This window comes from Bos indicus, chromosome 14 (genome assembly GCF_029378745.1).
Source record: "Bos indicus isolate NIAB-ARS_2022 breed Sahiwal x Tharparkar chromosome 14, NIAB-ARS_B.indTharparkar_mat_pri_1.0, whole genome shotgun sequence".
NCBI classification, from domain to species: Eukaryota; Metazoa; Chordata; class Mammalia; order Artiodactyla; family Bovidae; genus Bos; species Bos indicus.
Window position 1 is genome coordinate 9,866,984 of NC_091773.1, and position 288,358 is coordinate 10,155,341.

Here is a 288,358-nt window from a genome sequence, read left to right on the forward strand (position 1 = left end):
AGGAAGATTTTCATAGGAAAGTTCCATCTGCATTCAACCCCTCATTTATTCAGGCTGAGTTCTCAGGCTCCCAAGGAGAAAGAATTGAGAAAATAAAGAGGTGTCCTCCACTGCCAAGTTTACTAATATGGTCATTAGCACAGATGACTTGGGGCTGTGCCTGCAGCCTGAGGACACAGCTCCCCACACATCCTGGCATGGGGTCCACAGAAACCCCCTCCCTCCCCCACACAGCCCTCTGCCCTATTTGGGCTCCCCCGCCTCAAGTCAAGATATTTACTGCCCAACCCAGAGTTTCAGGAGAGCTGGCCAGGCAGAGTCCAAGGAATTTAAGAAGGGAGAAAGCAAGTAGCATTTCTCTCTCAGGAATGTAATGCCCAGGACGATTTCATTAAGGTCTAGATAACTGCAAAAGTGGGTTGGGAGCAGGGGGAAGGGCTTTGCCCTTAAGTTCCAGCCTCACCGAAGAGACCAGCTATTCTGGGACCTCTTTACAGCTAAGGAATTAATACATCTACAACTGGGTTAAAAATAGAACCGACCTTCTTTCCATTTAAAATTGAGCCTTTAATTTAGTTTTCTTTCTTGAGGGGTAGAGTGGTAGAAGACAACTCGAAAAGACTCGAATTAAAGGAGTCTTTTCCAGGATGTGCGTAACATCTCAGAAATCTACTCTTAGGGGAAAATGTTGAGTCTTCCTGCTTTGGGGCGGGGGTGGGGGCGATTCTATGTGCAAGACAGTTGACCAGTTCTGGGCTTCAACTGAAACCCATGTGTGTGGAAAAGAAAGGCTTGATATAATGAAATCTTGTGTTTCTGGGACACGGTGGACACAAATAACCCTGGAGATGGTGTAAGCGGTTGAGAAGGGAGGTAGGCAAAGCTATTCTTGCCCAGGGCAGGCGAAGGGAGGGGAGTTTCTCCCAGGGAAAACAGTGGGGGACCGTCCGCTGGGGAGGGCCTGAAGGGGGTGGCCAGGCGGTCCCTGGGGCTTTCGGGGGGCGCCACGGAGAGCCGCGAAAGCGCCCGGGGCCTGACGTCATTGGCCATCAGCTGACCGTGCTCAGGGCCCCGGTTCCACCCGCGGCAGCCGCAGTCCCGGTGGCGGAGGTGGAGGCCACGGTGGCTCCGCCACCTGCAGCCGGGCTCGGGACTGCGGCGCCCGGGGACCGTGCTTGGGCCGGCGCGGGCGCAGACACCACGCGCCCCCGGGTGGCGCCTGGCTCTGCCCGGAGCGCCGCCAAGCGCTGTGTCCTCAACTGCTTGCAACCGGAGCTCGGCGGGCGGGAAACCGGGTTTCAGCGGGCGGCTGGAGATGCCTTCCCCGCGGCCTCGTACTCCACCCCGCCTGTAAGCCGGGAGAAACTCGGCGTGCGAGGCACTCCGGGGGCCCTTGTATTCTAATGCCTCGCGCCCTCCACCCCCTGGACTGGCGTGGTTAAGAGACTCTTTGGGGAAGCTGCCTGTCTCTACAACTGCGGCTTCTTGGGGACATTTTGCTTTTAGCCCGAAAGTTGGCTTTGTCAAAAGACACCCTATTGGAGAGCGCGTAAAGGAGACCCTCTATTCCTTGGCGTTGGGCCCTCGGATTCCGTAGGCACAGCGGCCTACGAGTCCCGGCTGCGCACCTGCCCAGGACCCGAGCCAGTACCTAAAAAAGAACCGCGGAGGAACCGGCCCGCGCCGCCAGCTGGAGCGCTGCAGCCGGGCGTCCGGAGCCGGCCGGGGGCGTCAGCCGCAGCCCCACTGTCCTCTCCAGCGCGGAACTGCGCGCGCTGCCGCTTCCAAGACCCGGGGCGCCCTGGCCAGATCTGGGTGCCAGGTCCCCGCCGCCACCGCCCCCCGCTCCCCGCCCCGCTCCGGGGGGTGTGGCCTGGCGTGGGGGCGGGCTTAAGTGGCCGCGGGTGTCCGGCCGCTCTGACAGGTCTCCAAATTCTTCCCCGTCGCCAGGTGTCCGCAGCGCGCATCAGAGCGCCCGAGCAGCACGCGGCGCTTCCCTGGATCCGGCGGCGACTCCAGGCGACTTCCCCGCGGCCTCGGGCCTCCCTTCTCGCTCCAACCTTACACCCGCAGCAGCCACCCCGCTTCGGATCTTAGCCTCAGGAGTCTGCACCGGCGGCTTCTCTCAATTCTCCAAATTGTTGGCTTGGGAGCCCTCCCCACTTTTTCCTGCCCCCGCCTCCCGCTCCTCCCAGCTCCGGGCCAAATGGATTCCAACGAGCGAAGTGAAGGGGGCTGAGAAGCTTGGGCGGCTACCCCTCGGAAGCACAGCGGGAAAGGGGGGCTTCGTCTTACAGCCGCAACTGGGACCCTGAGATCCTCCCCTCTCCCCGAGGGATGCGTCGGGCCAGAGCCAGCTCAGCGCGGCCAGTCTTCGCTCAGCAAGTGGAGACAGCCAGAAACGAACCCACGGGGGAGGCTCAGCACAACCCCACTTCCAAATTAACTGGTGACTCGTAAGCGCTGAGGCTAGCGCCCCTCCACGCCTCCCGCGGGCCACCCGCCACCTCACGGTTCCCCACTCCTCCCCCTTCAAACCCCCCGCCCCCAGCTCCGCCCCGGCTCCCCATCCGGGCGCAGTAGAGTTCTCCGAAGGGCTCTGTTCCAGCCCCAGCTGCTAACTTCGTACCCATCTGCGCCGCCGGTCACCCCCCGACCAGCCCCCCTGCAGCCGCCGCGCCGTGGGCGTCCAGAGCCCAGTGCCGCAGCCAGGACCCGCCCGGCGCGCAGCTCAAGCCCGGAGCCCCAGGCGCCTGGGCGCCTCTTGGAGAGCAAAGGCTACGCCGAGACGCTGAGCCGAGAACCAGCCGGGAAGCCCGAGCCCGGGAAGGGGGCTGCGTGGCTCCGAGCGCCGCGGCTGCTGCGGACACCGAGCCCCGGCTGCCACGCACCCAGGCTGCGCGGGGCTGGCGGGAGGGCGCCGCGCAAGGACGCAGGGGTCTGCGGCCACCTACCAGACGCCCTTTGCCCCGGGGCACACTATGACCTGACGCGCGGGGGCCCTCCTGCCCGGGGCGGCTGGGGAGAGAAGGGCTCGCCGCCCAGCTCCGACCAGGCCAGCCTCTGGGTCTTTAGGGACCTCCTCTCCCGGCGGCCTCCCGCCGGTCCTGCGCCTCCCTCCCCGCGGCCCGGCGCCATGGAGCTCTCCGATGTGCGCTGCCTGAGCGGCAGCGAGGAACTCTACACCATCCACCCGACGCCCCCGGCCGGCGACAGCGGGAGCGGCTCCCGGCCGCAGCGGCTGCTGTGGCAGACGGCGGTGCGGCACATCACCGAGCAGCGCTTCATCCATGGGCACCGCGGCGGCGGCGGCGGTGGCGGGAACGGAAGCTCCAGCAAAGCCTCGGACCCCGGAGGCGGCGGACCCAACCACCACCACGCGTCGCAGCTGTCCGGCGACTCGGCGCTGCCCCTCTACGCGCTGGGCCCTGGGGAGCGAGCGCACGGCACCGGCGGCCCCAAAGTCTTCCCGGAACGCAGCGGGAGCGGCAGCGCCAGCGGCAGCGGCGGCGGGGGAGACCTGGGCTTCCTGCACCTCGACTGCGCCCCGAGCAACTCGGATTTCTTCCTCAATGGGGGCTACAGCTACCGAGGGGTCATTTTCCCCACCCTGCGCAACTCCTTCAAGTCCCGGGATCTGGAGCGCCTCTACCAGCGCTATTTCCTGGGCCAGAGGCGCAAATCGGAGGTGGTGATGAACGTGCTGGACGTGCTGACCAAACTCACCCTCCTGGTTCTCCACTTGAGCCTGGCCTCGGCCCCCATGGACCCGCTCAAGGGCATCCTGCTGGGCTTCTTCACCGGCATAGAGGTGGTGATCTGCGCCCTGGTGGTGGTAAGAAAGGACACCACCTCGCACACATACCTGCAGTACAGCGGTGTGGTCACTTGGGTGGCCATGACCACCCAGATCTTAGCAGCAGGGCTCGGCTATGGGCTCCTGGGAGACGGCATCGGCTATGTGCTCTTCACCCTTTTTGCCACGTACAGCATGCTGCCGCTGCCGCTCACCTGGGCCATCCTGGCCGGCCTAGGCACCTCTTTGATGCAGGTGGTCCTCCAAGCGGTCATCCCCAGGCTGGCGGTCATTTCCATCAATCAGGTAACTCCTGCCTGCCTTGCTCTTCCCCTGACTCCCCTGGGGGTTCTTTAGAAATCGCTTCTCCCTTCGAGTCTCCTCCCCCAGCCTGGCACAGTGCCTTGCACCTAGGAGGTCCTGGGTCCCCCTGGGATGGTATTTCTTTCTTCTTAGAGGGAACTGGAACTAAATGACCTCTAAAGTTTCTACCAACTCCGCCATTCCACTCTGATTCTGTGAGTAATTCCTCTCTTCTTAGCTTCTTAGCTGATGTACAGTCTTCTTTCTGCTCTTCGCACATCCCCCAGGGGCTGCAGTGAGGCTCTGGAGCAGGAGACGGAAGGGGAGGAGAAGCACCCCAATTTAGAAGGTGCCCCATTCCTTGGCAGCTTTACTCATAAGCATTACAGCAGGGGGTTGTAAGGGACTGTGGGATTCAGCGTTGGGTTTCTCTGAATCTCTGTGCTGCAAAGGAATCAACATTAGTTAACCCTGTACTAATTTTTGGTGCTGGGTACCCTACCTAAGTTTTCTCACGCAATCCTTCAGTCAAGCCTGTGATACATGTTTTACGTGGGAATTCTTTTTTGTCTTTTGAGTCTACAAGGTTATCTTCTCTTATCACAGGATCCAACCCCAATGCTTTGAATACATTAAATTCAGAACTTGAGGTTGGCGGGGAGGGGGGGGCATGCCATCAGTAAAGAAGGCAAGTTTTGCTTCATTGGAAAGGGGCATTTTGATGTAGATGGTTTGAAATATTTAGGTGGAACCTGACTCTATGTCCCTTTCTCCCACTTTCTTCCTATCTTTCCCCATTAAATATGGATGTGGTTTTGTGAACAGAGTTCTCTTCATCCGTGAAGGAGGAGGTAGACGATGACTATTGTTTAAATTCATTGAAATCAATAGATAATTAATGTCCTGGCACTTCCTTGGCCAAATCTCTGGTAGGTAACAAGAGTAAATGGAAGGAGGGTCATCTCCATAATAATGAAGGAAGTGTATCAGCGGAAGTGTTTTCAAATAAAAAGCTGATGAGAGGTGCTTGAAGAGGGGCATGCTTTGTATGTTCCTGCTTTAGCTTCAGCCTCTGGGGTACTTTTGCTCTATTGGAAGTTCAGAGGCTCCTCTTGAGGTCTGAGCATTGAATAATGCTTCTTAGAATAAACAGGTACAATACCTATGAAAACTGCTCATGATTTTTAGAGTGCTGGCACTGTCAGAGCGCTTTCCCCATCACTGACCTTCTGGGCTTCTAGCTGATTTGGGATTCTCTCTTTCCTCTGCTGGCTCTGTATCCATTTGCTCAGGTTACTTATCTGGTTGACTGCTTTTACGATGCTTTTTGAAGTCTCCCTGGGCAGAGCAAAGAGCATATAAAGTACTTGGCTGTGATCATCAGGCGTGAAATGAGGACCTGAGAGCCTCTGTGAGTAAGGTCTGACCAGCTAAATTTTTTCTTATTAAAGATAATAGTGAATGTTTTCTCAAAATCACCATGAACCTGTAATATCCACATATGATAAGAGTCTCAGTTTGGAGATTATAGGAAAGTATATGTTAACTGTGTTTCTGAATCTCGTTGACCTGGTGATTTGAGCCCCAGTGTCCTCTGATTCTCTCCCTTTCTCCCAAGTTCTCTCCTGCTTTGCATTTCCTTTACTACCTGCCTAGACATCAGCTGACCTCTCCTGACCCCTCCTGCTCCTTTCCCCTTCTTCCCCTTCTCAGTTTTTCTGTCTCATTCTCCTCTTTCCTTCCCCTTCTCTCTTTTTTCCACTATGAGTCGTTTTCATAATATAACTATCTGGCCATTTGCGGAAAATTCCATTTATCATAATCCACCGCTTCTCATGCAGTAGCCTTTCTTGGTATGCATTACTGAAAGACTTCATCAAGTCAGTTTGGAATAGTATTTAGAATAACACATCCTAAGTTGAAATGATGAATATTTTCAAAGCCCTAAGTATAGAGATACTTTTTTTTTGCCAAACGAATCCAGAAAGTAAAGTTTGGATCCATATTTGTTTTATACTCCACTCAAATACTACCAGATGGGAGAAGATTAAAAATAACCCCCAAATGTCTTCCTACTCCCACCCCATCATAAACAATCCTTCGGTGTGAAAACTAGGGTCCTGGTACCTGCATACCAAGCTCATCCAACTTCCTGTTTGGGTAGGAACTGTAGATGAACCATCCTCTCTTAACTTGTCACCTTTTACCAGACTGAAGGCACAAGTAGAGCGCTTTCCTCTGACTTTAGGTGCTGAAAAGAACCTTGGTGGCTACAAAACATTTTCCTTTGGCGCCCTCTAGAGGTTCAAGTGTCTTTCCTGGATCTTGCAGGTGGATGAAGTTAAGCATTAATAGCTTAAACACACACACACACAAAAAGCCTGTGGTTTTTGTATTGGTGATGTTTGGTATACCATTTGGTGATATACAGGGCACACTTAATACCTTCTAACGACCTTTTATAGAAACTGGAATAAAATCCTAACTCCTTACCATGGGCTACTGGATCCATTATTATCTGATGCTGCTTTTCTTGCTAATTAGATTTCTCTTCTCTCCTCTTTCCTTTTCCTTCTCTCTTCTTTTCTTTTCCCTTCTACTCCTCAGCCTCCAAATCACTGTTTTCCTATCTTTCAAATATCCCGAACTCTTTCCCACTTCTTAGGCTTTATGCCTGCTGCCTAGAACGATTTTTGCCAGGTCTTCACATGACTGACACATCTTCATGACTCCAGACTCAGTTCAGATGCCACTCCCTGGTGCGTGACGAGCCTTGTTTTCTCCAGAGCACGTGCATCATCTGAAATGATCTGATTTGTTTGTATTTCCTGTGTTTCTTCTTCCAACCCCGTACCCTCACAAGAATGTAAACACCATGTAAGAGGCAAGACGTTGTCTATCGTATTTATTATTTTATCCTCATCACCTAGAAAAATGCCAGGCACCTGGTAGGCCCTTCAATCACTGAATGAGCAAGACTACTCATTTCGTAAGCAATATTATGAAATAGCCAAGTTCCCTGACATTTGTGTTGGTGAAAGCTTTCTATACACACACATACAGCTATGTATGCAAGACAGTCTTTTACACATAAACACCTTTGGGGAAATCAAAGCATGGTAGCAACTCTTTACATTTGTACAATATTTTGCATATAACCAAGAGCCTTTGCATACATGATCTCATCTAGTAATGCCAAACAGATGGTAACATCCATCACTTTTATTTCAGAGAAGAAATGACAGATTCTTAGAAACTTTAGAGGGACATCCGGAAGATGATAAGAATAACAAGTGGTGAGGCCTGGATTCACATCCTGCTACTGCTGCTGCTAAGTCGCGTCAGTCATGTCCGACTCTGTGCAACCCCACAGACAGCAGCCCACCAGGCTCCCCCGTCCCTGGGATTCTCCAGGCAAGAACACTGGAGTGGGTTGCCATTTCCTTCTCCAATGCATGAAAGTGAAAAGTGAAAGTGAAGTCGCTCAGTTGTGCCCAACTCCTAGTGACCCCATGGACTGCAGCCTACCAGGCCCCTCCATCCATGGGATTTTCCAGGCAAGAGTACTGGAGTGGGTTGCCATTGCCTTCTCCGGGGTTCACATCCTAGCTCAATGCCAATCATATTTCAGAAACTTTTCAGAGAGCATCCTTATAAAAACATAAGCATTTGAAGTGGCTTCAGAGCGAGAATTTCACCCGTGTTTCACCACTCAAGGGAGTAATATCCCATATAGCCCAAGAATTAACATATAACAAAACAGCCAAAGGGCAACCAGGAGGGGAAAATGATTGAGTTGTGGGGAACAGACTCTTTGTAGCTAGCTCATCTCATCATCTAGCTCAGCGGATATAAATTTGTCAACTGAAGGGCATAAACACTGGCATATCTTCTTTCCCTACATTAGTCTCGATTCCCATTAAGCGGATGGCTCATGTTGAACTTAGCATTTTCAAGAAGTAGGAAGCTGAGGATACAGTGAACACACCTCTCAGCTATTTCCCTTCACCGAAAAGGCCATTTTCAAAAGGAACAAATGAGCTGGTGATTGCCTTCTCTAATCCAGGCTTAAGAGTCGGCTTCTCTTTTCCTCTAGAAGAATGTGGTATCTGTGGCTTAACAGGGTAACAACCAAGCTGCAAATCTCTGCAGATACCCTATATGGAGAGAGAGAGTCCTGTGTTCATTCAGCTCTCATGTGCTTTCCACTGTGGATCCAAGATGGAACCTATCAGGTTGACCACAAAGTTTATTCGGGTTTTTGTAATACTGTACAGAAAAACCCGAACAAACTTTTTGGCCAGCCCAATAAAAAGGGCCAGCCAGGAGGTTCCTTACTATCAGCAAGGAAATGGTTTCTGTTTTCTCCACTTGGTGAACCATTAGAGGAAAGTCGTGAACTTCCCACCCAAGGAGGTTCTGTTCAAATACACAGATACGATCCCTGCATACTTTTATGTCTAAAGCGGCATTGGAAATATTGAGGAACCCTTAGAAGGTACAAAGCCCAGTTCAAAGGGTTCCTTTATTTCGAAATCTCCCCCTGAGATAGTTCAGCTACTGTTAGTACTAGGACTGCAGTTATTCCTTCCTTGGGGAGTCTCATCCATTTTAAGTAAAATCAGTTTCATTGCGGGCTTCCCTGGTGGCTCAGGGACTTCCCATGTGGCTCAGTTGATAAAGAATCTGCCTGCAATGTGGGAGACCTGGGTTCGAGCCCTGGGTTGGGAAGATCCCCTGGAGAAGGGAAAGGCTACCCACTCCAGTATTCTGGCCTGGAGAATTCCATCAACTGTATAGTCCATGGGATTGCAAAGGGTCAGACACAACTGAGTGACTGGTGGCTCAGTTTAAAGTATCCACCTGTCAACACAGGAGACACGGGTTCGATCCCTGATCTGAGAAGATCCCCTGGAGAAGGAAATGGCAACCCACTTCAGTGTTCTTACCTGAGGGACCCCATGGACAGAGTAGCCTGGTGGGCTCCAGTCCACAGGGTCGCAAAGAGTCAGACACAACTCAGAGGCTGAAGAAACAAACAGCTTCATTATGTGATTCAAGCCGAAGACAGTAGGACTTTTGTCCAGATTTCCTCTACAACACAGAATTCTTCTACATGTTAAACAAATTGTTTATCCTGCCAGTTCAATTTACCCATCTAAAAATTCATTACAGAATGGCATTATATGTGTAAATAACTTATGAATGATAAGGTCATATTTGTTAAGTTCTTCCACCCAGTAGATACAGCCTAAGCTCTGTTGCTGTAATTAGCATTTTACTCTATTCTAATTGCCAGTGACAATAATATGGGCTACCTAACATTTGAAATTTTCTCATTCTCATTCTTCAGTTCATTAGTGATAAGACGATGAAAATCATTTAGTTATTGGAACACTGAGAGACAGCAGTATTTAGCCAGAAAGATTGCTGCTTTATGTCTCCCTCTGGGAGATTCTAAAATGCTGCAGCTAGGGGCTAATTAGCCCTTTGAACCTCTTGGTGAGGCAGATAAGCAGAAGTGTCAGAGAGGAGGTGATTGCTCCAAGATAACTCTAGAGCAAATGCAGCCAAGTATGCAAATCCAGGTAAGTTAGTGCCCAAGGTCATGCTGTCAGAGTTGAATTTGGAAAGCAGCCTTTTCTTCCCAATCTTACATACATCCGATGAAACAGTGCCAGAAGAATGCTAATTAAGGCACGATCATTACACTTGACTAAGAACAAGGGACTTAGAGCTTATCATTTGGCCTTTAAAAAATCCTTTTGGGGAGCATCTGTCGTTTATATTAGGTGAGATAGTGGTGTCTGGTATGAGCAGGTCGGGGTCAGGACAGAAGTAGCCTTTGCACGTTTCTGATCATTTAAATGAAGGGTTGACTTCACAGTAAGGACAAAGTGAGCATAATGGAATTACCATCTTTCTCCCCATTTATAAAATTTAAATATAAGCATATATTATATGTTCTTTGTCTAAGTCTGCTAATCCAAGTCAGATAAAGGGAATCTTATGACTACTTAATGCATGGCAAATGACATGTCATTTAAATTATCTCAATTTGGTATTTGATATCAAGACAGATACTTCAGAAAACACAAATATCCATTAAACAAGTATAACTGGAGTCCTATTTCAAGCACCTCACTAGTTATGATGTGCATTTTTTTAAAGCCCAAATACCTCCATTTCTGTGCATTTTCGGTTGGCAAATTCATGTAGGCTTTAAAAAAAAAAATAATTGCAGCGTTCCAACCTGTCTGAGAAAATGACTTTCAAAAGCAGATTTGAGTGTCAGCATTCCCAAGAGGGTCCTCTGAACACCAGGAAATGGAAATATTATCCTCTCATACTTCCAAAAAATACCCAGAGACTGTCCTTTTTGACTCTATCTATTCCTTCCTTCCTTTCCTCTTTTTTTTTTTTTTAATGCAGAGTAGGCTTTGCAAAGGATATTTTTAATGACATCTGAAATGACCAACTAAGCCCCTTCAGCCTCCTATCTGTAGACACATTTGCCCTGGAGTTGCCAATAAGCTTGACATCTGTGTATTTAGACTGAGTTGTAAAATGATGTGTGGTGTGGTCTTTGCAAGATTGAATTATGAGTTTGTTTTTCTGCCTAGCCAGTAATGTCACCTGACTGGTTTCAGTCTGTCGGAGCATAATTAGATGGGAACTGGGAAGACTGGGAGGACTTTATTTCTGGAGCAGCTGCTGCAGTATCATGCTAAGTAGGACAAGTGCATTAGTCATATTTACACCTTGATGATTGATGGCATTTTAAGAGCGCATCAAAAATAAGTGAAACCAAGCATTAAAAGGAAAGATTTTTTTTTTAAAAAGTTGATTCCAACTTCAGTTCTGCCGGCAACATGTAATCAAAGGACACTACTACAATCATGCTGATGTGACATTTCACTGGTGTCTAAATATTTCTTAGGATGATAACTTATTCATTTCCCAAGTGTGTCTATTTGAGTTGATCCTACATGTGTTTGTTTCAGAACATGGGAGACACTTACAATACTCATCCCATACCCTTCCTCTCACCAACGAATGAGCTCAATACTGATGCTGTGATCAACCAGGAAGTCTAGAATATACAGTTGATGTCGTATCAGTTCACTAGACATATGGCGTGTTCTTTACTTTCCCTATAACACAAGGTACCAAGAACAAAAAATAGGCAAATTTCTGGGATGTATAGGTCTGACCCTCAGTTAGCAAGAAAATGGATTCCATAAATAATTTCTCCTCAAGCATTTTCTTGGGGCTGAAGTAGAAGACTGCTACTCTGCCCAATCACCCATCACAGAGCAGTGAGAGCCAGTATCATCTTCCCTGTGCTTCCCCAGGGAACATAATTAGATTTACACACTCAAATTAGATCATGTGAGTTTTGTTTATGAAGGACTATTTTAAGAAGTCAGGTCACTTAAGCAGCACTTTGGAAGCCAGCTTTTCTCACTGCAAGATTTTTCACAGTTAGCTCTCTGCAGGGTACAAAAGAATGCTGGGTAGATGAATTAACCGTTGAGGCCCCAGACATTCCCAGGGAGGCCAGGCCACCTTCCAGGAGGAATAAAAGCCATTCTACCTGTGAATACAAATGCATGCCCGCCCTCTCAATCAGTGAACTGGGATTATAACTCTGTGTTGTCAGATAAACCTACAATTCCGTGTTTCCTTGATATCTCTGCTTTGGACTCTGATTAGGCATGTCTGTGATTTTGTATCTGAATTTTATTTTTAGCTACGTCATGTGGTTTAATATGTATAATGCCTTGCATATTCATTAGTCAAGTGAGGTTTTCTATCTCTTCCACCCAACTTCCTGACTTACATGCCTCCAGGTTCAGGTGTTAGGAATTGCAAAATATCTTTGAAACACAAAATTCTCCTAAATCAGAACATGGTAAAAACACGTGGTGAAGACAAGAGCTAAGTGTGAAATTAAATCATATTAATCTTTGGTTTTTTTTTTTAACAAGTAAAATTTTAAAACTGCCATCTCTATGTAAAAAGCATACCAGCATAAAATTTTCACGTGAAACAAGAATTATTTTGTTGAACTATCTTACAAACTATGTCTTTATCCTGTGTCAGCTGGTTTTCCAGTTGACTGGAGTAAACCATTTCAGAATCTTTTCTCCTTTTTTATGTGTGATTATGTGTTGAATATACATGATTGCTTATAAAAACAAGATGACTAAGGATTAGGACATGTATAGTCAAAATATAATGTATTCCTTTCACTCAGAACATGGAAAAAATTGCAGAAAATAGAACAGAACTAGAAAAACAAACAAACAAAAAGAAACACTCCTGCAAGGCCTAAAGATAGAAGATACATGGTCAGTGTTTTCAAATATCCAGGGTACTTCATGACAGAGACTGTTTATTTTAGAGGTATTCTTTAAGACAGAATAATGACCAATGGGTGGTCTTTATACCATGAGAGATTTTGGTTCACTTAAATCTCATAAGGCTTTGTAACAACTAGACCTGCCCAGGGGCATGTTTTTTTAAGTAATGAGCTCCCTGTCAGGGGATTCATCAAGAGAAAGCTGTACAGAAATCTATCCAGATGCTCTAACAGAAAATTCCACAGGGAAGATCTTTTCCTCAAGGTCATTTGAAAACAATTGGTTGCATCTCTAAGTCATCACAGCCACTTTGCAGGCAAGAGAAAAGGAGAGGACAAAGGGCAAAGGGTAAGAGGTCAAGATGGTCATGTTGTAGCCTTGCGTTCCAGGAAACACTCAGGACAATGCAGACAGTGGAGTGCAGTTTATTACACCTGCGAGCCCGAGGCAGAGTCTCCTCTCAGCCAAGGACCCCAACCAGCTTTTGTGAAAACCTTAAGTGTGTTGCTCAAGCCCACAACCCCAAATTCCTTAAATCTAGCCTGGAAAGTGTTAAAGGGAGATACAATCAGGTTACAGCCATGATTTATAATCAGAAGGGTCAGCTGGTTATACATTGTAGCCTACACCAATGGGTGCCATAAAGATTACCAAGGTGATTGACTACATAAGGGATTATTATATTCTTTTTGGTGACGGGAAATCTTGGTATGGAATCTGGTGTTTATCAGTCCAGGAGGCCAGTTCGGCCGTGTGTATGTTATCCCCATGGCTACCAGGCATATAGTCCAAAGCTCACTGAACGTGAGAGATGGAGTTTCCTTCTTTTTCAAGATGGAGTCAGCTCAGCCTGTTCCTTTCCTCCCTTAACCAAAGCACATTTGCCCATGAGTCTGTAGCCCTTTCAGGAAGGGACCCCTGCATGGTCCTCTGGGACCCATACCCAATGCCATCTGCCTTTATTTTGGGGACCAGAATTCTGAATTCTGATACATGGCCCCTCCTCCATCATCATGAAAAGATGGCAAAAATAGATTCAAGTTTACTGCTTCTCAAAAAATCAAGAGTGAATTAGGAAGAAGAGGAGAATAAGGATTGAGTAGGAAAACTGTTCAGTAAATACTTGTTGACTGACTGTTGGGTTCTGGATTCTGAGACACAGCTGTGTGCTACACTGTCAAGGTTGTCACCTTAAGGAGGGTGATACCTGAATGGATCTGGGAGGACGGGGGAAGTTTGTGAATCTGGTACAGAAGTAGGGAGGTTTGTAACTGACTCTGAGAACCTGTCTGAAACACATAGCACTGCGTAAGTGTTTTATGCAGGTCTTGGGCTCTTTTTACTACAGTCTGTAAAGCATGAAAAAAATCAAAGCTACAGTGGATTTCTTTTAGGAGTTGTGTGAAAGGAAAGGTCAGACTTTAGAAGAAATTGTAAAAGGGTGTGGATCTTCCTGACGAAGAGGGTAAAGAGACCCTGGGAAGGGCTAGGAGGTCAGTTATAAAGCATCATCTTATCACAGACTGAACACATCCCAAGCCTGGTGACCAGCAGACGCACGAGAGCATCTGCCTCGTGTTGAGAGGGTCAGGCTTGGCAGCAGCTCCAGGTTCTCCTAGCTGTTCTGTGTTCTCAGTCACGTTTGACTCTTTGTGACCCTGTGGACTGTAGCCCGCCAGGCTCCTCTGTCCATGGGATTTTTCAATCAAGAATGCTGGAGTGAGTTGACATTTCCTCCTCTAGGGGTTCTTCCCGACCCAGGGATCAAACCCGTGTCTCTTGTGTCTCCAGCATTGGCAGGCGTGTTCTTCACCACTAGGGCCAGCTGGGAAGCACATGTATACAATAACTCCAGCTAGAAATTGAGCAGATGCCTTGGAGCTCCAGGCAGCCCATTTCACACAAGGGTGGGCAGACGAGGAGCTTAAGCAAGGTTCAGTTCCCTCTCCTTGGTACATTGCCACACTCTGCATTGTCAACTATCAGAGCAACTTACAACATTTCATGTGCCTACCAGGCTGTGAGCCCCTTGAGGTCAAGGATTGTGTCTGCTCATCTTTGTGTCCCTAGCTCCTAGCATCGTATCTGGCACATTAACAGTACTAAACAATGCAGTTATAAGTAAAGTGAATGAATGAATATTATATGATCAACTCCTTCCCCTGTCCGCTCCCTGGCTACCCCTCAACACATACAATCAGTGAGAAACCAGTGAGAGGGGGAAAAAAAAACCCATTTCTCTGGTCAATACAGGCAAAAGAACACCAAATGTTATCCCAAGAAGTCCTTTGGGCAGAAAGTTTCAAGCTGAGTGCTTGCTAGACCTGTGTTAAGGAAGTTATATTAGATAACATGAAGAAAAATTTAACTCATTATCCAGATCACTTCAGTCAAAATAGGAAAAGGAGATTAAAAATGATGGACCTAAATTATCCATATCTGTTTGTCCATTCCTGAGAATTTTAAACAGATCCAGTCCATCCACACAAAATAGAGTCCAGTGTTAATGAGAGTCTCACCCATCACTTGGCTTCCTTCTTGGTTCTTTGGCACTTTGGCTCTGAATCCCAACGCTGACACCTCGCTCAGGCTCCCTTTGCTTTGTGGTCCATCATCTTTTGTCTCTGTACATGCATGCATTGTGTGTGTGCTCAGCCATGTCTGACTGGGACCCCATGGACTGCAGCCCTCCAGGCTCCTCAGTCAATGGAATTTTCCAGGCAAGAATACTGGAGCAGGATGCCATTTCCTTCTCCAGGGGGTCTTCTTGACCCAGGGATCAAATCCACATCGTCTGTGTCTCCTGCATTGGAAGCAGATCCTTTACCACTTTGCCACCTGGGAAGAAGCCCCTTGCTTTGTGGTGTCGTTGTTCAGTTGCTCAGTCGTGTCTGACTCTTTGCAACCCCATGGACTGCAGCACGCCAGGCTTCCCTGTTCTTCACTATCTCCCAGAGGTTGCTCAAACTCACGTCCATCGAGTCGGTGATGCCATCCAACCATCTCACCCTCTGTCGTCCCCTTCTCCTCCTGCCTTCAATCTTTCCCAGCATCAGGGTCTTTCCTAATGAGTTGGCTCTTCACATCAGGTGCTTTGTGGTATACTGCTTCGTGGTATTCTACCCCAAATCAATTCTTTGGCCAGACCCCTCAGTGGTCCCCACTTTTGGTCACCTATGGATGTTCAGTCTGTAGTTTCATCCGGGTGTAGCTGTGGGCAAGCAGTGTCCCTACTTTCCTACCTGCTTCCTGGCGCCCCTCACCAGCCAGGCTGGTCTGCCTCACTCCTAAGAGAGGGCCATTGAACAGAACCAGTTGACCTTGCCGAGTGTAATAACTGAATAATACTTAGTCCCCCACCTTTACAGTGTAAAACCTATCATATAAAGACCAATTTGTACCCCAACTGGACCAATTTTATCTGAAGACTACCTAAAGCCAACATATGGACTTCCCTGGTGGTCCGGCAATTAAGAATCCACCAGCCAGTGGAGGGGGACATGGGTTCGAACCTGGTCCGGGAAGTTTTCACATTCTGTGGGGCAACTAAGCCCATGAACCAGGCTGAGCTTGCATGCTGCCACTCCTGGAGCCTGCACGCTCTAGGACCGGAGAGCCTCAACTACTGAGCAAAGTAAAGCCTGTGCCCTAAAGAAAGCCGGTGCTCCACAACTCGAGAAGCCACTGCAATCAGAAGCATGCTCCCCACAATGAGAGAAGAGCCCCTGGTCACAGCAACTAGAGAAAGACATGCAGCAGTGAAGACCCAGCGCAGCCAAAAATAAATTAATTATTTAGTAAGACAATAGTGATCACTGACTCGATGGACGTGAGTCTGAGTGAACTCCGGGAGTTGGTGATGGATGGGGAGGCCTGGCGTGCTGCGATTCATGGGGTCGCAAAGAGTCGGACACGACTGAGTGACTGAACTGAACTAAACTGAAGACAATAGTAAAGCCAATATAGAGCCTGATTTTAGATATTGGAACCCAATGCAAATAACTACAAAACAGTCTTCATGAAAAGGTCCAAAAAGGCTAAGAGTCAGTCTCCTATTTTCAGTTCTGTGAGGCACCATCCCCATCAATTCCCTTTTCTGCTGTCAATTAGTTCAAGAAACAAAATCAAAATCAGTAAGAACCAACTTATTTTCTTCTAATTCAACGTCAAACTTCTCCCATTACTTACGTGAGTCTTCGTAGCCTACTGGTGATGGACAGCTCATTTGAGGGTGGGTTCATGGGACCAGACAGTCAGCGCCCGGTGAATAGAGGGCTTTCTTCTCTGTTTATGAGAGAGACACAACCTTTGTCTCTTATCAAGTGAACAATGACATCACGTGCTGTTGGGGTCCTGCCCGAGACATTTCAGCCAGAGAGGATCTGTGAACTGTGCCAATGGACAGTGAGAGATATTTCTGAAGCTATGTATATACATTTCCTTAAAAACATAGGAACCACAAATTGTTGTCCTATTTTTACCCTGAATTTTCTCAGTGACATTGGCCAGGTGACTTTGTTTTCTTGATGCCTAAAAGGGTTTTGTGAGTAGTGTAAAAATGCCAGAATTCTGAAGTTTTCTCAACAGAGTTAGGGGCTTCCCTGGTACCTCAGATGGTAAAGAATCTGCTTGCAATGCCAGAGACCCAGATTCGACCCCTGGGTCAGGAAGATCCCCTGGAGAAAGGAATGGCTACCCACTGTAGTATTCTTGCCCGGAGAATTCCATGGACGGGAGAATTCCACAGAGAAGCTTGGTGGGTTACAGTTCATGGAGTCGCAAAGAGTTGGACACAGCTACACGACTAACACACACACAGAATGAATTAGATATTCCTTCATCTCTGACCTCATTACCTTTTACCAGCCCATCTGCCTGAAATTCAGCAAAGACCCCACCTTCCCTGCAATGGGCTTTCTGACACTCGACCAGGTGGATGGATGTAGGTCCCTGTCCTCTTGGGTCTCCTCATGCCCTTCACATCCCTCCATTTTAAAGGCAATATACAACCAAATAAATAAATTTCTAAACTGTACACCCTAGGAACTCAGCTAGTCTCACCCTACTTCTGGTCCTGGTTTCTATTTAAAGGAAAACACTTGACTCGAACTGAGATGAGAAAAGTATTCTTAATTAAGACCTGAAGAAGGAATTGGGGTTGGTAGATGAGATTGAAGCTATTGTTTCCTTATTTGTTTCTACTGCTAAACCATACACTCTTTGAGGACAGATACGGACCTTTTACATATCTCTGGAATGGACGTTGGCACATCATGGGAAAAGCTCGTAGCAGAGGCTTATTGAGTCAATGCCTGAGGAATCATCTTAGCATCAGTGCCGCTGCTTCCTTTTTATAGCTGAGGATTCTAAGCTCAGCGTATTACATCATATCCCTTTGGTCAGACAGCTAGTAAAGGATTTTAACCACATCTGTCTCATTTCAAAGCTGCCCCTCTTTTTGATGGTCTTTTAAGACCATTTTCTCTCAATTAACTCTGCTAGTTTCAGAGGCAATTCGTTAAAAGTCATAAAGGGGAAGAAAAATGAAATTTGTATTCCAAATGGTAGCAATGCACATAATGATATTATTGCTTTATGGAGCCAGGGGAAGAGCACATTGCATTGAAAATAGCAGCTAACAGTCAGCAAAATATGGACCTTGGATTTTATATCCAAGACCGTGCAACTTTGTACAGACCACTCCACCTGTCTTGGCCTTGAAATGAATTCCTCACAGCTCTAAAAGTCTATCACTATGAAATGGTTTCTGAGATGCCTCATGCTCTACAATTTCAAACTGTGGTGCTGGAGGAGACTCTTGAGAGTCCCTTGGACTGCAAGGAGATCGAACCAGTCAATCCTAAAGGAAATCAATCCTGAATATTCATTGGAAGGACAGATGCTGAAACTAAAGCTCCAGTAGTTCGGACACCTGATGTGAAGAGCTGACTCACTGGAAAAGACCCTGATGCTGGGAAAGATTGAGGGCAGGAGGAGATGGCTACAACGGGGTTTGAAGAACCTTCAGGAGATAGTGAAAGACAGGGAAGCCTGACGTGCTGCAGTCCATGGGGTCGCAAAGAATTAGACACGATTGAGCAACTGAACCACAACAACAAGTTATAATGAGTGTGGAGGTGAGGATTTGTGTGTTTTCTTGGTTTATTTGGCTTCCAAGATCAGATTATGACAGTCATTACAGAAAATAGAGCTGGCTGAGGTCTGTGATCTCTGAGAAGGAAGAGAAATAAAAGTAAGATTATAGCAAATGCTAAGAGAATTACTTATTAGGTAGTATTCAATATTTAGTTTCTCCTAGTAGTTTAATTACACTGACTCCGTGACTTGTAAAACTGTATGTGATTTTAGTCATTCAATTTGTTTCAAAGGGGATAGTAACTGAGATATTTAATTGACAGACAAATGTTTACTTTGAATATTTAATTAGTGATTCGTGGCACTTGTCACAATTGCCTACCTAGCTTTTCTAAAATGTGCGTGTCAGCCGTTATCAGATAACTAAGATCCCACACACCACGGGGTGCTGCCAAAAAGTAAAAAAAAAAAAAAAAAAGCTTCAAAAAGGCCATTTTATGTCAATGTTACCTAGAAGTGATTGAGCTGGGCATTTATGCAGCCTGAATATCCTACAGCTTGGAGTTTGGCTTCTGTGGTTTCTTCATCATCTGCAGACTCCAGGACACCAACAGCAGGGCCCTGAGGAACTCACTTTATCCTGTCATACGTTAGTCCCGTGATCTGTAACAAGGTGAGGATGTAGGATACCTGCTGTCAGAACCTCGTAGTTTATAGATATGAAAGGAGCTGATGAGTAAGAACAAGTGTTGAGCTGATCAACAGGCGGCACCAAGCTTGGACTGCATGGTGATTGTAGTATTTCTGTGACACACGTGGACCTGACATGCTTGGTTACACACTGTCAGGCTGTCTTGCTTTGAGATGGGGCTGGAACTGGTCAAACACAGGCAGAAGCCCATAGGCTGAGAACCTGATCCCTTGTACAGTGTGTGGAATCTTTTTTAAAAATGCTACAGGGACTTCCCTGGTGGTTCAGTGGTTAAGATGCCAGCGTTTTCACTGGAGGGGCCAAGGGTTCGATTGCTGGTCAGAGAACTAAGATCCCACACACCACGGGGTGCTGCCAAAAAGTTAAAAAAAAAAAAAGCTTTAAAAAAGAAATAAGCATTCTCAGTTCAGTTCAGTTGCTCAGTCATGTCCGACTCTTTGCAACCCCATTGACTGCAGCATGCCAGCCCTCCCTGTCCACCACCAACTCCCAGAGCCTACTCAAACTCACGTCCATCAAATCAGTGATGCCATCAACCATCTCATCCTCTATCTTCCCCTTAACCTCCCACCTTCAATCTTTCCCAGCATCAGGGTCTTTTCCAAAGAGTCAGTTCTTCTCATCAGGTGGCCAAAGTTTTATCAGTCCTTCCGATGAATATTCAGAACTGATTTCCTTTAGGATTGACTGATTTGATCTCCTTGCTGTTGAAGGGACTCTCAAGAGTCTTCTCTAGCACCACCCTCAAAAGCATGAATTCTTCCGCGTTCAGCCTTCCTTATGGTCCAACTCTCACATCCATGTATGACTACTGGGAAAGCCATAGCTCTGATAGCTCAGTTGGTAAAGAATCCTCCTTCAATGCAGGAGAGCCCGGTTCGATTCCTGGGTCGGGAAGATCCCCTGGAGAAGAGAAAGGCTACCCACTCCAGTATTCTGGCCTAGAGAATTCCATGAACTCTATATTCTATGGGGTCACAAAGAGTCGGACACAACTGAGTGACTTTCACTTTTCACTCACTTGACTATATGGACTTTTGTCAGCAAAGTAACGTCTCTGCTTTTTAATACACTGTCTAGATTGTCATAGCTTTTCTTCCAAGGAGCCCCATGAACACACGTCCCCATTACCAACGTCTCAAATGCGATTACTAATCAATGCTGACTGCAAAATATATCCATGGTACATTGACCAATACATAACCATTAACCACTCCTTGATTGAAACTCTTTTGTTGATTATCTGTTCATTTAAGACAAACAGAGACAGTTTCATTTTGTGATTTTTTTTTTTTTGCTTCATACTTTAGGTTTCGGGAACATAAAGAAAGATTCAGATCAGATGTTGTATCATCTGATACATAATTTATAGCACTAGAATAAATACCAGGCAATAATTATGGCTGGAGAAGACTTGTAGGACTATGTCCCAAGGGAAGAAATGGATGCTTTCCTATTTATAACTCTTTGAAATCACACCGGGCTTTGTGAGATTAAAAGGCATCCCTGGAGGTGTTCAGGAGAAGCCAGATGCTCATCATCAGGAATTTGGGGCAAAAGGCAAAGGGTTGAACTAAATGATTTTCAAGATCCCTTCTAATTTGAAGCTTATGACTCTGTGACTCTTGATGTTATAAATAATTGGCTACATGTGAAATAGTTGGGTTCTAAAAGGAAATCCAAAAAATACCTTCTCATATCATAAAGGAATGGGGCTGTTTACCTCCTGCAGTTCCCCTAAGCTGGCCTTCCGCCCAGATCTTGATCTGAACGGATCCAGGGTTCTCTGGTCCATCCTTGCAGGTGCCCAAACCAGAAAGCCCATCTCCGTCACTTCTCCGTCTCTCCGTCCCCACGGCCAGGCTACTGCAAGTTCCTGCCCAGTTTGCCGTCCGAATAGGCTCATTTCCTCCCCTCATCTCCATCCTTTCACTTCAGTGCAGTAGATCCTGTTTCTCTCCTGAATCATAGCAGCCGCCCTGTTCCCACTTTCGACCCTTTCCAGTCCTCTGTCCACAGCGTCACAGGGTGGAGTTCTTCTCTTGGGGATTATTGCTTAGAGTCCTTCAGCAAAGGTGAGTAGCTTCCCATTGCTCTTGAGGCAAAGGCAGAATTTCCCCCTGGGATCCACGTTTAAGATCGGGCTTCTGTCTTCCTCCAATAATTCCATTCTTCATCTCCCTCTCACTCAGTTTGAGAAACTGACTTCTGTTCAGTTCCTCCAAAGACCCATGTCTCTTTCTGCCTCTGAGCTGCCCGAGTTTCTGTTCCTCCTTTTCCCAAGAAGCTCTTTCCTCATTCTCAACCCAAGGAACTTTCTCAGGGAGGCTTCCTCTGCCCTCTCTTAGATCCCAACTTGTGGGTTAGTAATAATAAATCCACCCGCCAATGCAGGAGATGCAAGAGATGCCAAGTTCAATCCCTGGATTGGGAAGATCACCTGGAGAAAGAAATGGCAACCCACTCCAGTCTTCTTGCCTGGAGAATCCCATAGACAGAGGAACCTGGAGGGCTACAGTCCACAGCATTGGAAAGAGTCGGAGACGACTGAGCACATGTCTTCTTCTTGTACTTTTCTTAGATAACACATAACACTTGTGTGTGTGTGTGTGTGTGTGTGTGTGTGTGTGTGGTGAGAGTATTTGTTCCATGTCTGTTTTTCCACCAGAGAGTAGGTATGATGAAATAAGGAGTGGGTCAAATTTGCTTGCACACCTGAATACTCTCAGCACTCCATGTTTGATAAATATTTATATAAGAATGAAAAAATGAATGGGAATACCCAAGGCTGATATTCAGGGTCAGGTGGTAATTCTGGCTTCTCTAGAGGATATATTGCAATAGATTTTAATGTCCAAGAAGGTGAGATAATTGTGGGTTGGACCAGAGTTCAGACTAGTGCTTCTACCAAACTTCTGGCCTCTTTCTTTCTGGCTCAAATCCTGGATAAGGCTAAAAATTGCAGACAAAATATTTTTGGTACCAGTAGATGAATAGGAATCATACCAAGGGAAGATGAATTTGCCTTTAAGTAGTAATTCCAGTGATCCTACCACAAAATCATTATGCCAGTGTGATGCTTTTCTTTTAATAGTCCACATTCTGGTAAAAATACTCATGACCTCCATAGTCTTTAAATAGATGGCATCATTAAAAAGATAACCACCAATTTTATTAAACATAATTACTCTTATCTTACTGCTTATTTCTTGTGGATCTCAGTAAGCTTGAGTTATCAAATAAATTTATAAGATCTGTTGACTTTACGATGAGAAAGTTGACATAAATACTGGATTGGGTGGCTAAATAGCTAACTAGCTAGATAAATAGGTAGATGAAAGGAAAACTTGTGTAATACTAGGGAAAACCTTTGAGTCATACTGACATTCATTTGTCCTCTCAGTTTTGGGACTGAGTCTGGGAAGAGTAATGAACATCATAAAAAAGTAGAAAATAGATTAATATGCTTCATCTATATGTGAATATGAAAGTTGCTCAGTCATGTTGGACTCTTTGTGACCCCATGGATTATACAATCCATGGAATTCTCCAGGCCAGAATACTGGAGTGGGTAGCTGTTCCCTTCTCCAGGGGATCTTCCAGACCGAGGAATTGAACCAGGGTCTACTGCATTTCAAGCGGGTTCTTTACCAACTGAGCTATCAGGGAAGCGACTTAATCTATATATTTTCTATTAAATTTTTATACCAATTCTGCTTGAATACTCCAATGACAGGAAACTCACTCCACCCCAAGAAGCTCTTCGCCTTTTATGACACACCTACTTGTAGAAATGCTGTTTGTCATTGACATGACATAAGCAGCTGCCATACTTTTGTGCTGCAAAAAGCCAGTACTGCCTACAGTATCTCAGATCATCATTTTCATTAATTCCAACATAACCCTTATTTCCATCATCACCATGATCATTCCTTTTCTCCTCCCTTTTTGTCATCTGCACGAGAGTCCTTGACATTTGTGTGGTATTTTGAGCCAGAAAGAAGGTGGTGTCATTAATTCTGACTGGGGACAGGAAAATTTCACCGTGGCAGGTGAGCTGGGAATTCAAAGGTAAGATTTAGAGGTACCAACAAAATGGCATGGCTAAATAGTGAGCCCTCCACTGCTGAAAAAGGAGATGCCTGTATCCATACCCTCCACTATATTTTTGTTTTCAGCAAATGTCACTTGTATATTTCTTCTCAAATTAAAGAAGGTGTTTTGGCAAAATGAGTGATAAGACATGTTTTGGAACTAGAGTGCTTGGCTTTGAATCCTGACACCGCCACTCCCTAACTTGTGATCTGGCAAGTTATTTAACTTCTTTAAGCCTCAGTTCCCTCATCTATAAAATGGGGAGAGTTGTAGTATGTATCTTATAAGGCCAGTGTGAGCATCAACAGAGGTAATGTGGGTAAAGTCTTGGGACTGTAAACTGCTCGGGCCATGGGTGTCACGTGTGTGTGTGTGTGTGTGTGTGCGTGAGCGCGCTCAGTCCCTGAGTCGTGACCCCATGGACTGAAGCTTGCCAGACTCCTCTGTCCATGGGATTTCTCAGGGAAGCTTACTGGAGTGGATTGCCATTTCCTTCTACAGGGACTCTTCCCAACTCAGGGATTGAACCTGCGTATCCTGCATTGGCAGGTGGGTTCTTTACCACTGAGCCCCCAGGGAAGTCTTGTGTTACCTGTTATTATACAGTTTGCAGTGGAAGCTTCATAAGGGCAAAGACCTTGGTTCTTTTTTTAATATTTATTACTTTTTAATTTATTTTATCTATTTGGCTGCACCTGATCTTAGCTGTGGCTTGCGGGATATTTAACTGTGGCATGCCAGCTCTTAGTTTCGGCATGTGGGATCTAGTTCCCCAACTAGGGATTGAACCTGAGCCCCCTGCATTGGGAGCTCAGAATCTCAGCCAGTGGACCACAAGGGAAGTCCCAAGACCTTGATTTTTTAATTCACTGTCATCTTTCCAGCCCCTACAACATTGCCTAGCACATAACTGATAATCTGTAAGTAACTGTTGAATGAATGAACAGAGCTGTGGGGGAGAGTGACATGGCCAAAATGAAACAATTGGCAAAAGGCTCAGGTCAAAGCACTAGCGAATAGCCTGATTAATAAAAAGTATGCCTTTGATATTTTTAAACTGCTACTTCCAAATCATTTGATGGAAGGCTGAAAGAACGTAATCAAACATCATTTCTCCAACATGGTGTGTTTCACTAAAAAGAAAAAAGAGTTGCGTCTCTTTCTCTGAGTATTCTCTTTGACCTTTAAAAAATAATAGCTAAAGGAGACAGTATTGGAACTCTATTGAGTCACTATTTTGGTTAAATATTGAAGGAGGACATGTATTTCAAAGCCCACTTCTTTCCATTGAACCAACGCTTTCTCTAAATGATCCACTCACTCAAAGCACTCCTACCAAAAAGTACACTTGGCAGTTGTTAATACAATTTATATTTTAAAGCTTTCTGATATTCAGTGTATCAGATGGTATAATAACTTGGTTATGGAGGGCAAGTTACTAGCCCTGTTGCTTATCAGACCTGGGAGCTTGCACCTGAAATGCTTCTTAGAATCCTGACACTGGGCAGGGTACTATCCTGGACTGTTCATTTACTGGTGGGATTTCTTTTTCTCTAACTTGGCCTACTTCTCTGTCACTATTTCTAAAATTCTGATGGGCAAAGGAAATTAACTGTTAATAGATTGTGATTATAACTTGCCAGGTGGCACAGTGGTAAAGAGTCCACCTGCCAATGCAGGAGACGCAGGAGACCTGAGTTTGATCCCTGGGTTGGGAAGATCCCCTGGAATAGGAAATGGCAACCCACTCCAGTATTCTTGCCTGGAAAATTCCACAGACAGAGGAGCCTGGTGGGCTACAGTCCATGGAGTGATGAAGAGTCAGACACGACTGAACCCACATGCATTACTTTACATTACAAGGCTGTTATTGCTAACTGGTTCCAGTGCCTGCCTCCAGTGGACGATGGGGTCAGATTTGCTAGTGGTCACAAGTGAGAGCAGCGCCCTCTGGCAGCTGCCCACAGAGACTCCAGGAGATGGGGCAGCGCTTCTAGCATCTGGTTTCCCGGAGCATCTCATCCCATACCCTAAAGAACGACTTTGCAAACATATGTCCTGTACTTGAATTCAAAGCCACAGCCATTGTCTACAGAAGGGAGGGAGCAAGGAACACCAATATGAGTGCTTCTGATCATTAGCTTGGCTTTCTACTGCACTTCAGAATCTCAGGCATTCCAAGTTTGAGGGGATGCCCATGCGACCAAAGGTCCCTTCTGATCAAAGCAGGAGTCCTTCTTCCAGCTTCTTGGATGGGTTGGGAGAACTTTGAGCTGAAGAAATTTTAGGAGACCTCAGGAAACCGTTGTGTATTCTGCAGGTTCTAGCAGATGGACCAATGGCTTTTCAGAGGATGACTCCTCAAACGAATGTGTTATTAACACAGCCCCTCCTCTGCTGCAAACCGAGCATGACTCCCCGTTTCATGCTGGTCAAGCTGTCCCTCAAGTGGTCCACTCTGGCCCTCCACCTGCTGCCCGGTTTCTGCTACTCTCTCCCTTGTTCACTCTGCTCCAGTCTCAACCCTCCTAGAAATTCCTGAGTACACCCTCCTGGCCTTACCATCTGCTGGGGATGTCCTTAACCAAGAGATCCCCATGTCAACTTCCTCTTTCACATTTTGGCAGGAAAGCCACCCTTTCGGTGACAGCATCTACCCTGATGTTCTCATTTAAATTTGTAACCTCTCTCTCACACAGCATCCCTACCTCACCCCACCCCACCCTACATTCCACTGTATTTTACATTGCAGTATTTTGTTTTTATTCATTTATTTGGCTGTGCCAAGTCTTAATTGCAGTACGTGGAACCTTTGACTGCTTCGATCCAAACATGCAAGACCTTTAGTTGTGGCATGCAGGATCTAGTTCCCCAACAAGGGATTGAACCTGGGCCCCGACAGTGGGAGCATGGAGTCTTAGCCACTGGACCGCCAGGGAAGTCCCCATTGCTCTATTTTAAAAGCATGCTTTTTACCTTCTTTTTGTTGTTGTTCTGTCACTAAGTCATGTCCAACTCTTTGTGACCCCATGGACACATTAGGCTCTTTCTCCTTCACTATCTCCTGGAGTTTGCTCAAATTCATCTCCATTGAGTTGGTTATGCTGTCTCACCATCTTGTCCTCTGTAACCCCTCCTCCTTTTGCCTTCCATCTTTCCCAGCATCAGGGTCTTTTCTAGCGAGTCAGTTCTTCGCATCATGTGGCCTAAGTATTGGAGCTTCAGTTTCAGCATCTGTCTTTCCAATGAATATTCAGGGTTGATTTCCTTTATGATTGACTGGTTTGATCTCCTTGCTGTCCAAGGGACTGTCAAGAGTCTCCTCCAGCATCACAATTCAAAAGCATCAATTCTTCAGTGCTCATCCTTCCTTATGGTCCAACTCTCACATCCGTACATGACTGCTAAGAAAACCGTAGCTTTGACTATACGGACCTTTGTCAGCAAAGCGATGTCTCTGCTTTTTAACATACTGTCTAGGTTTGTCATAGCTTTCCTTCCAAAGAGAAATTTTCTTTCAATCTCATGGCTACAGTCACTGTCTGCAGTGATTTTGGAGCCCAAGAAGATAAAATCTGTCACTTCTTCCACTTTTTTCCCTTCTGTTTGCCATGAAGTGGTGGGATTAGATGCCATGATCTTAATTTTTTGAATGTTGAGTTTTAAGCCAGCTTTTTCACCTTCTACCACTCCAAATAATTTATGTAATTGTATTATTTCCTTCTGCCAGCAGGGCAGGCCCACAGATAGAAAATGACGTCCACTTCTCACTAATGTATCCTCAAAGTCTAGAACAGTAGCTGGCATATAGTAGGCCCTTGGAAAGCCTTTGTTGAATGATGAAGGAAGAAAGGAATTTCCATCATTAACTATGTCTTGATGTTTGCTCTTGTTCTCAGATGGACACAGGCTTCTTATCTAAGTGTTAGGATTACAAGCAAAGTCATCAGACAAAAGGCCAAGACATTTAAATCTGCAAACTGGGGTCTGTATTTCAGGCCTGGTTCCTCTACCTGGCCATGGACACACACAAGGATTTTCACCTCTCTGAGCCTCATTTCTCTCATTGGAAATGCAGGTGCCATAACCCCCATGCTGACCTACTGTGGTAAAGTACCACACACATAGGAGATACATAATAAATTTAACTACTATTTTTATAATGGTGACAGCTGGGTAAAGCTGTTATGTTATAAATTATTTAAAGATCAAATTACCAAAATTATAGGGAAAACAACAGGCATATCTGAAATGAGTTTTTAAAGTCTCCGTAAAATTGATTAGATTATATTTTGTCTTCTGATTTCCATTTATTGTTATGAATGTTTGTCGATAATGGAGTATATACTCCACATTATTCCTTTGGATATCTGCGTGGTTTGCTCACATTTTGGGGAGCTCTCTGCTCAAATATAACTTGATCAGAGATAGCTGTATTTTTCTCCATAGCACTCTTCACCAATGCACAGGAAATACCATAATTTTGTATTTGTTTAGCATTTTTCTTATGGGCCAGCAGCTTTGGTGTCTTATGTTTTTATTGGAGCGTAATTGCTCTACACTGTTGTGTTAGTTTCTGCCGTATGGCAGCGTGTGTGCCTCAGCGCAACGGCTTAGCCGTATGTGCACATATATGCCCTCCCTCTTGGACCCCCTCTCCCATCGCAGCCCTCCAGGTCATCGCAGAGCACCACGCCGAGCTCCCTGTGCCGTGCGGCAGCTTCCTGCTAGCTGTCTCTTTCACACGTGGTGGTGTATATGTGTCCGTGCTGCTCTCTCAGTTTGTCCTGCTCTCTCCGTTATCCCCACTGTGTCCACAGTTTGTTCTCTTCATCTGCATCTCTGCAACCAGGTTCATCAGCACCATTCTTCTACTTCCCACATATATGTGTTAATACACTGCTGCTGCTGCTGCTGCTGCTAAGTCGCTTCAGTCGTGTCCGACTCTGTGCGACCCCGTAGACGGCAGCCCACCAGGCTCCCCCATCCCTGGGATTCTCCAGGCAAGAACACGGGAGTGGGTTGCCATTTCCTTCTCCAATGCATGAAAGTGAAAAGTGCAAGTGAAGTTGCTTAGTCGTGTCCGACTCTTAGCGACCCCGTGGACTGCAGCCCACCAGGCTCCTCCGTCCATGGGATTTTCCAGGCAAGAGTATTGGAGTGGGGTGTCATTGCCTTCTCCAGTGTTAATATGCAATATTTGTTTTTCTCTTTCTGACTTACTTCACTCTGTATGACAAACTCTGGGTTCGTCCATGTCACTAAAGATGACCCAATTTCGTTCCTTTTTATAACTGAGTAACATTTCATTGTAATCATGTACGACATCTTCTTTATCTATTCATCTGTCGATGGACATTTAGGTTGCTTTATGTAGTTTTAAGTACTTCTTACCATTTTAAGTAGTGCTGCGATGAACACTGAGGATGTGTCTGTCTTTTTGTATTCCTTTGTTTATTGTCTGCATCCTCATAAGTAGAAGAAGGGGTTTGGTCTCTTTTGTTGATTGACATATCCCCAGACCCTAGAGCGGTGCCTGCACCTACAGAATTGAAGACATTGCCCTTTATTAAGCTATTTCCCAAGAGTGTAGCTTGAAGGTTTATATAATTGGCCTGTGCCTAAGCCAGTAGCATGTGCCGCAGGTAGGATCGCTATATATTACAGAGTGCCCAGGACACCCCAGATTGGTGCCTGCCTCCTCTCACTCTCAAAAGTATCCAAGTTTTCAAGATAGATACATTGTCGTAATAGTTATAGCATCCAGAAGACTCAGGCATGACTATTGTCGCTCATTAAAGGAACATGCGGGCTTCCCAGGCGGCACTAGTGTTATAGAAGGCGCCTGCCAATGCAGGAGACATAAGAGGCGTCAGTTCAGTTCCTGGGTTGGGAAGAGTCCCCTGGAGGAGGGCAGGGCGACCCACTCCAGTGTTCTTGTCTGGAGAATCCCATGGACAGAGGTGTCTAGAGGGCTGCAGTCTATAGGGTTGCAAAGAGTCAGACACGACTGAAGCAATGCAGCACACACGCAAAGGAACATACAGTCTCGCTGAGAAAAAGAAATGACTTGATAGTAACAGCTGACGCGTACTAACTGATCATTGTATGCCAAGGGATCCATGTAATCACTTCTCTCCATCACAAAAACCTATGAAGTAGGTACAGTTATTATCCCCACTTAACATGGAGAATCCCAGGGACGGTGGAGCCTGGTGGGCTGCTGTCTATGGGGTCGCAAAGAGTCGGACACGACTGAAGCAACTTAGCAGCAGCAGCATGTGAGGAGCCTGAAGCTTAGAGAGATTTAAAGCTCTGTCTCCCCACATTTAGGTAAGGGGCAGAGTTGAGAATTCAAATCCCAGAGGCAGATCTTTGTACTCCTAGGTTAGTGTAGCCGACAGCATGGTGGGGGTTTGTCCTTACGTGAGCTCTTTTTATCTTGTGGCGATCCTGGAAAGTTAGTTGTCCCACTTCTTAAAGCTGGCAAAATAGGCTTAGCTGTGTTCAGTAGCAGAATTAAGAGACAAACATAGAATAATATGAAAAAAAAATTGCAAACAGGATGGCATTAGGTATGAGTCACCATGGGCTGGAGACACTTCATGTTCTTGGCTTCCGTTATATTTTTATTACCTAATGTGTCACAAGGTATATAACTCAGCCCTATAGACCCAAACACACGACACCTACTCATAACCACCATGGGCTTAAATGTTTGAAGAATATTTTATTTGATTCAAACATTAAATGGGTAAACTTGGAAAAGTAAGAGTGAACTAAACTCTTGGCAACAGATTCTGCTTGTGTTAAGTCAGTGTAGTTGAGTTTGACCATTTTGCGACCCTTTGGAGTGTAGCCCACCAGGCTCCTGTCCATGGGATTCTCTAGGCAAGCATACTGGAGTGGGTTGTCATGCCCTCTTCCTGGGGATCTTCCTGACCCAGGGATCAAACCGACGCCTCTTATGTCTCCTGCATTGGCAGGCATGTTCTTTACCACTAGTGCCACATTAGCCAATGTCTATTCTCTACTAGTGTTCTTGCCTGGAGAATCCCAGGGACAGGGGAGCCTGGTGGGCTGCCATCTATGGGGTTGCACAGAGTCGGACACGACTGACGTGACATAGTAGTATTCTCTACTACAGAGGTTGACCAGTGTTTGTCCTTTGGTAGATTGCCATATTTCAACCGCTCTATTCTGTATACTCATCTGATAAAAGAAATGCTGGGAGACGGGCTTTATCCCCTGCCTGTAAAATTGTGTAGTTGAGGAACTTTATAAAGTTATACCCTATAAAGTCATCTTCTCTACGAATTGGGCTCTTCAACTTGGACATAATGGACTCTTTTTTCATTTAAGTCAATACTATATTCATCCGTAACAACAAACATGCCTTTTGGTGAAGTAATGCAGATGGTAATTGGGCCTTCTTTGGAGGAGTCAAGATCAAGATTTAGGTGACTTGAGAAAATGCTCCAATTTTTGGTGCATACTGCACTTTATCAGAACATCAGACACATTTTAAGAGAAAACAGGCTCCTGGTGAGGCACTATTTTTAGCTCAGTAGCTAATGATGAATCAAAATGTTTCTTCAAACCCAATTACCCAATAAAACTTGCCATAGTAACCGTCACATTACACAACACCTCCTTCATGCTCACACCAAAACTTCTTGGGAACTGCTACCACCAGCTCCTTGACAGCGCCATCTGCTCCGGAGGGAGGGGAAGGAGGAGACGATGGGGGAGGCTGGAGAGGAAAGGGGAGTTCTGATCTCAAATCGCAGGAAGAGCGTCTCAGGGCAGAGATATATTGGGTAGAAGAACCATCTTCTGTGGTTTTCAGCGTGACCTAGAAGTGGCTCAACCTCAGTGTGCCAGGCTGAAACAAGCTGTGGAGCATCAGCAAGAAGCCCTCTGCCCTTGCCCTCCCCCTACTCACTTACTCCACGGTCACCCTCTCTGCTTGCCCTCTGCCTGGGGTAGGTGTGGCCTGCCTCTTTTATTGGCCAACTCCTCCTCATTCTTCAGGTTTCCTTTAAACTTTCCACCCCCAGAGAGGTTTTCCCTGAACTGTTTGATCTAAATTAAAGTTCCTATGGAGAGTCCCGTAAGGAAGGGCCCTGAGAGAAGGTCTTATTTGCCGTGAGAATCTAAAACAGATGTGGAGGCAACCTAGATGCTCATCAACAGAGGAATGGAGGGGAAAGGTGTGGTACGTCTATATGATGGAATGTTACTCGGCCATGGAAAAGGGTGAAATGATGCCATTTGCAGCAGCGCGGATGGACCTAAGTATTACCATCCTAGGTGAAGCGGCCAGACGGGGACAGATACCATGTGACGTCACTTGTATGTAGATTAAAAAAAAAGGGTACAAATGAACTTGCTTTCAAGACAGAAACAGACTCACAGCTTTGAAATCAAGCTTTTGCTTACCAGAAGGAAAATGGGGGGACATGGTGGATTGGGAAATGGGGACTGGCTTGGCATGTGCGCACTACTGTGTAGAAAGTGGATAACTAATAAGGACCTATTGTATAACACAGGGAACTCTACTCAGTATTCTGAGGTGGCCCATATGAGAAAAGAATCTGAGAAAGATTGCATGGATATGTATATATTTGTGGTGGAGGGGGGCTGGTTCACTTTGCTGTATACCTGAGGCTAACACAGTGTTGTGAATCAACCATACTCCAATAAGAATTTCTTTTTAATAAAATAAAACAGTGTCTAGGTCATTGTCTGATATCTCAGTTGGTAAAGAATCCGCCTGCAGTGCAGGAGACCCCAGTTCGATTCCTGAATCAGGAAGATCCCCTGGAGAAGGGATAGGCTACCCACTCCAGTATTCTTGGGATTCCCTTAAGTCTCAGCTGGTAAAGAATTAGCCTGCAAAGCGAGAGTCTTGGGTTCGATCCCTTGGCTGGGAAGATCCCCTGGAGAAAGGAAAGGCTACCCACCCCAGTGTTCTGGCCTGGAGAATTCCATGGACTGTATAGCCCAGGGGTCACAAAGAGTCAGACAGAACTGAGCAACTTTCGCTTCACTTCACAGGTCATTGTTGGGGCTCAGTAAATATAAAATGGATGAAGAAAGAAGAGAACTCTCTAAGACACAGTCAAATCGTCATCCATCTAGTAGTCTGGATGGCAAAATACACTCATTATTCAAAGCACTCATTGAACACATTTATTTGTTCAGCCAATATTGGAGGCTGACAGCATCCGTGAGGGCTCTTAATGCTTTCTGGTTATTACCATTTGGGTCCTCTGAGAAGCAGACTGAGAGGTGGGTGAGTATTGGGAGTTTATCAGGGGATGTTTTGGGAATCAGCTCCCATGGAAGGAAAGAGAAGAAAGTAAAACTAGACAAAGGGACAAATTGAGCTCTGAATCAATTTCAACAGCAACCTCAGTAATTCCATGGGGAGTTTGTTTGTTTTTGGCTGATCTGTGTGGCATTCAGGATCTTAGTTCCCCAACCAGGCACTGAACCTGTACACTCTGTGATGGAAATGCAGTCTTAACCACCAGACCACCTGAGAAGTCCATGGGGAATTCTGAAGCCGGGATGATGTTTTCGAGCTGAAGTTATGAGCATTTATACCTCCAAGTTCATTGGTCTTAGAGAGTGACCTTGGGTGTGGAGGCCCTCTCAGCTGAGTTGATGCTCAAAGAACGATGCCAGCCCTTGGCAGGAATCCTAGGAGAATATGTCCCTGGTTCCTAGAGGGAGACCTAATGGCTCATCCCAAGACCCACCACAGTTTACTCCTTGTGCCACTGGGATCTACGTCTTTACACAAGTTCTGAGAGCAGTTTCTCTATGACCCTGGTGAGCCTGTCTTTCCTGGGCAAGCTTAGAAGAGGGCAGTGCCTGAGATAAATCAGTTTCCACTGTTGCAGCTGGTCTTGGGGGCCCAACTGATACACATGGTGTCCCTCCTCTTGTCTCTGTTCTAGATTCCCCTTTCCGCCAGCTGGCATCTCTGGCGGTGGTTTACATCTCTTGGTGGTTTAGCGTCTCTTGCTGGTTTACCTGACAGCATGTTCCAGTTTCTAACCCTTCAGGCCTCTGAGCCTCTGGTCACCATGGCTTTCCTAGGCCAGGATATAATTCCTGCCTGAATGATGACTCTGCTTGTCTGCTGGTTACTTGGCATAATGAACCCAACATGCCATCTTTTATAGTTCGTAGGACTGTTACTCTCACCTGGTGGAAGTTTTCAACCTGTGGAGAGCTGGAACTCTAAAGCTAGAGCACTCAGGGTTTCAGGCTCCCCAGGTGGGTCACTGGGAGAGATGGTAAGTGGGGTCACTCCTGCTTCCCCTCTTTATTTCTACCAGGGCTTAGCATCCCACCTACCAGGGCTTAGCATCACGCCTTTGAAGTGTCCACTGCATCCTGAAGAGTGGCGTCCCAACTTTGGAGAGGTTGACTACAAAATGACGCCAAGGTGCTCCCTTATTCAATCCAGGGCTCCCTCAGCTCCTGGGAGTGATGCAACCACTGGATCCTGCAATCTTGTGCCCATTCTCACACCCCTTCTGTCACAAAGGACATCCCAGGGTCTGACACGACGCTACTGGAGACATGTTTAATATTGTCCCCAGGCCAGGCTCCCGCACATGCATCTATCTCCAAGCTAAGCAAAACCCCCCAGGCTCATACCATCACCTCCATTTTTAAAATTTTTGAAGCTAATTCTGGAAGAAGAACCCCTTTTTTTTCATCTGGCCTGCCTCAGGTCTTAGTTGCATTATGTGGGAGCACAGACTCTAGTTGTTCAGGGTGTGGTATCTTAGTTCCCTGACCAGGGATTGAACCTTCACCTCCTGAATTGCAAGGCAGATTCTTAACCATTGGACCACCAGGGAAGTCCTGAGAGAAAGCACCACTAAAGGTAGCTAAAGCGATTCCCAGCTCTTCCGTGTCCTGTGTGTCAGGAACGGAGAATGTGACAAAGAGGGACATTTCATCAGTGACCTGCCAGTGACCTGACCAGGAGGGTCCATCCAGCAAGGGAGCAATTCATTTGAGTCTCGCATTCCCCAGCTGACCCTTTGCCTCCTCCTAGCCACATCCATAAAGCACTTGAGATGCGATGCCTGACAGGCCCTAGATGGAGAGAGAAGAGAATTGAATCAGTGTCCACTTGGGTCTTCAAAACATATCTGATTTGCCTGCCTGTGAATATTTATAGACTTCATTTCCAACACAGTGCTGCAAAAATGCCCTGTGCCTTTTGCATCAACAGTCTTTTCAGAAAGGACACCTGAGTCTTTCCTGACTGTCAGCAGCAGATGAGTCATTCATTCTTTTTTTCATTCAAAGAAACATTTATTATTCACCTGCCAGCTCCAGGAGTTGTGGGCATCCAGACTGTGGCTTTTCCCATCTCTACTTGTTTTGCTAACTTCCGTATTTTCTGCTACACGTGTCACAATGCAACATATACTACTTGGATGAAACCTACTCTACTTTGGAATCACAGCTTACACTGAGGTTTGGTTTTAAAGCAAACAACGTAGTCACAAGTCAGGCTGTAAAAAAAAAAAAAAATCTGTTAAATGCCAAAAGAAGTCAGCAAATGGATGTATCCTACCTCCATAAGCCAACATAGGCAAGTTTTACTCTGGAATGGTCGAGGCCAGAGGAAGCAGTTGGCTTGTGTTTAGAGCCATGATGTGTGACGGAGATGTAACTTTAAACCTAGTGGCACATCCAGTCGGATGGGGTGGGCGCCTTGCTGGAGGCCACAGACCGATACAGACTGTAAATCCTTGTCCTCTCACGCCATGTGCTCATGAACAGACACCATGCTCAGACCAGCTGCTCGGTCGTGCCCAACTCTTTGAGACCCCATGAGCTTCAGCACGCCAGGTGTCCCTGTCCTTCACTGTCTCCCAGAGTTTGTTCAGATTCATGCCTATTGAGTCAGTGATGCCATCCAGCCATCTCATCTTCTGCCACCCCCTTCTCCTCTTGCCCTCAATCTTGCCCAGCATCAGGGTCTTTTCCAGTGAGTCAGCTCTTCACATCAGGTGGCCAAAGTATTAGAGCTTCAGCTTCAGCATCAGTCCTTCCAATGAATATCCAGGGTTGATTTTCTCTAGGATTGACTGGTTTAATCTCCTTGCAGTCCAAGGGACTCTCAAGAGTCTTCTCCAGCACCACAGCTCAAAAGCATCAATTCTTTAGCACTCAGCCCTCTTTATGGTCCAGCTCTCATATATGTAGGTGACTACTGGGAAAACCATAGCTTTGACTATCCAGGCCTTTGTTGAGAAAGTGATGTCTCTGCTTTTTAATATGGTCTCTAGGTTTTTTCTTCCCTCTCTTCTTTACCCCTCCCTTCCTTTCCCTTCCCTTCTCTTTCTCCACCTCTCTCCCTCTCTCTCTCTTTGGTCTTCTTTCTTACCCCAACTTGTAATTGCAATCAATACAGAGAAGCTAAATGTACAGATGAGAAAACTCTGCTAGGTTATAATTGTCACCATATAAAACTCAGAGTCCAGTGGAGAAGCTTCCTCCAATACTCTGGGCACATATGACAAAACTCTGTACCTGGACTTGGCTCCTGGTTTTCCTTGCAAAGTAACAGCTGAGTTGGTTGATGTGGTCAAGCCTCCAGAAAAAGCGTCTCCTCCTAAAACAAAATCCATTAATATTGATATTAATTGATATTAATATTAATAAGAATTCCTTGATGATGCTGTCTTTAACTGGAATATTCAAGGAAGTGTTCGTGAGTCCTAAAGTTAGGAGGGCTGAGTATTCTGCAGGGGAGGATTGAGCATAGTGATATGGAATGGATTTTGGCATCAGACATATTCTCGGTTCCACTGTCAATCAAGCAAATGTTTGGGATAGGATTTCATGCATGCCAGCTCAGTCAGTCAGTCATTTCTGACTCTTTGCAACTCTATGAACTGTAGCCCACCAGGCTCCTCTGTCCATGGGATTTCCCAGGCGAGAATACTGGAGTGGGGTGCCATGTCCCCCTCCAGGGATCTTCCCAAACCAGGGATCGAACTCACATCTCTTGGGTCTCCTGCATTGGCAGGCAGACTCTTTACCACTGTGCCACTTGGGAAGCCCCAGGATCGGATTGAGGGAGCCACAAAGTGCGATGAGACACGGAGAATGCTGTTCCCACCCCCAGAGATCTGATGGAGCAAGGAGAGGGGTGGTATTATCAAAACCTAGTGAGAGCTGTCATGTTAGTTACACAGGAACACAGTCTTTGCACAGGTGGCTGCAGAATGAGGGCTTGCCCCAGTCTCTCTCTCTTCCTATCTTCCTGGCTCCTTCCTGAACTAGCCATGGAAGAACCTAAATGGAAACTGAAGACAAAGAGACCTGATACCACCCAGAGATATCAGCATAGAGAGGGGCACAAAAGGGCAGCTCTTTAGGGGCAAAAAGCTGATCTAGAGAACCCCAAGGTATCCTCTATGACTACGAGCCAGGGAGCACATACGGGAGAAAGAAGAGAGAAGAGTACCAAATCCCAATGGCTCCTCCTTAGTCTCTGCCCACTGCCTTTTTCTGGAGGCAGTCTATGTGAAAACTTCTATACTAGTGGCTGCAATTTTGGGGTGTTTATTGTGTAAAACAAAGTTGGCTTAAAACTCAACATTAAGAAAACTAAGATCATGGCATCCAGTCCCCCACCACTTCATGGCAAATAGATCGGGAAACAATGGAAACACTGAAAGACTTTATTTTGGGGGGCTCCAAAATCACTGCAGATGGTGACTGTAGCCATGAAATTAAAAGATGCTTGCTCCTTGGAAGAAAAACTATGGTCAACCTAGACAGCATATTAAAAATCAGAGACATTACTTTGCCAACAAAGGTCCATCTAGTTAATGCTATGGTTTTTCCAGTAGTCATCTATGGATTTGAGAGTTGGACTATAAAGAAAGCTGAGCGCTGAAGAATTGATGCTTTCAAACTGTGGTGTTGGAGAAGACTCTTTAGAGTCTCATGGATTGCAAGGAGATCCAACCAGTCCATCCTAAAGGAAATCAGTCCTGAATATTCATTGGAAGGACTGATGCTGAAGCTGAAATTCCAATACTTTGGCCACCTGATTTGAAGAACTTACCCTCTAGAAAAGACCTTGATGCTGGGAAATATTGAAGGCAGGAGGATAAGGGGATGACAGAGGATGAGATGGTTGGATGGCATCACCAACTTGATGGACATGAGTTTGAGTAAGCTCCAGGAGTTGGTGATGGACAGGGAAGCCTGATGTGCTGCAGTCCATGGGGTTGCAAACAGTCAGACACGACTGAGCTACTGAAATGAACTGAACTGACTTTGTAAATGCTAAGTAGTTCTTTATGGATAGCAACTGCCTCCCCACCCCCACTTAAAAAAAAAACTTTTTGGCCACACCCTCTGCAGTGGAAGCATGCAGTCTTAACCACTGGACCACCTGGGAAGTCAGACAGTTGCCTCCTTCAATCTTTATAACTACTCACAAAGAATCATTACCTATGATGATTCTTCTATGACTGCTAAGCTATAATAATGTTGAGAGTAAGTTTTGTGTGTTATTTTATTGTACCTTTGCAATAACCCTAGATCATAGGGATTTCTTTTTTCTTTTGCATGTGAAGAAATAGTAAGTTCACTGGAATATAAGCTTCAGGCAGAAGAGACTTGTTCTGTATGCCCAAAGCCCAGGATAGTGCCTAGAACATCTATAATAGGTCATCAATAGTCATTTCTATTAAAAACCAAAATAGACTCAGAGGCTCTCAGAGGTAGAGTGTTGGGGTTAAATTCTGACTCCCAAACTCTAAAATTCTAAACCATAGAAGCTTCCTGGATAATTGAAGGGGGGCAACTGAGAACAGACACTTTCTTTCTTCCCTTGGGTATCCATGAAAATTTGTTTCATGAACTTCCCTGGCAGTTCAGTGTTAGGACTGCACACTTCCACTGTAGGGGGCATTTTTTCCATCCCTGGTTAGGGAACTAAGAGCCTGCAAACCACACTGTGCATGGACAGAAAAAAAAAAAAAAAAGTCTTGAGAATCTTTAACTGAGGCATCCCCTAAGGGAGGGCAGGAAGCTGAACAGCTCACATCCCTTTAGTCTGTCCACCACCAAGCTCATTGATTCATTCAACAAACATATCCCAAAGGCCTGAAGTGTTAACAGTCTGTATATTTCATGGGGGCAGGACCAATGTTTCTTTGGTCCATCTTTATGTAGTCCTAGCATGCTGCCTCACCTATTGGGGGCACTCAGTAAATATTTGTTGCTTCTAAGAATGAATGAGGAGCAGATTTCCCTGGTGGCTCAAACAGTAAAGAATCTGCCTGCAATGCTGGAGACCCGGGTTTGGTCCCTGGGTGGGGAAGATCCCCTGGAGAAGGGAATGGCTACCCACTCCAGTATTCTTGCCTATAGAATCCCATGGACGGGAGAGCCTGGTGGGATACAGTCCAGGGAATCACAAAGAGTCAGACACAACTGAGAGGCTAACACACACACACACATACACACAGGTTAAGTGTAAGCACTACACAAGGCCCTGGGGATGTAGAGTTGACAGCGGATGAGACTGATCACCACCATATAAGAGCGATGATAGATGACTATATGAGATACAGTCCCACAGAGCAGAAAACAAAGAGGAGAGTCGCTTCTACACGGGGTGAGGACCAGGCTGAGTCTTGAGCTCTGTGAATTGAATAGGTCATGGATCCCCCACCTTTGGGATGTAATGCTTGATAATCCTAGATGGAGCTGATGTGGTAATAATAGAAATAAAGTGCACAATAAATGTGATGTGCTTGAATCATCCCCAAACCAACTCCCCACCAACCGTGAAAAAATTGTCTTCCATGAAACTGGTCCCTGGTGCCAAAAAGGTTGGGGACCACTGGAGTAGATAGCAAGGAAGATGTGCAGAAAGCATGCTAGGAAAACTCCTGCTGGTTTTCCCAGGACCAAGCAAAGGAAAACCTGGTTTTCCCAGGTTTTAAAGCAAAGTTCTGTGTTCCAGGAAAACCAAGACCAATTGGTCATGCTAGTACCACTCACTAGCTCTGTGGCCCTGGGTAATTGCTTAACCTCTCTGAGTCTTATTTTTCATTTCCATGAAATGGAGCTAATAAGACCAAGTCTGTTAGTTGCTCAGTCCAACTCTTTGTGACCCCATGGAGTGTAGCCCACCAGTCTCCTCTATCGATGGAATCCTCCAGGAAAGAATACTGGAGTGGGTTGCCGTTCCCTTCTCCAAGGACTCTTCCCAACACAGGGATTGGAACTGGGTCTTCTGCATTGCAGGCAGATTCTTTGCCATCTGAGCCACCATGGAAGCTCCTTTGGGTTGCTATAAAATAGCATACATAAAGGCCAAAGCTCAGTATCTGGTACACAATTGGAGTGTGTAAAGGGAAGCTCTCCTCACGTTCCCTCCCTTGCAAAGAAGCAGGAGATGCTAAGGGTGGAGTTACCTGAGCCTGGAAAATACTATTGAAACAGTTACTGGCCACTTGGTTTGTCCCTTTCTCTGAATACTGTGGAATAAACATTGTAAATGGGCTAGTATCTTAAGCCGCTTTGCCTGAGCATAGTTTATTTTAAATTTTGAGCTACTGCTTGTTATACTTCTGATATTTTTTAAAAATTTAACTTCATCATCTTACCTTATCTATTTTTGAAGGGTTTAATCATTTATTTTTCCTCACCTCCAGTCCTTCCTATTTTTAGCCTTTAACATTTTTACTTCCTCCTTAATGTCAGAGTTTTGTTTAATCCATTTTTTTTAATCTTATACTCCTATTTTTTTTAAATTCTGTTTTCCAGAATAATTCTCTCTTCTTGTTCTCATCTGAAAAGACTGCCTTTTCCCCTCATTACTTTATCATTTCTCACTGAACTCAGAGTTTTTAATGTACTTTTTTCATCATGCTATCATATGCCCTCTGAATTCAGCATGCCAGCATCATTTTTTCCCTTAGATATGCTCTTAAGTTTACTACTTTAATGCTCTGTTATTTTTTTAAACTTCATTATGTACTATCTTGGAGAAGGCAATGACACCCAACTCCAGCCTGGAAAATCCCATGGACGGAGGAGCCTGGTAGGCTGCAGTTCATGGGGTCGCTAAGAGTCAGACACGACTGAGCGACTTCACTTTCATGCATTGGAGAAGGAAATGGCAACCCACTCCAGTGTTCTTGTCTGGAGAATCCCAGGGACGGGGAAGCCTGGTGGGCTGCCATCTATGGGGTCGCACAGAGTCGGACACGACTGAGGCGACTTAGCAGCAGCAGCAGCAGCAGCAGCAAGTACTACCTATAATTTCTTCTCCTAATTCAGTATGTATTATTATAAAGGACAAGCAGGAAGCTTGGTCTCAGGCTGACAGCTGTAAGAAGAACCCACGACTCTGGCAGAGGACGCTGTCAGTGCTACCTTTGTGCCTCCAGGTGGCTCAGCTGAGCCCATGGAGCCTCCTAATCACCCCCATCCCAGTCTTCTCTGAGTCCTTAACTCAGAGAGGGTGATAACTCTTCCTGCTGCTGTACTGCTGGACATCTTTCTCAAACACAAAGCTTCCCAGGTTGCTTACCTGCTCAGACCTTCCATGAGTCATTCTTGTGATATAACATACAACAAAAGCAACAATAATAATAATAATAACCATGACCTCAGTGAACACATAGTAAGCAATGATTGTCTTATAAGCCTTTTGCTGATTGCTATCATTACTTATACAACGGCATCTTTAGGAGGGCATTCTTCTGTTACAAGTGAGGGCTGTATTAACTAACTGGGCCAAGATTACATAACAAATAAGTGGCATTATTGGAAACTCGGATGGCTCAGATGGTAAAGAATCTGCTTGTAACACAGGAGATCTGAGTTCAATCCCTGAGTCAGGAAGATCCCCTGGAGAAGGGAATGGCAACCCACTCCAGTATTCTTGCCTGAAGAATTCCATGGACAGAGGAGCCTGGTGGGCTACAGTCTGTGGGTTCACAAGGAGTCAGACATGACTGAGCAACTTTCATTTTCACTCACTCATTGGGAACCCAGATCCTCAACCACTGGGCTAAACTGCTGAGTGCTACAGAGCAAAGCAAACCAAACCCTTTAATATCCACGCCCTTAGTGAGGGGAATGACCTGCCTGAGTCACCCAGGGGGTGAAAGATGGGATTGAATGACTCCATAATCCCCCCTACTACCTTCTCTACATAGTAAACAATGAGCAGAAACATTCTTTGTAAATTAGTGTAAATACAAGAGATGTTAATACTTCATGGTCCTCTGGGTTATTTCTGAACCTGAAGGGAGAAAATCTTTTTCTCCTGTGTTCAGAACACCCCTGAAGCTTGAATAAGAAATATGATGTAGGACTGGTTAACTCAAGAAATGTTGTGCTCAAACCCATTCATATAAACTCAAAGAGACAACATCCTCCAAGTCAAACTAAAAAGAGCTAGGAACATTCGGGATTACACCTATGACCTTTTCATTTTTGGCATCATAGCATACTGCATCCTCACAGAATGATTTTCAGTGCTTGGTTTAGGAGGTAGCTTCTTTCTCAAGAAAACAGGAAAAGAAACCAGCTAGAATAGTAATTTGCAATGCATCATTTATTCAGAGATAAAAAATATATATTGCACTGTACACTAGAATTTGGGGGGAAAATAACCTCATGTTTATATATACAACATTTATTGGATATCTGTTACCCGCTATGCATATTCATATATATACATATAATACAAATATTTATTGTTCATTGTTCAGTGGCTGAGTCATGTCTGACTCTTTACAACTTCATGGACTGTAGCATGCCAGGCTTCCCTATCCTTCACCATCTCTTAGACATAAATATATAGCTATACATGTATGTACTTGTATGTGGTGAAGCTTTATTCCCATTGTTCAGATGAGAAAGTTCAAAAGGCAAAAAGTGGTCGTACGCCTATGGTCGTATGCCTGGTAAATGGGGGCAACAGGAAGTGCAAACCCAGGTCTCTGGTTGCAGAAGCTACAGCACCGGGCAGATGTGAAGGCCCTTGGTGTGTGGCTGCCCCACTCACTTTGTCAGGACCCCCAGAACTAGGTCTTCTTTGCTTGTATTCAGGCTTTCTCTAGTTGAGCAGGGATTATTCTCTAGTGTTGGTGCAGTGGCTCCTTTGTTGCACAACATGGGCTCTAGGTCCAAGGGCTTCAGCAGCTGCAGCACGCAGGCTCAGCAGTTGTGGCACACGGGCTTAGTTGCCCCCTAGCGGTGGGTGGAATCTTCCCTGACCAGAGATCGAACCCATGTCCCCTGCATTGGCAGATGGATTCTTATCCACTGTACCTCCAGGGAATTCCTCCTTACTAAATTAAAAAAGTAAAACTGTCCACAGGGACAGGTCCCATAGTCACTTTCCCAGAGTTAGTCTTTCCGTACACACAGTAGCACTTGAAAGGATGCTTTTGGAAATGCAGAAATGAATGGAAGGGCAGTCTTTCTCCTGTTTTTATAATAAAGTGCGTCTCTTCTAGCCTGCAGCTTGGACTGCAGACTGTGGCAATGCTCCCTGTACAAAGCGAACTGCAGAGAAAATGAGATGCACCTCCCTGTGGCATAACTTTGAATGCAGAAGGGTGGGGGGATCCCCAGCGAGTCAGTCCTCCGGTCTGGCCGGTTGGCAATGAATGGCACAGATCTTGCTGCCAGGATAAAAGCGCAAATCCTGTGTCAAATGGGGCAGCTGACTCTGCGAGCCTTTCCAGCTCTCCACTGCCTGGCCTCAAATAGCAGTGCCCACACTGTGGACACCGCCCCAGGGAGGAAGGGGCCAGCCTGGCCCACACAGAGAAGCTTCCATCTCCAGGGCTTGGAGGAAGAGACGATGGGGAAGGTGAGGAGGGACTCATCCTATCTGGATGAATTTGTCGAGGGCTTCCCACTCACAGTGATAACATCCCTCTTCCCAGGCATCACAAAACAGCACCCAAGAGGTGGGTCATTGAAATTCACTCATGTGACTCTGTCAAGCTAATTAGACTCGACAAGTGTTTGTTGAGTATTACAATGCCAGACCCTGTGTTAAGAGATGAGATACAATGAAATGGTCTCTGCCCTGTGGGAGTCCAGAATTTAGTGATGTTAGTGAACGCAAATTCATGTGCCCGATGCACAATGAAGCCAAATAACACCAGAACACCAGAGTTCGGAGCAGAGAAAGGCTTATTGCTGGGCTATGCAAGGAGATGGATGACTTGCGCCCCTGACCAACACAAACTCCCCGAAATGGTCTCAGCAAAGCATTTTTAAAGGCAAAGTGAGGGAAGGGTGAGGTTGATTGTGGCAAACTTCTTGATGCAGAAACACTTTGTCCACATAGGTCAGGTCACAATGTTCCTGTAATTCTCCAGCTAAACAAATGTTCCTCTCTGTTTACTTTTTATCCCTTGTTTGAGTGGGAAAGCATCATACCCTTAAAAGTCAGAGCCTTGAGAACAGGCTATCCTGTGTACTTTAAACTATAGGCAACATTCCTAACTCTGAAGCAAAAGCAATAGAATATAAAGGTTAAAGTAAAATACATAGGTCTATATGGAGTCAACTTTGTTCTTCCCAATACAGCATGACTGATGGACCTATATATAGGAGGTCGAAAGGCAGTGTTATTTCTGATCTTCAGATCGTTTTCATGAAGCAGTGATTCCCTATGGCAACCCGTGGACCCACTGCAGAAAGTGATTTTGGGAGATTCCTAAAAAAATGAAGATTCCCAGGCCTCATTCATTTTTGATTCATACAATAATAGTTAGATTTATCGACAGCACTGAGCGGTATTTAAGTATTTTAATACATCCTAAAATATCCATTCTACTGTTGGTGAACATTCAGATTATTTCCACTTTCAAGCCCTCGTAGAAAACGCTGCTCTTAACATTCTTGGGCATGTTTCCTGGGCTGTTTGTGCAAAGACGGCTCTGGGTATGAAGGGGAAAGGTTCAGTTCTAATGATGTGCAAATTCAAGATTAGTGTGCAAGTCCAAGTAGCAATGTCAGTTCACATTGCCAACAGAATCCTTACCGATTTGATGATGCCCCACTATTTTTTTTTTTTCCTTTTTGGTGCCAACCTGGTAGATGTAGAACGGGTGTGGATTTTTAACTTATAGTTCCTAGATTGTTACACTTATTTTCATGTTGATATTCTCTTGTTTTTGAAATACCCCACTTCTCTTTTGCCTTTATATCCTATAAGATTGCTTTTATTTTTATAGATTTATACAAGTTCTTCATGTGAGCTTAAATTAATTTTTACCAGTTGTAAGTGTTGCAAATATCTCTACTTATAGTGTTTTCCATTTAATTAAAGCTGTCTTTCAATGAATAGAAATGCTTAATTTTAATTTTGTCAAATGTATCAGTCTATTTTTATGGTTTGTATTCTTTGCATTTAATTTTAAAAATTTATCAAAATAGTAACATATTTGTGCCTTTCATATTTAAGACATTAATCCACTTGCAATGTATTCCTATATATTGGATTAGGCAGGAATTTACTTTTACTTTATTTTCCAAATGAATTACAAATTTTTCTAACACCCTTTGTTGAAAAGGCCTTATTTGCTCCTTAGAAATACAGTGCATTATTATCAAGTTTGTGTGTTTATGTTTCTGGGCTCTCCATTCACATCTACTGGTCAATTTCTGTATCCCCCTGTAAATACCAGGATGTCTTAATTATTATGGCTTTATAACAATTCTGTTACCTGGTACTGCAAGTCTCCTATGCTGTTTCCTTTAGGAATATTTTATGTATTCTTTTTTAAAATTTTATTTATTTATGGCAGTTCAAATCTCAGTTCAATTCTTTTACTATTAACTCGATCATTTGCTCTTTGCCCTGTGCATATGTGGGTCAGAGAAGAGTTTATATAGGAATTTAATGTTCTTCCTCACTGGTTCTCTTCTTTGGGGGCTTTTCCCATCACTTTTCAGCAACTACAGTTGTTCTGAACCTTACTATTTTTTATTCATTGATTTTTAATTGTAGGATAATGGCTTTATAATATTGTGTTGGTTTCTGCCACCCATCAGCGTGAATCAGCCATAAGTACTGAACCTTATTCTTTGCTTCTTCAGACCAACTGGGTTTCCCATTGCAATTTTTCACCTTCAAACTATACCTTATGTTATCTGCTCTCAAGCTAAAGCCATAAAAAATCAAGAAAGCCTTACTATGCTGTTTTTTTTTCTTCCATCTATTGACTCCTTTCCAGAATCTCCTGCTTTTCTTCACCAGAGAGAAGTTTGGAACGGGGCAGATGTGCTTCCTAGGTGGCTCAGATGGTAGAGTCTGCCTGTAATCCAGGAAACCCGGGTTCAATCCTTGGGTCTGCAAATTTCCCTGGAGAAGGAAATGGCAACCCACTCCAGGATTCCAGCCTGGAGAATTCCATGGACAGAGCATGCGGACTATAGTCCATGGGATCACAAAGAGTCAGGCACAACTGAGCAACTAACACTTTCAATTTCAAATGTGAAAATACAAAGTTTAACTTAAGAGTTAAAGAGACTTTGGCACCTGGGAGATGGGTAATGGCAATGGAACCTTAAAGCAGTAGACAAATGTGATATTTTCTCTTGAGTTAGGAACATCAGGCCTTGGATGCTCCCCCAGGAAAACCTGGGTACCAAAGTTAAATACAATAGTACCTTTCAACTAACATGTTTCCTGTTTCTTACTAATCTTTCTCGTCTTTTCACCTGCTTCCCCAACCCTTTAAAAAATTAAAACTTTCAGCTAGTGAAGGGATAAGTGAGATAGTGTGAGGAAGGAAGCTTTCCTTGAGGTTTCAAATTTGAGTTCAAATCTGGATTTAGGGAGCTGTTGCTGCTGCTGCTGCTAAGTCACTTCAGTCGTGTCCGACTCTGTGCGACCCCATAGACAGCAGCCCCCCAGGCTCCTCTGTCCCTGGGATTCTCCAGGCAAGAATACTGGAGTGGGTTGCTATTTCCTTCTCCAATGCATGAAAGTGAAAAGTGGAAGTGAAGTCACTCAGTCGTGTCCGACTCTTAGCGACCCCATGGACTGCAGCCTACCAGTCTCCTCTGTCCATGGGATTTTCCAGGCAAGAGTACTGGAGTGGGGTGCCATTGCCTTCTCCGGGACTTAGGGAGGGAAAAGCTTTAAACTGGATGGTGTGGTTGAAGAAGGGCTGTAGGAATAAGTTGACCTGAGAACTGAATGAGGGGCAAGGTTCTATTCAACTGCTACTAAACATTTGGATTATTACCTTAAGATCTACATTGGAAATTTTTAAAAATATATATTTACTTATTTTGGGCTGTCGTGGGTCTTTGTTGCTGCCTGGGTTTTTTTATAGTTGCTGTGAGCTGGGGCTACTCGTCATTGCAGTCTGCCGGTTTCACATTGCGGTAGCAATGAGTGCAGAGTGCAGAGCACAGCCTCTAGGCATGCGGGCTTCAGTAGCTGCGGCTCCCCAGCTCTAGAGCACAGGCTCAATAGTTGTGGCCCACAGGCTTAGTTGCCCTGGGGCATGTGGGATATTCCTGACCCAGGGATCGAACCCATGTCTCCTGTGTTGGCAGGTGGTTTGTTTATCACTGAGCCACCAGGGAAGCCCTACCTTGGAAGTTTTTGTTTATTTAGTCATTCTCTTTGCCTGCAAAGCTCTTCTTTTAACCACTTGACCAAGCTATGTTTGTAATTCTGTTCTAGGTTGTGGCCCAGGCAGTGTTATTCATGTGTATGAACACAGCTGGAATCTTCATCAGTTACCTGTCAGACCGGGCCCAGCGCCAGGCCTTCCTGGAGACACGGAGGTGTGTGGAGGCCAGGCTGCGCCTGGAGACGGAAAACCAAAGACAGGTACCGACTGAAAAGACCTTGTGTCTTGGTGATCACTTAGCCAGTCTCTGAATTCCATAGAGATTTTGTCTCCCCAAACACATCCTGCCTAGCAAGCGTTGTCTCAAAGTCTGTGTCATGGGATTACAGACGCTGAAATTGTTATGTTAGACTCTCAGGCCAAAATGAATTGATCTTAGTTTCCACACTCAATTGTTCCCCATAAGAAATAAAATGAGTCTAAATATAAAGTGATTTCCTGACGCTTTTCACTGACATCTGGGTTTGTGGAAAAGGCCATGGTTTCTGAAAACCATCCGTATTCTCATCTTTAATTCTTATTTTCTCAAAGTGTAAATTGTTATTTCAAATAAAATTTTTACTACATAGCAATTCAAATTATAGGAAGCTCAGAGAAAAATCTTTTACATGTGTAGTTCCTAATACCTCATCCTGATTTTCAGAAGAGATCACTGAACACAATAAATTTTATGGAACATGATACCAGTCCCAAGATAGGGGATGCGATAGGAAAAGCAGCTTGGTCCAAAGCGGAGACCATGAGTTTTAGCTGGAAGAGGTTAAAATAAAGGAATTTCTTGGACATCCTATTTAGGTGGGTGTTATAAGGATTTAAAAAATGACCTCAAATGATATGTTTCTCAAAGATGAAATTAGCTTTCAAAAAATAAAGATTTTCTCCTATTTAAATTATTCATATATAAAAATTAATGCATATCTCTGCCTCTGAAAGTAATGTTCAAAAAGAAATAACAGGAATATATTAAAGTTGGTTATAGAATGAACATATTTTATACTCAAACTGTTTATATACTCTTGGGAATCCTAGGCTCAATAGATATATTAGTTCTACCATACAAGGCTTTTTTTCAAAAAGGTACATCTGTGGATACATGCTTGTTATTTTAAACTTTGTGCAATAATGGTTTGGGAAATTATAAAGAAAATAGCTTCAAAAATGGAACATTTTTTTATCTTAATCTCATCGAATCATCAGTAAAACATGGATCTTTGAAGTGAGCAAAGCCAGGTCTGTTTGATAATGGATGAGGCGGACAGATAAGGTGCAACTTGACAAAATACAACTCCCAGTGCTGTATGTTATTGCCAGGGGCACAGAAAAAATTATTGAATTTCCAGCTCCTACATGGATTTCATAGGATTTAGAATTAGGACAATTCTAAGTTGATGTCTAAAACATCTATGGAACCTCATAACAGATTTATTGTAGTTGCCCTGAGCATCACTGTAAAATAATTTTGAAAAATAGCTTTAAGAAAGAAATCACTTTGTGCAATAAACACGATATCTCCCAGGTTATATACACATATACATTATGTTGCTCTGTAAAACAGGGCAGTTGCTAGACTGGCACATCACTCTTTCCATGGATCTATGCCAATTCAGACAGTGCTGAAGATTAATAATTTATCAACTGTTCTTGATGCACTATCACAGCCAGAACTGCAATTGTGGAGAAGTTGTCTGGGAAACTCAGTCATTTATTTAATGTTTATGAAATATTGGAGACACTGAAAATGATTGCTTTATCGTACTCATAAGACTTTTCTTCTTTTCCCATTCTTCAAGTTCATTGTCTTGGAGTCGCGGTGACGTAACAATTTGACATGATGCACAGACCTTCCTCCATCCTCTCTAATCTTTATTTTTTCTTAAGTTGATAATAGGAGGAAGAAAATAATACCCAAAGGTGAGAACAAGTGACAAATCAAATGCAGTGAAAAGTTCACTAGAATCCTGGGGTGGGTAGCCATTCCCTTCTCTAGGGGATCTTCCTGATCCAGGGATGGAACATTGCAGGCAGATTCTTTACCGTCTAAGGGACCATGAGAGCCCCGTAGAATTCATACCTCTGCCATATCACCTCCTAGTTGGCCACCTTAACCGCTTAACTCTCGGTCTTAGGTTCCTCATCCTTATTTGGTGCAGTATCTTTTCTTCAGCATTGTGTTTGCTTCCACTAAGAGGACGCATATGAAACAATAGAAAACTGTAAGTCAGCTTCATTATTTTATGATGAGGCTTGAGAAGAGGCTCTTTTGGTGGAAGGTTCTTTGTTCTGAGGATTGAATAAAATATGCTCTGAGTTTGTTATAGTCCTGTGTGTACAATTCTGATAAAGTATTTCTGGTATATTGACCATCCCCTTCCCCCACCAACCCTCCACTCCACCCCCTTCCACCCCTCACCCCACCCCACTCCCTGCCCTCAGTATGGTAGTGTCTAAGCTAACTGGCTCTGAATCATTCAATGCTAAAGTTTCTTTCCACTGATATTGATCTCTCACTCAGGTTTCCTTTATCCCTGAGAACTTCCTCAATGGTAGATGGGCAGAGAAGGCAAGGCTTTCAAATGAGATGGCCCAGAATTTGAAATGTTTCCTTACTTTCTTCCTATCTTAGTGAACTTGAAAGAGCTCTGAGCCTTGAGACTCAGAGTCCTGAAAATCAGGCCTTTTCCTTGGATAACCTGAGGTTGCAGGCACTGTTCTTAAGGTCAAGAGCAAGCAGGCAGGAGAAACCAGCAAATGCTAAAGCTCTTTGCTCAAGGTTTCTTCTAAACTAGGTTTTTATTTTTTTTTTTAATTTTTTTTTTCCTAAACTAGGTTTTTAACAAAGTTCCTTGATGTTGGTTCTCAGCTTTACAGCACCCCTGTTCCTTTCCATAGTAGCTGGCAGAATTCCAGGAAGGAACTACTGAATGGGCCCAAATGTTGACATTTTTATTTTAGATGATTGGCTTCAAGAAGTTGAGCTCATATTGGCTCTGTTTTCTGGGTGACGGGACTTTGTCTTTTTTTTTTTTTTTTAACAATTTTTGTCATCAACTGTAACAAGCACAGAGCATACTAAGCATCCCTTTCCTGTCTGGTTTCTCGGGCTCTAGCTTCTCTTTCTCTAAACTGTTCTCCATCCCCAAAGCCCGGTCTAGTTCAGGACCAGTACACTGTAGGGATCAAAAGCACGGTCGTCAATGTCTGCAAGATCCGGATTCCAATCCTACTTCCTGTGTTTCCTGACTGTGAGAAATCAGACAAACCCCCCTCCTCTAAAGACCTTGATTTTTGTGGGTGTAAGATGGTCATTCCATGTAAGATGAAAATGCCATGGATGGACGAGCCTGGTAGGCTATAGTCCAAGGGATCACAAAGAGTCAGGCATGACTGAGCAATTTCACTGGTTCAAGATGGTCATAATGATTCTACCTTTCTCCAGGGTTGTGGTGAGATGAAGGAGGAACAGTTCTCAGTCCAAGGCAGAGGATGCACTCAAGGCCTATTACAGAGAATGCTGTAATGATAATGACATTGACATCCCCCTTCTCTGCAGGAAAACCCTTCAGTGGTAGCATTCCCTCCAAGATGAAACCCAGACCGCCATGCGTGGCCCGACAGTTCCTCCAGGATCTAACCCTTTTCTTCTCTCCTTGGATTCTTCTCCACCGCCTCGCCTCACACCTGAAACCAAATGGCCATCAGCTCCCTGAAGGGCTGTTTCCCTACTCTACACCATTTGTTTCTTTCAGCCCAGGAAGCTCACCTTCCTCTTGTTAATTTCAGCGTAATGTCTCTACCCTGAATATTCTATTCCAGCATCCCTCCTTCCATGAAGCTTGCTTTCACCCCCCAGGTTAGGTGAAATGCTCTCCTTATGCTTCTAACATGTCTTAAAGTCAACTCTCTCATAGAATCTGTCACACTCTGTAACATTTACAAGTCTCCATTTCATTCTTTCTGTGGCCAGTAAGGACTGATTAAAGATAGCTGTCCTCATTCATCTGATTCTCTGGTATTTATCCAGCACAATGACTGGAATATAAGATCTTCTGATTCACGTTTATTTCACTGAGTTATACTAAACTCTCACTTCAGCTCCTGGCTTCACTTCTACCTACACGAGAGTCATGTTGTCATAATTCTGCTGTATATAAGTAAAGGGACGATGCTCATTGTGACCCCCATTAAAAACTTGGTAGGAAGAGGTTGTTGTTGTTATTCAATCACTAAGTCCTGTCCGACTCTTTGAGACTCCAAGGACCACAGGACATCAGCCTCCTCTGTCCTCCACTATCTCCTGGAGTTTGCTCAAATTCATGCCTATTGAGTCTGTGATTCTATCCAACCATCTCATCCTGGGCCACTCCCTTCTCCTCCTGCCATCAATCTTTCCCAGCATCAGGGGTCTTTTCCAATGAGTCGGCTCTTTGCATCAGGTGGTCAGGTAGGAGGAGGACTCTTTTCCAATTCAGAAGAGACTGGGACAGGCTGAGAATGTGTCTTGTTTCGACCTGCTGTAGAATTTTCCATCTGGAAGCTACATTTTAGGAAATCTCTCTTTAGGGAGTCAGATTCTAATTACTGTAATTTTTGTAATCCCCCCCCTCTCTTCCCAAATGATCCAAATGGCCCATGTTTATTTTAAATATTAAAATGAATTAATTGTTTTTCTTTCAGCTTTGAGAGTTGCCAAAACCTACTTATGATGATACGGCATTTTGAAGTGTCTCAGAAGCTCTGAGGGCCCTGGAATAAAGTAGTCTGATGCTGCCATATGTTGCAACAGCAGGGAGGTTATTATAAAATGCAGATGTTTTAGCTGTATTAAAACAATTCTGTTTAACTGAAACATCTTTGTTAGATAATATTGGTATAAGCGAATGGTTTGGATGATAGATTGGGTGAGAAATTTGGGTTTCTTATTGAGTTTTGAGTTGGTTGTTTGGGTGCATGTTGGTGCCCTGTGGGATCTAGGAGAGTATTTTTGAAGCTGTAGAGAACTGCTAACTAGTAAGGCATAGCCTTGACATTCTTTCATTCATTCAAAGAAGAATCAAAATGGACCTGGACTCTCAGAATGTGTGCGTGTTTGTTTTTTTCTCCAGTTAGGTGACTCTCATTATGCTCCAGAAACACCCCGTATGCCCTTCCCCAGCTCTTACATTAAGACCACCCGTGTGCTATCCTGGGCTTCGCAGGTGGTGCTAGAGTTAAACAACCTTCCTGCAGGAGACATAAGAGATGCAGGTTCGATCCCTGAGTCAGGAAGATCTCCCAGAGGAGGACGTGGCAACCCACTCCAGTATTCTTGCCTGCAGAATACCATGTGCATGAATTTCCTCATCTCTCAATCGGAAATGATAATGCCTACTCTAACCCACAGGGTGTTTTCCCAGAGACAAATAACATAATGCCTGAAAAAGCGTTATTTCAACTGTAAAGAACTCTACAAATGTTAGGGCTATTTTTGTGAAAGTCTCACCAACGCCTCAAACCGAGGCTGAGATGTCTTCCCTTTAGAAAGCCTCCTTTACTGCTTGCAGTCATGAACTACTTTCTCCTTGGCACTTAGGTATTTTTATTTAACATGAGTTCTTGCCACTCTGCCCAGTATTGGGGCCAGCACTGTGATTGCCTCTGTCAGTAAGGTCTGGCGCAGTGAGCAGAAGCGCTTTCATGACCCTTGACCCTCCTGTAACAGCTGACTTCACTCAAGGGTCTTGTGTTTACCCTCTTGCCCCTCTGGCAACCGCCTGGCTGCCTAGTTCTTTGCCATCTTTCTAGCACATGGTTTGCATCTTCTGGCACAGCAAAAAGAGGAAACTGCCTGGAAAATCTCATGGATGGGAGAGCCTGGTAGGCTACAGTCTATGGGGTCGCAAAGAATCAGACACCACTGAGTGACTTCACTTTCACATTTTCCAACTCTGTGCCTGGGTGACCTTGGGGACGCCACTTAAACTCTCTGAATGTTGGATGCTTTATCTGTCAAAAATGATAATCCCTGTTATCTCAAGGTTGCTGAGAAGAAATCAAGTGATAGAGATGGCAGCTGGGCATCATAGTTGGTCCTTGAACCTATAGGACCACCTGGACCTATTTTGAGCAGAGCGCACTGCGATTGTAGTACCTACAGTTTTTCTTCCTGTTGTTTGTGTTCTTCTATCTGTTATCCCTGTGTGGGTACAGATTTTAAATACTTCCCCTGATTCAAAGAGAGGCCATAATCCTGCACTCATTTGCATACAACTAACATTTCCAGAGACAGTTCACGAAGAAGAAATCCCTCACCATCCTTGACCTCAACACCTCTGATCTAGCTGGGAGAGGCTGAAGAGCAGACTCCAACAGCCCTGTGGGGCCCTTTTAGCTCATAAAACTGTTGGGGGAATTTTGGCTACAGAAAATTGGAATTGGAAACTTCACACAACCTAATTGTACAATGCTGGAAGGAAGGTAGGATTTTGTAGCCTGGTTATAGTTAAAGGCACTTTTCAAAAATAGTAGTAGACTAGATGAGGGGAAAAGAAAAAAAAAAAATATATATATATATTTTTTTTTTTAGAAAAAAAAGATCCATGCCTAAAATAGTTTATTTCATCTGGATGTGAGTATATGTCCACTGACAGGAATTCTATACCCTCTATTTTATACAAACTGCACTCAAAATGTATTGACAATAAAAGAGGGTAAATAGCTAAAAAATACTTTTAGAGCAATCTTGAGGACAGAACCATTCTCAAATTTTCTTTATTTCCAGTCTTTTGCAAATTTCATGCCCACACCTAATTCAAAAGCATTTTTAAGAAGAGCACTGAGGAATTCTGAAGCATTCAACTTTTCACAGAAACAAAAGCTGGCTTTCTTTTTATATTCATATTCTGTTGTTTGTGCTATATTTAATTACACTTTTAGCAATTGCAAATACATCTGACATAAACAAATTTGGAAAAGCATGCTACTCCCTCTAGGTAAAGATACATCATAACTGATGAGGCAGACATGGGAGGTGGACTAGACAAGACCTCTTTATTTGGGAGGAGGGTCTTTGCAAATGTGATCAAAGATGAATTTACACTGCATTAGGATGGGCCTTGGAGAAGGAAATGGCAACTCAGTCCAGGATTCTTGCCTAGAGAATCCCGTGGACAGAGGAGCCTGGTGGGCTGCTGTCCATAGGGTCGCACAGGGTAGGACACGACTGAAGCAATGCAGCAGCTGCAGCAGCAGGATAGGCCTTTCCGGGTAGCTCAGGTGGTAATGAATCTGCCTGGAATGCGGGAGACCCTGGTTGGGAAGTTCCCCTGGAGAAGGGATAGGCTACCCACTCCAGTATTCTTGGGCTTCCCTGGTGGCTTTGATGGTAAAGAATCTGCCTGCAGTGTGGGAGACCTGGGTTCAGTCCCCAGGTTGGGAAGATCCCCTGGAGAAGGGAATGACAACTCACTCCAGTATTCTTGCCTAGAGAATCTATGGACAGAGAAGCCTGGGGGGCTACAGTCCCCCAGGGGTTTGTCCCCCATGAGGTTCCAAAGAGTTGAGCACGACTGAGTGACTGCAAACACGCACACACACACACACACACACACACACATACAATACCTAATAAGTTGCAGAGCTGTTATTACAACCTAGACAGTCTTACTCCAGAGCACATATACCAACTATTATACCATGCATTTAGCGAAGTCTCCTGGACATGCTACCTCTATTCATAATCAGTGTATCATCCAGACACTGTGCTGAACACTCACTACCTGCCAATGAAGTAGATGCTGAAATGATCTCCAGTAGACAAAAGCTTGGAGAAGTTCATAGTACTCATAAGTGGTTGAGCTGGGATTTGAACCCCCGTCTGTCTGGACACAAATCCTATGCACATGACCAGATGCTATACCACCAGAAAACTGTAGAGGACCATAGCAGTGTGGTGACTCTTGCAGAGGAAGCCTCACACAGGAACAACCTAAAGGTATCATTCCCATGCTTAAAACCCTTCACTCGCTTTCCATCATGGTCAGGAAAAAGTCTGTATTCATCAACCTGGCTCATCCAGCGCTTCCCTGTTCCCTGTCTCTCTCCTCCACCCATCCATTCAACCATAATGCACTTTTGTGCAATAGTGATGCTAAGAGCTAACACATTCAATCCTCCCTATCTCAGCCCAGCATCAGCCCAGGTCCCGCCCTTGCTCTCTTGCCCTCTCTTCCTCACTAGAGATTCTCCGACTAATTTTGGCCTTGGCAGTAAGGAGAATGCGTTGCCTCGTGTTACTGAATATCTAGGGGTAGGTGCACCAATGTCTCACCGAGACTACGGTGTAATCAATGGGAATAAAGAGAGAGACTTGGGGAAATCAAATGAATTAAGTAGGGAAAACACATAGTGATTCTACTCAAAGAAGTGTCCAGCGGAAGTTTCCAGTGAAACCTCAGTGAGAGCTCCTGGTGCCCATGATGGACTCCAGGAAGACCAAGAGTAGTGTAGGGTTTGGGGGCAGTTCCCTTTGCTTTTCTCCCATGGGGTTTTTATGCTCTCCTTTCTCCTCTGAACTATTTCAAAAGCCCCAACTTCGTACCAATCTGCCCACTGACTGCAAGAAACCAATAACAACTGCAAAAGATTATTTGACAAGGTGTGCACTCCTCCCAAACCAGCATTAGGCTTCAGGCACAGCTTGATCCAGGGGCTATTTGGTACACTTGGCTGATTTCCTTTCACTGTTTAGGACTTCGGTTATCAAAATCCAATCAAAATTCCACTTTAATTTTGATCACTTTTTTTTTCAGAACCCTCTTCAGAATTTTCATAATGGTAACAAATGTATTAACAATAGTAATCAAGTTAGTACATTATGAAATGTAGACCAATCTCCATTAGGTGCCGGAAATAAAAGTAAAATCTTTAGATACAATTTTTCAGAATACACTGGAATTTGGTAAGTTTGGCACTTTACATCTTGTCTTTTATGACATATCTTACATCTTGATACTGGATTACACGCTTCTTGATCCAGGAAAACTCATATTTCATTCCCTTCCTCCTGTAATGTCTTACTTGATATTAGACATTCAGTAAGTAACATTGTATCAAATGAATAAAATCATGATTAAATTAAGGAGCATTTCCCATGAGGCCCCTCCCCAAATAGGAGCATATTGTTGACAAATATCAAAGAATAATTTCCCTTCCCCTCTAGTCAGTTGGGAGCTAGATTCTGCAGAGGTTTTCACATCCCACAGTGGGTGTTCCTGTTGAAGCCTACACTCCATCAACTCTTCTTTCTTCATCCCCATTGTCCAGAAGAGTTTGTGGTTTAGCTCACAAACTGGAGCCTCATCGTTTGTCTGTTAATCACCAGGATGTAAATACTTCATCTTTACACCTCTCCAACAGCTCAGAGCATTTCATTTTTCACATCTGCTCTCCTGATACTGCTTTGGAACAGGCAGGTGACAGGTGGTGCCCTGTGCTGACTTTTATCATAATGTCATTAATATTTTATTGCACTCATTTTCAGTCTCTCTGTCAACTAGACTGCATGCATGGAGGAGGCAGAAGTGAAGCTTATCTACCGCTCTGCCCAGTGCAGAGCGCACTGCCTGCCTCTACGCATTGCTTAGTGCATGTTTGCTAAATAACAGCTTGTCAGATGCGTGAATGGGTAGTGGATGATACTCCACAATAGATCATACAAAGTGTGAAAAAGATTGTGACATGAGAGTCAGCCCAGGTGATCCACTGCACTCATGAAAAGGATAAACCCAGTTACATCCACACGCCCAGGTTCACATGCAGGCATTGCCGCTTACTAGCTCTGTGCCCTTGGACAACTACGTAACATTTCTGTGCCTCAATTTTCACATCTGTGTAATGGCAGGAAGAAATGTTTCTACTTCGTGAGTTGTGAGGATCAAACGAAATGATTCATGTACAGAGCTTGACACTTCCTAAGTGCCCAGTAAGATCTATTGTTCATAGTAAGGATGTTGATATAATTGCTACTCTTTCTTAGGCATGTGCTTTATTCATTGAACTAATCCATTCCACAGAAAATAAAGTCCCCAGTCTACTAGAGACTGAATTGATTTTAAATAAGTATAGGGAGAAACTGATTGAGATGTTTGGAGTGTGAGAAGTTAAGAAAACTAAAGACAATTGAATTACACCTTATGTTGTAGGGAGTGCCTGCCTATATTTTTCTATTGAAATAATAAAAGGGAGAACTAATGAATGAATGAGTATTGCATGTATTTTTCAGGCGAGCTCTGATGGTTATGATATTTCATGCTTTTCAAATGTAAATGAAAAGTGTTTGATAATTGCTCTTCTCGGGAGCAGAAAATTGACCTGAGCTCAGAATTAAATATCAAAGTGAAAAGCAATGATTGAAGTCTTGAGCCAGTTGGTTTTATGGGGTCCAAAGACTGGTGTAGAGACCGTGTGCCCACATCTGACCTAGGCAGTTTCATGTTTGTGGGGGTGTGCAAGGACCACCAGCCCTATGGCCTTTGTCATGTCACACCCTCCAACCTTTGATTTGGTTCCTTTTTTGGAGCCCTGGCCTTGACAGTCATGGTTTTTTGAGATACAGCAGAAAGAGGATATGTGACTTGATGCCCTGAATTAATAGATCAGCTAGCCTTGAACAAATTCTCTTAGCCTCAGTTTCCTCACTGGGAAAATCATTTTACTAACTTCTGCCTTCGGGATTCTTCTGACTGTTTAGTGGGCAAGTACACGTGAAAGTAATTTTTAACTATACACACACTAGGGACGTGAGTTATTCTTTTTTATTATTTTTTAAAATGTCATTGAAGAAGATATACAAGCTCCTGATAATGATGCCAGCAAGGGGCAGGGGCTCCTTATTTGAATTTTAATCCATCTTTCAACCTCCGAAGCTTTCTGTCCCAGTTGCTGTTAAAGTATGATATTCTTGAGTAAAAGGCTTCCCTGGTGGCTCGGGGTAAAAAAATCCACCTGCCAATGCAGGAGACTTAGGAGACACGGGTTTGATCCCTGGGTTGGGAAGAGCCCCTGGTGGAGAGCTTGGCAACCTACTCCAGTTATTCTTGCCTGGAGAATCCCATGGACAGAGGATTCTGGTGGACAACAGTCCATAGGGTCACAAAGAGTTGGTCACAACTGAGCATGCACTCACGTTCTTGAATAAACATGAAAAGCTCCTCTCTCTATCAAGATAAAACACAAATTCAATGTTTTTAAAATTTCAGTGGATGAGTGTTATAAAACATCTGTAATAATCTAAAAAAGGTACCATAATCATAACAATTGAATTAGAAACTAAGAATTAACTACATCAGAGACACTATTCAAATAAGCTTCTAAGATACATGTGTGGCATAGTTTTAATCAGGTATCTATGGAAACAGCTGCATATTAATACTTGAGCTGGGGATACTGTGTTTTATTTGTTCACACACAGCCGCAGGCTCCAAAGTGTTGGCATCTTCCAATACTTATAATAAAGAAAGATGGTTTGCCTGCTCAGAAGCAGACTTTTGGTGACAATGATAAAGTTGAAGCTTTAGGGCTCCTGACTTATAAGGCCATTCTAAGGCCCTCCAAGGGGTCCTCTGAAGTTTGCAGTTACATTTTGTGATGTTTTTCTTTTTCTTAATGTATTGGGTAAATGTCAGCCATTTTTCTAAAAAATAATTGTATTCATTTTACTTTTGGCTGTGCCGGATCTTTGTTGCTGCACAAACTTTTCTCTAGTTGCAGTGAGGGGGGCTATTCTATTTGTGGTGTGGCGGCTTCTCATTGTGGTAACTTCTCTTGTCGTGAATTTTGGGCTCTAGGGTGCAAGGGTTTTAGTAGTTGTGGCTCCCAGGCTTTAAAGCACAGGCTCAGTATTTGTGGTGCATGGGCTTAGTTGCTCCGAGGTATGTGGGATCTTCCTGGATCGGGGGTAGAACCCGTGTCTCCTGCATTGGCAAATGGATTCTTGACTGTTGAGCCACCAGGGAAGGCCTTGTCATGTTTTTCTTAAATAGGATCCCTTCAACTTATTGGAGTCTCAGGACCCACAAGTCTGGATCAGCCCACTTGGAATCGATGGAAAATTCTCTGCCCACCACACCTACAAGGCTGAAGTCTTCACTTTGCAAATACCCAAGTGGTTCCCATCCAAGGACATGGATGCTAGTTTGGAAATGTGTGTGCTCTGCCACGTGCATCCAAATATTCTTGGAGAACAAAAACCAAAAAACGCCCCATACCACTAAAAGTTTTTTCCACACGAGGATCTATCTGCAGTTGTCCAAAAGGTATATGTTTCTGGAGCCATTTAATTGAAGCAACATTCGGTAGCTTTTATACCATTGCTTCTCTGCATCTATGATAGCATGTTATTACAACAGACTGTGAAGTGACTGTGGTCTGAAAGGAGTTTATCAGAATCGAGGGAAATGTTGCCTGCTGCTGCTGCTGCTGCTGCTGCTGCTGCTGCTAAGTCGCTTCAGTCGTGTCCGACTCTGTGCGACCCCATAGACGGCAGCCCACCAGGCTCCCCCGTCCCTGGGATTCTCCAGGCAAGAACAAGGGAGTGGGTTGCCATTTCCTTCTCCAATGCATGAAAGTGAAAAGTGAAAGTGAAGTCGCTCAGTCATGTCCGACTCCCAGCGACCCCATGGACTGCAGCCTACCAGGCTCCTCCATACATGGGATTTTCTAGACAAGAGTACTGGAGTGGGGTGCCAAATGTCGCCTAGAGTTCTCCAAAGATGAGCCTCTGTGATTTCTGACTTTTTCAGTGTTAGAATTTCACTGGAAAATTTATTTCTTGGACGGCTCCTACTGTGTTCACAGGTGACTTAATCGATGCTGAGACTCAGAAAGACTTGGTTTAAGTTCCAGTTTTGCACCTTATTGACTGCATAAGCTTGGGCAAAGGCTGTAGCTCCCTTGGTTTTCCTGTTAAATCGGCCATAATCCAACTCCCTTCGTGAAATTATTGAGAGACTTATTTGAAATAAATGTCCTGGTGTGACTGAGGGACAGGGACCACAAGACCCCACTATCCCACCCCTCCTCGGGTCACTCCTGGTGTTCCCCAGAGGGCCAGGTTCCTGCTTCTCTGACGGCGCTTACTGATATGAGCCATGAAGTGTGCCTGCACCTGCATTCCCCACCGGCTGTGCGTTCTCTGGGGCTGGAGTCTATTCAGCTCCAGGAAGACTTCAGGCATGACCCTGTTTATTGAAGGAAATTGAATTGAATAGTCAAATAGAGGCAAATAGGCATGCTCTTTTGGTGTGTAATAGAATATCAGAGTGACATGTGGTGTGTGTCATTTGCAAATATATAGTCAAGAGGACTTCTAGGGCAAGGCATATCTAATTTCTAAAGTCCTGATGAATTTTATTTTTGTTAAAATGTGGATCTTTTTTTTTTTTAAGTCTTTATTGAATCTGTTACAATATTGCTTCTGTTTTACATTTTAGTTTTTTGGCATGTGGCATCTTAGCTCCCCAACTAGGGATCGAACCCACATCTCCTGCATTGGAAGGTGAATTCCTAACCGCTGAACCACCAGAAAAGTCCCCTGATGAATTTTAGAAAGGATTTTTGAGTGTTGATGAAATTATAAAATGCCTTCCTGCCACAAGAGGGCTTTCTTATCCCTTGGCCTTGAAGGTGGGTTAAATCCTCTCTTGGGACATCTATGTTTCTTTTCTAAACCTTGGGGACTAGCTTCCCACATGCTGTGAAGAGTGAGAATTAGGGAACCCCTGTTGCCACAGCTCTTAGTTCCAGACCAGTGCCACCTTTTCAGTCCCCCACTGGCAAAAATATGGACAATGGCCACCTTTCAAACAGCCGTAAATCTTGTGAGTAGATAGCGGAAGGCTGCTATTTCAAATCCCAGTATCTCCATAATCATAATTGCCAGCAACAACAACAAAAAAAAAACAGAAGTAGATGAAAAATAGCTTCTGTCTAACCTCCAAATTCTAAGTCCTGTAGAAAAGCATCTAATTGTCAAAACCCAAATCAGATCCAGAATTGCAGGATTTGGGAAAATGTAGACACTAACTTTTCAGTCTCTAATTCAGAAAAGGATGTTTGTGGCCTTTTTACTTTTTTGACTGTAACTCTTAGTTTGTTTGTTTGTTTGTTTGTTTTTGGTAACTCCCAGTTTTAAAAATCACTTACTGCTCTGTTGTCCCCTACGGGCTAAAGATCAGGTTTCTTTCTTTTTTTTTTTTTTAATTGGAGTATAGTTGTTTTTCAACGTTGTGTTACTTTCTGCTGTACAGCAAAGTGAATCAGCTATATGTGTACATATATCCCCTCCCTCTTGAACCTCTCTCCCACCCTCCTCATCCTTCCCTTCTAAGTCATCACAGAGCACCAAGCGGAGGTGTCTGGATTATACAGCAGATTTCCACCAGCTCTCTGTTTCACACATTGCTGTTGTGCAGTCGCTAAGTCATATCTGCCCCTTGGCAACCCCATAGACTCTTCTCTGTCTTCCACTGTCTCTAGGACTTTACTAAAATTCATGTCCATTGAATCAGTGATGCTTATATATGTCATTGCTACTCTCCCAATTGTTCTAGCATTTAAGGGCCATCCCAAACTGTTTCCAGTGGAATTCTCAAGTCTCAGTTCTGACCAGTGCCTCTTCACCAAGAACCTAGCATACTGGTGAACTTTTCCATAAGCTTGCCATCTTCCATCTCTCTCCACATCTTTGCCCATTGCCTGAATGTTTTCCTCTGATTCTGTCCAGCAAGCTCATTTTTTTTTTTAAAGACACTATAATATCCAGCTGGAATGTTTCATCCTCAATAAAGCTTCTTTGTGAAGTAGGCAGAATGAGATTTAGTACCTGCTTTTATACCTGCTTTAGTACTTACTTCCATCTGATGGCTCAGATGGTAAAGGATCTGTAATGCAGAAGTCCCGGTTTCAACCTCTGAGTCAAGAAGACCCTTTGGAGAAGAGAATGGCAACCCACTCCAGTATTCTGGCCTGGAGCCTTCCATAGACAGAGCAGCCTAGTGGGCTACAGGCCATAGGATCACAAAGAGTTGGACATAACTTAGTGACTAACACTTCCTTCCACTTTATACCTGAAAACTCAGATTCAAAGACATTTAAGTAATTTGTCCAAGATCAGAAAATTAGTGAGCGCACGCCAAAAAAAATTTAGTTCTTCTGATTGTGATTTCTGACCTACATACCAACATCTTTTTATTGAAAATAGCACAATGCTTAATCGTGTTATCTGCGTCTGAGAAAAGTAGTGAACTTTGTGGAAAAGAGCCTTTTAGCATTCTCTGAAAAGACTGAAATCTCAAGCCTTAAGAAGTGCTTAAAAGATTTTCAAGAGAGGCTACTTAGCAGCAGGTTTAGTACCTAATGTCTTCTGGGCTAACAAATGTGTTCTTTATTCCTCACATTTGACTAAATGCCTTTAGGAGAACATAGCATCTCCCCGAGTGTCATATTGCCTTTGGTTTATCATTGCATTCCCAAAGGGCAAAAGAAAGTGCCTTCCTTTTTATTTCATCAAGTTATAGCGGTTGATACATCAGACTAGACCCTCAGCTAACGGTTGCCACGGATGTGCTGAGCCTCGGCCAGGGTGAGATGGATGACAGAGGTGTGCATTGCCACATCATGGATGGATCTACAGGTGTCCTATATGCCAAGTTCTCTGCTAAGCAATCGTCTTGGGAGTGAACAGGGGTATTTTATGGCTGACATTGTTTAAAACTGCCAATGAATGGTGATAATAAAAAGCAGAACAACCTTAATCCTTTTATTTACTTATTTGGTTGCTCTGCACAGCCTGTGGGATCATAGTTCCCTGACCGGGGATTGAACCTTGGCCCTCAGCAGTGAAAGTGCAGAATCCTAACCACTGAACCCACCAGGAAGATCCCCTGTTATAATGATCACCCCATTAACGCCATAATCTTTGTCCTGATCCTGCACCGTGAGCATGAACTAGATGCTTGACCCAAGCAGAGCCCCTGAGCAAACATTTTGCATCTTGAACTCTGCAAGAATTTTCTCAAAAATGACCAAAGGATAAGGACCAAGAGCTCCCAGTGGCTGAGAAGTCGGAGAGGAGGATGAAGCTGACCTTCAGGAGAAGAAGAAACCCAAGTTTTAGGGAAAGAGTCATGGGTCTCTGGGTCTTTTTGTTTCCAAAGTCCAGGTTTTGCCCCTAGATTCCTTAAGACATCAGGATAGTTATGATAAAGCCTGATTTTGCTTCAGCTGTGTCAACTAGGATATCTGTCTCTTTATCACCAAAGGAATCAGATAATATAGCCACTTCCTCACTAAGCCTGTGTTGGTTTCTGGAGGTGGAAAAAAACATCCTTTTTGCTCCCAAATGCTTCCCAGTTTAGGGAGGGTGCTGTGCTACGCTAAGTCGTTTCAGTCATGTCCAACTCTTTGCAAACCTGTGTATGGACTGTAGCCTTCCAGGCTCCTCTGTCCATGGAAGTCTCCAGACAAGAATACTGGAGTGGGTTGCTGTGTCCTTCTCCAGGGGATCTTCCCGAACCAGGGATCGAACCCTCGTCTCTTACATTTCCTGCATTCGCAGGAGGGTTCTTCACCACTAGTGACGCCCAGGGAGCCCTTAGGGAGGGTGACAGACACCCAATTAAGAATTGTAAAATCCCTTTAGCTGAAGTCATCTGGATGGGAGGCTGCTCGGTAAATTGAAAAAGTAGGTTGAAATGGGAGCTTATGGGAACTCAATTTAAATATTTTATTTGTAATTTAAACATAGAATAAGTTCATTATCTGGTCTCTTAAAATAAGGCCAAGGTATTTTTCAAGCAGAGGTCTGTTTTTTCTTACAGAGACCACAGCTACTAATGCATCAGTCAAATTTTCTAGCTCTTTAAAATGGAGCCACATGTTTAAAAGTACTCTCAAAATGATCAGAGTGATTTCTGGATTTTTATTCTTTTTCCCACAAATGTGAATGGCTGGCTTGCTGACATCTAGTTTGGGTGCAGTGTTCTAGCTATGCAATATTGCCCAGTCTTTCCAAAGTGTTCAATTCCATGTTTATATAAACAGCACCCTGTATTCTTACTCCATATTTTTATTTACCATTCATTACCTCTAGAATATTATCTCAGCAAAGGTGACTACTGTGTCTGGTTTTGCCTACTGCCTAGTCTCCAAGCCCAGCCCTGCACCTGTCACATAGCACCTACACCTTGACATGAGAAACAAGTGAATAAACGGATGAATTATAATCTAAGTGTCAAAGGAAAAAGAAATGGGCTTGAATCTTCACTATGCACTTACCAACTGTGTGACTCTGAACTGCTTCATTTGGCTTAAATTCTTTAAATCTCAACATCTTATATATATCAATAAAATGCAATGAAGATAGTAACCCACTGTCAATTAAAAAATAGTCACAACCTGGAAATTGAGAGTTATTTTGTATTTGGTATTTGTATTTTGTATTTGGAATTCTCAGGACTTCAAGCCCAGGAGACAGTATCTCAAGTGACCCCGAGAGAACTGTTGCGAGGAGGCGGGTGGGGAGGAATCAGGTTAGATAGAAGTTTGCGACAAAAGGCAGGTAGTCTTAACATCAAAATGTTATTGTTAATTAAGGAAAATCAGGTATCTCAAATTGAGGAATTTGGTGCTCTTCACTTTCACTTTTCACTTTCATTCATTGGAGAAGAAAATGGAAACCCACTCCAGTATTCTTGCCTGGAGAATCCCAGGGACAGAGGAGCCTAATGGGCTGCTGTCTATGGGGTCGCACAGAGTCGGACACGACTGAAGCGACTTAGCAGCAGCAGTAGCAGCAGTATGTATGGGAAAATGCCAGTGTCTGGGCTCACTGAAATCATTCCTTTCATATGCATCTCAGATGTCTGGGCCAGCATCCTGCTTCTTGGTTTATTTATATCCCTGGTTCCTCATTCACTGTAGGGAGGACGCAGAAAATGGATCACAGGCATTGTTTTCCCTTTTGGGTGCTCTCTGGGCTCAGAGATTCACATTTGGAGGCCGGAAATCCCTGATGGCTGTCACATCCTTGTTTATTGATAAGAGCAAATACTCCATTTCACACGACTATGGGCTAACAGGTGGCTCTCCTGGTAAAGGACACACCTGTCAATGCAAGAGATTTTAAGAGACAGGAGTTCAATTCCTGGGTCAGGAAGAATCCCCTGAAGGAGGGCATGGCAACCCACTCCACCATTCTTGCCTGGAGAAACCCTTGGACAGAGGAGCCTGATGGGCTATGGTACATGGGGTCGCAAAGAGTTGGACACAACTGAAGTGGCTTAGCATGCATGCATGGTTAATGTGAAGTTTTGATTAGATACTGAATGCAAAGCACTTGGCTTGCTACACAATGAGCGATCACTTTAAAATAAAATATTATGGGGGACTTCCCTGGTGGGCCAGTGTCTGGGACTCCAAGCTCCCAATCCAGGGTCCCTGGGTTCAGTCCCTAGTCAGGAAGTTGGATCCCTCAAGCCGCAAGTAGGAGTTCACACACCTTGACTAGGAATTTGCCTGCTGCCACTAAAGACCCCACATGCTGCAGCTAAGACACAGCGCAAACAAATAAATAAACATTTTTTTAAAAGATATTATCTATAACCCCAGGATAAGCCTCTCGCCAGAGCCTGGACCTATACTGCAGTTGACCTTGCTTGGCCTACGGTACAGAGAGTATTGGGAGGTCTCCGGTTTGCGAGGGTCTGAATGGTGAGTTCTTCCCAAAGCCATTCAGAAGCATAGGTGCAAGCAAGCTTGGAAGTACTGCCTGCCTAGAGGACTGCCCTGCTTTCTTTCTCTCCTCCAGGACAAGCATTTGCATAAAATGAGGGTGCTGACACCCTCATTGTTTTCACCTTGACTTCCCCCTCCAGGTGTGCTGTAGCAATAGATGCCCCTGAAGCCATTTTGCTGACTGGAATAGAGCCAGTTAGATGAGAGGCAAGTCCAGGCAGGAGCCACTGAGGCCCTTGAAATCCACCCAGGGGCCCCTTTTCATGCAAATGACAAAAACCAGGGAGAGAAAGTCGTGCAGAATGTGAGTACAAAGGCCGCCCTGGGTATAGGGTACAGTCTGGCTACAGGAGAGAGTCTTGTACCTCTGATCTCCAAAGCCAGAAAATCTGATATTCTACCTCAGTAAGACTTGGGAATTGTATTAAGGGGCAAACTTTCCCATTTTTTTTTTCAGACTGTGTTTTCAGGGGATTTGAATGATGTTTCTCAAGCAGCTAGCAAATCTGAGGGAAGCAGAAGTGTTGAAAATGGGCTTTTATAAGCAGACTCCAGGCAATTTCCCATCATCTGGAAGAAAATGCCTTACAGGGTAGGGAGCTGGGGCAGTTGGCAGTAGCCAGACTAGCCGCTGCTGCTGCTGCTAAGTCACTTCAGTCGTGTCCGACTCTGTGCGACCCCATAGATGGCAGCCCACCAGGCTCCCCCGTCCCTGGGATTCTCCAGGCAAGAACACTGGAGTGGGTTGCCATTTCCTTCTCCAACGCATGAAAGTGAAAAGTGAAAGTGAAGTCTTTCAGTCGTGTCTGACTCTTAGTGACCCCATGGACTGCAGCCTACCAGGTTCCTCTGTCCATGGGATTTCCCAGGCAAGAGTACTGGAGTGGGTTGCCATTGCCTTCTCCAGCCAGACTAGCTAGAGGCTGGCAAACCTGGGTGCTGGAGAATTTTGCTATTAAAATTTTATTTTGAAAATCTCCCATAAAGATGTTGAATTTTATGAAATATATCTTCAGAATTAATGGGGACAATATTATGATTATTCCCTGTTGATTATTAAAAGGTATTTAATGTTAAATTCTTGTGTTTCTGGAATTGTAAAACAAAGGAAACAAACAAAAAATCTATTTCTGTTTGCAAACAAGGTGCATCTACCTCCTAAATAATATCTGTTGTTCTGTTCACCAGTGTCCCAGAACTAATAGTCAGAAAATAAAACATGAAATGGTTTGGTCATAAAAAGCTCTTCTGTATGATAATTTGTAATAAGTTTAAATTTTTTAGTCATCTGGGAACACACTGAAATTAAAATGTTTTCTAAAAATAAAAAAATAAAAGTCTCCCATAAAGTGTCTATCCCATACTTGAAGACTGAATGTGCACTGCCACTTAAAGAATCTATTTAATAATTAGTTAAATAGATTTAATTAAATTAATTAAATAGTCCATGCCAGGGACAGTGATGGCCATGGAAATAGATGCAGTCATGAGCTGAACACAGTCTCTGCCATCTCTCTATTCACTCATTTGTTTAGGAAATATTTCTTTAGTATCTACAGTTTTGAGGCTCTGAGTGCCCCTCAAAGCCATGATGAGGACCGACTCCCATCCAGCAGCAATTACCTGAACTGGATCACAAGTACCTGGAAACTGACAGATAGCATAATAAGCATGAAATGGACATCAGGCAGGGGCGTTTGCAGGAAGCAGGCTTCTCAGCCCCACAATGGGACAGCTTTCCCAAGAGGAAAAACCTCATCATGTGAAGCTCTGTGGACACTTCATTGATAAAGCCCTTCATATGAGAGGAGGGCTAAATAGAGCAAAGAGGAAGCAGGTGGGAATTAACTCCAGCACTTGCCGTATTTTATTTCATTGAATTTTCATTGCAGCCTTGTGAAGTAGATGATATTATCACTATTTCCCAAATCAGGGAACTAAGTCTCAGAGAGAGGATGTAGTTCACCTAGTGTTACCTTATTATTGAGGGATGAAGGCAGGATCTGAACTCCAGTCAGACTTAGAACCTGAGGCTTTCCCCATCTCACCAAGAATCCCATCCAGGAAAAGCGTGGCAAAGGATTGCGTCCTGGCTTTGCCATGTGGTAACTGTTCAGGTCATGCAAGTGATTTGACTTGATTCAGTCTCTCGGCTAAGTGAAGCTAATTATTTGTGCCTGCTTCTTTTCAGGGTTTTGTGAGGAACAAATGAAAGAATGAATGGTGAAAATACTTAGGATCCATAAATATCTATGAAGATATGAGAAACTATGATGATTAAAATGCACCTGTCTTAGGGGGAGGGGTTGGGGGAGGCATGGAGTGCGTGGTTGGTGTCAGCAGATATAAGCTGTTATAGGTTGAACAGATAAACAGCCAGGTCCTACTGTTTGAACAGAGAACTATATTCAATATCCTATGATAAACCATAATGGAAAAGAGTATTTAAAAAGAATGTATATATATATGTTTGTGTAACTGAATCACTTTGGTGTACAGCAGAAATTAATGCACAATTAGCATTGTCAATCAACTATACTTAAATTTTGAAAATTAATAATAATAATAAAATGTATCTGTCTTAAACTCCTTTCCATACTAGAGCAAATTATAGAAAAAGAAAGAAGCAGATCCTTGCCTAGTTCCCACAGCACAAGATCTTTTTAGGATTTAGTTCATGTTGCTAGTCAATGGGTTGTTTTGTTTTTATCTACCGTGTTGGTCACATGGTAAAACATTTTTCTGACAAGTGTTGGGTTCCTATTTTCAGGCTATATGTGTCTGGTTTCCTTTCCTCTTGAGGAAGAGTTGATGTCTTCTGAGCCTGATTCCTCTCCCATGTTCCCCGTTTCAGGGAATGTAGCACATGCTTCCCATTAACCAAACTCAAAAACCTAGCTATCACCATGGTTACAGCCTCTTTCTCTCCTGCCATCCCTCTGGTTGCCAGTCCTGTAGACCGTATCTCCCCATCACCTCTCACCTGTCTCCGTGCCCACACCCTTAGCCCCTTCTGACAATTCATTCTCCAAACCACAGCCAAGGATGTTCTTTTAAAATATCAATCAGCTTATGTCATTGCTCTGCTTAGTAGCATGCAGTGGCTTCCGGTTTTAGTTGGAATTAAATGCTAACATCTTAGGCAGGCCTGACACATTTATCTACACCTCCAACTTCACTGCATATCACCACACTCCTCTCTTACCACCCTCCGGCCACACCATTGCTCTCCATTGGCCTCAGGACATTTGCACTCACTGTGTGCTCTTCCTGGGGCTCTCTTCTTACACTACACAAGGCTGGCTCATTCCAAACTTTCAGAAATTCATTTACATGTCAGTTCCTCAGGAAGGTCATTCCTGACCCCCAGTTTGGATCATGTCATCAACCATCATAATCTCTGATCATGACCTGCTCTTCTTGGCATTTGTTACACATTAACGTGTGTGGGCATGTTTGGGTGTGTTGTATTCAATGTCTGTATCTCCTTTTAGAATGTAAGCTTCACAATAGTAGGGCTCTCATCCATTTGGTTCACCACCATCTACCAACACTCAGCATGGCGCCCAGAAAATAACAAGGACTCAGTAGACATTTGTCATGTTCCTAGAATGGTAGAAAATCAATAGTTCCTCAAGAAGTTCAGCCAAGAGCCCCATGACTTCTACATGCTTCATCCACCCTTCTGAGACCCAGTGATCAGTTTAACAAGACTGTCCCTTGTTGACTGGAAAAAAATTGCACAAACTAAAAGTTGATAGTTACTGTTAGGTAGTTAGAATAGGAAAAAGGATGGCTTTTTCCACCACCAGAATGGCGGTGGCTAAAAGACAAGGAAGGGGAAAGACTGCGAAAATAGAACAAAGGAATGTCCGAGGACCTGAGTGGGACCTCAGGTAGAACAAACAGCAGCCCTGGTTAGCCCAGTTTACATAGGGCAGGCCCAGGGGGAGGAAAAGAACATATAAAAGAGGAGCCAAAGGGCCCGGGGTCTCTCTGTGTGTCCGCATGTACACACACTCTCTCTGTCTCTCTTTCTCTCTCTTTCTCTGTTTTCTCTTTGTGTCTTTTGGGTCAGCATACACTCATGTCTCGAGGATGTATTTTCCTTTTATTTTCTAAATAAAACTGAGCTATAACGCGGAGCTGTAACACTGTCCGAGAGCTGTGACGTGCCGAGGGCTTTAACGTCTGTCGCTTCAAATTTTTGTTGTGATGAGACAGAACCGAGGAAATTTACCCACTCCCCTAACAGTTGTGTTTTATTCAGCAGACTTTCTGAGGATTTCAAGCCTGGAACACAGCATCTCAGACATGCTGAGAAAACTGTCTAAGAGGCAAGGGCGGAAGGGGGAGCCAGGATATATAAGAGTTTTTGCAACAAGAGACCAGGTAGTTGGAACATCAAAGGAGTACTGTTAACAAAAGAAAATCAAACATCTCTCCTTAAGGAATTTGGCGCTTTTCTATGTAAGGGAAGATATGAGCATCTGGGCTCATTGAAATCATGCTTTTGATATGCAGCTCCGCTCTCTGAGACAAGTATCATGTGTTTCCTCATCGGAGTTTCCTCAGGGTGCGTGGTCCAGGGTAGTTGCAGCCACTTGACTGCTACATGGGCTTGGCAGTGGGCGGCTCCTTTGTCTCCATCCTGAGTTCCCTCAGGGCTCACCGTCAGGGCAGCTGTAATCTCATGGCTTGATGGCTCTAATGTCCTTTGCTTACTGATAGAGCAGCAATACTTTAGTTCTTACCCTTGTGTTGGTTTGTCCCAGGAGCGACTTGTGCTGTCCGTGCTTCCTCGTTTTGTTGTCCTGGAGATGATCAATGACATGACCAACGTGGAAGACGAGCACCTACAGCATCAGTTCCACCGGATCTACATCCATCGCTACGAGAATGTCAGGTGAGCAACAAGACCCCCACCTCCGTCTCTGCCCTGGCTGCTCTCACCTCACCGCCATGATTTCTGTCTGCCTAAATGTCAGCGCCTTTCTTCATGTGATTGATTAACTCATTAACTAGTGATTATTCATCAGAGAGTTTAACACTTCCAAATTGAGCCTCCAGAAGAATGTCAGAGAAATGCAGTTATATTTGCTAATCAACCTCTTGCCTGGCTCCCCTGCAGCAGGCTTGCCTGCCTTTACATTTTGAGTAGGAAAAACAAGAGCTTTTTATACTTTTATGGGAAAAAATGATTCCAGAATATGATCTGGAGGCTTCAGGGGCGATTACACATGTTCCTTCTTTATATTTCTTATGCATGCTAAGTCACTTCCATTGTATAGATTCCTATCTATGCCCTGACTTGTCTGGAACAAGCCCATCTACCTTGGCAGACAAGGGTCAAGTCATGAGGGGCTGTGAATGTCCCATTCAGGGCTCCCTTCTGAGCTGAGCTGTAGTCCTGGTTCCTCCTCATCAATGCTCATCACCACTTTTTCGAACTCTGGCGAATTTGAGATACACTAAAGTATTAACCTCACATACACCAAGCAAGGCTCTGAGCATGTTCCCATAGGCTGTTTTATAACAACAAAAAATGGGTCTTTTGATTCTCCATTCAGATCAGCACACTGAGGCTTCATCAGGTCAAGGGGCTTCCTTAATGCACACAGCTCTTGCTGAGCGACCTACAGAGATTTGGTAGTTTAGTCATTAAGTCGTGTCCGACTCTTTGCAACCCCATGGACTGTAGCCCACCAGGCTCCTCTGTTCATAGGATTCTCTAGGCAAGAATACTGGAGTGGGTAGCCTTTCTCTTCTCCAGGGGATCTTCCCTACCAAGGGATCGAACTTGGGTCTCCCACATTGCAGGTGGATTCTTTACCATCTATGCCACCAGGGAAATCCCATAATGTCTTTAAAACAATACAAAAAAGGATTACAGCTTATTTTTGTTTTGCAAATATATTTTTGGCTACCCACTCATCCATCCATCCATCCACCCAACCATCTATTATTGCTTCACCCATCCATCCATCCATCAGTGCCTCCTCTGTGCCAGATGATATAGTATGTAGTGAAAATCAGAGGGGCGGGGTTGGGGGCTCCTTAATGAGGCAGTGAAAAAGTGAAAGTGATTGTAACTCAGTCGTGTCCGACTCTTTGCATGAGTCGAACTGTAGCCCATGAACTACATGAACCCCGGACTGTAGCCCACCAGGCTTCTCTGTCCATGAAATTCTCCAGGCAAGAATACTGGAGTGCCCTCCCAAAGGAATGGTAGCCATTCCCTTCTCCAAGGATCTTCCCAACCCACAGATGGAAGCAGTATCTATTGTATCACAGGTGGATTTTTTACTGTCTGAGCCACCAGGGAAGCCCTTTAATGAGGCAGACCAGTTTAGAATTCCAGTTCTCACTCTTCCTTGTGTATGACTGTGGGCAATTTACATACCTGTATCTCAGGATCTTCCTCTATAAACTGGGCATTTTAACAGCCACCTTATAGTGGTTTATACAGATTATGTCAGTGAAGATATATACAAAGCGAAGGATGGGTATAAGCGTATCATAGAGCATTAAGCATATTGTAGATTGTTTCAGACATTTTAATGGTTGCAAGCAAAAAAAAATCCAACCCTGTTAAAGTCCACGAGCTGAAAAATTTGTAAAACAGCATCACTTGTAAATGTGGAGCAGTATTTGTTGGTTTTAAGATCTTATTTTTTATAACTCAAAATAAGCAAAAAATAGTTTCTCTTTTCCTTGGTTCATACAAAGTTTACTTATGGACATATTTATGAAAATTTTGTATAGGATATTTAATATCTTAGTAATATTTTACAATTTAAAATTCTTAAACATTTATTAGTAATTGGTTTTCTAAGTCATTATAGCAAATGAATGAAAGATAAATCAAGTCAATTTTTATTCTCTGAATTGAAATAAATGAAAACTGATGCTTTTTTTAAAAAAAAAATAAAGAATCCAACCCTGGCTGTTGTAAAAGAAATGTAGTGAAAGGCCACGTGGTGGCTCCCAGAGTCACTGCGGAAGGATGGAGAGGCAGGCTCAGGAAATGGGCCAGAATGAAGTTGAAAGCACAGCCAACGTCACAGCAGGGCACCGGGCCAGTAAGGACACTGGCTGCTTCCTCTGTTCCTGAAGAATCCATTCCCTGTGCTACCAGCCCTGTCCCAGACTCCACCCCTGCACACAGCATTCCTCCTGCAGCCCCAGAGTCTGGATTTGGCTGCCTCTGACCACCTCCTGACCCTGCCTCTTTGCATCTCAAGTTAAGCAAGCCTGAGGCACGCGTATGTGTCCAATTGGCTGAGCCCCAGTCATTCCCCACGAGTAACAAAGAAGCAAACAATCTAACTTTTCAGCTTGTCCAGTAAAATTGTGTCTCCCTCCCAGCAAATATCATAGGGTGGGAATTTCCCAAGCACTGGGGGAAATCTATAGGTTGACCAGCTCTAAAAATCACTGGTGTACCCTCTTAGTTCCTTTCCTCCTGACTTCGGTAGAACCAAAGAACAACTTTTCCTTCTTACCAGCATCCCTGGGTGTTTTTCTGGTGCGCCAGGGCTCGTGTGAAAGTAAGTCTGGCAGAAAGCTTGATTCTACCACCACCCTTTAGAGGGTGTTTAAATATGGGTCATTGAGATTCTCAGCCAAGAATTGAGATACACTGGTTTAGAAGCTTGAGTTTGCAAAGAGTCCCTTGTTAAACAGCATCTCTAAAAAAAGATACAATCCAGATCAAGGAACTGGTCCCACAGTCAATGGGAACCCATCAATACCAGTTGCAGAACAGGCTCAGGGCAGTACCAATAACTATAATCCAGTATGAGGTTCTATTATTAAAATAAGCAAAGGATGCTGCTGCTGCTGCCGCTAAGTCGCTTCAGTCGTGTCCGACTCTGCGACCCCATAGACAGCAGCTCACCAGGCTGCCCTGTCCCTGGGATTCTCCAGGCAAGAACACTGGAGTGGGTTGCCATTTCCTTCTCCAATGCATGAAAGTGAAAAGTGAAAGTGAAGTCGCTCAGTCGTGTCCAACTCCCAGCAACCCCATGGACTGCAGCCTTCCAGGCTCCTCCATCCATGGGATTTTCCAGGCAAGAGCTAAGAGACCATAAAAAGAAGGCCTGGAGTGGGGATGGAGGTGGGTAGAGAAACATTCCTAGATAAGATGATTCTTATTTGCTTCTTTGAAGTTGAGTCAGCCAAATGAAAAAAAACAAGGAAAGGAATCCTGGACAGAGGAATCAGCACAAGTAAAGGCAGAACAATGAGATATAAATATGAAAAATACAAAACATATAATAAATATTTGATATATATGACATTAAGTATGTATTGACATAGCATAACGATTTATGTATAAGCATACATGCGTATGTGCTCAGTCACTTTAGTTGTGTCCGACTCTCTGTGACCCCATGGAGTGTAACTTGCCAGGCTTCTCTGTCCATGGGATTCTTCAGGCAAGAATACTGATGTGGGTTGCCATGACCTCGTTCAAGGGAACATCCCAACCCAGGGATCAAACCCATGTCTCTTGTATCTCCTGCATTGGCAGGCAAGTTCTTTAGCGCTAGCGCCATCTGGGAAGCCCAAGTATAAGTATCAGATCAGTCGCTCAGTCGTGTCCGACTCTTTGCGACCCCATGAATCGCAGCATGCCAGGCCTCCCTGTCCATCACCAACTCCCGGAGTTCACCCAGATTCACGTCCATCGAGTCAGTGATGCCATCCAGCCATCTCATCCTCTCTCGTCCCCTTCTCCTTCTGCCCTCAATCCCTCCCAGCATCAGAGTCTTTGCCAATGAGTCAACTCTTCACATGAGGTGGCCAAAGTACTGGGGTTTCAGCTTTAGCATCATTCCTTCCAAAGAAATCCTAGGGCTGATCTCCTTCAGAATGGACTGGTTGGAACTCCTTGCAGTCCAAGAGACTCTCAAGAGTCTTCTCCAACACCACAGTTTAAAAGCATCAATTCTTCAGTGCTCAGCCTTCTTCACAGTCCAACTCTCACATCCACACATGACCACAGGAAAAACCATAGCCTTGACTAGATGAACCTTAGTTGGCAAAGTAATGTCTCTGCTTTTGAATATGCTATCTAGGTTGGTCATAACTTTCCTTCCAAGGAGTAAGCATCTTTTAATTTCATGGCTGCGGTCACCATCTGCAGTGATTTTGGAGCCCAAAAAAATAAAGTCTGACACTGTTTCCACTGTTTCCCCATCTATTTCCCATGAAGTGGTGGGACCGGATGCCATGATCTTCGTTTTCTGAATGTTGAGCTTTAAGCCCACTTTTTCACTCTCCTCTTTGACTTTCATCAAGAGGCTTTTTAGTTCCTCTTCACTTTCTGCCATAAGGGTGGTGTCATCTGCATATCTGAGGTTATTGATATTTCTCCTGGCAATCTTGATTCCAGCTTGTGTTTCTTCCAGTCCAGCATTTCTCATTATGTATAAGTATAATGATATGTAATTTAATGAAGTATAACTGTAATGAAATATGGCGTATTATAAAATAGGTATATGACAAATTACAAAAGTTCCTGTCACCATGGAGAAAGAGGAGAGAAAGAAATTACCCTAAAAATATATAGAAGTAAATATTTATAAGTAAAAATATAAAGAAGTCTACATGCCCATATCAACATACTTGGGAGCTTTAAGTTCAATAAGTAACACGTTTGGGGTTCCTTCTGCATTAATCAATTTCCAGGACTTCCCTTAGTGGAGGACAACTAAAGTTACTTCTGCTCTCTGCACCTCGCCCATTTATTTTCAGCCATTGAACTGAGCTTTTGTGCTCCAGATTCCTTTCCAGAACTTGGAGCCACACTAAATTAAGATTGAGTTTGCTGCCCTACATTCTCCAGCAGCCTGAGCTCGTGGTGAAGGAGCCGTTTCTAATGGGAGAAGAATGTGCAAAGATCCTGGCAGCTGGAGGCGCCCCTCCCTGCTGTTCATAGAGGCATTGATGGTCAGATGCCCACAGCCCCGCAGGTCCTGGGAAGATGCTCTCAATGTGGGGCAGTGAAGCCTCTCCTGCCCACAACAAGGCTACTGAAAACTAAAATAGGACCGGAGATTCAAAAATAAAAAAGCAGAGGAGGACAGCCTTACCCCGGCTCCCAGACCACACCCAGTGCAGGCAGGTGGCATTTTTGAAAGGTAGTTCTCATTCTGTCCCTCTCTTCCAGGCAACCCACCTGGATCATTCTTTCTTCTCAGTTGCTTTTATGTCGTTTTTATGTTGTGACCTTTCCCTAAAAATAGTCTGCTCTAAATGTCCAGCTCAGTTATATTTCATACAGCTCATTGCATCCTGTCCTGATAAGGAGTGGTAAGAGGAGCCATGCTTGGGGACATGAGTGTCCCAGGGTGGACTGCATCGAGCAGCTCCGGGTTTGCATGCATCCCAGAGCACTTCCTATGAGGCACATCTCTGGTATCATTTTGTCTTTCTGTACCTCCGTTTCCCTAATTCAAAAGCCTAGCTGCTTGAAATGGACAAAACATTTGGACTGTCAAGTTGATTTCAGCTATAAACATCTGAGACTTCACCAGCTTTGTTCTGGAGCTCCACCTGGCTACTCGGCTTTTTATGGCAAACCATTTGGGCTTCCAGTCCCATCTGTCCAGTTCTATTTCTCTTCCCTTACTCCCCATATATTTAAGACTCTTCTTGTGCTAGTTAGGGTAATGCTCTAACAAATAACCTCTCATTTTCAGTGATATAAATTCAATATAATTTGTCCACACAGTTTCCTCCTGGCTTATATACCCTGGTCAGTGGGTGATTCAGGGATAAAGGCCCCTACATTTCATATGGGTGTCAATGTTCTCACCACTCTGTTCTTGGAAAGAAAAGGCATACCTGCCTTTATAACACTCGGCCCAGAAATGGCACGTATCAGTCTGCTCAGATTCCATCGAGGGGACCTGATTAATGACCCCACCCTGATACAAGAGGGCCGGAGCCCTGCTAGTGGCCTTTGCTAGTGACCGGGAGGTGTGGATTTGGTGGACAGTTAGCTTTTTGCCCGAGCTCCCTAGCTCCCTTCCTCTTGCAACCCGACCCCATAGCATGTACATTTGCACGTATGCTCACATAACTCAGTCCACTCAATTTCTTGATTGGCTGCTTCTTCCCAGCCAGGCTTGTCAAAGTGGGCAATCATCACTTTGAAGCTGAATCCAGCCTCTGTACTCAGACACTGAATTAATTCTTGGAGACAGAATTTTGGGTGAAGTAGAAAAGAACTGCTTTATTGCTTTGTCAAGCCGTGGGCCACAGTGGGCTACTGCCCTCAAAACAGTGTGTGCTGACCTGGAGGGGGCAGTGAGGAGTCTTATAGCTCAAAGAGGGTGTGATCAGCTGATGGATACTCTTCTGATCCACTGGTAGGGAGGTAAGTGGATGTGAGCATCATCAACCTTCTGGTTTCAACCAGTCTGGGGTCTCCATGCTTGTGGGCAGCATACTGTTAACTTCTACATGGAGGGGCTTCAGTATAGGGAAACAGCTCAAAGATATTGTTGTGTGTATCCCCTGAGGGGGAACCAGGACCCTGCCCCAAGGCTGCACCACTGTTTCTTAACTGCTCCTCCCTGGTCTTTGCATCCCATCCCTTCCCTAATTAGTAATTGTTTGAGCCTGCCCTTTGGAACTCAGGGAAAGTCACTGAGGCTGAATGGACCCTATTTTGTGTAATCAAGAAATGGGGGGCACAGAAAGGCTTTTGTGCCCAGGAGCCCCACAGGGACCTGCTTGGTTTCAGCATAAACAAAATGCAATTGAGTGGAGCTAGAAATCTTGGCTTTGAAGGTGTGTTTGAGTGGCCCTCTCTCCAATTCCCAAAAATTTTCACAAGGAGTTACATACCCTGCAAGGAGATCCAACCAGTCCATTCTGAAGGAGATCAGCCCTGGGATTTCTTTGGAAGGAATGATGCTAAAGCTGAAACTCCAGTACTTTGGCCACCTCATGCGAAGAGTTGACTCACTGGAAAAGACTCTGATGCTGGGAGGGATTGGGGGCAGGAGGAGAAGGGGACAACAGAGGATGAGATGGCTGGATGGCATCACTGACTCAATGGGCGTGAGTCTCAGTGAACTCCGGGAGTTGGTGATGGACAGGGAGGCCTGGCGTGCTGCGATTCATGGGGTCGCAGAGTCGGACATGACTGAGCGACTGAACTGAACTGAACACTGTTATTTACAAGTGATTTAAATGATATTTATAAGTGGAGTAACCTTGAAGAGAAGCTTGCATGATCTCTGCTTTATTATCAAGAAAATGGAAGCTCAAAGAGGTTAAATAACCTTCCCAAAAACACAGGTTAGGAAGAAAAGTCTACACACGGCTCATGTTCCTAATGAGTCTAGCGAATTCTGCTAAGCATCCTTGAGGACAGTATTTGCAGGGTGACTAATTTTTTTCAGCCAAATGAACAACTTATGTAAGCAAATTAGATCTGACAATTAATATGGCCTCTTCAGTATATTCACCTTGGAAGGTTACAAGCCTGTATTTAAAGTCAAAAGATCTGATCTTGAGCCCAGCACCTGGGGGTAGCAGAATGAACAATAAAGTGAGAACCAGGGCATTGGTTTCTTCTTATCTTTTATTCGACAAACTTATTGCATAACTAAGCATGCACAAAAATCACCTGGGGCTCTTGTTAAATTTTTGTTCGATTCTGACTCAGAGGGTCTGGGGTGGGGCCTGAGATTCTGCATTTCTAAGCAGGTGCCAGGGGATGCCAGTGGTGGCTATGACCACTCTGAGGAAGGAAGATTTAATTCTGAAGATTTCTGTTGTTTCAGTTCAGGGAATATTTCATGAGGCCCACCACGTGCTAAGGTTTGGGATACAGAGGTGACGCTCTTCCTGTTCTTTACCTATGGATGGAGCACACCCAGCACACATGATTAGATTAGTGCCCTGACAGAGGAGACCACAGGCTAGGCAAAGAGCGAGAGTGTGGTGACCAGCTATGCTGGGGGAAATCTCCATCAAAGGTGAATCTTAGCATATGAATGGGGTCTTGAAGGACAACTAGGATTTTATTTTATTTTTCCAAAGATTGTTTTTTAAGGTGGACCATTTTGAAAAGGGTTTTATTTATTGGTTTATGGCTGCACTGGGTCTTCACTGCTGCTCAGGCTTTTCTCTAGTTGTGGCGAGCAGGGGTTACTCTTAGTTGGGGTGCCTGGGCTTCTCATTGTGGTGGCTTCTCTTGTTGCAGAGCTCGGGCTCTAGGGCTCTCAGGTTTCAGTAGTTGCGGCGCATGAGCTCAATAGTTGTTGCTCCCAGGCTCCAGAGCACAGGCTCAGCAGTTGCAGTACCTGGGCTTAGTTGCTCTGCAGCACGTGGGATCTTCCTGGATCAGGGATCAGACCCATGCGTCCTCCACTGGCAGGTGGATTCTTTACCACTGAGCCACCAGGGAAGTCCAGGATTCTATTTTATTAATTTTTTATTGGAGTTTGGTTGCTTTACAATGTCATGTTAGTTTCTGCTGTACAGCAGAGCAAATCATCTGTACATATACATTTGAAGTGAAGTGAAGTCGCTCAGTCGTGCCCGACTCTTTGCGACCCCAGGGATAGTAGCCTGCACCAAGCTCCTCCGTCCATGGGATTTTCAAGGCAAGAAGTACTGGAGTGGGGTGCCATTTCCTTCTCCAGGGAATCTTCCCAACCCAGGGATTGAACCCAGGTCTCTCACATTGTAGACAGACGCTTTACCGGCTGAGACACCAGGGAAGTCCATATATACGTTTAGCCCCTCTTTTTTGGATTTCCTTCTAGGTCACCACAGAGTGTTGAATAAAGTTCCCTGTACTATACATAGGTTCTCATGAGTTATCTATTTTGTATCATATGAGCTTCCCTCACAGCTGAGTTGGTAAAGAATCCACCTGCAATGCAGGAGACCCTGGTTCAATTCTTGGGTCAGAAGGATCCTCTGGAGGAGGGGTAGGCTACCCACTCCAGTATCCTTGGGCTTCCCTGGTGGCTCAGTTGGTAAAGAATCTGCCTGCAGTGCAGGAGACCTGGGTTCGATCCCTGGGTTGGGAAGATCCCTTGGAAAAGAGAAAGGCTACCGACTCCAGTATTCTGGCCTGGAGAATTCCATGGACTACAGTCCATGGGGTCGCAAAGAGTCAGACACGATTGAGCGACTTTCACTTTCATCAATAGTTTATGTATGTCAATTCCAATCTCCCATTTCATCCCACTCCCATTTCCGCCCTTGGTGTCCATACGTTTGTTCTCTATGACTATGTCTCTATTTCTGCTTTGCAGATAGGTTCATTGGTACCCTTTTCTAGATCTCATATACATGCATCAATACAGGATATTTGTTTTTCTCCTTCTGCCTTACTCCACTCTGTATGACAGTCTCTAGGTCTCTGCAAATGGCACAGCTTCATCCCTCTTTATGGCTGAGTTATACTCCCTTGTTATATGTGCCACATCCTCTTTATCCACTCCTCTGTTGATGGACAATTAGGTTGTTTCCAGGTCTTGGCTGTTGTAGACAGTGCTACAGTGAACACTGGGGTGCAGACAAGTAGGATTTTAGTAGTTAGTAAAAGGAAAGAAAGCTATGCCAGGGAGCAGGCACGCCCTGTACAGACACAGGTGCATAAAGCAACGTGTGTTCAGAAGACCACACACAAAAATGATGCTGTTGAAACAGCATGTCTGAAACCTTTATGCCCTTTGTTCTTAAAGATTCTATTTCTTCTTTCAGTAGGCTCCTTGTTCCATAAGGGTTGTGATTGTACTTTCTGCTCTCCATTGTATCTCCAGGATCTGACACATAGTAGGCATTTAATTTATTAGCTGTTAAATGAATGAATGAACCATTCCTTCCATAGACAGATATTAGTAGTTTGGGGCAAATAGGTCCATAAAGTGAGCAGTTCTACTAGACGGTCTCTGGACCCTTCCACTTCCCATGTGTGTGAGGATGATGGCTTATTTCAAAGGTAGCATACTATAGTTGTAGAGTATAGACTCCCTGGCTGTCTAGTAGTTAAGAGTCTGTGCTTCTAATACAGGGGATGTGGGTTTGATCCCTGACTGGGGACCCACGTGATACGTGGCACGGCCAAAAGATTTTTTAAAAAGAGTAAAGTTTCCAGAGCTAGGTTGTCTGGTTCAAACCCCAGCTTTTCATGTGTGTTGCCAAGTTACTCAGGCTTCAGCTTCCTTATCTGTAAAATGGAGATGATCATCCTAGATCCTCCCTCATAGGTTGTTATGAGGAATGAATGAGTTCCTACATGTAGAACTCCTAGAACAGTATCAAGTCCACAGTCTATACTCTCTGAGTATTGCTGCTACTGTTGTTTCAGGCTTTTGCCCACAGCTAGGAATCCTTTTAACTTCGGGTGATAAATAATCCAGTTAACAGTCAGATTTTCCTCTATTTCGCTGCTTGTCTCTCTCTCCTCCATTCAACCATTCAGTTATAGTGCACTTTTGTACAACAGTGATGCCAAGAGCTGACACATTTATGGGGCACTAACTATGCCAGACACTGCGCTAAACACTCACTACCTACCAGTGAAGTAGGTGCTGAAATGATCTCCAGTAGACAAAGGCTTGGAGAAGTCCATAGTATTCATAAGTGGTTGAGCTGGGATTTGAACCCCCGTCTGTCTAGACACAAATCCTATGCGTGTAACCAGATGCTATACCACCAGAAAACTGTAGAGGACTGTAGCAGTGTGGTGACTCTTCCAGAGGAAGCCTCACACAGGAACAACCTAAAGGTATCGTTCCCATGCTTAAAACCCTTCACTCGCTTTCCATCATGGTCAGGAAAAAGTCTGTATTCATCAACCTGGCTCATCCAGCCCTTCTATATTATCCCCCTGTTCTCTCCTCTGAGCTTGTCTCTCTCTCTCCCTTCCTCCCTCCTTCTCTCTCTCTTTCTCTCCCCTCTCCCTCTCCTCTTCCCACCTTCCTTGCTCAAAACTACCCTTTGACAAGCTGTCTTTGAATTCTTGCAGAACCCTGGTACGTTTGCTCGTTCTCCAACCAGACCCTAGTATGTGCTGATCTCTTGCACCCATTCTTTTATTCACTTTACCATCAAGTTCTCTAGAGCAGCAGTCCCCAGCCTTTTTGGCACCAAGGACCAGTTTCCTGGAAGACAGTTTTTCCACAGACCAGGGCGTGCACGGGGGATGGTTTTGAATGATTCAAGTGCATTCCATTTATTGTGCACTTTATTTCTATTATTATTACATCGGCTCCACCGCACATCCCCAGGCCTCAGATCCCAGAGGCTGGGGACCCTGCCCTCGATCATTCAAGACTCCACCTGGACTTTGCTTCGCTAGGAAACTCCTGATCCTCCAGTGGCTGGTCAAGCCCCTCCATGAGTCTTTCCATTACAGCAGTCATTGCCTGTGATGTTTTTGTTTTTCTCTTTGACTGCCCAACTCCATTCCCCATCCTCTGAGGATCTTGAGGACAGGTCCTGGGCATTCTTTATCATTTAATACAATTTTCTAGCACAGTGTGTAGCGGGTCACATAAATATTTGCTTAAATAAGGCATTAATTAATTAATTAAAGCAATAGCTTTTAAATTGACATCTAAAGACGACTTCCTTGCTGGTTCAGTGGTTAAGACTCTGAGCTCCCAATGAGGGGGGCCGAGGTTTGATCCCTGGTCAGGGAACGAGACCCCCCATGCCACAACTAAAGACCCTGCATACTGCAACAAAGATCGAAGATGCCATCTGCACAACTAAGATCCAGTACAGCTGAATAAATAAATAAAATGAAATAAATCTTTTTAAACATTGAGATCTAAGGATTCCTAATGAGTCCCTGAGTGGGCTTCTGGGAAAGTAAAAATCCCTTGAAATCAAGTGCAAAATTTTGAATACTTGCACATTTTTTAGGAGCTAAAATCCATAATTTCTATCAGATTCTTAAAGGAGTCTGTAATGGAGACAACTTTAAGAGCCACTGAATGCCAGGGATGACCAACGTAAGTCCATGCACATTCCACGGGGCCTTCGGGCCGATTCAGCTATTTCATTAAAACTAAGTCACACTGGTGGTGAAACTCACCATTATTTTATGCAACACTAAGAAAACTAACCAAAAAGTGTGACACACTGCAAAGATGCGGTCAGTTTCAGATTTGGTAAAAACACGAGAATCAAGAAAATATGGTGCCCTCTCTGATGTTCATTCTTCCTCTCAGAGGTACCCCTGAGGCTGAATTGATCCCTGAGACCCTGTGTTAGGTGGGCGGAGTAGTTCCTCACCGTGCAGTTCAGCCTCAAGGGCAATCCCAACTCTGCCATGGGCTACCAGTGAATGTTGGGCAAAAGTTCCTGATCTTCACATTGGGATGAACACTGCCTTCCCCACGGGCTAACCAGGTGGCTTGACTAAGACAGCACTCATACAGTGCCTTGCTTTGATAAGGCTTTCAAGGACTACCCCTTCCCTTCCACCAAGAATATGCATAGGATAAGACCTCAGCTAACTGAAATTCTTAGTAAATATGCATTTCAGAGAAGTCATTATTATTCTGCCCAAGGTCTCCCAGGCTTGCTACTTATTTCCACAATTTTTAAAAAACATTGTAACTCTATATGCCTGCAATTTGGGATAGAGCATATGTCATTGGACTAGAGATAACATGGTTTTGCATACTTTTGTCCCTGTGTCCATTACGCTCTGTGTTCATGACATCTGCATTTGCAAGGATAATTCATAAGGCTTCATTTTGTTTTCCACAATACATTGATCTATTCTGGGGCTTCTCTCATAGCTCAGTTGATAAAGAATCCACCTGCAATGCAGGAGACCAGGGTTCAATCTCTGGGTTGGGAAGATCCCCTGGAGAAGGGAAAGGCTACCCACTCCAGTATTCTGGCCTGGAGAATTCCAGGGGGTTGCAAAGAGTTAGACACAAGTGAGTGACTTTCACTTCACTACTGAAAACTTCCCCTTTTGGGTTGTTCGCGTTACCAGCACTCCACAGTCCTGCACAGGAAGAAGGGCTTTCCCTTGCCATCTTGTCCTTCCTGAACCCCTGGGTGGACTGTCCACTGAAATGTTTGGTAAACACTGAGGTATACCTCGAGACTCCCCTGGCAAGGAGAGCTACCATCTCAGGCCACCGTTGGTTTGTTTGAATGGGGATGTTTCTCCCAAGATGGATTCAAGTATTAATGTACTCTCTTCCCCCTCCCCATCCCTTCCCTGTTGTCTAGTATTCTTTTTGCAGATGTTAAAGGATTTACCAACCTCTCCACGACCTTGTCTGCTCAGGAGCTGGTCAGGATGCTCAACGAGCTCTTTGCCAGATTTGATCGACTGGCCCATGTGAGTTGAATTTAATTCCCTCCTCATCTTCGCAGGAGTGACGGACTGCATGCAGAATTAGGGGAAAAGGGGACTCAGTCACCGTTCTGCATCCTGACCCCAGACCTGGACCCCTGACCATTGTGCATTCTGGGCACTGACGTTAGTTATTTACGGTTTGTCAGATGAATTTTCCCAGCTGAGAGACAGCTGGTTGAGTGACAGTTAAACCAAAGTCCTTTTAAATCTGCTCTCCATCTTCCTCCGCCTGTGGCCGGGTTCCCGTCAGATGCAGCGTCAGTGCTGCTTCATGCAGAGCCGACTGCCTGCAGTTTCCCCGCCAACCCCAGCCGTCTGGAATGAATTAGTCTCTTCTCAAGGACCAGTGAGCTACTGGCCCGTCCCACCACCATTTTGTTTGACCTAAGAGCTTGGGTTTTAGCCAACAGGACACTACCTTTCTTTTGCTGCGGGCTTGACCAGAGCTAAAATAGAGAACAGGTTAAAGAATATGAACATTTGCCACCAAAACACAGATTTCAAGTCCTCAAGCCACTCAAATCACAGAGGAATGTCATTGGCACACTGTATTTTAGCCCAGGTTTTGGATTCAGATTAGCATGACTTGACTTGCTTTGTAAAGGACGTATAGTGGTGCCGGTTTCACAGGCTGTTGTGAGAGTGGAATGAGACCATATCATTGTTTTGTGACCCCATGGACTGTAGCCCACCAGGCTCCTCTGTCCATGGAATTCTCCAGGCAAGAATACTGGAGTGTGTTGCCATTCCCTTCTCCAGGCCCGACCCATGGATCGAACCCGGGTCTCCTGCAGTGCAGGAAGATTCTCTGCTGTCTGAGCCACCAGGGAAGCCCATATCATTATTAGAGTATCAAAAATGTCCTATTTTAAGCTCACTTCACTCCAACAGAGATCCATTCATCCTTGCATCTGAGCATCGATTAGGTGTTGTGTTAAGAATATGGGCATGACTGAGACACATTTTCTCCCTTCTTAGAGCTGAGTCTTGTCGGGGATGCCTAAAGAGGTCATCAGTGTACAGTGTACTATGTGCTCTGATGAAAGAAAGTCTAGAATCCCATGGGAACATAGAAACAATGTATAACCCTTGGATCAGAGAAGACTTCTGGGAGAAACTGATTTTTAGGCTGGATCTTTCAAAGGAGAAGACAAATACAGCAGAATACTATTCAGCAGTAACAAGGAATAAACCACCAGTACATGTAATAGCATCTGTGAATCTCCAGTGCAATATGACAAGGGAAAGAATCCAGGCCACAGAAGATTAGACACTAGATGATTCCATTTGTAAGACAGTCTAGAGAAGGCAAAAATTACAGGGAAAGAAAAGGGATGAGTCATTGCCAGTTAGGATAAGGGATGGAGGGAGTGGATGGATTGCACAGAAGCATCAATTTAGTTCAGTCGCTCAGTTATGTATAACTCTTTGCGACCCCATGGACTGCAGCACGCCAGGCTTTCCTGTCCATCACCAACTCCCGGAGCTTGTTCCAACCCATGTCCATCAAGTCGGTGATGCCATCCAACCATCTCATCTTCTGTTGTCCCATGCACAGAAGCATAGGGTCATTCTATGCAGAGAAGCATAGGGTGAGGTGATTTGTGGGGTGATCTGGTTGTTCTGTATGTGAGTGTGATTGTACACATTTATCAAAATGGTAAATTTTATTATATAAAAATTGTACACCAATTAGGAGGTAAAGAAAACAGGAAAGGTCAGTGTATGCAGAGGAGAGAACAAAAATAAAGATGCTGTATGTGTGAAGAACCAGAAGATACTTAGCATTGCTGAAAGGGGTAGAGGAGAGGCTAGAAGAATAAGCAAGGATTGGCCAAGGACCCTGCATTGTAACCTGCAGCTATTGGACAGCTACTAAGTAGGAGGCTGACAGGAGCAGAAGAAGAGGTGGAAACTGAGGTCTCCTCCCAGGAGAAGGATCAGGTTAACCTGAAGGGCTGGAAATTTGAAGATAGGGAAGAATGTATACCATTTCTCTTTATCGCTGCTTCAAGGGTGGTTGGTCCCAGTTACACATAGTTCTTCTACTTTATACTCTGGTTCTAAATATTTCTGCCCAGAGGTGCTGAGAAGAACAAAAATGGCCCTCCAAAGAGAACTGAAAGATGTGATCAAGGTCAGTTTCTGGTGTCACAGTAATCCCCATTGACCCAGATAAAGGATTGCTATGAAAGATGCAATGCAAGTTGTTCAGTCAACACTCCTTATGTGCCTACTATGTGCCAGGAACTGTGTGAGGCTGTGGTAAGACAGAATCAGCCCCTGCCCTCAGACTCTGCTAAGGAAGAAACAAGTCCACCAACTTTGCAGGGCAGTGCGGTACAGGCAGTGGGCACAGAAGTCCTGGTGGATGAAGAAAGGGACAGTCAGTGCTTGGGCTGAGGAGAGGGGTGGTTGGGCAGCATCAGGAGAAGAGGCCGTATGCAGACGGGGTCTGAGAAAGAGCAGGAGCTTTGCCAGCATCAGATTAGATGACAAAGCACCTTCCAGGCTGAGCCAGGGCAAAGGCAGGCAAGTGTGAAAATGAGGAAGTGTGCTGCTTGTTTGGAGAGCTATAAGGAGCTCAAGATTGCTGGAGCGTAAAGGGCATGGGAGACTGCAGTGAGGAGTGAGCTTAAAGAGGAAAGCAGACACAAGTCTGGAGGGCACAGCGCGACATTTAAGGAATGTGGACTTGGCCTTGTAGCCTCAGCTTTTTGCCCTAGCTACACTGTTCACTGGGGCTTCTCTCGTGGCTCAGACGGTAAAGAATCTGCCTGCAGTGCAGGAGACCTGGGTTCGATTCCTGGGTCAGGAAGATCCCCTGGAGAAGGGAATGGCTAACCCACTCCAGTATTCTTGCCTGGAGAATCCCATGGACAGAGGAGCTTGGTGGGTTACAGTCCATGTGGTTGCAGAGAGTCAGACATTACAGACTTTCACACTGTACATAGTTGGGGAGAGGTGAGATGGGCGTGCACAGCCCAGCAAGTCCCTAGGCTGCAAGAAGCTATAGTCCTTCTGGAGCTTGAATCTTACTGAAAGATTTTTTTTTTTAATGAATATAAAAATAAATCCAGATAGATGATGGAGTAAAATGATTTATTTTGAGCATATTAAACATTCATAAACTGCCCCACGTACATTCTGTGTTACTCGATGTATTTGCCCTGGATTACCTAACTTATAGTTAGACAGCTCTTACAAAAATCTATAAGGGAAGTTTTTTTATTGTTCCCATTTTGTAGAATAAATGACCAAGACTCAAAGAAGTAAAATAATCTGCCCAGGACCCCTGGTAGGTGGTGCATCTGTGATTCAGGCCACCTGAGGCCAGGTGCTGGCTTCTGACCACCGAGCAATGCCCCAGGCATTTTAGGGATGGAGTGAGATGTCAGAGATGTATTGTTACTCATGCTGGATGACTCCGAAAGTTAGGTCTCTAAGACTTCAAGTGTGGGCTGGACTTCAGTTAACTTCAATTGCACATCCCCTATCTGAACCTCAGCTTCCTATCAGAATAGTGCATACATGCTGAGTTGCTCAGTTGTGTCCGACCCTCTGCAACACCATGGGCTGTAGCCCGCCAGGCTCCTCTGTCCTCCACTATCTCCCAGAGTTTGCTCGAATTCATGTCCATTGAGTTAGTGATTCAATTTAACCATCTCATCCTCTGTCATCCCCTTCTCCTCCTGCCTCCAATCTTTCCCAGCATCAGGGTCTTTTCCAGTGAGTTGGCTCTTTGCATCAGGTACCCAAAGTATTGGAGCTTCAACTTCAGAATCAGTCCTTCCAATGAATATTCAGGGTTGATTTCCTTTAGGATTGACTGGTTTGATCTCCTTGCAGTCCAAAGTACTCTCAAGAGTTTTCTCCAGCACCAAAATTCAAAAACATCAATTCTTCAGCACTCAGCTTTCTTTATGGTTCAACTCTCACATCCGTTTGTGACTACTGGATGGGCCTCAGGGCCGAAAAACCATGGACAGCTATGGGCTGGACTTCAATTAACTACAAATCACCTCTCTGAATCTCAGTTTCCTATCAGAATAGTAATGAAGGATAAATGAAACAACACAAAGTCAGGCTCAAAATAAGTTCTCAGCACACCCAGAAGTACCCAATAATTCCCATTCTACCCCAACCCCATTTTCACCCACCCACCTATCCCAGGGGCATCAGTATTCTATGAGACTTTTGTGAAAAAGCTTGAGAAATCCTGCCAGTGGAAACAATTCAGCTCACCTTGGAATGAGAAAACCTACTTGAAATGCTTTTGCCTCCCAACCTCGGGCAAATCACTTCACCAAGTGGGTCACAGATTTTGCTTCTGTGTAAAAGAGGATTAGACTTGCCTTTTCTCATATCTTTTAATATCAAAATTCTGTGGCTTTATAATGACCTCTCCCTGCTGTGCCATAATTCTTTGCTTAGTTTTATGTCATACATCTGACAGAACCCACTTCCCGTGTAAATACCATCTACTGCAGCTGCCCATTTATCCACTGCATCATTAAGATACAGGCAAAAACTTCAAAGCTTTCTACTGAAGATCCTCTTAATGTGATTGAGTTCCTCAGCGCCCTTGTGGTTCAGGCTGCTCAAAGCAGAATGTTTTTGACTCTTTCTAGTGTCCTTGGCAAACTCTAGTAACTTTTGATCTTCGATCTTTAAAAAAAAAAAAAAAATCCATAACTACCCCTCTCACTTCCAAACTAGGAATGATATGTATGCTATTATCAAGGCTTTAAAATTGTAAATTTAAAGCAACATCATTACATCTTAAACCTTGTTTCAGATTCGTGACAAAATGGGAAGCAACCTAAATTATTGTTGCAACAAACAATTCTGGGGTTTCCCTGGTGGTCCAGGGGTTAAGAGTTCACCCTCCAATGCAGGGGGCGTGGATTCGACCCCTGGTGAGGGGAACTAAGATCCCACATACCTCAGGGCCGAAAAACCAGGACATAAACAACAAAAGCAGTATTGTAAATTGTCCACATCAAAAATAATATCTTAAAAAAGAAACTATTCCAACACTATGGAAAGCTTATCAATAGATTTTAAAGAATGAGATAGCTATTTCTGTACCAAACATGAAATTTCAAGACAAGTTTTTGCATGAAAAAACACATCTTAGATCTATAAACATGGTATGATCAGTTTCCTCTCCACGGATCACAGCTATGTCATGGCCAAGGACCTTGCGTAACTCAATGAAGCCATGAGCCATGCCATACAGGACCACCCAAGATGGATGAGTTGTAGTTAAGAGTTCTGACAAAACATGGTCCACTGGAGGGGGAATGGCAAACCACTCCAGTATTCTTGCTGTGAGAACCCATGAACAGTGATGCAAAGAACCCCATGAACATGATGTGAAGAGCCGACTCACTGGAAAAGACCCTGATGTTGGGAAAGACTGAAGGTAGGAGGAGAAGGAGGTGGCAGAGGATGAGATGGTTAGACAGCATCACTAACTCAATGCACACAAATCTGAGAAAAGTCCAGGAGATAGAGAAGGACAGGGAGTCCTGGCATGCTACACTCCATGGGTCTAAAAGAGCTGGACGTGACTTAGCAACTGAACAACAAAATTGATCAATTTGTAGCTAAAGAGCATGAAAAATAGTGCATACATAGAAATATAGAAATGTATGTATGAATGCACAGCAGTCTCTCAAGAGGGGAAAGGGGACCAGGTTTCTAGCATGTGGTATGTCTGAGGGGGAGAGACTACTCAAGGAGACTTATCTACAGCTTTATTTTTACTAGGGCAATATATTCATGTGTTAATTTGTATAGTTGCAGTTAGATAAAGTACCATAAAAATTGCCATGATTTTTCTAATATAACTTTTTAAAGTGCATTCATGGCACTAATGTTCTTGTTCTGAGAGTCTTTTTCCTTTTCATGTTTTTTTTTTTTTTCTGATTACTAAAGCCCTACTTGTCAATTATGTAAATTCAAACATCAAAGATAGAGACAACACATGCAACCCCCTCGAGGTCCAGTGGTTAGGACTCCCTGCTTCCAAGGCAGGGGGCAGAGGTTCGATCCCTGGTTAGGGAACTAAGATCCCATATGCTGTGCAATGTGGCCAAAATTTTTTTAAATTTTTTAAAAAAGAGACCATATGGAAAGTATGCATCCCTATAATCTTACCCCTTCCCAGTGATATAACCGTCTTTGATAATTTGGTACCTGTGTCTCCTCAATGTTATATACATATATAGTTTCATAAATTCTCTGGATTTTTCCCCCAAGATTTTTATCATATCAAAGCCATCAAGATGAGAAGAAAAGTATTATATTAGGACTAACTGAATAAAATTTACAAGACTCTCACCCTACTTTATTTTTCTTTTTTCTACATCTTTTTTTCAAAGCAACCTGGCTTTTTTAATGTGAATTTTTCAAAGCAGTTTCTGGTAAATAAAAAAGAAGTTGCTTGGATATTACTGTCAGATCGTCTGACAGCTCACAGGAATTGATCAGAAGAATGTGTCTGCAAAATTGACAGAACTTGACAGATGAGAAGACAGGCCCTTTCATATTTGTGTTTATATTTATATGCTGTTGTTCAGTTGCTAAGTTGTGTCTGATTTTATGCAACCCCATGGACTGCTGCACTCCAGGCCTTCCTGTCCCTCACTATCTCCTTATTTATTTTTGTATATATATATATACACACAAATTATTATTGTATTTATGTGAAAAGGTTAGTCACTCAGTCGTGTCTGACTCTGTGACCTCAGGGACTGTAGTCCTCCAGCTCCTCTGTCCATGGGGTTTTCCAGGCAAGAGTACTGGAGTGGGTTGCCATTTCCTTCTCCAGGGGATCTTCCCTACCCAGGGATTGAACCCGGATCTCCTGCATTGTAGGCAGATTCTTTACTGTCTGAGCCATATATATATATACAAATGGTATTTATTTGGGGACCACAATTTTTCAAGAAGCTGTCAGCTTCACCTTTTGTTTAGAAGGAAAATGGACCCTTCAAACATTGTCACCACATTGTTCTCTGTCTGATCCAAAAGGTGATAAACTGTTTTACATATCTCCTTCCAAAACACATTTTGTCAGGAAATCTATCATTCTAGACTCTGCCACAATTTCTGTATTTTTCTGAAGAGAGCATGGAGCCCCAAAGTCAAACAGAGATGCTGTGAATTCCACTCTGCCTCTGACTTGCTGGATGACCTTCCTTTCCATAAGCCACCTGTGAAGTGACATGTGGCTCAGAATGTGATCCTAAAGACTAAACAAAGTCAATGTGATGCCTTCAGCACATAGCCTGGCGCGTAGTATGTGCTTAATAAATACAACTCCCTTTCCCTAAGTTTTTCCAAAATGCTTTCACCTCTGTCTTCATGGAAAAATCACTGATTTGGGGCTGTTGAATATCATTTATAGTCCATATCATTATTTTTAGCCAGCTGCCCTGTGGCACAGGAAGTTTTCCATCTGTTGTATGCTGAAATTTTCATATCTAAAAACACGCTCTGCTGTGTTCAAGGCTGTTGTGATACTCAGAGGAGAAAAGATAAGGTGTGGTGTTGAATGTGGAGAAGACTATCTTCAGATGCTAGCTGTCATTGTCATTGCTAGTCAACGGCCATGCTTGCTTTGTTATTTGTTGAGGACAAAAGGATCATTTTGACTGGAGTCATATATGGCTAATTGAAACCCGCATATCAGTGGCTTCAATGACTTATCGAAGGTCAGACAGCTGGTAAATTTGACTAGAATGGAGGTCTGATTCTTAGACCAAAGTTTTCCCTGCTCCACACTTCCCCTCCCTCCTCCCATGGTCAACAGGGAGGAAGATGTCTCCACTGCACCAGGTCACCAATGGCCTGAGTCACTGCAAGCTCTGCCCAAAGACCATTTGCACATGAAGGGTGCCCGACTGATGTCACCAGTCACAGCCTCCCAGCCTCAGTGTTCTCACTCAAAATAAGAGCAAGGGATTTGCTCCTTTGCAAACAAATTTTAACTTGTGGCCACTACGAGATATATACATGTACATGAAAACTCACATTTCTGTAGTGTGCATATCTATATGTATACAACACACACACACACACATATATATAGCAATATATACAGTATATATATGTACAGCAATTACATGTATATCTACATATGTGAGTCTTTATCGTTAATTTCATTTAGTGCCAAAAGCTTTTCTTTATTCTAAGCATGTGTCCTTTTACTTTTTCAGTATTAAAAATGCCTTTTCCTTTTTTTTTCTTAAAAAAGTTGAATATAGTTTTTATTTTAAAACAGTTTTATCTTTATAGAAAAAAATTGTGAAATAGTACAGAGTTCCAATATGTCCTACATGCAAGTTTCCCCTATTATGAAAATCTTACACTAGTATGACACACTCGTTGAGATTAATGAACAAATTTGATAGATTACTATTAATGACACTCCATTCTTCGTTCAGATTGCCTCAGTTTTTAACCAGGATACTATATTAATTCTCATGTCTCCTTTAGACTCCTTGAGGATATGACAGCTTCTCATTCCTTCTTTTTTGATGACCTTCACAATTTTACTTATTTATTTTTATTTATTTATTGAAGGATAATTGCCTTACGGAATATTGTTGTTTTCTATCAAACCTCAACATGAATCAGCCATAGGTAAACATATACCCCCTCCCTTTTGAACCTCCCTCCCCATCCCACCCTTCTAGGTTGATACAGAGCCCCTGTTTGAGTTTCCTGAGTCATACAGCAAATTCTTGTTGGCTATCCATTTTACATACAGTAAAGTAAGTTTCCATGTTACTCTTTTCTTACATCTCACCCTCTCCTCCCCTCTCCCCATGTCCATAAGTCTATTCTGTCTGTCTCTCCATTGCTGCCCTGTAAATAAATTCTTCAGTACCACTTTTCTATATTCCATATTTGTGCATTAGAATACGATATTTATCTTTCTCTTTCTGACTCACTTCATTGCAAGATCCTCTACGACCCACGTCCTAGAGTAACGGAAATGAAAACAAAAGTAAACAAGTGGGACCTGATTAAACTTAAAAGCTTTTACACAGCAAAGGAAACTATAAGCAAGGTGAAAAGAACCCTCAGAATAGGAGAAAATAATAGCAAATGAAACAACTGACAAAGGATTAATTTCCAAAATATACAAGCAGCTCATACAACTCAATGCTAGAAAAACAAACAGCCCAATCACAAAGTGGAGGAAAGACCTAAACAGACATTTCTCCAAAAAAGACATACAGATGACTAGCAAACACATGAAAAGATGCTAAGCATCACTCATTATTAGAGAAATGCAAATCAAAACCACAATGAGATATCACCTGACACCACTCAGAATGACCATCATCAAAAAGTCTACAAACAATAAATGCTGGAGAGGGTGTGGAGAAAAGGGAACGCTCTTCCACTGTTGGTGGGAATGTAAATTGATACAGTCACTATGGAAGACAGTATGGAGACTCCTTAAAAGACTAGGGATAGAACCACCATATGACCCAGCAATCCCACCCCTAAGCATATACCCTGAGGAAACCAGGGTTGAAAAAGATACACGTATCCCATTGTTCACTGCAGCACTATTTACAATAGCTGGAACATGAAAGCAACCTAGATGTCCACTGACAGATGATGGATAAAGGAGTTGTGGTACATATACACAATGGAGTATTACTCAGCCATAAAAAGGAATGCATTTGAGTGAGTTCTGATGAGGTGGATGAACCTAGAACCTATTATACAGAGTGAAGTGAGTTAAAAATGCCTTTTATTTTATAAAGTGATGGGAATAGTGGGATAGTTGGGTTGTTATTTTTGTATGTTGATGGACATTTTTCATACCTTCTTGGCAAAACACAAAATTGAACCTTGGTGCAGTCCCTTGGGCCCTCTGGTTGTTTCTTTTAATATATATATATACATATATATATATATATATATATATATATATATATATATATATAGAATGTAACTGTCCCATGGACTCCACAAATCTAGAAACTGCCAAAACCAGTGACCAGTATCTAGTTCTATTCTGGCCATTACAGTCTAGAGTGTGTTAGAAGAAACAAGTGAAGGTTTTGAGCTTCCCTTTGTGCTTTCTTGCAAAATTAGTGGCACTGAAGCTGCCAATAGATAGAAGCTACATGCTCCTAAAAATAACTGTGGGATGCTACGCATGCTATCAGCATTCTGAAGATCACATCTGTGCCTGTTTGGGAAGGTTGGCAAGACCCTGGAGATCTGATGCAGAGAGGGAAACGCCAGAGCCAGTTCTGATTCTCTTTTCCCTGTCTGGCATTTGTTTTTTTATTGGGAGAGTGATTTCACTCGTTACTCAAACACGATGTCCCAACATCTCTTCAGCTTAGGAAGCCAGCATGGTGCTTTGTAGCCTGCAGTACCAGGGCATCGGTGTGCTTCTGGCGTCTCAGCAGGCCCCTCTGTGTCTGCAGTTCCCCTCCTCCTGCCCTTGGACTCTGGTTTCCCAAGGAGAGCTGCTCACCCACAAAGCCACAGACTCATAGGCTCCTAGGGCTTCAGATCTAGAGAACACCTCACAGGTCATGAGTCCCAGCCATCTAGCCCAAGGAGATCTAGAGGGACTCTGCCGTGGTGGCAGATAGAATGTGGAAGAACTAGGACAGGAGTCCTAGCCCCCAGCACAGAGACGGGCAGTATTTTTAGTGCTGTATCTGCTCGACCTTATACTAAGCCTTCACGCACATCATCTTCCTTCATCTTTACAGTCACACAGCGAGGTCCTACTTTTTTTTTCCTAAAGACCCATTTTTATTTTATTTGTTTTTAAACTTGTTGACCACATGGCCTGTGGAATCTTAGTTCTCCAACGAGGGATTGAACCCATGCCCCTTGCATTGGAAGTGCAGAGTCTCAACCACGCAATGACCAGGGACATCCCTGAGGTCCTAGTCTTCCTTATCGTCTTTTTATAGATGAGGCAACAGAGGCTGAGGTTAAGTAATTTACCTAAAGATAGACAGCAAAAATGAGGTGGGGGGAGGGGGTGTCCAGGATTTGATCCCTAGCAGTGGAGGTCCTCTGCCAGCACTCTTTGCCCCAGTGCTATATTGTCCCAAGTTCTCTTTCCTGCAAAATCTGCAAAATCCAGCCTATTCTGATTCAGTATGAAAGGATGCACCGTTTCCTAGATGCTTGTTGCTCTCTGAAACTTTGTAAGAATCATATCTTCAAGAATGTGAATCCACCAAACAGCTGTGTCCTGCTTCTCACTGGTGAAGTGATGAGGATAAAAATTGTACCTACCTCAAGGTTCTTGTGAGATTCATTCCATTTAGTATATGAAGCATATTGTTGTTGTTCTTTAGTTGCTAAGTCATGTCTGACTCTTTGCGACCCCATGGACTATAGCCCACCAGGCTCCTCTGTCCATGGGATTCTCCAGGCAAGTATACTGGAGTGGGCTGCCATGCCCTCCTCCAGGGGATCTTCCCAACCCAGGGATCAAACCCAAGTTTCCTGCTTTGGTAGACAGATTCTTTACCACTGAGTCACCAGGGAAGTTCATGGTGCACACTAGGGGCTATTATTAATCACCTTTGTGTCAGGGACAATGGTTACTTTGTGATAGATAGGTGCTCAACTGATGTTTTTATCAATAAACAAGCATATGAATTAATAAATGAATGGAAGTATGTATTAGACATAGTCAGCCCCTCTTACTAAGGTGCCAGTACCTTAGCTGGGAAAGAACTTTATATAGAGTTGAAAGCTGGTATCTCTAAGTAATTTATATATTTAAGTGCTTGTTTTGAGCTAACAAAAAAAAAAGAAAAAAAAACTACCAAATCATGTGGGAGCAGGACTCGTAGGGGAACATTGAATACCCATGTTGAATGCCCACTCCGCCAGGTCCTTCCACACAGTAGGTATTAAGATTAGAGCCAGGATATGACTGTGTATCTGTCAGGCTCAAAATCCACCATTTTCCCATGACTCCATTCTGCCCCTGATTCCTTCAAACATCCCCTACAAAAGTAGGACCCCTCATCCCAAGGTGCAGACCTTTTGACCCAGCTCCCCTCTTTCCCAAGCCTTTCGGAAGCACTTACCTGTCTGCTGACTCAGCCCTCTCCCACATTATGCCTTTCAGGAGCATCACTGCCTTCGTATTAAAATCCTGGGGGACTGCTACTACTGCGTTTCAGGACTTCCTGAGCCCCGCCAGGACCACGCCCACTGCTGTGTTGAAATGGGCCTCAGCATGATCAAAACTATCAGGTAACTTGGGATCTTCTCCCTAATCCCAGGCCTTTGGTGAGCTTGATGGAAAAGACCAAAAGCACACTATCTATCCTTTGTGCTCAGTCATGTCTATGTTGCAAGGTGGAGCTCTTTGACTTATTTCAAGAAGATTTATGCCTGTTAGTTCTCCCATAAAACCAATAAACCTGCTAGTTTCATTGTGTTCTAGTTATACTTCCCTTTCATTGTTTGTTCAACAAATTGGTATAACTAATGTTCTTCTGGGGATACAGCAAGGAACATGATGAATGTAATGCTTACCTTCAGGGAGAGATAATGCATAGACAATTTCAACACAGTACAATATGCTCTGAGATGAATCAAACCAGGGTGGATGGGGGCGATAGAAAACCAACAGTTTGTGCAATCTGGGGTGCTGGAGAAGACTTTACAGTGTACAGATGTCTAAGCTGTTTCCTGAAAAGTAAGATGTTAGATCCTGGAGGTGGAATGGAGAGCTTGGAGGATAGATGGCCATGTGCAGAGTTTGGGATGTGCTGCCATGGCAGTTGGTGAGGTCTCGGCTGGAATGTGGTGACAGGCAGGCTGCACCCTGGGATCAGCCAGAACCTGCAGGGCCTTCTCAGTCATGTTAAGGGGCCGCAGTAGCTTAGCTGGTAAAGAATCTGCCTGCAATGCAGGAGAACCCGGTTCCATTCCTGGGTCGGGAAGATCCACTGGGGAAGGGATATATAACCACTCCAGTATTGTTGGGCTTCTCTGGTGGTTCAGCTGGTGAGGAACTCACCTACAATCCTAAAGACCTAGGTTCGATCCCTGGGTTGGGAAGATCCCTTGTAGAAGGGACTGGCTACCCACACCAGTATTGTGGCCTGGAGAATTAACAAAGAGTCGGACACGACTGAGTAACTTTCACTTTCATTTTATCCTAAGGTCAACAGGAAGGGCAGCCAGGGGTGTCTTCATGGGTGTGTGACAAGGGTTCTTGGCTTTGGTCAGTATATCTGACAAATAGAGGTTTAATCAAAGGGGGATGAGTTATTGAGGTCAAGGACTTTAGAACTAGACTGTCTGTGGTTGTGTGATAAAAGCTCAGTGTTGTCAAAGCTCCCTTCAAGGTTCCAAAATGTTTGCAGATCCTCCAAGCATCACATCCTCCCACAACCACAGCAAAGGCAGTAAAGAGAGGACCCATGGGCAGAAATCTCCATGGCTTGTGCCTCGTCTTTTAAGAGAAGAAGAGAGTTGTTGTAAACAGACTGGAAGGCTCTCCCTGTGAACTCGCACCTTGGTCATATGGTCTACCTGGTATGCATGTGATGCTTGGGAGTGTTAGTCTGGATTAAAGTCAGCAAAGACAGCAATCTGCACCCCCATGCACACCCTTCACTGTAGGCTCAGCTTACCTGCTGGTTCCCAAGACCAGGTGCAGGCAGGAGGAACCTCAGGAGTTGGAGGCTCCCTCTGTATTAAAATAGAACCTGGCCGTGACCAACACCTTGTGCTTGACCTTTCTACTTGCTGACAGATCCCTGACTTTATTCAGGTTTCAGGCAGAGACTACTGACATTGGGAAAGGCTGGGAAGTCCCATAATTAAGAAGAGGGCATAGAAGCACTTTTCCTAAATACGATCCTGTCCCACTGAAGCAACTCTGGTCATTTCAAGACTGAGACTGACATCACAGTCTGGGTGGGCAGGTGTGCCCCCTGGGTAGGCCTTCAGGGTCCCACCTCTGGAACCAACCCGTGACCAGGGCCTGGTCAAAGCAGTGACGTGCTTTGCCATGAGGTGTACGGTGAGAGGGCTTCCCTGGGCTCAGTAGTAAGGAATCTGCCAGCCAATGTAGGAGATGTGGGTTTGATCCTGGGTGGAGAAGATCTCCTAGAGGAGGAAATGGCAGCCCATGCCAGTATTCTTACCTGAATAATCCCATGGACAGAGGAGCCTGGTGGTCTACAATCCAAAGGGTCACAAAGAGTTGAACACAACTGAAGCAATTTAGCACACATGCATATATACTGAAAAACCCCACCCTCACGAACCCTAAGACCAGGTAGGCTGATGGAGAGAGACTGGAGATGTCCACTCTGCTATTACCTCCTCTTCTACAGAGATACAGATGTTTCTTCCAAGAGGGACCATAGAGAAAGGAGTCCACCACTTCCCACCAGAGTCCTCTTTGATCAGCCTTTCAAAGATGGGAAAGGCTACAGATGCTTCTCAGCTGTTAATCCAGATGCTTGAGAGTCTTACCCTGAAAACTAGGTTGAATTGTGATAATGTGTTGACTGGTTTCAAGGGAGGTAGTGGGCCTGAAACCCAGAAGACCCAGTGTCTCATACCAGCTCTGCAGCTGATGAGGTCTGTGAACTCTACTCTGTCAGTCAGTTGGTAGGTCAGTCAACAAATAATTTGTTCATTTCTACCATGTGTCAGATACTGTGCTAAGTCCCCGGAAATACAGTATTGAACAGGTCTCTCCGGAGTCCTTCTCTTGTCTATGGTTGCCCAATAGAGATGTTCCTTGGATTGGTTGTCTATGAAATGAGGAAGTTGGACTAGACCAGCTCTGAGGCCTCTGCAAGTTTATGAATTATCAACCATGACTTATCAAAATCAAGTTTAAGTAGCAAAACCTTCCACTGACTTTCTGTCTTTCTCTCTTTCTTTAAATTTGTGTTAAGAATAAATTGATCAATAAAATTAAGAGCCACTGAGTCTGTGTTGAAGCTCGTGGGCTCTTCACTGCTGCGCATGGGCTTTCTCTGGTTTTAGTGTGCTGGCTTCTCACTGTGGCGGCTTCTCTCACTGAGGAGGCTGGGCTGCAGGACACGCAAGCTACAGTAGTTGTGGTACATGCTCCACAGCATGTGGGATCTTGGTTCCCAAACCAAGGGTCTAACTGGTGCACCCTGCACTGGCAGGCAGACTCTCAACTGCTGGAGCGCCAGGGAAGACCTACTTCAACATTTTTAAATGGTGATCACAATGAAGTTAATGAACACGTCCATCACTTCACATAGTAGTCTTTTTTTACGAGAATGCTTAAGACCTACTCTCAGCAAATTTCAAATATACAATAAGTATTGTTAACTGTAGTCATCACGTTTACATTAGAACCTCAGAACCTATTCATCTTATAATGAGTATTTTTACCCTTTGGCCAACATTTACCCTATTCTCTACCTCATCCCTAACTCCTGACAACCACCTTTCTACTCTGTGTCTATTGGTACAGCTTTTTTTTTTAAAAAAACAGTCCACATATAAATGGACTTGTCTTTCTCTTTCTGGCTTATTTCACTGAGTGTGATACCCTCCACATTCATCCATGTTATTGCAAATGGCAAGATTTTCTTCATTTTTAAACCTGAATAATATTCCAGTGTTTCTGTGTGTCTGTGTAGAGAGAGAGAGAAAGGGAGAAAGAAAGGAGGGATGAAAAGAAAGAAAGAAGGGGGAAGGAAAAAAAGAAAGAAAGAATATTCTCTTTATCCATTCATTCACAGGCTTTTTTTGGAGTTTCTAACTTGAACTTCAGCAGAAGATATGCTGCAGAGATGACATTGCAGAAGAAATGAACACTGATTGTCAAAATGCTTAAGATTCTCAGATCATTACCATTTATCTTTCTGGAGAGGATCTTATCCCTCCTGACCATTTTAACCAATTTAAAGTGTCCTTTCTGAAGCTTTGGAGTGGGACACTGAGATTTGGAGGGGTTGAAGCGATTCAAGGACTTTATCCTGTTAGTTTATTAAGTACAGCTTTTACTTCCTTTAGAACAAGACAATTCAGGAAGATGTTTTTTAACTGCATGAGTCAGAGTCTATTAATACTCAAACAACTCCTTGATTATAATGTAGGTGACTTGAGGTCCAGCATGAATTCTTCCGGTTACCAACAAAGCATGGTGCAGAGAAATAAACACAAGCTCTAGAATTAGGCAAACCTGAGTTGCAATTGGCTCAGACTTGTAGAGTTTCCACTCCTGTCAAGTATTGCACTCTGAGGAATGACCAGCAGACAATATTTGCACCTCCACATGTGGAGAAGAAAATTCCAGTTCTATGCTGCTGCTGCTGCTGCTGCTAAGTCGCTTCAGTCGTATCCGACTCTGTGTGACCCCATAGACGGCAGCTCACCAGGCTCCCCCATCCCTGGGATTCTCCAGGCAAGAACACTGGAGTGGGTTGCCATTTCCTTCTCCCATGCATGAAAATGAAAAGTCAAAGTGAAGTTGCTCAGTTCTATAGCTTTACCAAAAAGTCAAAAATCTTAACCAACCACCACTTAGACATAATGCAACTTTGTATTCAGCCCCAAAGGCACTTGTTCCAACTGGAAAACTCCAAAGAAGCCATCAAGTCTGGAACCATACTTAACATTATTTGCATATGTTGTAATGTCGATAAGCCATTTCCTGACTGGTGTCCCCAGGCTTGATGGCCACCCTGTATATTTGTCATCAGAGATGGATCCCTATTGAGGTACTGCCCCCGCCTTGTCAGGGTTTCTCTTTGTCCCCCTTTTTGGCATTTCCTCAAGGAGTCGGAATCCCAACACCAGTCCCCAGAGTACAGACTGACAATGAGGGGCTGGTGCTCTGATGGTGAGATGGCATCCGGACCCCAGCAGCTTCAGTCGTGTCCATGTTTGGGTGAGATTTATAACTCCTGCACAAATGGCAAACCAACACTCAAAATGGCCCTGAGCCTTTATTCACTGATCACTCCAAATATGTTATAGGGATTCTCCTTCCATCACACACTAGTGGGAACAGAGAGCTGGAATCTGGAAAGCTGGGATGAGCTGCTACTCAGAACACCGGAAGGCTTCCCAAGGAAACAGTCAAGACTGTCAGAAGTAAAAGCGTAAGGGAACGGTTTCTTTCCCCATCTACATATCTCCACAGTGGTCTTTTTCACTGAGATCCAAAGTTTTTTTCCTAAAAACAAAATCATGGGTCTTCCCTGGTGGCCCAGTGGTAAAGAATCCACCTTGCAACTCGTGGGACGTGGGTTTGATCCCTGGTCCAGGAAGACACCACATGTCTTGGGGCAACTAAGCCTGGGTAGCACCACTAAGACCCAGTGCAGCCAAGTAAACTTTAAGTACCTTTAAGAAAACACAAGGCTATGAAGAAGGTTACCCTGGTAGTTAAGAATGGCAGAAACCACATGTATGCATATGTGTGTGCATGTGCATATATGCTTATGTATCCAACCCACTCCAGTACTCTTGACTGGAAAATCCCATGGATGAAGGAACCTGGTAGACTACAGTCCATGGAGTTGCAAAGAGTTGGACACAACTGAGCAACTTCACTTTCTTTCATATGTATTGTGTATATGTACATGTGTGCTGTATATGTATATGTGGTGTGTATATGTGTGTATGTATGTGTATATGTATGGTGTGTATGTGTGCATGTGTCTTTGTGAGATATGTGAATATGCATGAGTATGTGTGCACTTCTGTGTCTATACAAGTATGTTCATGGGTATGTTTGTGCATGTGTGTGTGTGTGTGTGTGTGTGTGTGTGTGTGTGTGAAGGATTTGAAGCAGGCTTCACGGTCACTATAATTCTAAATTCAGTCTGTGGAGTTAGTGCACAGATAGTTGGTGACCTTTTGAGGTACACCAGGTTTTATCCCTCAGGCGATGGGAAGTCTCTGACACTTGAAGAGGGGAAGTGTCATGTTCCGATCGGCGCTTGAGGAGGGTAACCATGGAGATGGGTAACTGTCTCCAGTTGACTCTGGATGAGAGAAAACAGAGGCCAAGGGGAAGGAAACTGGTTGGGAGATATTTTTATAACAGTACAGGAAAGAGGAGTAAAGACCTTAAATAAAGCAGTAGTGAAATAGGAAAGGGTTATAATCCTCCAAAGCTAAGACCCCAAGAGTCCCTCAAGACACCATATGTGACCTAGAAGTTTAAATCAAATTTTTATCATTACAGTAAACTTCCCTTGTCGATTGATAATACTCTAAGCATTTGGACAGGGTTCTAGGCTTCCCTGGTGGCTCAGACGGTAAAGAATCTGCCAGCAATGCAGGAGACCTGGGTTCCATCCCTGGATTGGGAAGATCCCCTGGAGAAGGGCATGACAACCCACTCCAGTATTCTTGCCTGGAGAATCCCCATGGGCAGAGGAGCCTGGCGGGCTACAGTCCAAGGGGTCACAAAGAGTCGGGCACATTTAAGTGACTAAGCACACACACACCACCTTATTAGAGTTTGTTGCTGGATATGCTCACAGCAGTGGTTCCCTGGAAGAGTGACTATGGCACCATGAGATGACTTGTAGGAAACACACTTGATCCTGAACTGCAGTCAGAAGATATAATATGGTTCCTGCTTCTTCACTTCTCAAAGCCTACATGACCTCTTCTGTGAAATGGGAATCATAAGAGGCCTAACTCAGAGTGTTCTTTTGAAAATTTAAATGCATAGCATGCATGTATCACCAGAAAGTGTTTTTTTTTTTTTTTAATAGAATCTTGACAATCAGAGCTGAGTTTGGACAGTGGGAAATTGGACTCAGTTAAGTTACAGAAATCTATTCATTTTTTAGGGGTTCCAGTCTAATAAAATAATAATAAAAATAACAATAAGGTTTAATGAACACCTACTCTATGCCATGAACTAAGTGTTTTACATGTCTTCACTCATTTAGTCCATATAGCAATTCTAGGAGTTAGGCAGGGCTGAGAGCAAAATATTGAACAACTAGTGATACTGTGATCTCCGAAAAAGATTTAGCTTCAGGACCAAGGATCAGGCTTGATCACTCAAGAGCTTTTGTGTCGCAGAGTTTTATTAAAGTATAAAAAGGGACAGAGAAAGCTTCTGACACAGACATCAGAAGAGGGAATGGAGAGTGCCCCCCTCACTAATCTAAGCAAGGGAATTATATACTTTTTTAATTAGTTATTACAATAAATCAAAAGAATATCTCTAGGTTGTGAAACTTTTACCAGACCCACTCCCACAATTTACATTTTAAGATAACAGGATTCAGTGCAGTTGCTCAGTCGTGTCCGACTCTTTGTGACCCCATGAATCGCAGCTCGCCAGGCCTCTCTGTCCATCACCAATTCCTGGAGTTCACCCAAACTCATGTGCATCGAGTCGGTGATGCCATCCAGCCATCTCATCCTCTGTCATTCTCTTCTCATGCCCCCAATCCCTCCCAGCATCAGGGTCTTTTCCAGTGAGTCAACTCTTCGCATGAGGTAGCCAAAGTATTGGAGTTTCAGCCTCAGCATCAGTCCTTCCAATGAACACCCAGAACTAATCTCCTTTAGGATGGACTGGTTGGATCTCCTTGCAGTCCAAGGGACTCTCAAGAGTCTTCTCCAACACCACCATTCAAAAGCATCAATTCTTCGGCACTTAGCTCTCTTCACAGTCCAACTCTCACATCCATACATGACCACTGGAAAAACTATAGCCTTGACTAGATGGACCTTTGTTGGCAAACTTATATCTCTGCTTTTGAATATGCTATCTAGGTATGCTAACTTTCCTTCCAAGGAGTAAGGGTCTTTTAGAACTTACCAATAGAAACATTTTACCAGACCCACTCCCATAATATACATTCTAAGATATCAGGATTAGTCAGGTTTTCAGGAAGGAGAAACTGTCCTTAAGCAGGATACAGTGTTGTTATATAATCCTTGAAAGTGAAGTGAAGTTGCTCAGTCATGTCCGACTCTTTGCGACCTCATGGACTGTAGCCTACCAGGTTCCACCATCCATGGGATTTTCCAGGCAAGAATACTGGAGTGGGTTGCCATTTCCTTCTCCAGGAGATCTTCCCGACCCAGGGATTGAACCTGGGTCTCCCGCATTATAGGCAGTCGCTTTACCATCTGAGCCACCAGGGAAGTCCCCATATAATCCTTAGTAAGAAGTTGAAACTGAGTTGTTTGTTGTGTAATCATCAGTTCCAGGCTTAAAGAAAAAAAAAGTTTTAGGTGACTAGTAGTAGTAGTTTAGTTGCTAAGTCGTGTCCGATTCTCGTGACCCCATGGACTATAACCTGTCAGGCTGCTCTGTCCATGGGATTCTCCAGGCATGAATACTAGAATAGGTTGCCATTTCCTTCTCCAGGGGATCTCCCCAACCCAGGAATCGAACCTGGGTCTCCTGCATTGCAGGCAGATTCTTTACTACTATTCTTTACTACTATTCTATACTACTGAGCTATAAGGGAAGCCCTAGGTGACTAAGGAATGTAGGGGGGAAAGGGCGTTTGTCCTTTCCACCTCCTTGAGAATTCCAGACCCCTATCTCCTCTTTGAGAGCCCCAGACCCCTCCCCGCACCGCACCCCCCAGCCCCGCTCTCCTCCTTGGAGACCTGGACTTCCTATCAACCTACCTAGGAATTGACTCTCTCACTAGTATGGCTACAACATGGACTAATCAGAATTGGCCAGGAAGTCCATTGGAGTGGATGTTAACCATAAACAACCAGTACAACTGTGTGGGTGCATCCTGACTCACCTCTGGAATTAGGCTCCTACTTCACCCATGAGGAAACTGGAGCTTACAGAGTTCATGTAATTGCCCACAACCACGGAGCTGGTCAGTAGCTGAACCAGGGCACCAATCTAGAACCATCTGCCCTCAAAACCACTGGTCTTAACCATGACAACATGATTAATCTCATCTCTAGATTTCTGGAGTTCTTTCTGATGACTGCAATCTGCTACTGACACCCAAAGGGTCAAAGGGTAGCCTAGGAAGTCTCACATACATCCTTAATAAATTATCAGAACTGACACTGAGAGGGAAGAGAAGATTGTAAGCCTTCATCAAAGCTCTTAGTAAATGTATCCCATTAGAAAAAATAGTTGATTTTAGAAACATGATATTAGCTGGGTGAATGGCAAAAAAAAAATGGTGATTGAATGTAGCTTTATTTCTAATGAAGCATTTAATAGCATCTCATGGATGTCTTTTCATAAAATTAAATTAATTAAAATAGGCTTAGATAATAGTTCCATTAAGTAGATTGAAAAGTGACTCCAGGTGGCACTTCTTCACACACCCTGGCTCTATTTCCAGGAAGGCTTGATAGCTTATAAGACACTAGAGCTGAAGGTGGGCTCTGTAATATGCAATATCTTTATTAACCATCTGCAAAGGCTCCCTTGATGAAACTTAATGAAAACTGCAGAGCCTGATCTTTTCAGTGCAGTTGCTAAAAAGACATGGAATGACACCAGAATGTCAAGCAGAAACTGGCTTGTCCCCAACGGTTAATTGGAGCAAAGGTCTTAATCCTTGTGGTGGGGTTGTCCTGCCAAGCAGCATGGCAGGATGAGGAATGAAAATCAGGATTTATTTTTCTTCCCTTAAGAGGCAGGAGTGCCCAAGCCTACTGCATGCCTCTGGGCATCTCTTCCTTCTCCTTTCTCTCTCTTGAACTTCTTTTTTGCTCTTTCTATCTCTCCCTTTCTCCCTTGTGTGTGTCTCTCTCTATATATGTATCTTTCTTTCCTCTCCAAACCGCTTTCTTAACCTTGATCTGAAAAGTCATTGAGTACAGCATCCACAAAGCTGTAGTTCTCTTTAAAATGCAACAGAGTTGTCTGTAATGCATGAGCAGGGGTTCTTTTCGCAAAATTATTTACAGTGGTGAAGATCAAATCTATCTAGTAGCAATAGTTCATTAAGCTAATATTGATTGAATGCTTACCACGTGCCAGACGCTATACTAAATAACTTTCCTGACTCACCTCACCTAATAGTGACTACAGCCCTGTGAGGTGAGGAAGCTAATGTCTGTTTCCCCAACTGTCAGAGGAGGAAAATAAAACTCTGATTGGATAAATAACTTCCTGTCAATGACGCACAGCCTCTTAGTGGCAGGGCAAAGACCCTGAGGCATATTCATCTGAATCCCTAAATGTCCAAAGGCAGGGAAATGGTTAGATAAATTTTTGCATATTACAAAACAGGGAAATGAGGAGCCATTAGTTTCCATGGTTTGCGTTAGTATTTAATGGCATAGAAAAGTGCTTGTGAGTTTAAAGAAATATGCATTGTAGAGTACACACACACACACACACACACATGCACACACACACATCATTTAGGGCAACCTTAGTTTTTAATATCTATTTTTACAGAGAGAGAAAGACATAGAGCTCAGTGTGGGAAATGAGTGGCTGGATCCTTTCTCTTGCTTTTCTCTCATGGGGTTCACACTGTTTTTGACCAGGAATCCTGCTCTAGATTCTCCCCTTACCTTCCCACTCCCAAAAGCAGGAGGGTGATGCTGAGCAGAGTACAAGCAGCGGTAAGATGTTCATGGCGCTCTCAGCCTGCAGTTTGGCATTCTGAGGGCCAATCAGGACCTATCACTTCCTAACCTTGAGTGAGAGACTTAATCTCTGTCCATGCCAGGCTTCTTAACTGCAAAATGGGGGAAAAAACATCCTAATTCAAGTTCCATAAAGAAAGGAACAGATTTTCTGGTTTGTCTGTCTGGTTCCCTGCCAATGTCTTCAAGAAATGCTTGTTGGATGAATCAATGAGATAAATAGATAGGATATGTTGTGAGAATAGATAGGTGGTTGTGAGAATGAAAGGAGATCATGAAGTCAACACAGAACATGAGGGCAACACAGAAGAGATATTGAATATGTTTTAACTCTCTTGGAGCCTCAGTTTCCTCATCTGTAAAATGGAAGTTTATAATCCTGATAGGTATCTACCTATCAGAACTGTTGTGGGCATCATATGAAGTATTTTATGAGACTGCAACTTCCATGCTAGGATAAGACATGGTAGTTTTTCAACTTTTTAGACGCAGATGAGCTGCAAGTTTTGTAAGGCAAGCTGACTCCAGCGTCCAGTAAAGGCTTTGGAATAGATCATGGTTGAAGGCAAAGTCAGGCTCCATGACCAGCATGCTGACAGCCCCCACCCTGACAGTGAGTGACTCCTGTGCTGCCTTTGGTGAACTCAGAATTCGAGAGAAGGGAGCTTGTCATAGGTCTGCTGACTTTGGGAGTCAGTCAGCAGAGACTGCGTCATCCCTCTATTGGGCAGAGCCAGATTAAGCCTCAGTGGCTCACGTACCGCTGAGGATGGCTTCTTTCTCACAGTAAACCATTCCAGGTAGTAGAGGTGGAGCCCTGGATGTAGACTCGCACCCCCGGGGTGAGATCCCAGCTACTCCACTGCTGCATGTGTGAGCAAAAGAAAGGAACTTCTTGGGACTCAGTTTCCTCAGTTGTAAAATGGTGCTGGTAATGGTGCACAGAGTTATTGTAAAGATAAAACGTGACACTTGAGCAGAACACCCTGCCCAGTGACTGTAATTGACTTCCACAGCTGACTCCTATGCGCTTCCTTTTTTCCCAGCATTTCAACTGAAAGAACATTTCTAAGGTTCTTCATCTCTCACCATATACCAAGCACTCTTCTTTAACCGTTCAGTTACAGGAAATAACATCATCACTTTTTGCAGGTTAACTGTTGCACAGTGGGTACCCCCCGCTTGATCTAGAGCTACAAAAAAATTTGTGATAACTATTAAGTGGAGTCTTTATCTCAAAGATATCTTAGATAGAAGCCCTCCATGAAAACACATGAGAGCAAAGCTGCTTAAATTAAAGGGGGAAGATGTGGAGATTCTCCCCACTCTCCAACTGGCCGGGCTAAAGGCATCTGCATGGTTCCCCTGGGACTCTAAGAAGCAGCCAAAGGCTATAGAAAAAGAAAGGTTTTGTCCATGAATTCAGTAAGTGCATCTGAGCCCTATGTGCTAGTGGTTAAGAATCTGCCTGCCGATGTAGGAGACGTGAGACACGGTTTCAGTCCCTTGGTCGGGAAGATCCCTGCAGGAGGAAATGGCAGCCCACTCCAGTATTCTTGTCTGGAGAAGCCCGTGGACAGAGGAGCCTGGTGGGCTACAGTCCATGGGGTCTCAAAGAGTCGGACACGACTGAGCGTCTGAGCACACAGCACACCTGTGTGCTAAGTGCTGGGCATGTGGAAATGAAAGATGGTATCCCTGCCCTCCAGAAGCTCAGAGTTTACGGAGAAGAAAGGGAAAGTAACAGATGTTTATAAGGTCAGCGATCTATAGGCATTTTTTTCTTTATTTGCGGTGATGAAGCACAGCAAAGCATCAGTGTGGCTTTACTTTGGAAAAATTAAACAGGACTTGTAACTCGGAGCAGAATTCCATCCATTTTAATTTCAAGGATACACAGAGCACCCCTTTAAGAACTGGGATTGAAACACATGGTATGTGTTTGTAGTTCTATGCAACCACTGGGTAGCCCTTCCAAAGAGGATCACTGTCTATAAATTATTCATTACTTTGCCATAATTTCATTCTTATCTTTTATTAAGTCAAATCCCAGACACAACAAAAAGAAAGAAAACTCAGTGTAGCAACCATGTTTGTCTTCTTATGATTTTTGTTTTGTAGAAGAAAATAAAAAATCTAAATGTCTTTTCATTAAGATGTTCCAGTGCATTCCCTGGATAATGTTAATTGCCCAATGGCATTAGCACAGAGTGCTGTTTAATAGACCCTCACAATTAGTTGGCAAAGTGCTTTAACATCCATTATCTCCTCTGGGGCTCACAGAGGCTCTGTAAGTGAAACGATCAGCTAGAGTTTTATTTCACGACCGTTGAAAGTCTGGGTTGGCTCTAGCTATTTGCCCAGCCTCACATAACACATACAGTATCTACGTCGTGAAGTGCATGAGGCTTAAAAAACAACAGCCCCAGTTTAGTCTTAGAATCCTGCTCTTCAGCTGTGTGGCCACAAGAACATCCTTCCACTTTCCTGTAGTTCTTCATGGGCTTCCCAGGTGGCTCAGCGGTAAAGAATCCACCTGTCAATGCAGGGGACACGGGTTCGATCCCTGGCTCAGGAAGATCCCCTGGAGAAGGAAATGGCAACCCACTCCAGTATTCTTACCTGAGAAATCCCATGGACAGAGGAGCCTGGTGGGCTACAGTTTATGGGGTCGTAAAGAACCAGACACGACTCAGTGACTTAACAACAACAACAGTTCCTTCAAATGTGATAAGCGTCCAAGTCGTCTGTAGTATGTTCCAGACACTCTTCTCAGCTCTCTATGTATGTTTATTCAATTAATTCTGACAATGCTCCTATCATTCCCACTTTAGGTAGACGTTAAGTAACTTGCCTAAGATAGTGCAGCTAGTAAGGGGCAGAGCGAGACATAAACTCAGGTAGTCTGTATTACTACAGAGTCTGTATTACTCCCTCCACTATAGTGATGCTCATATCATGAGAAGGATGTAGATTGGAGGTGATGACTGCACCCTTCAGGATAGTCCCAAGTAGGTTGACATGACAGACATCCCCCCAAAGCTCAATGGCTTAAGTCAACAAAGATTCACTTTTCATTCACATTTTCTGTCCATTGTGAACTGGCTGAGGAAATGACAAGGAACCCTGTCATTCAAGAACCCTAGTTAAGAAGGCTTCATCACCAAGTGTCCTTGAGAGAAAATGTGGTTGATCAGTCTTTTAAAGCTTCTGCCCCCAAAATATGTGTTTTCTTGGCCTCGTGGCAAGGCCTGTGGGATCTTGATTCTTCAACCAGGGATCCAACCCATGCTCCCTGCACTGCAGCTCTGAGTCTTAACCACTGGACCACCAGAGAAGTCCCTCTGCTCACATTTTATTGGCTAAAAATAACATGTAATATGCAGGGAAACACGATCCTAATATGTGTTCGAATATTGTGGTGTAAGACATGGTAGACCACACCAACGACCTCCCCCACTGACACATCTCACAGAAACTCATTGAGAACGCATCAGAAACTGAAACGCTCTTCCTAAGTGCTAGATGCTACTTGTCCTTTTGCTTTATTGAGTTTTTAAAATGGCCTCAAATGTTTTCATTATCAGTGGATGAAGGCTGTGTGTATATATGTATACACATGCAGTTTTTAACTTAAAAGTTAAAGTTAAAACAATGGCCCAGAAACTAGAGTCCTCACCAGGAATAAAACGTGTCTCATCCTTTAGCTACAAGCATTCTTTCTAATGTCTGTGGCTGCCTTCTTAACATCTAGTTTATATCTGTATTCTCAACCCACTTCCACTTTACTTTCTTGTTTAAATAAGCGTATTATCTTATAACTTGTTGAAGTGAAGTGAAGTGAAAGTCACTCAGTCGTGTCCGACTCTTTGCAGCCCCCTGGACTGTAGCCTGCCAGGCTCCTCTGTCCATGGAATTCTACAGGCCAGAATACTAGAGTGGGTAGCTATTCCATTCTCCAAGGGATCTTCTCAACCCAAGGACTGAACCCAAGTCGCCCACATTGCAAGCGGATCCTTTACTGTCTTAGCCAAACTTGTTAAGAACAGAGAATACAGCTTGTATTTGGAATCATTCATTTATTCTTTAAAAAAAAAACAAAAAACAACTATATGTGAGGCATGATGCTCCAGGCTGTGAGAGATGCAAGAATTATTCAGACAGGAATACTGCCTTCAAGAAGTTTATATGTAGAAATGTGAAATATGGGGGCTGCCCTGACAGTCCAATGGTTAAGACTCGTTGCTTCCACTGCAGGGGGCATGGGTTTGATCCCTCGTCAGGAAATTTAAAATAAGAGAAAGAAATGTGAGAACATGAATAGTGAGTATGGACACCCATCCATTTTCCCATCCAGTAAACGTCCATTAAGTGTGGGCCACGTTCCAAACCCAGTGCCATGTTAAGAGGGGTGGGTGGCACTGAACCGTGCAAAGTCTATACCACCAACGTTTAGAATCCAGCAGAGGCAAGAGATGATTCCAATACAGCATCCCAGTTATTGTTCACGTGAGATGCAGTGCAAACACTGGGGAAAGCACGTGATCCAGACGTCACCTGAAGGGAGGGGATGGACATTCCAGACGGGGCAGGAGGGCCCAGGACTCAGGCAGTGACTGTGCAGTCTGGACGGCTGGAGTCTGATGTGTGCTCGAGAAATGAGGCTGATCATTGAGATGCAGGAAGCTCATGAAGAGTTTTATGTGCCAGGCCAGGAATTTTCCATTTTATCTCAGGCCAGTTATTTCTGAATATTTTGATTCCCCATCTCTATCAAAAGTGACCATAATAATTTAGAAATTGTATTATTGTTCATTCTATCATTATATTCATACATTTAAAAAGCACATACTATAAAACACACATGAGAGATGGATTGTAAATGATACTGGTGATAAATATTTTAAATACTTTCAAATATTTAAAATTCACTGATAGTGCAAAAATCTTTCAGCTCTCACCATTTTTTGATGAGAGCAGTGGGTTTGAACATAACCGATTTTTTTTTCATCTTAATAGTTTATTATACAGAAATGCAAAGGTCAGGTTTCAAATTCAGTTTATTTCTGTGTTTGGCTCTGATGGCCATCAGAGAAAAGTATACATCTTATAAAAACAGGCAGATCCTGGAGGTGTATTTGCACCCTTGGTTGTATTTTCTACGTCATTTGTGACAAAGCCTTATACAAGGCTTGCCATACATTTTCCTTTTTAAAAAATATTTACTTATTTGGCTGCTCTGGGTCTTAGTTGAGCATGCAGGTCTTAGCTGTGGCATGTAGAATATAGCTTCCTGACCAGGGACCAAACCCAGTTCCCCTGCATTGGGAGCATGGAGTTTTAGCCACTAGACCACCAGGGAAGTCCCCAACCTTACTTTTTTTCCTCTGATGTTTGTGAGTTATTCATACAAACTTATTATAAGGCAATAGGTTTTTTATATTTTTTAACAAATGGGTTCAAAGTCTACCATAATTCTGTACTTGGAAAATTTTAAAATAGATTACCATAGGGGAGCAAAATTTGCCACCCCAAAATGTGTCTGTTTGGCATAGAGATTATTTTAGGCTGTTATTTTTGTTGTTTTTGTTTTGGGGTTTTTTTTCTTACTGTGCTAGGTCTTCATTGCTAAGCACAGATTTTCTCTGGTTGTGGTGAGCAGGGTCTAAACTTCACTGTGGTGCACAGGCTTCTCACTGCCATGACTTCTCTTGTTGCAAAGCACAGACTCTAGAGTGCAAGCTCAGTAGCTGTAGTACATGGGCTTGGTTGCTCTGTGGCACGTGGAATCTTCCCGAACCAGGGATCGAACCCATGTCCCCTACGTTGGCTGGGGGATTCTTATCCACTGTACCACTAGGGAAGCCCTGGCAGGTGGTTTTTAAGAAAACAAAAGGCTCAGGAAGAGCTTTTACCTCCTCCTTTTGACTGCCAACAAGAATTTAAATTGGCCCCATTCCAGGAAGATAATTGGCCTCAGAGATACTACAAGGAATAGGAGCTAAACGTGTTAAACCGGGGAAAACTTAGCAAGTCCTGTTTGATCAAACTTCTCTCTGTGTCCCCTTGTCTTTGCAAAGCCTGGCAAATGTTTGTTTGCCAAACACTTCTTTCCCATCTTCCTGTAAATTGCTCTCCTTCCCTTCGAAGTCCCAAACTCCTCTCCCCTTCTCCTGTCGCAGAAACCAGTACTGGAGAAACCAAGCACTGCACTCAGACAGTCGGAGAACTCCGGGTTATTACGCCAGCGGGCCCAGAGGAGTCAACACTCCAAACTCTGAGCCCCGGACAAGGGGATTACAGAGTTTTTATAGACAGACTATAGTGGGCAACACCAGCTGTTAATAGGCTGGTTTAAACTAAGGGATTTCGGCCTGGGTCAAGAGGTCAAGTTGGGGAGGGGGATGCCTGACCTGGAGAGGCATGATTAAGCAGGTTTGCAGGGGCTGGGTGATTGCAAAGAGCAGGACAAGGGAGAGTGAGATAAGCTCCAGTTCCTAGTATTGCAAGTCCCCACTTTCTGAGACTTCATGACCTACGTGATCTAGACTTTGCAAAGGGCAAGCTGAGTTACAGAGGCAGAAGAAGGAGATTATGTAAAATTTTAACTTTTCCTCTTCATCCCTTCTCTCCCCATAGAAGCCTTCAGTCTCTAATTTGTCTTGGGATGTCATTTATCTTGGGAGGTCCTGGGTGTATGTAATTAAATTTGATTTTTTACTGTTACTCTGTCTCACGTCAATTTAATTTTTAGAGCAGCCTGAAGAAACTAGAAGGGGAAAGGAAAACTTTTTTCTCCCTGATGTAAATATGCATCTTTGAGAGTTTTTTTGGCCCCACTACCCAGCTTACAAGATCTTAGTTCCCTGACCAGGGATCAAACTTGGGCCCCGGCAGTGAAGGCCTGCTAACCACTGGACCACCAAGGAACTAACTCCCTTTCTGAGAATTTTGATAGTTGAAAAAACATGTTTGACAGTCAAGTTCCCAAAGAGAAGGCGACATTTCCAAACTTCTATTTTCAAAATTCTCTCTTCAGAGCGTGAATTTCTCAGGAAAAGCAGTTACTTTCTCATTCCTTCTTAAATCATCCTCTTCGGTTTGGATAAACTAAGAAAGTTTGGGTTTTTTCCCAAATATTCACTTTCATGTCAAATAAAAAGGGATAAATCATCTTTAATTTTTAATTAATTTATTTTTTATTGACGTATAGTTGATTTACAATATCATAATGTTGTAGCCACACGTTCCAGGAAACAAACTCACTCAGAAGGACAATGCAGATAGTGGAGTGCAGTTTATTACACCGGCGGGCCCAAGGCAGAGTCTCCTCTTAGCCAAGGACCCCGACCAGTTTTTGTGAAAACCTTATATACCCTAAGTGTACGTGCTCAAACCCACCTCCCCAAATTCTCTGAAACTAGTCTGAACAAAGGAAAAGAAAGATACAATCAAAGTTAACCCGTGATTCGTATGCCTTAAGCCTAGGTAGTTAAGAGTGGACAAATATCAATAGGCCTGTGGTCATACCCCAATAAGCATAATAAAATGTATGATTCTATTTGGTTACACAAATAATTAGGGTATTCTTTTAGGCGACGGAGAGTCTAGCTAGGAGCCCTGGGGCTCCTCTATCCTGGGGGTCTGATTTTTTGTTGGTATGTCGTTTCCATAGATACTGGGCATATAGCTCAAAGTCCAGAGTCTGGCCCAAGAAGGAGTCCTGCTTTCAGGATGGAGCCTGTTCTGTCTATTTCCTCCTTCAATAATAGTTTCAGGTATACAGCATAGTGATTCAGTATTTTTACAGATTATACTCCATTAATAGTTATTATAGGATAATGGCTATAATTCCATGCGCTATATAATATATCCTTGTTGCTTATCTATATGATCAATGTTGATCGTATAAGCTGCTGTAAAGATAAGTCATCTTTATTTATTTATTTACTTATTTTCGGCTGCACTAGATCTTCGTTGCTGGGGACAGGCTTTCTCTAGTTGATGCAAGTGGGGACTTCTCTTTAGTCGCAGTGGGCAGGCTTCTCATTGTGATAAAGAGAAGCACCGGGGGCTTCTCTTGTTGTGGAGCACTGGCTCTAGGCATGCGGGCTTCAGTTATTGTGCCCTGTGGGCTCTAGAACTTGGGCTCAATAGTTGTGGCTTAGCTGCTCCACCGCGCGTATGAATCTTCCCAGACCAGAGATCAAACCCATGTCCCCTGCATTGGCAGGTGGATTCTTATCCACCATACCCATCAGGGAAGTCCAAATTTAAATTTGACAACTCCTTTCAGCATTTTGAAGTAAAGTAACCACTGGATTTCTATATGGCAGTGAAGATTTTTCTAGCTCTTCTATTTTAAAGTATTATATTCTACTGTTGGAATTTCTTTCTACCTAAATGACATCTTTTAACTCTTAAACTGAAGTGGTTGGAAATACTCTGAAAATGAGGAAGGGATGGCTATACCCAGAGGCAGCCCTTGATGGAAGAAATCTTCTATTTTCAAGATGCCTCCCCCATGCTTACAAGCAGAGGACAGTCTGACACAGACCCTGTAAGGTCCCTAAGGTCAATCCATATATTGAATTCTGGTAAAGATAAAAACAAAAGCTATAGACGGAAGTTGTATGATTGTCTTTATACATCCCAACAGCTGACCCAGCTCAACCCTGGAATGTGAGCAAGCTACTCTGGAAACCACTGCTCTAAGGGGTTGGGAGGTCAGGAAAGAGTTTTAGACAAGGACTGATGGAGTGACACTCACTTTTGTCTTGTAGATAGCTATGTGGAACTTGAGCTGTAAGGGGACTCCAGACTGAAGCTTAATGGTGACCTGAACTAGAATATTGGTATAAGGAATGGAGAGAAGGAAATGGAATAAAAGTTAAAATATTTAGGTTGGAAATGGAGCGTTCAATGAAGTGCAGAATCTGTAATCTATCGCAGGTTTGTGCAGTAGTGGGTTGTCATTCCCTGAGAAAGAATTTATATAGGATGACCAGGTTTGGGGAGAAAGGTGATAAAGACCCTTAGAAGTTCAGATTAAAAATTAGCAGAGTTTGGAGAAGAAAGGGTATCTTTCCAGTTATCAGGAAATCCAAGAAGTCTTCATGGAAGAGGTGGCACGTGAATGAGCCAGAGTTAAACTTATGGAGTAAGCAAGACCCAAACTGCCACCAGGGCCAAGATGCCCACTCTGGCCTTTGACATCTGTCTCTTCATTCCCTTATGTCGTCAGGTATGTGCGATCAAGGACAAAGCACGATGTTGACATGCGGATTGGAATCCACTCGGGCTCGGTGCTGTGCGGCGTGTTGGGTCTTCGGAAGTGGCAGTTTGATGTCTGGTCTTGGGATGTGGACATCGCGAACAAACTTGAATCTGGAGGAATCCCCGGGTAAGCCAAAGCAAAGCCCTCTCCTCGCTTAACACGTAGCATTGGCTCACTTTGTGACAGTGGGTTTCTCATATGCAGAATTCAGAAGTATATATATTCAAGAAACAATTATTTTGAGGGATACAGAACTTTAAAACATCATGCAGATATTAGCTCCAAAAGTTTAGTGACATTTGTCAGAGGCAGTGAGGACACTCAGGTGTTCTGGACTCAGTCCTGTAAAGCACTGGCTTTCGGATTTGACTTCTCATTGGAAACGGCACAGGAGCACTTTAAAAATCCTGGTGTATTGACCTCATACCAGTCCATGTCAGGCAGAATCTGTGCAAAATCTCATCTAAGTTCTTAAAGCAATCCTCATGGGCAGCCAGGGTTAAGACTTACTGACCTTCTGTATGACCTTAACCTTCCTTTGAAAACGCAGACATGTCTCTGAACTTTCCATGATTTGACATTGTTTGGCTTTTTCTGCTATTTTAATGTCTGTTATTCCCCTCCCCTCTTTTGTAGGATACAACTCAGCTTACTTTTCCTTTCAGTGAGAGAGATAGCCCCCCATTCTAAACCCCGGTCAAGTATCTTTTATGCACTAGACAATCTGCTAAATACCATGAATACATCATGTCGTTTGATCTCTCCATATAGTAAATAGTAGCTTCCTTGTTTTAATGGGGACACTGAGGCTCAAAGAAATGAAATATGTCACATAAATACAGCTATGAAGGGTCTCCCTACCCATCACTGTTTCCCATTGTTAGTTTATCAGTCCCGTTTGCTCAAGATTGTCCTCTATTATGACTCTCCAGGCCCTCATTGTGTGTGCAGTGCCGAGTATGATGCATGGAGCGTAGGAAGAAGGGAAGGAGGCATGCCACACCACGGCATAATGGTTGACGGTCTGTTCCCTGGAATCATGCAAAATCCATACATAATTTGTTAAACCACCAGTAGCTGGGCCCATCCTCAGAGTTTCTGATCAACATGTCTGGGATGGGAACAAAGAATGTGCCTCTCTAACAAACTCCCAGGTGATGCTGCTGCTGCTGCTCTCAACTTTTAGTTAAGTGAAGCAATGTATATGAAGTTCTTTGCTCGGGAAGTAATTGTGGTTATGGTTGTAGTAATGACTATGTGATGTAGCTGTGGGTCTTGGAAGGACTCTGAAGGTGAAAGCTGTAATCCCCATCCAGCACTGTCCTCTCCCATTCATAGGACTTTGGTCTAGTTACTTACTCATTGCCTCTGAGCCAGTTTCACTGTCAGCAAAATGAGGGGGGGAAACGCTTTATCACCTACAGTTGTTGGAAGGAATGGAAATTAGATGATTCCTGGAGCAAAGCATATAGACTACATTTGGGTACAAAATAACATTTATGCAAAATAAGTGTTGCCCACCTGTTAGAGCTTATTTACCATCATGACTATTATTATTATGTTGTGCCATTTAAAATTATCAGAAACTGTCAGATTTACTTAACCAATATATGAGAATATTGTCTGAGAGCTGACTTATTTCCTTACAGGGAAATGTAATCACCAGACCTCAGCTGCAAATGTCTTACTCCAAAGCTCCAGATAGTAGCAAGGATGAAAATGAGCCCCTGAAATTCCATTTCTATCAAAGCATTTAAATATTGATTGGAATTTCAGCAGAAGGATCATAGTAAATGATGAGAAGGGTGTCTTTCACTAGGGGAAACATACTGTTGATTTAGGATATGCAAATATTAGTCCCCCTTAGCACTGGCCACAGAATGATAAAATTTAGAATCCAGAGACAATACCAAATGGGGTTGGTGTGAAACTTGATTACTTTTAAAGAAAATCAGCCGTCGGACTTTATAAAACACTTCCAAGAGTTTCATTTTGCCTGCGAGAAAAAGACAGCTTTCAAGCACCCAGCTCTGAGACTGATCTGAGAAAGACCAGGACACCTTTTTATTTCATGGAAGGTGGAACAACTTCTTTTATTCTCCTAGTTCAACACTACTGAGCTGAATTCCTATGTATTAACAAAATGTATCATGAAAATATTTTGTAATTAGCACTTTCTCTAGAGAGCTCAAAACAGCTTTCACATGCTTTTATTTTAATATGGGTATACCTTGAAGATACTGCAAACTGGATTCTGCACCACCACAATAAAGCAAATATCCCAATAAAACAAATCACACGAAGCTTTTGGTTTCTCAGCACATAAAAGTTAGGCTAACACTATACCATAGTTTATTAAGGATGCAATAGCAGTCTGTCTAAAAAAATGCACATACCTCAATTAAAAAATAGTTTCTTGCTAAAAAGATGCCAACCACCACCAGAGCCTTCAGCAAGTTGTAATCTTTTTGCAACAATAACATCAAAGGTCACAGATCATCATAACAAATACAATAGTGGACAAGTTTGAAATGTTTCGAAAATTACCAAAACATGACACAGACATAAAGTGAGTAAAGGTCGTTGGAAAAATGGCTCTGATAGACTTGCTCAGTGCAAGGTTGCCACAGACCTTCAATTTGTATTTAAAAAGAAATGAAATAGCTGTGAAGCAAAATAAAGGGAAGTACAATAAAGTGAAGCCTGGTTGTACTTTACCTTACCTTTGACATCAACGACTGTATACAAGAATACTTATCTGGAAAATGTGCAGAATCTACTTTAAATGATCAGAAATGCATTGTTGGCAGTTTCTTTACATGTCTTTGCAGTGAATTATTTTCTCTGTAAACAAGGAGGGTGACAGAGGGAAGCAGAGGTAGTACTAAGTAAAATGCATTTGGAAAAGTCACTTAAAAAAATTGTTTCCTTGGATATATTGTTTCTAGAATCCAGAAGCCAAGCAAAGTCTTAAGTATCTACATTATTCATTAATTCATATATTCAAGAGCATTGAAGTCAGCCGAGAGAAATGACTTTGTGCTGAATCAGAAACGTGGGGTGAGCATTCTAGGCAAGGAGAATGGCTTGCTCTGAATTTAGCAGGTGTGAAATAGCACCTTGAATTTGAGGATATGCCAATTACTTGATTAGCTGGAGAGAGTGTCAGCGAATGAGCCTTGAAGAAGCAGGATCCACAGAATAGAACCCTTATAGATCTTGTTCAGAACGTATACTGTATCCCATAAGCATTGAGGAGGCATGGAATAAACAACAGAAATAAAATAGTGCCATTCTAAAGAGTACTTCAAGTGGTTTTTTTTATAGCATGTGTAGTGTGCCACGAACTGTTTTGACTGCTTTACATGAATCAACTCTTACAATACCTGTGATGACCCTAAGAAATGAATACTATTATTTTCCCCATTTTTGTGGGTGAGAAAATAGACACCTAGAAATGTTAAATAACTTGTCCAAGATCTTTCAGCTAGCAAGTGGTAGAGCTAGGGCTTCAATGCAAGCAACCTGGCCAAAGTGTCCATGCTTGTAAGCAACAAGCGAGTCTACCCAGACCACAGTGCAGCACAATAAGCAGTCAGATTCAGTTAGTGACGAGAACAGAAATACTTTTGTCCGGAAGGATTTACCATGTGACATTCCCAAGATTCACATCTGATCTTTAAAGCACTTGATGTCATCTGTTGTTTGGCTAAAAAAAGAAACTAGAATCTTGGACTGTGCTGGCTGATACAAGTCCGTTACCTTGTGAGTGAGCCTAGCCCGCACATATCCGCAGCTTTGTTCTCTTCTGCTTTTCACATGCACATTACAGGGGAAATCGCATCTTACTGTGGTTTTCCTAAAGCATTCCTCCATGTAGCCCTGTGGACTTGTAAGACCTGCCTTTTTTCTTAAGAAGATTATAGATAAATTGTAGAAATAAGGCATAAATGTGTGAAAATTGAAATGATAGGAAAAGTATACATTTGCATGGTAATCTGACAATAATTGCCATTGGATTCAGCAACATTTATAGAACTTGTTTTTCCAAAATAATCAACACGACTGAAAAAAAAATCACGTGTGTTTAAAAGTTGCTGGGATCAGGCTGACAGTCATGAGGGAAAAAAGGAGGTTGCTTAAATGTGTCTCAATGGGGCTGCAATTTATCAGAGGCTACAGGGTCCCTTGGGGTGAAGTTGGTGGTAGATACTCTGCTCATTGATTTATGCTTATATTTCTGTTTTCTTTTATTCTTTTTGCTCTTTTTTCAGAGGAAAAGATACAGTCCTTGAGGACATGTCCTCCCAGCACCCACGCACAGCCCTGGTGTCGGGTTTGCACAAGAACCAAAAACAAAGATGGCCTTTGCAAGCCACGTCAGGTGTATGACAACCTATGCTTTGTCCACACAGGCGGATTCACATTTCCAAAGCCACGCTGGACTGCCTCAACGGTGACTATAATGTGGAAGAGGGTCACGGTAAAGAGAGGAATGAATTCTTGAGGAAGCATAATATAGAGACCTATTTAATTAAGCAGCCTGAGGAGAGTCTGCTGTCTTTGCCCGAAGACATCGTCAAGGAGTCTGTGAGCTCCTCAGACAGGAGAAACAGCGGGGCGACGTTCACAGAGGGATCTTGGAGCCCTGAACTGCCCTTCGATAACATAGTGGGGAAACAGAACGTAAGTCCTGGCTTCCTTCTTCTGGTTTGCTGTGAATGCATGTGCACCTCCAACCCAGATGCCTCAGGGAAAACCGATTCATCTTTAACCTTTTCTTCATTGAGCATCTTAATCGTAAACGATCAAACATGTATCCTCAGGATGGAATTAACTTATGCAGTCAATTTTAGGAAATGTCAGGAATACCAGAGGGTTCTCAACACCCACTTCTTTTTTTTTTTTTTTTTTGACCTAGTTAAAAATAAATATCATGTGAAGCTGAATTATCAGTTTACCAAAATTAATTCCTCATGTTGGAGAAGATAAACGTCATGTTATGAAACTAGCAACGGAAGAAGAAGGTCAAATCCATAAGAATGTCTTTTTTTTTTTTTTTTCAGTTAGTTGGCTGGCTCAGAGAACTGAGGTACCCTCTGAAATTTAGAATCAGAAGGTCACTGTTGATTGGGAAATATAATAGCTGCAAGTGAGGTAAAGGTGAGGTCATTCAAGAGTAGCAAGTGATTTCAAAGCCATCAATATGATGCTATTTTTATGTAGCATGGATTTGCATCTTCTATGAAACATAGGATGGGCACCCCTGGTGGCTCAGATGGTAAAGAATCCACCTGCAACGCAGGAGACACAGGTTTGATCCCTGGTTCAGGAAGATCCCCTGGAGGAGGGCATGGCAATCTGCTCCAGTATTCTTGTCTGGAGAATCCCATGGACAGAGGAACCTGGAGGGCTATAGTCCATAGGATCACAAAGAGTCAGACATGACTGAAGCGACTGAGCAGTGCACGCATAAGACATAGGGCTCAGTACATAAAGTGTAAATGATCAAAGAATCTAATTATTTTTTAACTATATCTTCAATACTAGACTCACACTAAATCCAGTGAGGTGCTCTTACTCTGAGAAGCACCAGAGAACTGAAGTTGACCAAAGGAGAACCGAAGTGGCTTCAGGGACGCTCCACGGCCCGAGTGCTTGGTCAGAGCATGGGCAAAATCACCTGCTCTGACGTGGGTTTTCCCTTTCATTATTTAGGGCAGGCACACATAGTTGACCTTATGTAAGTTATGTGAATTCATTGCACTTTTTTAAAGAAACTTACCCAAAAATGTCCATGTATAATACTTGTAAACAGCTTCTGACATGCTCCTGAGCCAAGGAAAAGCTGAAACTGCTATGAAGTAAACAGACCAAATTGATAGTATCTGGAGCTTTGTGAAGACATATAGAAGTTAATTGTTTTAATCCCCAGAACTGAACATTTCTCACTGACTTGTCACTAAGAAAAATCTGTCTACTTAAAGGCATGTGAAATAGAAAAGGTTAAAATGCTGAAAGTCTTGCCTCTTTCTTCTGCATTTGAAAGATCGACAGGGTGCTCTGAGGCCAGGGTGACCTCCGTTTCCTTCCAGCTCTGTGTAAAGGAGCTGTAGATCAATGCATGGAACTCATTCCACTGGGCAAAGATGCAGGTTCAACCGTGTCTGCATGCATGGCAAGAGTCGACCCTTAGGTCTTCAGTGTTCTTTTGTGAGTGTTTACTTTCCTCGCAAATTATTATGCCCACACAAGTCATCACTGATTTCAATACCTACCTCTTTCCATCCCTGAATTGGTGCGCATGGTACAATTTGCTATTATAGAAAATTACAGTCTTAAATACTTCCTGGAGTTGGTGCATGCCCCGCTGAAAGTACCATCTGTTTCCTCTGTCTATTGTTAACTTGAGCCTGAATGCTGGTTATTTTTAAAAAGATGCACACCTCACCCTGAGCACCTCAGTAACTGTGCATAAAGTTGTCTCTCTTGCTTTTATGTTTTTCCTTTTATTTTTGGTCTTTCCTTTTGAAAAACTCCATCCATTTAAGCTGATTGTGGAAATGGGGATAATTTCTGTTAATAATTGTTTTAGTCTCAGTGTGCCTATCCTTACTACTAAGAATTGAGAACCCAGAAGAGAGGCAGAGATACTTGGTTTTAATTCATGATTGACTGACCTGGTAGAATTATATAGGAATACTAGAAATATTTCTCTGCTAATTTCCTAATGATCTTAACTGATATCATAAAGATGTCATTATTAGTCAAAGATTATTATTTTTGGTGTTTAACCATACCATATATTTCTTAAGATGCCTGAGTTTTGCCTGTATTTACCTTCTTCAGGATGAGTAATCTCAGTTTGTTTTGATGTCTTAAGACTTAAGAGCTGATATGCTGATAACCAAGTGGTACTAATAACATTTTGGAAACGATTAAGTCAATTAAAATGGTCACAGATGCACTTGTGCTTAGCTCTGGAAGTCAGTGAGCCATATGTGCAGTGCAGGGACATAGAGTGTTCCTGGAAGAGATCAAGACTGGTCTGGCTGAGCCTGTGCTCTGCCAAATCACCCGGTCAGTACTACAGAAAGCCCAGACCATCTAAGTGTTAGCTTAACACAGACAAAACATACTAATGCTTTGTTGGGGGTTTTCTAGCTAAGTTGGCCAGATGTTTTAGCTTCTATTGATTCATAAAGTATTCTTTGACGTATTTTTAATGACAGTGGTATGCCATGCTGTAATCGGTGCTATATGGATAGCAGATGTTTGGATAGTTACATTCTCATGTATTCATTCATTCAATAAAGATTAATTGAGCATCTGTTTCATGCCAACTACTGCTAGAATAATAGAGAAGGAGGGACAGAGGAAAGAAACACTTTACAGATGAAGTCAGCCAGTAGTTTATATGGTTTGGGAAGACAGGGATTGTGTCTGTTTCCCTTATCACTGTTGAGTCCACAATCAGAACAATACCTGGCGAATAACAAGGCTTGTTTACAGTTTGCTAATTGAATGAATTAAACTGATTAAATGAATAAATGTGGGTAGAAAAGGAGAAGACCCAATCAAGTTTAACTTCCTGGTTTTTTGCTTAGATCTGACAGGATGGATGGTAGACCTGCCCACCAAAATAAGCAATACTGGAATGGAAGGAAACACTAAAAGCCTGGGAGAGGTCCAAGGGGAGATATCCAAAGGCTGTTGAACACACACTTCTGGAGCTTAAGCATAAAAGGATTACACAAGGGATGTGAGTCTGGTAACATTTGAGGGTAGATGAAACCATGAGAGTGAAAGAGATCATGCTAAGGAATATGCACAATAAAACAGTAAGAAAGTGTAAGACAGACATGCAGGAGGTAAAGGAGAGTCAGGATCCCATGACAGAGGCAGATAGGAAGCAAAGTGACCAGAGGAGATTAGGCGATGAGGTATCATGGAAGCCGACAGAGCAGAGCATTGTGAGAAGGACGAGGTGATCAACAGTGTCCAGTGTAGCCAAAAGGCCCAGTTAAAGGACGACTGAAAATTGCCAATTTGAATTGGATTGGAAAACAACATTGGCAAGAGGCAGACTTGATGCAGTGGTGAAGTCAGAAGCCAGATTGTCCAAGTTGATATGAGAGAGCTCTGGATTTCCAATAACCCCAACTCCACCCCAGTCCCCTCTCCACTACCCATTTCAGGAGTCCGTTAGTAGTTTGCAGGAGCAAGGGAAGTCACTTAGAATTATTTCTGGCCTCTATGTGAGTCTTCAGTCCCAATCTATGCCTGAAGATAATCTCTTGGTTTAGATGTTGTGCATCTTCCCAGCCCCTATATCTGTGCCCCATTGGGCTAAAATTGTTTCAGCCCACTCTTGGACACCCTAAACACTTATGCTTTTTATCCTTTACTCTTGACATGGGCAGATGTTTTGCCCACTGATTTGGTGTCCTGGCTCCCTGAACCCTGGCTCAGATACCTGTGAGGTTTCCTATGCTCTGAGCCTCTGAGTGAAATGAAATTAAGAAAACTTAGAAGGCAAGAAGCTTATGATTATACATGGACTATTGAAATGTAAGATTACAAAAGTAAGAAGTAGATAGCTGAAGTACACCACAAGTGTGAACATATTGACCTCAAGGAGGATATCCAAGAAATTTCAAGGCTAGGCTGTTGAGTGAGTCATCAACATGGTCATTGAATTTCTCAGAACAGAGACAAAATTTGAGATGAAAATGAAGACGTAAGAAAAGGGTCCTTATTCTGAAGATCATATTTTCCCCCATGCTATAACTAAAATCTGTTTGTAAGCTTGAGCTCTGGTTCATTCAATTGCTGAACAGTCTTTGTCTTTGAGACGGTGAGGATCCTGTAAGGAGAAGACAGACTTGGCCCCTATCTTTCATGAGCTTATTTTAAGGGAGTAGAGAATGCAGACAATTAGTCAAAACACAAAAGTACTGAGAAGTAAATATAGATGGATACATGACTAAGGATCAAATAGAATTTACTGCAGACTTACTACGTCAAGAGATCTCTGAAAATTTTACATGAGTGTTGAAAGAACCCTGCATTTGAATGACCTGGAAAAGGACATTATGTATAGTAGGAACAGCTTGTGCAAAGACCCTGGGTGGGGAAAAAAGTTTGGTGTGTTAGAAGAGCAAAAAGGCCCAAGTGACTAGAGCATAGTGAGTGGGGAAGGAAGGAACACAAGATGAAGTTAAAGGAGACAGAGGCTGAGCTTGAAAACCTGGTTGACTTTGGATCTTATTCTAGGGAAGTGATAGAACTATTTTAAGCTGGCCAGTGACATGATTTGATTTATATGTTTAAAAGATCATTCCAACTGCCTGTGGAGAATGGATTGTAGGGAGCAAGAATGGACTCATTAGACAAACAGCATTTTTACTTGTGATTTATAAGAGGATATCAAAGGTTGAAGCTTTTATGTCTCTATAAAGTGCATTGTGTGAGGATATGAATCATTTTAACTTGATTTTGTGTGTGTGTGTTTTATTGGCGTATAGTGGCTTTACACTACTATGTCAGTGTGAGCTTCTGCTGTACAGCAAAGTGCACCAGCCATACAACTTGATTTTTATGACAGGTGATATGCCAAGAGAGATGGAGCTATTCTTTTAGAAGCAAACCCCCTTTTAAAGCCTGGGTTCTCTCCCCCGTTTATTGAGAAATCATCACCATTGTCCCATCCCTCCTTTTCACATTGATCATGACATCAGAACCTAGGCATTTTTCCATTACTCCTCTAGACCTTTTAAAAGAATCACTGGTGGGGAGAGTACAGATTTGGTACTTCTGTTATATATATTAGTTGTTTCTGTACAGGAGACTGACTTTGGTCATTATTCATGAAGTTCATATGTGTACTGTGAAGATCGAAAACACAAATGAAATTATTTTAGATCTGCTTCCAAACCACCATCATAAAGCAAATGTCACAATAAAACAGGTCACACCAATGTTTTGGTTTCCCAGTGCATACAGGTTATAGTAACAGTATATAGTCATCTATTAAACGTGTGATAACATTATGTCTTAAAAAATGTACATACCTTAATTAAAAAACATGTTTTTGCCAAAAAAGATAACCATCACTTGAGCTTTCAGTGAATCATGGTAGTCACAGCACAGATCACTGATCACGGATCACAGCAGATATAATGCAGTAGTGTGAAATATTGTGAGAATCACCAAAATGTGACAGAAAGACACCAAGTGAGCAAATGCGGTTTTAAAAACATGGCACCCATAGACTTGCCTGAGGCAGGGTTCCACAAACCTTCAATTTGTAAAAACCACAATATCTACAAAGTGCAATAAAATGAAGTGCACTAAAATGAGGTATGCTTGTGCTCCACACAACAAGACAGACATTAAATGCATTTCCTTACCAGGAACATAGATAAACACCCATGGCGTCACTGACACTCATAGAAGTGGAGAGCCTGGGGCCGGGTACCACGTGGGGAGTGTTGCTCAAAGTCTTTGCGTTTCATTCTCACATCAGTCTTACTGGGTCAGTTTGATGTGCCTGCTTTACAAGTGACAAAATTGTGATGTGAGAGATAAGTTCATTCCCTGAAGGGCATATAGTGAGTGAACAACAGAACTAAAACCAGAACCCGGTCATGTCTGATTCTGAAACCTTCATGCTTTGAATCAGGCTGCATTGCCTCCTCTCTGTGTCCTGAAGATGGATACCAGGTTTCTACCGTCTACCTTGTTTCCTGGTCAGTTGATCTTAAAAGGTCGTGTGTGTGTGTGTGTGTGTGTGTGTGTGTGCACATATGTGTGTCTTCACCCACCCTCTGAAGATGACTCACTTTCTCTGCAGGCATATTTAGAAATTTTCTGTGAAAACTCCAGAAAAGGACCAGCTTTTCCTCCAGGTAGTGTTAGCAATACCCCTAACATCTCACTCCCTGAAAGTCCTGATGCGATCATTGTTGGCATGGAAAGGGTTAAGCAGGAAAGTCTCTCATGTCTACGCAGTAATAAAACAAAAAAGGAACCATTTGATTTAGTTACACTTAGCCTAGAGAACCTTGACTCCAGAAATGTGTAGGGAGTGAGGCTAGCCATGGTTGAAAGCAGGACATAAGAGCATATTTATGTTATTATGTTTTTATCAGTCCCAGCTGGGACTTCTCTTAGATCCTGTTTTCTGTAGCCATTGAAAAAAAAAAAAAACCTCTCATCTGATTGCCTTGCTGATCAAAGCCATGTGGACTTGATGTTGAGGGCCCGTTTTCTCATAGTAAGCCGGTTAGCCCTGTGTGTCTCCTAATCTTGGGGCAAATTTCTGCAGGACCTCAAATTTGCCCCTATGATAGTGGGAAGGGCTGGAACAGAAATTCAAGAGAATGGAGTCCTGGCCCTGATTCTCCGCATACTATTGCAAGGCCTTGGGCCACCATGTCTCCCTTCTAGGTCTCAGGGTTCTCATCTGTGCAAAGGCAGAACTGGACCAAATGGTCCCATGACTTTTCTCTCAGCTCCAACACTGCCCCTTCAGTTTGTCAGCCTCAGACACATGTTGGAAGTCTGTGGCTATACTGGTGAGTTACCGACACTTCAGAATCTTGCCACTCAAAGCCCAGAGAACAAATAATTCACTAGGAATTATTTGCGATGATGGGAAGTAATGGGAATACCCCTTGTTTACAGTTTTCCTGGTATAACAGTTTAGCGTAACTGTCATCTAATAAACTGTCTTAAAATGTTAATACCAAATCAGAACCAAGAGTTAAAGCAAAAAAAAAAAAAAAAATTATTGAGATGAAATTTCATCTAACTAGGGGATTAAGTCTGCCCTTTCTCTCAGTGTTCTGGATAATTGCATTTTGATTAAACAGAGGGGGGGGGAACCAAACATCATTATAAACATCATCACACTTTGCTATTTTTCAGGCAAAATAACCATTCAAGCAAAATAATCAACATGACCATTGTATTCTCCTGTCAAGACATACTGATCACTAGGGTTTGATTTCTTTCCTGCTTTTTCTCTCTAAAGGTGGTATGCAAACTAAGTGGCCGAGCCCTTCTTTTTGCATATGAAAGGCCAGAAGACAAAGAACACTCTTAATTCAAGCTCATTTTACTTTAGCATTTGACTTGGGCAAGTCAATCCCCCCAGAAGTCCATTTGTTTCCTCATTCATGCAGCCATTGATTATTCAACTACTTAATGAACTATTATTTGCCAAGCTTTGTACTGGTGCTGAGGACAGGAAGATGCTGAAAGAGGTCCAAGCTGTCTGGGAGCTTACAGTCCAGTGGTATTACTAGCAGGTCATCAGGCTCAGTGGACATTGTTCTCATTCTAGCAGAACTGAATAGTGATCCCAGGTAGTCAGTGAAGACCTTCCCAAGGAGGGGAGGTTAAGTTGAAATCTACAGACAAGCAGGAGTGAAGCAAAGGATGAGGGAACAAGACCCCAGGAGGAGAGAAAAGACAGGGCCATCATCTCAGCCTGGGTTTCGGCTCCTGAGGACTAAAGCACATGCTTCTCCTTCCCCTCTGAGAACCCTGACCTGAAGTTTCTACCCCTAAAAATGCCCAAAATATGCGGCAGTGGCCTTGAAGAGGAAGCTGTGTTTTCCGAGTCAGCTGCTTCTTTGACAAGCTGCTGAGTATCTAGTTGTCTGTGTTCAGGCTTGGTATAGAGGAAGCCACAGGCAAATTTTCCTCCATAGGTAATTTCTTTTGAACCACTTTTTACATCAGATTAAGCTTTGATGTTCATTGGATGGGACATCTGCAGGCTTTGGGGATAGACACGATGATAGGTTCTGGACATTTCCCTGAAGTCCATCTGTATTCTTCCGGTAACGTGGTTTGTACTGACAACAAAACTCCCCAGGCTGCTCTTAGTCCCGACTCTGAAGATAGCAGCTGAGTTCAGCCAGGAATTAGAGGGATCTGGTTTTTCACTCTCTTCAGAAAGGCAAATGGATTTGAAGCCATCCAGAGAGCGTTGAGTGGATTAAGTAGGCATTTTGATCCATTAACTTTGACGCAACATCCCCACTTTCTCTGAAGTTCCAGAGATAGACTAAGGTGGAAAAGATAAAGGGAGAGATGAGTTTGTGGCTTGTATGGAATTACAGCTCTGGAAAGGAGTGTATAAGTTGGCACAAGACACAGCCTGTGGCTCCCCCATGGCCAGTAGCTGGCTGAAACTTTGCTAAACTCATTGGAGTCTTCTTTCACCAGGGATTGACTAGTTGTTTCAGGAACCCTAAACATCTGAGGAACTGGACCCAATGAACGCAGTGGTAGTTTATTTTTATTTATTTTTATTTTTGATCATGCAGAGAGGCATGTGGAATTTAATTTCCCTGACCAGGGATCTTCACCAAGGGACTGCCAGGGAAGTCCCAATAGTATTTTAAATATGTGAAGATAATTGTATGATATGTTAAATGTGTGAAGGTAGGTAGGAAGAAAAAGCAAAAATCTGTTTGTTTGTTTTTTTACTTATTTCCTCAATTTGAAAAAATAGCAGTGGATTTAAGTTTTATTCATCTTGATGCCAGTTTTGCTGGGCTGAGATGTGTCATTGTAAAAGTTCTTCATTGAGTTATGTCAAGATTTTCCCATCTTTTCTCCATGAATACCTTTCATGGTTCTGACCCAGTGTGATTTATATATATCAGAGTTTTTCTTTCCACAGAAAATTGGATTTGATGTGAGTGAATTTGCATTCCCTCTTTTTAAAGTGAGTTGGCACATGTGTCATGACCCACCATTGCTACTGCTCTTCACAAGGAAACGAATCACCATAAGATGATTCAGTTCCAGCCCAGAGCACAGACCCTGGATATTTCTGTTGGCCTGGCCAGCTTCATCTCGACTATTTGTGTATGTACTTATTTTCACTTCACCTGGAGTCTACAAGGAGTTATAGTCCTAATTCCTTGGGTATTGATGGAATTTTTTGAATGACCATTATGTTTCAAGGATCTTCAAACTATTACTGTGAATTCCAGGTTATGAACCACTAGACTTCATTGTGTCTTCCCACTCCATGACTTTTGTATCATTTTTAGCCCCTTAAAGGATCTTTTCACAGCTTGAGATGATCAGGTCAGATCAGATCAGTCGCTCAGTCATGTCCGACTCTTTGTGACCCCATGAATCGCAGCATGCCAGGCCTCCCTGTCCATCACCAACTCCCGGAGTTCACTCAGACTCACATCCATCGAGTCAGTGATGCCATCCAGCCATCTCATCCTCTGTCGGCCCCTTCTCCTCCTGCCCCCAATCCCTCCCAGCATCAGAGTCTTTTCCAATGAGTCAACTCTTCGCATGAGGTGGCCAAAGTACTGGAGTTTCAGCTTTAGCATCATTCCTTCCAAAGAAATCCCAGGGCTGATCTCCTTCAGAATGGACTGGTTGGATCTCCTTGCAGTCCAAGGGACTCTCAAGAGTCTTCTCCAACACCACCATTCAAAAGCATCAATTCTTCGGCACTCAGCCTTCTTCACAGTCCAACTCTCACGTCCATACATGACCACAGGAAAAACCATAGCCTTGACTAGACAGACCTTTGTTGGCAAAGTAATGTCTCTGCTTTTGAATATGCTATCTAGGTTGGTCATAACTTTCCTTCCAAGGAGTAAATGTCTTTTAATTTCATGGCTGCAGTCACCATCTGTAGTGATTTTGGAGCCCAGAAAAATAAAGTCTGACACTGTTTCCACTGTTTCCCCATCTATTTCCCATGAAGTGATGGGACTGGATGCCATGATCTTCGTTTTCTGAATGTTGAGCTTTAAGCCAACTTTTTCACTCTCCATGTTCACTTTCATCAAGAGGCTTTTGAGTTCCTCTTCACTTTCTGCCATAAGGGTGGTGTCATCTGCATATCTGAGGTTATTGATGTTTCTCCCGGCAATCTTGATTCCAGTTTGTGTTTCTTCCAGTCCAGCGTTTCTCATGATGTACTCTGCATATAAGTTAAATAAACAGGGTGACAATATATAGCCTTGACGAACTCCTTTTCCTATTTGGAACCAGTCTGTTGTTCCATGTCCAGTTCTAACTGTTGCTTCCTGACTTGCATACAGATTTCTCAAGAGGCAGATCAGGTGTTCTGGTATGCCCATCTCTTTCAGAATTTCCCACAGTTAAGAGCTCCATATTCATCATACATGGTAGCACCCACTCAGGTGTCCATATCTTGAGAGTACTTAGACACAGGACTGTTCTTAAGTGATAAACTCAGAAACAAACATTAGGAATAATGATAGCCAAGAAGAGCTAAATTAATTGGATCAGTCTAATAAAGTGTGTGGTAGAAAAGTTAGGATAAGAGGATGTAGAAGCCAGGGAGCAGCCTCTTCTTTTCCCAGTTTTGTCCTGCTATTGTTACCGCCCACCCCCCCCACCAGGGTTCTTGGCCTCGTCTGTATAGAGATTGATCAAAGGCCAGACAAGAAATTCAGGCAGGGCTTTACTGGGGCCCCGGCTGTAGCAGGAGGGAGCGAGAACAAGTAGCAGGTTCCCTTGCTTGCTTATTCCCCAAAGTGGGGGTGAGCTCGTTCCTTATACGGAATGAGGGTAGGGATGTATCCAGGGGTCTGGCCAGAAGGGTGGCTTGGGTCATTTGTCCACCCTTTAGGTGGTGTTGTGTGCAGGGGGCATGCACAGTACCCTGCTTTTGCTACCAACTCCCTGTTTTTGCTCCTGGCTCTTCAGAAGTGGCAGTTGGGCTTTTTTGGGGTTTTTTTGTATCTTTTGTTCAGAATTTGCCCCAACTGCACATGCACACAGTTACTTTTAGTCCCTTCCAGTTTCTTCCTGTTTTGCGGTTCGTGGAGAGGTGCGTTCAGGTGCAAGCATTGCAGCACTGCAGCCGAGGGTCCCAGGTCCCAGCCTGTCACCCCATCTCTGTTGAAAAGTTTAGAGGCTGGATTCTTGCAGGTCAGTAATGTGAGCTCCTTGGAAGCTGAATCCAGGAAAGTATCAGTCATTAAACTTAATCAGCAAATTGTATAATAAGACCCATAGACTTATAGCACCAAATATGAGCAATTTATCAGCAACTCTTGATAGAATGTAATGGTTAGATGGCATCACCAACTCAGTGGACATGAATCTGAACAAATTCCAGGAAATACTGAAGGACAGGGGAGCCTGGCGTGCTGCAGTCCACGGGGTCGCAAAGAGTCAGACAGACTGAACAACTTGATGTACTAGTTAGGTCATATTCCTCATTGAAAAGAGTTACTTCAGAACCTTTTTAAAAAGATAAAAAGTTAGGTAATTCTTATATTTAAATTTTCTGCAAATTTCTGCTAAGTAAACAAAGATATAGATATAACACACACACACACTAATTTTTCCCATGGCATTAACATTTCTGAAAAACCTACATCACTGATGTTCACAAGAAATCTGAATAACTTCGGTCCTGATAGATGTTCGTTTATTCATTACCTGAGCTGAAATTATCTGATCGCCAACCCAATCCATTGCCAGAACAAAGGGTCACTTGGTCAGTGGGCTGGTGGCCACCTCTCCAGCCACAGTCAATTACATTTTGGCCCAGTCGTTTCAGTGCTGTGACTACTTTGATTCACACCTATCCTGTGGCTTGATAAACAAGCCATCAGTGTGTCGGTTTCTCTCGCCCCAGCTCATGAGCCATATCCAGACAGAAATCCTGCCTCCCTCCCTAAGTCCACACCATCCCGCTCACCCACTCCACCCAGTCCTGAGATGAGGTCCAAGCTGGGGTTTGCACATCTCTTCCACCCGTTACTGTGGATGTGATATTTTAAAAGCTAATAATTCAACTGGCAGCTTGCCCCCAAATCATCTAACTTCAAAGTGGCCACATCTAAATGGGCGTGCCAAGTTCTGCTTCAGCCAATTCTGCAGCAGTTTAGCAACTATTTTTGATTAAAAATGGCTCAAGTGTGTAATGACAAGAGTACAATCCTATTCCCAAAGTGAGATGAGCATCTTTCTGAGAAATTCAGAGGATGAAATCAGACTTAAGGGATCCCGAATTAGTTAGCAGATGAGTCAAACAGAGCCAGACAAGCTCCTGGCCGGACAGAATCAGTGTCAGGCACCACTTGTCCTGGGTTAATCTGGCTCTGAGGTCCTTGGATCAGAGCTCCGGGACAAAATCTTGAATGCTGGAGCTTCCCTCTGTGGGCTCTGGGTAACCTTGTTTCGAGAGCTCTGCCCAGTTACCTGTAATTGTGGTCAGCCCAAAAATTCAGCCACAAATGACCATTTGCCTACCCCTCATCTAAAGGGCAAATCCCATGGATGGAGGAGCCTGGTAGGCTGTAGTCCATGGGGTCGTTAGGAGTCAGACACGACTGAGCGACTTCACTTTCACTTTTCACTTCCATGCATTGGAGAAGGAGATGGCAACACACTCCAGTGTTCTTGCCTGGAGAATCCCAGGGACGGGGGAGCCTGGTGGGCTGCTGTCTCTGGGATTGCACAGAGTCGGACACATATGAAGCGACTTAGCAGCAGCAGCAGCTAAACGGAGGGGCTTCCTAGGTGGTACTAGTGGTAAAGAACCCTCCTGCCAATGCAGGAGACGCAAGAGACACGGTTTCGATCCCTGTGTCGGGAAGATCTCTTGGAGGAGGGCATGGCTACCCACTCCGGTATTCTTTCCTGGAGAATCCCATGGACAGAGGAGCCTAGCAGGCTACAGTCCACGAAGTCGCACAGAGTAGGACAGGACTGAAGCAATGTAGCACGCACCCAGTCCAAAGGCAACCAACACAGACACAGGCAACCGTCTGTGTCCAAAGCCAGGAGCCACTAGTTGGATGAACTGAAACAAAGAATGAGGCATTAAATGTCAGACAGAGGACCCTGGGAAAGGAACCTAGCACACCTGGGACCTAAACCCCCAAATAAGTAAACTGTTTTGATGATCTGCCTTATCGATGTTAGTCAAAAGTTCAAGAGTGAGTTTGTGGGGTTCAAATCAGCAGCAAATTAGTAAATGTTTATTGTGGAATCTGCCAGAATTTGGGATACCTTCCTGGTTATTGTTTTGTTCTCTTAATCATAAACAGTTTGAAATTTCAGACCACAAAGTGACAAAGGAGCTTATACATTTTTTATTCCCTATCCAGTGCAGCATGCAGCCAATATTTGCACACTTCCGATTCTGCTCCAAATGGGAAGCAGTGAAGGCTCAAATAGCTCAGGCCCCGGACTGACATTGTTTGCTGACAATTGAGAATGGGGAACCAGGCTACAGAGGGGTGCTGGAATCCTGGAGCAGGCTGGCTAGAAATGTCCGGACTATTATTTCAGCCAACAGAGTGGACATTCTGATGCTTGTTATTTCGTTTCCTGGTGCAGAAGCTCTGAGCCTATTATGAAAATCCCTTGAACTCTTCCTGTAGTTGTATTCTGTAAACCTCCTCCCACAGTAAGATCTCATTAAACATTCTTTTGATTTGTTTGGGAGATAGGTGATGACGGTATAAATATCTTAAAGAGAGAGAAAGTAAGCAATATCCCTAATTTTAGAAAAAGCATCAGGTACATCATTTGAATGTGACATTTCGTTTTCTTCTCAGTACAGACAGGGAAAATTGTGGCAATCTTGGCTAACACCCCTTGCTTATAAAGAATGGTCTAATTCACTAGCACCTCTATTTTTTTCAAAAGGAAAAATTGTTACATGGCAGGTTCTGGAAAGCCCCATGTGGATATTTTCCCTGGGACCCCCAGCTCAGTGTTTTCCCAAATAAATACCGCCTAGAATGGCACCCCACTCCAGGACTCCTGCCTGGAGAATCCCATGGACAGAGGAGCCTGGTAGGCCACAGTCCACGGGGTCGAAAAGAGTTGGACACGACTGAGCAACTTCACTCACTTCACTAGAACCTTCTTACCAGAAAAACATGACCTGCATACCCAAAGAAATCTCTGCTCCCCATCCCTGGATTTGAGGGGGAAAAACAATAATTGTTCCACTTTCAAATGCAACAAGCATTCTTCCTGGAGCAAATAATTTTGGACTGCTGCTAAGTCGCTTCAGTCGTGTCCGACTCCGTGCGATCCCATAGACGGCAGCCCACCAGGCTCCGTCATCCCTGGGATTCTCCAGGCAAGAACACTGGAGTGGGTTGCCATTTCCTTCTCCAAGGCATGAAAGTGAAAGTGAAGTCGCTCAGTTGTGTCTGACTCTTAGCGACCCCATGGACTGCAGCCTACCAGGCTCTTCCATCCATGGGATTTTCCAGGCAAGAGTACTGGAGTGGGGTGCCATTGCCTTCTCTGAATTTTGGACTAGATCACCTCAAAGCTTTCCCTAGTGAGCTTTCACAAAAAGAACACAAAAATAACTTTTAAAAAAGGAGAAGTCTTCTCTTCTGGGGGCTGGTTGGGGGTGGTTAATAAAAGTAGAAGGAAAAAATGAGCTTTCCTGGTGGCTCAGTGGAAAAGAATCTGCCTGCCAATGCAGGAGATACAGGAGGCTTGTTTCAATCCCTGGGTCAGGAAGATCTTCTGATTAGGAAATGGCAACCTGCTCCAACATTCTTGCCTGGGAACTCCCATGGACAGGGGAACCTGGAAGGCTACAATCCATGCGGTCACAAAGAGTAGGGCACGACTGAGCATAGCACAGAATAAAAAAGAGCTCTAATGTGTACACCGGGGAGCCCTTATTCAGGCTTAGTGTTTGTTCCTGGCAATTTCTTCTCGCATTGGCCTAGAGTTGCAGGACACAGAAAATGGGTTAGGGACTAAAACGTACAATTTCTGCCGTTTCCACAATCCAAACCCTGCAGGCGACAAGTCTGAAGTGGAGCCACAGAGGCCTCCAGGTGAGGCTCAGGGAGGTGCTGCCATAGGGGTGATGGGAGGAAGCTCTGGAGCAACTGAGGAAGCTTCAGAGTGCAGCCTCCAGCCTGAGGCTGGAAACAGCCAGAGTCTGGGGAGAGGATAAGCCATCTCCGCATAAGAGACAGAGATCCCTGTGAGACTCTGAGCCTGCTGGGCTGGGCATCTTCTCTGGGTCTTTCCCAATCAATAGCAAGCTGGCCTACAGTGCAGGATTTCAGTCACAGCTACCTATCACTTAATCTCAAGACTCCATCTCCAGCGGGGCTAAAAGATGACACCCTTTCACTGATGACTTTAACCTTTGCTTTATTCTGGTTCATGGGAAACACTCAAGCTGATGTTTATCCAGGCATTGGTCCCAGGAAGGACTGTAGGTTAGTGCTTTCCCATCTGTGACCTCATGTTCTAGATTCCAAACACCTGATTAAAACCCCATGCTGAGAAGCATCATAAAGCTGCCTTTCAAGGTTCTTGCTCTTGGCTGGAATTCTCTTAAGCTGTTGTGGCAATGCCTGTTATCCTAGGCTGATCAAAAACTAGGCATTTAATTGAATAGTAGGAAAACAAACTACTTCTTATTTAATAAATGCAATTTGGTAAACAAAGTCTAAATTTGGAGTCCGTTTGGGGGAAGACAGGAAAAGCATCACCAGACTTTTGGTAGCAAGAGATTGAAAACAGTGCCCTAAGAATAGTCTGACACAGCCATTCAACTTTTCATTCATGCATGCATTCATTCATTCCAAAAGTGCTTATTAAGAATTTATCAAATATGCCAGATGCTGAAGGTTTAGTTACGGGTGAAACACAGTGCCTGGCCCTCCAGATCAGAGCCTAGAGGAACAGGCAAACCCACAATGAAGCGGTAACAATACATCACAGTAACTGCTGTGTTAAGAATACATGCAGACTCATAATAGGCTTCTTGCAGAAGATGATGTCTGAATTGGATTTTAAAGAAGCAGTAGGACATTCTACCTAGCTGCCACACATTCAAGTGCGTAAAATGTAGTAGACGGAGTAATTGTTTACCGGGTCATACTGTGTTAGTTGCCTAGGCTCCAACACAGAGTCTGATGTTTGCATTCAGTCTGATTCTGTGCAGTAGTATACTCAAGGTATGGACAAAGTGGAGAGCACTGTCGTGCCCTGTGTGGAAACTGCGTCACCTGTGAAGTGATTGGGAAAGCTGACGCCATTAGCCTGTGGAAGAGAAGTGGAGGCGAGCAAATAGATTCTATTCAGAATCAGAAACAGATCCACTAAGTAAGAGTTGCAAACAAAACCAGGGAAGAACGTTAGAGTCTTATTTCCAAAGTGGTCCTCCACGAACCATGTAGAGGACATCTGAGCAAAACCTGTTTCATGGTTATAAAAGTTCGGAAAATGCAGAATTTAAAAGCCTGATTTCTGCAGAACTTATCAGTACCTTTATTTCAGTAATGTGTACTGTGAGACTCCAATAGGAGGATGTAAGAATTTTTTCATTCAACACACCAGTACTGAGTGATTACTTTAGTGCCAGCTTCTGGCATACACACTCCAGACAAAGAGATTCGAAAAAGAGACAAAACCCTTTCTCTGGAGGAGAGTAGTAAGAATGGATGGCAGTAAACAAACAGTGGATCCACATTTCCTAAATTGATTGGTCCACAAACCATTTTGTAAAGAAGCATTCCTTCATTCCTGTGTTCCTTAGAACAAGATTTTGGGGAAAGAGTTAATTAAGAGAATCTTGTGATGAAAGAGAGGGATGATTTCCTCAAATTCCAGAACGGAGAATGTGCGGGCTGATTTACAGCATCTACAGGTGTGCTGCAGAGGGTGTGTGAAGACTGGAATATGTGATCCATAAGAGCTAAAGTGTTTTTGACTCAACAAAACTGGATGTTTCAAGAGTAAACTTTCAGTCTAAGATCTCATTGGGAGTAATTTGTTATTTGCTGGCACAAACTGATTAAGAAATACCAAATGTATGACTATCCATGAAGCCATCAGATCAGATCAGTCACTCAGTCGTGTCCAACTCTTTGCGACCCCATGAATCGCAGCACGCCAGGGCTCCCTGTCTATCACCAACTCCCGGAGTTCACTGAGACTCACGTCCATCGAGTCAGTGATGCCATCCAGCCATCTCATCCTCTGTCGTCCCCTTCTCCTCCTGCCCCCAATCCCTCCCAGCATCAGAGTCTTTTCCAATGAGTCAACTCTTCGCATGAAGCCATAGGACCTATTTTAAAAAGAAAAATGTACATTGTTAGTATGTACACAGATAAACATGATTCCGAAAGAACAGTCTTCTGGTCATAAACCAAATGATGAGTTTGAGAGGGTTTATATTCTCCTACCCCATCCAAATGAAGTTTACAAAATCCCGAGACTCTCAGCAAGACCCTATGTTCAGAAACTTGAGTTCAGAAGGAACTCTGATTTTCATCTGGGCTTCAATCATTTTTTTTTTCCCACACATCAAAGCATACAGGATCTTAGCTCCCCAACCAGAGATTGAACCCATGTCCTCTGTAGCTGAGCGTGGAGCCTTAACCATCTTAAATGCTGCTGAACTGCTAGGGAAGTTCCACAGGGTTTAAACAATTTGCCCAAATTCATAGACCTGGAATGGAGTTTGGAAAATTATGTTCCCAATGGTACTGGGCACACCTCAGTTTGTGTTTTGGGTCTGCCGTGAGGAGCATAGTTTCCCACCTCCTCTCTGGGATAGAAGACTGAATTCTGACATTTCCAAACAGTGGAGAGAATTTCTGCCCGAGAAGCCGATAGGAGATCCACAGAGGGTAGGCTCCAGTCTCATTCACCTTCTGAGATGCTGTTCTAAAAACATTTAACCCCAGAGCTCAAACCCCCTGCCCCAGTATGAACCCTGCTGTTCGGTTTTCTAAAACACTGGTACCTGCTTCCTTCTCTTGGATCCGGCACTCCTCCTCACTGCTCATCCTGCCGTACCTCCACCTGACATTTGTTTCTTTCTCTGTGGTTGCCTCCTTGGCACTCAGTGCTCAAATTAGCTTCAGAATCCTCAGAGCATATACTGTACTTGCTCGTGTTGGCACCTGTGACTCCATCTTTTGTCGTGAGGCTGGAGAAAAGGTTTTCAGTAAATTCTACCAGTGATAAAGCCCTGCTCTAGAATTCTTTAGAGACTATGAATTTAGGTTATGTTGAGTATCTACATGAAGATTAAAAGGAAGAGTCCAACAGTGTCATAGAGAGGAATACTCATGGAATGGGCTACTGGGCTCCACGAGATCAAAGCCCCCAACTCTGGCTCCACAGTCAGAGAGTCTGACCTGGCTGCAGAGAAGCTGATGGCTCATGAGTATAATTCTTTGAGGCTCATGAAGCTCCAGTACTTTGGTCACCTGATGCAAAGAGCCAATTCCTTGGAAAAAACCCTGACGCTGAGAAAGATTGAGGGCAAGAGAAGGAGGTGATAGAGGATGAGATTGGTTGAATGGCATCACCAACTCAATGGACATGAGTTTGAGCCAACTCCAGAACATAGTGAAGGACAGGGGAGCCTGGCGTGCTGTAGTTCATGAGGTCACAAAGAGTCAGACATGACTAAGCGACTGAACAACAACCACAACATGGGTATATGAAGGATTCAGGCAGGAGGGCCTCCAAGGTGTTCTATCAGCTCTCACAGGCTGTTATTTCATGACTGCATCATCTTATGTCAGTCTAGCCTATGGTCTAACACTGGCCAAGATGAGAGGCTGGCAGAGAAAAGAAGATGCAGTGAGTGTGTTCGGAGGCAGAGCTTTCTCTTCCCCTCTACAGAGGTACTGCATCCTCCACGTCTTCTCAAGAGATCTTTTGGGGGAGGAGATGAGCCTTGTTGTCCTCGAGCTCCAACTCTAATGTTTTGGGTCAAAGAAGTTGAAATTGGAGCTGTGAGTCGGTGTTGCATTTGACTGGATCCTACTGGTTGATCTTGTCACCTGCAGTTAAGATGCCAGGAGACAGAGTCCCCTCTGCCAAATCTGCTGGGTCTTCCTAAGCCAGTGCTATTTCTGTGTCCATGTGGCCACACCCAGTGATCAACCATGGTGGTTGTACCTTTCCCCACCTCCTGCTGTTTAATCCTGTGAAACGGTGAGAGGCTGCAACTGCTTGCATTTTTGCCTAAAGGAAATCAAACACATATATCTATACAAAAATATAGATATATAACAGTCTATGGGGAAAAACATTCATCAAGTGTACAAGGTCTAACAATCATCAAGCTTAAGTAGCAGATTCTGGCTTATTTGACTGTCCATGAGAAATGCTAAAAAAAAAAAATTTGCAAGCCATTCGTCCCCAAGTCTCTCCACCACCATTCAAGGAAAGACCACATGAAAATGTGGAAGCTACTTGGTTGGAGAGGATCATTTCTGTGGGCTTTTCAGCTCTGTTTTCCCTTCTGTTATTTGTATTGGTTTTCTTTCTCTCAAACCAGGGATGTGCCTGGTTAGAGAAGGCTCTTGGTTAACATTTGCAAACCGACAGCTCTCCCTACACCTGAACTGAAGGAATTCAGTGCACCTACACAGAGGAGAGGGAAATGTCCCCCTTGATATATTGTTTTTCCAGGTTGTGTTTCTGGGAACCAAATGCTAACTTATCGACTTCTGTAGGTTTCACTGAATACAACTGCATGGAATGCTATTACTGTTTGCGATGCAACCTAATCTGAACACATTGCCTTTCTTTTTAATCCAAAGGGGACTAGCAGGTTTATTGTGTTTGCATGTGCTTTCCCCCTAGACTCTGGCTGCCCTAACAAGAAATTCAATAAATCTACTTCCAAACCATCTTGCACAAGCTTTGCATGTCCAGTCTGGGCCTGAGGAAATTAACAAGAGAATAGAACATACCATCGACTTGCGGAGTGGTGATAAATTGAGAAGAGAGCATATCAAGCCATTCTCACTGATGTTTAAAGACTCCAGCCTGGAGCACAAGGTAGAGCTGGGTCTCCACAGTGGCTCTTTTTCTGAAATAAATTGTCGTAAATGTTCACGGGACCAGAGAGAGAGCCCAGGGGCTGCGGTTTTGGTTGGTGTGTCTGTTGTGTGTTTGTTTGGTTTGGTACTGTCTTTTCTTTTTTCTCTTTGAAAATCATGAGTAGACCGAAGGCCATGAAAGGAGATGCTGGTTAGATAAAGAGAGCGTCAAGTCTGCTCTTTATGGAAAAGATGATGGAAAGAACAAAGGAGTTCCTTCCACTTTGAGATTATTAACCCAAGTGACGTTAGCACCCACTTGCCTTTGATTTTAGGTGAATCTGCTACCCTTGTAACCTACTATATGGGGGCACCCAATAACCTAATGCAAGTATTAGTGATAGACACTGTCTTTGTTAGATGTGGACACCTGTTCTCCCATTCTCCCAGTTGTCGGCTGCTCAGAGTCCCCCCGGTGTACGCATAGTACGTGGTACTGGATTCAGAATTGGGTTCCAGTTCCACCTCTGCCACTTCCTTGCTGTGTGACCCTCAGTAAGTGAAGGAGTCTCTGAGCAGGAGATCCTCTCTGTGCAATGAGGCTGATGGACACGCCTCCCTGATAATTTAGGATGAAATGCTCCAGGCAATGCCTCGATGAGATCAACTGCTCAAAAGTGGCCACCATTACCGTATTGATGATGACTTAGTTTCATGCCCCTTCTCCCCTCCCCCCAGCACCAAACCATGAGTGGGTGCTGTCCCTGGGTAACTAGGCTGCTCGTTTGCACTGATGGAAGCTGACAGACCTTCCTTGGCTGAGCACAGGAGGTGCTTAGCATCTGCAGGAGCCTCCGGCAAGAACAGCAGGGGATTTGCAAGCAAATTTCAGGAGTTTGATTTGATACTCTGCAAAGCTCCAATGAGCAATTTTTTGCAAGTTTGCTCAGCTGCCTGGGAGAGTCTACTTTGCTGGGTTTGGAGAATTCACACTTCCAAGCACATGCATTATTCCCAGTGAGTCTCTTTGATAACTATCTGAAAGTTGCAAACTCCAAAATTAAGATCTTCACCTGCGATTCACAGTTTGAATGTATTGTGTCTATGTACTAACAAAACAAAAGGAAAAGAAACACTTTGCCTATTCAACAACCCTCCCCCTGCCCCCACCATTGCAGGTGGATTTTTCTTGTTAGTAATATAATTAAAGGCATTTTCTATCCTGGCTTCTCCATTGAAGGAGCTAGGAAAGGCAGGGTGGTCTTACAAAGAATCTTCTCAATTAGGCTGTGTCCAGAGCTGTGTAAAAACTCTTTTATTCATTCTTGCTAAAGATGTACTTGCTTCACTGATGACCTGACCCCTACAGACTAGAGATCATTTCTAATGTATTTTATTCAATAGTGTCTGGTGCTCACCTGCAGGCACTGGAGTTGGAGGGGTATTGGATGTAGAGGAGGCACTATGTATCAGAGGTTGCTTTCTGTGACCAGGGAGGTTCTTCTAGGAGAAGCAAGGGACAGCATCTGCTCCTGAACAGACACGTGGGGATTAGGTCACTGATAGTCCAGTCTTACACCATCTAGCACGTGCTCTGCATCACATGGGCTCCCAGGGGCTGGCAATCGAGGCACACAGGATAGTGCTCACTCCCCTCGTGTCACAGAGACAGTCCTCGTTGACTCCTGCTCAGAGACCCTCTTCAGGGGCAACACTACTGCTGAGCAGAGGATATATCAAAAGTAGTAACCAGTGGTTATTTCACCCTGGAGAAGAAAATGGCAACCTGCTCCAGTATTCCTGCCTGGGAAATCCCATGGACAAAAGAGCCTGGCAGGTTACAGTTCATGGGGTCACAAAAACAAGAAGTGCAGTTCATGGGGTCAAACATGACTAGCAACTGAACAACAACAGGTACCATTCTAAGTTATGTGCTTTCCTGGTGGCTCAGTGGTTAAGAATCTGCCTGCCAAGCAGGAGACGCACTTTCGATTCCAGGGTCAGGAAGATCCCCTAGAGAAGGAAATGGCAGCCCACTTCAGTAGTCTTGCTGGGAAATCCCATGGACAGAGGGGCCTGGCAGGCTACAGTCACCAAGAGTCAAACAGGACTTAGCGACTACACAACAACAATTTCTAAGCTATGAGCACAAACTGACTAACAATGACAATAAGCAATATTGGGTTGGCCAGAGTTCATTCAGGTTTTTCATAAGATGTTACAGAAAAACCCAAACGAACTTTTTGGCCAACCCAATGGATGTTGTAAAGAGCCTCCTTTTATACTTGATGAAATGGGGGCATGGAGAAATGATTCAGTAGCCCACCCAAACTCAAGCTGTCAGTATAGGGACTGCAATCTGAGCTCACTGTGACCCCAAAGCCAGTGCCCTGGTCTGGTCAGGACACTGCCCCTCCCAGGAGCCCTGAGGATCTGCTCCCCCAGGCCCTTGTCTGGAGAAGGCAATCCTGTGCCATCTTCATTCTCTTCTCTTTGAACTTTGGATGAAGTGGAAAGCTCAGGGCAGGGATTTGGGAGAGAGGTCAGGTAAGAAAGGGTCCCAGAAGCCTTACCAAAATAAAAGCAGAGGCTTCAAATTCACAGGACTCCAGAGTTAGAGCATAGCATCAGTATCCATCTACTCTGTGGCCAGCGTTTCGGTATACTGGCCTATTGCATCCCCAGGGAAACATTACTATCTCACTTACTTTTGTAAGAGAAAACTGAACCTCTTAGAGGTTAAGTAGAAGTTATAGATCTCAGAATTTGGTTGCCATATTTTATCCACTCTAAGGTACCATCGACTGTGAGGTGTTTGGTTTCTGTGCAGCACTAAGAAAAACCACCCAATAGACAGAGTAAACAAGGAAATTCACATGCCTCTCCCTGGCTATTGGTTAGATGAAAAAACAAACAAATAAAAATCCTCTCCAAGAAATTGAACTCCAAAATGGAATGCACATGGTTTTGCCACCTGAGTTCACACTCTGAATATCATCTTTAAAAAAAGTCAGGCAGAGAATTTAAAGTGGTCTCTGCCTGCAATGCAGGATTCCTGGGTTCGATTCCTGGGTCAGGAAGATCTGCTGGAGAAGGGATAGGCTACCCACTCCAGTATTTTGGGGCTTCCTTAGTGGCTCAGCTGATAAAGAATCTGCCTGCCATGCGGGAGACCTGGGTTCAATCCCTGGGTTGGGACGATCCCCTGGAGAAGGGAAAGACTACCCACTCCAGTATTCTGGCCTGGAGAATTCGTGAACTGTATAGTCCAAGGCCTTGGTCGCGAAGAGTCGGACACGACCGAGAGACTTTCACGTCACTGGGTTCGTATCGCCCCCTAGTGACCAGTAGCAGCAATCACAAACCTCCCTGGAAGAATTCAAGACTTTAAGTCTCCACTGACAGTTAAGGTAACTTTCTGATTTAAGTGTTAAAAGGTAGGGTAAAAATTGTGCATCTTAGATTTGTTGAAATATTTACTGTATTTGTGACTCCAAAGTGTTTTCTCTTCCCACTGCCCTACCCTGCTGTTTGGGAGCAAGTTTGGACCATAAAAGTATATTTTCTGAGAGAAAAACTGGAAATGGAAACAATGATTTTTATCTTGGAAATTCTGTAGGAAGAAAAGGCTTCATTCTGTTTGAACAATATATGGTTATTTGAATAAGGGAACTGTTCTCCTTTCCACCTTTATTTGTGAATTGGAGAACGTGAAAAAACACTTTGAAATATCATCCAGACACTTCTTGGTTACATTAGCTTGTAAAAATTAGCTAGCATATGTACCAAGCTGTGTGTTAAGTGGGACTTTTACCCACCTCCCAGTGTTGCATAAATACTTGTTGAGTGACTGACTGCTACTGCTGCTGCTAAGTCGCTTCAGTCGTGTCCGACTCTGTGCGACCCCATAGACGGCAGCCCACCAGGCTCCCCCGTCCCTGGGATTCTCCAGGCAAGAACACTGGAGTGGGTTGCCATTTCCTTCGCCAACGCATGAAAGTGAAAAGTGAAAGTGAAGTCGCTCAGTCATGTCCAACTCTTCATGACCCCGTGGACTGCAGCCTACCAGGCTCCTCTGTCCATGGGATTTTCCAGGCAAGAGTACTGAAGACTCAGGTTAATAAGGAGAATCTTTGAGGAAATTGCCTCACCCCTGCAACTGGCCTCAGGCTATATGTTGTGAATCCTAAGAGCCAAAAGACATGGGTTGCTTTTGGTCTGACTCTTGACAGTGGAGTTTCAGGAGAGAAGATTGTAATGTTCTGCTTACTCCCTGCCATGTCATCTCATGGTGGTTCATGGGATGTCCACACAGAGAAATCTTCCAAGTTAAGCTTCAGAAAGTATGCTCATGACTCCTGTGTCTTAACTAAGTTTGAACAGCACACTTTCTTTCTCTGTCCTCAGGTTTTCTCATCTGTGAAATGAGATAGTTGGGCAGCTCCTGGTAGCTTTCAGCAGTCAGTGCTTTGAGGCTGTGAATTCCCGAAGGTCTTGATGAACACGTGTCCTGGTTTGCCCAGTTTACATCCGTTTTCTCCCTGTAATTATAAATAGCAGCTCCAGTCACTCAGAAATCACAGGGGTGACAAGTCATGTGACCCCAGGCTTAGACCGCGGCCGGGTTAGAAGTAGTGATTTTCAACATCTTCACTCCGCGGCAACCACGTGAGATTTCCGGAAAGACTCCAGAATGGGGGTAGAGCCCTTATCCAGTCATCTAAGGTCCCCTCAACTGAAGAATTCTCTGCCCATCTTTAATTTCCGGCTAAAATTTCCTAACGGGAGCTTACAGATCTCAGGGGCGAAAAAAAATTAGAACTGTGATAAAGAGAAGTAGGAATCATGGCGTTTGTCACATACTGTCAATCATATTGGGTTTTGTCTTCTATTATATATGAATTTTTTTCCTAAAAAAGGTAATGCGTTTGCCCTAGCAAAAGCTTATATCAAGCATATAAGGCGAAACGAAGAAAATGACATCTCTTGTGATCTCTATCCGCAATGCCCAGTGTTAATATTTTGTCATGTGTCATGCTAGTCTCTATGAGTGTGATTCTTTACACTTACCCGTGCAATGCTTCTATTAAAACAGGGCCATTTATACATCATGCCTTGTAAGACAGTGTTAAGCATTCTTCACTTGAACTTCTCCCCACAGTAATAAATGTTTAGTTACAAAATATTTTTTGTAACTGTACTATTCCAGTGCATATTTTAGCTACGTTTGCTTTTGTTCCCTCAGTTTTTAACTATTACAAATCATAAATTGCATAGCCATTACCAGGGTCAGAGTTAAATCATACATCCATGTTTAATTATTTCCTTGGGATAAAATCATAAAAATGGGTATAAGATAATGCACATTTTAAAATACTCAATGTGCATTCTGAAATAACCCTCAAAAATTGTGCCTATACTTTCTAAAAATTGCCGACTTGATAAGATACAAGGAGCATCTTCCTGCCGTATTTAAAAAAATTATTTTTGAGTTTGAATGTCTTTCTGTATATGTGTTTTATGTTTTGGTCTTTATATTCTTTTGTGATCTTTACATTTGTCTTAATTATGTGACTTGAATGTTCGTCTTAATTGTCTTCTTTTATTGTGATTCTCATTTCTGTCTTATTGATTTGTGAGTGTTCTTTATATTTGAGGATCTTAATCCCAGAACACTTATAGAAAGGCGATATTTCTCAGCCTCTACCCCTTATTTCTCTTCTGGGACAAGGCTCTGAGTGAAACTTAGATGAGGAAGGCAATTAACTACAATTACTTTGGTTTCCAGGCCAAAGAAAGACTGCTTAAATCACATGGAAATAGTTAACTGGAATGACTTCACTCAACTTGATGTTACAAAACATCAGGACCACCTCAGAATGAGGCAACTTCCTTATTTTGAATAAAGATTAAGATATGTTTAGTGCACACTTCAAAATTGATTGAAAATTTATGTTTTGATGTTTAGTGTGCTGTTAAAAATCAAACCATATTGATGGCAATTAGATTTCCTTCCTTCTTTCAATGCCAGTGTATTCCTGTTAAATTCTGAAATTTTTTTTTTGAGAAATCAAGGCCTCCTTTATCACCCTTACAAATTTAAGCAATAAAAAGCCTTTGTCCTAGGCTAATAGTTTTCAAACTTGAAGGTTTTGTTTAAAATGTAAGCGCCTGCCCATCAGGGACCTACATTTTGAGAAAATCCTTCTGGGATTCTGTTGTCCTGAGTTGCCAGTCACATTTCTCCATTCTTGGCTGTACTTTGAAACTTGGGCTTGCTTAGTCACTTCCTTCATGCCTTCAGAGATCAGATCACGTCAGAAGGTCTTGGGTCCATAAACAAGGTCCACATGGTCTCAGATAAGCCTAGAAGGAATGTCTCCAAAAGGAATGTCTTCCAAGGCCTCGGGCTAGGGGGTCAAACAGACATTGGTTCAAATCCCACTTTGAAAATAGATGTAGGTGCAGTGGAAACTTGATTAACTTACAGATCATTATTGGATAATAACAAGTTGATAGATAGACACCCCTGTGCACATGCAAAAGCTTCATTTATTTCACAAGTTTTTGAGTGAGTAAAAGTTGCTCAGTCACGTCCGACTCTTTGCAACCCCATGGGCTGTAGCCCACCAGGCTCCTTTGTCCATGGGGATTCTCTAGGCAAGAATACTGGAGTGGGTTGCTGTTTCCTTCTCCAGGGAATCTTCCCAATCCAGGATCAAACCCAGGTCTCCCACATTGCATGCAGACTTTTTACCATCTGAGCTACCAGGGAAGCTCACAAGTCTTTGTTAAAAGACAGAGGAAAGAACATAAGCTTGTTTACTGAGTAGACATGACTTGAACCCAGTTCCTGCTAGATACTGGCTAGGTGATGGAGGAAAAGGTGTTTGATCTCAGTGAGATGATGGTGATCATACCACCTCCCCTTCACTGGAATGTTGTAAAAATCAGATGATGTAATACACATATAATAGATGTCTGAGTAAATGCAATAGTTATTTTTTCTCTTTCCTTCTGATGAATTCTATGCCAATCCAATTCTGGGTGAGGCTGCATCCTCACTTTAAATAAATCTTACACTTCTACAGCTTCTTTAGAGAAACTACTTCATTAAAAACAGTGTTGTAAGGAGCAATCTTAATGTGTCTTATATCTTAGGGTACTAGGGTCACGACTTTCATAAATTCATAACCTTGTAAGGTATATATACTAATCGAGTACACACCCGAAGCCCATAGATAGTGCTTGCTATGAACTAAGTTCTGTGCTGAATATTTCAAACCATTCATTTAATGTTACTTTTATTATGTTCAGTAACCACATAAAAACAAGGATTTGTCACACAAAGAAACCTTTATATAATCCTTTGCCTGAGTACAATTGGTTCTTATATCTGTTCAGAATTTCACTCAGTTTTCTCTATCCTTTATAAAGAAAATCAAAGCTAACTGAAGGCTTAAGAGATTTCAGGAAAAGTGTGCCACAAACTTTGAAATATTTCTTCTTTCTATAAACTATTGGAGTTATAATGAGTGAACTAAAATAAGGAGGAGTTTCAGCAAAGCGGAGGAGGCTAGGTAAATGAATGAAAAATCTATTAAGATGTTGGATTCTGGGATTAAGTAATGAGAAAAAAAATGCTTTTGTCTATTTTGGGAAATGTTCAGAATGTGTTGAAGCGCACTATTTCTTATGTAGATGCAGAGGGGAGATACATTTAACACTGAACCAAGTGGTCTCTGGTTTTTGAAGGAATTATTCCTTTGTAGCCTCAGGTTATTCTTGAGTTTTATTGCTCTAATAAGATTCAGAATAATAAAAATATTTAGACCACCTTTTTCAGGTAAGAGGGACAGGTTTCGAAGAGTCTTGGGAGGGAAATCATTCCTATTCAAACAATTGCTAAGGGAGAATCCTTTACCTTCTTGACATTATCTTGTAAAATTACTGCTATTTCTACGCCCTCTAGGAGGTCAAATGAGATTGAGGGCTGTGTCACTTGTCTTTTTCATCAGATCAATTAGCTAGCTCCCGTGCCACATTTTCAGAGTCAGGAGTACCAATTTCATCTGTAATAATCTAGTGTAGAATGATACAATTATGATGATTTCAGCCTAAAGGTCACCATCTCAGTCTTTAAAAGTAATCTGTTGTTTTATGTGTGGGTATAAGCGTCATCTAAAACTACGGGCTTCTGGGCAAAAAGTCAAGAAGCAGTTATCATTTTCATCCCCTCACCATGTCTTGGGCGACTGGTCCTCAAGAAAGGAAGAGTCTTTCCTCCCCAAAATGGGAGATTTGGAGAAGGGTGAGCTGGGAGAATGGTGGGTTGTAAACTTTGTAAAAGTTTGACTTGGAATTCTCATATGGCAATCCATCTCCCTCCCCAGGAAGACCATAATACATTGTGTGCTTAGCCGCTCAGTCATGTCTGACTCTTTGTGATGCCATGGACTATACAGTTCATGGAATTCTCCAGTCTAGAATACTGGAGGGGGTAGCCATTCCCTTCTCCAGGGGATCTTCCCAACCCAGGGATCAAACCCATATATTCCCAACCCAGGGATCGAACCCAGGTCTCCTGCATTGCAGGTGGATTCTTTACCAGATGAGCCACCAAGGAAGACCATAATACATGGTCATTGTCAAGATAGATTCACAATACTATGTTATCATTAAGGATCTTTTGTCATTCCTGGGGTGGGATCCTCTCTGTCTCACACTTTTGAAGCTGTCCATCTTAAATACGCATTAGCAAGATTCCTTGTGACTTTGTTAAAGATGAGGAGACCACCTGTGTTTGAAGGTCAAGTCTCTTCAGAAGAAGTATACCAGTGAGACATTCCTCAGATACACCTGTCCCTCATAGAAATGTTCCTGGTAATGATTTGGTTAGACACCAAGATACGAAATAGAGTCTATTTCAAAATATGAAAGGACTGAAAATTAGTTTCCTGGTTTTTACTATACATATGTCTTCCACCCAAATGATCTAATTTAAGAGTGCTCTAGTCAGTGCCAGGTTTCACAATGCATGGACTCAACAACAGAATGGAGGTTACATTCTTTAGTTCGGTCGTACAAAATGAGTAGATTGTCTCAGTTGAGATTCTTAACATATTAATTTATATTAGTGAGAGATGTGCTAGAAAACTATCTTTCTTCAAATTAGATTTATCCAAAGATGGAATGGGCTGTCAACTGAGAGGCTGATTTCTTCATCACTGGAAATGTTCCAGTAGGAGTTAATGGCTCATTTCTGAGGTTTTGCCAAGTGAAATCAGCATTCATCAAAGTTAGATCAAGGTGACAAATAAAATCCCCACTCCACCTATAAAATTTTTTAATCCAAATAAATACATGAAAAAGAAAAAAAAGACAAAACTCACTGTATTTTGGACAGTTAACTAGATTATTGCTTTGGTTTGAAGTGTCCTCTACATCTTGTAGAGAGGTAAGAATTTAGTAAGTACCTTTTGGCTCATAGTCAAAATTGCTCCTTGGAATAAAAGCTATGACAAACCTCAATGGCACATTAAAAGCAGAGACATCACTTTTCAGATGTGAAAGTGGTTTGTATATTCAAAGCTATGGTTTTTCCAATAGTCATGTACAGATGAGAGAGTTGGGCCATAAAGAAGGCTGAATGCCAAAGAATTGATGCTTCTGAACTGTGGTGCTGGAGAAGACTCTTGAGAGTCCCTTCAACAGCAAAGAGATCAAACCAGTCAATCCTAAAGAAAATCAACTCTGAGTATTCACTGGAAGGATTGATGCTGAATCTGAAGCTCCAGTACTTTGGTCACCTGATACAGAGAGTCAACTCATTGGAAAAGACTCTAATTCTGGGCAAGATTTGGGGCAGGAGGAAAAGGAGAAGGGGACAACAGAGAATGAGATGGTTGGATGGTATCACCAACTCAGTGGATATGAGTTTGAGCAAATTCCAGGAGATAGTAGAGGACAGGGAAGCCTGGTGTCCTGCAGTCCATGGGGTCGCAAAGAGTCAAACAAAACTTAGCAACTGAACAGCAACAAATTAGAGAATCTAGCAGAGTGGGGTGATTTCCCTCTGACCCACCTAGGATGATTTTCCAGGCCTGTCTCAGGCAAAGAAACGTAAAAAACTAGAAACTCTGTCCATCACCTCGGCAAGCTAACTTCCCTAATCACATCTCTGTAGATGAAGAATATAGAAAGGGCTTTTCCTTGTGTGATCACACTTCAGTTCCAAGCTTCCTTATGAAAGATCTAGGAAGTCATAGGTCCTGATGGTTCTGAGTTCATTTATGAATATGTCTTTCAAGAGAATGCAGGGCCAGCATCCACAGACAATGAACAAAATGGAACACAAATTTTTCCTGCTCTACTTCCTTGGAAGGGAACCCAAGTTCCAATCTAATCAAATCAAGTAGGAAATTTTCATTTTTAAAACAATTTTTAAAATTATTTGAAGGTGGTGGTCCCTCTTATTCTGTTGCATTTAATAAAATCCACTGTATCTTTTATTTTCTTCCCTGTTATTCATTCACCCATTTAGGCCTTAGGAAAAGGGTTCTTTATTTTGCTTTGTGATGAGAATCCATAAATCAATCATGAAAATGCAGCAGTGCCAGTGTATTAGACTGATTCATGAAGTGTTTTAAGGTCCATTTTTTGCCCAGATTATGCTTCACTTTCATTCTAATAAAGATTTCAGTTCAGTTCAGTTCAGTCGCTCAGTCGTGTCCTACTCTTTGCGACCCCGTGAATCGCAGCATGCCAGGCCTCCCTGCCCATCACCATCTCCCAGAGTTCACTCAAACTCATGTCCATCAAGTTGGTGATGCCATCTCATCCTCTGTCGTCCCCTTCTCCTCCTGCCCCCAATCCCTCCCAGCATCAGAGTCTTTTCCAATGAGTCAGCTCTTCGCATGAGGTGGCCAAAGTACTGGAGTTTCAACTTCAGCATCATTCCTTCCAAAGAACACCCAGGGCTGATCTCCTCTAGAATGGACTGATTGGATCTCCTTTACATAGACTCAAATTTTTAATACATTTTCTTTCTTTGTATTGTAAACCACATCACTGAAATATGATCGTTCACCTTGTGAAGATGATTTTATCTTAAAAACAGCAAAGTCTCAGCAGATAAATGTTAGGTAGTTAGAATAGGAAAAGGGAACCCAGGAAAGGTGACTAGAAGACAAGGAAGGGAAAAGCCCCCGAAAATAAAACAAAGGATGGTCTGAGGACTGGAGTGAGGACCTCATGTAGAACAAACAGCATTCCTGGCTAGCCCAGTTCACATACGGCAGGCCCGGGGAGAGAAAAAACATATAATAAGAGAATCCAAAGGACCGAGGGTCTCTCTCTCGCTCTCTCTCCCTCTCTTGGTCTCTCTCGGTCTTTCTGTCTCTCTCTGCCTCTCTCACTCTCTCTCTCTTCTCTTCATGTCTTTTGGGTCATCATGCCCTCACACCTCAAGGATGTATTTTTCTTTATTTTCTAAATAAAACTGAGCTGTAACACGGAGCTGTAACACTGATCTGTCCGAGAGCTGTGACATAGTCTGTCCGAGGGCTGTAATGCTGGTCCATCACCTCAAATTTTTGTTGTGACGAAACAGAACCGAGGAAATTGCACACTCCCTTGACATAATATGGGATTCCCTGGTGGCTCAGATGGTAAAGTGTCTGCCCACAATGTGGGAGACCTGGATTCGGTCCCTGGGTCGGGGAGATCCCCTAGAGAAGGAAATGACAACCCACTTCAGTACTCTTACCTAGAAAATTCCATGGAAGGAGGAGCCTGGTGGGCTACAGTCCATGGGGTTGCAAAGAATCTGACACAACCAAGTGACTTCACTTTCTTTATTTAGACCTTGAACTTTGGGGTTAAACAGTCTGGATTCCCTCTTTACAATCTGTGAGGTCCTGCTTGTGTTACTCAATAATTTTCAGTTTCATTATCTGCAAAATGGGGATATGATAAATACAATCTTCTTAAAAGTGTTGTCATGATAATTAAATGAGATCATCCACAATAAGCACTTAGCATATTGCCTACTTATTATTATTCAATTTGTTATCCTAGATTTTGGCCCTTTTCTGAACTGACCCTTTCCTGAATCAACCAAATCCCTGCACATTGAAAAATAATAGTACAGTTGTCCCTTTCTACTGCAGGGCATTGGTTTCAGGACCATAGATACCAAGATCATACAACGATGTAGTATTTGCACATAATCTACACACATCCTCTCATAGACTTCAAATCATCTCTAATTTACTTAAAATTCAAATGCTATGTTAATAGTTGCAGATACAGTTGTAAATACTATGTAAATAATCACCAGTGAGTAGCAAATTCAAGTTTTGCTTTGGGGAACTTTCTGGAGGTTTTTTTTTTTTTTTTTCACAAGTATTTTTGATTTGTGGTTGGTTGAATCTGCTGGTGTGGAACACCTGGATATAAAGGGGTACCTATAATCAAAATTCTAAGCTCTCAAAGGAAGCATTTGTAATTTGTTCCAAGTATTATGGCCTTTTTAATGGGTATTAATCCCATCCACACTTAGCTCAGTTACTGTCTTCAGGACATTTCCCGTCCAAAGACAGTGGTGTAGTGGAGCAAAAACTCCAGTAGGAGCCAGGATGTGGCTTGTTGTCAGAACTTTGCCACCAACCACCTGATTGACTTTGACTAGTTCTTTCCCACGTCTGATTCTCAAGTTCTTCATTTTTAACATATGCAATGGCCAAGTCCTCTTATAGATTAAGGACTCAGTGAATTATAGGACACCTTTTCCAAAGGTCCCCAGAGAAGGGAGAATTCTATCCCTTTGGCGAAAGATCTTATAGGAGGCAAAGGAAGGCATAAAGACAAAAGTCTTTTTCTAAGACAAAAGATCACGTAGGAGATTGTAATTCCCCTTAGAAGAATCCTTTCTAACATGATGGACCCATCAGTCAGCAACATTTTGGGGCACTCTACTGAGTACAAGGTACAATTTTGTACAGAAAAATGGACGACAGCATTCTAGAAAGCAACACTTGGAAAATGTAACAAATGCATTAAGTCCCTTATATAGGAGCATTTGTGTTGAGAACTTTCAAAGATGCAAATGTGTGTTCTTCAGTGTCAGGTGGGAGTGAACTTGCAGCTTGCCCTCTGTCTCCTACTCCTGATGACCTTTCAGCTCCACCATGTCCCACCTCCTCTCTGTCCTCCAGTCAGTAACTCTTCTTGTCTGTTCACTCGATGCCAGCCCCTGTATGCCAGCTGTTGTACTTTTCAAGGTACTAAAGATTGAAAATTCTTTATTTTCTGTGTGTGTGTTTTTTACATGCTATTTTTGTGAAAAGTACTAAGCTTATTACAGTATAACACTATATAGCCAATCATGTTAGTTACCTAGGTTAACTTTGTTGGACTTATGAACAAACTGGACTTAGGCGCTCTTGGAAAGGAACTCATTTGTATATAGGGGACTTACTGTATAGCAATAAAATATGTATAATTCATTGATTATAGTAAATAATTATATAAGGTTACCATGTGCTACATGCATGACTCTAAGCACTTTACATATATCAACTCATTTCATCCTCCCGGCAACCCACACAAGATAGCTTTTATTATTGTCCCCTTTTTCTGGGTGAGGAAACTGTGATGTGCAAAACTTGGTAAATTTGTCCAAGGTTACGTTGCTTATAAGTGGTGAAGCTGGGATTCAAATCCTGGTGGTCTAGCTCTAAATTACGCCATGCTCACCACTAAGACATAAAAGAGTAAGTGGGGCCAAGTGAGGACAGAGAGGAGGCAAGATAAAGAGTCTAACTATGGCAGGAAGGAGAATACGTGTAACTTAATATAGCTGTGAACCAGAGCGTTCAGATCTTCACAAGTCAAGAGGAAGTGAAATGAATCACCAGTCTCAGCACCCTCTCATTCTAAGCCAATTAAGGATGTTCTTTCCACAGTTCTGTCTCCTTTGCATTTCCAAAGTAACAATGCACTCCATTATGAAACCAATATTTTATATTTAATTGGTATCATCTTCACAGATCTTATAAGTTTCTTCCTTTCTGTGACCTGTCCTAAGCACTGGAGTTCAAACATGAAAAGATAGAAGTTATTATTAAATTCTAGCATAACAAAATACAGTAAAATGGAACAGCTTTGCAAAACCTATGAATTATATTCATTCTCCCATTTGACAGATAAGAAAACTGAGGTTAAAGGGAATTGGCTTTGTTCACTGTGAAACACTGACAGACTGGAGGATCTGGGGGCCAAGTAAGTCCTCCTACTTCATCACCAACCAACTTGCCATCAGAAGAAAATAAGCTTGCTCAAACTCATGTTCACTGAGTCAGTGATGCCATCCAACTATCTCATCCTCTGCTGACCCCTTCTCCTCCTGCCCCCGATCTTCCCAGAATCAGGGTCTTTTTCAGTGAGTTGGCTCTTCACATCAGGTGGCCAAAGTATTGGAGCTCCAGCTTCCTGCATCAGTCCTTCCAATGAATATTCAAGGGTTTGTTTCCTTTAGGATTGACTGGTTTGATTTCCTTGAGGTCCAGGGAGCTCTCAGGAGTCTTCTTTAGCACCAGATTCAAAGCATCAATTCTTCGGCACTCAACCTTCTTTATGGCCCAGCTCTCTCAACTGTACATGACTATCAGCAAAACCATAGTTTTGACTATATGGACCTTTGTCAGCAAAGTGATGTCTCTGCTTTTTAATATGCTGTCTAGGTTTGCCATAGCTTTTCTTCCAAGGAGCAAGAGTCTTTTAATTTAATGGCTGCAGTCATTCTCCACAGTGATTTTGGAGCCCAAGAAAATAAATTTTGTCACTGTTTCCATTTTTTCCCATCTATTTGCCATGGAGTGATGGGACTGGATGCCATGATCTTAGTTTTTTGAATGTTGAGTTTTAAGCCAGCTTTTTTGCTCATCTCTTTCACCTTCACCAAGAGGCTCTTTAGTTCCTCTTTGCTTTCTGCCATTATGGGGGATTATATACAAGAAAAATTATTATTGTTGTTTTTAAAATCTCATTATCAAGTCTATATAACCAAGTTGGTTTGAAATCAGTCAACAAAGAATAATTAGATCTTGTGCAACTGGTCGTTAGAAAGAATTCAGACATTTATCGTTCTTTGAATTAACTGCTTTGTGGCTAACTCTTATTTTCAAGTTGGTATGTGTGGGTCTCTCTGATGGTGCCCTGTTCTTAGGCACTGCTCTAGAAAACTGTCAGTAACACGAGTTTTCTATCATTTTATCAAGAGTGGAGATTCCACATGATTTTTCAGGGACATGTTCACCTCGAGGTATGGAGCAGGTTGTCAGCAAACAGGCAGAGGACTCAGCACCAGTGAGTAGAAAAAACATTGCCCTCTGACAGCGATGAATGTGCAGTTTCTGAGCTGCATTGGTGCCTGCACCATGCAGTTCACTAACTGCAGGTCATTCCCACTCTCCAAATCACAGCCATGACAGCGAGCAGCGAGTTCAGTCTAAAACCTAGACCACACCAAGGAGTAGGCAAGAGAATAAAAATCATGTTACCAGGGACTGGACTCCCATACCAACAGTAAGTTTGACTAATTTTATGATTTCATTGACCCAAGTAAGTCTTCTCTTAGTATTAGGGACATAGAGCATGAGAACTCTTCCAGAAAAGAAGGAAGTTTTATGAAGGAAGTTCTCATGCTTCCTTCATAAAATCATGGTGAAATTCAAATTGAGGATCAAAGACATTGCAAAGTCAGACTTAGCTTTCTGTTCCCACCCCTCAAAATGTTATGCGCTATGTGATCTGTGGTGAGTTACTAGACCTCTCTGGCATTAAGACAAAAAGAGGGACTTGGTTGTAGGCTAACTTTAAGACCTTTTTCAGTTTTAAAAATCCTTTCTTCCTTCTGAAGGAATTGGATTATTCCTCAGTTTAGTGACTCAAAGTTCAGGAAACTAGGCAGGACTAAGACAAGTATATACACGTTCAGTGCTGACCTTCCGGAAGCCTTTAAGGGTGGACAATGAAATTACTGACTACTCTGGATAATCAAAATAAAGTTAGCACCATTCCCCAGGGCCACCTCGAGCAGACAACAGAAGGGCAATCAGGCATATTGGTCCATCAGTCTTGGTTTCTCTTGTACACAATGAAAGGACTGCCCTTGCTGGAGATTTTCTTGGTCTTTTCTATTCTAAGACTCCATGAATTTATTTTTCAATAGTTTTCATGAAAAAGGGAGGCAGAAGGACTCTATGGTCAAAAATTTCCTTGTGTCCCCAAGAGCAAGATCCTTGAATGACTTAACGTTTACTCATGAAGAAAGTCCATGTGAATTTGATTTGCTACGTATATGGATGTGTGCTCTGCTGTTTTGTTCAGATGATGTGAGTTCAGAGGAAGGAGGAGAACTGATTTATAAGCTCATGCAAAGTCCCTCTCCCATTCCCTTTTGCTATAAAGGAAATCGCTCCGTTTTGCTATAAAGGAGATCATATTCACCCCTGGGCTCTCGCTGGAAGGCTGGTGGGAGGGATGGAGGTAATGCCCGCAAAGATTTATTAACATATGGATGCCTCTTAATGTCAAATAAATATACATACATATATATATATATATATATATATATATATATATATATATATATATATTGAAATGCCTTATCTTTTCTTGATGTTTCCCCCTGACTCCAAACACTGGTAAAAGCTTAACTCTTCCAAGAGCCCAACTCTGCTGCAATGTAATTCATTCTCCCCTTTCTTTTTTAATTACAGTATTCTCAAATGAGGGATGAAGTATTCAAATCAAACTTGGTCTGTGCGTTTATCGTTCTTCTATTTATCACGGCAATACAAAGCTTGCTTCCTTCTTCAAGGTAAATATGAAAGGACTAAGTTATCAGATGCAATGTCTCTGAGAGCTGACAGGCCCTCACCTGGAGCCAGCCACTGACCTTTTCAAGGGATCGGAATTTGAAATAACAGGATCTCGGATTCATAGCCAAACATTTGATGACAGCAGGGTCTGTTTTGGTTGTCTCACTCTGCATAATAACCTCATTACTCTCCCAAGGCAAGAGCTTTTTCCCAATCTCAATAAAAACAACAACAAAAATCAACATAGGGTACCCTCTTATTTGACATGGCACCCATGAATGCAGAAAGTAAGTATAAATCCCTCCATCACCATTAACGGGTCCCTTTGTTAATTGCATCTTTATTGTTTATAGATAGAATATCCTAGCTTTCAGGGTCAGCGAAATTGGCACTTTCATAATACTACAATCAAATATATGTGGCCATTCCCTGATCCAAATTCTTTACATATACCAACACATTTAATTCTCATGACAACTCTATGGGGTAGGTACTGTTATTATCCCCACTTAAAAAGGAGAAAACTGAGGTTCAGAGTAGTGAATAGAGTTGCCTAACGTCTCACAGGTAAAAAATGTTACATCCTAGATTCAAACCAGATTCCACAGCCTGGAGTCTTAACACTATTAGACACAGACTTGCATCATACAGATTATAGGTGCAAGAGCCAGCATTAGAAGCTAGTTCTAGAGTCATCCAATGGCCATGTTTTTTGCTATCTCCTGTACTGGAAGGTAACACTTGCCTCTTTTTTCAGATAAATTCCCTTCCCCCTAAACTTGCCAGGAATTTCCCCATGTCGCATGGTTAAAAATAACATCAACAAATATTAGTTAAACGTCTAATACAGGCAATGCAACTCGCTGGCCCCTCCAGATGGTATCATTTTGCAGGAGGAACTCTGCATCTTCTAAGATGTAATTTAGTGAGAAAGAGAGACATTAATAATGGCTTCCAGTTACTGAGCATCTATTATGTGCTAAATCCTTTACACAGATTATCTCAATAAAGGCTCAAAAATAACCAATTAGTGAGGCAGCATTCTAATCCCCATCCATATAGTGACGGAGCTGGATTTGAACAGAGACAGTCTGTGCTTTTAATACTTAACTGCTTTGCACAAAATCAGTGATTCATCCTGCCTAGGTGGTTTAAAGAAAGTTGGCAGAAGGGTTGATGTTTTGAGCTGAGCAGGATGAAGGAAAAAGAGTGGAAGGGTGTTCCCAGTTTAGAAAACAGCGCAGGAAAAAGCCCAGGGATGTGAACGACCTCGTGTCTGTAGCACAGTAAGTGGAAGACTCTAGAGTAAAACATTTGTACAAGGATTTGGTGGGCGCCATGGCTAAATGAGGAGGTAACCAGCAGGAGTTCAATGCCAACATGCTATGTTAAGGAATTTTATAATTGAATCTGGGAGCAAGAAAGAGACCCTGTGAAGGTTTTTGAGGAAGGGTGTAGCATGACTCTGTGACAGAAAGATGTTCGACTCAAGGGCATGGCAATGCTTGACCTTTTCCTGATTAGCGGGGATATAAGGAAAAAGAGGGCTTGGGTGCAGGAGGAGAAGGGGACTATAGGAGATGAGATGGCTGGATGGCATCACCAACTCGACACACACGAGTTTGGGTGAACTCCAGGAGTTTGTGATGGACAGGGAGGCCTGGTGTGCTGCGATTCATGGGGTCACAGAGTCGGACACGACTGAGTGACTGAACTGAACTGAAGGAGAAGGAATGAAACCAGTCAGTCCTCAAGGAAATAAACCCTGAATATTCATTGGAATGACTGATGCTGAAGCTGAATCATCTTTGACCACTTGATGTGAAGAGTCAACTCATTGGTAAAGACCCTGATGCTGGGAAAGATTGAAGGCAGAAGGAAAAGGGGGCAGTGGAGGATGAGATGGTTAGATGGCATCACTGACTCAATGGATATGAATTTGAGCAAATTCCAGGAGAGAGTAGAGGGCAGAGGAGCCTGGTGTGCTGCAGTCCTTGGGGTCACAAAAAGTCGGAGATGACTTAGCAATTGAACAATGACAAAAGAAAAAGGGGATTGTGGGAAAATGGTGGTACATCTCTGAAATTATATGTTTCTGAATTTCTCAGAATTCCCACATATCTGAGCAACTAGATAGCAAAACCAAAAACCTCAAGGACCATATTTGCAACAAACAGAATTAATGTGATAAACCCCAAAATTTCAAAATGGGAATGACAGTCTCCCAAGAGCCCCAAGACTGGTGTGGTATCAGTATCTGTGTGGAAGGAATTGGAAATAAACAGGCAGATATCTGTCAGATCCAGGAAGAGAAGAGTCCCAGTATTGCCAACAGATATCCATGGGAAAGTGCCATGGACCAAATTGCAAAAGCAATTGAAAGTGGGAAGGGGTTTGCCCAATCCAACATCAGGTGAGCATGAAGACTTACAGTTAAGGTTCAAAGAGCTACAACCATCAGACACTGTGAGCTCCTAAAACTGACCAACCAAATCTCCCTCCCAGGACAGGGCCCTGTGTGAATAGGATCAAAATTACTCACAGTGAGGGCGATAGTGAAGAAGAAAAGGGATGGTCCAATTAAAAATGGAAAAGGAATCTAGCCATCAAGTTTTGAATGCTATATGAAAACAGTTAAAGGAAGCTCTGTGGGGGCGTCCCCAGTGGCTCAGTGGTTAAGAATCCACCTTGCAATGCAAGGGACACAGGTTTGATCCCCAGTCCAGGAAGATTCCACATGCAATGGAGCAACTGAACCTGTGTGCCACAACTGCTGAGCCTTTACTCTAGAACCCACGAGCCACAACCACTGAGCCCGCATGTTGCAACTCCCAAAGCTCATGCACCTGAAGCCTGTGATCCTCTACGAGAGAAGCCACTGCAGTGAGAAGCCCATGCACCATGACGAACAATAGCCCCCGCTCCCTGCAACCAGAGGAAGACTGCGTGCAGCAACAAAGACCCAGCACGGCCAAAATAAAATAAATCTTTTTTTAAAGACAAGAAAACTCTACGGAGTTTAAAAAAAAAAAAACTACCCCAACCCATACTTCTTTATAAATTCTCTTTTTTTCTTGTAATAGCTTCGTATGGGATTGCCACCAATACATTTTGTTGCTAATTTTTGTGTAATTAGCAAAATTTGTGTAGAACAAAAATTAGCAACAAAATGTACTGGTGGCAATCTCATACAAAGCTATTATAAGAAAAAGAATTAAAAGTAGATTAACACTTTGCTCTATAGCAGTAATTAACACAATGTTGTAAATCAGCTATATTTCAATAATAAAGTAAAAATAGATTGATTTCCTTATTGGCAATGACACTCCAAAAGACATGCTTACAATAGATACCAAAATTTTAACCTACCAGCTGAAACCCTTAATGTGATTCAAAGCAGCCTATAACAACCTAAATCAGAATTAGAAAAAACTTAGAAATTTGGGATGAGTGCTCAAAAAGAATATAAAAGAAAGGTACATTTAAGAAATGCAGATTTTAATATGAGGAAACATAAGCCACATAAATGCAGCACATAATGCCTTAAGATAAATAGAAGGTGGAAAGGAAGAATGTTTTTAAAATCAAGAAGGAGATTTAAAGGATTGGCAGAGCCCTATCCCCCACACTTTATCACCACATCAAGAATCCAGTATATTATTTGAGGACTATGACTGAAAGAACTGCGAGACCCAGGCTCTTTCTGATAAGTGGGCTTCTCCAGGCAAAAATACTGGACCGGGCTGCCATTCCCTTCCTCATGAGATCTTCCCAACCCAGGGATTAAGCCCGGTCTCCTGCGCTGCAGACGAATTCTTTACCGTCTGAGCCACCAGGGAAGCCCAGTGAATACTTAGGGGAGCTCAGTTCAAGAGAAGAGACAAACCCAAGGAAACAAGAAGAATCTGGAGCCACTGGTACCTACAGATACCGCACTCAACATGGCCCACCCCTTAGCCTGATTAATACATTAATGAATCCCCACAGTGAAGGTCTGTTCACCTCAGTTTCTATAACCTGAAACAATATGACCAGTTTTCAACAGAAAATTACAAGGCATACCAAAAGGGAAGAAGAGACAAAGCAATCATCAGAACCAGACTCAGGTAGGACAGTCTGTTGAAATAATCAGAAAGAGAACTTGAAATAAGTATTGCTACATACCAAGGGTTCAATTGGGAAAAGTAGACATGGTTCAAGAAACGATAGAAGTTCTAAGTGAAAGTCAAAAAGAAACACACTAGAGCTCAAAACCACCATAACAGAAATAATGAATGTCTTTGATGGGCTCATCAATAGATTCAACAAGGCCGAGGAAAAAATCAGTGAGCTTGAATATAGGTCAGTAGAAACTTCCCAAATTGCAAAGCAAACAGAAAAATGAAATGAAAAAAATAATAAAGATCAAAGCATCTAAGAACTTTGGGACAATTCCAAAAAGTATAACTTGTGCATAATCGGAATACCAGAAAGAGATGAAAGAAGATCTGAGCAGGAAAAATCTTTGAAGTAATAATGGCTGAAGATTTTCTTAACAACAGACATCACATCACAGAACCAGGAACCTTAGAGAACACTAGTCAGGATAAACAGAGTAAATAAATAACCAAATAAATAAGTAGCACATTTAAGTAGGTCATATTCAAATTGCAGAAAACTGAAGACAAAGAAAAAATCTTCATAGAAGGCTGGAGTGGTGAGGATAGGGGAGTTACTACTTACCTACAGAGGAACAGGAAGAAATACACCATACTTCTTGTCTGAAACCACGCAAGCATGAAGAGAATGAAAAATGAAATACTTGAAGTGTTGAAAGAAAAAGTCACCCATCTAGAATTCTATATGCTTCAAAGGCGAAAGAGAACTAAAGATTTTATCGGACAAACAAAATGTGCATTTCTATATGACCTTCCCTGCAAGAAATATTTTTTAAAGCTTTTTTTAAAAACAAGAAAAAAGAAAAGGTTTTCAAACATAAGGAAAATGATGTAGGTCAGAAATTTGATCTACACAGAGAAAGGAAGAGCATCAGAAGAGAAATAAATGAAGTTGAAATTTTTTTCTTATTCTTAATTGATCTAAAAGATAACTGTTTAAAGTGACAACATTAACGATGTATTTAATGGTAATAAATATAGATGAGCGAAATGAATGACAGCAACACGATAAGGCATGTGAGGGAGGAACCGGGGATGCTTTAAGGCACCAGTGTTACGCACAAAGTGCTACAGCGTAATTTGAAGGTTGTTGCTGCTGGTGGTGTTTAGTCACCAAGTTGTGTCCGACTCTTTGTGACCCCCTGGACTGTAGCCCACGAGGCTTCTCTGTCCATGGGATTTCCCAGGCAAGAATACTGGAGTGGGTTGTCATTTCCTTCTCCAAGGAATCTTCCCAACCCAGGGGTCAAACCTGTGTCTCCTGAATTAGCAGGCAGATTCTTTACCACTGAGCCACCCGGGAAGTCCAATTTGAAGGTTCAGTTCAGTTCAGTTCATTTCAGTCACTCAGTCGTGTCCGACTCTTTGTGACCCCATGAATCGCAGCACACCAGGCCTCCCTGTCCATCATAAACTCTAAAGCAAATACTAAAAAAAAAAAAAAAAAAAAGATTTAACAAATAAAATTGATATACTAAGAAAGGAAACAAAGTGAAATCATATAAAATGCTCATTTAAAATAAGACAGCATGCAAAAGAAGAGAGGATATTATTTGGAGAGTAAGGAGGAAGAGCATTATTGCATAGATGAAGCCCAGGAGATGCTTTTAGGGTGGTGACACTATTCACTATGATACTGTAATGGTGACTATATGACACTATGAACTGTCAAATCCCATAAACTTTACAGCCCAAAGAATGACCTTAATGTATAAAACTTTTTAAAAAAATTATTTAGGAATTCAGGGGACCCCATGATGAAATAAGACTATGATAAAAGATTATACCTGTATGAAAAGTGTGAAACAACCTTACTGAAGGGGTTGGGGAGAAAAGATGGGGTTTTCTTAAGTAGCGTTAGGGGGTTTCCTAAGCAGTTTTGGGGATTCATGGGCTCTAGAACTAAGCATAAAAAGAACTGTGCCATGACACTGTACTTTAGCTGATAAAGGTGTTTCTCATGGACGTGTGTGTGAACAACTTGAGCCGCAGTTTATGGGCACTATAAGTTAATGGATTGAGGGAGTCAGGTTTCTCATTGTTGGTCCAGAAGAGGTTACAGACAAGGAGAAAAGGCTAGAATGATCCGTATGGTAAAGGCTTAGAGTAGGAGACATTAGCATGTGTTTGTTAAGCTCACTAGAGTATGTGCCTTTGGGGCATCCCACATGGGATTAGTGGTAAAAAATTCACCTGCCAATGCAGGAGACTCAAGAGACACATTCAATCAATGCCTGGGTTGGGAAGATGCCCTGGAGCAGGAAATGGCAACCCACTCCAGTATTCTTGCCTGGAAAATTCAATGGACAGAGGAGCCTGGTGGGCTACAGTCCACGGGGCTGCAGAGAGTTGGACCCTACTGAGCGACTGAGCATACACACACATATATATATATACTTAGATATAGGATGTCTACATAAACACAGATATGTTTATAGACACAGATTAGAATGTGCGCTAAGTCACTTCAGTCGTGTCCAACTCTTTGACACCCCGTGGACTGTAGCCCACCAGACTCTGTCTGTGGAATTTTTCAGGACTGGATTGCCATTCCCAATGTCCTTGCTCTGTCAGCAGAGAATGTCCGGCAGCAATGATGCCTCAGCAATGATAGCACGTCAAGCCATAGGCACAACCCTGATCCTGATTTCTAATATCGATATCCAATGCAAGGAACCAGAGCTCCTTGGAGAGCTGCTGATTCTAAGTCTGGAATAGCAAATATACAAGATGAGCCTGGAACATCATTTAGGGCCAGAAAATTAGGAAGTATTAAAACACACAGTGATGGAAATATATCAAAGGGACATAGGAAAAGCTCCCAAGAACCAGAGTTGGAACAACTTGAGCCAGAAAATAAATAAAGTAATATTGGGTTATTACCCAAAGATTGAGGACAGAAGGAGAAGAGGGCATCAGAGGATGAGATGATGATGGCATCACCGATGCCATAGACATGAACTTGGGTAAACTTCAGGAGATGGTGAGGGACAGAGAGACCTGGTGTGCTGCCATCCATGGGGTTGCAAAGAGTTGGACACAACTGGGTTGGCTGAACAACAACAATAACCCAAAATGTACAATAAATATCCATGGATTTCACACTGATATAAATAAATGGTTGCATGAATAAAGAAAAGATGAAGAACAAATAAATTTCCCATGGGGAAAAGTCCAAATAATTTATGTAGATACTGTGTCCTTGATGAGGTGCAATTTTACCCTCTACTCCTCAGATTGTGGCTACGTTGAAAGTGACTTTCTGCCAAGAAGGACAGTGTGGATGGAGGAAAAATAGGGGAGTATACCTCAGCCAGCTGATAATGGTTAAACTCAACAGGGATAAGCCATGTTGATGAGCTGTGATGAGTTGTTCAGATGCTAAGTTGTGTCCAACTCTTTGCAACCCCAAGGACTCCAGCACACTAGGCTCGCCTGTCCTTTACTGACTCTTGGAGTCTACTCAAATTCATGTCCAGTGAGTCAGTGGTGCTTTCTAACCATCTCTTCCTCTGTTGCCCCCTTCTCCTTTGCCTTCAATCTTTCCCAGCATCAGGGTCTTTTCCAATGAATCGGCTCTTCGCATCAGGTGGCCAAATGAGAATACGCATAAACTCTGTGGTCTTCCTTCCCAAAACCCATCGTCTAATCATGAGGGAACATCAGACATACTGCAGTTGAAAGACATTCTATAAAATACCTGACCCATACTTCTCCCAACAGTCGAGGCCATTTAAAGCAAAGGAAGTATGAAAAACTTGCACAGCAAGAAGAGCTTAAGGAGACATGACAACCAAATAGAAGATGGTATCCTGGACTGGAGCTATAAGTGTGCGAAGTCCTAGAAAGAATATCCAACCCAGTAGGTATAAGCATAATTAGGGGCCAGATTGTGAACTTGAAGTAACACATCACAGTTGTTTTTTAATTTCGGAGATATGTATGATGCTACAGCTGGGACAGGAAATATCCATAATAAGGCTGAAACCTCTTGTCCTACTGCTGCTGCTGCTGCTGCTGCTAAGTCACTTCAGTCGTGTTCGACTCTGTGCGACCCCAGAGACGGCAGCCCACCAGGCTCCCCCGTCCCTGGGATTCTCCAGGCAAAAATACTGGAGTGGGTTGCCATTTCCTTCTCCAATGCATGAAAGTGAAAAGTGAAAGTGAAGTCGCTCAGTCGTGTCCGACTCTAGCGACCCCATGGACTGCAGCCCACCAGGCTCCTTTGTCCAGGGGATTTTCTAGGCAAAAGTACTGGAGTGGGGTGCCATTGCCTTCTCCATCTTGTCCTGCTAGAATGCAACAAAGTCATAGTGCTTGATGGTCACCTGCAAAGAACTCAGAAGCCACACTGAAGAAGCTTCTACTGTCCCAAGATGGAATAATTAGAGCTGTGGTGTGGATAACTGTAAAAACAGTTAATCAAATACCAGCAAATATTTTAAACTTTATGAGTTTATAATGACATTTTTAAGGGTTGATAACCTTTGGTGGATGGTGGGGAATTGATTTGTAATACTTTGGCTTCCCTGGTGGCTCAGACAGTAAAGTGTCTGCCTACAATGTGGGAGATCTGGGTTGGATCCTTGGGTTGGGAAGATCCCCTGGAGAAGGAAATGGCACCCCACTCTGGTATTCTTGTCTAGAAAATCCCATGGACAGAGAAGCCTGGTTGGCTACAGTCCACGGGGTCGCAAAGAGTTGGACACGACTGAGCGACTTCTCTATCACTATCTATCTATGTGGTTTTCTGTATTTATGATTCATTTTGCAATTTAAAAAAAATGTTTTAAATGAGGGAGAGAGAGAGAAGGAAGGCCCATGTACCTCTTCCATGTGGGGGTGGGGTACCCTTGCCTATTGTGAGCTAGGTATGTTCTAGGTGCTGAGGTTACATCACTGAACAGAAAATTAAAAAAAAAAAAAAGAGAGAGAGAGAGAGACAAAACAACAGTAATCCAAAACACCCTTCCCTTCTGAGCCTTATCATCTAGGGGAAGGACATAAAGAAATATAAAGTATATGCATATGTCTAGATGTATATGCTATAAATGTAGCTATTTATATGCTGTGTATGTAGATATATATGTAGATACTACAGATGGTGACTGCAGCCATGAAATTAAAAGACGCTTACTCCTTGGAAGGAAAGTTATAACCAACCTAGATAGCATATTCAAAAGCAGAGACATTACTTTGCCAACAAAGGTTCGTCCAGTCAAGGCTATGGTTTTTCCTGTGGTCATGTATGGATGTGAGAGTTGGACTGTGAAGAAAGCTGAGTGCCGAAGAATTGACGCTTTTGAACTGTGGTGTTGGAGAAGACTCTTGAGAGTCCCTTGGACTGCAAGGAGATCCAACCAGTCCATTCTGAAGGAGATCAGCCCTGGGATTTCTTTGGAAGGAATGATGCTAAAGCTGAAACTCCAGTACTTTGGCCACCTCACACGAAGAGTTGACTCACTGGAAAAGATTCTGATGCTGGGAGGGATTGGGAGCAAGAGAAGGGGACGGCAGAGGATGAGATGGCTGGATGGCATCACTGACTCGATGGACCTGAGTCTGAGTGAACTCCGGGAGCTGGTGATGGACAGGGAGGCCTGGCGTGCTGCGATTCATGGGGTCGCAAAGAGTCGGACACGACTGAGCGACTGATTTGATCTGATCTGATCTGACAGCCTATATATGTAAATCTGTATGTGCTATAGCAATGATATTATAGTGATAATAGTATCAGTAACCTCAGCTCTGCAGATGACACCACCCTTATGGCAGAAAGTAAAGAAGAACTAAAGAGCCTCTTGATGAAACTGAAAGAGGAGAGTTGAAAAAGCTGGCTTAAAACTCAACATTCAAAAAATGAAGATTATGGCATCCGATCCCATTGCTTCATGGCAAATAGATGGGGAAACAATGGTAACAGTGACAGAGTTTATTTTCTTAGGCTCCAAAATCACTGCAGATGGTGACTGCAGCCATGAAATTTAAAGATGCTTGCTCCTTTGCAGAAAAGCTATGACCAACCTAGACAGCATACTAAAAAGCAAAGACATTACTTTGCCAACAAAAGTCCATCTAGTCAAAGCTATGGTTTTCCAGTGGTCATGTATAGATGTGAGAGTTGGACTATAAAGAAAACTGAGCACTGAAGAATTGATGCTTTTGAACTGTGATGTTGGAGAAGACTCTTGAGAGTCCCTTGAATTGCAAGGAGATCCAACCAGTCCATCCTAAAGGAAATCAGTCCTGAATATTCAGTGGAAGGGCTGATGCTGAAACCAAAGCTGCAATACTTTGACCACTTGATGTGAAGAACTGATTCACTGGAAAAGACCCTGATGCTGGGAGATTGAGGGCAGGAGGAGAAGGGGACGACAGAGGATGAGATGGTTGGATGACATCACCGACTCGATGGACATGAGTTTGAGGAAGTTCTAGGAGTTGGTGATGGATAAGAAGGCCTGGCGTGCTGCAGTCCATGAGGTCGCAGAGTCGAACATGACTGAGCGACTGAACAGCAACAAAAACGGCAATGAATACATCAGGATGGGGTACCAGGGAATGCCATAGGAGAATGGGTCTCCTGACTACCCAAGAGCATGCAGGGTCTAGGGTCATGGGGAAAGGGCTGGTCTCAGGGTGGTGAGCTGTGTGTGTTTGTGGGGTCCGGTCAGGTGTACCCAAATTCCCTGGACTCGCCTCCTCACTCTCACCAGTGAGGATGTGGGTGTGGTCACAGCTGATGAGTGCTCCCTCCCGCCCTGGAGCACAGGGCGTTGACGTTCCCACAAACATCCTGCGAGCACTTACTGTGTGCCTGCCCATGCTGGACGCTGGAGATGCGGTCCCTGGCATCATACAGCTGGCAGTCTACCTGGGGGAAAGCCCATGAGGTGAACAACTGCAGCGGAGTGCAATGACTCATGATAGCGCGAAAGTGCGGTGAGGCGGGGGGATCAGGGCAGCTGTCCCAGAAGGGACGCTGACACCTGAGCCACCTCCTGAGGGTCTTTCCCCGGCCACGACAGAGGACTGAGACGAAGGCTGAGAGCAGCAGGGGGAGAGCTGGAAATCGGGTGTTCTGGAGGTGAGGGATGTGTAAGCTTTGCGGAGGAATTGTGACTGGTTGGCAGAGAAGACTTCATTTAAGCTTTCCTTTTAATTTTAGTTTTTTAAAATTTTTATTTATTTATTAATGGCTGTGCTGGGTCTTCATTGCTGCACTCGGCCTTTCTCTAGTCATGGCGAGAGGCGCTGCTCTCGGTCGTGGCGCACGGACTTACTGCTGCAGCTTCTCTTGCTACCGCACGGGGCTCTAGATGTGTGGGCTCCAGTGGTGGCTCCTGGGTTTAGTTGCCCTTTGGCATATGAGATCTTTCCAGACCAGGGGTCAAACCGGTGTCCTTGCATTGGAAGGCAGATTCTTAACTGCTGAACCACCAAGGAAGCCCCACGGAAGCATTTTAATCCAACAAGGGACGTGACTGGATTTCTGTTTAGAAGGGATGGATGATGAGGGGAGAGGACAAGGTCTGCGGTTGGGAAGACCATTTGGGAGGCAATGGCAAAACTCCAGGTGAGAAATAAGAGGGACCAGACAGTGACACAGAAGCGAGCCTGAGAGGATGAACTTGCTCCATATTTAGGACACAGAGTTGACGGTTTCCAGGACTGACTGTGTGTAGGGGATGAGAGTGAAGGAGGAGCCCAGGCCGGACCTGAGGACCTGTGCCTGGGACAGGAGAAGGGGTCACCATGCCCCCTCTTTCCCAGCTGGCCTTCCCAGGAGTGGTGACCAAGGAAGCTGAGCCACCTTGATGCCCAGTTCCTGGGTTCCAGGGGCAAGAGATCTAGAACCTCACCTAGCAGCTGACTGGATGATGTCTCTGACTCTGGGGTGCAAGCTGAAGCCAGGAACTAAAACACCAGCCAGGGTCTTCCCTGGTAGTCCAGTGGTTGAGACTCCATGCTTCCAATGCAGAGGGTGTGAGTTCGATCCCTAGTCAGGAACTAAGATCCCATATGCCGTGCAGGGTATGGCAAAAAAAAAAATCCTTTTTAATAAAAAAAAAAAAAGAAGTACCAGCCAGCACCCCAACCTCACGTGCTCAGTGCAGAGAAAACACTGACAGTGAAGACAGCTTCCAAGCTTGAGCTCTGACCAGACAGCCCACATACGTTGGGAACTGAGTGGCCCGTGGGCCCAGACAGCCCAGCCTTTCTTCACTGTGAGCGCTTTCCTCTCCAACTCACTTTGTTTCTGATTGATTCTCTGAGACTGAACAGATGGTAGGTGCCTTGCAGTTGCCTTTCTTCCATCATGGACTCTTTAGCAGATGAGCCAATCTTTGCTCATATGACCACAGCCAATTCCCAGGCCCAAAGCAAAAATTAATGGACCCTGGCAAAGAAAGACAGTGCTTTGCCTGGTTCTTTCCTTTAATCTGCGCATGCCTGCAGCTGTTCCTCTCCAAGAAGGGGAAACTGAGGAAAGACCAGAAGATACCTTCTGTAATAAGAGAACCTGTATCTAAGTCTGCGCACATGGTAATGAGAGAGAGGGAGGGAAGGAGGGGAGAAAGGGAGAGGGAAAAGGTAGGAGGGAAAAAAGAGAGGGAGCAAGCAAGAGAAGGCCAATGAGAGGAAAGGGAGAGGCACAGGATCTTAATTCTTTCTGTGCATCTTACTGGCTGTATGTATGTATTATACTTGACCTCTCTGAAGCTTCAGTTTTCTCATCTATAAAATAACAATGCCAGCTTCCCAGGGCTGCTATAAGCATCAGATGAGCCATACCCATTTTGATAAATTCTGACTCCCTTTCCCTTCCTGAGTCACCGTATTTCCCCCCAATCAAGAGGCTACAAATACTGACCTCTCAGGGTTGCTACAAGGATCAGGTGTACCTCTGGACCCATGGGCTTTTTGTCAGTTCTAACGTGTGGTACGAATGTCGTCTTTCAGTGTGCACTTCTGTTTTCCTGTTGCACCACCAGCCACCATAGGCTTTTCACTCATTTCCCAGATCCCTGTCTCCCCAGCAAATGCCCAGTCATGATACCAGCCAGCACCCTGTTTTAATGACATACTGCAGAGAGCAAATTAGAACTTAAGGTCTAGAAATGTTCTGGATGGAGCTGTTTGCAAATTCTTTGTCATTCATTTTCAGACTCGATTTCAGAAATGAAAGGTTTCCTTGCCTCTTAGGTGCATCAACAATGCAAAGGCAAATTCAGACTCCCTGGATGCCTGAGTAGCTCTATAATTAGATAAAAAATGCAATTGATGTTATAATGTTTACATGTGCAGAAATAAATGAACGCTGAAGAGCTGCTGCAGAGATTTCCAGAGGAATGTTTATGTAGCGCCAGTAGCTTGCTTAGAAAGCCTATCTTGCTGTTAATATTCCTCCCAGAGATCTTTAAAATGCTTTTTCTGATTTTCACCATGAATAGAGAAAGAAAATGAATGTTTTTTTTTTTTTTTGAGCTCTTTTTATGTGCTAAGCATTACATTACTTTATTATTTTACCCTCAGAGCCTCCTTTAAGAGGTGGACTTAAAAATCCTGGCTTTGCAGATAAAAATAAGTTACTGGGGAAAAAAAAAATTAAGATGCTCAGAAGAATTCGCTACCTTGCCCCAGGTGTGTTATTAGCTATGTTTCAGAGCTACAGGTCCAAACACACAGGGCTTTGCTCTTAGCTACCTTTTACCTCCTGCCCATCAGGACTTCCTGGGGCAACCTGAGCTTCCTTGTCTAAAGGAAGAGATGGTCTGGCCAAAGGGAGGAGATGACCAAGTCTCTTCCCACCGGGAAAGTCAAGGCTCTAGCTTCCTGAGTATCCCATCCTCCTCTGGATCTAGAAGGAGGAGAGGACAAGCATCTGAACTTTGCATAAACACTGACCTTGAGCAGCAACTCTGCCCTCCAGGAAGAACCAGGTCCACTGAACACCCCAGATGAATGCTGACCAGTAGGGCTGGTCCTTCCTCCTCTTGTAAAGGATACATCAGGGAGGGCAGGCAGAGGCGCTGAAGTGTGGATAGGAATACAGCCTATGGAGGCTGATGAGAAGAGAAAGTCTTCTCTCCCACAAAAAACAAGTCAGTGAGTATTTATTGAGCACTTTCTGTGTACTTAGCCTTATGCCAGGGCTTCCCAGGTGGTGCTAGGGTAAAAAGCCCACCTGCCAATGCAGGAGATATAAGAGACATGAGTTCCATCTCCAGGTTGGAAAGATCCCCTGGAGAAGGAAATGGCAACCCACTCTGGTATTCTTGCCTGAGAAATCCCATGGACAGAGGAGCCTTGCGGGCTACAGTCCAAGCGGTTGCAAAGAGTCGGACACAACCGAAGTGGCTTAGCATAAGCACAAGCCTGATGCCAGGTGTCTTGGAAGAATCCAAAGAAAACTGATCCTTGAAGGATGACCAGGATGTCCCTGCCCTGCACCCCTCACCCCTACCGCCCCCAGAGAGTGAGAAAATACAGAGGTAGGAGGAACAGAACGATTAGGGCAAGTGCTTGAGGATTGCCCAGAGGGTGCAGAGAGATGGAGAAAGAGAAAAGGCAGCGGTGAGAACCTGCCAGGCAGGTACACCGTGCGGAGGTCTGTAGACGACCCAGATGGCAGCCTTGACCATCAAAGAGTCCAAGTCTCCCGCTGAGCAGCTTTCAGACTCACCCTTGCTTGATTTGCCTCTGCCTTCGCTTTGGAACAAGATATTCGTATTCTCAGTGGCTGCCTCACATTATTAAGCTGCATCAGCATCAGCCTTGAAATTGGCCCCTTCTCTCCTGGGAGCACCTGACAAAGCGATCCGCCTGCTTTCTCCGTCGTTTGCCTCCCCTGGGTGCCCAGGAATAATGGTGTGTTGTCAGGGAGTGTTTTTCCAGCCTGTTTGGGGGGAAGTTTCCCATCTGTGTGGAGCCCTCTGGGAACCCACTGCTGCACAGACCTTCTGTTCTTATCTTAAACTCCTGCAGAGACTTCCTATCAAGGTGATCCATAAAATCAAAATTGCGCAGGCATTAAAAAAAAAAAAACCCTCCCAACAATGATATCTGGGCTGTAGAAATCACTTTCCAGCCTTCATGATGGTTGACCACGCAGAGGAAATTGACATTCTACACACTGGTCTCTCCCATTCTTCTGCTACTTTGCCCGCATTCTCCAATCTTTCCTCCCTAAAATCCTACTCTTCAACCTCCAAGGCCTAACCTAAATGTCACCTCTTCTAGGAAGTCTTCCTTTCCTTGATTTCCTTTCTTATTTCTTAAAATCATGTTTGTTGATTACCTTTTCTCTATCACAACGCAGTATGTATCAGTTCATCATTTGCATATCCATATTCCCTGTAGATTATGATCTCCTAGAAGATGGGCAAAATGTGTCTCTTGTCTTGGTACCCCTGATGCCTCCCTAATAAAACCACAGAAGCAAAAAAAAATTACTGCAATCATAGGACCTACATTACTCACCAACATGGCTAAACTTAGCAAAGTGACAAAGTAGAGTGGACTTTCAATCCTAATTCGAATACTTACCAACTCAGTAACTCCTGGGAAGTTGCTGCTCTCTGAGCCTTAACTTTTCATGTGAAAAAAGAGATCAAAAGACCTCTTAGGTTTGTTCCAAGGAATGGAAATGAGATATGATGTATTGATATAAAGTGCTTAGCACGTGCCTAAGGACATAATCAAGAGCTCAATACGGTACTTACACTAGTGTTAGTCATAAGAAATAAGAAAGTTTAGACAAGACAGTAAGAAGTGGTAGCGCTAGCAGAAGGTGGGCTCAGGAATTTCACTGGTGGTCCAGTGGTTAAGACACTGTGCTTCCACCACCAGGGGCACAAGTTTGATCCCAGGCTGGGGGAGTTCTACATGCCGCATGGTGTGGCCAAAACAAACAGAAGGTGGGTTCAGCTTCATTCACTAAATGTACATTTGTTGAGATCCAGTCAAAATATTAAAGCCAAAGGGACAAACTTCATTTTATGGAGGAAGGAACAGATACGAAACCTCCTACCACGTCCCTCAGGACACCATTTAACATGCAGCAGTTCACTGGCTAAAACAGAGGTAGAGAAACTTGAGGTGCCAGCAGAGGACCCAAATGGCTGGGTAGAGTAGAGAGAACAAAGGATAAATTCCCAAGGAGAATCCAGGTGATTAGTTGGCTGAGAAGGAGAGGAAGCAGATGCTTCCAGAGATGGAGTTTCAGATCACCACCTGACACCCAACAGAGGTGCCCAGTAGGCAGGAGCTGCCATGGGACGTAGCGCTGAAGCTCCAGATGTGTAATTGGGAGTGATGTTGAAACTGTAGGCAAATACGAGTCCTATATACCCACCTCCCACACAACACATAGTGTAGCCTCTGCAAACTGTGATAATCACTAACCAAACTGAGCCACGTGGAGAGGTGCCATGTTCAGTTCTTGGCATCAGAGCAGTCATGGGGGAAAGTGTTTCCTAACACCCACCTTGAGGGGGAAAGGGCATATGGATCTCTCCCACAGCCAGAGTACTCAGATAAAATTCCAGTGGTGTGTGGCCTTGGCAGCAGTTGCCAAGTGAGAAAGAGGAATGATGAAATAAGTGGGAAAAAATGGGCAGAAGCAACAGATCAAGCCCAATATTTGATGTTCATTGCAAAGTTTCTCAAGAGAATATTTTATAGGGATGGGTGTAATTTTTGAAAAGTCTCTTGTTAATAAAAGTCTCTTGTTAAAAGCCCCTTTCCTGGGCTAAGAGAGCTTTAGAGGAATTATTGGGTGCAAGGAGTGGGGAAGGGCAATCCTGAACATGATTGACAAGGTTGCACAGAGAGGGGGGATCCCTGATTAATGCCACGTGACCCAACATTCTGTGTTTCTTGCAGGGTGATGCCCATGGCCATCCAGTTTTCCATCCTGATCATGCTGCACTCAGCTCTGGTCCTCATCACTACGGCAGAGGATTACAAGTGTTTGCCCCTGGTCCTCCGGAAAACCTGCTGTTGGATTAACGAGACCTATTTGGCCAGGAACGTCATCATCTTTGCATCCATCTTGATTAATTTCCTGGGCGCCATCCTAAATATCGTAAGCATTGCACATAGACACTTGTCTAGCGTGTAGTCAGGAATGAAGAGTTGGTAGAACCTGCAGCCTCTGGCATTGCCCTCCTTGGTACTAATTATTAACGCCTTCGTGTACCTCGTCAAGCCCCAAGGTCAGGGTTAGAGAAGGAAGATGTGGCTATACGGTCAGAACCATGCATTTTACTGGTGGAAAATGGTCTTTTTCTTAGTGGTGGAGGTTATTTGCTCTAAAGGCACTGCAAATGCCCTTAAGTTTCTGTACTTTCAATGGCCAGTCAATTAAAGTCGTAAATAAGAGTTACTCCTTGTTAAGTTCCCACCTGCTGTGTGCCATGCTCTGAAGGAGGAGCAGTCTGTGCTTCCCGTATTTAATCCTCACATAAACCCCGTGAGGTAAGTCTCTTTATCCCCGCTTTACGGCTGAGGAAACTGAGGCTCAGAGACATGAAATAACTTGCTAATAAGGTCTGTCTGACTCCATGACTCAAACGCTCATTCTCGTTAGCCCAACTGTATCTCTGGGAGGGGGAGAGGGGAGAATGGAAATAAGTAGCTGTCATTTATTGAGCACCTACTGTGTGCCGCAGGTAGGTATTACCGTTCCCACGTAACAGATGAGGAAGCTGCCTTTCAGGAAGGTTGAGCATCTTGCCTATGACGTTCTAAGAGTTCATACCAGATGTGACACATCGAACTCGGATGAATCTCCAACTGCCATATTTATCATTGTCTTTAATTTGGTGACCCATGCTTTAGTGAGTGCATATTCTCTCTACAATGGTCATGTGGTAGCTACAGGCATTTTTTGTGTCTATCCCAATAGTCTTGTGTTGTCCATGGTTTAGGAACCTAGATGTTTAGGGGATTTATCTGATTCCGGGCTTTGAACATTGAGGGAGACTAGTTAAGGCATCATCTTGTGGCTGAAACCATCATTGTGTCCTTTGGGCCTGAGGGAGGGTCTCCAAGTGTTCAGGGAGCCCAACTGTTGGACCCCCACAACTGTCAGCCTGTAAGTCAGAGATTTACACTGCCTGAAATCCATTGTTCACACTGGACCAATAATTACCTAGTGTCCATGTTGCTCAAGCTCTGTGGTCGGCCTTGTTGTAAAGAGACTATGGGACAAAGAAAAGGGGAATCATAGTCTAATAAAACTCAACATCTAATGAACATTTTATAGATGATGGCAATTGAAAACACAAGTCCTTAGTCATTGATCACGGACTGCAGAGCTGCAGCCAGGATCTCAACTCTAGATGAATCAGATGTTTCTGGGGTGTCCTAGTGACTGTAGGTCAGGGTTGCCACTGGGGCCAACCATCCCACAGTGTTGTGGGAGGAAGTTCAGAGGCTTTGGAGTCAGATAGACCTGTGTTCAAATCTCACCTCCACCACTTACCAGCTCGGTGACCCTGGACAAGTTACTTTACTTCTCAGAGTTTCATATTTTCCAGTTGTAAAATGGGGATACAAGAAGTAGCTACATCACAAGGGGGTTGTGATGCCCTTTTCATGCAAAGTGTCTGCTGCAGCCTAGGCACTCAGCCAGTGGTAGCTATTCTCTTCTGAGTGCCGCAAGATCTCCTGCCGCAACTGCTAGCCTAGGAAGTGCCCCCCACCCCAGTGCTAAGAGTCTTTCTGGAAAGCGTGCCCTGTGGGTCCCTCGAGTCCCCCCAGCTGTTCATGTGGAGACAGGTTGTGAGCATTCCCCACCTGGTTCTCTCTTCCAAGCCCCACAAGCGCACTCCAGCGACTCCATGATGGGGCTGGTGGAGCAGCCTTACCCTAGTTTCATGACTGGCTTGTAATTTTTTTTTTCTGAGCCAGTCCTTTCTTTAGAACCAAACAGAAGGTCCAAGCTGGGCTTGCATTCTGAAATCCAGCCCCTCGAGGGCCCTTTCTGCCCTAGGCATTTGCCGAAGCCCCACAGCGATAGCACAGGACTCCGTCTCCAGCTCACACTGACTTTGTTGTTCCTGTGTTTTTTGTTTTGTTTTGTTTTGTTTTTTGTTGTTCTTTTTTTTTTCTTAATCCGCAGCTGTGGTGTGATTTTGACAAGTCGATACCCTTGAAGAACCTGACTTTCAATTCCTCAGCTGTGTTTACAGATATCTGCTCCTACCCAGAGGTATTTATTCACGAGCTCCCCTTGGTGAGACTGGGGCTTAGGCATCTTCACCAGCTCTGAATCAGCAGGACTGGCTGAGGGGCCCTAGACGTGCTGGCTCTCCAGGGGCCTGTCTGCCCTCCTCTGCCTCTCTCTCCTTCTTTTCTTCTTCTTCCCCTTTTCTGCCCTCCCTTCTCTCCTGGTATCCGCTGCTTCCCTTTTGTCTCTTTCCTGCTGTCTTCTGCCTCTCTTTCCCATTTCTCTCTTCTTCTTCACTTTTCCCTCTGTCCACTCTCTTCTTTCCTTTGCCTCCTCTTCCCTCTCATTTCCCCCCAGCTCCTCTTAAAACCCTAGAATGGAATGTGCTGTTGTTTTCAGTACAGGGCAGAGCACAGAGCTGCAGCTCAGAGTTTGCTGCATTGGAAAAGGAAAGGATGGAAGAAGGGGAGATAGAGGAAGAAAGGAAGCTAGTAAATCACAAATGCAGAAAACAGCTAAACATAAATCAAAGTGGGACTTCCCTGAGAGTCCAGTGGTTAAGACTCCATACTTCACTGCAGGGGACACGGGTTCAATCCCTGGTTGGGGAACTAAGATCCCAAATGCTGAGCAGTGCAACCAAAAAAAAAAAAAAACCTAAAAAAAGATAAGTAAATAAACATATTAAAGTGGTATAGAAAGTGCCCAGAGCATCGCAGACTCAGGAGGTGTCCCAGCAGGCCACTTACCATCGTAGTGTAAGCCTGACCATCTCCTGGCCCCATAGCCACTAGGCTGGCCCTGGGCCTTGGGGTCAACATAAGGGTCAAGCAAAGGACAATCTTTGGCTCTGTTAAGCCATGACCCAGACCTTTACATATTGGGATATAAACTCTGGGTCTGGAGGGAAGACGGTTGGGATGTCCCAGTAGACACCAGCCAACCTTGAGGACCTTGGGTAGACTTTTGTTCTCTGAGACCCCTTCCAGTATGTGGTGGGGGAAAGGCACTCTGTTATCTGACCTCAGCCCCAGAATTGGTCCAGGTGTTCTGAAAAGGACAGAAAGCCTCACCTCTGACCTCAGGTATTTTGTGCATACTGGATATGCACAAAATCATTACATCTTCAAGATACATGGAGGATGCTACCGCCATCTCCATGTTGTAGATAATGAAACGGAGGTTCAGAAAGCAGCTTTCTCGCTGCTACTCCTGCTAATCTACCTTTTTTCTCACTTCTTTTCATTCTTACTTCTTTCTCTTTCCCTTCTTCATTCAGTTATCAAGACTTGCTGCTGCAGTTCAAACCACATCTGGCTTATTCATGAGCTCACGCTTCTGAATTCAGGCTCCATCCCTAGGGAAGAACAAGGCTCTTCCTAAGGAAGTTCTGGGCAGGATGGGGCTAGCTCTGATTTCACAGCTGTGTGGGGCAGATCATGTGCTCTGGGACTTCTTCCCACCAAGTAAGGAGTGATCTCCAATTTTGTAGAGTCTGTGGGATACCACTCCCCTGAGAACACTTTTATTTGGAGGGCATGAAGAGTGTCCAAGAGGCAGTAAGTCAGCCAAGAATCAGATATTTAGAGTTAGACAAAAGCTGGATTTCACTCCCAACTGAGCCCCTTTACTTGCTAGCAGTAGAATCTTGAATCAGTTCAAACTCTTTCTGAACCTCAGCTTCCTCATCTGTAAAGTGGGAAAAATAATATCTTCTTTGCACAGTGATTGTGGAGTTATATAATATCAGATTCTCATGGTGCTTACCTAAATGAGTTGGCAAACGTTGAGCTTCTAACATGTGATCTGACTTGAAGTTGGTGTTTAAGTATTAATCTGGGCCTCTGACTCAATGCTGTGTATATACCCCTTGCCTCAAACTTGAACTCCCAAACTCAGGACCACAGCACTCATGGATTTCCCAGGCCTAACAAAGTGGTGGGTAAGATTTTGGATCACATATGTTCATCTCTGTGCCTCTGTTTCCTTCTCTGCAAAATGAAGATGAAAACAATACCTTCCTCATGGGTGATTGTGAGGATTAAGTGAATTAATCCATGGAAAATGTATAGAGCAACACCTGCCACAAAATAGCTGCTGATTAAATGTCAGCTGTGATTCATTTACTAAATTAAAAGGTTTTGAACCTGCACCATAAAAATATATATATATTTTGGTAATGTATACCAATGTTCTGGGCTTCCCAGATGGTGCTAGTGATAAAGAACCTACCTGCCAAAGCAGGAGAAGTAAAAGATGTAGGTTCAGCCCCTGAGTCAGGAAGATCTCTTGAAGGAGGGCTTGACAACCCGCTCCAGTATTCTTGCCTGGAGAATCCTATGGACAGAGGAGACTGGTAGGTTATAATCCATGGGTCACAAAGTCAGACATGACTGAAGCGACTTAGCATGCACACGTGCGCCATTGTACTAAAGTATCATGTACATTGTGAAACATATTCATAAAATAGAAATGTTAAAAAATGAGATAAGATAAATGAATCAGTTTTAATATTAAAATTTTCCGGAGAAGGAAATGGCAACCCACTCCAGTGTTCTTGCCTGGAGAATCCCAGGGACGGGGGAGCCTGGTAGGCTGCTGTCTTTGGGGTAGCACAGAGTTGGACACAACTGAAGCGACTTAGCAGCAGCAGCAGAAGCAGCAGAGGGAGTAGCAAGAGCGCTGGAGAGTGACTGTTAACAAGGTTATTTTTGGGGTGATCAAACTGTTATAAAATTAGTTATAAATCAACTCTACTGCAATAAAAATTAAAACCTGTTAAAAATTAGAATATGGTAATGGTTGCACAATTTTGTAAACATATCAAACCACTGAACCTTACACTTCAAAGAGATGAACTTTCGGTATGTAAATTACATCCAAATAAAGTTAAAGCATTATTCACCTTGAAAAAAATAAAAAAATAAAATTTTCTTCCCAAGACAAGGGATCATCTTGCCCAGGGGCCAGCGAACAATGACCACAGGCCAAATTCCACTTGCCACCTGTTTTGTAAATAGTTTTACTGGGGCACAGACACACCCATTTGTTAGCAATGTCTTTATGGCTGCTTTTATAATAATATAATGGTAGAGTTCAGTCGCGGTAACTAAGTCAAAAATATCTGCTATCTGGCCCTTGCCAAGCAAAGTTTGCCGAAGTCTGACATCTCCTCAGGTGCAGGAATCCCACTGGCCTAAAATGTGAGCACCTGGACTCTTTCCATCATCAGCTACTACAGCAATCTTGTTAACCCACCATTTGCCATGTTGGCATATATCTGGCCATGTTTCTCTACCTAAGGATTTGTCTACCAAAGTAGAAGGAATCAGACATCCAAACCTTCTAAAAGGCTTAATTTGCACAACCACCTGCCATCACTCACAAGTGTGTATCCCCAAGCAAATCACTTCCTGTCTCTGAGCCCTGGTTTCCTCATCTGTATACTGGACCTCTCCATCTCCCCCATGGGCAACAGTTCTCAGTCTGGAAACAGGTAATTAAGCTGGATGATGTGGCATAAACATAAGAGACTGTCATCATATATGGTATAAAGTAAAGTTTATTTCTGAACTGGAGCTTGCCAATTACTAAAGAAAAAAAAAGAGTGAGGATATAGGAAATGATCATGAAGAAAGTCATGTTCCAGCTATGATTTGAGAAGTAGTCTAGGAGAGCAAAGAGACATAGGTTTGTAAAGTGAATGACAGTCATATGCAGAAACCATTCTCATCATCTCAAACTTCAGAATGTGGTTTTCAGGAGGCTCGATAGGAAGATCTTCATTTTATAATCAAGCCCCTTTATTATATGCTCTAGCAGATTGGAACAGTCTTTGACTAGTCAGCTGTAGTTGTGAGAGCAGAGTATGCTATGGTTTTAAAGGGTCCCTGACAACCAATTTTCCCTACAGGCATCAGTCATCATTTGCATCCTGGGACTTTCTCCCACTTCTCTCCCATGGGTAGAATCCCAGGTTCTACCCAGCCTTCAAGCTTTCTTCAAGCATACTCAATCCTTCAGATTCAGTTCAGTCACTCAGTCATGTCCGACTCTTTGCAACCCCATGGATTGCAGCACACCAGGCTTCCCTGTCCGGAGTTGGTGATGCCATCCATCCATCCATCTCATCCTCTGCCATCCCCTTCTCCTCCCACCCTCAATCTTTCCCAGCATCAGGGTCTTTTCAAATGAGTCAGTTCTTTGCACCAGGTGGCCAAAGTATTGGAGTTTCAGCTTCAACATCAGCCCTTCCAATGAATATTCAGGACTGAGTTCCTTTAGGATGGACTGGTTGGATCTCCTTGGAGTCCAAGGGACTCTCAAGAGTCTTCTCCCAAAACCACAGTTCAAAAGCATCAGCTTTCTTCACAGTCCACCTCTCACATCCATACATGACTACTGGAAAAACCATAGCTTTGACTAGACGGACTTTTGTCGGCAAAGTAATGTCTCTGCTTTTTAATATGCTGTCTATGTTGGTCATAGCTTTTCTTCCAAGGAGCAAGCATCTTTTAATTTCATGGCTGCAGTCACCATCTGCAGTGATTTTGGAGCCCCCCAAAATAAAGTCTTTCCCTATTTCCATTGTTTCCCCATCTATTTGCTAAGAAGTGATGGGACCAGATGCCATGATCTTAGTTTTCTGAATATTGAGTTTTAAAACCAGTTTTTTCACTCTCCTCTTTCACTTTCTTCAAGAGGCTCTTTAGTTCTTCTTCACGTTCCTGCCATAAAGGTGGTGTCATCTGCATATCTGATGTTCTTGATATTTCTCCTGACAATCTTGATTCCAGGCTGGCATTTCTCATGATGTATTCTGCATATAAGTTAAATAAGCAGGGTGACAATATACAGCCTTGACGTACTCCTTTCCCTATTTGAAACCAGTCTGTTGTTCCATGTATGCTTTTAACTGTTGCTTCTTGACCTGCATACAGGTTTCTCAGAAGGCAGGAAAGGTGGCCTGGTATTCCATGTCTTTAAGAATTTTCCACAGTTTGTTGTGATCCACACAGTTCAAGGCTTTAGCATAGTCAATGAAGCAGAAGTAGATGCTTTTCTGGAATTCTGTTCCTTTTTCGATGAGCCAACAAATATTGACAATTTGATCTCTGGTTCCTCTGCCTTTTCTAAATCCAGCTTGAACATCTGGAAGTTCACGGTTCACATACTGTTGAAGCCTGGCTTGGAGAATTTTGAGCATTAATTTACTAGTGTGTGCTTCCTGCCAATCTCACATGTCCTTAAGGCATCATTTTCATACTCCCACTCCATCATTTCTATAATTCATCTAGCTAGAACGGTTTTCCCAACTCTTCAAACTTCTAAATTGCTTTAAGGAGAAAAGCCAATATTGTATAGCTATTTAACATTACCGTGAGGGCACAGCACAGGACAGAATCCACAGTCAAATTAATAATTTTTCTTTAAAAAGATAAATTTCAAGTGGAACAGTAGAGATAAAATTGCCTTCCCACCTGAAATAGCTAAAAACTAACAAAATATATGAAACAATAGTTTTCAAGACACTGGGCATCCAGTACTGAAGAACACAATCCCTGAAAGACAAGAAGCAAATTAAGTGAGCCCTATGGTTGCCTGGGCTGTACCTTGCATTAAGAGTGTTTCAGACTGGCTCAGGTCGGAAGAACGCACATGGAACTCAGTGCAACCCCCTAATTTGAGGAGATAGAACTGAGAATCTGGGGGAACCAAGGTGGCTAGAGTTTGTAGGACGTACTGCCAGAGAGAAGAGAGTTTCTGATAGAGAAGACTCAGAGATCTGCAGAGGGGCTGATCAGTGCATGCATATGAGGAAACAGCGATGCTCCAGAAAACAAAAACAAAAACACACATCTGAAAGGATTAGTGCCTGGCTCTCACATTAGGCTGGGAATGGTGTCTTCTCCCACCAGCCAGTCTGAAAAATACCATAATTCATGGGACATTAAGTAGAGCAATCAGACAAGACTTGCTTCAGTAGTGTTCAAGAATTACCCCTAGATTATATGCTGCTGCTCTAGTTCTTCCCTCAAAATAATCTTAAAAGGAAGATGGGGCTTCCTGGTGGTCATGGTTGAGACCCTGCCCTTCCGTGCAGGGTTTCGATCCCTGGTCAGGGAACTAAGATTCCACATGTCATGCAGTGTGGCAAAAAAAAAAAAAAAAAAAGAAAAGTAACACCAAACGTCTAAGAAGACATTTCTCCTTTTTATAAAGATCAAAATGTTTATTATTTTGTGTTACAAAAATGAAAAGAAATCCAATCAGATAATGAAGTAAACATATAGGGCAATAAATCTTTAAGAAAGGATAAATTATTCTAAAAGAAATGAATCCTAGAATGTTTTCCCTTCAAGTCAACCACTCTGTTGCTTAATAAACTTCTTGTAAAATGAGAAATATTTTATATTAGAAAATACAAAGTTATATTTCTGTATTGGAAAAGAATGTTCATGTCAGCCTTCTTTGTAATAGATAAAAACTAAAAATAACCCAATCGTCCCTAAATAGTTGAGAGGATAAAGAAACTAAGAAACCAAAGAATAGCCATCCAGGGGACTACTACACATCAGTAGAGAGAGATGATCTCTGGATACATGTGCAATAACATGGATGAATCCCAAGATCAGCATGCTGACAGAAATAAGCAAAACAAAGCAGAAGTATGCATTTGTATGGTCCTGCGGATCTAAAACTCTAGAAAATGCATTGATAAATTGATAGATAATAGCAGAAAGAAAGACATGGTTGCCTGGGGAGGAGAGGGAGGAACGTGGGAGGGGAGAATCATAAAGGGATACACTGAAACCCATGCTGGTGCTCATTTTCATAATTGTAATGATTTTGTGGATGTACAAATACTAAAGCCTAGAAAATTGTGTGCAACAGATATATGCAGTTCACTGTAGGTGAATCATACCTGAAGAAAACTATTTTAAAATTTAAGTGCAAAAGAGGAAACAGAGAGAGAGAAGGGAAGAGAATTAGAGTCTTGAAAACCTGTAGTCAGAACATTTTGGCTGAACTGGCAGCTGTGGTCTTGAGCAACTTAAGCTCTTTGAGCCTCGCTTCCACACTGGGGTAACAGCTGTGCCCACCTCACAGTGTTATCATGAGACTTAGACTGGGAGAATGCATCCTTAAGCTTACTACAGTCCATAATAAATGGTCCATAATAAATGGTCCATAATAAATGCTCATTAAATATCAGTTGATCATGATGATGAAGATGAGGGATGAAAGGGGGTGGGAGTTAAAAGAGGAAGACAAAAGGGAGAAAAACCAAGAAGGAGCAAAAAGAGAGGAACAGAAACAAAGGAGTGATCATAAAGCAAATAATTGATGGTAGTTGCTCAGTCATGTCCAGTTCTTCGCGATCCCGTGGACTATAGCCTGCCAGGCTCCTCTGTCCATGGGATTCTTCAAGCAAATAAGCAGATATTTTAAATTCCAAAAGTGACTGTAAAAATTGGTATTTCCCTAACCTCTTGCCTTCATTTCTCTGGTTAACTTCTCAGGTAGGAGTCAGAGCCTTGAGTAATTTTGGAGGAAAATGTATTCACTGCAGTCTAAAATCTCCAACTGGCATTCAGAATAAAATTAGATTCTCCAGACTTTCACAGTGGCAGGTCCACCAAAAACTTCGAACAAAAAATAAGTATCAAATAGCACCATTGTAATTTCAGAACTTTTTCTAGTTGAACAGAGGGATATTATATAAGCTCCTTTTTCTTCTACTCTGAGCCAATTTTATGATATGGCTAAATACATAGAGGAGATCATTTTGTTTTTTTCCCAAATGATAATTAATTTTTGGAATTGTCTTGCCCCACAAAGAGCCAAAAGCTATAATAACACAATGTGATCCAAAAACCGTAATAACACAATGTGATCCAAAAACCAAGTCCCATCTCACTGAAGCTTGGATTCCAAACCTTTGAGGACTATTAATTGTGCATGGAAAACAGAGTAGATTTGAATGATAGAAGCTGTGAGGTGACATAGAATGAGCAAGTACTCTTCTTCTCATTGACTAGCCATTTAGCCTTGGGGAAATCACTTAGCCTCTCTGAGCCTCAGTTTCCTTATCTGTTTAATGGACTTATTAACAACACCTATCTTATAAGATTGTTTGGGTGACAAATAGAGATAATATACATAAACACTCATTAAATATTAGTTTCTTTTCTCCTTCTCTTTCCCTAAAGCTTCGATAATTGAGTAAATAGTATCTGCCAAAGTAGAGATTTGTATTTAAGGAAGGAAATAGGAATATAACAATTTTTTTTGTTTTAAAGCCAGGGCTTCCCTGGTGGCTCATTGGTAAACAGTCTGTCTGCAAATGCAGGAGACGTGGGTTCGATCCCTGGTCTGGGAAGACCCCACATACTGCAGAACAGCTAAGCCTATGTGCCATAACTAAGGAGCTGTGCTCTAGAGCTCCAGAGTCACAACTGCTGAAGCCCACACACCCTAAAGCCCATGCTCCCCAACAAGGGAAGCCACCACAATGAGAAGCCCATGCTCCGCAAATAGAGAGTAGCCCCCATTCACCTCAACTAGAAAAAAAAAAGCCGGCACAGCTGTGAAGAACCAGCACAGTCATAAATAAATAAAATTACTAAAAAAAAAAAAAAAAAAAGGTACAAGGCTTCATTCTCTAAACATGAGATTATCTACATAATCACGTGTATGCTGCTGCAACATGTGACTAAAACTTTGAGCAGGCCATACGTTCATAGCAATATCAGTCTCCTATCAATTATTTGTAAAACGGCGGCCACCTTGACTCGGATCGTTTTCAGGAAGCCAGATCCTCCTAGACCTTCACTTGTTGCCCAAGCCAAGAGAGTGAGCCTGGAGAGCATACACTTACTCCACCAGCACCCCCACCTTCGTCTTTGCTAACTGCTGACAGCATATACTTCCTAGGTATGTCCAGCAATGTCAAATCGTTATCCTCTGGGAACAAATTTAACTTTTGAAAGTCACCAAGATGCGTAATCTGGCTGGACATCATTGTTTGAAAAGTGAAAGTGAAAGGGCTTCCCTGGTAGCTCAGCTAGTAAAGAATCCCCTTGCAATGCGGGTGAACCCAGTTGATTCCTGGGTTGGAAAAATCCCCTGGAGAAGGGATAGGCTACCCACTCAAGTATTCTTGGGCTTCCCTGGTGCCTGAGAAGGTAAAGAATCCACCTGCAATGTGGGAGACATAATCTGGCTAGATATCATTGTTTAGGAATCAAATATAGAAAAACTGCATTTGCGGGCGAGGGGCGGGGGTTGGGGGGCATTTTTCAAAACCAGACTCTGAAGATTATTTACAGGGATCTGAGCTCAGTCATCAAAGAAGCAGGATCAAGATAAACACATAGTCCCTCAAGGTGACTACATTGAATTGACCAATAAGCATCATCAAGAGAAACATCATTCTTATATTAAAAAAAAATGTAGAAAAAATAAAATTCTTTCCCTAAGAACTAGCTATTTGCCTGCTCATTGGTTAGGTTTTACTTCGTACTTATACCGTGAGTCATCATTTGTGAACATCATTAACACAGATATGTCTTCCTGTGAATTATTATGAGATTAAAATATTGACTGGGGCTGCAGTCCCTTCTAGGAAATAACCAGAAAAGTCCATCCTCAACCCCAGTCAGACACAAACAGCACATCTGCATGTGGAATTTAAATGCAGTTTCGACAGATCTAAGTTAACAACTTACAATGAACTAAAAAACACTCATCATTCTTCCTCTGGTATTGGGAGGAAGAGGGACATCAAATGGAAACCACGGAGCTCAAACAAGCCAAACACAGTCGGACTGTCCCAGAGCATCATACATGTACGAAATGTCCCTTTCCCCTACCAGGAAACAGCTGGGAAAGTCAGATCAGTTATCCCCACTCAGCACCCGCGCTGACCCTGTGTTCATGACAGCCTCATTCCTGGACCATGAGAAGAGTCAGAGTTCAGGAAGAGACAGGGAAGCCACTGTCGTTGGCCTGTGTACGCTTCACTGCGCTGCTTATACCAAGACTTGTAATTGCTAAATGTTCGATTTTGTGTGATTCGGGAAGTTTGGATCTTTTCTCTGAAAACTCTCTGCTCTCTTTCCTTCTTGTTCTGTGACTTTATAATGCCATGGGATTTTGAGAGCAATCAAATGGGTACAGACACTCCAGTATATACTACCCCTGTCAGCAGATGCGCAAGTCCCTGTAAGTTATCATTGTGTAAAATTCTTCTTCCTCCCTCTTCTCTAAGAGGAAAATGATGCATTGTGACAATGTCCTAACATTAGGATGGCGCCTTCCAGCCTGGCACAATTCTTGGTGTCCAGCAGGTCCCCAGACAACAATTGTAGGGAAAAAATTCATTGTTTAATTTATCAAATGCTTGTTCCAAGCAAGCAGAATATTGCTCCCCCTTAACACTTTGTCAAGACATGGGAATCTTTCAGTCGTCACTCAGAGATTTCCAGAATTTCTTACCTGTCTGCTCTGCCCATACAGAAATTGTCTCTTCCTGTCATAGGAGAGAGAAGACAACCAGTTGTTGGAAAGAGCCATGCATAACAAGGCTGGAATGGCTTTTAGTAATTAAGCCCGATATGCCCACTAGAGTTAATATTTACATGCACAGGTTGTATCCAGGTGTCCTCGGTATCATTTTCTAATCATGAGAACTTGAAAATTTTACTTAAGCTTTATGAGCCTCAGTTTCTTCACCTGTAAAATGGAAATTAGGAGTCCAATCTTGACCAGCTGCTTTGAAAAATCACAAGGGAAGACCATGTGTATAAAAATCAAAGTACCACCACCAAGTGGGTCTTTGATAATGCAATTTTTATTCTTTTTTCCTACTGGATACTCAGAATCCTAACCTTTCGACCAGAATGATATAGTGGATCCTTCTGTAAGGGAAATGGGCTGAGGATCTTCCTATAGAAGGCTGAAATCTACCTGGGCAGACTGACACCTGGGGGTCACTCTAATATTGCAGCCCTTGAGTGATTCCCAACTGGCCTATTGCACAGCTACTTCTAATACAAGATGGCAAGTATCAGGCTGGGCTGTGAAGGTTGCCGTGGAGGAATGAGGCCGTATTCAGAAGCACCTGGAGGATTTGCATGAAAGTTTCTCAGAGGAGAGGACACCTGTGAGAAGAGCAAGGCTTGGTCGCATGCATGAGAGTTGAGAGAAACAGGACACTGGAAAAGCAAAGTACTAGAGGAACAAGAGAGCAGGGAAACAGCTGTGGGAGATAGCCAGTTTATAGTGCTGCTGCTGCTGCTAAGTCGCTTCAGTCATGTCCGACTCTGTGCGACCCCAGGAACTGCAGCCTACCAGGCTCCTCCGTCCATGGGATTCTCCAGGCAAGAACACTGCAGTGGGTTGCCATTGCCTTCTCCACAGTTTATAGTGAGGCTGGAACATATGTCGGGATTTGGAAAGTGAAAAGGAATCTGATATATGACAGTCTTGAGAATTTTGCCATGCAGGAAGGAGAATGTAATTTGAGAGACTACAGAGCCATGGAAAGACTTCAAGTTAAGGAGTGACATAGTCAGATCTGAGTTTCAGAAATACTGGCTGGAAAATAACAGTATGTATTCAGAGACTTCCCTTGTGGTCTAGGGATTAAGACTCCGAGATTCCACTGTGGGGGCCACAGGTTCAATCCCTGTTGGTGAACTAAGATCCCATGTGCCATGTGGTGTGGCCAAAAAAAAACAGTAGTGTATATTCAGTAGGGATTGGGAACTAGAAGCAAACAGCTGCTAGAAAACTGTTCCAAAACTGTAAGTGAGAACTAAAACAGAAATAGGATAGAAGGAGAAAGGTGGATAGATATGAGATTTATTGAGGAAATAGAATCTACAAGCTTAGGATGAGCAGACTGTGGAATATGGGGGAAAAGAAAAGCAGCAAAGATGAGACCAAGATTTTTGGCTTGAGAAATGGTGCCAATGGTTCCCCCAAGAATTGGAAAGAGAGTTTTGGGGAGGTGGTAATAGCTTATGGTGAATGATGTTGGATTCGTGATCTCCAAAGAAGATTTAGCTTCAGGACCAGGGACCAGGCTTGATCACTCAAGAGCTTTTGTGTAGCAGAGTTTTATTAAAGTGAAAAGGGGACAGAGAAAGCTTCTGACATAGACATCAGAAGGGGCACGGAGAGTGCCCACTCACTAGTCTTAGCAAGGCCTTATATACTTTCACCAGACACACTCCCACAACATACATCTTAAATTAACAAGATTACAACTAACAATAGAAAGGTCTTACCAGACCCACGGGGGCTGCCCTTGTGGCCCAGCTGGTAAAGAATCCGCCTGCAATGCAGGAGACCTGGGTTCAATCCTGGGTTGGGAAGATCCCCTGGAGAAGGGAAAGGCTACCCTTTCCAGTATTCTGGCCTGGAGAATTCCATGGACTGTATAGTCCATGGGGTTGAAAAGAGTCGGACACAGCTGAGTGAATTTCACTTTAGAGCTTCCCTTGTAGCTCAGTTGGTAAAGAATCTGCCTGCAATGCAGGAGACCTGGGTTTGATGCCTGGGTCAGGAAGATCCCCTGGAGAAGGAAATGGCAACCCATTCCAGTATTCTTGCCTAGAGAATCCCATGGACAGAGGAGCCTGGCAGGCTACAGTCCATGGGGTCACAAGAGTTGGACACAACTTAGTGGCTAAACCACCACTACCAGACCCACTCCCACAATATACATCTTAAAATAACAAGATTAGTCAGAAGGTTCTTGTTAAGGAGAAACATGTCCTCAAGCAGGATACATTGTTGTCATACATCATTGGTACAGAGTGTAAGGGAAAACATATCCTTGAACAAGATGAGCTGTTTTGTTGTGCAATCATCAGCTCTGGGTTTAAAGAAAAAAAAATTTGTCCTTTTCTCCTCCTTGAGAACCCCAGACCCCTATCTCCTCCTTGAGAGCTTCAGACCCCTCTCTCCTCCTCGGGAACCCTGGACTTCTTATCAACCTACCTAGAAATTGACTTTCTCAGTGGTAAGGAAATGATGAGTTCAACTTGGGACCTGTTGAACTTGAGGATGGCCTGAGACCTCCAAATGGAGATGCTCAGCAAACATCCGTATAAAGAGACCTACTGGAATCCATGACTAGGAGAATGACCGGGCCACATTCCTGTTGAATCTGACCAGCTACCTTCTCTCTTTCCAGTACTTTGTCTTCACGGGGGTGCTGGCCATGGTGACCTGTGCGGTTTTCCTCCGACTCAACTCTGTCCTTAAGCTGGCTGTGCTCCTGATCATGATTGCCATCTACGCCCTGCTGACCGAGACCATCTATGCAGGCCTCTTCCTGCGCTACGACAACCTGAACCACAGCGGAGAGTAAGTGCCCACCACTGTGCTCAAAAAGAGCTCCACTTCTAGTGGGAAATGAAACCATTGGGAAAACGATTAAGGTAGAGTTATTGAAACTTAGAGACTGATTGAAAATTGACATATTTCTCATGCACTTTCTGGATGACAAGTTTAGGCAAAGTTCCTAGTTATCCATTTTATCATGTGTATTCACTACAGATTAATTCATGGATTAAAGTTTGGACTAGACCATAGCTCAGGTCTCCCCACATGTAATAATTTACAATTCCTTCAACTGTAATAGCTCCGAGATTTGTAAGGTCTGGTTGTCATTTCGCTGTAGCACTATCAGTAATAGCAGACCCTGTGCATTGAGAAGTTGCTAAACTCCTTACATTGTGTAATTTTGAAATATGGAAAAATACAACAACAACAAAAATCTTAGCCTAGATTTCTTAGAGAACAGAGCCTGAGGCAAGCATGAAGTGCTAATCCAAACCCAGGACGGCAAAAGTGAGGGGAAAGGAAGTGAAAAAGGAAAGGATGGAAGGCAAATACAAGCCATATTATGCTGCTCAGATGAATCGTGAAGCTGGGGCTTTGGAGGATGTCTCGAAGTATCTCTGGGTAGGCGACAAGGTAGGGAAAGTCTCTCAGGAGGGATGGAATCTGTTGGTTCCTTCCCTCTCATTTCTCCCATTAGTCTCAGTCTATACTCTGGATGTACTGCCTGGTGATGTACCTCAGCCATTTCTACAGCCCTTGGGGAAACCAGACCCCACACCTGCCTTAGGGAGCTCCACGGGAGCTGGAAGTGATAGAAGGAGCCAGACACTGAGCAGAAGGCTGATTGGCCTTGAGAGGTGGGAAGAACAGAGGTCTCTCTGAGACCAGAACACGTGGCCAACAGTCTGAGAAATAGAGGAGGAAAAGACAGTCCAAGAAGTCTCAGAAAATGTGCCTGAGACTAATAATGGGAACATTTATGATTCAACAGCTGGAAATAAACAATGTACACAATTAGTCATGTTTCCTTCTGCATTTTAAAAAGGATAAAGTATTTCAGATATTGTTGAAGTTCCCTTCCCCAGCATTGTTCTTTTATCCTCCTCCCAAGAGTCAACTTCTAATGCATTTAATGTATATCCTTCCCATCCATGTGTTTTATATTGGGTAGGCCAAAAAGTTAGTTCTGATTTTTCCATGAACTGAAAAAATCAGAACGAACTTTTTGGCTAACCCAGTGTGTGTGTGTGTGTGTATACATATATATATATATATATTTCTTTTTAACCCAGTATATATTTAGTTGTGTCTGTATTTTAAATTGTTTATAAAATTCTTATGCTATCATGTAATATTGTAGTTTTTAGACACATCTAGGTTCATATCTACAGATTCAACTCATTTTAGATAGAACATACCAAGATATATTTATCCTTTAACCTATAAAAACATTATTGATACTTCAGTGATCACCATTGAAAATATCTCTTTGGGCTCATATCTCAAAGCACACTTACTGGAATAGATGGTATCTGCATTTTCAACTTTTTAAGATCTTGCCAAATGGCTCTCCAACAAGTTTGGAACAGTTTCTGTCTTACAAGCAGTGGTCTCTGTAATTCTTATTCAGTTCCTTAGTGAGAATTTTATCTCATTGTTTTCATTAGTAGTTCCTTCATCATGAATAAGTTTGTGCAGTTTGTTGTTGTTTATTGGCCATTTTCGGTAAACTTCCAGGTCATGTCTCTTGCCTGGTTTTCTATTAGGTGTTTTTGCCTTTTTCTCACTAGATTTGTAAAGGTTCTTTATAAATTCTAGGTACTAATTTGTGCCTGTTATGCGAATGCAACATCCGCTTTATATCCATTACCTTATTTAACCCTCATGGCAACAGTCTGAGGAACACAGGCTTCAGATCAGATCAGATCAGTCGCTCAGTCGTGTCCGACTCTTTGTGACCCCATGAATCGCAGGACGCCAGGCCTCCCTGTCCATCACCAACTCCCAGAGTTCACCCAGACTCATGTCCATCGAGTCAGTGATGCCATCCAGCCATCTCATCCTCTGTCGTCCCCTTCTCCTCCTGCCCCCAATCCCTCCCAGCATCAGTCTTTTCCAATGAGTCAACTCTTCCCATGAGGTGGCCAAAGTACTGGAGTTTCAGCTTTAGCATCATTCCTTCCAAAGAAATCCCAGGGCTGATCTCCTTCAGAATGGACTGGTTGGATCTCCTTGCAGTCCAAGGGACTCTCAAGAGTCTTCTCCAACACCACAGTTCAAAAGCATCAATTCTTCAGCGCTCAGCCTTCTTCATAGTCCAACTCTCACATCCATACATGACCACAGGAAAAACCATAGCCTTGACTAGACGAACCTTTGTTGGCAAAGTAATGTCTCTGCTTTTGAATATGCTATCTAGGTTGGTCATAACTTTCCTTCCAAGGAGTAAGTGTCTTTTAACACAGGCTTAGAGAGGTTCAATAATTACCTGGATGCACACAGTCAGTAGGTGGTAGATCCAGATTCAAACTCAGGTCTTTCTGGCTCAAAAGCCCATCTTTGTAAATATTGCAAACATGTCTTTCACATCAAGATGAAGAATCTCTCACCAAATGCCCAGGGTTCAAAGAAAGTCAAAATAGTTTCCAATTAGATTAAATGGTTAGTGGCAACAGATGTCCCATCAGTTCAGTCGCTCAGTTGTGTCCCCCTCTTTGTGGCCCCATGGACTGCAGCATGCCAGGCCTCCCTGTCCATCACCAACTCCCAGAGTTTACCCAAACTCGTGTCCATTGAGTTGGTGATGCCATCCAACCGTCTCATCCTCTGTTGTCCCTTTCTCCTCCTGCCTTCAATCTTTCCCAGCATCAGGGTCTTTTCAAATGAGTCAGTTCTTTGCATCAGGTGCCCAAAGTATTGGAGTTTCAGCTTCAACATCAGTCCTTCCAATGAACACCCAGAACTGATGTCCCATGACCAAGTAGAAACCAGCACAAAAGAGGGCAAAAATATACATGAACAGGTAGGCCATTTTTGTAGTAAAAATAAAAATTAAATCACCTAAAATTATTCATTCAAAGGAAATTTTAAAAGTATTAACGGAGCAGACCAGGGCTCTGGCGTCAGATCCAGACTCTGCTGCATTAGAAGGTCCCTTCCCACCTCTGAACCTCAGTTCACTCATCAGCAAAGTAATGTAACTGTACTCTAGTGTAGGGCTGCATGAGACTCTGACATGCCTGGCACATTGTAGGTGTTCAGGATCTGTTCACTCCTATCCCGTCGTTCCTTTTTAGGAGAAAGGTTTAGTTCTGAATTCTGTTTTGAGGTCTTAAGGAAAAACTTTTTGTTAAATTGTTAAGTAGGATTCTAAGAGTGCGCATAATCCCAAGTTCGTTGCTGCTTTTCTCAGCTTCCTGACTCAAGGTTGATTGTCAGTTAGTCTTGTATTGATTCACACTCTGCTATCAACAGAATTAAATTGATAAGAAATGGAAGAGTCCATTCAGCCTTCCCTCTTGGCCATGTTTATAAATCAACGGGCCAGTAGTCACTGTGGATCCATTTGGCAGTCACTGTCTGCTCCTGCTGTTGGAATTTAACCAATCCTGTAGGAGCTCGCATTGGTTCAGGGCATTTCTGCTGACTGTTCCTGGGGAGTGGGTCCTGGGGAAAGTACAGAGAACCTAGCACAGGGCATCCTGGCTACATCCACACTGAGATGACCCCAATACTCAGACTCTCTATCTGCTCATGAGGCCCCCTCCATGACGACCCCCGTCTCCATGGGTGACACTGAGCCCAAAACAGGGGAGGCACCCTCACTGCCAGTATCTCATCAGTCCCTAGAAACGCATCCGCCTCAGCACCCTAGTAAGGACAACTACATCGTGACACCTGTGAGCACAAGTTTAGGAGTCCAACTACCTGTCTTCAAATCCCAGCACCTTCATCAACCAGCTGTGTGATCTTGAGAAAATGAATTAAAAGCGACTTAACCTCTGTAAGCCTTGATCTTCTCATCCGTGAAGTGGGGGTGATAATAGTTCCTATGTTGTAGGAATATACAAGAGATAAATTGTGATATTGGAAACTTAGCTCAAGGTCTGGCATAGAATAAGCACTTGATGAATACAAGTGATTATTACAGTAAGTCCCCTACATATGAACAAGTTCCCTTCTGAGAACATTCATAAGTCCAATTTGTTGATAGGTCCAACAAATAGATACCCAGCTAACACAATAGGCTAAATAATCAGTTCAGTTCAGTTGCTCAGTCGTATCTGACTCTTTGCGACCCATGGACTGCAGCACGCCAGGCCTCCCTGTCCATCACCAACTCCCAGAGTTTACCCAAACTCATGTCCATTGAGTCAGTGATGCCATCCAGCCATCTCATCCTCTATTGTCCCTTTCTCCTCCTGCCTTCAATCTTTCCCAGAATCATGGTCTTTTCAAATGAGTCAGCTCTTCACACCAGGTAGCCAAAGTATTGGAGTTTCAGCTTCAACATCAGTCCTTCCAATGAACACTCAGGACTTATCTCCTTTAGGGTCGACTGGTTGGATCTCCTTGCAGTCCAAGGTACTCTTAAGAGTCTTCTCCAACACCACAGTTCAAAAGCATCAATTCTTCGGTGCTCAGCTTTCTTTATAGTCCAACTCTCACATCCATACATGACTACTGGAAAAACTGTAGCCTTGACTAGACGGGCCTTTGTTGGCAAATAATTCTATACTGTAATAGGTTTGTAATGTTTTTCAAGCAAATAATACATAGAAAACAAACACAAAAAATAAAGAAAACATGTTTAATCTTACAGTACAGTACCAGGTACATCACCACTGCTTTTACTCTTGCTTCCAGACATCCTGGTCTTCAAATAAAGACGCTGTACTTCTGTATGCTGTATGTCACTAGACAATAGAGGACGCATGCATGTACAATGTAGCCAGACTTGTGAACTAACTTGCGTGATTGGACATGTGAATGCATCTTTGCGTCCTTGAAAGTTCACAGCTTGAAGGTTCATGGGTAGGGGACTTACTGTGTTAGACATGACCCTTTCTATAGCACAAATACTACTATTCTTAGAAATATCCCTACTTTCATCTCTGGACTGCTGTATCATACCTGATCTCTTAACCCGCCCTTTCAAGCCATCCTCCTCAAAGCCATCTGGTCAACTCATTATCCTTCTTAAAATCCTTAGGGGTTCCTGGTTACCTCTCAAGAGAGAAAAGTTCAACTTGTTTGTCAAGAATTTCAAAACCCTCCCTGGAGTCCCACTGACTCCTCCAACCTTATCTCCTACAACGCCACAGGTCACTGTTTAGATCTTGCTTTGCAGCCATGGGAAACCATATGCTATTTCCCACATGAGCCTCTGCACTTTCTTCCCCTTGCCAACCATGCTCAAGACTGCCTCCTCCATGAAGCCGTCTCTGATCATTCCTCATTTTCTAATCTGTGCATATAATTTTTTATCATTGCACTTATCTCTGTCTGTTTCAATCATTGATTTCCATGTCCTCCTCCTCTGTTAGAATAGGAGCTTTTAAGGGCAAGGGCCATTACCCATGTTCATAATTTTGGCACTTAGTGGAGTATCTGGCAGCAGGTGCCCAACTAAATGTTTGTTGAATGAAATGAATGAGTGACTGATGGAAATAGTAGTTCATTTGGAATCCTATTACACCACTAGTTCACAGTAAGCTGTTTCATCTACCTACAGCCTATGATCTCCTGAGTGGCTCAGTAGTAAAGAATCCATCTGCCAATGCAGGAGACACAAGAGATGTGGGTTTGATCTTGTTAGTGGGAAGATCCCTGGAGAGGGCATGGCAACCCACTCCAATATTCTTGCCTGGGAAATTTCATGAACAGAGGAGCCTGGCAGGTTACAGTGCACAGGGCTGCAAAGAGTCTCACACAGCTGAGCAACTGAGCACACATTCATTCACCCACAAACCATGTGATCCCCATGCTGTCGGTAGAATTTGCTTCCGAACCGAAGTGTCATAACCTTTGTCATGGGCTTTGGTAGCTTCTGCAGATGCACAGATGAATAAGATACTGTAAGGAGCTTGCCTACTAAATCACTTCAGTCGTGTCTGGCTCTTTGCGACCCTATGGATTATAGCCCTCCAGGGTCCTCTCTCCATGGGATTCTCTAGGCAAGAATACTGGAGTGGGTTACCATGCCCTCCTCCAGGTGATCTTCCTGACCCAGGAATTGAACCCACTGCCTCTTCTCCTACATTGGCAGGGAGGTTCTATACCACTGAGCCATCTGGGAAAAGGAGCTTAGAGGCAAGTAATTATAAGTAAGTGCATGTTAGAAAGCCGTGGTAGCTTACTGAAAAAGCATCATTAAGATGTGGATTGATAGTCAGCTTTCACCATTCACTAGATTTGTGTCTCATTTAACATCTGAGTCTCAGTTTCTGCTTTACTAGAACAGGGAGAATAATATTTTAAGTGCTGCTGTGACAATTAAAGTAGGCAATGTACACAAAGTGTTATTAGAGGTATGACATAAAATCAGTGCTAAGCAAATGCAGTCATTAGTATGGCAACAGAATAAGAGATAAATTCAAACTGGCTGGTTTATTTTGGGTTTCACAAGGGGAAATGGGAACTAATTGCAGCATTAAAATTTGGCATCAGATGTGCAATGGCTAATGCTCTGACTTGGTGCCTGAGATGTGAATTCTCATCCTGGGACACAAATCAGCTATGTGACCTTGAGCAAGCATCTTATTCTTCCTGGGCCTTAGTCTTCAATCAGTAAATTGAAAGGCTTGCAAGGACCATTATATGATGTATGGCACACATAATATGGAATTCGATGGGTCCATTAATTCATATCGTGCAGTATTTAATTACACAGAAGTATTTTCATATACATACTCAGTGCAAAAATATGTTACCAAGCAGTCTGAACCCTCTGATTCTAAATTTGGAAGCATAAATATATTTTTGCATGAAGGAAAAGGAAATGACATTGAGCCGATTCCAAAATACTAATCATTGTTTTCTCTGGGTGATCCGCTGAAGAACAATTTTTATTTTTTTTATTTGTGAATTTGTATTAGCTTCCGAATTCACTACAGCTAGTATGAGTACTCTGCAATGATCAATGCTCAAATTAAATATTAAGTTAATGAGGTATCAGATAAGATGGTCTCTGAAGATTGTGGTAGCCCTGAGGATCACATTTTTCTACATGTGCCTTCACTTAATTATGTCCTTTTCTATGAGCATAGGGTGAGGATACTATCAATTCTGTAATTTTGTTAACACAAATAAATTAGTTCCAAATGTCCTTGGTTTCGTGTCTCTGCCACTTGATATCTGACAAAGTATTATAGTTTTGTACAAATTTCAGCCATTTGGCTCTCTTTGGAAGTTCTTCAAATAGTCATAGAAGTTACAAAGAAAAAAAAAATCCTTTCAACTCACAATTCTTTCTGGATGTTCTTTGGCCTGGCTAACTTACTGTGCATTTTCTGTAGTCTCTACTCAGGCCATATTTTTTCCATCTGAAATACATCCTGAAGACTCAACAACCATTCATAATTTTCCTTTACTTTTCTTCCGAATGTGATCTAGTCATCTCTCTATTTTTAGTCAACCATTACTTTCATAATGATTTAAGATGTATTTACGTTTTGTCTTGAAGGTATGTTTTATGTGGTACGTTACTGAGCTTTAAAAATTCTTCTGCATCACAAAGGAAAGCATATCAGAAGTGTCAATCAGAGCAGGCGTTCAGGCTGTATTCATGAGGAGCTGAACACAGGACATGTCCCATTCAATCTAAGCCGTGTGAATGATGATGTTGTAAAATGCCGCCACTAGGAGCAAGTTGATGTACTGGGAGCTTTAAGGGGTAAAGAGAGGGAGACATGGGCCACACACCATGCCAAGCATGTGTGTTGCCAAGATTTGGTCAATTATTTCTCACAATTAAGGGGGTAAATGCAACTAGAGTCCTTCCCAAGGCAACAAACTGAGGTTCAGAGGTATTGAGTAGCTTGTCCAAGGTCAAACCATTGGTCAGCAGCAGAGCTGAGACTGAAAGCTGGGTCTGCATGAGTACAGCATTTTATTTTGTCAGGTGTCCACAAGCTTGAAGGGCCAGAGAATTGTGACATGAAAAAAGGGTTCTGTTAGTATGTCCCTGTGCACAGCACTGTGGTGACTATGACTGAGTGAATGAATGAATCCTAGCCGCTAAGATTCTGGATGGCAATATATGACTTACAGTCCAGCTGTAACTGTACAGCTCAACCAGATCTGAGCACTCTCTCCTGCTGAGTCTGCGTGTGGCCTAAGACTGGATGTATGGTATTTATTTATCCTCCCTGCACTAGAGGCTTGTAAACCAGCTGTTAGCTAAGCAAGATCTGTGTCTCATACCTATAGACTCCCCTCCCCCCTTTTCCTCCCAAACTCTTCAGTTCAGTTTGGTTCAGTCGCTCAGTTGTGTCCAACTCTTTGCAACCCCATGGACTGCAGCACACCAGGCTTCCTTGTCCATCACCAACTCCCAGAGCTTACTCAAACTCATGTTCATCGAGTTGGTGATACCATTCAGCCATCCCATCCTCTGTCATCCCCTTCTCCCACCTTCAATCTTTCCCAGCATCAGGATCTTTTCAAATGAGTCAGCTCTTTGCATCAGGTGACCAAGGTATTGGAGTTTCAGCTTCAACATCAGTCCTTCCAGTGAATATCCAGGACTGATTTCCTTTAGGATTGACTCTTACCAACCTTTAATATTCAGCTCTTGAGTCTTGCCTGAATATCCAGCCTAGTTTACTTTCTCTTCCCTTATATGCCCATGGCAGCCAGAGTGTATCCTTACTATGGGTTATACCGTGTTATGAAACCATCTGTCTAGTTCTTTCCTTTACTGAACTGTACTGAGGGCAGAGGCAAGGTATCTTCTTCAGTTCTGTACCCTATCATGTGCCTGGTGCACAGTAGATGGTCAATAATTATGTGTTTCACTGGGGCTACAGAAAAGAGATGTAATAATGAGTTTCATCTATTATTAGCATCTTATCTCCAAGGAAAAGCAGATGGAACTGGGAATTCATGAATCTGCATCTTGTTGCAGCCTACAGAGTTCCTCGGAGCCCTGGGTCCCCATGTGCACAGTATCTCCCCAAGAGAAAGCACATTTCCATTCCTGAATCTCTGTTCTGCCTGGAGAGCTGGACTGGGTCTGGCCCTGTGTAAGCTGGGAGGGTCTTTTAGTGTAAGGCGAGGTGAAAAGCCAGCCTTGGCAGCTGAGTTCATGCTGTATTGCCCTGAGCCCCATGCTCCTCCTGCTAGTCTCCAGGGAGAATAGAAAAGGGAAGGCTGGAGATGGCCTGGGTGCCACCATATTTATGCCCATTCTACTCTCTGAGCACTGAATCTCATCTCTGATGGCCCTGTTGTGTCCCTTAACACATCAGAGTCAAGTTACCTTTGAATGAGTTCTGAGTATGTGTATGCTTTTGGTTGGGAAGCTATAAAGCAAACGAGTAATGTGATCTGGTTTTGTTGTTGTTCAGTCACTAAGTCATGTCTGAGTCTGCGACCCCAAGGACTGCAGCATGCCAGGTTCCTCTGTCCTTCACCATCTCCTGGAGTCTGCTCAAACTCATGTTCACTGAGTCAGTGATGCCATCAAACCACCTTGTCCTCTGTTGCCCTCTTTTCTTCTTGGTATTAAAAAAACAAAACTCTAGCAGCCATGCTGAAAAGAGATTGTAAAGGAGAACAACAGTGCCCAAAATTGCAATAAGACTTTGTAATAAAAACCTAAGTGTGATTCTTAGAGTACTGAGAACAGGCACTGCCGCATAGCAAGTACCATGTGCCCGTCTCTTAAGTGGGATGACACTGAAGAAAGAGTGTCTGTCTTCACATGGACCTTTGTGACAAGAAAGTGTAAGACCTCCTTGAAATTTAGAAAAAATCTTTTTGCAATAGAAGACATCATTATTAATGTGAATGCATTGTCTAGATGCTAGACTCTGGAGTCTTCCACCAGGTATGACCTACGTGACCTTGTGACCTTGGGGGTCAACTGGTTTCCGATTAGCCTACGTGGAGGCCTTCAGAGAACCCCTATCATACAGTGGGAGCTCAGAAAACAGCTGCTCCTTTCTTTTTATCCCACTCCAGTCTGAATCTCAGTTTCATAATGGGTCTCCTTGAAGTCCCTTCATAGTTGTCAATAACCACGCCACTATTTGCATTTCTCCTCCTGACAGAGATTTCCTGGGGACCAAGGAAGCGTCACTGCTGCTAATGGCCATGTTTCTTCTTGCCGTTTTCTACCATGGACAGCAGGTAATCTGACGTCTTCCTCTGACTGCCTGTGGTTACCTGGCATTTCCTGCTGCCATAAAACTGGCCTGGGGGGCCACCACTCACCTCTGCATAAATGACTTTTAGTAGCTTGCAGCAAGTGGCAATTCTTCTTTTTCTTCTTCTTTTATTTTCTTTTGTTTCTCCCCCTCCCTTTTTTTTTTTTTTTTTTTTTTTTTTTGCCCCTTGGCTGAGCCATGCATGGCTTGTGGGATCTTAGTTTCCTGACCAGGGTTTGAACCTAGGCCCCAGTAGTTAAAAGCACTGAGTCCTAATGATTGGACTGCCAGGGAATTCCCAGCAAGTTGTGATTCTTAACAAAACAATTCCTAGTATGGAACACTTAATAAAAAACTAAGTTGGAGATGATTTGGAGAGCAATATGGTTTTCATTCCCTTTTGGTGTATCTCCTTCAATGAAATGATTATAAGGGGAAAAAAAACAGAGCTTTCAATTTCTGGCTGAGGCCAGCTGGGATCTCTCCCAGTTCTGTTGCCTGGATAAAACTATTACTATGGAAGTTGACCTGATGGGACAGTGGTAAAGAATCTTCCTGTCAATGTAGAAGACCCAGGTTCGATCCCTGGGTCGGGAAGATTCCCCTGGAGAAGGAAATGGCAACCCACTCAAATATTCTTTCCTGGGAGATCCCATGGACAGAGGAGCCTGGCAGGCTATAGTCCATGGGGTCACAAGGGGTCTGACACAACCTAGCAACTAAACAATAACAATGGAAGTTGTATAAATCAGGTTTGGGGATTTTTGTGTTTGGGCTTTTTTTAAATTTTTATTTTCTATTGGAGTATGGTTGAGTTAAAATGTTATATTAGTTTCAAATGTACAGCAAAGTGATTCAGTTATATATGTATCTATTCTTTTTCAAAATCTGGAAAACCATTTAGGTTATTGCAGAGTATTGAGTTCAGATAGTGAAGAATCTGCCTGCAACTCGGGAGACATAGGTTCAATCCCTGGGTTGGAAAGATCCTCTGAAGAAGGAAATGGCAACCCACTCCAATATTCTTGCCTGGAGAATCGCGTGGACAGAGGAGCCTGGTAGGCTACAGTCCATAGGATCTCAAAGAGTCAGACATGGCGGAGCAACTCACACACACACACACACACACACACACACACACACGCACAGAGTATGGCGCAAGGTTCCCTGTGCTATACAATCATTGTTTGTTTGCTAAATCGTGTCTGACCCTTTTGCAGTTCCATGGACTGTACAGCCCGCCAGGCTTCTCTGTCCACGGACTTTTCCAGGCAAGGATACTGGAGCGGGCTGCCGTTTCCTTCTTCCTTGTTGGCTATCTATTTTAAATACAGGTATGTGTACGTGCCAACTGGGTGGTGCTAGTGGCAAAGAACCCGCCTGCCAATGCAGGAGACATAGAGACGTGGGTTCGATTCCTGGGTCGGGAAGATCCTCTGGAGGAAGGCATAGAACGGACTCCAGTATTCTTGCCTGGAGAATCCTATGGACAGAGGAGCCTGGAAAACTACAGTCCACAGGGTCCCACAGAGTAGGATACGGCTGAAACAACGTAGCATGCACACTCACAGGCATATGTCTATTCCAAACTCCCAATCCGGCTTGAGGACCATCCTAACCAAGGTTCCAATCCCACCCTGCCTCCAAGAAGTTTGTGGCCTTCTCCTGACTCTCTGTTTCCTCCTCTTTAAAGTAAGACAGTAATTCCTGACTAGGGCTGTTTTGAAGAATCATTTGAGATGATTGTATGTAGCATTTTGAGCACTGCCTTTCCAGAGATAGAGGAGGCACTTCATCATTGATTTGTCCTGAGTAGATAAAGAGCCTATAGTATTGATGCCACTTCCCTGTCTGCCAGGATCTGGGGCGGGCACCGTGGATAGCCTCGTACAAAACCCCACCCCCAGCCCCAAGGCTTCCTGTCTCCTGGAGGAGAGTGGACACTAAATAATGCGATGTGGGATGTGCTATGCGTGGACCAGCCTTGTCCAAGGACCTCAAGAGTCAGAGATGCAGGAAATTATTCTGCATGGAGCATCATACCAGGCCTCACCCGAGAGATGTCACCTGTTCTCCACAACTGGTAGGATTTCTCCATGCAGACTCAGACCATGAATGCAGCAACACTCATCACTTTCTGCTAGAGCCAGGACGTCTGCTTCACTGCTGTGCTCTGGATCCCAGTCCGTCTCTCTGTGCGTGTACTTCAAAAAAATAAAAGTAACCAGGAAAGGAAAAAAACAAGAAGACTATCAGCCAGAGCAGAAATAGAAACATACCACTGAGAAATCACCATGGAGACAGGGAGGTAATGAATCCTGAGAAACCAGCGATGAAACAGCCAAAAGCCCCAGGAAGCTAGAGATACATACATAAAGTTATTTGTAATAAAGCGGGATGGTAACATGTGTTTAGTCAGTAAGTCGTGTCTGACTCTTTTGTGACCCCTGTGGACTATAGCCCACCAGGCTCCTCTGTTCATGGATTTCCCAGGCAAGAAAACTGGAGTAGATTGCCAGGGGATCTCCCCAACCCAGCAATCAAAATGGCGTCCCCTGCTTGGCAGGTGTATTCTTCACCACTGAGCCACCTGGGAAGCTGATGGTAAAATGTGCTCAGGGGAACAAAGTCAATAAAACTAAACCTGGCAATCAAAGGAAAGAAGGCAAGAGTTAACATGTATCAGCCGCCTATTATGTGTCTGGCACTTCACCTGAATTATCGAACCATCTCAACAACCTGAATGGTCGTTATGATGGATCCTGTTTTACAGATGAAGGAAGTCAGGCTGCTGAGCTAGAAAGTGAGAGAACTAGAATTCAACCCCAGATCAGTCTCCAGAGCCCACCTTTCCACTTTCTCGATCGGGGGAAAAACAAAAAGCACTGTCTGTGTATCTTCACAGCACCAAGGGCATTCCGTCCCACAATATGACCGTACCTTGCTTTTCAGTTTCAGCTGTAACACTAAGCCAAAGGTCAAAGTCTGGCCAATGGCAGTATCCCCCGACTTAGGTCTTTCTGGTTTTCTGTGAGAGCTGGGATCATGTCCTCCACGTCCTGATGACTTCTAGTTACAGGGGAGAAATTCTTCATCTGACATGCAAATGACAATCAGACAAGGCAATCCTATAGAAAAGTGTACGTATACTCCATCACATGGGTTTTAAACTGACACGTGAGAAATTCTCAGAGATGGCTAAGAGAAAGTTCAGAAGCGGGGTCGGGGCTCATTCTAGAATAGGAAAGCTGTTTCTATCTTCCCTGTTACCTTAAGGATTACTCTGTGCCTCTTAGTGCCTCCTCAAAGCTCTTCTGAAATTCTGATTCAGTTTATTCTATTCTCCACTTGTCCTGCAAAAGCAGATAACCACATCTCATGAAGAATATGAATAAAGTAAGAGCAAGTAAGTGAATAATGAGGGCCTGAGTACTTAAGTGATATCTGATTATTTTCTTTTTTATTTTTAACCTTCAAAAGGTTTTTTAAGAGATTTTTTTTTGATGTGGACCATTTTTAAAGTCTTTATTGAATTTGCTACAATACTGTTTCTGTTTCATGCTTTGGTTTTTTTGGCTGCAAGTCATGTGGGATCTTAGTTCCCCGAGCAGGGATTAAACCCGCACCCCTTGCATTGGAAAGCAGTCTTAACCCATGGACCTCCAAGGAAGTCCCTCAAAAGGTTTTAAAATGACATAGCTCCATCCCATAACTGTAGCAGTTACAGATGTAACCTTTGGAGTGGGTAGATATTATTCAAACTCCAACTCTGCCATTCAATAGATAAGTGACATTCAGTCATTTATCCAACATTCTGTATCTCCATTTTCTCACTTATAAAGTGGGTATGATAGTAACAGTTTCTGTTTTTTTGTAGAGTTAAAAAAAAAACTGTAGTATTGTAGTATTGGTTTTTTGTAGGTTTTTTTGTAGTATTATATGAGAATATAATTATAATACACCTCTCCCAGTGATTTGCACTTGGAGTAAGTGCTCAAACATCGTGAGCTATTAATATTTTACTTTGGAAGCAAGAGTCTAAGACAAACAGAGAAAGTGTTATTATCCATCTGGTCGCAAGGCAGCAGCAGAGACTCAAGTCACTTGAGGTCACAAAGTCACAAAGGAGAACCAGACAGAAACAGGGATGCAAATGCTCCAACTTCTCGGTCCATGCCCTCTCCACCATGTGGTGCTGCCTATCTGTTAGAGGATACCTTTCTGCAGAACTGCATCACCTCAAGCATCATTTCATGACGCCCATCAGAGTCCTGTTCATCCGGATAAAGTCCGTCCACTCCAGGCTCTGCTACCGGCTCCCACTGTGTTCCCTGGTGACTCAGAGGTCCCCTATTTTTATTAAAGCCTGAATAATCCCCACCGATGCCTGGTACACAGCATCATCCCAGTGGGAGCATGTGTAACAGTACATCTCCAGAGTGACGGAGGCAGTTATGTAACCGAATAATTGGGACTCTCATCCTGCACATATGTGAAAGCAATACGCCAAACACTTCCTCTTCCTCCGAGGCAGGTGAACATCCCGAATGTTGGACAGAAGAGAGCAGACAGCCAGGTGCCTCCCACCTCATGTCTGATTCACTGCAGCCCTGAGGTTTGGGCTTGGCCTCAACTCTCCTTTCAGAGCAAAGGACCTCACACCTGAGCACAAAGATAGAGATTAACGAGGTCAAGTCTCTAGTTGCTTACTTCTGGGTCTGATAAAGATAGGCACTGGGATTGTGCAGCTTAGAAAGACTCAAGCCTTGGGACCAAATTATTAAATTTGCATCCCAGCGAGGCTCCTGGAAGAATAGATGACCTTGAGATGTTCAACCTCCCAGACCTGCCATTTCTTTACCTGCAAAAGGAAAAGTCTAATAGTTATCTATCAAAAGTTGGGGAACAGCTGAATGAAGTCATGTTCGTAGAGTGCAGGGGTTAAGAGCCACAGCTTGGAGTCCAAATGCCCTGAGTTCAAAGCCCAGCCTCTATTTGTGAAACCTTGGGCACCTGACTTTACCTTCCTGTGCCTCCGTTTCCTTAGCTATAAAGCGGGCATAAAAAAGTACCTGCTTTGTTGAGCCATGGTGTGATTAAAAGACTTTCAGTATGTTTGAAATGCTAAGTACAGTGCCCAGTTCAAGACAAGGACTCAGCCTGTGTTAATTATCATTCTGTGTTAAGAGCCTGGCACAAAACATATAAACAATGTTTGTTAGTTCCTTTGGAACTCTTTTCTTTTTCCTTTTATAAACTCAGAAATTTATTTCTCCCAGTGGAGGACAGGAAGTCCAAGACCAAGATGCTGGCAGATTCAGTGTCTGTGAGGAGGGCCCACGTCCTGGTTCATAGGCTTCTCACTACATCCTCACATGGCAGAAGGCACAGGGACATCTCTGGGATCTCTTTTATAGACCTTAATCTCATTCATGAAGGTTCCAACCTCATGACCTAAACACCTCCCAAAGGCCCCACCTCCGAATACTATCACTTTGAGGGTTAAGATTTCAAAATATGAATTTTGAGGGCACATAAACTCTTGGTACTGTTTTCATGTAGCCAGTTCCTAAATGGTTTGGGAAGGGAAATCAGAATACAAAAAGTTGAAAAGGATTATTCATTTGCTTTATCTTGCAACTCAGATACAATGCAAATGAAAGTATTAGGTGCTCAGTCATGTCCAACTCTTTGTGACCTCATGGACTGTGGCCCACCAGACTCCTCTGTCCGTGGAATTCTCCAGGCAAGAATACTGGAGTGGGTAGCCATCCCCTTCTCCAGGGAATCTTCCCAACTCAGAGACTGAACCCAGGTCTCCCACATTGCAGGCAGATTCCTTACTGTCTGAGCCACCAAGTAAGCCCCTCAGATACAATCAGTTCAGTTCGGTTGCTGTCGTGTCCAACTCTTTGTGACCCCATGGACTGCAGCACACTAGGCTTCCCTGTCCATCACCAACCCCCAGAGCTTGCTCAAACTCATGTCCGTCGAGTTGGTGATGCCATCCAGCCATCTTATCCTCTTTTTTCCCTTCTCCTCCTGCCTTCAATCTTTCCCAGCATCAGGATCTTTTCTGATGAGTCAGTTCTTTGCATCAGGTGGCCAAAGTATTGGAGCTTCAGCTTCAGCATCAGTCTTCCCAATGAATATTCAGGAATTTCCTTTAGTACTTGACTGGTTTGATCTCTTTGCAGTCCAAGGGACTCTCAAGAGTCTTTTCCAAAACCACAATAATACCACAGATACCACCACCTATCAGGTGATTGTTGTAAACACTTTGAAGATTCTTGTTGAGCTCTTTTTAGCCTTAGAATATTTCTCTCTACGAACGTGCCTGCAAATTATTGTGTTAAAAGACATTTGGAATAATTCCTCTCTGTGTGGTTATACCTGTAGGTTTGTTTGTTTGTTTGAGCTTTTTTTTTTGTCATTTAAAAAAATTTTATATAGTTTGAGCTTTTAAAAATTCCATCCAGTTTCATAATTAAGTAAAATATTTCCATGATTCAAAAGTCAGGTTTATAAAACAAGATACAATTTTAAAAGTTTAAATGTATCCCTATTCCTTCACCCCATCTTCCTCATCTCATTGTAATGATTTTTTATTTTTTTGCACTTCAACTTTTAATAAATAAAGAAATATATATATATGTGGAAAGAGAGAGATATATAGATACCCCTTTCCTTAGATCGGTAATGGCAAACTGTGCGTGTATTTCTCCTCCTTAGATACCAACCCATCAAAGTACATATAGAGAAATAGTCTTCGTTTCTTTTTATAGCTGTATATAAGTTTATTCAACCAAAATGAGCACTTGGATTGTTTCCAGCTTTTGCTATTAGAAATTCTGCTGAAAGAATAACCTTGCACCTCTGCCTTTTCATATTTTTGACATCCACTGAGACTTGCACATAAGACAAAGAAAAGAACTAGCTGAATTTTTTTAAGCCCTTGAATTCAGGGCATCTAACCATGTGTTTAATGGTGCAACATATTGTTCATTTCAACAGTTAAAGACTTGAAATAATGACATTACCAAAAGCCCTCATAAATATGGTTTGTTAGATTTTTTAGAAAGGACACTGTCCTCTTTCCAATGAAAAGAAATGCTACGATGGGAGAGAAGTTGGGGAAGCATGGATACATGTAAATGTATGGCAGAGTCCCTTTGCTGTTCACCTGAAACTATCAAAACAGTGTTAATCAGCTGTACCCCAACACAAAAGATAAAGTTTTTAAGAAAGAGTAACAATTTTTAAAAATTAAAAACCAAACAGGATTTTAGGAGAAGAGGGAACTAATAGGTATTAAATACCTGCTGCTGCTGCTGCTGCTAAGTCGCTTCAGTCATGTCCGACTCTGTGCGACCCCAGAGACGGCAGCCCACCAGGCTCCCCCGTCCCTGGGATTCTCCAGGCAAGAGTACTGGAGTGGGTGCCATTGCCTTCTCCATTAAAGGTATTAATACATGTATATTCCTTAGGAAAGTTCCTGGCACCATCTAATGAGCACAGCCTACGTGTTAGCTGGTTTTACTACTGTAATTTATTTCTTGGGTCAAGAAATATTAATGGAACACCAGCCCTGTGCCAGGAACGTTGCTGTATGGTAAGGATGTGATATTGAACTGGGAAAGAACCCTGACCTCAAAGCACCTGCAGCGCACAGTGGAGGAAAGAAACAATGACAAAATTCTAGGTGCCCCGGTGCCAGGAAGGGGAGGTACACAGCCCTGTAAAATCTGCTCATCTTCTGATCTCCTGGTGTCAGGCAAAAGGCCTCCCAAAACGTTCAGCTTGGGCTCTGTTTCATCTGCGGAGGGTTCCGGAGAAACCCTGTCCACCTCCCACAAATGTGTGTCTGAACCTGTTCCTTCCCTTCTGTCCCCTGAACCGCAGCTGGAGTACACAGCCCGCCTGGACTTCCTGTGGCGAGTCCAGGCCAAAGAGGAGATCAACGAGATGAAAGAGCTGAGGGAGCACAATGAGAACATGCTGCGGAACATCCTGCCCAGCCACGTGGCCCGCCACTTCCTGGAGAAGGACCGGGACAATGAGGTGAGCCCAGGCTCGTCCGGCCCCCGAGGACGGGCAGCCGTGGGAGGGCTGCGGTGGACACACTGATCCCAAGTGCTCGGAGGGCCCCTGAGCATGGAGACCAGGCCCACTCCCCAGCACTCTGAAACATGCGTGTGGCCTCCCCAGCTTCTGGTACCTCATCTGTAAGATGCATGTAATAAGTTCACTAGCGCAAGACTGAGTTGGAATTTTAAAGTTTTACATAGGTGTGTGTATATATGTAGAAATCCAACAATTCCACTTTGGGGTTATGTAACCAACAGGATTGAAAGTAGGGTTACAAGGAGACAGCTGCACATTCACATTCATAGCAACATTATTTATAATAGCGGAATTTGGGGATCATCCAAGACTCCATCAAAAGGTAAATGGACAAGGGAAACGGGGTCTGTACGTAGAGTGGAATGTTGTGTGAATACATATAGTGGAATGTTGTTCAGTCTTTGGAAGGAAGTAGATTCTGACACATGCTGTAACATGGATGAAGCCTGAAGACACTACAGCAAGTGAAGTAAGCCTTAGCCATTGACTACAAAAGGGCAGCCTTGTTTGAGCAAAGCAAACTAAACCTTCCTGTTGTCCGAGTCACAACAAACACTCAAAAAACATTTCTCAGGCACAGACTGTGCAATAAACATCTAAAAGACCCTGGGACGCTTCTGGGGGATTGTCTAGACACGGGCTTGCCATCATGTAGCTTATATTCAAGTGGGGGCAGAGAGGCAGCAGCCCAGTACAGAAGCACACTGTGACGGTGCTGTGCTGATGGGTGGGCAATGTTACCTGCTAGTAGCAGCTGGCAAGGGCAGATGCCCACACCTGACCTGCGGCTGAGTGATAGGAAGGCCCAAGTCATCCTGAGAGACTGGGGAGGAGGCAGGACAGTTCAGGAAAGAGAGAACAGCACAAGCAGGGACAAGGTAAGGATGAGCTTGGGGTGCCCACGGAACAGGAAGGCTGGGCTAGGGGATTGTCTCGGTTCCCCAAGGCTGTTATAATAAATACTGCATGACTTAAAGCAACGAAATGTATTCTGTCACAGTTCTGGCAGCCAGAAATCTGAAATCAGTGCAGTAACATGACCATGCCCTCTCTGAAGTCTCTAGGAAGAATTCTTCCTCCTCTTCCAGCTTCTGGTGGCCTCAAGCACTCCTTGGCTTGTGGCTGCATCAGTCTAATCTCTGCCTTAGTCACATGACCTTCCCCCTCCTTGTAAGGGCATGTGTCCTCTTTTCATATGAGGATACCAGTCGTTAGATTTAGGACTCTCTCTCTCCAGTATGACCTCATCTTAGCTTAGTCACATTTGCAAAGACCTCGTTTCCAAATAAGGGCTCATTCTGAGGCTGTGGAAAGAAAGAAAGGGAAAGGGAAAGTCTTTCAGTCATGTCTGACTCTTTGCAACCCCATGGACTATACAGTCCCTGGAATTCTCCAGGCCAGAATAACTAGAGTGGGTAGCCTTTCCCTTCTCCAGGGGATCTTCCCAACGCAGGGATCGAACCTAGGTCTCCCACACTGCAGGCAGGTTCTTTACCAGATAAGCCACATGAGAAGCCCAGGTTGTGCGGGGGACATGAATTTGGAACACTACCCATTCCAAGGATGAAGAGTGATGAGTGACGTGAGAAGATCCGGGACCAGGGCCTGGTAGTTGGGTCTTATGGAGTATGGTAGGGTTCGGAGCACCCTTTTGAGTGCTGTATGAGCCTTTGGAAAGTGTGTTACCTAATCTGACCAAATGCTAATAGAGTGTGGATAAGAGAATCACAAAACCAGAAACTAGTTAGGAGAGCCTAAAATAGCCCAGGAAAGGGTCTGATAGGGAGGCCTAAGATGTCACAGTGAGATAGAAGTAGATGAATCCCAGGTACCTTTACAGATTAGAATCAACAGGACTTGATAATGGAGTGGATGTGAAAGGTAAGAAATGGAAAAAAAAAAAAAATCAAGTCATTTGGTTCACCCTCTAACCACCTAGAAAAAAGTAACTCAAGAGAGAAATAAAAGATGCCTTTAAAGACCTGAAGGGTTATCACATGAGAGGGACTGACCTTGCTCTGTGAGACTCTGGAGGGCAGACCCAGGGCCCTGGACACCCTCAGGAGATATCTCTGTATTCAGCACTATGTAGAGCCCTATGGTGATGCAGCCATCAGGCTGAGAGACCCACAGGAGCAGGGACAACATCAGCCTTGGGCACCACCGATCCTTGGGCCCTGGTGCCCTTACCCTATGGTCTTGCTCATTAAAGGTTGGTGGATGAACTAGAATGGTGAGTTCCTTTGCTGAGACTTTTTAAGTGGCGAGGAGAAAGTCCTTGCCAAGGACACTACAAAGTCAAGGGCAGTTGTCTGGGAGGCTGGACCAAGACAACCCTTCCACTAGAGAGTTTCAAACTGAGTCAAACAGGGGAAGAAAACTCATAGAACAAAGATCACAGACTGGCTGATTCTGAGACAAATCTGACCAGCGAGCCAGTGGGCTGGGACAGTGGTCAGCTGGTTGTTTTGCTTTTTTGTTTTAATTGGTAGATTCGATGCCTTTAGACATGGAATGGACTCTCCAATTTATCCATCTCTACCCTGACACTTATGTTACCTGCTGGACCTCTGAAAACATTTGGGGTTGTGACCCCTGCCTTAGGATAGAGTTAGGAGAGACCTACAAGGTCCATTTCCTATCCGAGCCTCTGCAAAAGGCCAGTGGGAGAGAAACCAAGAGCATGAGTCATCTGCTGCTTGAATAATCAGCTCTTGATGAACTCACGCCCTTGAGAGTCTGTTGGATGCAGATTAAGGCCCCAAACACCCTCAACAGATGGAGTTCTCTGGAATTGGGTTCAAGCCTGGTTTCCTTAGAGCTCCCTAAGGTCAGGGACTTTGTTGCAAGAGCTTCTTGAGGAAGCCAAGAAAGTGAAATGTCGCTGAGCATCAACCGAGACCACTGGAAGGAACAGATGGAACGCTGGAGCCCTCGGAGGGAAGACCCACAAAGAAATGAAAGGAAAGCCACCTGTCAATCAAGACACCAAAACAAGGAAGTATTTGGAACCAGTGGGGAAGAACAAGAATGCACTGGCTGACTTCATCCTGAAAGAAAGGAAAGCAACCAGAGATGCCCAGACACCAGGTCATCAGCGATTATTCGAGCCAAACCCCCACTGAGCAAAATAAAGGTCAGGCTCAGCCGTCATCACATGGATAAGACATTCTCAATAGAAAGTCTTGTCAAGTTCATTTGTGGTTTTATAAATATTTAAACAGTTTGCACTTGGCTAGGCTTAAACAGAGAAAGTTTTCGCTTTGCCTGGAGGACTTCACATTATGATGCCGTATCATTTACTGAACTCCTACTGTGTGCCAGGTACTGAGACAGGCAATTGATGAAAATGATCTTTCATTCTATTCACAACCTGAAGAGGAGGGTTCTGTGACCCCCACAGTAGTGATGAAGAAACTGGGGCTCAGAGAGGTCCATGGTGTGCCTCTGTTGACTTCAGCAAAGCCACGACTCTGCTCCAGCCTCTCGGATTTCTTCCATCTGTGCCGTGTTATCCCTTACTGTGCTGCTGCCGTGGTGCCCCAGGAGTTTGTCAAGATGAGGGAGTGTGTACGTGTGTGTGATGGTTATAGAAGATGTCTTTGTGGCATGATTTATATTGTGTAGGTATCTGGAAAGATTGGGATGCATGTCTGGAAATATGAACGTATGTGTGGAAGAACTTGGTGTGTGTGTGTGTGTGTGTGTGTGTGCGTGGGCATGTGTGTGTGTGCAGGAGACACAGGCAGAGTGGTGTAACATGTGAAGGGGTGACAGAGACAGGACAGCTATAGCCTGCAAGAATTCCCGATTTCATGCTCTGTTTCCATAAGAGGCATTTTTAGCTCCTTCTCTTGCTACAAATCTGACTGTGATACAAACCTGTGAATATCTGCTTGGGGACATTTGTGACTTTGGGTCCCAGCTTTCAGAGGCAAGGGCAGTGCTCACAGATATGGGCAACAAGGCAATAAGAATGATTCTCCCCATTTCATCGATGAAGAAACTGAGGCTCAGAGAAGTAAAGGAATTCGCCAAGGTCACAGCTAGTGTGTAGTGAGCTGGAATTCAAGCCCAGGTGTGCACAACCTCCAAGCCAAATGCTGTGCTTTTTCTCCTGCACTTTGCTGTTAGGCTGTGAGTGGCAGAGACGGGGGAGCAGTGACAAGGAATGACGCAAGCCACCCAAGCCTAGGGCAGTTGACAGAGCCTTGCCCTTGGGAACATCCTGTCCGAGTCTGTTCCAGCTGTGTCACCCACGCAGAGGTCCTGGCAGCTTCTGCTATTCTGCTTGACTTTCGGCTTAGAATAGCACTGAGCACGCAGGCAGGGACTCTCTTGCCGATCAGGCCAGCTGGGCTGGGTCAGCAGTGTCAGGCAGGCGCTCACTGAGTCCCAGGAAACCTGCTCGCTCATCCCGGCTCTGTTAGAACTTCTGAAAGGACAGTGACAAGGGCAGTTGTCTCAGGTGCCAGACAGCCCGTGCCGCACAAATGCCGCCTCTGCCCCGAGCTAGCTGTGTGACCCAGGGCAGCTTATGCAACCTCTCTGAATCCATTCTGTCATCCAGCTGAGGAGGAAATAATACCAACCTTGCTGAACTAGAGTGAGAATTAAATTGGGTAAGAAGAACGCATGAAGTGCCCAGTGTGGCCGGCTGTAAGCGGGGCTCAGCATAGAAGAGCCGTTTGGTATATTTGAAAATCTGATGCCTGAACTTCAGTCCTGGCTCCTCCTCTCACGACTCTGTGACCATGAATAATGCCCAACCTCTCTAGAGCTCATTTTCCGCATCTCCACAGTAACAGTATCCCCCAACTTTACGTTACAACATTTGCATGAATTATTACGCATAAAGGGCTTAAGTGGTGCCTGGCACATTTTACAAGCCCTCTGATTCTTGCTGTTGTTAATTCTGAAAATATGAGTCATGATTACTTTCTTCCACTCTCAGCCCCACCTCCCACCTATTCACTCTGTCATTCATTCCCCAAGGATTTCTTGAGGGTCATCCATGTGCCACATGTTATTCTAGATCCTGGGGTTCAAACAAAGAAGACAAAGTCCTGCCTGATATGAGGCAAGAGTTTTTCTGGGAAAACAGACATTAAAACGAATGAATATGTAACATAGTTATATATTAGTGTTAATGTTCTATGACGGTGGACGAATCTGAGTTAGAGAATTGTTGTTGTTGTTTAGTCACTAAGTAATGTCTGACCCTTTGCAATCCCCTGGACTATAGCCTGCCAAGCCCCTCTGTCCATGGGATTGTCCAGGCAAGAATACTGGAGTAGGCTGCCGTTTCTTCCTCCAGGGGATCTCCCACCCCAGAAATCAAACCCGCGTCTCCTAAATTGGCAGGGAGATTCTTTACCACTGAGCCACCTCGGTATCCCCCAGTAAGAGAAAAGCACGTGTGAAAAGGGGGCGTTTACACTGGAGGGTCCTGGAAGTCCTCTCTGAGCACATAGCATTTAAGCTGAGACCTGAGGGTACATACAAGGCCAGGAGGTATCAGACACTGTTTCTCCCCTGCAGAGAGGTGACTTCACTTAGTATAAGACACGCAGGGCTTTGAATCAGACAGGCCTGGGCCAGTGAAAAACCAGACCTGGTTCCCTGGGCAAAATCTTCATTTTGGCTTCCGGGTAAGGGGCAGAGGGTGGAGCATGCAGGCGCTCGAATCCTCTGCAAAGCCCAAACCTGTACATCCAGCCAGAGGAGGGTGACAGTGAAACAATAATGGGCTTTCTGTACTCATCAATCCCTCTGCAGTGTACAGTGTTTTTATCTTTTCAGAACTCAAAATAGAAAGAAACAGATGGCACACTCAGCGCAGTCGATTGGAGCGAGTCAAGTGACAGGATGTCTCTAAAGGTGTGGACAGGTGTGGGCAGGGGTCTGGAGCTCTCCCATGAGCCCCTCCAAACACCCCATCCCCTTCTCCCTGTTCGCTTGGAAAGGGAGGGGGCAACCTGCATGGGTCATGGCAGTGACCTCGCAAGCCCTCTGACACCCAGCTGAGGGTAATCAACTGGGGACGCTGGGCCGGAGATCCAGGAGCCGGGGAAGGAGAATGAGGTCAGTATATTATTATTCCTTTGGTTCCCTCCCTTGGGATCCATCTGAGGCTGCCTACGTCCCCCACAGCTCCTCCCAAGGCCACTGCTGGGATGCCTCCGATGTCAAATCAACATCCTTGTCTCTGGCTCTTCTCATCCCTTTGAGCCCAGGAGGATGGCAGCTCAACTGCCACAGCTTGACTGCCATGAGCCCTGTTTTCGTGAGGGATTTCTTAGGGGAAACTTGTACTTGACCCTCATCTTCCTAGTTAAGCCCTTTGTAAATTGTTGTCCTTTAATTGCTAAGTCATGTTCGACTCTTTGCGACCCCCTGGACTGTAGCCCACTAGGCTCCTCTGTCCATGGGATTCTCCAGGCAAGATTACTGGAGTGGGTTGCCATGCCCACCTCCAGGGGATTTTCCCAACCCAGGGGTTGAACCCACATCTCCTGCATTGGTAGGAGGGTTGTTTACTATTCACCTGGGAAGCCCTTTGTAAATTACCCTCCTTGAATTATCTTAATTTGAATGCGCCCTTTCTTTTCTGTTGCGTCCCTAGTTGAAGCCACAGGGACAAAGAAGTGGGTAAAGCCTCATAGGGTCAGTAGTCTTGGGAACTGGTACCATCCCAGGCCCGAAGGGTTAACGGATAAAGCAGTTCCTGGGACCATCGAGAGTTGCAGCGCTAGGAGAGGGCATCTTGACAGGAGCCGGGCCACCGGGAGAAGGCAGCCACTGCCGACCGTGGAGCAGAGGATCAAGGATGTCACACAGAGCATCTCGGGGAAGCCAGGGCAGCAGCAGAGCAGACATGAGCGTCTCCTCTACCCCCGAGGGACCTGAAGCGGGGAACTGGTCTCCCTGGCCGAGGCCACAGGACTACATCTGTAGGCTCATCGTCTCCTCTCTTCACGTGTTCCCAACTTGGCCCACTGAGGAAAGAGCTTCCTGTGACACCTTCCACCCTCTGGGGCAGTGCTACGGAGGGGGTCTCATCATCACCTAGCCCATCTTACCCGCCCTAGTGGACGTGACTGGGGAGACCAGAGTCATTGGACTGCTGTGCTAACGGTTCATGAGTCCCTCAGTCTGTCTTATTTCCTCTGGGACCTGTTTGTGCCCAAGACAAAGAAGTTCTGTCCTTCCCCTTGGCCAGCCCAGTAGTGCAGAACCCCTTGCTACCCGCTAGGATCACAGAATGTGACTGTGTTTGGAGATGGGGTCTTTAAAGGGAGAGGGTAGGGTTCTCATCTACTGTGCCTGGTGTCTTTATAAGAGGAGGAAATTAGGGCACAGACACACATGTAACAGACCTCTTGTGAAGACCCCGGGAGAAGAAGCCATCTGTAAGCCAATAGAGAGCAGCCTCAGAATGAACCAACCCAGCCAACACCTTGACCTTAAGCTTCTAGCCTCCAGCACTGTGAGAAGGTAAACTTCTGTAGTTTAAGCCACTGGGGCTGTAGCACTTTGTTACAGCAGCTTGAGCAAACTAATGCAACAGGTAATTGAGCAAACAGAGATTTTCTTTCTCTCCGAATCGCAGCCATTCAGAGGATGCGGTTCCGTAGGTTTGCTTATGCAGGTTCTCCGACCCATAAAGCAGTCAGGCTTCTCCGCCGGTATCGCTCCATTGTTCAAGGCCAAGGTGAATGACCCAGCCTCAGAAAGCTGTGTACCATGGCTATGCAACTTGGCTACCATCTGCACTGCCCCCCAATCCAACCCAATCCAGCTGGTCACCAACCACCTCTGCACTTTTGAATGAAGGTTAGCAAAACCATCCATTCAGATGTACCCACTCTGAAAGCTCAAGTCAACTGATCATGAATCAGGGACAACCTCTTTCTCAGACCAAGGGCATAAAAGGTAGAGAAGGCAAGTTCAGGTGTGCTGAGTGGGAAAGACCCTGGACGTCTTTAACTCTGGCTCTTCTGCTGCCAGCTGCATGATCCCAATGTCTTAAGTCATCCATGTCTCATTTTCCTTATCTGTATAATGGGTATAAAAACTGTACCTACTTCTCACAGGACTAGTGCAAGAATTAAAGCATCGGATTCTATCCGGAAGTGCTTTGTAAAGCTTTAACATTTCCTACACAGGCAACCCACTCCAGTGTTCTTGCCTGGAGAATCCCAGGGACGGGGGAGCCTGGTGGGCTGCTGTCTATGGGGTCGCACAGAGTCGGACACGACTGAAGTGACTCCTGGAGATTGGGAAGATCTCCTGGAGAAGGAAATGGCAATCCACTCCAGTATTCTTGCTTGGAAAAATCCCATGGACGGAGGAGCCTGGTACAGTCCATGGGGCCGCAAAGAGTCAGACACAACTGAGCGACTTCACTTTCACTTTAGGCCCTGTACAGGGCATGTATGACAGGGCAGGCATCCAAAAACTACTAACTGGATGATTTGAACACGTTGAGATGAATGGCGTGGAGTCCCTGCCCTTGCGGAGTCCACAGGTAAAGGAAGAGAGGGACATTAAGACGATGCACAAGGCAAGGACTCCGGTGTATAGTGACCCGGGTGCCCGCGCGGCCCGAGTCAGCCTCCCACCCCTATCGGTGAATCCGGGAAGTTTTGCAGGAAGATATGATACCTAGGTGGGTAGTGAAGGCAGAAAACTAGAGTTAGCCTGGTTAGGGAGGCTCATTGCAGGGAAGGAAGGACATATTCTATCAAAGGACAGACAGTAAAAATGAAAGCATTGAAGAGGATGTGTCTTTGGCTTCTTCCAGAAGCATTCCTTAAGACAAGGGTTCGCGTGCAAGTAAGTATCTTGCTTGGAGGTTGTCCCAGGAAACCCACCCAGGTAGACGGGAGAGGAAGAAGGAAGGTAGGGAAAGGACCGGAATCCAATCTTGAGGCGTTGTCAGCCTGGTTAGCTCTGTGGGTGGCTGGAGCTGAATCTCACCGGAGAACCTGGGAAGTGGCGTAGAAAGCGCGCCTCAACGTTCTGCGGCCCAAATGGTGAGGGCGAGGAGGACTCCATCCGGAATCTGTTAAGAGCAGCTTCTTGCTGGGGGCAGGGAGTGGAGGGGGCGGGCATTAGTTTCCTGGAGATTTTAGCCTACAGCTCACATGGGCAGAGTGCCCTCTAGTGGCCAGAGAAAAACTCCATGCAAAGAAACTCAAGGGCTGGCTGACTGCAGAACCTGGGAAGAGAGAATGCGGACCAGGTGCCTACTGCATCCGCTGTCGTGGGCATACAGGAGTACAGATGCTTCGCTGTTTCTGGAACACAAGGTTCAACACAGGGAACTGCAGCCCATGAAGCGGAAGAGATAGGCGGAGGCGAGGGCAGGAATATGTGAATATAGGTCATGCTCCTGTGTTTCAACTTTGTCCTGAGGGCAGTTGGAGGGTTTTAAGAATGGGAAGGGCATGGTCAGTATTGTATCTTTGAAATATCACTCTGGTTGCCATATGGAAGATGCCTTTGAATGAGATAAGACCAGTTCTGGACCCAGGAGGAGGTTCTCATTTTAATTAACAGTCAAGGAAGGGACTTCCATAGTGGTCCAATGGTTAAGACTTTGCCTTCCATTGCAGAAGTTGTGGGTTCAATCCCTGGTCAGGGAACTAAGGTCCCACATGCCGCACAGTGCAGGCAAAACAAACAAACAACACCTTATAGCTCGGACCGTATTAAAAAAAAATCTTTAAAAAAAAGTGTTAAAAAATAGTCAAGGAGGAAAACAGGAAGGACCTGTTTTCCTTTCTATAGAAAGGAATAGTGAGAGGATTAGAAAAAATATGTTGGAGGCAAAAAGAAACCCACCTGGACTTGGCAATTTATTGGATCTGAATATGATGGGAAGAAAAGGTCAAGGATGACTCTGAGGGTCTCTAACTTTGACGACTTGTCCATGCTGGTGCCACCAACCAAGTCAGAGGATGAAGAAACAGGAGCAGGTGTAGGTAGGGAGGACATGCAGTCAGGTGCAGCACTTATAATTTGAGGAGTGTGAAGGCGACCCAGCATGAAACAGAGAAGCCTGAAGCCCAAGGAGAACTGACTTGGATATGGGATTCTAGAGACTCACATGCGAATGTTGGTGAAAGGTTGAGAGTGAACAAGATGGCCCAGGTGAGTATGGAAACTGTGAACCCTGTAGGGGGTCAAGGACAGAACCGTAACAACAATCACCAACATTGAAGATAGTAGATAAGCTCCCCCCCAAAAAAAATCCTTGAAGGGGCCAGACACAAGGAAAATAGATGTGATATAACTAGCACAGAGAAGTCGAGAGACCTATGAACTTGGGTGTGATCATCACACCAGTTCCCAGGGATGCCCAGGAAGCCTTGGACAGAGATTGGTATAGTGATGTCCTCATTTTGGCTGGCAATCTGACCTTCCCTAGATTCATTTCATGTGAATGGACATAGGCACTAGAGGCAGCTAGTTTGAGAAGTTAGGGTGGAGATGGTTAGTTGCAAGTGTTTTCAGTGTCCAGAGCACCTTGCAGTTTTTCTTATCGGAGGCACTTAGAGAAAGTGGAGGGGGAGAGGAGAAAGAAAGAAGAAAAAAGAAGGGATCACTATAGGAGGACGAAGTTGAAGAAGTGAGAGGGGTATCCAGAGATGAGGAAGAAGCAGTGATATTCAGCAGGAGAAGGGAAGATGCATTGTCTGGAGCTGAAGCCGAAGAGATGAAAATACAATGAAAGAGATGATTGTATGAGTAAGGAAAGTGAGAGCCTCAGTGTTTTCAATAGCATATCAGATAAGACCATCTACTGAGAAGAATCAAGTGGAGAGTAAAGGTAAGGAGAGCGATTAGAGCTGAGAAGGGCCACTGAGAATAGCAGTAAAGGAAGCTGACCAAGGGCAAAGTGAGGTGCAGGCAGAAATCTGGGCCCAGCTGAGGCTGGAGACCATGGATTTACAAATTTTATTTTTCTCATCATAGTTTTTTTTTTTAATCCTCATACAGGCTATTAGTACAATGTATTTTTACAATAGCATGCAAAAATTATTTATTTTTTAAAATTTATTTTAATTGGAAGGTAATTACAATATTGTGCTAGCTCTTTGCCATACGTCAACATGAATCAGCCATAGCTTTGCCATTTAAAATTATCAATTGGTCTTAGAATAACATTAAAATGTTTTGGAAACAAATTCAACACAAAAAGCAAAAAAAAAAAAAAAGAAGATTGTGAATGTTTAATCATTAAAATCAGTTTTTTAGTAAGCATTTGTCATTCATGCCCATTTACATGGCATATTATATCATCATACTCATTTTATGTCAATTTTTAGGCTTCAGTTAAGCTCAAGTCAGCGAAATTGACCATGAGTTTTCAATGGTCCCAGCCCTCTTGGTGACAATGCTGTGGTGAGATGGTGTCAGGGTCCCGCTCTCTGTCCTCTCTGGGCACCTGTGCATGGCTGCAGGTGCGCATACATAGGGAGCATCACCGCAGAACTTCACCTCTGAGGACTGTTTCTGCTTCCTTCTGTGTGTCTCTCTGTCCAGGAGCTGTATTCTCAATCCTATGACGCCGTCGGGGTGATGTTTGCCTCCATCCCGGGGTTTGCAGACTTTTACTCTCAGACCGAAATGAACAACCAAGGAGTGGAGTGCCTCCGCCTACTGAATGAGATCATTGCTGACTTCGATGAGGTAAATGGGAGCCTCAGAAACTTACAGTCGCAAATAAGCATCCTTGCTGTCGTAGCATTGTGCTGTTCCTCGTAACCAATGTCTGCACTTACAGAATTCCAGACTGCGTTATGGGCACAGACATGTGTCAGCTAATTTCATTATCACATGAGATAAAGGCGGTTGTTTCTCCTGGAGGACCAGGAATGTGAGCTTCAGTGAGGCTAGGAATTTAATCCAGTGTCACGCGACCAGCAAACGGCAAAACCAGGACTTGACTGGAGGCCAGCACTACAAGGCCCTGACATCACAGAGACGGGGCCGTTTCCCCATCTGCTCAAACTGCCAAAGATAAAACCATCAATTAGCATTTGATCACAGACCTCCACAAAATATAAACACACCCCAGATGGTACTTTCTTCTTCCAGTTTCCAGGAATGGAGGAAACACTCATGCTGCACTTTATTTACATTAATGGGCTTTGCAGGAGGGGGTCTTTTCCTCCTTACCACCCCCCAGCTTGATGTAGGACATCCATGTCCATCCACATGCCTAAATCCGAGATGGGAAGTTTCTGAGTAATTGAAAAGATGTCAAGGAAGAAGCCAGGCAAAATTGTGGGTTTAGCTGAAGTCCAGCCTCCTCAGCCTGATCCCCCAGGGAGCTCAGGGCTTTAAATTAAGGTCCACCTTGACGCAAGGGTTTTGTCCACCTGTCTAGGTCAGCCATTGGCCATGGGCCACCCCGGTGGGGGTGTGTGATCTTCCAGGCATTGCCAAGAAGAGGGCTCTCAGGGCTATTCCCCAAAATTGGTGTAATAGTGCACTGTTAGCAGCCAGCCCTGAGAGTACTCAGGAGAATGAGCCCATAAGAGAGCTGAGCTGGTATCAACAGCATCTACCCCATCCCCCTAAACAAAGCTCTCTCCCGTAATCCCCACCATCCATCTAGAATGTCCTGTGCAGTCCTGCTTCTTAATAGCTTGGATACGCCCTGCACCATCTCACCAGCAAAGTGGCCCTTGTCCTGCTTTAGGCCATATTGTTTCTCATCCGAATGACTACAGTCACCCTATCATTCACACAGATGCATCTGACTGTCAGCAACCACCAAAAGCAAGACTATTTCATCACGTTCCTTTGAAGCCTAAAATCCCTTGGCGGCTCCTCTTTGCCGGTCTTCCCAATAAACAGAGGTGGAAGACAGCATCTCTGTTGGTAGAGATGGAGGATTGAGGAGGAAAGCTGGAAAGACTAAGAGAAGGAATTGGTCCTTCTGAGGGGTTTTAGCTCAGGAGCAGCAGGAGGAAGAAGGAGATTTGAAGAGAAGGTGAAAGAGAAGAAAGAGGAGAAGCTGAGATGAGAGAGTGGAAGAAAAAGAAGAGGGGGAAAGGTGAGGAAGAAGAGAAGCCACAGAGGAGAAGGAAGAAAGAAGAGAATGTAGTCAACAGGAAGGAAAAATAAGACTCCCTGGCTTGCCAACCATCAGGCACCATCAGCCTTCCTTGCATGGGTCCTTGGATCATCTGGAATTTTTTTTTTCACAGAATAACTTATTTATTTGTGTTATAGCCTATATGCTATAACAAGAAATTATTAATGTGACAAATATATAATGAACTTCTGCAAGGCAACAAAAATGAAGTGCAGTAGATAGGTGGACAAAGTACATGGTGTTTATAACAGTAATTGGAAAGTTTGGAGATTTGTCAGATTGCATATAGACTCTGCTTGGATGAAGAAGATAATATATTGTTATCTAAAGGACATAGAAAGCAGTGAAGATACACATTGGAGAGACCAGCCTCATCTCCTAGAGAGAAATGTGAACCTTGGGGATCCTAAAACTAAAGATAATATTTTACCGTTATTACCAACAGTGCAAGTCAGATTGCCTTCTTTCTTGGGTCCAAAGAGACCCTCTAGATTCTGCCTTGATTGAGCTCCAGCCAGATAACCCTTCAGTAACTGGGTTGCTCTTCTTGCTGATGTAATTGCCACAGGAACCTGGCTCAGAGGAAGGCAGAACGTTACCTGGAGCACACGCTCCAGGACTGGGTTTGTGATAACCCAATGGCAGGACTTCTCATCCCCAGCCTCTGCCTCATCAAAGGCCGAAGAGTTCCTCACAGCTCGGTGCTCCTCACAGAGAACTGATAAAGGCACTGATAAGGAACCCCATTGTGGCTCCCGATACTCTTAGCTGCATAGTGGATATGAAATGAAAATGAAGCAGTGAAGCCTCCTAATCAACTTCTGAAGAGGGGACGCCTGGACCAGAAATTGGCCTTAAGCCAAATGGTTCCGAGGGTTTCTCAGGTGGCTCTAGTGGTAAAGAACCCGCCTACCAATGCAGGAGACATAAGAGACACGGGTTCAATCGCTGGATCAGGAAGATCCCCTGGAGGAGGGTATGGCAACCCACTCCAGTATTCTTGCCTGGAGAATCCCATGGAGAGAGGAACCTGGTGGGTTACAGTACATTGGGTCACAAAGAGTTGGACACGACTGAAGCAACTTAGCAGGCATGCATGCAAGTAGTTCCTAAGAGAAGAGAGGAAGGAAGCTCCCGCTCCTGCAGGAATCTGGGGAAATGCAATTGTAAGGAGGCAGAGGGAGGGAGGTGGGCAACCAAAAACATGCCAAAATCTCCGAGCTAAAATATTAATAGTCAAAAGGCTGCTAAGAGACCAAGCCTGCTCAGTGGCATCTGAGGATAAACGTCAGACATTAAACAGGGCTGAGAACAGACACCGCTCCAGCTACTTTCTGCCCTGGGCACAGTTTGCAGGATCTCAGAATAGTGACTTAACTTTAGCTCAAGAAGTGAAGTTACTGCAATACAGTAACCAAGTATAAGGGTTTCCCTGGTGGCTCAGTGGTAAAGAATCCACCTGCAGTGCAGGAGACACAGGTTTGATCCCTGGGTCAGGAAGATCCCCTGGAGGAGGGCATGGCAACCCACTCCAGTATCCTTGCCTGGAGAATCCCATGGACAGAGGAGCCTGATGGGCTACAGTCCCTGGGGTCGCATATGACTTGGCAACTAAACAGCAGTAACAAACCAGGTACAGACTAATGGTGCCTTAGACCAGGTGCCGACAGGAAGTGCTAAGATTTTAAATACATGCTGACAGTAAAGCCAAAAGGAGGTGTTGATCAATTTTGGAATATTTGCCCTTTATTCTTAAATCTAATAAGATAGATTTGTTTCTTTCAGAGACTCATTGGAACTGATCTAGTCCTTAGAGTATCTGGTCACACCCGTCTGGGCACCTAACACTTAGCATGTGATCAATAAACATATGTTGATGGCCTGGATGTTTGATTCCGAGAGAGGAAAGTGGTTACCCCAAGGATGCTAACCCAGCCCGAGGTGGTCCCCACGGTGCGCCAGGGGTCTGTTTCCAGGAGCCCCAGGCTGCTGGAAGCACAGGGACCAGGACTGACATTGTTGTCTGGGTCTGTTTCAGCTGCTCGGTGAAGACCGGTTTCAAGACATTGAAAAGATTAAGACCATTGGTAGTACCTACATGGCCGTGTCAGGCCTGTCACCTGAAAAGCAGGTAACGGAATGCTCTGGACTCGACCACACCCTCCGGCAGGGACCTCACTGTGGTCATGTCGCTGAAGGTGCGAGAGTGGTGGGCTGTCAGCGCCAGGAGACTTGGTGACTGGTAGGGAGAAACTCTGATAAGTGGACCTTCCAGGTGTGTGATGTATTTGTTCCCCATGTAAGCAGGATCCACCGGGTGAAACGATGCTTCTTTATGGTTGAGAAGCCTTTAGGCTTCACTCTGAGACTCACTGTTCACTTGATGTGCAAAATCAGGACCAAGAAATACCGATTATGACTCAGTTGCAGGTGTTGCTAAACCCCTGATCCTAGCCTGTTTTCTTCCTCTAATTTTTGTTTTCTCCTCCTAAAGTAATGATAATAATAGCTCCAGTGTTTAAAAATTGCAAGTCAGACTTTAAAACATTTTTTAGGAATTTGTTTTTTGGCTGCACTGGGTGTTCGCTGCAGCACGCGGGCTTTCTCTCCTTGTGTGGGTGGGGGCTTCTCATTTGGCTGCACTGGGTCTTCGCTGCAGCACGCGGGCTTTCTCTCCTTGTGTGGGTGGGGGCTTCTCTGTGGGTGGGGCTTCTCATTACGGTGGCTTTTCTTCTTGTGGAGCTCGGGCTCGAGGGCACGTGGGCTCAGTAGTCGTGGCTCCCAGGCTCCAGTATTAATACTTTCACTCTTTTGAGAGGTGATTGTGTGCCAGGGACTAGTGTTAAGTGGGAAAACCAACATCTACCCCCCAAGGTCAGTGGATGAATTGACCTGGGATAGAGTCATGCTCTCCGCACAAAGCCCTGCCCATGGTAGGTCCTCAGTAAATGCTTTCTGGATATGGATGTGAACTACCAGGGACAGGAATCCTCGTCCCTTATCATCCTTCTTTGCTCACTTTCCAACTAAAAACCTAGAAGTGTTGCAAGACTACCTGAGAAGAAACCCTTGATGGTCACTGGGTACGTGTGTGCCTCAGTCTACTGCAGGGATCCCCAGAGACATCCTCCAGGCCAAATCCAGCCCACCACCTGTGTTCATAGATAAAGTTTTATTGGAACACAGCCACACGCATTCATTTCTATTTTGTCTGTGGCTCCTTTCTGGCCAAAATGGCAGTGTTGGGTAGTCATGACAAAGACCACATGGCCCACAAAACCTAAAATACTTTCTATCTGGCTCTTTACTGATTGCAAACCTCTGCTGTAGAGAGACACAGAATTTCTTTCACATATACACTGTCATTCGGTCCCCAGGAGGTGAGCAGGCCAACTTGTTTATCCCCACTCTAGAGAAGAGGAAACTGAGGCTCAGAAAGCAAATGTCTATGTGAGTGCTTAAAGGAGAGAAACACGGCTCCTAGATTGGAAATATCATACATATGAACATAGGCGGGTACACACACACACACACACACACACACACACACACACACCTGTGAGCAGCATCAGCCTGAACAGACAAGGCTAAGGGTAGGGAATGGAATCTGAGAGTCACACATACGACACTCTCTGGAGCAAATCTCCTGGCACCCTGTGAGTCTGGACACTGATGGCTGCGCAGCTCACAACCTGTACTTCCCTTGAAGGGGGGTGTGGGTGGAGTTAGGTTAGGACACAGACCAGACCCCTGCAGCAGAAATGATCCTGTTTGCCCCTTCAGTGACGTCTTCTCTCGCGTTTGCTGCAGCAATGCGAGGATAAGTGGGGGCATTTGTGCGCCCTGGCCGACTTCTCCCTCGCCCTGACTGAAAGCATCCAGGAGATCAACAAGCATTCCTTCAACAATTTCGAGCTCCGGATTGGTGAGTAGCAGCTGGAAGGCTGGCTGGCCTCACTCCATTGAGCCCTCCTGTGCCCTGGGCACCAAGCCAGAGGCACTTTTTCCCGCAAGAATACAGCAGAACCAGTGTGACCTGGCCAAGGACAGGCCCATCTGGGCTTCTTCTTGCTCAAGATGCTGGAAGCAGGGGAAGGATTCTGGCCTGTGTGCAGAAATACCAAGAATTTGATACACCACAGCTCCTCCTTCCTCCAGCTTATCTGGAATCCCACCCATGCAAGGCCTTGGGTAGAGAGAAAGCTGACTGTCAATCATTTCCCTCTGTCTCACCTGATGCTAGGGGTCAACGCGTTGCCCTGTGGTTCTTCTGGGTATTTGCCTTGAGCCAAAAGCCAGGATTCTGTTCCTGAGGATGTCAGATGCTGAACTGAGCCAGGGACAGGCAGATAGCATTAGAGTTCTTCACTCAGCCACACAGCCCAGCATCTTTTGGGCTTTGGGACACCCTTGTGCAAAACAACAACACAATACTCACAGTGATGTGATAATAGTCATTTACAATTTGTATAACTTGTTAATTTTTTCAGCATCTCTACTAAGCCTGGGGGGCAGCGGGGGGTGGGCGGGTGCTCCTAAAGCACAGCCTAAAAGTGAACATGTTAGTCTCTCAGTTGTGTCCGACTCTTTGCGCCCCATGGACTGTAGCCCACCAGGCTCCTCTGTCCATGGGATTCTCCAGGCAAGAATACTGGAGTGGGTTGCCATGCCCTTCTCCAGATGATCTTCTCAACCCAGGGATTGAACCTGGGTCTCCTGCATTGCAGGCAGATTTACTATCTGAGCCACCTGGGACGCCCAATCTGAAAGCCCGGTGCTTAGTCCCATTCACACTGTATAGATGGGTAAACTCAGGCCCAGAGAAGGGGAGCAGCTAGCCTCAAATCGCACAGCCAAATGGTCCTCCAGCAGCCGATCCAGGATTTCCTTACTGAGATCAGTGACCTTCTGGGGGCCAGTGTGCAATCTAAAAACAAATGTTCTTGCAGTCCTCGTGTCTGAGATACCCTCTGGCTGGTGTGCCATTTTACTTTCTTGGTTCTGCTTTAGTAGCTTTCAAGTATAAAAGGTCGAGTAATAGCCATGCCTGACTTGTCAGATCCAAGGACTCCCTTTGTTCACTGGAATAAAGCAGTGATATTTTATGTTTTGATCGATGGATGGGATGTTCAGGGCTTGTTTCCACATCTTTCAAGGGCCCTACATGTCCTTTCTGAAATCACTGAATACATGATCGAACCAGAAATAAAAACAACTATAACCCTGAGCAAAGGCTCTGTAATTTCAGGAGATGTTGCTGAGATTAAGGCCAACCTGTACTTTACCCTGGAGGCATAGTTTGGAATTTGGAAAATTATGTTCCCAATGGGATTGGGCACCTCAGTTTGTGTTTCGGGTCTGCTGTAACCAGCTCTATGACTTGGGCAAGTCTTTTTAATCCTCTGGGACTGCCCTGCTCTGGTGGTCCAGTGGATAAGACTCCATACTTCCACTGCAGGGGGCACAGGTTCAATCCCCTGTCAGGGAACTAAGATTCCAAATGCCTCGAGGTGTGTCCCAAAATTAGAAAACAAAAACAAAACTCTCTGAGAGTCAGCTTTATCCTGTATAAACTGGGTTTTATATTGTTACCTCATAGTAGTAAGATGAGATAAAAATAGGTGGCCCAGTGGTAAAGACTCTGCCTCCCAATGAAGGAGCCACAGAAGATGTGGGTTTGATTCTGGGTCAGGAAGATCCCCTTGAGGAGGGCATGGCAACCCACTCCAGTATTCTTGCCTGGAGTATCCCATGGACAGAGGAGCCTGGTGGGCCACAGTCCATGGGGTCGCAGGGTCGGACATGGCTGAGCACACACACGCTCCCGGGCGGAGGCAGCTCCCTCCGAGACCTCCCTCTTCTCTCATCTCTTGCTCCTTTGCTTCCCTCACAGGCATCAGCCACGGCTCAGTGGTAGCCGGTGTCATCGGCGCTAAGAAACCACAGTACGACATTTGGGGCAAAACCGTGAACCTGGCGAGTCGGATGGACAGCACAGGGGTCAGCGGCAGGATCCAGGTCCCGGAGGAGACCTACCTCATCCTGAAGGACCAGGGCTTTGCCTTTGACTACCGAGGGGAGATCTATGTGAAGGGCATCAGCGAACAGGAAGGGAAAATCAAAACGTACTTTCTCCTGGGAAGAGTCCAGCCCAACCCCTTCATCCTGCCCCCCAGGAGACTGCCCGGTCAGTACTCCTTGGCCGCCGTCGTCCTGGGCCTCGTCCAGTCCCTCAACAGGCAGAGGCAGAAGCAGCTGCTGAACGAGAACAACAACACGGGCATTATCAAGGGCCACTACAACCGGCGGACTTTGCTGACGCCCAGCGGGCCCGAGCCGGGAGCCCCAGCCGAAGGCGCCGACAAGCCCGAGTTGCCATAAACGCATTTTCTTTGTGTTTCTTTTTTTGTATTTCTTTTATATATAAAATAAATATGCTAATAAAAAGGTTTAATTTTTTTTAGAACAAGGATGGTTTCGTTGGTCTCTGGATGCTCTAGATCGAGGACACGATCTGAGTTTCTCTCCCGTCACAGACATTTCTTCGTCGTCTCTTACGTACATGGTTTATTGGAAAGTGAATATAAGTAAGACCTTGTCCTTGACCTTCAGAGGCTCACAATGGACTGTGAAAAGAGAGACCTGTAAACAGAGACTCAGTACAGTGGGATCCGCATAAAGAGCTGCTGCTTATACAGCGCCTGTCATAGTGCCTGGTACAGGATAATTTTAATGGATAATATTCCTATAAACCAATACATAATACTCTGCTTTCAGAGTATTTAGGGGCTTCCCTGGTGGCACTGAAAAGTGAAAGTGAGGTGAAAGTGAAATCTGCTCAGTCATGTCAGACTCTTTGTGACGCCATGGACTGTACAGTCCATGGAATTCTCCAGGCCAGAATACTGGAGTGGGTAGCCTTTCCCTTCCCCAGGGGATCTTCCCAGTCCAGGGATCAAACCCAAGTCTCCTGCATTGTAGGCAGATTCTTTACCAGCTGAGCCACCAGGGAAGCCCAAGAATACTGGAGTGGGCAGCCTATCTCTTCTCCAGTGGATCTTCCCAACAAAGCAATCAAACCAGGACCTCCTGCATTGCAGGCAGATTCTTTACCAACTGAACTATCAGGGAAGCCCTCCTGGTGGCACTAGTGGTAAAGAACCCACCTGCCAATGCAGGAAACGCAAGAGATGCCAAGTTTGATCTCTGGGTTGGGAAGATCCTCTGGAGTAGGAAATGGCAGCCCACTCCAGTATTCTTGCCTGGAGAAACCCATGGACAGAGGAGCCTAGTGGGCTACAGTCCCTGGGGTCGAGAAGAATCAGACATGACTAAGCATGAAACACTGCTTTCAGAGAGGGGTAGAGGCAATGAGAAAAAAATTATGTAGGACAATTGTGATAAAGAATTGAAGATCATGGACTTCCCTGGCAGTCCAGTGGTTAAGACACTGCTTTTCCAATGCAGGGGACACAGGTCTGATCCCTGGTCGGGGAACTAAGATCCCACATGCTGTGGCCAAAAAAAAAAAAAGAATTGGAGGTCAAGCATGTTCTTTGAACTGAAGGCACCAGGGAAGGCATCTCTGAGGATATGCTGCTGAAGATTAGCCCTGAATGATGAGAAGGAGGAAAGCCATAGAATCTGGGAGAAAAGTGACCCAAGCAGAAGGAACAGCGAGTGCAAATGCCCTGAGGTGGGATCAAGACCACTGGATCGGTTGGAAGCACAGTGAGCAGGCAGCAGGTGGGTGAGCAGGTTCAGGCCGGTGCGCTGCTTCCTGGGAAGATGGCATGCTAAGCTCTGCTCTGCTGACTGCAGAGGCTGCCAGCAAAGCTTCATACAGATGAGAAAGCTCAGAAAAAGTAAAGGAATTGCCCAGGATCTTATAATTAGGTGTAGAACTAGGCTCGGAACCTTATTGGTCAATAATAGCTAAGTGCTGTTAACAAATAACTCCCACTCTTGGCAGCTAAAATGAAATGAGAGATTTAGATCTCAATAATGTCCTATTCGATGTGTGGCAGGGGCCTTCCTGGTAATGGTCTCAAGACCTTAGTCTCCTTCCACTTGGAGTCCTCTGCCTGATCCTCTGTATCCAGCCAGCTATAGGGAAGAGAGGGAAAGAAAGGGAGGTCATTCAAAAGGCCTTGGGTACCAGGCCTGGGAGTCACCCATATTATTATATTTTTCTATCGTCAACCAGAATGCAGTCACTGGCCCCACCTCAGGGCAAGGGAGGAGATGGATTCTTCCTGTGTTCACCACTTTTAAGAGAAAGCTGAAATGTAACGAGAAATACTGTCTCTTCCATAAGAATCCATACCTGGGGACTTCCCTGGTGGTCCAGTGGTTAAGACTTTGCCTTCCAGTACAGGGGGTGGGTGTTCGATCCCTGGTCTGGGAGGAAGCTAGGATCCCATATGCCTCACGGCCAGAAAACCAAAATATAAAACAGAAGCAATATTGTAATAAATTCAACAAAGAATCTAAAAATAGTACACTTCCAAAAAAAAATCTTAAAAAAAAAAAGAATCCATACCTGTCATGCAAACATGAAGCTCTTCTGGTAAGTTTCATGCTGGAGGGGAGGACAAGGTTTAAGTAATGAAAGGAAAAGCAGTAAATTCGAATCATTATCTAACTCTTTACTCTTAACTATAGCTCATTGGAAAAAAAAAAGTTAGCATCGGAAACGAATCTACCGTAGACACACTCTCAAAGAAATACCCACCTGTGTTACCTCGGCTGAGACCCCCATGACAGAAGAGAAACTACACTCTCTGCTGTTGTTCACCCGCTAAGTCATGTCCGACTCTTTGCGACCCCATGGACTGCAGCACATCAGGCTTCCCGGCCCATCACTATCTCCCAGAGTTTGCTCAAACTCATGAGAAGCACAAAGTAAAGGAGTTGAGGTTCAGGTGGACTTTGACCTTGGAGCCAAGTTCAGAAAGTTTTTCATTCTCAGAAATTTTGCACATATCAAAGAAGTATAGGAGGCCCCAGTGGGACATGCAGAGGGTGTCTGGTGAGAAAGCCTTTGCGAGCAAAGCCCTTGACCAACATCAGGGCTTATTATTTTCTTTGTAGACTCGGAGAAAGCCAGAGAAAGCCTTGAGGTTTATTCAATCCAACCTGCTGGGGAGATTTAAACAAGGGAAAGCTCAGGGCATACCAAGGCCTAGAGCTGCAGGATAGAGGTGGGGAGCTGAGTTCAGGTAGGTTGGGGACCCAGCAAACATCACAGCAAGAGGCCAGCCTCGGTGGAGAGTCTGGCTGAGAAAGCACAGCATCCAGCAGAGAAACCTCACATGCGGCATCTGGCTTTGGGCTAATCCACAACATAGGGCCCTTCCAGAACCTGGGGACAGTTCAGCAGAGGCTTCAGTGAGCAGACAAGCCCTGGTGAGCTGGATCCTGCCCCAGGAACAGAGGTTGTCCCTAAACTCAGAGCCAGGACTTGACAAGGTGCCTGGACTGGAAGCATAATGTGGCCACAGGTGTGATAGCTGGGCAGACCCTAAAGGAGAAAGCATGGGGCCAAACACAGGTCAATGGATGCCGCCCATCTGGGCGTAAGAGTGAGGCTGCCACTGTGAGGCTTCACCCAGAATCCATCCCTGACTCAGGGATATTGAGATTCGGGGCAGGGAGATAGAGGCGATGGAGATCCCATCCTGAATCTGGGAGGTGTGGCTTCATTCTGGGTTCCATCAAGCAGAGGATCAAGGGGGCAAGGCAGTGCTGAGAATCACCATCGGATCATCAAGAACCCCACAAAGAGAAGGTCCCGTCTCTGCTCCAAAATGCCCAGCCCCAAATCACTCAGTGCTTGCCCCCCAGGCCAGTCTGTTTCATGACCCCACGGGGCATAAAGAGTTTGCATATGAAGGGCAAAGGGCAAGAGACATAACCAGGCTACCGGCCCGTGGTTGGATAGCCGATAAGCGCACCTCGTCTTGGGCCTTGGATAAGTGAAGTGATGGTCTTCCTGGAGTCAGATATATTTTCTGTTTACCTACTTTTTAGTCCACTCAGCTCATTTGTTCAAAGAACTTCAAATGTCAAGTGATTTCCAGGAACCTGGCATAACCCAGAAATAATCCTGGCATCGTATTCCATCCAGGGACTCCAGACTCACCTTTTCTTTTCTGAACTCTACTTGTGATCTTAAGAAATGTCAAGTATCAACTCTGGCAGAGAGTATAGTGCCCCAAACAGTGAAATGCAATAAGAAACACAGAACAGGATACTGGCTTAGCTTACGTGTGTTCAGGCCTAAGAGAAGCTTTCTCAACAGCTCTGTATTCTTGACCTGAGGATGACATCTTCTGGGTGCTGACCCCCACCTTCTGTTGATCAGGCTGTGTAGGTAACGTACATTTTCCCGCAAGACAAGCACAGCCTCTCTTAGAGAACAGGCAAGGCATCTACCTACCTACCAAGGGCTGGATCTGAGGACCTGCTACCTCCCAACCCCCCATCCCCCAAGGTTAAGAGGATCATCCTGAGTTCAGGGTCACCCCCAGCAGTTCCACTGCTTCCCTCCTGCCTTGGGGACCATGTGAGTGTTGTCGCTCTCAGCTGGAAGTAAGTACAATGTTGTCGTCCCCATTCTACAGATGAAGGGACTAAGGCACAGAGAACTTGAGCAACTCACCCTGGAAAGATCTCTGTTGTCGCTGCCACTAAGTCGGGTCCAATCCCAGGGACTGTAGCCCACCAGGCTCCTCTGTCCATGTGATTTCCCAGGCAAGAACACTGGAGTGGGTTGCCATTTCCTTCTCCGGAAAAGGTCTTACAACCAGAAAATGGAGGTGCTGGGATTCAAACCCAGGCAGTCAGATTCTAGAGTTCTGCGCTGAAGCATCACTGCCCAGCCCTGTGATGGATCAATCATACTCTATAAATGAAAGTTAAAGTCCGGGTGGACTCCCCACCAGGGGGTGGCAGGCTGAGTAAAGGGGTGAGGAGGGCAGGACTCTGAAGCGGCTGACGTCAGGACAGCCTGGACCACGTGTCCTGGTTCCGAGCACCCTCATCCTCTGTTGCCCTGGGTGGAACAACCATTATCCTTCTTCGTGTGTGTTCTGATGTGGGAAGGGTTGGGAGGTACATAGTCTCTTGAGGTGTGCAGACCTGGGTTCAAATCCTTTCTCTACCTCTTCTCAGCTGTTTGATGTCAGGCCTGTGGCATAGGGTTTCCCTGTGACTTAGACAGTAAAGAATCCAGCTGCAATGCAGGAGACCTGCCTTGATCCCTGGGTCAGGAAGATTCCCTGGAGAAGGAAATGGCAACCCACTCCAGTATTCTTGCCTAGGAAATCCCATGGACAGAGGAGCCTGGTGGGCTACGGTCCATGGGGTCACAAAAGAGTCAGACACGACTGAGTGACTATCAAGTGGCATAAACTCTGCACCTAAAGTTCTTCAGCTGTCACAGGGGGATCATAAAGGATGCCATTATGATTTGGAATTTTGAAATTTGCAGATTTGAGAAATATGGTAAACAACACCACATACTAAAAAATATCCCCAGAGGGGTCTGAGACAGTGCTCGGTAATTAAAACCATAATGTTGTATTAATACATGAGTATTCACACCAAGCAGCTTAACTAAAGACTATAAATAGGACTCAGTTCATATGAAGCCCCCAAATTCCTTATAAAACAAACTTCAGTCTCGATCTTATTGGGTTTTGGAGTGGAGTTACAGCATTGTCACCCAGGCCAGCAGGTGAGGCTGCCATGAAGATAACAGATGAAAACGCCCCTAGACACTCAACGCCTCGGCCCTCTGCTGCACCATTTTTGACATTATTATTAAACACACACGATTTTATTGAAATAGTGGATGTTTGCCATTTTTTCTTGTCTTGACACCATCATCTATATTTACAAATTTTTCTTTAACGAGTAGGTATTCCTTTAATAGTGAAAAATGATAATTAAGAAAAAGTAAAGCACGTGGGCTTATCTAAAGGGCTTCAAAAGGTCTCACTGGCTCCTTGGAGATTCAACCCTGAGTCAGAGGGGCTGGACCACTCCCGGGATGGAGGCAGCCGTCTTGAAGAGGGGGGCCAGCCAGACAGCATGCAGGAGTCCCCCACCTCATGCGTAGAATGTTCCCAGGGCCATAATAACCACTGCTGACCTGATTTCAAGGCTGTTCTTTTGGATGTAGTAAAGGAAGGAGTGTTGGAAATTCACTTCCTTTTGTGACATTTTTATTCCAGACCCATGAGCTTCTCTGACTCTCTGGCTCCCATGCCAACCAGCCTTTCCAAGTGAGAATGTTGCTCTCAGACTAGCTGCGGGTTCCACAGCACTGAGCCCAATGTTTTATTGATGAGTTACAAGGGGCAGGGTGCCCTGCAGGATGACACCTTGTGCCTCCTTGAATTATTAATTGTACGTCAGCCACCCTCCTGCCCTACCACCCTGGGAAAGTAATATCCCCACTCTTGGAGTGAGCACCCTAACCTTCTGAGTTGCCTCTGTGCATTTGTCTTTACTGTTTTTCTTTAATTAATTTTTAATGGAGTATAGTTGCTTTACAAAGTTGTGTTAATTTCTGCTGTAGAGCAAAGTGAATCAGCCACACATACACAGATATCCCCTCTTTTTTTTGGATTGGCTTCCCACTTAGGTCAACACGGAGCACTGAGTAGAGTTCCCTGTACTACACAGTAAGTTCCCATTAATTATCTATTTCATACAGAGTAGTGTATATATGCCTGGAGGAGGGCATGGCAACCCACTCCAGTCTTCTCGCCTGGAGAATTCCCGTGGACAGAGGAGCCTGGCGGGCACAGTCCATGGGGCCACGAAGACTCGGACACGACTGAGCGACAAGCGCAGCACGTAGTGCGTGGACGTCAACCCGGTCTCCCAGTTCATCCCACCGCCCCGCCCCCTCCCCTCGGTATCCGTACATCTGTTCTCTGTGTCTGTGTCTCTATTTCTGCTTTGAAAATAAGTTCATCTGTACCATTTTTATAGATTCCGTATAAGCAATATTATATAAATGTCTTCAACTTTTATAAAACAGTGTGACTCAAATGCAATCAATTTCAGTTTGGAAATAATAATTTCAAACATAGTCTTTTCAGAATACACTAACCCCCATCTTGATATTATCATGACCATAATGGTCATGAGAATTAACATTTTCTGAGTTCTTTGCCAAGCGGATCCTGCCACTGATCCTGCCAGACGTACAAGTTGGAAGGCAGAGGAAAGATCCAAACAAAGATGCAATCATGACGTGGATTCTTCCTGGAGTAGATCCAGCCCTTCACTGCCTCCTTCATAGGATGCTCCCTTCCACTGCTCTTCGTAGCTACTTCCCTACTGAGCAAGACCCGTCTTGCTGCAGCTTTCCGACTCCTCCCTCCTAAGCTGCCTTCCTCCTCGGCACAATCCTTCAGACTTCTTCCCATGACACCAGCCACCATCTCTGCAGATGATTCTAAGGGTAAGCCCAGATCTCTCTTCTGAACTGGGAAATCAAATATCTAACAGGTTCCACGGCAAAACCCTGGCTGTCCCGCGAGCTTCAAGTCTAACCCTCTGTAAAGAAGCCCATCTTCTCTTCCTCTGCCTTGCTGTGGCCCCAGCCAGGCTGAGGGCAACTCCTTATATCCGGTTTGGTGGAAGTACATCAAGCTGTTTCTCCATCCACCCTTCCCCTTCTCCCTCTTCCTCCTGAGCTCCAGCTCTTATCACAAGCCCACACATATCACCCAGGCATACATGAACCGCACCGTGAACCTTGCTTAAGACCCTGCAGAGAATAGACTTGTTTCTCCTCGCATGATAGCTCTCTGACTTGAAGCCCACTTGCTTGGGATCCAATGAGGCCCTGTCATCAAGATTAACTGTGTAGACTTTGGAGCCAGGAGAACTGGATTGCAAATTTATCATTATGCTGCCCAAACGAAACTGCGCTCTAGCTACCTCCACCTCAGGTCCTAGATTTTTCCTTGAGTAGAAATAAAATCCCTCCAACCCCCTGTACCTTGGAAAATGATAGCCCAGAACCCCACAGGGGAGGGAATCCTAGGGTGCAGTTCTTCCCTCCTCCGTGATCCAGAGGGGAGCTAAGTTAGGACAGGGTGACAGTGAGGCCAAGTTGACAGTCGACAGCCAGCAGGCCAGCGTGTCCCCCCAGCTCCCCCACTGCGCACTGTGTCTTGGCACCCTGCTTCCCTTGCACCCCCAGTAGCGTGCTCTCACACTTTACCATACTTTATAATAAACTACTAATTATCTGTGACTTCCCCATCTGCTAATTACAGATGAGATCATAGTTCACATTAACAGTTTAAAATGCAATGCTCTGAGCCCCTCTTGTTTCAGGAGAAGGATTTTGTGTCTCTTCCAGAGAATCCAACCTCCAAAAAGATTGCTATTGGCCAGCTTCAAGGACAGTGGCATCCAGGCCTCATAGAGGAAAGGCTTCAGTGAAAGAAAGTGATCAGGACCATGTTTCATTCTAGCTTCTAACACTGTAGGTGATGTCATGACTAGCATCAGTCAGTCAGTTCAGTCACTCAGTCATATCGGACTCTTTGTGACCCCATGGACTGCAGCACGCCAGGCCTCCCTGTCCATCACCAACTCCCAGAGTCCACCCAAACCCATGTCCATCGAGTCGATGATGCCATCCGACCATCTCATCCTCTGTCATCGCCTTCTCCTCCTGCCCTCAATCTTTCCCAGCAGAAGGGTCTTTTCAAATGAGTCAGCTCTTCACACCAGGTAGCCAAAGTATTGGAGTTTCAGCTTCAACATCAGTCCTTCCAATGAACATTCAGAACTGATTTCCTTTAGGATGAATTGGTTGGATCACCTTGCAGACCAAGGGACTCTCAAGAGTCTTCTCCAACACCACAGTTCAAAAGCATCAATTCTTCAGCACTCAGCTTTCTTTATAGTCCAACTCTCACACCCATACATGACAACTGGAAAAATCATAGCCTTGACTAGATGGAGATGGACCTTTGTTGGCAAAGTAATGTCTCTACTTTTTAATATGCTGTCTAGGTTGGTCATAACTTTTCTCCCAAGGAGTAAGCGTCTTTTAATTTCATGGCCACAGTCACCATCAGCAGTGATTTTCAGTTCAGTCTCTCAGTCGTGTCCAACTCTTTGCGACCCCATGAATCGCAGCATGCCAGGCCTCCCTGTCCATCACAAACTCCCAGAGTTCACTCAGACTCATGTCCATCAAGTCAGTGATGCCATCCAGCCATCTCATCCTCTGTCGTCCCCTTCTCCTCTTGCTCCCAATCCCTCCCAGCATCAGAGTCTTTTCCAATGAGTCAACTCTTTGCATGAGGTGGCCAAAGTACTGGAGTTTCAGCTTCAGCATCATTCCCTCCAAAGAAATCCCAGGGCTGATCTCCTTCAGAATGGACTGGTTGGATCTCCTTGCAGTCCAAGAGACTCTCAAGAGTCTTCTCCAACACCACAGTTCAAAAGCATCAATTATTCAGCGCTCAGCCTTCTTCACAGTCCAACTCTCACATCCATACATGACCACAGGAAAAACCATAGCCTTGACTAGACGAACCTTTGTTGGCAAAGTAATGTCTCTGCTTTTGAATATGCTATCTAGGTTGGTCATAACTTTCCTTCCAAGGAGTAAGCGTCTTTTAATTTCATGGCTGCAGGCACCATCTGTAGTGATTTTGGAGCCCAAAAAATAAAGTCTGCCACTGTTTCCACTGTTTCCCCATCTATTTCCCATGAAGTGATTGGATCGGATGCCATGATCTTAGTTTTCTGAGTGTTGAGCTTTAAGCCAACTTTTTCACTCTCCACTTTCACTTTCATCAAGAGGTTCTTTAGTTCCTCTTCATTTTCTGCCATAAAGATGGTGTCATCTGCATATCTGAGGTGATTGATATTTCTCCCGGCAATCTTGATTCCAGCTTGTGCTTCCTCCAGCCCAGCATTTCTCATGATGTACTCTGCATATAAGCTAAATAAGCAGGGTGACAATATACAGCCTTGACGTACTCCTTTTCCTATTTGGAACCAGTCTGTTGTTCCATGTCCAGTTCTAACTGTTGCTTCTTGACCTGCATACAGGTTTCTCAAGAGGCAGGTCAGGTGGTCTGGTATTCCCATCTCTTGAAGAATTTTCCACAGTTTATTGTGATCCACACAGTCAAAGGCTTTGGCATAGTCAATAAAGCAGAAATAGATGTTTTTATGGAACTCTTGCTTTTTCTATGGTCCAACGGATGTTGGCAATTTGTTCTCTGGTTCCTCTACCTTTTCTAAATCTAGTTTGAACATCTGGAAGTTCACAGTTCACGTATTGTTGAAGGCTGTCTTGGAGAACTTTGAGCATTACTTTGCTATGTGTGAGCTGAGTGCAATTGTGTGGTAGTCTGAATGTTCTTTGGCATTGTCTTTCTTAGGAATTGGAATGAAAACTGACCTTTTCCAGTCCTGTGGCCACTGTTGAGTTTTCCAAATTTGCTGGCATGTTGAGTGCAGCACTTTCACAGCATCATCTTTTAGGATTTGAAATAGCTCCACTGGAATTCCATCGCCTCCACTAGCTTTGTTCATAGTGATGCTTCCTAAGGCCTACTTGACTTTCCATTCCAGGATGTCTGGCTCTAGGTGAGTGATCACACCATCGTGATTATCTAGGTCATGAAGATCTTTTTTGTACAGTTCATTTGTTGAATGAATAAATGAATGAACCCATAAAGGAACACAAGAAGGAAGCTGTACATGAGCAAGATCTCATGAGCAGGTCTGCCTGCTCAGAAGATATAGCCCAGACTCTCCAGAAAGCCCTCCCAGACTCGGTCCCTGACCCCTCTTTTCCCATCTCTTTACCTATTTCCTCCTCATCCTCTGCAGGAGGACAGGGAGGAGGGGCAGAGTGCTCCACGCCATCCACCACAGTCTTCCAAGGGTACAGACGACAGATGAACCCAAAAAGTCTTCCAGGAGGACATCCTGGTCAACAAGGTGGGAAGGCTGTGAAAGAGTGTAGATAACCACTCCACCCTAGGCTTAGAGTCCTCAGTGAGTGTCCTTCCAAAGCCTAATCCCACCTCTGCAACTTGACACAGAATTAAATCTTAGAGACTGAGTTTTTGGTAAAATCAAAAAGAATAGCTTTATTGTTTGCCCAGCAAAGGGAACCACAGTGGGTTAATGCCCTCAAAACAATGTGTCCCAACCTGGAGCGGGTAGTCAGGAGTTTTATAGCAATGGTGCAAAGGTAGCGTGATCAGCTGGTGGACATACTTCTGATCGGCTGGTGGGGAGGTAAGTAAGAGCCAGCATCATCAACCCTCTGGTTCCAACCCATCTGGGATCTACATACTTGTGGGCAGCATACTGTGAACTTCTCCCACCTGGAGAGGGCTTCAGTATGGGCAAACAGCTCAAAGATACTGTTGTGTGTATCCCCTGAGGGGGAGCCAGGACCCTGCCCAAGGCTGCACTACTGTTCCTTAACTGCTCCTCCCTGGTCTCTGCATCCCCTGTGCTTAATGCTTAGTCGCTCAGTCGTGTCTGACTCTTTGGGACCCCATGGACTGGGGCCCACCAGGTTCCTCTCAGCGTGGAATTCTCTAGGCAAGAATGCTGGAGTGGTCCTCCAGGGGATCTTCCCAATCCAGGGATCGAATCCAGGTCTTCTGCATTGCAGGTGAGTTCTTTACCATCTGAGCCACCAGGAAAGCACACGAATACTGGTGTGGTTAGCCTATCCCTTCTCCAGGGGAACTTCCCGACTCAGGAATCGAACCGGGGTCTCCCGCATTGCAGGCAGATTCTTTGCCAGCTGAGCTACCAAGAAAGCCCCTCCGCATCCCTTCCCTTCCCTAATTGGCAACTGTTTGAACCTGCTCCTTGGAATTCAAGGAAGGTCGTGGACCCCGAACGAAGCCTGTTTCCTGTAATCAAGGAAGGAGGTGGGTCACAGAAAAGCTTCTATGCCCAGGAGGTCCACAGGTTCACTCCTTTAGAACCGAGAACCAACACCCACTTCAGAGAAAATCTCGGATTTCCAAGATGACCCCTGGTCTGTTACCCTTTGCTTTATTCAGTCTGTTGAATTCCTCTGTGGCTTAAAGATCCCACAATGAGGCCTCATTTAGCTCAAGCCTCAGTCTCGGATTCCAGTCTTTTCTCCTGCTCATTAGATTTACTCTCCACTCACCTCATTTTCATTTATTTTCTCTGTTGGTTGCAGGGAGGGCAGGGCAGGCAGGCAGACTGCAGAGAGCAGCATGGGGGCTGTGGGCACACCTCCAAAGCCGGCAGAGGAAATGCCATCAGCCTCAAATCCAGGACAGGAAGGGAGGCCGGGCTTTGCCACCCAAGGCGACACTCCTGGAGGGGTGGAGGCTGGGAATCAGCAGGGAACAGGAAAGCCTGGGGCAGAACCCTCGCCTTTTGACAGCATTTACAGCAGCATCCAGTCCTGCAGAAGGCTGGCCAGCTCTTCTGCAGAGCCCAGAACAAGCAGGTGGGTGGAGAGGGAGCAGGCAGCCCAGGAGGGCTCTTTCATGTACGTGTCCAACCACCAATTACAGGGACCACAGGGATCTCTATGCAAATACCTGTAAGACAAGAAGATTTGACTCTTCTCTGGGAGCCGATTGCAGAGGATTGAGGCGAGGTTAAGGGATTCAGTAGGGAGAATGAGCAGCCAAAATCAAAATTCTTCTGTTTATCTCCTGTCAGGTCACATCTGCATTCAGAGGCAGTCAAGTTCCAAGTTCAAAGGCTGCTTCCACCTCTTCTAAGCTACAATGCCTGGGAGAGTCACCTCATCTCTCCAGGCCCTCGTTTCCCACACACACAGAGAAAGGGACTCCCCATCTCTCCCTCACAAGGCTGGCACATCAATTCAAGGAGATCCTGGGGAGAAAACCATCACTAACCATGCCCAACCCCCTTAGCGCTGGCATGAGAACAGGCTTGTTCAAAGTTTCCCATGAAGATGGGTGGGCAGGTGCTCTTCTGGTTCCCAGATCTTTGCTGGAGGTGGAAACAGCCCCGAACAGAAAAAGAAAGCTGGGCTTATCCCAGACCCAAACTTTATTACATGTCTTAGCATCTCCTTGCGGTTCAGCACCCAGATGTTTTCGATCGCTTCAAGTGCCTGGGACAGGGTAATGAACACGGGATCATCATGAATACGGGCCTTCTGTCCTCAACCTGGAAGACCCCTGAGGAGCAGAACAGGAGACAAGCCCCCAAATAAATGTGTGATCCATGCATCACAGGAAAAGTTCAGAATGTCACAAGGGAGAGGGACAGCTACATGGGCAGGGGGTGGAGGGGGGGAGAGACACGATTTGTTTCAAGTTCATCAGTTCTTGTCTGAGCGCTCACCTGTATGCCAGGCAGGGCTCCACTTCTGACATAACCACCAACACTGTCCTAAAATGCCCTGGTGAGCGGAGAACCACAGACACACAAAAACAACTTACAAATAGAGACATGAAATTACTGCTGATGGCAGGAAGTGCTTTGAAGAAGTGTGATAGAAAGCAGGGGCTGGGACGAATTGGGAGATTGGGATTAACGTGTACCCACTATTGACATGATGTTTAAAATGGACACCTAATGAGAACCTACTGTAAAGCTCAGGGAACTCAGTGCCGTATGGTAACCTAAGTAGGAAGGGAATCCAAAAAAAGAGGGGATATATGTCTACATATGGGCGCCCAGGTGGTGCAGAGGTAAAGAGTCTGCCTGCAATGCAGGAGATGCAGGAGACTAGTTTCATCCCTGGGTCAAAAGATCCCCTGGAGGGGGAAATGGCGACCCACTCCAGTATTCTTGCCTGGAAAATTCCATGGACAGAGGAGCCTGGTGGGCTACAGTCCAAGGGGTCGCAAAGAGTCACTCAGTTGTGTCTGAGCTCACACACACATATGTATATGTATAGCTGATTCACTTCGTTGTTCAGGAAAAACTAACACAACATTGTAAAGCAACTATACTGTACTAAAAGTTAATTTTAAAAAAGAACATTGTGCGTGTGTGTTAGTCTTTCAGTAGTGTCCAACTCTCTGCAACCCCGTGGACTGTAGCCCACAAGGCTCCCCTGTCCATGGAATTCTTCAGGCAAGAATATTGGAGTGGGTTGCCATTTCCTTTTCCAGGGGATTTTCCCGACCCAGGAATCGAATCCTGGGTCTCCTGCATTGCAGTCATTGCTGCTGCTGCTGCTAAGTCGCTTCAGTTGTGTCCGACTCTGTGCGACCCCATAGACGGCAGCCTACCAGGCTTCCCTGTCCATGGGATTCTCCAGGCAAGAATACTGGAGTGGGCTGCCATTTCCTTCTCCAATGCACGAAAGTGAAAAGTGAAAGTGATGTCGCTCAGTTGCGTCTGACTCTTAGCGACCCCATGGACTGCAGCCTACCAGGCTCCTCTGTCCATGGGATTCTCCAGGCAAGAGTATGGGAGTGGGGTGCCCTTGCCTTCTCTGATTGCAGTCATTAATAAACCTAAAAAAAGAAAAAGAAAGAGGGGGGGCTACTTTCAAAGGGGGGAACATCTCAGAGAAGGAAATATTTGACCTGAAACATGAGCAGCCATAATCGTAACACTGGTCTCAAAGTGAGATGACAGTGTCAAGATTCCTAACCCACTGTTGTATCAGTAGGTGATGATGATACCTTAAGACATCAGGAATCTGATCTGGTCACACCCCACCTGACTCCTCAACCCCACCCCCAATGCCCCCAGTGGGGACCATTTAAGACTCGAAATCCAATCCAATGCCCTTCTTTGTGGGTGTTTTCACAGCTCTGCCAGACCACAGTCAGAAAGCATCCTATAGAATGTGCTGTCCCTTAACATCTGAGCAGCAGCAGGCCACTTCAAAGAGGATAAACAATTAGAATCTGCACGGCCCACAGGTCCGGGAAACTCAGGAAGCAGTGAGCGTCCTCCGTGTCCTAATGCAGGGACACCAGGTGTCTGGAATTAAGTGGGTAGGAGCCTTGAGAACCCCGACCGCCTCGTTACAGGGACCCGCTCGTCTTTGCTGCCATCTTGTGGTCACACGTGGGAATAACAGCCGTAAGAACGGGGCGCGACATTCACCGGCTCTCTGCAGGCTGACTCCGTCCTCACCTCCTACTGGGTGCAAAGTCCTATGGAGGCTCTTGCTGCACGTAGCCCACCCTATCACGGCCTAAAGCGTCTCCATGGTTTTCCTCCCTTGGCTCCGGGCCCATCACACCCTCTGCCTCTGATTAGTCCACCTGGTTCATTGACTGTAGGAGGAGTCTGATCACTGGGGCGCTGCTGAGAAATTCCATGCCACTGCTGTCCTCTAGGGCTTCCCAGGTGGCGCTAGTGGTAAAGCACCCACCTGCCAATGCACGAAACATGAGAGACATAGGTTCAATCCCTGGGTGGGGAAGATCCCCTGGAAGAGGAAATGGCAACCCACTCCAGTATTCTTGCCTGAAAAATCCCGTGGACAGAGGAGCCTAGCACACACGCTGTTGTCTAAGTTGTCCCCTGCCTACACGTCCTTGAATGGTCTAATTTATTCCTCTCAACAATTGTTAAGGAGTTCCCTGGCAGGTCAATGGTTAAGACTCTGCGCTTCCGGTGCAGGGGGCAAGAGGTCAATCCCTGGCTGGGAACCAAGATCCCACACGCCGCAGGGTGTGACCAGAAATAAATAAATAGAAATAAAAGTTGATGCAAAAAGAAATCCATGGTGAACACAGAGTCAAAATTTTTAAAAAGAAGCTGTATTAGACGGATGGTATTATCCCAGTTCAGGCTTACTCCAGATATGAAGGAGGAGCTCAGCCTAATAAGTAGAACGAGCCTAACTCTCTCCACAGCTTCCATCTTATCCCTGACAGGCATCCTCTGACATTCACCCACGGAGGCACCCCGAGAGCTTTGGTTTCCCAACAAGTCATATCTGAGAAGTCATGATGTCACCTAAATGCAGGTTCTTTGTGAAGCAGAAGAGTGACAGGGTTTTCCTTCATAGCTGTCATCACAGCTGTTCATAATACATTTACTTGGGTGATCATGCTTTAATGATTTTCCCACCCAGATGGGCCAATGCCAGGGACACGAGTTTAGTCTCTGGCCCGGGAAGATCCCGCATGCCATGGAGTCAGAAAGCCCATCCACCACAGCTCTTGAGCCTGTGCTCTAGAGCCCGGGAGCCACAAGTACTGAGCCCATGGGCCAGTACTCAGAGCCATTGAAGCCCATGAGCCCTAGAGCCTGTGCTCAAGAGAAGCCCCAGCCCTGAGAAGCCCACGCACTGCAACCCGAGTGTAGCCCCCGCTCTCTGTGATTAGACAAAAGCCCTCACGCAGCAATAAAGACCCAGCACAGTGAGAAATAAATAATTATAAAATACTAGCATTTATTTTTTTAAAAAGAACACAGCAAGGGGAAAAATTCATACAGTCTTTACTCTTTCCAAACCTACACATTAGAAGCTGCTGCTGCTGCTGCTGAGTCGTGTCAGTTGTGTCCGACTCTGTGCGACCCCAGAGACGGCAGCCCACCAAACTCTCCCGTCCCTGGGATTCTCCAGGCAAGAACACATTAGGAGAGAAGGCAAGTAATCATAATACAGTGGGTCAGCTCTCACAGTGAAAGAAGTAGAAAATGCAAAGCTATTTTAAGGAGGAAAGAAAGAAAGGGGGAGGGGGAAGGGAAAGAAAGAAAGAGAAAAAGGAAGGAAGGAAGGAAGGGAGGGAGAGAGAAAAAGAGGGAAAGGAAGGAAGGAAGCTTCCTCCATGCTTGGGCTACTGTTAGATATTCAGCACTGGGATTAGTCATCTTCCTGGTATTTGCCATGTGAAAGAAAGTGAAGTCCCTCAGTCCTGTCGGACTCTTTGCCATCCCATGGACTGTAGCCTACCAGGCTCCTCTGTCCATGGGATTTTTCCAGGCAAGAGTACTGGCATGGGTTGCCATTTGCCATATAGCATTTATGTAATTTTGGCTTCCCAGGTGACGCTAGTGGTAAAGAAGCCACCTGACAATGCAGGAGATGTAAGAGACACAGGTTCGATCGATCCTTTGGTTGGGAAGATCCCCTGAAGGAGGAAATGGCAACCCGCTCCAGTATTCTCACCTGGAGAATCCAGTGGACAGAGGATCCTGGCAGGCTTTAGTCCATAGGGTCACACAGAGCTGGACGTGACTGAAGCGACTTAGCACACACACACATTTACATAATCTTGATGTTCTACAACTTCTTTTGATGCTGGATATTTTAAAGATGTTTAATAGCTATGAGCGCACCAGGGTACTATAAAATGAGAAATAGCCCAGTCCAGCTTTCAAGTTCTGACAGTCCAAGTCCTGTGCACATCACCAAATGAGATCCTTGGCGTCAAATAGCCCTGAACTGAAGAGTGGATTGTGCTGGCTTGTCTCCTGGTTGTCCCCTACAGAGGAGATATGGACTGTTCAGGCGATGTTGGCAGGAAGGGGAGGGAACAGGTTGCCATCTGGAGGAGACCTTGTTTCTGTGAGATTTTGTGAAGGTTACACTGGAGGGCAGCAAGCCCTGCTGGAGATGCACTGCCTCAGGGCATCATGAGGTCAAGAAAATAACCCCAAGATTCTGAAAAGCAGACTGCTTTCCTGTCCTGTGCTGTCCTGGGATGCCCAGGAAGCCCTCGGATAATAGAACCCTGGGTCCAGCACTCCTACAAACTAATTTTACTCCAGACAACCTATTCTAGGTCATGTGTTTTAAACAACTGGTGACTGCTGAGTTTGTAAACCAAATAAGAATTTTTAAAAATTTATTTATTGTTTTATTTGGCTGTGGTGGGTCTTTGTTGCTGAGTGTGGGCTTTCTCTAGTTGCCCTGAGTGGGGGCCAGCTCCTCTCTAGTTGCAGTGTGCCGGCTCCTTGTTGCAGTGGCTTCTCTTGCTGCGGAGCACAGGCTCCAGTAGTTGCCACGTGTGGGCTCAGCAGCCGTGGCGCCCGGGCTCTAGAGCTCAGACTCGGCAGCCGTGGCGCACGGGCTTAGTTGTTCCGTGGCAAGTGGAATCTTTCCAGACCAGGGATCGAACCCATGACCTCTACACTGGCAGCTGGATTTCTAACCATCAGACCACTAAGTCCCAGATAAGCATTTTTTTTTTTTTTAGAAACTAAATGGAAGTATAAAAGGCAGTGAATATAGCAAAGACAATTGTAATTTTATGAAACTTTTGTTTGAGTCACATATGCATATATACAGAAAGTGAGTATTACAGGATGACAATGTAATATCTATTTCTACCTAAGGACAGAAGTTTACATTTTTGAAAACCAGCACTTTGGCTGATAGGATTATATATTTATATTCCTCATTTTTTCTTCATTAAATTTTTAATTTTACACAATAAAAATGTTTTACTTCTGTGATAACTGAAGAGTGGGATCTTTTCAACTTTTCATTATAGCAAATTCAATTATACAGAAAAATTGAAATAATAATACAATGAACCCCTGTATATCCTTCCTCTAGGTTTACCAATTAATAGCACTTGATCAAATTTGATATTATGGCCCTTTACCCCTAAGTTTTTCTAACTCCCAAGGTTGGGGACATGATCACAAAGCAATTAACCTGTTGAGGATTTTATCAAAGATACAGTGTTAGCTAATATACATTCCATATTTAGCTCTCCCTGATTATCTTAATAATGTCTTAAAACCATAGTTTTCTTTTTGCTTCTGTTGTTGTTGAATCATTCAGTGAATCAATTATTGCACATTGCATTTAGTTATTCTTTTTTTTTTATTTTTTAACTTTATGATATTGTATTGGTTTTGCTATATATCAACATGAATCCACCACAGGTATACACGTGTTCCCCATCCTGAACCCTCCTCCCTCCTCCCTGCCCGTACCATCCCTCTGGGTCGTCCCAGTGTACCAGCCCCAAGCAACCAGTATCGTGCATCGAACCTGGACTGGCATCTCGTTTCATACATGATATTATACATGTTTCAATGCCATTCTCCCAAATCATCCCACCCTCTCCCTCTCCCACAGAGTCCAAAAGACTGTTCTATACCTCAGTGTCTCTTTTGCTGTCTCGCTTACAGGGTTATCATTACCATCTTTCTAAATTCCATATATATGCGCTAGTATACTGTATTGGTGTTTTTCTTTCTGACTTACTTCACTCTGTATAATAGGCTCCAGTTTCATCCACCTCATTAGAACTGATTCAAATGTATTCTTTTTAATGGCTGAGTAATACTCCATTGTGTATATGTACCACAGCTTTCTTATCCATTCATCTGCTGATGGACATCTAGGTTGCTTCCATGTCCTGGCTATTATAAACAGTGCTGCAATGAACACTGGGGTACACGTGTCTCTTTCCCTTCTGGTTTCCTCAGTGTGTATGCCCAGCAGTGGGATTGCTGGGTCATAAGGCAGTTCTATTTCCAGTTTTTTAAGGAATCTCCACACTGTTCTCCATAGTGGCTGTACTAGTTTGCATTCCCACCAACAGTGTAAGAGGGTTCCCTTTTCTCCACACCCTCTCCAGCATTTATTGCTTGTAGACTTTTGGATCGCAGCCATTCTGACTGGCGTGAAATGGTACCTCATAGTGGTTTTGATTTGCATTTCTCTGATAGTGAGTGATGTTGAGCATCTTTTCATGTGTTTGTTAGCCATCTGTATGTCTTCTTTGGAGAAATGTCTATTTAGTTCTTTGGCCCATTTTTTGATTGGGTCATTTATTTTTCTGGAATTGAGCTGTAGGAGTTGCTTGTATATTTTTGAGATTAGTTGTTTGTCAGTTGCTTCAACTGCTATTATTTTCTCCCATTCTGAAGGCTGTCTTTTCACCTTGCTAATAGTTTCCTTTGTTGTGCAGAAGCTTTTAAGTTTAATTAGGTCCCATTTGTTTATTTTTGCTTTTATTTCCAATATTCTGGGAGGTGGGTCATAGAGGATCCTGCTGTGATGTATGTCAGAGAGTGTTTTGCCTATGTTCTCCTCTAGGAGTTTTATAGTTTCTGGTCTTACATTTAGATCTTTAATCCATTTTGAGTTTATTTTTGTGTATGGTGTTAGAAAATGTTCTAGTTTCATTCTTTTACAAGTGGTTGACCAGTTTTCCCAGCACCACTTGTTAAAGAGATTGTCTTTTCTCCACTGTATATTCTTGCCTCCTTTGTCAAAGATAAGGTGTGTGGATTTGTCTCTGGGCTTTCTATTTTGTTCCATTGATCTATATTTCTGTCTTTGTGCCAGTACCATACTGTCTTGATGACTGTGGCTTTGTAGTAGAGCCTGAAGTCAGGCAGGTTGATTCCTCCAGTTCCATTCTTATTTCTCAAGATTGCTTTAAAAGTGCATATTTTTTCATTTTCAAAAATAGAAAGCAGGAGAGGGCAGAGCAGATAAAGTACCCCTCACCTCCATACTGCATACTGGGGTGTATGCTCTGTTCACATTTGAGTCTGGGGTGGCTACTGTTACACAGGGCACTGGGGACCCAACATGTGCCCATCGTCCCTTACAGGTTTTTTTAGCTCCTGATTGGGTGCAAGTAATGATGTTGAACCCTTGGTAAAACCCCAGGGAGAACACAGCAGAACTCACATTGCAGCTTCCTTATTCACCCTCTGAGTGATCTCGATTTATCCACCTCTCCCTGGTTTCTTACCTGTCCATGGAATTATCACAGTGCTCATCTCCTATGGCTGTCACAAAGAACTCAGAGGTACAGTTTACAGATAGCTAGCTCATCATCAGTATTCCATAAATATTAGCTACAGTTATTAAGACTGTTATCTTGGTTCTCATCAAAAGATCTTTATTAGGACATGCCAAGAGATCATCGGGCTTCCCCACTGGCTCAGTGGTAAAGAATCTGCCTGCAGTGCAGGAGACATGAGTCAGGGATTTCCTGGAGAAGATCCCCTGGAGACGGAAGGCAACCCACTCCAGTATTCTCACCTGGAGAATCCCATGGACATAGGAGCCTGATGAGCTATAGTCCATGGGGCCGCAGAGAGTCAACTTAGCGGCTAAACAACAATAGCAGACCATCACTCTGAGATGGCCCAATGGCTTGTGCATCAAAAATGAAGCTTCAGCACATCAACCACAAAGTCGTGTGCAAGGACACGTTGGGGAGAAGTTCCTCATCACCTCTTCTTCTCCTCTAGTCTCTGCTAGCCTTCACTTCTCTTTTTCCAGGATAGCAGGAACAGTAGCTAGTAGGTCCATTTCATTGATGCAGCAAGAGGTACATGACAAGATGAGACCAGAGTCCTATTTTGAATCCCAATTCCTTTGCTAACTTCTCTCGTAAGGTTTGGGTCCCCATGTAACTGCTCTGAGCCTCAATTTCCCTAGCTGAAAAATTAGAAGTGTTGGCCTGGATCCTCTCCTCCAGTCTGCACATCCCCTGATTCTATGGGTTGGGTTAAAATAACAACAGTCTAACCTGAGTGCTGATTCTGACAATAAAAAAAAAAAAAAAAATAGCCTAAGGTCAAGAAAAGGAAGAGAATGGAGAACAGGGTGCTGTTAAAATAACAGCAGACAAATTATTTCTTTATTTCTCACAATTCTCAAATGCAGAACTAACAAAGCATTGGTCTAGCTTTGTATATTCTTAGACATGATCAACAGTCTTCACTCCATGGAACCAAAAACAAAGCTACAAGTCTGTCCAACAGGTACACAAATAGAGACTCTGGGTCAGCCCCTCAAGTCACGGACTCTTCTCAACCACGTTCAAAGTCAAACAAAGAAAATATTCCAGAATTTTTTTCATTAATCTTCATATATTTTCCAAATAGTTGGGACTCTGAATAAGAATTTGTGGATCCTGAAGTATTTCAATTAATTTAACAACCATAAATCTCCTTTACAAGATTTTATCTTTATATCATTCCATGTTTGATCAACCACATCCAGGCTGCAGTCCACCAATAACACTCTGGACCAGACAAAAGAAAACAGATTCATATCGCAGGCTTCTTCTATGCAGGAACACTCTGCTTCTTATGCCGGAAATACAGTGGGCAATTTAAACCATCAACTCCACCATTACGTTATCTGCTTGAAAATCTCAGCAGAAAAATTTAACAGGCATCTGACAGGGAGGACAGAAAGATTCAATCCATTCTACCAATTCCAGGGCAGAGGCATTACCTGTGATACTTACCTGTGATGGAGAAAGTATTCGTGTAGCTAAGATTTTCTAAGTGCTTACTTTTTGCCGAGTACAATGCTGATGCTTATAATAGAATCCCATCTCTCTGGATCTGTGTCTTTCTCACCCATAAGATGTAGGACAGCATCTGAGAGCTTACAAAGTAATTGATTCACTAACATAAAATCCTGCATAGCATCCACATGGACCAGGGTCCCACTTTACAGCATCAGGGATGGATCACACATACTTTATGTAACATACTTCTGCCCCCCCGGACTCTCTCACTTTGTGATGATTTTTCTTGGTCTTACTCAGCCGTGTGACTAGTGGGTCTGGTAGGAAGTTCATGCTCATGATAGGAAGTTCTGGCCGCAAGACAGTGGTATAGAGAGGCACTATGCAATTTAACAAAGAAAACATTATTGACTAACATCACTACTGTCTATTTATGAGAAAGAAACTACCGGCTGGTGAAATGGTATGGACCTAACAGAAGCAGAAGATATTAGGAAGAAGTGGCAAGAATACACAGAAGAACTATACAAAAAAGATCTTCACGACCCAGATAATCACAATGGTGTGATCACTCACCTAGAGCCAGACATCCTGGAATGTGAAGTCAAGTAGGCCTTAGAAAGCATCACTACGAACAAAGCTAGTGGAGGTGATGGAATTCCAGTTGAGCTATTCCAAATCCTGAAAGATGACTCTGTGAAAGTGCTGCACTCAATATGTCAGCAAATTCAGAAAACTCAGCAGTGGCCACAGGACTGGAAAAGGTCAGTTTTCATTCCAATCCCAAAGAAAGGCAATGCCAAAGAATGCTCAAACTACCGCACAATTGCACTCATCTCACACGCTAGTAAAGTAATGCTCAAAATTCTCCAAGCCAGTCTTCAGCAATATATGAACCGTGAACTTCCTGATGTTCAAGCTGGTTTTAGAAAAGGCAGAGGAACCAGAGATCAAATTGCCAACATCCGCTGGATCATAGAAAAAGCAAGAGAATTCCAGAAAAACATTTATTTCTGCTTTATTGACTATGCCAAAGCCTTTGACTGTGTGGATCACAGTAAACTGTGGAAAATTCTGAAAGAGATGGGAATACCAGACCACCTGATCTGCCTCTTGAGAAATTTGTATGCAGGTCAGGAAGCAACAGTTAGAACTGGACATGGAACAACAGACTGGTTCCAAATAGGAAAAGGAGTTCGTCAAGGCTGTATATTGTCACCCTGTTTATTTAACTTATATGCAGAGTACATCATGAAAATGCTGGACTGGAAGAAACACAAGCTGGGATCAAGATTGCCGGGAGAAATATCAATAACCTCAGACATGCAGATGACACCACCCTTATGGCAGAAAGTGAAGAGGAACTCAAAAGCCTCTTGATGAAAGTGAACATGGAGAGTGAGAAAGTTGGCTTAAAGCTCAACATTCAGAAAACTAAGATCATGGCATCCAGTCCCATCACTTCATGGGAAATAGATGGGGAAACAGTGGAAACAGTGTCAGACTTTATTTTTCTGGGCTCCAAATCACTACAGATGGTGACTGCAGCCATGAAATTAAAAGACACTTACTCCTTGGAAGGAATGTTATGACCAACCTAGATAGCATATTCAAAAGCAGAGACATTACTTTGCCAACAAAGGTTCGTCTAGTCAAGGCTATGGTTTTTCCTGTGGTCATGTATGGATGTGAGAGTTGGACTGTGAAGAAGGCTGAGCGCCGAAGAATTGATGCTTTTGAACTGTGGTGTTCGAGAAGACTCTTGAGAGTCCCTTGGACTGCAAGGAGATCCAACCAGTCCATTCTGAAGGAGATCAACCCTGGGATTTCTTTGGAAGGAATGATGCTAAAGCTGAAACTCCAGTACTTTGGCCACCTCATGTGAAGAGTTGACTCATTGGAAAAGACTCTGATGCTGGGGAGGGATTGGGGGCAGGAGGAGAAGGGGACGATAGAGGATGAGATGGCTGGATGGCATCACGGACTCGATGGACGTGAGTCTGAGTGAACTCCGGGAGTTGGTGATGGACAGGGAGGCCTGGCGTGCTGTGATTCATGGGGTCGCGAAGAGTCGGACACGACTGAGCAACTGATCTGATCTGATCTAATGGTGTTGGTTTCTGCCATACATCAAATGTTTTGCTGTCTTAAGAAGATTCTGCTTTTTATGGGTACCAAAGGGGAAAGTGGGGTGGGATGAATTGGGAGATTTGAATTGACGTACATACACTATTGATGCTATGTATAAAATAGATAACTAGTAGATATCCTACTGTATAGCACAGAGAACTCTACTCAATGCTCTGTGGTGATCTAAATGGGAAGGCAATCAAAAAAGAGGAGATCATCAAAAGCAGATTTCCATTACCCTGGGTAAAATCCCCTTCCTTGCTTAGGATTTCAGACCATAGTCTTGAACTCACATCTTCAAATCATCTCTTGTCTCCTTTTTGTTGACTAAGCTCCAGTCTTATTGGTCTCCTTCTAGCTTGCTTCTGCACCAGCAATGCCCCCTCTCATAACTGGCTATTTCTTATCCTTTGGTCTCAGCTTCAATCATCTTACAGAGGTTTTCCCTAGTCACCATTTTAAAAGCAGTAACTTCTTCCTAAAAACCTTTTTGTTGGATTAGAGTTGCTTTACAATGTTGTGTTAGTGTCTACTGCACAGCAAAGTGAGCCAGCCATACGTGCACATCAGGGTCAGGTTGTTAGTGGCTCAGTCGTGTCCGACTCTTTGCATCCCCATGGACTGTAGCCCACCAGGCTCCTCTGTCCATAGAGCTCTCCAGGCAAGAATACTGGAGTGGGTTACCATTCCCTTCTCCACGGGGTCTTCCTGACCCAGTGATCGAACCCAAGTCTCCTCCGTCGGCAGGTGGATTCTTCATCATTGTGCCACCTGGGAAGCCCATATTGGCATATAGCTGATTAACAATGTTGTGATAGTCTCAGGTGAACAGCAAAGGGACTCAGCCACACATATACACGTAACCATTCTCCCCAAACCCCACTCCCATCCATGCTGCCACCTAACATTAAGCAGAGTTCCCTGTGCTATACAGTAGGTCCTTCAACATCTGATTTTAAGAAAACCACTTTGGCTACCATATAGAAAAAGGGTTGGAGGAGAATAAAGTGGAAACAGGAGGCCGATCAGAAGGCTACTGCGATAGTCTGTGCGATATGAAGTTCTTCTTTGTTGCTGACTTTCAATCCTCTCCCCTACAAGAGCACACCAAACACCTATGACACCCGCGACGACCCACCTGTTTCCAAATCCAGCGCCAGGGTATTCAAAAGAAAAGTCCCATGATGCAAGTGAGATATTTCCTTCAACATCAAAACTTCTGCTCTTTTCAAAGCCTTGAACAGTGACTAATAAAATGAATAAATGCAAACCCCCCCACTCCCCACCGAAACACTCTAAATTAAGAACTTAACACTCCATTTATAGTGTCCTTTACCTGGAAGAATTAACACCAGATGCAGAAGAATGGCAGTGATTAGTAATTTTCTCCCATGAGAGCTGTTTTTAGAAAGGATACAGATTGTGCTCTCACTGCGCCCCCTCCGTTCCACCCCCTCCCAGCTGTTTCCTCAAGCTGGGTTCCCACTCACCTGACTGACAATAGAACTCATAGGGATGGAGCATCTCGGTACAGAGAGGGATGAGACCCCCAGACCTCCAATCTGCAAAACTGTAGCTACACTAAAAACAGTAATAACAGTATAATGGCAATCATTTGTTGAGACCCTTCTATGGGGCAGACATTCTATTGAGAACTTAATGTGCCTTTTAAAATGGGATTCCCCTGGAAGCTCAAATGGTAAAGAATCTGCCTGCACGAAACCCAGGTTCAGTCCCTGGGTCAGGAAGATCCCTTGGAGAAAGAAATGGCTATCCACTCTAGTATTCTTGCCTAGAGGAGCCTGGTGGGCTACAGTCCTTGGGTGGCAAAGAGTCAGACACGACTAAGCACGCATGCTTTTTAAAAGTCGTGAGATACCAAGCTATTATCTAGGATCCCATTGGAACCTTAGCAGGTGTCCCCAGCACAGCAAAATGGCACAAACCACATACAGCATAAATAGTATGGTAGTTGCTTGGTATTTACAAGAATCCAAGCTTCCATCTATTCAAATGTCATCTTACCTTGTAATCTATCTTCCAACCCTGAGTTTGAATCTCTGGGTCCTCTCTTGCTCTGCTGTCCTAACTTTCTGACTACTTAAAAAAAAAAAAATTCTCATCTCCCCGACAGCCTGCGCTAGTCCCCAGGCTTCGATGAGCACCTGTGTCCTGGAGGCTCACATCCTCATCACAGGCGTCCTGTAAAGACCATCACGCCAGCTTGCGTGGGTGAAACCTGGCTGCACGTGTCCCACCACCCTTCTCTGGTCCCAGAGATTTTTTTAAATTCGAGGATAATTGTTTTACAATGTTGTGTTGGTTTCTGCTGTACGACAACATGAATCAGCAGTCTTTGTATATACATCCCCTCCCTCTTGGACCTCCTTCCCACCTCCCCCATCCCACCCCTCTAGGTCATCACAGAGCATCGAGCTGAGCTCAGTCCCAGGGATTTAGAGAGAAATGTTCACTGCAGGAGAAACGTGATACCACTTTCAGCAAATTAACCCTCATTTAATGAGGTGTTGTATAACCTGAATTTTTTTTTCAATTATCTAACTTTTCTTCCTGCCCCAGGTTCCCTACATAGCCAGCCAATTCAACCACACGTCTGCGTGAGTCATTGCAGCTGATGGCAAAAATAGCCACCACCATTCTTCACTCCTCCCTGGATCTGGGCACTTTCCGGCACCACTTTAAAGCTCTTTCCATCAAAGGAAAGGGGGTCTGTTTCATTGCACTTTTTACCTGGACCAGCCTCGTGACTCTTGGGCCAATGGAATGTGGTGGGAGCAATGGGCCATCAGTCCCAAGTCCAGACCCCCAAGAGCCCTTGCACAGCATCGCTCTCCCTGCTATGTGAGCAAGCCCAGGCCAGCCTGCCGGAGGATGGGAGACCATCCCAGTGCCTAACACAGGGCAGGCTCAAGAGACATAAAATGAATAAATAAATGAACAAATGAAAAAAAGTATCCCTAGATGCCATGGAAAGTGGAAAGTGGAGTTGCTCAGTCGTGTCCAACTCTTTGCGACCCCATGGACTGTAGCCTACCAGGCTCCTCTGTCCATGGGATTTTCCAGGCAATAGTACTGGAGTGGGTTGCCAGTTCCTTCTCCAGGGGATCTTCCCAACCCAGGGATCAAACCCGGGTCTCCCGCATTGTAGACAGATGCTTTACCATCTGAGCCACCAGGGAAGTGTTAATATACGATATTTGTTTTTCTCTGACTTACTACACTCTATATGACAGACCTTAGGTCCATCCGCATAACTACAAATGACCGGTTTTGTTCCTTTTATGGCTGAGTAGTATTGCACTGTATATGTGTACCACGTCTTCTTTATCCATCTATCAGTGGACATTCAGGCTGCTTCCATGGCCTGGTTATCATAAACAGTGCTGCGGTGAACGTTGGGGTACACATATCTTTTTGCATTATGGTTTTCTCAGAGTATATGCCCAGCAGTGGGATTGCTGGGTGATATGGTAGCTCTATTTTTAGCTTTTTAAGGAGCCTCCATACTGTTCTCCATAGTGGCTGTATCAGTTTGCATTCCCACTAACAGTGCAAGAGGATTCCCATTTCTCCACACTCTCTCCGGCATTCATTGTTTGTAGATTTTCTGATGACGGCCATTGAGATTGGTGTTTGAGGGGAAGAGCAGTGGTGCAGATGCAGAGAACGGACTTGTGGACACCGTGTTGGGGGAGGGAGGGTGGGAGAAACTGGGAGAGCAGCACTGACACATATACTCTAGAGGGTGTGACATAGACAGCCAGTGGGGAGCTGCTGCACAGCACAGGGAGTTCAGCTCAGTGCTCTATGATGACCTAGAGGGGTGGGAGGGAGGGAGGGTGGGAAGCAGGGCCCAAGAGGGAGGAGATACATGGATACATAAAGCTGATTCAGTTTGTTGTACACCAGAAACTAATACAACATTGTAAAGCAGTTATACTCCAATAAAAACAAATTTAATATCCCTAAATCAGGAAGGGACACACATTTTCCAGTGCCCCAGTACACACAGCCTTGATAAAGAACCTCTCTATGTGCAATTCCGTGCTCCCTACACACCCTTCTTATCTGTGGTTTAGTCTCTTGAGGTGACATTTCTCCCAGGAGGAAGTGCTCTGTGCATGCTCTTTGTTCCAGAGCTCAAGTCATATAAATGTCATGGAGGAAATTATTAATTTGGCACGTTGGTCCATTTGTCAAACTCCTGGCAGTTCAGGCATGGGGCAGCCCTGTGACCAGTTCCACCTGGATGAACTGAGAGAATCCAGTTTTCAGGCCTACAAATACACTGCTTTGACCATACAATAGCTTCTTCCATTTCTTCCCCCTCCTTACCTCTCTGCTTAGACACATGCAATTAAAAATCAAAAGGCCTGTCCCAGTGCTCTGATAGATGTTTCCAGATGTGAGAGAATTTCAGAAAAAGAAAAAAAAGTGACACCCCAAGATGACTGAAAAAGAACTTCTGAACCTCCCTTCCATCTGCAGAATAAAGGTGTCTAACGGCAGCCTCTTGGATTGGTTAACCAAGCGTTTCTGAGCATCTGCTGTGTGTGAAGTGTTATGACAGGTGCTATGAACAGGGCTTCGTAGAGCAATGATGCGGGGAGTTCAAAGGCACCAAGAGCCAGTAGTTTTGATTGTGTGGCATCTTTTGTATTCACTGCCTAACAGTAGCAGTAATTAGTAAGAGAACTTTAGAGTTTACAATGCAATAGATCCAAAAGTCAAAGTGACTCCCATGAAAACAAAGCAATTCACATGACAAGATGCTCAACATCACTCATTGTCAGAGAAATGCAAATCAAAACACAAGGAGATATCACCTCGCACCTGTCAGAATGGCTGACTTCAAGAAGACAAGAGATAAGTTGTTGGTGGAGAAAAGGAAGTCCTCCTGTGCCACATCTTTTGTATTCACTGCCTAACAGTAGCAATAATTAATAGAGAGAACTTTAGAGTTTACAATGCATAGTAAAGTTTACAATGATAGTAACTTGGTGCAGACATTACAGTAAATGGTACGGAGATTCCTAAAAATTTTAGAAATAGAACTGCCATATGATCCAGCAATTTCCCTGCTGGGTATTTACCCAAAGAAAACAAAAACACAAATTCAAAAAGATATATGTACTCCAATGTTCACTGCAGCATTATTTACAAGAGCCAAGAATCAGAAGCAACTTAAGTGTCCATCAATAGACAGATGGATAAGAAGATGTAGCATATATCTTCTTTATCCAACTTCATCCTTCTTTATCCAACTTTATCCTTCTTAAAGGCATTGGGTCTTAGTTGCAGCTTGTGGGCTTAGTTGCCCCATGGCATGTGGTAGCTTAGTTCCCAGACAAGGGATGGAATTGGCATCCTCTGCATTAGAAGGCAGATTCTTAACCACTGGACCACCAGGGAAGACTCTAGTATATACATTCAAATGGAATATTACTCAGCCATTTAAAAATCTTCCTATTGCTAACAACATGGATGGATCTAGAGGGTATTATGCTAAGTGAAATAAGTCAGAGAAAACAATGCATAATCTCACTTATATGTGGGGATCTAAAAAATAAACCAAAAACAGACTCATAGGTACAGAGAATAAATGGGTGGTTGCCAGAGGGAGGGGGTTGGGTTTGGTGAAATACATGCTGCAAATTAAGAGCTATGAACATCTAATTATATAATAAAGTCACAGGTATATAACATACAGCATAAGACATATGGTCAATAATATTATAATAACTTTGTATGTTTACTGAACTCCCATGATCATTTCATAATTATGTAAATGTAAAATCATTATGTCATACACCTGAAACTAACATAATATTGTGTGTCAATTTTATTTCAATTAAAATTAAAGAACAAATCCAAAATAGATCATCCCTAACAGCCCAAAACTCAGTCTCACACAGAATAGGATAATGTGGTCATTCTCATCTGCCAAAAGAAAATTCAGTCCTATCTGGAGAAGGACCACTTTGCCAAGAGCCTCTACATTTTCATATGCAATATCTGATATTCAATCATAAATGTATTGGTATGCCAGAAAAGAGAAAAAAATGAACAAATGCCAAGAGCCAGAAAAAAATGACATAAGTGAATCTCCAGATTATCCACATATTTAGGTTGTCAGGTATACACTTGACTATCATCAAGATTAAAGTTATCTTTTCTAGGGAGTTTAAGCAGGCTCCAGAAGTTGGTGATGGACAGGGAAGCCTGGCATACTGCAGTCCATGGGGCTGCCAAGAGTCGGACACGACTGAATGACTAAACGGAACTGAACTGATTCTAGGGAGTAGATGGAAAGGTAGAAGAGATCATCAGAAAATTGAAATCCCTTTTTAAAACCATCAAACAGCAATTCTAGAAATTTTTCAAAGAGTTAAATAAAAGTAAGAATACAGTAAGTGGCTTTAATAGCAGATTAGAAACAGCTAAAGTACAGATTTGTGACTTAAAGTCACTAAAAGTATTTAAACTAAACACACATGAAAAAATGATGGTGGAAAATACAGAAAAAATCATGAGACATTTGGGACATATTGAAACATCTCATATATTGTGTAACCAAATCCCAAAAATGAGAGGAGGGAGAGAAAAAGCAAAACAAATATTTGAAGAGGTACTTTCAATTCCTAAAACTATTGGAAGATACCAAGTTGCAGAATAAAGCAACATCTAGGCACATTGTAGTAAAACTGCTCAAGATCAAAGGAAAAGAGAAAAATCTTAAAAGCAACCAGATAAAGAAGATGCCTTACACTCAAAGGAATAGCAATGTTTGCTAACTGACTTTTCAACAGAAATTATAGATGCAGTCAATGGAATAATATTTCTAAAGTGCTGAAATAAAATAACAACCAATCAAAAAGCTCATATCCAGTCCCATTTCCTCTCAAAAAAAATAAAAAATAAAAATAAAAACAATTCTTCATAAATGAAGGCAAATGACCAAATGGCATTTATGCCAGGAATGCAGCTGATTTCATCATAGGAATTATATTAATATAGTCCAAAACATTAATAGATCAAAGGAAAAATGTGATTATCTCCAGAGATGCTGAAAAGTATCAAAATTCAATATGCATTTCCAACTTGACCATTTAAGAAAATAAGAACTGCTGAATACTTTCTTAACAACATCTTCCTTAGTAGGAAGACACTAGGTACTTTTCTACTAAGATCAAGAACAAGGAAAACAGGTTCACTGTCTCCTCTACTTTCAACATTGTGCTGGAAGTAATAGCCAATGCAATTTGATAAGAAAAATCAACTAAAGCTATGCAAAGTTATAAAGAATAAATTGCCTCTATTTTCAAGTAATATAAACCAATTAAAAAATAAACTCGAGAACAAGATGGTGGAGGAGTGGTGGACATGGAGTACATCTCTCTCCATGGGACACATCAGGAACACACCTTCAGGCACAGAAGTGCATGCAGAACACCAGCCGAGAGCAGACAGGAGTACCTGACCAGAGGGAGAGAAGATACAGAATCACGCAAAACTCAGTAGGAGGAAGGAACCAGGGGGAAAAACAGGAGTGTTAGTAGGACTAGACCTGCCCTCGACTGGTCGGGGAACTGAAGCAGGGGTCTGATCCCCACATCGGGGCAACTGTCTGAGTCAGAGGAGAAACATTTAAGGCTGAGAATGAAACAGCTGATCTGTGGCAGTCTAAATGGAATGAAAATCAGACAGTCCTTGCCACAGCCATACATACCCTGGATAGGGACACAAGTCCCCTAGAAGGTGCAGCAGCTGGGAGCTGGAGTTTGGGGATTGTGGAGCAATCCCAGAGCAAGGGCTGCTGTTAACTGTGGTGAGATGAATTGAGGGGATGTGAGGGAGGAGACTATGGTTGGAAATGCCTGTGGAGGAAAGCTGGGCAGCCATGGAAGCAAGGCGATACTGCTGAGTCACGCATAGGGGCTCTCTCTCTCCCCACACTGCCAGCATCTGCAGCTGAACAATTGAGAGGCTGGCCCATCAAATGCCTGACACACTGAACTACAGAGCAGGACCCCACCCAGGGTGCCCCTTTAAGTGCCTGACTCACTGAACAAAGAGAAGGCTCCCAGGCAATCGAGCCCTCTAAGTGCCTGAATGGGCAGAACTATTGAAAAACTGGCCAAAGAGGCCTTCTGATTGCCAGCTACAAGAGGCTGGAAAAAAGACCCTGATAGGGCCATAACTCCTGTGGCAGGGGCAGTCCGAGTCCCTGCACACTTGGCACCGCCAGGGTCCCTGCAAGCCAAGCAGCTGCACCACCTTCTTGCTCAACTCTCACTGGGGCAGAGCTGCCACAGGCAAAAAAGGCTTGCATCTTTGCACACAGGGTCACTTCAGTAGTGTCCGACTATTTGCGACCCTGTGGACTGTGGCCTGCCAGGCATCTCTGTCAGGGAGGGGTTTCTCCAGCCAAGAATACTGGAGCATATTGGCCAATACGGGTTGCCATACCCTTCTAGAGCACTATATTTCCTGCTGCCCTAGCTGCCAACTCCCCTGAGTACCTGGTGCTGCCAGAAACCCTGAGACCCAAGCAGCTGCACCACCTCCACACCTGGTCCTCACAGGGGCAAACCCAAATCCTCCAGGGCAGCCTCAGGAGCAAACCCCAGTGGACGACCCACATGCAGAGGTGGAAATAGAGCCACAGTTGAAACCCAGGGGCAGTGTGGCTAAGGAAGAAAACCCAAAACCTTCCCACCAGCTGTACAAACCACAGATTAAAGCCACACAATCAACTAGGCAGACTTTGTGTCTATGGAATATATACAAGGTCATTGAGAGCTCCCACAAAAGAAGACGCACTAGTTCTGATAGCTGTGGACATTGGAGGCAGGAACACACAGGAGGAGGACCAGGTTAGAATCTGAGCTGCCCCCACAGCAGGTCCAGAGATCAGCACAGTGTGGGAGGGCATCCTAGGGAGGTGGACAGTGACTCCCAGTGAGGGCAAGGACTCTGACAGCAGTGACTCAAGAAAAACATTTACTATTCTTATGTTTTGACCTGCTCTGTAGATTCTTTAGGGTTTTTTTTTCCTTTTTTCCTCCCCTCTGTTGTAATTGTTGATTTTATTGGCACTATGAAATCTAATTAAGCTTTTGAGCCTTTTTTTTCCTCAGTCACATTTTTTTATTGTTGTTATAAACCTCTGCCTCTACGTTGGGCTTTTGCTGTTCTGTGTTTTCCTTTTTGTTTTTGGTTTTCTTTTTAATTTAATTTTTTAAACCTATTATTATTTTTTCTACATTTATTCCTTTGTTTGCTTCTCCTACTGTTCTTCTCCCCTTGCAGTTAATTTTTAATGTATATAAATCTTCTTTATCTACCTCTATTTAAATTTGCATATTGATTCTTTCTTTTTCTCTTTCTTTCCTTTCCTCTGAACATATTTGTTAGTTTTATTTTCATTGCTTTATTCCCCAATTGGCACCTTGCTTTAATTTTGATTTCCTAACTGTTTTGATTGCCTAACTAAAACACAAACTAAAACACAGTTTGTGTTTTAGTTAGTTTTCTTCTGGTATATATAATTTTGGGTTACCTTTGTTTGCTGGGTCAGTCTATCGTATGCTATTTTTGTTTGACTGTTTTGATTTTGCTTATGGGTGTATATGTGTATATTCAGTCACACTTTTTATTGTTGTTATAAACTTCTGCCTCTATGTTGGGCCTTTGCAGTTCTGTAGAGTTTTCCTTTTTTCTTTTTCTGTTTTTTTTTTTTTCTTTTCTCCTTTTTATAGTTTTAATTTTTAAAAACCTATCATATTTCTCTACATTTATTCCTCTATTTGCCTTTCCTCCTGTTCTTGCACTCATTCCTACTGTCATTGCACTCAGATTGCACTCATCTCACACGCTAGTAAAGTAATGCTCAAAATTCTGCAAGCCAGGCTTCAGCAATACGTGAACCGTGAACTTCCAGATGTTCAAGCTGGTTTTAGAAAATGCAGAGGAACCAGAAATGAAGTTGCCAACATCCACTGGATCATGAAAAAAGCAAGAGTTCCAGAAAAACATCTACTTCTGCTTTATTGAATATGTCAAAGCCTTTGACCGCGTGGATCACAACAAATTCTGGAAAATTCTTCAAGAGATGGGAATACCAGACCACCTGACATGCCTCCTGAGAAATCTCTATACAGATCAAGAAGCAACAGTTAGAACTGGACATGGAACAACAGACTGGTTCTAAATCAGGAAAGAAGCATGTCAAGGCTGTATATTGTCACCCAGCATGTTTAACTTATATGCAGAGTCCATCATGTGAAATGCTGGGCTGGATGAAGCACAAGCTGGAATAAAAATTCCCAGGAGAAATATCAATAACTTCATAAATGCAGATGACAACACTCTTACGCCAGAAAGTGAAGAACTAAAGAGCCTCTTGAAAGTGAAAGAGAATGAAAAAGTTGGCTTCAAACTCAACATTTGGAAAACAAAGATCATGGCATCTGGTTCCATCACTTCATAGCAAATAGATGGGGAAATAATGAAAACACTGACAGACTTTATTTGGGGGATGCTCCAAAATTACTGCAGATGGTGACTGCAGCCATGAACTTAAAAGACACTTGCTCCTTGGAAGAAAAGCTATGACCAGCCTAGAGAGCATACTAAAAAGCAGAGACATTACTTTGCCAACACAAGTCCGTCTAGTCAAAGCTATGGTTTTTCCAGTAGTGATGTATGGATGTGAGACTTGGACTATAAAGCTGAGCACCGAAGAATTGATGTTTTGAACTGTGCTGTTGGAGAAGACTCTTGAGAGTCCCTTGGACTGCAAGGAGATTAAACCAGTCCATCCTAAAGGAAATCAGTCCTGAATATTCATTGGAAGGACTGATGCTGAAGCTGAAACTCCAATACTTTGGCCACCTGATACAAAGAACTGACTCATTGGAAAAGACCCTGATGCTGGGAAAGATTGAAGGCAGGAGGAGAAGGGGATGACAGTGGGTGAGATTGTTGGATGGCATCACTGACTCAATGGACATGAGTTTGAGTAAACTCCGGGAGTTGGTGATGGACAGGGAAGCCTGGCGTGCTGCAGTCCATGGGGTTGCAAAGAGTTGGACATGACTGAGTGACTGAAATGAACTGTTCTTTTCCCCTTGCAGTTAAATTTTAATGTATGTAGATCTTCTTCATCTACCTCTATTTAACTTTGCATATCTATTCTTTCTTTCTTTCCTTTTCTCTCAACATTTTGTAAGTTTTACTTTCATTGCTTTATTCCCCACTTGGCACCTTGCTTTAGTTTTGTTTTCCAGTTTGTGCTTTAGTTAATTTTGTTCTTAACTGGTAAATATACTTTTTGATTTCCTTTGTTCACTGGGTCAATCTACTGTACTTTATTTTTGTTGGACTGTTTTTGCTCATGGGTATATATGTATGTGTGTATATTCCATTATTTTAATTATTATTTGCCTGATGTTGTAACTGCCATTTGTCTGGGGGTCATCTTTGGTTTCTCAATTTTGGATATTTGTTTTAATCTCAGGTAATGCCATAACAAACCACTTGGGGAATCTTCATTCCTGACCAGAGTAAGCCTGGAGCCTTTGGAGGGGGAGCACTGACTCCAAGACCCTGCACTACCAGAGAACTAACCCTAGGGAGGATCAAATAGTGGGAACTCACACAAAGGAAACCACTTGAATACAAGACCCCACATCACCCAACCACCAGCAGCACCCTGTGCAGGACACCTCATCTAAACAACAAACAAAACAAAAGTACAAACCCAATCATCAGCAGACAGGATTACCACCTCACTCAGCCTTGCCCATCAGAGGAAAAACAAACAAACAAAAACTCAGCACCAAACTCACCCTGTACATAGCTTACACAAACCATTGGACCACACTTAGGACGGCAGAAACCAAAAGGAACAAAGAATTCAACCTTGAAGCCTGGGAAAAGGAGACCTCAAACACAATAAGTTAAAAAAATAATAATAAAAAGGCAGAGAAATACTACACAAATGAAGGAACAAACTAGAAACACGGAAGTCCAAATAAATGAATAGGAAATAGGCAGACTACCTGAAAAAGAATTCAGAATAATGATAGTAAAGATGATCAACAACCTTGAAAATAAAATGGAGAAACTGCAAGAATCAATCAACAAAGACCTAGAAGAATTAAAGAATAAACATACAGAGACAAACAACACAATTACTGAAATTAAAAATACTCTAGAAGGAATTAATAGCAGAATATCTGAAGCAGAAGGATGAATCAGTGAGCTGGAAGATAAAATGATGGAAATAACTTCTGAAGAGCAGAATAAAGTAAAAAGAATGAAAAGAACTGGTGATAAACTCAGAGACCACTGGGACAATATCAAACACACCAACATTCAAATTATAGGGGTCCCAGAAGAGAAAAAGAAATGGTATGAGAAATTTTTTGAAGAGGTTATAGTTGAAAATTTCCCCAACATGGAAAAGGAAATAGTCAATCAAGTCCAAGAGGCACAAACAGTCCCATACAGGATAAACCCAAAGAGAAACACACCAAGAAACATACTAATCAAACTAATAAAGACTAAACACAAATAAAAAATATTGAAAGCAGCAAGGGAGAAGAAACAAGTAACATACAAGGGAAACCCCACATGCTCAACAGCTCATCTTTCAGCAGAAACTCTGCAGACCAGAAGGGAATGGCAGGATATATTTAAAGTACTAAAAAGGAAAAATCTACAACCAAGATTTCAGTACCCGGCAAGGATCTCATTCAAAACTGATGGAGAAATAAAAAGCTTTTCAGACAAGCAAAAGTTAAGAGAATTCAGTACCACCAAACCAGCTTTACAACAAATGTTAAAGGGACTTATATAGTCAAGAAATACAAAAGAAGAAAAAAGATCTACAAAATCAACACCAAACAACTTAAAAAATGGCAATAGGAACATATATATCAATAATTACTTTAAATGTAAATGGATTAAATGCTCCAACAAAAAGACACAGACTGGCTGAATGGATCAAAAACAAGACCCATATATATGCTGTCTACAAGAAACCCACTTCAGACCTAGAGACACGTATAGACTGGAAGTGAGAGAATGTAAAAATATATTCCATAGAAATGGGAAGCAAAAGAAAGGTGGAGTAGCAATCCTCATATCGAACAAAATAGACTTTAAAATAAAGAAGATTACAAGAGATAAGGAAAGATACTACATAATGATCAAGGGATCAATCCAAGAGGAAGACATAGCAATTGCAAATATCTATGCAACCCACATAGGAGCACCTCAATAGGTAAGACAAACACAAACAGACATAAAAAGAGAAATCAACAGTAACACAATAATAGTAGGAAACTTTAACACTCCACTCACACCAATGGACAGATTACCAAAACAGAAAATTAAAAAGGAAACACAAGTCTTAAATGATACATTAGATGAGATGGATCTCATTGATATCTTCAGGACATCCCATCCAAATGCAGAAGAATACACCTTCTTCTCAAGTGCACATGGAACATTCTCCAGGATAGACCACATCTTGGGTCACTTCAAATCAAACCTCAGTAAATTTAAGAAAATTGCAATAATATCAAGCATCTTCTCTGACAACAATGCTTTGAAACTAGATATGAACTACAAGAAAAAAAAACTGTAAGAAACACAAACACATGGAGATTAAACAACACATTTCTAAATAACCAACAGGTTACAGAAGAAATCAAAAAGGAAATCAAAAAATTTCTAGAAACACACACAACAACCCAAAACCTATGGGATGCAGCAAAAGCAGTTCTAAGAGGGAAATTTATAGCAATACAATCCTGCCTCAGGAAACAAGGAAAAACATCAAATAGGTAACCTCACTTTACACCTAAAACAACTGGAAAAAGAAAATCAAACAAACAAACAAAATTAGTGGAAGGAAAAAAATTATAAAATACCAAGCAGAAATAAATGAAAGAAACAACAGTAAAAAATAATAAAACTAAAAGCTGGTTCTTTGAGAAGATAAACAAAATTGACAAGCCTTCAGCCAGACTCATCAAGAAAAAAAGAGAGAAGAATCAAATCAACAAAATTAGAAATAAAAAACGAGAGGTTACAACAGACAATGCGGAAATAGAAAGGATTATAAGAGACTATTATGAACAACTATATGACAATAAAATGGATAACCTGGAAGAAATGGACAGATTCTTAGAAAAGTTCAATCTTCCAAGACTGAGCCAAGAAGAAATAGAAATTATGAACAATCCAGTTACAAGCAATGAAATTGAAGCTGTGATCAAAAATCTCCCCAAAAACAAAAGCCCAGGACCAGATGACTTCACAGGAGAATTCTATCAAACATTTAGAGAAGAGTTAATGCATATCCTTCTAAAACTCTTTCAAAAAATTGCAGAGGAAGGAACACTTCCAAACTCATTCTATGAGGCCACCATCACCCCGATACCAAAACCAGACAAAGACAACACAAAAAAAGAAAACTAAAGGCCAATATCACTAATGAACATAGATGTAAAAATACTCAACAAAATTTTAGTAAACAGAATTCAGCAACACATTAAAAAGCTCATACACCATGATCAAGCTGGGTTTATTCCAGGAATGCAAGGATTCTTCAATATACACAAATCTACCAGTGTGATATACCATATTAATAAATTGAAAGATAAAAACCATATGATCATCTCATTACATGCAGAAAAAGCCTTTGACAAAATTTAGCATCCATTTATGATTAAAACTCTTTAAAAAAAATGGGCATCGAGGGAACATACCTCAACATAGTAAAGGCCATATATGATAAGCCTACAGCAAACACTGCTGCTGCTGCTACACCACGTCAGTCGTGTCTGACTCTGTGTGACCCCATAGACGGCAGCCCACCAGGCTCCCCCGTCCCTGGGATTCTCCAGGCAAGAATGCTAGAGTAGTTTGCCTTCTCCAGTGCATGAGGGTGAAAAGTGAAAGTGAAGTTGCTCAGTCATGTCCGACTCTTCACGACCCATGGACTGCAGCCCACCAGGCTCCTCTGTCCATGAGATTTCCTAGGCAAGAGTACCAGAGTGGGGTGCCTTTGCCTTCTCCACAGCAAACACTACCACTGGTGAAAACCTGAACGCATTCCACCTAAAATCAGGAACAAGACAAGGGTGTCCACTTTCACCACTATTATTCAACAGAGTTCTGGAAGTCTTAGTTACAGCAATCAGAGAAGAAAAAGAAATAAAAGGAATCCAGATTGGAAAATAAGTAAAGCTTTTACTGTTTGCAGATGACATGATACTGTATGTAGAAAACCCTAAAGATAGTATCCGAAAATTGCTAGAGCTAATCAGTGAATTTATCAAAGTTGCAGGATACAAAATCAATACACAGAAATCATTTGCATTTCTATATATTAACAATGAGAAATCAAAAAGAGAAATTAAAGAATCAATCCCACTCACCACTGCAACAAAAAGAATTAAATATCTAGGAATAAATTTACCTAAGGAGACAAAAGAACTGTACACAGAAAATTATAAGACACTAATGAAAGAAATCAAAGACAACATAAACAGATGGAGAGATATTCCATGTTCCTAGGTAAGAAGAATCAATATTGTGAAAATGATTATATGACCAAATGCAATCTACAGATTCAAAGTGATCCCTATCAAATTACCAATGACATTTTTCACAAAACTAGAAAAGAAAATTTCACAATTCATATGGAAACAAAAAAGACCCCAAATAGCCAAAGCAATCTTGAGAAAAAAGAATGGAGCTGGAGGAATCAACCTTCCTGACTTCAGATTATACTACAAAGCTACAGTCATCAAGACAGTATGGTACTGGCACAAAACCAGAACTATAGACCAATGGAACAAGATAGAAAGCCCAGAAAGAAATCCATGCACCTATGAATACCTTATTTTCAACAAAGAAGGCAAGAATATACAAAAGGGCAAAGACGGCCTCTTCAATAAGTGGTTCTAGGAAAACTGGACAGCTACATGTAAAAGAATAAAATTAGAACACTTTCTAACACCATACACAAAGACAAACTCTAAATGGATTAAAGTTCTAAATGTAAGACCAGAAACCATAAAACTCTCCATGGAAAACATAGGCAGAACACTGAATGACATGAATCAAAGCAAGATTCTCTATGATCCACCTTCTAAAGTAATGGAAATAAAAACAAAAGTAAACAAGTGGGACCTGATTAAACATAAAAGTTTTTGCACAGCAAAGGAGTCTATAAGCAAGGTGAAAAGACAACCCTCAGATGGAAGAAAATAATAGCAAATGAAACAACTGACAACTGATTAATTTCCAAAATAATCAAGCGGGTCATACAATTCAATGTCAAAAAACAAACAACTCAGTCAAAAAGTGGGAAAAAGACCTAAACAGACATTTCTCAGAAGAAGACATACAAATGGCTAACAAACACATGAAAAGATGCTCAACATCGCTCATAGTTATTAGAGAAATGCAAATCAAAACTACAATGAGATATCACCTCACAATGGTCAGAATGGCCATCATCAAAAATTCTAAACAATAAATGCTGGAGAGGATGTGGAGAAAAGGGAACACTCTTGCACTGTTGGTGGGAATGTAAATTGATACAGCCACTATGGAGAACAGTATGGAGATTCCTTTAAAAACTAGGAATAAAACCACCATATGACCCAGCAATCCCACTCCTAGGCATATACCCTGAGGAAGTCAAAATTGAAAAAGACACATGTATTCCATTGTTCAATACAGCACTATTTATAATATCTAGAACATGGAAGCAACCTAGATGTTCACTGACAGATGAATGGATAAAGAAGTTGTGGTACATATTCACAATGGAATATTACTCAGCCATAAAAAGGAATGCATTTTGAGTGAGTTCTGACGTGGTGGATGAACCTAGAACCTATTATACAGAGTGAAGTGAGTCAGAAAGAGAAAGATAAATATTATATTCTAATGCATATATATGGAATCTAGAAAAATGGTGCTGAAGAACTTATTTACAGGGTAGCAATGGAGAAACAAACATAGAGAGCAGACTTACAGACATGGGGAGAGGGGAGGCGAGGGTGAGATGTATGGAAAGAGTCACATGGAAACTTACATTACCATATGTAAAATAGATAGCCAATGGGAATTGGCTGTATGGCTCAGGAAACTCAAACAGGGCCTCTGTACCAATCTAGAGGAGTGGGATGGGGTAGGAGATGGGAGGGAGGTTCAAAGGGAGGGGATATACGTATACCTATGGCTGATTCATGTCGAGGTGTGACAGAAAACAATAATATTCTGTAAAGCAATTATCATTCAATAAAAAAATAATTAAAATAAAAAATAAAACTGTAAGGTTCTGCTGTGTGATGGAGGGAGATCAAACCCGGTGTGCTGTGACTACCTAAAGATGGGATGGGAGGTGGGAGAGAGGTTCAAGAGAGAGGGGATAAATGTATGCCTCTGACTGATTCATGTTGATGTATGGCAGAAACCAACACAATATTGTCAAGCAATTATCATCCAATTAAAAATAAATAAAAAATAAACTCAAACAAGAATACAATAATGTAGGAGGTTATAAAAGTAATGTACAGAAATTAATAGTCTTCATGTGAATAGTCAATAACCAGTTACAATGTAAAATGGTAGAGAAAATCCCATATTTTTTTGTAAAAGCAACAAAGAAGAATATATACTTGAGAATCAACTTAAAAAGGAATGTACAAAACTTATTGAGAACAGCATTAAAACACTCCTGATGAAAACATCTTGACAGTTTCTTAAAAAGTTAAATCTGTACCTACCATATGATCATCTAGTTATTTACCCAAAAGAAATGAAGGCATGTCCATAAAAAGATGTGCACAGTGTTCTAGGCAGATTTACTTGTAATAGAAAAAAAAAAAAATGGAGACAACCCAAAGGTTCATTAATCCATTAATAGGTTAATGGATTAAAACTCTTTGGTACATCCATACAAAGAAATAGTAATCAGCAATTCAGGGAATAAACTACTAATACAAGCCATGACATAGATGAATCTCAAAATCATTTACGTTAAATCAAAAAAAAAAGGAGGAAATATTATTCCATCCATATAAAATTCTAGAACATAGAAACTAATCTGTAGTGACCAAAAGGATATTAGTGGCTACCTGAGGACAAGAGGGAGGTGCTGGAAGGAGGGATTACAGAGAGCTGCATGGAAACTTTTGGGGGTGATAAATATGCTCATTATCTTAACCATGGTGAGGGTTTCATGGGTATGAGATAAAAATACTTTTGAGTGTAGCACCTTTCATGAAGGCTCAGGCAGCACGTTGAAATCAGCACCATGCTCCAAGGTCACGACCTCCTCTTTGCACATTTTGGAGAAGAAAGTTTATGACAAAGGTAAGACGCTCACAGCCTTCCTATTGAGAAGCAGCAGACAGGTGGAGGTTGTCTGCCTAAAACCTCTTCAACAACTCCCCTCCCCCTGCCCCCACAGATTCCAGGCACTTCTGCTGTCTAAACTAGTGGCGTCACAAAGAGGCAAAGCTATGTATTAAACCCCTTCATTCATGGTCTCCAGTTCTCAAGACCACCTTGCAAAGAAGGCATTATCTACTTTCTACTGCTAAGGGAACTGAGGCTCAGTCATTTTTAGCTACACAGCCAGTAAGGAAAGTTGTTGTTGTTCAGTTGCTAAGTCTTGTCCAACTCTTTGTGATCCCATGGACTGCAACATGCCAGATTCCCCTGTCCTTCACTATCTCCTGGAGTTTGCTCAAATTCATGTCCATTGAGTTGATGATGCTATCTAACCACCTCAACCTCTGCAGCCTCCTTCTCCTTTTGCCATCAATCTTTCCCAACATCAGGGTCTTGTCCAATGAGTTGGCTCTTCTCATCAGGTGACTAAAGTATTGAAGGTTCAGCAACAGCTCTTCCAATAAATACTCAGGGTTGATTTCCTTTAGGACTGAATGGTTTGATCTCATTGCAGTTCAAGGGACTCTCCAGAGTCTTCTCCGGCACCAAAATTTGAAAGCATCAATTCTTCAGTGCTCAGTCTTTTTTATGGTCCAATTTTCACATCCATACATGACTACTGGAACCACAGCTTTGACTATACAGACTGGGAAGGCCCTAAGTGTGTACCCAGCTCGGATGTCTCTGCATCCTGAGGCTCTATTCCCCACAAGCAGTAGTTAAGAGCATGTGCTCTGGAGTCAGTCAGGCCTGGAGTTAGACATCCTCACTTGTTAACTATGTGAACTTGTGCAGCATATTAACCTTTCCAAGATTCAGTATTCTTCTCTATAAAATGAGGACAATAGTAATTCCTATCACATAGCTTTATTTCAAGGATTAGAAGAGAGACTATATCTAAAATATTTCCTGAAACATGAAATAGCTCAAATAATGTTGGCTAGTATTACATAACAGTGGCCCCACTTCAATATTTAAGAAGGCTTGCAGCTATTTGGAAAGTCAGCTAAGTCAAAACGAGAGTGGATCCCACAGTCTAACATACAAACATCCCAATTTCAAAGGTCACATTTTTTTCCTTTAAATCCAGTTATTCTGAAATTTTCCTTCAATAAGATCTCACAGGCAAGAAGATTCCTTCTTTCCTGAAATTTTTTTTGTATCACAAAATGTATTGCTTTTAGAGTCCCCAGACTGATCAGAATGGGAAATTATCATGCTGCCTTTTCTTTTCAAATGCTGCCTGTGACCGCCTGCCTGGCTCACTAATGTCTGTTCCAGTCCAGGACTGGAAATAGCAGCCCTCAGTTAACAGCAGGAGCCAAAAATATCACATTCCCTCAGTGGAATAATTCAGTCACTTTAAACCAGACCCTTCTCTTCCTGTCCTTATTTTCAAAAGCAGTGTTGAATGTAGGTTGTTTTATTCCTTATACACGAATGAAGCATCCATGTACAGATAAAGGAAGCATAACCCCTAATACTCATTTTTTCCATTCATATATGCAAAGAGTCAGACACAATTGAGCAACAACAACAACAAATTCAAATAATATATATCCAATCCCTATACATCTAGCATGAATATACCTGGTGCTGGGAGCAACAGTAAACAAGCAGGGATGTGGTTCCTGCCCTCATATACCTCTGGTCTAGCAGAGACAAGATACTAAATCAGTATTTTTAAATAATTGTACAATTGCAACTGGGGTAAGAGCTGAGAGGGTAAATTGAGGGGCTCTGAGAGTGATGAATAGGTCACTGATGTCGTCCCTGGAAGTTGATACTTTCTCCCTCTTCCACTGAGCTGAATGCAGAGGAGAAGCATCTGAGAGTGGGCAAGGACAGCTTCAAGGGAAGAAACTGCCTGAACAAAATCACCAAGCAAGGTGACTAGAAGGGAAGTTTCATTTGATCAGATACAGTAACTCTAGCTGGCTCAACATCTCACTTTCCAAGTTATATCCTGTTGATAACAGAGGCTGAAGAGCTGACAATCATGTTTCCCAGACTCCCTTGCAGCTAGAACTCTGGATGCAATTCAGAGCTCCCCTACTGGTTTTGCTCACACAGGACATGAGTTTATAACTGAGTTAACCAGAAAGGAGTGGGGGACAAGCTGTCATTTTGCTGAAGTTGATCTAGAGGGGATGGCAGAGCTCTGAGTCAACAGTAGCCGCAGCATCTTACTGATTCCCAGATCAAGACCACAGTACTGTGAGTATCAAACCAACTGTTGGGAAGAACTGCCAAAGTAGCATATTTCCCGAAGTAGCAGACACTGTTTGGGCCCCATGCTTGTCCCTTAGACCAGCTGTGATAGATGGTTCTGTGCAAGCTGCCCACAGCCCATCTCAAGCACCCCAAGGGCATCTCTCTGTTTCTCTGCATCAGGGCTTTCTCCAAAGTCATGGGAAGGTTGTTCAGCCTTTAGAAATGCAACCCACAATTTCTAAGAGGTTAACAGTCCTGGGTCCTACCCTCAAGCAATAGGGAACAGGTGCCGTGTATGAATGCTCCGGTTTCTTGTCTCTGGAGGGATCCTACTGAGGTGCATTCTACCAGTTCCTTCCAGAATCCCCAGAGGAATACCCAGTTGCCCATGGTGACAATCTGCCCGTCATTTCACATGCTACTGATTCTCTTTCCTTCCCTGTTTCCCTATCCTCTATCCCTCATCCTGGCTTTCTGGGATAACCTTCCAAGTGAACTCTTTTCAGCTCTGCTTTTGGGGGAGCCAATAAGACACCCAGGTTACAGATGGAGTTGGATATAATGGCTCTCTCATTTGGCCACTTTTGCAGAACTTTTCTGGGAGTGGCTCTGGATACCCAGCCAAGAGCTGGCTTCTCCAGCACCAATGACAATTCTGTAACCAATAATTCCCTGCATCCAACCCCTTTTAATCAAAATCACTGGAGTGACTACAAATCCCATGGGCGGAGGAGCCTAGTAGGCTGCAGTCCATGGGGTTGCTAAGAGTTGGACACGATTGAGCAACTTCACTTTCACTTTTCACTTTCATACATTGGAGAAGGCAATGGCAACCCACTCCAGTGTTCTTGCCTGGAGAATCCCAGAGACAGGGGAGCCTGGCGGGCTGCCATCTATGGGGTCGCACAGAGTCAGACACGACTGAAGCGACTTAGCAGCAGCAGCAGCAGGAGTGACTACGTAGGGTGCACTTGAACCCTGACTGCTACCACAGGGCTTCCTTGTTCTGAAAGTCCTCCCTCTGCCTGGCACTTGGAGAGGCAGAGTGGAGAGCTTCTAGTCTGACTTGCTTGATCCCACTGCCAGGGGAGACATTTCTCCGCAGCAGATCAAGAAAACTGCAGCTATGGCTTCACCCTTCTTCAGATCTAATGTATATCATTATCACTCTAATTTGAAGTTTTTTCTCTTGCCCAGATAGCACCTGTTTACTTGTTAAAACATCCTTTAATTGCCTACTTGCGGCTTCTTTGGTCAGGATAAGACCGTCGGACAATATTAGCCCACAGGATAATTTTAAAGACATGAATATACAGTGGCTTATTCATGGTTCATGAACACACCCAGTTTATGTTTTTCTCCAAGAAATGCAATGATTTCAGTGGTTAAGACCAAATAATACTAGTGGTGAGGCATATGGCAGGTGGGGGTGAGGCAAGGATTTCTTTTTGTAAGTTAATATGTTGAAAATACATAAAAATACAATAAATACTATAATAAGCATCCAAAATTAACCAATGATATCACACTTCCTTCCAGTTTTAGTTACTTTTGTAGGAAAAAAATACATAAAAATGTACAAACAAATTTGAAACCACTATGTCATCCTCCCTATTCTAATTTATCTTCCTTCCCCAAATGCACCCTGTGTTATGAATTTTACATGGAACTTCCCAGTCTATATAGACATATTTGTTATAAGATGAATTAACAATATAAAATAACTTGTTTTTCTAATTTGCGTAAATGATGCATTATACTAATTCCTCTGCAACTCTCTTATTGTACTCAACATTGAAAATTTTATTTTTTATTCATATTGGAACAAACAGATCTATTTTATTTTTTCTAACTGCTGTGAGTGATTATATTCATTTTTCCATTGATGGGCAAGTATTACTAGATTGTTCTAAATTTATGCTCTTAAAAACTTTACTTTGATGACTACCCTTATATAGCCTTCCCTTGGAAACACCTGTGAACATTCATTAGGAGATATACTAACTGGATGTGCAAAACACATTCTTTAGGGTCTGCACATGTTCCATTTTTCTAGATGCTGCCAACCTCTTTTCCAAGGTGGCCACATATAACCCCCTCAACAGTATATGAAAGTTTTTGCTTCCTCCTACATTTGGGAACACTTGGTGTTTTCAGAATTTTTTAATTCTGCCAAGCTTAGGGGTGTAAAATGATATCTTATTTTGTTATTTCATTTGCATCTCTGTGGTTTACTGGTAAGGCTGAGCATCTTGTCTTAATTTACATGTGAATATAAATTTTGGAATGCCTTGCATCAACTATATGTATGTTTCTACTGTGTTGCCCATTTCCTCTCGACCCACAGAATGTGTGTATATGTGTGTTTTGCATACTAAGTCTATCATTATATATAATATATCCATTGCATGTATGCTTCATCGCTCAATCATGCCCAACTCTTTTGTGACCCCATGGACTGTAGCCCACCAGACTCCTGTGTCCAAGGGATTTTCCCAGCAAGAATACTGAAGTGGGCTGCCATTTCCTTCACCAGGGGATCTCCCCAACCCAGGGATTAAACCCACATCTCCAGCATTGGGGGCAGATCCTGTACCCCTGAGCCACCAGGGAAGCCCAATATATCCATTTGCTATTTAACAAACTAGTGAGAAACTCAATAGCTTAAAAGAATAACTATTTATCATTGCTCACAAGATATGGGTCAACTGGGCAGTTTTGTTGGTCTGGGCCAGGCTCTGCTAATCTCAAATGGGTGAGCTCATGCATCTCGGCTGAATGGTGGGTTGACTGGAGATGGTTGCTCTGAGATAGACTCAGGCACACACCCAGCTGCTGTGTGGCTGCCAGCAGTGACAACAGGAGTAACTGGCACAGGCCTCTCACCATCGTAGGTTAATCCTCTCTGATCATGGAGCACTGTCAGGTTTCCAGAATCACATAAGGCCGCTTAAGACAGTGCTCAAAGGTGGCATAGTGTCACTTCCAGAACATTCTCATGGTCAAAGAATGTCACAAACTAACTGATTCAAGGGTAAGGACTCCTTTGATGGGAAGACAATGGGGAGGGTAAAGAATAGAGCACACTATTTAAATTGATATCACATGCAATGACCCTCTTTACCTCCAATAATGCTTAAATATTTAACACCCTTATTAATAGGGACTTACATATTTAACAGCACCTTATATTTTCCCTGCTGCTGCTGCTGCTGCTAAGTCACTTCAGTCGTGTCTGACTCTGTGCGACCCCATAGACAGCAGCCCACCAGGCTTCCCCATCCCTGGGATTCTCCAGGCAATAACACTGGAGTGGGTTGCCATTTCCTTCTCCAGTGCATGAAAGTGAAAAGTGAACAAAGCTCAAATTTATTGCATATCTCTATCTTCCAAATAGGGCTTCCCTGGTGGCTCAGTGGTAAAGAATCTGCCTGCAATGCAGGAGACATGGGTTTGATCTCTGGGTCAGGAAGATCCCCTGGAGAAGAAAATGGCAACCCAATCCAGTATTCTTGCCTGGGAAATCCCATGGACAGAGGAGCTTGGTTGCAAAAGAGTCAGACATAACTTAGTGACTAAACAACATCTTCCAACTAGGAAAAGGAAGTTGGCATGTTTTAAATCATTGGAACTGCCCCATTCTCATCTTTAATCTTATTAATGTCCAAAAATTTTACTTCCATCATTTTATTTAAATCCAAAAAGTGTCTGTGTGTACATGGGTAGATTTTACTTTGCACAGTTAGTTACTTACATATTTCATGAGTTTCTTGGTTCATGGTTTCTTCTTGCACCTTACTTCTCTCTTCCATATCCATTTTTCTTCTTGATGAATTTTATCATTTTGTAGTTCTTTAAGCACACACGTGAGTCATACCTTTCTTTAATCTTTGCATGCCTGAAAATATCTATGCTTTTACTCTTGAGCAACTGTTTGATTTTCTATATAATTCTGGGGTGATAGCTATTTTATCTCTGTATTTTGGCAGAGGCTGGGACCCAAATTATGTGTATAGAGATACAAATTATATATTTCAAAGTATAATATGTATTACTTCAATGTCAAATTTAAAATATATTATTTTTATGAAAAGAGTAGGTTTAATAATGAATTGATTAAAGGAAAATAATCAGTAAGGCAAAAATTATTTGACATTACTGGAAAAACCTAAGTATGAGAAACAACTTTTAAACCATCCTAAATTCCCTCTTCCCTCACTCCCTCACCAGCAAGGCCTCTGCGTGGATCAGCTGCTGCTGCTGCTAAGTCACTTCAGTCGTGTCCGACTCTGTGCGACCCCATAGAAGGCAGCCCACCAGGCTCCGCCGTCCCTGGGATTCTCCAGGCAAGAACACTGGAGTGGGCTGCCACTGCCTTCTCCAATGCTAGCTGGACTCTAAGTTACAAATCTGAAAGAGGCAAAAGTTCAGACCTTCTCTTTCTACAGCCTTTTGCAGAATTCCCCGACACTTTGCCAAAGTGCTACCTTTATCACTTTCAGTTTAGGGAAGTGGTAAGTGCAGGATCCATTTTAAAAGGAAGAAACTAGAAACAGCTGGTCACAGAGGCATGAGGGAACGTCTGAGATGCCTGTGGAATCCCTGAGGGGCAAACTCCCACTGGCAGGGAAACTGAACCTTTGCTCAATCGATTTGATTTTTAGAGCTCCATTCTCCTTCCTCCCATCTGTTCTTTCAAAGAGCTTACAGTTCAGATGCAGCTCACAAGCCCACCCTCTTAGTGCTATTAAGTGAATCAGTGAGTGAAAACCTAATACCACATCTCCCCTGACACAGCCTTATGCTAAACTTGATACCCAGTCTTAAACATTTCCTGTCAAAAGCCCATATGCTCCCGTTACTGGACTGCACTTGTTTAGAGGCTAAGTCTAGCTAATGCCCAGAACACTGTTCAGAGCCAGACTGAATTGGAGGCTCTACTCCCTTTGAGCTAGTTTTCCAGCAGTCAAGTCAAAAGGGAGGGCAATTTGTCTCCCAGTTCCCAGACCTCAGGACTCCAAGGGAATACTGACTTCTCTTTAAACCTCATCCACAAATAGCAGGAGATTGGAAAACATTTTTGAAAACGAGAACATCCATTCTTGGGACAGAGGCAAATGGGCACATTCATACACGGCTGAAGGTATATAAATTCCCTTTCTAGAAAATAGTCAGGTACTAGGGCTTCTCTGGTGGTCCAGTGGTTACGAATCCACCTTTCAATGCAGGAGATGTGGGTTTGATCCCTGATCAGGGAACTGAGACCCACAAGCTGCAGGGCAACTGGGCCCACACGCTGCAAGTACTGAGCCCACCACACCGCAATGAAAGGTCCCACACGATGCGACTAGGACCTGATGCAGCTGTGTAAATAAATATTGTTTAGAAAAAGAAAATAGGCAATATTTTAAAATACACATCTTTCTCTCCCAGCATTTGTAATATTTTGAGAGAACCCACTGTACAAGGAAAAACATATTCAAGGATATTTACAGAACAGTTATTTGTAATAGCAAAACACTGGAAACAACTTCATTCATCAATAGAGAATCATGGAAAACAGTAATATCCATGCTATGAAATATTATGTAGCTCTTAAAAATAGAGAGATGTGTATGTATTGAACTGGATAAATGTTCATGAAATGTTATTGAGAGGAGAAAAAGTATTAAGTGGAAAAAAACAAGCTGGAGAGTAGTATGTAAAATATCATCCAATTACTCACTTAAAAAAGAAAAATTGCATAAACAAATATGTAAATATACACATGCACACACACATATGAAGGAAGAAACATGTATGCATAAATGTAAAAATTGGAAAAATATCCTCCCACACACTGGTTAGTTTGAAGGAAAGGGATTGTAGGGAGGATAAGGAAAACTATTAGCTTTTAAAAATATCTTTCTTGTTTTGTTTGACTTGTAATATGCATACATTATTTTTATAATGCAAAATTATAAGATTGGTTTCATTGAGCACAAAATATTCTGATCCTAAAATATAAATAGCTTAAATAATACTATCAACTCCATTATTCTTAAATTGAGTTTAAATCTTCAATTTAGTCATTCACCACTTCACCCAATGCGCACTACATCGAGTCAATCTGTAAATGGTAATGCCTGACTTGAATCAGGCACTGTGCTATATTCTAGGATACAGCAGGGAACAGAACAGACAGACACTGCCTTCATTGAACTTACAGTCTACAAGGTAGAACAGACATTAAACTAGTAAATGAAAGTGTTAGTGTTAGTTGCTCAGTTGTGTCCAACTCTTTGTGACCCCACAGACTGCAGCACTCCAGGCTCCTCTGTCCATGGGATTCTCCAGGTAAGAATCTTGGAGTGGATAGCCATTTCCTTCTCCAGGAGATCTTCCTAACTCAGGGATCGAACCTGGGTCTCCTGCATTGCAGGCAGAGTCTTAACCGTCCGAGCCACCTGGGGAGCCTAAACTAGTAACGCATATACATAAATTGTGACCAGGGCTACACGCCAGAAATACGGGATGCTGTGAGAGAATCGTTGGGTGGGCGTGGGGCTGTTTGGACTGTGTGACCAAGGAAAGTCTCTCTGAGGACATATATAAACTGAGACCCAAAGGCTGGGATGTAAACCAAGAGTTTGCCAAGAGCTAGGATGAGCATCTGACCAGCTCCACGGTGGAGGGGATGGGGTGGGGAGTTGTTTGTTCAGCATCTGCAGCAGGAAGGGACTGACATACGAGGAGCAAGAAGGTCAGAGGGTCTGCAACCTCCTAACCAAGGGAAGGTGGGGTGGCATGAGGTCGTAGAGGAGGGTTAGATACCACAGCGCTACACATGCTGTGAGGGGTTTGACTTTGGTTGTAAAGTACACAGAGGGACTTTCCCGGAAGTCCAGTGGTTAAGACTCAGCACTCCCAATGCAGGGAACCAGGGCTCCATCCCTGTTCAAGGCATTAGGTCCCACATGCCACAGCTAAGACCTGGCATGGCCAAATAAATTCCTAAAACATAATAGTAAAGTACACAGAAAAAGTTAATACAGACAACTGCTATGATGGGATTTATGTTATGAGGCAGACACTGGAGAGCCAGTGATACAACTCCCAACTCTGAGGATCCCAGTCAAATGGCGGAGACATTTAAACAAGGAACTATGGTATGTAGTGCTATGGCGTGTGGGGCTCTGGCGTGTGGGGCTAATGATGTGTGGTGCTATGATGCATGCTGCTATGGCGTGTGCTGCTAAGAGATAGCAAAGAGGAGGAAAGAACTGCCTCTGCATGGGAGAACCCAGAATGGCTCCAACAAAGAGGTGACGTTTGATATGGGTTTTAAAGAATAATTAAGAGTCACCTGGCTGGGGCCAAGAAGGATAAGGACGAAAGTCAGGCAGAACATTGCAGACAAAACAGTACACAAAGATACGGATGCCTACATGGGAAGAACTTTGAGGGAAATGATCTACATTTCATACAGCTAGAGAATATGGTACAGACAAAAATGGAAACAGGAGGGAGGGGGAGGCAGGACCTTTGTATGTAATCCTACTTGGGGGAATTTATCCTATAGGACATATGGGTTTTAAAACAGATATGTGTAATGATCAATTTTTATAACCACAAACTACATTTCAACCCACCACTTTATGAACTTCTAACTGTGCCAAAAGAGAAGAAGATGTCATAATTTTTTTAATTGGATTTACTCTCACATGGTAAATGTGTGTTTAACTCTATGAGAAGCTGCCAAACAATTTTTCAGAGTATTTGTGTCATTTTAATTCCCAGCAAGTATGAGAGTTCCATGGACTCCACTTCCTTGCCAACACTTGGTATTGTCCCTCTTTGTAATTTTAGTCCTTTTAATGGTGTATAGACATATCTCATTTTAATTAATATTGAACATCATTTCATATGAATATTTTCTTTTGTAATATGCCTGTTCAAGACTTTCACCCATTTTTAATTGGAGCGTTCATCATTTTAATATTAAAGTGTAGAACTCCTTAATATATTCTGGATTCTTTTGTTTCACATTCGGTCTAATTCCACACAGAAGAATGAAAAGAAAAATGAAATAGAAAATGAAGATGTAGAAGAGACTGTATATGTCTAGAATGCATATATCTCGTCTATGTCTGCCAATTTCCTGGGTAGACTTCATTTGTTATTTAATTTTGTACTATAGCAGACCTTGTAAATCAGGTATCATCAGTCTCATTGAATAAATGGGGAAACTGGATCTCAGAGCAGTTGAGAGACTGGGCCAAGATTACCCAACTATAATGTCACAGAATCCAGGCTGCTAGAATCCATATATCGATCCCCTGGGTGTTAAAAGTCTACATCTCCAGATGAACCTCAGCTCTCTCAAGATCCTGGGGTCAGTGGGGTTAACAGAACCTCTGTGGGCCCTTCTGTAAAGAAAGCCATTGATTCCCAAGGCCCAGCTTTAACAGGAGGATATTAATCTGGTAATGGCCCTTTCAAATGAGGCCCAGGTCCAGCATCTTTCACCGAGGGACCAGGCCTCCGTCTGTACTGGCTTTCAAGGAGCTGCAGATCAATGCCCGTTACTCTATCTGTGGATTCTCTGCCCTGAGGAAGTGGCCTCTAGTAGACCAGAGCTTCTCACCTTGCCATCAGCAGTAATGGGCGTCTGCAATCACATCCACGGAGGGAATCAGCCAGTCTTGTCCAACACATGAGCCTCCTGCGTGCTGTGTGGGAGCCGGAAGGGAAAGGCTCCGATCAGATACAACAGATGAGGAACTGATGATAAAGTCCTTTTCTTAAAACACAAATATAACCACATTCATCCTCATGTTTAATGGCTGCTCATCAGCTACAGGGGCTTCCCTGGTAGCTCAGCAGTAAAGAATCCACCTGCCAATACAGGAGATGCAGGTTCGATCCCTGGGTCAGGAAGATCCCCTGGAGAAGGAAATGGAAACCCACTCCAGTATTCTTGCTTTGAAATCTTTTTCATCTATTCTGAGAAATCTGTCCATTTCCATTGCCATCACTTGCAATGCTTGGTGTTTGACAGGCAACCCTTTTGCATATATTGTGGTAAAAATATGTAACACAGCATCCTCTCTTGTAGATGTCTCTCTTTTTAGAGACTCTCTTTTTGGTCTTAGCTTTGCCAGTAAATATAGAATCGCTGTTATCCCGCCAATGAATATTTGCTTCACTAATTTAAGACCCACCTCCTACTGCTCTGTTACCATGTCATTCTGTAGAGATAACAACTTTTCAACCCAATATCAAATCTTAGGGTATTCTTTTGTGCTTGTGAGTGCTCAGCTGTGTTCAGAAACCAACACAATATTGTAAAGCAATTATTCTCCAATTAAAAATAAATAACTTGTTTTTAAAAATGCACTGGTTCAGGGTCCTGGCCAACAACACTTCTGACTGGATGGTCCTTGGCACTGGTGAGTTGGGACGTCCTGGCTGCCACTCATCAAATGGTGTTGAAGCACCACTGCCTGTCTATCTCTTCTAGCTAACACTCCACACCCATATCACAAAGCCCTGCATCTGGCCCACAGGAGGCTCCACAAGTGATGTTGGACATGAATTTAGGACTTCCTTAGTCCAGTGGTTAAGATGCTGTGCCTTCACTGCAGGCAGTCTGGGTTTGATCTCTGATTGGGGAACTAAGATCCTGCATGCCACACAATATAGAGAGGAAAAAAAAAAAAAAAAAAAGTGAACTTAGTTGAAATTTGCCCATAGTCCACAGCAAAAAAGCACAAGATGGGGTTGTTCATCACCCAGACCTTGGGTGTTCAGGTGATAATCTTTGGAGGATCTGCTCCATGCCCATTAGAAGGATCCACATGATAACTGGTGAGGAGGCAGGAAGAGCAATCTCCAGTGGGTTCCCTGATCTCAGCCACAAAGGGGAACCTGGGAGAAGCAACAGGCTTCCACCACCCATCCAATGAAAGCCTGAGCTGGGAGTGCCCTTTAGAGAGTTGACCGATGTTAGGAGGGAGGAAACCATGGTCCAGAGGACGTAGTTCTCAGCCTAAGGCCTCTTAGGAAGTTGAGGCAGAGCTAGGACCATTAGATCCCATCACTTGTATCATCCACTCCACCCCATGGACCCAGAGGCCTGGTTGCTGAGCCTTTTCAGCTGCAAAGACAAGAATCACAGCCGGTGGGTTCCTAAAAGTAGACTGGGAATTATAAAAAGACCACTTGCCTCAAAGTAGACGCTTCCTTTGGCCAGGAGCTTTCTTGCTACTTTTAGGAACAAGACAAATGAATCAGACATAGTTAAAAATGACTTTGAGAGATATGCATAAGGAAAGTCCTGATGGAGTCTCCCAGGACAAGCTTACCAGCTAATAACCATAAAAATTCTGGCAGAATTCAATCATCCCTGTCGTGAAAGACAGGTGATAAATCTGTGCTCAAAAAAGTAGGACACTGGAACTGGAGGCAGCACCAAGTCTCATTAAAAAAAAAAATGGCAGGGAGCAGGAGCTCACCCCAAGACATCTAGATTTGTAATCAATTAAAGAAAAAAAAGGACAAATCCTGGAACTAAAAGAAAACAATCAAGAAATCTCTAAAGGCAGGAGAGGGTGGGGGAGACTGTGAAAACAAAATACTAACATTACTGCATCCCTACTTTGTGTTGAAAACTTTACATGTATTATTTATTTATCTTTGCGGGGTCCTATGAGTCATTATGCCCATTTCACAGATGAGGAAATTAAGGTTCAAAGAGGTAAAATGTCTTGCTTTTGGTCTCAAAACACATCAGTGCTGATATCAGTTAGAGGTTGGTCAGGCAAAGTGAAAACAGTCTAGGTGTTTGAAAAAGATTAGCTGTGTTAACCCTAAGTAGATATCAGAAGCTTACAAAACTGTTGGTGGGCCGAAAAAGTTAAAGTCAGGGCAGTGTAGGCTGGATCTGACCGTCATTAGCTTTCAGGTTTGACATTGCAGCTGGGTATATCCACCCAAAAATGAGGATAACACAGGAAGGCACTGTCAAGGTGGTGCCTCTGCCAAAGCTCCAAACTGGAAACAATTGTTAGGGAAATACAGAAGCTGCTGCAAAGAATTTTACATCTACTAAAACTGCTGCCAGCAAAAGCAAAACAGTTTCTATTCCCTTCTTACTTCTATGTCTCAGGGACACTCATTTCACTGCAAGAACCTAAGCCATATGTGGAACCATGTTGTTCAGTCGCTCAGTCATGTCCAACTCTCTGCAACCCCATGGACTGCAGTACACCAGGCTTCCCTGTCCATCACCAATTCCCGGAGCTTGCTCAAACTCATATCCATAGAGTCAGTGAGACCATCCAACCATCTCATCCTCTGTCGTCCCCTTCTCCTGCCTTCAATCTTTCCCAGCATCAGGGTCTTTTCTAATTAGTCAGCTCTTTGCATCAGATGACCAAAGTATTGGAGCTTCAGCATCAGTCATTCCAGTGAATACTCAGGGTTGATTTCCTTTAGGACTGACTAGTTTGATCTCCTTGCAGTCCAAGGGACTCTTGTCTTCTCCAACACCACAGTTCAAAAGCATCGATTCTTCAGTGCTCAGCCTTTCTTATGGTCCAACTCTCACATCCATACATAACTCCTGGAAAAACCATACCTTGACTAGAAGGACCTTTGTCAGTTGGAACCATGCCAGCAGGCAAAAAAAAGGAAATATAGCTCCCAGTCTTCCAACCCCTACAACACAAGAAAGCGACAGAAAGGCAGGGAAATGGTGCTGGGGGTCTGCATATAAAATCCAGGGCAGCAGAGGAGCTGGAAACCACTCAGCTCTGTCTGATTCCAACACTTGCATGTTTTCCACCATCCATTCTTCTCACTTGAGGAAGATGCGTAGGAAAACGAATTTAAAGAAAGTTAAAAGTTATTACAGATGACAAGCAGCATTTGCATATTGCTTTCAAAAGAATAAACAGGAGTGAAGAGTTAAGTACTTCTTTCAATATTTAAATGAAATAGTAGTAGAACTACTTATTGCCAGGAAAATCAATCTATCCTTAAGTTAATTGAAAAGAGTTTATGGATCATTATGATTTATTGATATATTAATATATGCGATGCTAAATCAGAAATCACTGAATCCCAAACTCATGTACATGGAGAAACAACAAAAAACTCTTGCAATATACTAACAACAACAAATCTGAATGGCACCCAAGCTTAGAAAGTGATGTGTTTTTTGCTTTTTTTGGCTGAAGTGGATCTATTAAAGTGCTATAGAAGCAGGTATCAGTACTGCACGCAAAACTCAAGTCTCAAAATGCATCACGTCTACAAAACAAGATGAGATCTGTATGTTTTGCTAGCAAACCTTTAAAATTACTAGCATTGGGAATTCCCGGCAGTCCAGTGGCTAGGACTCAGTGGTTTCACTGCTGGGGCCCTGGGTTCAGTTCCTGGTCAGAGAGCTAAGATCCTGCAAGCTGCGCAGTACAGCCAATGATAATAATAATAAATTAAAATTAAAATTCATAGCACTGACAAAATGTATTGCTTTTGGAACTGTTTGTGAATTTGGGGAAATATTTAAGCAGGTTGAACCAAGGAAATGAGTGTAAAATAAGGTACAGTATTTTATGAAACTAGAAACCTGGTTGAGCTCCATAAAAGACAAGGATACTGGCTAGCCAGTGGGAAGTTGCTGGTACACTGACCTTGTTCCTCTGTGACACAGACCACAGGGGGAAAATGTAGGTGTTATTCTGGAAAGGGGTTCCTGATCAAAGCTTATGATGTGATTTTACATGCACGATCTCATTTGAAATTCACAACCACCCAACAAAGGATAAGATTACATTATTCCTGCCCCATATCACAGGAGGCATGAGTATGGAGTTCAGTCTTTGAGGACATTGAGTCAGCCTTGGTACCACCTTGTGTTAACATCGGGTCCTCTGGAATTTCATCCCAGCTTCTCTACTTCCTGGCTGTGTGACCTCAGTCCAACATGTCACCTTTCTGGAACATTGCCGCTGACATATTTATTTATCTGACAGAATTGTCATGAGGACCGTCCACGTCAACCAATTAATTAATCATCTATTCTGCACTATATGCTAGATTATAAGAAAATCATGCCTGTGAGGAATAAACCTAGATAAAGTAAAAAGAGCTACACAAGAGCAAACCATTAGCATATCAATGTATTTTCCTGATATTTGCCTCTTGTTCTGTCTGTCTGTTTGTCGCTAAGTCGTGTTTAACTCTTGCAACCCCATGGACAGTAGCCTACCAGGCTCCTCTGTCCATGGGATTCTCTAGGCAAGAATACTGGACTGGGTTGCCATTCACTTCTCCAGAAGAATCTAGCCTCTTATTAATAAAAGAAAAATATAGGGGGAAATTTGGCACCCTGTTCCAATTGATTTAATTCCTGTTGACTAAAACTATAGAAAAAGAGAGTGGGCTCTGTCACGAAGAAAATGAAAATATGATGAGAAGACAAAACATGAGCAGGAAAATTGCCTCTGGCCCCCTTTTCCTCTAAACCTTTCCAGGGCCTATCATGGATAGGGTTTTCTAGAGAAACAGAACAAGTAAGACATGTGTGTGTGTGCATGTGTGTGTGTATGCGTGTGTGTGTGCATGTGTGTGTGTGTGTACATTCTTTAGTCGCTAAGTCGTGGACAACTCTTTGCAACCCCAAAGACTGTAGCCTGCCAGGCTTCTCTGTCTATGGAATTTTCCCAGCAAGCATACTTGACTGGGTTGCCATTTCCTTCTTCAGGAGATCTTCCCAGCCCAGGGATCGAACACACATCTCCAGCGTTGGCAGGTGGGATTTTTTAAAAAGGAATCAAAAATTTTGACCATGATAAATCCCCTCACATTAGCACTAGTCTAAAAATCATCTATACATTTCCCCTTTTGCAGATGAGAAACTTTAGTCATGACCTCACAGCCAGTTAGTGGTCCAAGCCTGACGAGATCTCCTGTCTCCTGAATCCCAGCCCATTGCTCTCCACCGTTTTGAGGCAAGCACATGTACCTATTGCACATTATTCATGAGACTCCCTCGTTCCTGTGTCCTGGGATTTCTCTCAAGATGCAATGATTTGCAGTACAAAACCATTAACACAAAACAGAGATTTTATTAAAGAGTAAATCTGTTTACTAAATGTGTGTGTTGGTTGCTCAGTCATGTCCAATTCTTTGCAAACCCATGGACTGTAGCCCACCAGGCTCCTCTGTCCATGGGAGCCTCCAGGAAAGAATGCTGGAGTGGGTTACCATTCTCTTCTCCATGGGATCTTCCTGACCCAGGGATCGAACCCAGATCTCCTGCATTGCAGGTGGACCCTTTACCATCTGAGTCACAAATAGATTATCATAAATAAATAGAATTATTAAAGACCTTAAAACAATTTACTTTAATACTGCAGCCAACCATTGCCCTGGGCTTCCCTGGTGGTTCAGTGGTAAAGAGTCCGCCTGCCAATGCAAGAGACGCAGGTTCAGTGGGGTCACAAGGAATCGACTCGACTGAAGCGACTGAGCACAAACACACAGCCATTTCTCCAGTCCCTTGAAAGCGAGCAGTTATGGCCAAAGACCAAAGGGCCAGAACAAATAATTAGCAAAGGCATAAATCTGGGCTCTGTTTAGTCTTCTTTTGTGAGGGATAATCACGTGTTCATTGAAGTGAGACCGTATGAGTCAGTTCTGTGTTGGCTAAGCACAACCACTATTTAGAAATTCAGAAGTTACAGTAAAAACATGTGTGGAAATTCCAACATGTCATCATTTACTTCTGAGGCTAATGAGTACTTTGGGGATAATCATTTCATATAAAGAAAATCACCATCTTACCTTCAGCAATAAATCATGGACTGCGTACACAGGGGTAACCCTCAGTTTGCCTGGTCTGCCGAGGACTGAGAGCTCCTTGGATATGGTACTTTGGTGCTAAAAGTCTCAGTTTCTGGAACAAGTTGGTCACTGCACGTGCATGCCTACTATGTGCTAGGCATCATGAGGGTGTGCAGAGATAAGTGAAATATGACTGTTTTCCTTAAAAAATTACAGTAATGTCGGAGGTATTTTTAACCTTAATGTGTCTTTATCTTTGCATTTCCAAGTTGACCTTCTCTCTCATCACCCAAAGGCATCCATCTGCGTTGGCAAGGAAGTAGAGGGAATGTGTGTGATCAGGACTCTTCCAGCAGAAATGCAAAGAGATGGAAAGC

At 43.8% G+C, this 288,358-nt stretch overlaps 1 protein-coding gene across 3 annotated transcripts; it reads left to right on the forward strand.

Moving 5' to 3' along the window:
- Positions 1-1,876: 1,876 nt before the first annotated feature.
- ADCY8 (adenylate cyclase 8) lies at positions 1,877-228,562 on the forward strand. 3 transcript variants are annotated; one of them, XM_019974064.2, is made up of 18 exons: positions 1,877-4,102; positions 47,118-47,267; positions 70,611-70,741; positions 84,076-84,187; positions 96,354-96,481; positions 116,055-116,213; positions 120,503-120,773; positions 140,727-140,924; positions 157,690-157,790; positions 174,837-175,038; positions 177,079-177,168; positions 190,334-190,506; positions 200,760-200,838; positions 208,758-208,916; positions 220,533-220,679; positions 224,132-224,224; positions 225,904-226,018; positions 227,987-228,562. In XM_019974064.2, the coding sequence occupies exons 1-18, from the start codon at positions 3,137-3,139 to the stop codon at positions 228,472-228,474; spliced, it is 3,762 nt and encodes a 1,253-aa protein (XP_019829623.1). In that variant the 5' UTR covers positions 1,877-3,136; the 3' UTR covers positions 228,475-228,562. The 3 variants fall into 3 exon arrangements, with proteins under 3 accessions (XP_019829623.1, XP_019829625.1, XP_019829624.1); XM_019974066.2 differs by lacking the exon at positions 140,727-140,924 and having other exon boundaries at positions 2,510-4,102; XM_019974065.2 differs by lacking the exon at positions 177,079-177,168 and having other exon boundaries at positions 2,511-4,102.
- The last annotated feature ends 59,796 nt before the right edge of the window (positions 228,563-288,358 follow it).

Bases quoted from the DNA above. Each gene is read 5' to 3' on its own strand.
- ADCY8 (XM_019974064.2), top strand. From the start codon at position 3,137: ATGGAGCTCTCCGATGTGCGCTGCCTGAGCGGCAGCGAGGAACTCTAC. The intron at 70,742-84,075 runs GTGAGCAACAAG...CCTGTTGTCTAG, and splicing joins CATCGCTACGAGAATGTCAG to TATTCTTTTTGCAGATGTTA. The intron at 96,482-116,054 runs GTAACTTGGGAT...TTATGTCGTCAG, and splicing joins AGCATGATCAAAACTATCAG to GTATGTGCGATCAAGGACAA.